This window comes from Natrix helvetica, assembly GCF_964273705.1.
Source record: "Natrix helvetica genome assembly, chromosome: 4".
Lineage (NCBI taxonomy): Eukaryota > Metazoa > Chordata > Lepidosauria > Squamata > Natricidae > Natrix > Natrix helvetica.
In genome coordinates, this window is record NC_138550.1 from 18,976,170 (window position 1) to 19,264,527 (window position 288,358).

The 288,358-nt window shown below is 39.8% G+C and overlaps 7 protein-coding genes across 11 annotated transcripts; 4 read left to right on the top strand and 3 right to left on the bottom strand.

The window, feature by feature from the left end:
• Positions 1–7,221: 7,221 nt before the first annotated feature.
• RAB39A (RAB39A, member RAS oncogene family) lies at positions 7,222–14,506 on the top strand. The gene is made up of 2 exons (XM_081949937.1): positions 7,222–7,869; positions 13,158–14,506. Exons 1-2 carry the CDS (start codon positions 7,538–7,540, stop codon positions 13,582–13,584), a joined length of 759 nt encoding a protein of 252 aa, XP_081806063.1. The 5' UTR covers positions 7,222–7,537; the 3' UTR covers positions 13,585–14,506.
• A 6,585-nt stretch (positions 14,507–21,091) lies between these two features.
• CUL5 (cullin 5) lies at positions 21,092–58,600 on the top strand. 2 transcript variants are annotated; one of them, XM_081952911.1, is made up of 19 exons: positions 21,092–21,475; positions 30,221–30,330; positions 31,055–31,154; positions 32,311–32,487; positions 33,096–33,237; positions 35,959–36,104; positions 36,186–36,266; positions 37,155–37,248; positions 40,809–40,939; positions 42,323–42,430; positions 45,811–45,875; positions 46,719–46,851; positions 47,981–48,112; positions 48,894–49,017; positions 49,228–49,403; positions 49,506–49,667; positions 49,970–50,088; positions 51,809–51,932; positions 54,615–58,600. In XM_081952911.1, exons 1-19 carry the CDS (start codon positions 21,452–21,454, stop codon positions 54,807–54,809), a joined length of 2,343 nt encoding a protein of 780 aa, XP_081809037.1. In that variant the 5' UTR covers positions 21,092–21,451; the 3' UTR covers positions 54,810–58,600. The 2 variants fall into 2 exon arrangements, with proteins under 2 accessions (XP_081809037.1, XP_081809038.1); XM_081952912.1 differs by lacking the exon at positions 21,092–21,475 and adding an exon at positions 21,722–21,835.
• Positions 58,601–62,511: 3,911 nt separating this feature from the next.
• On the top strand, positions 62,512–80,712 carry ACAT1 (acetyl-CoA acetyltransferase 1). Its single transcript, XM_081950028.1, has 12 exons — positions 62,512–62,655; positions 66,906–66,953; positions 68,291–68,408; positions 69,904–69,999; positions 71,197–71,297; positions 72,416–72,559; positions 73,519–73,669; positions 74,993–75,088; positions 76,013–76,126; positions 77,242–77,306; positions 78,672–78,829; positions 80,152–80,712. Exons 1-12 carry the CDS (start codon positions 62,620–62,622, stop codon positions 80,270–80,272), a joined length of 1,248 nt encoding a protein of 415 aa, XP_081806154.1. The 5' UTR covers positions 62,512–62,619; the 3' UTR covers positions 80,273–80,712.
• Positions 80,713–81,717: 1,005 nt separating this feature from the next.
• On the bottom strand, positions 81,718–102,572 carry NPAT (nuclear protein, coactivator of histone transcription). Of its 3 annotated transcripts, none has more exons than XM_081950027.1 (18): positions 102,440–102,572; positions 100,025–100,143; positions 99,168–99,228; positions 98,593–98,665; positions 97,359–97,399; positions 96,010–96,231; positions 94,677–94,758; positions 94,197–94,299; positions 93,048–93,139; positions 92,866–92,953; positions 92,475–92,574; positions 91,665–91,790; positions 89,126–90,727; positions 87,035–87,150; positions 86,823–86,928; positions 85,594–85,639; positions 83,482–84,562; positions 81,718–82,466 (listed from the first exon to the last, which is right to left on the bottom strand). In XM_081950027.1, exons 1-18 carry the CDS (start codon positions 102,474–102,476, stop codon positions 82,389–82,391), a joined length of 4,173 nt encoding a protein of 1,390 aa, XP_081806153.1. In that variant the 5' UTR covers positions 102,477–102,572; the 3' UTR covers positions 81,718–82,388. The 3 variants fall into 3 exon arrangements, with proteins under 3 accessions (XP_081806153.1, XP_081806152.1, XP_081806151.1); XM_081950026.1 differs by having other exon boundaries at positions 81,718–82,463; positions 94,158–94,299; XM_081950025.1 differs by having other exon boundaries at positions 94,158–94,299.
• A 275-nt stretch (positions 102,573–102,847) lies between these two features.
• Positions 102,848–180,238, top strand: ATM (ATM serine/threonine kinase). Its single transcript, XM_081950024.1, has 63 exons — positions 102,848–102,949; positions 111,602–111,712; positions 111,793–111,905; positions 116,208–116,353; positions 117,114–117,278; positions 118,826–118,991; positions 119,693–119,931; positions 120,518–120,681; positions 121,194–121,363; positions 121,459–121,830; positions 122,422–122,616; positions 124,358–124,453; positions 125,403–125,622; positions 125,962–126,087; positions 130,271–130,396; positions 132,204–132,293; positions 133,489–133,657; positions 135,005–135,204; positions 136,882–136,964; positions 137,043–137,198; positions 138,036–138,111; positions 138,231–138,361; positions 138,645–138,765; positions 139,663–139,845; positions 140,631–140,791; positions 141,103–141,349; positions 142,386–142,504; positions 147,178–147,304; positions 147,842–148,041; positions 148,586–148,760; positions 149,729–149,893; positions 150,119–150,251; positions 151,483–151,572; positions 153,062–153,233; positions 153,347–153,488; positions 154,496–154,672; positions 155,231–155,405; positions 156,566–156,647; positions 156,951–157,100; positions 157,945–158,053; positions 159,054–159,142; positions 159,229–159,331; positions 159,750–159,898; positions 160,607–160,711; positions 161,199–161,318; positions 162,475–162,709; positions 163,808–163,975; positions 164,382–164,501; positions 164,599–164,816; positions 165,318–165,525; positions 167,616–167,720; positions 168,712–168,870; positions 169,107–169,245; positions 169,657–169,739; positions 169,909–170,049; positions 170,534–170,650; positions 172,050–172,199; positions 173,390–173,555; positions 174,794–174,880; positions 176,104–176,218; positions 176,445–176,508; positions 177,770–177,906; positions 177,995–180,238. The coding sequence occupies exons 2-63, from the start codon at positions 111,641–111,643 to the stop codon at positions 178,176–178,178; spliced, it is 9,165 nt and encodes a 3,054-aa protein (XP_081806150.1). The 5' UTR covers positions 102,848–102,949; positions 111,602–111,640; the 3' UTR covers positions 178,179–180,238.
• On the bottom strand, positions 178,991–199,080 carry LOC309390576 (protein MFI). The gene is made up of 10 exons (XM_081950031.1): positions 199,013–199,080; positions 197,280–197,327; positions 196,018–196,129; positions 193,652–193,744; positions 191,731–191,784; positions 191,193–191,393; positions 189,747–189,880; positions 183,332–183,502; positions 182,393–182,448; positions 178,991–181,003 (listed from the first exon to the last, which is right to left on the bottom strand). Exons 2-10 carry the CDS (start codon positions 197,306–197,308, stop codon positions 180,894–180,896), a joined length of 960 nt encoding a protein of 319 aa, XP_081806157.1. The 5' UTR covers positions 197,309–197,327; positions 199,013–199,080; the 3' UTR covers positions 178,991–180,893.
• Positions 199,081–222,807: 23,727 nt separating this feature from the next.
• On the bottom strand, positions 222,808–284,502 carry EXPH5 (exophilin 5). 2 transcript variants are annotated; one of them, XM_081950179.1, is made up of 6 exons: positions 284,223–284,502; positions 264,297–264,454; positions 261,763–261,934; positions 236,947–237,007; positions 233,649–233,766; positions 222,808–229,862 (listed from the first exon to the last, which is right to left on the bottom strand). In XM_081950179.1, exons 1-6 carry the CDS (start codon positions 284,339–284,341, stop codon positions 225,109–225,111), a joined length of 5,382 nt encoding a protein of 1,793 aa, XP_081806305.1. In that variant the 5' UTR covers positions 284,342–284,502; the 3' UTR covers positions 222,808–225,108. The 2 variants fall into 2 exon arrangements, with proteins under 2 accessions (XP_081806305.1, XP_081806306.1); XM_081950180.1 differs by lacking the exons at positions 261,763–261,934; positions 264,297–264,454; positions 284,223–284,502 and adding an exon at positions 242,168–242,446.
• Positions 284,503–288,358: the final 3,856 nt, after the last annotated feature.

The following is a 288,358-nucleotide window of genomic DNA, read 5'->3' on the forward strand; positions in this document are numbered from 1 at the left end:
TGCTGAGATGTCCAGGGAGGCTAAACCAAGCCGCGCGCCTCTCCCAGCCACTTTCACGGCTTCCTGGAGTAATTCTTTTTTATTTTCATGACGAGAGTGGTGAGGCTCCGCCTCCCCTGCCTCCCCTGACTGCACGTCACTGCTTTATACATTTTTGCCAGTCTTGCCGGTTCAAAATGCCATCTATAAAACATTTTATACAGATTGTCTTTGTATGCAGTTGATACAGTTGAGTTCTAGATTTTGTTACATGTACTGGTATCAAGTCAGATATCCCTGTTTAGCACCTTTGTTTTTCCTAACCGGTCAGAGAACTTAATATATGTTATGTTTTAACACCATCTTCTTGGATCTGAATGTTGAATAGAACATTCTATTCTGAAAGAAGCCCAGTTAACACTTTGTTCTTTTTACTGTCTTGGTTTTATTGTTGCTTATAATCCTTTTAAATGTTTGTTCCTTCTAGAAGTGTTGTTTCTTAGGCAGCAACTGAGGTTTGATTCATTTTAGAGCATATGTGCACCACATGTTTAAGGTGCTCCTGTCTTCTGCTCAAACTAAGCCAATTTAAGAAAATTAATTTTAGACTGAGCAGCTATGGCATCAGATTTCAAGTTGAATGTGTATAGAAAGAAAGTTAACATGTCTCCCATTAGGCAATCTTGCTACTATGTCTTCCCACCATTTTGTTTTAAGATACCGCATTTTTCAGAGTATAAGACGCACCAAGATTTTGAAGAGGCAAATAAAAAAAAAGTTTTTGCACACTGCAGACTTCCCCAAAATGGCCCGTTTTTCACAAAAACAGGCCCGTTTTTTATCAAAAAAAAAAATGGCATGGATAGCCTTTAGGAGGCTTGTAGAGTGCTCCTAGGGGCTGGGGGGCAAAACTAAGCAAAAAACAGCCCATTTTTCACTCATTTCTACCCTCTCCAGGAGCACTCTGAAAGTCTCCTAAAGGCTATGCATGGCCATTTTGGTAAAGGGTGCGGGGCTTCTGGAGGAAAAAAATGCTGTATTCAGTGTATAAGACGCACCCAGATTTTCAGCCTCTTTTTTGAGGGGAAAAAGGTGCGTCTTATACTCCGAAAAATACAGTTAAGTCTTCCGGGACTTAACTTTTGTATAAAATGTACTTATGCAAAGTTAAAATTCATACATAAAGTTAAAGCAGCAAAATGCACATATCTGCAAACAAAGTGTCATACTTTAAAATACAGTACATATTCCTTTCTTACCATCCTTTGGGTTTCTAATGCTGTTTTTATCAGTTAATGCTACAAATAGGAGGAACGTGTGTGCTTTGTGAACAGAAAGGTGTTGGTTTAGACATAATTTTTATTCTTCTTGTGCCATATCCATCATCGGACATTAAAGATCAAGTTGGCAATCCTATTTTTGTCAACAGCCACATGAAAAAGTGCTGCTGAGCTTTGTCCAAAATAGGTCTTGAAGCCAGGATATTCTTCTGCCTGGACCTCATTTGCCTTCAGTTTTTCCCTGGAGGATTAAGTGAAGGATGCCATATTTTTCTGGGTGTCGCATCACATGTCCAAAATACTCTAACTTTCGCTTTTTAATGGCTTTGATGATTTCCCTTTGCTTTCCCAGGTGGTTTATCACCTCCTCATTTCTGATTTTGTCAACCCTTATACGTAACCTCTGTCTGTTAATTAAAAAATAAAAATATATATTTTTTATTGCTAGATGGAATTTGGGTCAGCGCCCAGGACTGGGGATTTACTCTTCCTAACTTTCAGACTCATGCAGTTCCTATATCTGGAACTGTTCTTCACTACCACTAGAGGCCACTTGTGAACAGCAGCCAGTCAAAAAGAGCTAATATGTTTTCATTTACAGGTTAATTTCTGACCTTTATTTGATAAACGCAGTAAGATTCATATGAAAAAATAATTTATTTATTTTTATTTATTTTTCAAGATGTATAGACCGCCCCCTCTCCCCGAAGGGACTCGGGGCGGTGTACAGGCGTCTCATTAAAAACAAATACAAAAGATAAATACCCTATACCCTTAAAAATGAATTAAGCCTAATACAGCTGTACAGAGTGGTAAAAGTTAAAATCAACTAAAAGGCATACCCCTAGAAATTTAAAAATGCAGGCTTGAGGGACTAAAATTGGGAATTAGGCCAGGCCGGCTAAATTGAACAGGTGGGTTTTAAGCTTCTTACGGAAGGAGCGGAGGTCGGTGGTAGTTCTGATATCCGGGGGGAGGTCATTCCAGAGGGTCGGGCCCATCACAGAGAAGGCCCTACTCCTGGGCGTCGCCCGCTGGCATTGCCTAGTGGACGGCACCCAGAGGAGTCCCTCTCTGTGAGAGCGAATCGGCCGAAGGGATGTATGGGGCAGGATACGATCCCGCAAATAACTAGGTCCTGTGCCATGGAGCGCTTTAAAGATGATAACCAACACCTTGAAACGCACCCGGAAAGCCACAGGTAGCCAGTGCAGCCCGCGCAGCAAAGGTGTTATGTGGGAGTATCTAGTGACTCCCACAATTGTCCGCGTGGCCGCATTCTGAACCAGCTGCAGCCTTCGGGTGCATCTCAAGGGGAGCCCCATGTAGAGAGCATTACAGTAGTCCAGTCAAGACGTCACAAGCGCATGAGTGACGGTGCAGAGGGCATTCCAGTCCAATAGGGGACGCAATTGGCGCACCAGGCGAACCTGGTGAAACGCCCCCCTTGCCACGGCTGTCACATGGTCATCCATTGACAGCCGGGCATCCAGGAGGACGCCCAAATTGCGTGCCCGATCCACTAACATGCTGAAAAAAAATTATTGTCTCTAAGTCCCATTATACTAAGGCCAACTATATAATATATGCTAAGTACATAACATAGACATAATGCAAACATTTATAGATATCCACTCTTCCTCCTCTTCTTTCCCACTCCAAGCTAACACAATATACCATGCTAAGCCATAAGGTTCTTGCTTAATGGGTTGCATTAATTTGGTCAATGTGGTTTTGTAAACGACATCTGAGAGCTTTGAATGACATAGAAACCCAGCCAATTTTAGTTTTTTTGCTAAAACATGGTTAAATAAATCATAGTTTTGTGATGGCTGAAAATCCCACATTTTCTCTTTGTCTCTCTCTGTCTCTCTGTCTCTGTCTCCCTCCCCCCCTCTCTCTTGCTCTCTGTCTCTCTCTTTCCCTCTCTTAACATGTTGCGATTGGTTAATTGATTGTATTCTTTATTCTGTATTGATTATGATTTTGCAGTATTTCTCAACTTTGGCAACTTTAAGATGTGTAGACTTCAGCTTCCACAATTCCCCAGCTGTTGTTCCATGATTTTTCACAAATTATAAATATGTTGATAGGGTTCTTAAGAGACTAAAAGTACATTCACACATTGTTTAAATATACTGTAAGTATATACCAGATGGGGAGAAACACTTACCGAAAAGTAAATATTACAGGGAAGCCAAAAAAATGTTTGCAGCTTTGTATTGTGCAAAGTGTGAGCATGTTACCTACTAGAACATTTTGGAATCTACCAACATCTGTTGACCTTTCTAATTTAGCCCTCGGACTGTTAGCCATAGGAAGAAAGAGATTCAGCCACTTGCCAGAAATAATACATTTATTATCCTCTATCGTTTCAGAGTCTTTTTACAAAAATGTGAAGTTTTCGCTGATTCATCAGTGAAGTTCATTTTAACAAGAAGGATACACAATTTTGGTGCTCTTCAGATGCAAACACTTGGTTATTTAATGCTTCTTTATTTTTCATATACGCCTATACAGAGGGCAAAAATAAAATACAAAACTTGACAAATTATTTGATTTAAAAATCATTGGGAGCTTTGTTGATGAGAATGTAAAAAAAAAAATCCAGATGATTTATTTCATTATGTACCTGTAATGAAATGTGGTTGTTATATGCCACACAACTAACCCAATAAAAGCTAGATGACTCAGCAAATAAATCAAACTTGATATATCAAATATTTGATGTATCAATCTGATGTTTTCAGATATACTTACTTAGCTCATGTGATCAAGAAAGACAATGTGGTCTTTGGTCTTTTGCATAAGGATGAGAGTAAAGAGAAAAGAAATACTCCTAAGTAACATTTTACTGACAAATGTTTTTAGCACCCCAAACCTAGTTTTCCAATTGGGAACATTAGTCTCTTTTTATTCTGATATAACACATGCTGTTCCATCCAATATGAAAAAATCAGGAAAAAAAGAATAACAGAGTTGGAAGGGACCTTGGAGGTCTTCTAGTCCAACCTCCTGCTTAGAGGCAGGAAACCCTACACCACTTCAGACAAATGGCTATCCAATATCTTCTTAAAAACTTCCAGTGTTGGAGCATTCACAACTTCTGGAGGCAAGTTGTTCCACTGATTAATTGTTCTATCAGGAAATTTCTCCTTAGTTCTAGATTGCTTCTGTCCTTGATTAGTTTCCACCCATTGCTTCTTCTTCTGCCCTCAAGTGTTTTGGAGAATAGCTTGACTCCCTTCTTTGTGGCTGCCCCTAAGATATTGGAACACTGCTATCATGTCTTCCCAGTCCTTCTTTTCATTAAACTAGACATACCTAATTCCAGCAACCCTTCTTCATATGTTTTAGTCTCCAGTCCCCTAATCATCTTTGTTGCTCTTCTCTGCACTCTTTCTAGAGTCTCCACATCTTTTTTACATCATGGCAACCAAAACTGGATGTAGTATTTATAATGCCTTACCAAGGCATTATAAAGTGGTATTAATACTTGCTTAATACAAACTCTTTAAACCCTCAATCAGGTCTTAATGTTTGATGTCAAAAATCAGATGTATGATACAAGGTCTCCTGGAATATGTACAAGAGGCTTTTGGCTCAAGAAATATAACCATATTTGGTTCTCATTGTTGTGGTGAGAACGTACAAGGCAGAATACTGTAAGTGCCATCTACAACTTCTGAAGGAAGGTGGAACATAAACCTAATAAAACAACAAATAAAATGCATGCAGCAGGAAGCAACATACAAAAGATTTCCATGCCAGAAAGGCTCACGTTCAATCTGGTTTGTACTCTGCCATATTTCCCTCCCAAAAGCAAATATAAGCTATCAAGAAATCCTGCTTTCAGCTTGCCCTCCACCCAAGGAGGCATGATAGTTGGGTGGTTAAAGTGTCGTATGATGGGTAAGTTCCCATTCTTGACCCAGCTCCTGCCCACTTAGCAATGCGAAAGCATGCAAATGTGAGTAGATAAATAGATATCAATTTGGTGGGAAAGGTAACAGCATCCCATGTACCTTGGTATATATATTCATGCTGGCTAAGCATCTTTGAACAATGCTGACTCCCTCAGCTAAGAAATGGAGTTGATCCCCACGACTAGAGTCGGTCACAACTCGGCAGTGTGTGTGTATATATGCATATGTGTGTATGTATGTATATATGTGTATATGTATGTGTGTAAATTATGTGTGTATATGAATATTTATTGAATAAATATATATTATTTATTAAAAATTGAACACAGAATAAAGAAGGATATGTTTCATTGTTTGAAACATCCTTTATAAGGGAGATAAGTGGTTTGATTTGTAGATATACACATATACATATATGTGTGTGTATACACACATATATACAGATACACACACACACATACACAGAGTATATATGCATGTGTGTGTGTGTGTGTGTGTGTGTGTGTGTAGGTTTGATACCCTGTTTCCCTGAAAATAAGACCTCCCCGGATAATAAGCTGAATCAGGCTTTTGAGCGCATGCGCTAAAATAAGCCCTCCCAAAAATATTGCAACACAGCAGCAGCCATGAGGTGACCACGCTCGCTGCCTCCTGCACCTCAAAAATAATAAGATCTCTCTGAAAATAAGATCAAGTGCTTATTTCGGGGGTCAAAAGAAAATAAGACCCTGTCTTATTTTCGGCGGAAACATGGTATCTGTATATCAAACTTCTTAACTGTCCATTTCCCTTAAAGAGGAACTTTTAAAGAATGAAATCTATCCTTCTTTATTCTGCATTATTATTTATTTTCAAACATTATGCACTTTTCACACACGCACACACACAATCCCAAGTGGAGTTGATTTAAATCAAAACATTCAATAACTTTAAAAAAAAAATCCCCTCTGTTGAAAATCCTAAAGCAGCTTCAGATCCACAGCCCAAGGCAAGAATAAATATACAACCAAGTGACTGATGATGATTTGTTTTCTTTTTAGTGGTCAACTAATGGTTGTTCCTCTTTTGATGTAGAAATGTTCCTTCTCTTACTGCATGCTAATTCAAAAGTGCAGCTGGGGATACCAGCTTGCAAAACGTGAAGCCAATTCGCATTTTACTTCCAGTTTTCTCAGAAGGTTGCAGTTTCTTTCTCTCCCCACTCCCCCAACATAGAGACACACAGGCATTTGTATTAGGCATGCAACCAACTTGTTCTCAGAAAACAGACTGTTGTGTTTTGTTGCTGATGATGCATTCAGTTTTTAACACGGTGCTGAATGGATAGCTCCCCTGCCTTTAACCTCTGCTCCATCTGCCTTAGCCGACTTTCTTCCCTACTTAAAAACAGCAGCATGGGTGCCAGAGTATGCTGGCAAAAGCCAAAGGACCACACTAGCCCATACACACACACACACACACACACACACACACACTATCCATTGCATGGTGACAAAAAAGAACTGTTCAACTTGTGATGCAATGGGCAAGTAGATGAATCAGGACAGGAAAAAAATAGACTTGTATTAATTATTGGAACAGAGACAATGTGGATTTAATTATGCTGAATTCAATGTGTTTAATAGAGGCTGAGTTTTCTTTTATTGCTGAAGTAATGTCTGAACATATGCAGAGTGCCTTCTTCTGGCTAATGGAAAACACAAGCACAGATCAAAACAGGAGCAGAAGGAGGAGGAGAAGACACTAAGGTCTGCTAACTCCCATCTCACAAAGGCTGATCCCATGGTATAAACCCACCTATCAGCCAAGAATGAAGAGTTTCTCTTTATCTCTCCTTTCTTTCTCTCACTTCTTTCTCTTTCTTCTTTCTTTCCTTTCTCTTTCTTTTCCTTTTCTTTCTTTCCTTTCTCTTTCCTTTTTCTCTTTCCCTTTTCTGTCTTTCCTTCTCTCCCTCTCTCATCTCAAGAATAAAGGCTCTGGACAAGCCCCGCCTTCTCCCTCCCCTCCCACTCCAGCAACCCACCAGGGACAGAAAATTGGAAGGGCGAACCCATCCCCCTCCCACCGCTGCCCCCAGCCTTCCACCTTGCAACTCGCAGCGTACAGGAACAAAGAAGCGCCGAGCGAGAAGCAGCGTGGCAAGGCGGGCGAGAGGGACGGAGGACCAAAGGGAGAGTGAGTGAGGGTCTCCAGCCCTATCGATCCCCCGGAGACTTTCGTCTGACAGCCCGGGCCATTGGTGCGGGGAAGCCCTAGCCGCCTCCGCCCCGGGGGGATCTCCGTCTTTTCGGGTCGAGTCCTCCCGCCAGATCAAAAGGCACCTCCCTTCCTCCCTTCCTTCCTGCTGCGCCAATGCCCGGGATAGGGGCCGTGGGAGCTCGGTGCAGGCACCGCCCGAGAAGGCGCCCCAACCAGGCCAAGGGGAGCGGCCAGCAGGCGGACGGCAACGGGGAGACCGCCATGGACGCGGCCATCTGGATCTACCAGTTCCGCCTGATCGTGCTGGGCGATTCCACGGTGGGCAAGTCCTGCCTCTTGCATCGCTTCACCGAAGGCCGTTTCCTGGGCCCGATGCACTGCGATCCCACCGTCGGGGTGGATTTCTTCTCCCGCCTGGTGGAGATCGAACCGGGCAAGAGGATCAAGCTGCAGCTCTGGGACACGGCGGGCCAGGAGAGGTTCAGGTACAGCCGACGTTGGCCCCGGGCGCTGCTTCGCTTTCCCGCCCCGCTTTTGCTGGCATCGCCTTCCAAAATCTCTCTTTCGCTCTGCTTCCCCCCCCCCCACCCCAAAAGCTGAGTCCGGAGGAGAAATAGTAAAACGGATTCCGCATCCTCCGGAGCGTCTGAGGATGTGCAGAGTGCCACTCCCTGGCCACGCCCACTTTTGCCGGTTGCCTGTCTGTATATGTGTGTGTGCGTGTGCGCGCGCGTTCATTCACAAGTGTGCTTGCGGGCTAACTTTTTACTCACTTTATAAGCCTCTAGAATGGGGGAAATTAACTCAGAGGGATATATAATTTGTGGTTTTCGTGTGATACCCGAACTCTGTGCTTGTGTGTGTGTAACAGCGTGTAAGGGGTGTGTGGGAGAGGGAAGGGCAAGTGCTTTGCAGCAATAAAAATATCTTTTTAAAGGAAACAAAACACTTTCTGTGCTTGGTAGACTTGGGTAGCTTCTGAAATGAAGGTGTGCTTTGTGGGCAGCCTGTATCCCTGATCAAATGATTTTTGCCACTCCCACCTCCAAAGCCTCAGCTGCCCCCCAAAAGTTATAATTAAACAAGAGAGCCTTGTTTTTTGCTTTGGTCCGTCTTTGCTCATTCGGAACCGAAGAAACTCCAATCGGACAATGGGAAGCATTCCATGCCATGGGAAATATTGGTAGGCATTTGCTGACACAGCTTTGAAATCGATGGATTGGCCAAGGATAAGGCAGTGGCTATTAGTTGTATTTTCTATAGTTATATAATGCTCAGAGACAATCTTAACTCTGGACACTAGTTGGTTGCAAAACCCAACTGGAACTGAGCATCTGCAGTGGAGGGATGAGGTCACACATGACATCAGTTGTGTAATTTGTACTCACTGTGGCATGATGACATCATCAGCGCTTAGAGCTGTGGTCCAGCTGGCAGCTTGGAGCTGGATTTTCTAGAAACAGGAAATCAACAAGATACACCTGTCTGGCTGATTCATATTTACTTCACACAATAAATTACCCCCCAGTTAACTGAAATTGTTCTTTGTGAAATTAATCCTAACTTCTAACCTATTTATTAAGTTTATACACGTATGTCCTCGACATACAACCACAATTGAGCTCAATGTTTCTGTTGTTAAACAAGATAGTTAAGTGAATTTGGCTCCCTTTTACGACATTTCTTGCCACAATTGTTTAAGTGTATTGACTTTGCTTGTCAGAAGTTTGCAAAAAGTGATCACGTGACCTCGGGACATTGCAACCGTCATAAACATGAGTCGGTTGCCGGCATTTGAATTTTGATTGTGTGACCATGGGGATGTTGCAATGGTTGTAAGTGTGAAAAATAGTCATAAGTCACTTTTTTGGTGCTGTTGTAACTGAACGGTCACTAAACAGATTGTTGGAAGTTGAGGATTACCTGTATCATAAACTAACCACATGGAATGAGTTTGCACAACACCCTAGGCTAAAAGGTAGTGGCTGGTTTGTGACTTGTAAACACAATAAGGGAGAAATTACCCCTTAACCAAAAGGAAGAAAAGGAAGAGGGTTAGTTGGTTATTGAACCAACTAACCCTCCAGGAAAGTACCTGCAAATGCAGTCCTTATATATTATTGTTATATACTTTATTCATTAAACATGAAACTCAGCCAACTGAACATTCAAAAATGCATTACAAATACCAGTAACTGGTGCTAATGGTTGATACAGTTTTCTGCCATTGTCCTAGGTATCAACCAAGTACCTTCTTAAAATATAAGATGTTCCGAGTAGCACAGTTTTTTGCAGTTCCGCTGGTGTTATTGCAGGAAGCTGCAATTTGTTGATGTATCTTGTAAAATTCTTGGACATGGGGCCAAGTGCCCCAATGACAATGGGTATCACTGTTACATGCTTCATCCATAACCGTGTAGTTTCGATGGCCAGGTCGTCATATTTCATTATTTTTTCTAGTTCTTTTTCTTCGTTAATAATAATAATAATAATTTGTTGTTGTTATGGAGTTGTATCCAGCCCATCGTCACCCTATGGACAATGTTCCTCCAGGCCTTCCTGTCCTCTACCATCCTCTAGAGTCCATTTAATCTCACGCCTACTGCTTCAGTGACTCCACCCAGCCACCTTATTCTCTGTCGCCACCTTCTTTTCCCAGCATTAGGCTCTTCTCCAGTGAGTCCTTCCTTCTCATTAGATGACCAAAGAATTTGAGTTTCATCTTCAGGATCTGGCCTTCTAAAGAGCATTCAGGGTTGATCTCTTCTAGGACTGACCGGTTTGATCACCTTGCAGTCCAAGGGACTTGCAGGAGTCTTCTCCAGCACCATAATTCAAAGGCCTCAATTCTTTGGCACTCAGCCTTCCTTATGGTCCAACTTTCACAGCCATCCATTACAACTGGGAAAACCATAGCCTTGACTATACACACTTTTTGCTTTTGCAGGTGATGTCTCTGCTTTTTAGTATGCTGTGTAGATTTGCCATAGCTTTCCTCCCCAAGAGCAAGTGTCTTTTAATTTCTTGGCTGCAGTCCCCATCTGCGGTGATCTTCGAGCCCAGGAAAATAATTCATAATTATTTTATTATTTAAATAATAATATGAACACCTCTCATTCTTGCTGACAAAGAGAGAGGGTGGTCTGAAGAGACAGATGATACGTAAGCTGAATTAGGCTCGTGGGTTAGTTTCTCAGTTCCTGGGAAAGGCCAGCTTCTATCCAGGTGCTTCTGTTTGTTTTGGAAATTACACTTTTGTTGCTCTTTGGGTGGCTAACAAAGGCTAAAAGCATTTGAAAACTTTTTTTTTTAATGCAGATGAATAGTACTAGGCACCAAATCAGAACAATAGTGCAGTAATAAAAATATAGCAGTAGAATAGTAACAGACTGAAACAAAGCTGGAAAGGTTCTGACTTCTTTTTAAAAAACAAAACAAAAAAGAAGTTTTATGGGGCCAGACCTATGAACAAATCATAGGCCATCCATCATCTGGGATGTGAGAAGCACTAGTGAGAAAAAAAATGCATTTGATTACATGTAAAGAATATTTTGCTCATCATTAAGACATTGTGATCAGTCATTCACAGGTCCACAAGTCCATTTTCATTTTCCTTGCTTAACATATACCCTTCAGGAGTCCTCAACTTATAGCAATAGCACTTAGACTTATATACCACTTTACAGTGCTTTACAGCCCTCTCTAAGCAGTTTACAGAGTCAGCATATTTCCCCCCAACAATCTGGGTCCTCATTTTACCCACCTCGGAAGGATGGAAGGTTGAGTCAACCTTGAGCCTGGTGAGATTCAAACTGCCAAATAGCAGGCAGTCGACAGGCAGCAGAAGTAGCCTGCAGTACTGCATTCTAACCACTGCGCCACCAACACTGGGACCAGAATTTCCACTGCTAAGTAAGGCAGTTTTTAAGTGAGTCGTGCCTGATCTTATGACTCATGGTTGTTAAGCAAATCATAGCAGTTGTTAAATGAATCACATGGTCATTAAGCAAACCTGGCTTCCCCCATTGACTTTGCTTTATTTGTCTGAGGCTGGTTGCAAGCGGCATTCAGATGTTCACAGGACCGTGCAACCATTTTAAGTACATGCTAGTTATGCCAAGTGCCTGGATTTTGATCATGTGACTGTGGGGAAAGCCGCAATGGTCCTAAGTGGGAGGAGTGATCATAAGTCATTTTTTTCAGTGCCATTGTAACTTCAAATCATCGCTAGTATTTTCTAATAATGCCTCCAGTGTATATCCTGAAGTTAGGAGTATCCCTGAAAATGAACATCATGGTTTAAGGCTGGTGCTTTGCTTTGCAGCTTGTTAGAGTCATTATTTTTTTAAAAAAAAATATTAAAACTACTTTAAAAAACTGGGGTAGAAGTGAGAGTAAGGAGCCTGAGATGCAGTGGATATTCTGAGTCTAATACATTTTTATTTGATATTTGCATGGAGAAGTTGTGAAATTTAACAGAAGGCTACAATGAAAGTATCTATCCAAAAGGCTATTTTTTTCTTAGAGGCTGGTTTATTTATTCCAGCATCACATATGATCTGGAGACATGGAATAGAATAGAATAGAATAGAATAGAATAGAATAGAATAGAATTCTTTATTGGCCAAGTGTGATTGGACACACAAGGTCTTTTGTGCATATGCTCTCGGTGTACATAAAGAAAAATAAAATAGAATACATTCATCAAGAATCATAAGATATAACACTTAGTGATAGTCATAGGTTACTAATAAGCAATCAAATCATACTAGGAAACAAATAAAACAATATAAATTGTAAAGATACAAGCAACATGGTCATAAGTGGAAAGAGATAGGTACTAGGAAGGAAGAGAAGAATAATAGTAATACAGTTTTAGTAGATAATTTGACAATGTTATGGGGATTAGTTCCCCTGACTGGCTGGCATTGATACCCTGATTTACCTTTGCACAAGAGGGCAAGCTGGACAAGACAACAGAACCGTCTGTTTTAACTTTAATTCTATCTACTGGCATCCATAGAAGGTGTGAGTGTGGCGTTATTGCACATCATTTCAACACTGATACAATTCAAGGCCAAACTTGGCACATGTACCTTATTTTTCAGAATATAAGAAGCAACGGAGTATAAGAGGCACCAAGGTTTTGAAGAGGCAAATTTTAAAAAAAGTTTTTGCACTCTGCAAACCTCCCAAAAATGGCACGTTTTTGGCTAAAATGCTCCCATTTCCCCCCCAAAAAGGCATGAACAGCCTTTAGGGGGCTTGTAGAGTGCTCCGGGGGGGGGGGGTGCCACCCGAAAGCAAGCAAAAAACGGTCTATTTTTTTGCAAAAACAAGCTGTTTTTTGTCAAAACAAATTGCATGCATAGCCTTTAGGAGGCTTATAGAGTACTCCTGGGGGCTGGGGGGGGGGGAAATTGAGCAAAAACCGGCCTGATTTTCACTCATTTCTGTCCTCCCCAGCCCCCAGGAGCACCCTGAAAGCCTCCTAAAGGGTCTCCACGGCCATTTTGGTGAAGGGGCGGGGTTTCGGGAGGCAAAAAATGCTGTATTCAGTGCATAAGACGCACCCAGATTTTCAGTGTCTTTTTTGAGGGAAAAAGGTGCGTCTTATACTCTGAAAAATACGGTATGTGTTTATTATTTTGAAATAACAATCCTGCAGATACTCGTTGTCATTCCACGCCCCCCCCCCAATTGCTTTTGAAATGTACACAATTAAAAAGTGTAATATTCTTGCTGAGCTTGTTTTTCCCTTTTAATTTTACAGGTCAATCACCCGTTCCTATTACCGGAATTCAGTTGGCGGCTTGCTGGTGTTTGATATCACAAACAGGTCTTCTTTTGAACATGTCTGTGATTGGTTGGATGAAGCAAAAAGGCATGTTCAGCCTTTCCAGATTATCTTTATCTTGGTGGGACACAAATGCGACTTGGAATCAGATCGCCAGGTTACAAGAGAGGAAGCTGAAGAATTAGCATCTGCCTGTGGCATGAAATACATAGAAACATCTGCCAAGGAAGCGACAAACGTTGAAGAATCATTCACTATTCTCACCAAGGACATATACGAACTCGTGAAAAAAGGAGAGATTTCAATACAGGATGGATGGGAAGGGGTGAAGAGTGGTTTTGTCCCAAATGTCGTACATTCCTCAGAGGAAGCTACCTCACTAGGAGAACAATGCCCTTGCTAAAAGAAAAAAAAAGGTTTTTTTTGCATGCCATACAACTTAACGAAGGGTTGGAGAAATAAGGCAACCGTTTGCAAAAGATCATTTTAAAAGATGCGTTAGATCAGAAATAAGTGATCTGTGGCTTCTGAGATGCTTATAGCTCCTAAAATGCTTACTTACGTGTGGCTTGCAGGATTCTATCAGGATCATAAAGAATCAACAGCGTTTGCTTAAAAAGCAAAGCAAGCTTCTAATCGTTAATTATGGGAGTCAGCCAAGTCGGTGGAAGCAAAAGTGCAGGTTTTTTTTTTAAAGAAAGGAAAAATTATTTGGTTTTCATCTTTTGCAACTTTTTGAAAGACGCATATAACTATTTTCTACAAGGCCGACTCAGGTTGATTTATCATTTGTTGCTAACAGGTTTATTTTTTTTTCATATGTTGTAACTATGAATATTGTCAAGAAAAGTAAAGCATGTGTCCTCCACAACCACCATGTGCATGAAAGGATGTATAAATCATATGAATTCTCCATATTTTTCTCACTGTGGACCTCAGGGGTACCCATTCCTTTATCTGTGGTTAACTTTTCACAAAAGAAGCTCCAGTCCAGGAGGGGATAATCTTTTTGGGATAGAAAGCACTGAACCACCTTGTGAAATTGGTGCGATACACTAATTTATTCACGCTCACTTGTGCTGTCCCAAAGGTGCTTTTTCAAGAGGCAACTGGATTTTCTTGATTTATTTTTTGAAGACATTTTGCTTCTCATCCAAGAAGCTTCTTCAGCTCTGACAGAATAGTAGGGATAGTACTACTCAGGTGACCCTGAGGACAGAAATAAACTTCCAAGGGTTTCAAGGACCCTCTAAAACAGTGGTTCTCAACCTTCCCAATGCCGCGACCCTTTAGTACAGTTTCTCATGTTGTGGTGACCCCCAACCATAAAATTGGTGTCTCGATTCCTAAGACCATTGAAAATATGTATTTTCCGATGGTCTTAGGCAGGGGTGTCCAAACTTGAGAACTTTAAGACTTGTGGACTTGGCTGGCTGGGGAATTCTGGGAGTTGAAGTCCACAAGTCTTAAAGTTCCCAAGTTTGGACACCCCTGGTCTTAGGCGACCCCTGTGAAAGGGTCGTTCGACCCCAAAGGGGTCCCGACCCACAGGTTGAGAACCACTGCTCTAAAAGGATGCAAATGACCAGCTGTCTGCGAGGAATATAAATCCTTCCATTCCCCACTATCCTGTCAGAGCTGAAGAAGCTTCTTGGATGAGGAGCGAAACTTCAAAAGAAAAAACAAGAAAGTCCAGTTGCCTCCTGAAAAAGCACCTTTGGGACAACCATGACTTGGATGACTGAGAATCTCCCACAGACATCCACTTGTGCTCTTACACTCATTCTTCCTCCAATTGTGAGAAGTATCTCACACCCAATGTCTTTCCAAGGGATGGAAAAACTTTTAACCATTTCGATGGGGTTAACGAGTTGGAAGAATATAAAATCTCACTCCCAAATTAAAGATCCCTCTGAAGATTATTCTGGGAAATAATGGTGGGATGCCTACATAGTAGCAGCATAATTTACTTAAGACCCATTTTATCTCAATGGGATTGGTTTGCTCAACTCATTCCAATCAGGGGTGGGCTTCAAAAATTTCAGCAACAAGTTGTCTGCTGGGTGGGCGTGGCCATGGTGGGCATGGCCTAGTCGGCTTTTCTCGAGCCTCTGGGAGGGCAAAAACTCCTCCCCCGGGCTCTGGAGGCCTTCCGGAACTTTCCAGGTGGCCTGTTTTTTTCCCCTCCCCAAGCCTCCACACGGACCCTGCATTTACCTCACATCCAAAATGAGCCCCGTGGAGACTCCTGGGAGGGGTGGGGTGGGCGGGGCCAGCCAGGGGTGGGATTTGAAGGTTCTCCAAACTGGCCATAACTTTAGCTACGGGTTCTCTCGAGCCCGGGTGAACCTGTAGCAGCCCACCCCTCATTCCAACTGAAGAAACCTTCTTCAGATCTGTGGAGATTCTCAGTCATCCAGGTGCTTTTTTTCTTCAAAAGGCAACTGTCCTGTTGTTTTTGTTTTTGTTTTCCTTGAGGAGGAAGAAGAAAATGATTTGGTTCTCAGCAGAGAAGCAAAACATCCCTCCCTCGTTAGAACTGATGAAGCTTCTTTTGATGAGAAGCGAAATGTTTTCTTCTTCAAGGGGAAAAAAACCCCCAGCCCTTGGCTTTTGAAGAAAAAAAAAGCACCTTTGAGACTTCTTCAGATCCTGTCTGTCAAAGAATTGTGGCTGGCAGAGTCTAAGAGGAGAGAGCCTTTTTGACTGTGGACCCCCCCCCCCACCCTTTGGAATATTGTCCCATCGGTCAGCCCCCACACTTTGACCTTCCAGAAGAGCTTTGTAACCTGACTCTGCTGACTGACCGAGGGCCCTGATAGGGACGCTCAATGCTGGGGGTGCCTGGAGAGGGTCAAAAGGAGGTCCCCACCCTCATGTCATGCGTCCTCTTGATTTGTTTTTTAGCCTTCATTTAATGTTTCTTAATTTGTAATTCTTTTGTATTATCTGTTTATTACGCTGTAAACTGCCCAGAGTCGCTGCTACAGTGAGAAGGGTGGTATATATGTTTAATAAATAAATGAAGTAAATAAATAATTGCGGCAGAACTGGAGGAGAAGGAAGGACAACGTAAAAGTGGTAGTTATGATAGGAACACACACTCGGCCACTGCTTGCACAAGTGGGAATCAGGCATGAAATCTGCTTACCTTCGCTACCGGTTCAGAAGCAGGAGCGCATGTGTGTGTGCTTGCTTCGCTCGTTCGCGGTGCTTCTGTGCATGCACAGAACCTTTTGCGTATGCAAATAGTGTTCATGATGACGTCTGGGCAGGTGGGCGGAGCTTCCCGCCACCGCCACTACTGGTTCAGCTGAACCCAGTGGTGGGTTCCGGATCCCGGCACAACCAGTATGCTGTGTACGGGGCCAGGCGTCCTAGACGGGCACGCCACCGCCCTGTGACACCTAGCTGCTTGGCGGAGGTCATGCAGGCGCTTCTCCCTGCTACTACCGGTACGGCCATACCAGGCCATACCACCTAGAACCCACCACTGGCCAAACTGGGACAAACTGGCAGAATATACCTCTGGTGGAGATGCACATGTGTGCGCTCACCCGCAACTTCAGTGGTCCAGGTCTGAACAGCTTATGGCACGGTAGTGGGCCACAGCCCAGGGTTGGTGTCCAACTTTGGCAACTTTTAAGAGTTGCAGACGTCAATATGGCTGTTTTAGAAGAAATATCCATCTGGCTCAGTTCCAAGCCAGGAGAAAGGCACTGGAGACAAAATGGAGGCTGATTGGAAAGAAGGTCCATTTATTGATGAAGCAGAACCACCAAGCACGTGTGACTCTGGGTAGCTGACCACATGGAGTTCAGAGGGAGGGCTGTTTTTACCTTCTCTTGGGCTTTGAACTTGAGCTTACTGTTCCTTTGCAAGAACATATATTCTATTGGCTGTTGTCAGATTCCTATGGGCCGTGTTTGTCTGAGCTCCCAGGTTTGGTTAAAGCCTTGGAGGGTGATGATGTAATGAAGAGGTTTGTGTTTTGAAAGGGTGTTGGGCAATTCCTATTGTGGATTAATGGCTTTGTCCTGGAGGGACATGTTTCAATCCCATCATCCTGGAGCTGAAGGTCTTTGGTCTTGTAGATAGGTTGGCCCAGTCTTTCTTAATGGGCACCAAACATCTGTTGGTGGCAGGGAGCTAAAGCTCTGAGTTTCTGTCTCCCTTAAGATTTCCATTTCTCTTTTAGGGGGAATATAATATTCTGCCTTTTTAATATTTCCTAAAACATTTCCTTCTTCTGGGAGGGGTGGCTTCCCACAGCTGTCTGGGGAATTCTGGGAACTTGAAAGTCCACAAGTGTTAAAGTTGGACACCCCTGCTCTAGACAATCTGAAATAAAAGCTTTGGAGTGCCAACCAAGATTTGAAGGGTTGGATTAATGTTATGATCCCTTGCATTAAATGTTGACATCTAGTGAGAGCAGGAAGCTTACGTTTTCCATAGTAGCCCCTGCCCTGTGGAACGCCTTTCCTTTTGAGATCTAACAGAATCCATTTTCTTAACCGCAAAGAGGTAGCTTGACCCCAGGCACTATGATAGTAATAAATGAAAATAATTGAGTGGTGATGGAATAATGGAGAAATCCCCTCAGCCAAGGCTGCCCCCTACTGCACTCCACCTTACTAAAGGGCTACCTAATCCCACGTTTAAAGTTTTTTCAACTAACACATGAAACATGTAGGCCTAAAGAAGGTCTATGCGGCTCCAAATTATTTCTTCCCCCAGAATGCTGATTATAATGCAGGCAACTAAAACAAATTATGCTCCAGATACAGGGGTGGGCTGCTACAGGTACGGAGAACCACCAAATCCCACTCCTGGCTGGCCCCGCCCACCGCACCCCTCCCAGGAGTCTCCACACGGCCCGTTGGATGCGAGGTAAGTGCAGGGCCCGCAGAGAGATTCAGGAAGAGGGAAAAATGGGCCCATTTCGGGCTTCCAGAGCCTGGGGGAAGCAGATTTCGGTCTCCCAGAGGCTGGAGGAAAGGCTCCGGAGCCTGGGGAAGGAGAAAACGCCCCCCACCACCATGGTACAGGAGGCTGCCTAGGCCACACCCACTATGGCCACACCCACCCACCCAGCAACTGGGCAGTGTTGGGGACTTTCACAAGGAGTGGTCTGAGGCTGGAGTCAGTGCATCAAGAGCCACCACACACAGACGGATCCTGGACTTGGCCTTTTCCTGACAATCCTCTCCAGGCTGCGGTCATCCCTGCTGCTTATGCACCTTTTTCTTACACGTTTCCCTTCCACATAACTTTCTATTAATGTGCTTTGATACAGCACTTTGGGAACATCCAACTTATTTTACAATTACCTTTTGAGGCTTTACCTCCTTATGATGGTTTTCTGCACAACTGTCAGGTCAGCAGTCTTTCCCATGATTGTGATTCCTACTGAACCAGACTGAGAGACCATTTAAAGGCTCAGAAACCCTTTGCAGATGTTACGGCTTAATTAGCTGATTAGAGTGGGATACTTTAAACTTGGAATATTGCACCTTTTCACAATATTCTAATTTTCTGAGATTGTGGATTTGGGGTTTTTATGAGCTGTAAGCCATAATCATCACAATTATGACAAATCACGGCTTGAACTATCTTGCTTTACATGTAATGAGTCTATCTCATTTTAGTTTCATCTTTTAAGCTGCATTACTGAAATAAATGATCTTTTGCAAGGTATTCTAATTTTTCGAGTTTCACCTGTATGCATGGAGAAGGCATCAAATTCAGCCTCAAACATCTCCAGGAAACAGAATGAATTTCAATTCCTGGTCACGTCACCAATACATCGATGTTGGTTCTGTAGTAAGCTGACAGCAGTCTGCTATTGTCTTCTTGTGGGAGAGTTAGACCATGACCTAAGCTAGGTTCAAATAACGGACTGGCTTTTGCAATCTGCAAATCCTAGCCTTGAGATTTCTCAGTGATCTTCTTCCAAGTTCAGTCCCACTTAGCTTCCAAGACAACATGAAGTTAGGCATGGCAATCTTGTCCCAAACCTTGGGTTGCTTCTGTTAGTTGGTCAGATGGATGAAGCATAAACATCTTCTTGTTTGCAATACTTATAATGCAATGCCGTTCTACACCAGTGGATTTTTCTTTTCCAATTGCAATGCTTTGACATTGTTGAAATTATACGTGGCAAAGACCAAAAACGTGTCACATTAGTAAATATTTTTGATATTTCTTCTGCAACTCTTATTAACAATAAAATGTAACAATCTCTTTCTGAATCTTTAAAGATCTATGAAATAAATACTGTTTAAAACAAAACATTTTTCTTATTTGTGTTATTCATAATTATACTCCATTTGGCTTAGGTAGAAAATTATTTTTTTCATTTAACAGTGGTGGAAATAAGGTACTACATTTCCATGATGAGTAAAAACATAATCAAATATATAAACCTGCTTTCAGATATTTGTCTAAAAAAAAATCCCTAAAGGAATAAGGACCGATAAACTAGCCACACAGTCATATTTTTTGTTGCACAAACCAATAGGATACAAAGATTTTTTACTGAGCAGATAAAGATGGCCAAATCTTCATAATGGAAAATTTTTCAATGACATTATCTGTTTCCTAGACGTCTTTCTCCATTGACCAATCTATTAATCTAGTTATGAATATTACCTGGATATTGATCTTTAGTGCAGTTGCAAGTAATTCACCAAAAGGTTTGCAGACTGGCAAGATAGCCATAGGAAGCCTGGGTCAGTTGCTTTTTTGCAGGGACAATGGCAAATCATTTCTGAAATAGCAATAGCACTTACACTTATATACCGCTTCATAGCGCTTTTACAGCCCTCTCTAAGCGGTTTACAGAGTCAGCATCTGGCCCCCAACAATCTGGGTCCTCATTTTACTAACCTCAGAAGGATGGAAGGCTGAGTCAACCTTGAGCTGGTGAGATTTGAACTGCCTAGCTGCAGCTAGCAGTCAACTGAAGTAGCCTGCAGTACTGCGCTCTAACCACTGCGCCACCTCGGCTCTGTGATTACTTGCCAAGAAAAGTGCAAGGACTTGCAAGGCAGTCTCTGAGAATCAGACAAGACTGAAGGGAAAGCGGTGGCGGTGAGAATCCAAAGAGTTTGCAGACTGGCAAAATAAAAGGTAGCTATAGGAAGCATCAGTTTATACATACATTTTATTGACAATTTTAAATACAGCAGTAAAAACTAAACTCAGAAAATAATAAAGAATTAAAAAGTGCCAAGAAAGTAAAAGGAAAGAAGACAAGGAAAAGGAAAGAGTGAAATAAAGAAAATACACCCAATTACCACTAAGTGTGATAATTCTTCTACCTCCTATAAAGTTACACATTGATATCTACGTCTTCATCTCATATCCCACACCCAAACCAATCCAAACCAACCATCCAAACCAAGGGGGAAATTCAGCAGGCAAATGCCACCTTTGGCTGGCCCCCAGGAGTGGGGAGGGAATGGAGATTTTGCAGTATCCTTCCCCCAGGAGTGGGGAGGGAATGGAGATTTTGCAGTATCCTTCCCCCAGGAGTGGGGAGGGAATGGAGATTTTGCAGTATCCTTCCCCCCCAGGGGTGGGGAGGGAATGGAGATTTTACAGTATCCTTCCCCCAAGAGTGGGGAGGGAAGGAGGATTTTGCAATATCCTTCCCCCAGGAGTGGGGAGTGAATGGGGATTTTTCAGCATCCTTCCCCTGCCACGCCCACCAAGCCACGTCCACAGAACCGGTAGTTTAAAAAATTGAATTTCACCACTGATCTAAACCATCCGAGCGCTGCCGACCTTTCTTCCCGGGTTCCTCCCAAGGAAAGGGAAGAATGGCCTCCGCTCGGTAGGTGGCGCTATGACGGCCGAGCCGCAGCGCTCTCTCTTCTCCGGATTTGGACTTGCCTCTCCTCGGCACCGCATCATGCGGGCTTGGCCGGCCCCTCGCGAGGAGCCGGAACGCCGCTGCCGCTGCCGCTATTCCAGCCGCCAGACCCCGGACTCCCGCGGGGCCGCCGTCGCCATGAGGCGCTGAGAACCGCGGCCCGCAGGAAAGCCCGGGAGGCCGCTCCGCCGCCGAGCAAGCCGTCAAAGCCAAGAGTCGAACCTCGCCTGGCCGCTCGCTCGCTCGCTCCCTCTCCCACCCGCGGCCCGTCCGAGACCATGTAAACCGGAGACCGGCTAAAGCCCGAAGGCCGACCCCGAAGAGCGGGGAGGGCGCCGGAGCTGCTGGCTCGGGAAGGCCCGGAGCGCGCGTGGGTTGGGAGGGGGGGAAGAACATGGCGGCGTCTAATCTCCTAAAGGTGAGAAGAGGGAGCGAGGCGGGGACCCCTTCGCGCCGCTTGGCCCGTCCGGCCACTAGCTCCGGCCCCGGCTCTGAAGGAGCTCAGGAGAGGAAAGAGAGGGAGGGCCGTCAGGAAAGGGAGGAGTGGCGGAGGGAGTCCTAATCAGTGAGGCTGGAAGGACGGGCGGAGAGGGGGAGGGTGTTGTATATGCGTGACCCGCGCCAGGCTTTAACTTCCCGCCGTCCCGTGAAGTGAGCAACCTTCGTGGTTCACCCCAACACCCTCAAGCCAGAAGCCACGGTTGGCTAGAAAGAGCGGAGCCCCCCACCCTTTTTTTTTAGCCAACCGTGTCCGGAGAGGAGGAACCCCGACCTAGAGGTCTGATCTGACCCCGTGTGGGTGTAGAAAGAGAGAGTGAGGGACCGGGGTTCATGTCAACTCGCGAAACCCGAGATTATTGCCTGAATGGACTCGGTTACATCACCATATAAACCATCGGAACTGGCTGGGTGTGTGTGAGTTGTGGTACCTCTTAATAATAAAGCAAATTAGCCGGCTGGAATGTCACTGGGTATCTTTGTGGGCTACGCTCAACCCCTGTAATAATGGTTTATGGATGGGAGTGCTGTTATTATTACTCTTGCTAGTCTAGATTATTAGTCTAGGTTATTATTAGTTCTTTTATGATAGGTAGGTAGGTACATAGATTAGATAGTGATAGATTAGATAGAGAGAGGGGGAATAGATAGATAGATAGATAGATGATAGATAGATAGATAGATAGATGATAGATAGATAGATAGATAGATAGATAGATAGATGATGCATAAATGCATAGATAGATAGAGATAGAATAGAGATAGATAGTTTAGATAGTGATGGATTAGATAGAGGGGGAGTAGATAGATAGATAGATAGATAGATAGATAGATAGATAGATAGATAGATAGATAGATAGATAGATAGATAGATAGATAGATAGATAGATAGATAGATAGATAGATAGATAGATAGATAGATAGATAGATAGATAGATGATAGATAGATAGATAGATGATAGATGATAGATAGATATAGAATAAAGATATATAGTTTAGATAGTGATAGATTAGATGATAGATAGATAGATAGATAGATAGATAGATAGATAGATAGATAGATAGATAGAATAGATAGGTACACAGATATAGAATAGATAAGAGATAGAATAGAGATAGATAGATAGATAGATAGATAGATAGATAGATAGATGATAGATAGATATAGAATAGAGATAGATAGTTTAGATAGTGATAGATTAGATAGATAGAATAGATAGGTACACAGACATAGAATAGATAAGAGATAGAATAGAGATAGATAGATAGATAGATAGATAGATGATAGATAGATAGATAGATAGATAGATAGATAGATAGATAGATAGATAGATGATGGATGATAGATAGATAGATAGATAGATAGATAGATAGATAGATAGATATGGATACATAGATAGGGATAGGATAGGATACATAGCTAAAACTCATCATGCCTCCTGTTTTCACCACAACTCTGCCAAGTGGGTTGGGCTGAGGAGGGAGAGTGACTGTCCCAAAGTGTTAAAGGGGGGGGGAGCATGGTTGTGCTTACCGTTTGTGTTGTGTGACTGCAAATATGAATGGCAATATGTTCTGAGGGGCTTTGGTTGGTATCTCCTGGATCAAATTTTCTTCTGCTTGGTTATCCTTAACTGTAGACAGTGGTCTGCTTGACAATAAACTTTGTCACTTTGTCCCAAAAAAATAAACCCAAAGCCATTTGTTTCCGTAGTGCATATTCCTGAAAAGTACTGCATATTCCTGCATACTCTGAAAAGTGCGATGAAATAATTTACTTGATAATGTGTTCTTATGTTTCAAATATTAAATATGTTTATGCTTCATTAAATAGACATAGAATAAAAGTGTAGATCTATAGGGGAACTCTAACATCATGTAAGGAAGGAAAGAGGGGACAAATATATGTTTCAGAGTGTTGCAGAAAATCATGAGACTCAGACCTCGAAATCACACAGAAATGTAACATGTTAGCATTGATTGGTTACATGATTTATAGCCCCCTGTTGCTATGCTAAAGGGGCTAAATATCTTGCCCCCTCTCGTTGATCGAAGTCACAGGTGTCTTTCAAAAAAGCGCCTAAGTTTCCAGCAGTACGTTTATGGTTAATCATATGGGTGAACTTGAGGTTTGGCATTTTCCATTTTCTTATTCTTCTACACATCTAATAGCAGTCTTTTATATCCTTCTTTATGTCCTGCCTCAAGAGAATTTAGAAATATATTTATTGAGAGTAAAGTTAGAGAGATTTCTGGTGCAGATATTTTTTGTCAGTGTTGAGCATGGCTAGTAGCTTAAATTTAATGTTCTTCAAAATTGGGAACATAGTTGAAATGTTTCCCATCTCTCTAATATGCTTTAACAGATCTTCACTTATTTTAATGTGTTTGTATATTGTGTGCAATGATTGATAGTAATCTACTTCCATTAATCAAATATTTCTTGCTCATAATAATTGAGTAATTTATTTCATAAAAATAGGCATATTACATATATCCAAAATAAAAATGTATATGAACTAAATGTTTTAAAATAACTAGTAGTAGACAAAATTACATTATGCTTCCATTTATTCTGTTCTACCTTATGCTACTACTTGTTTCATCTAGCTCAGATTAGTCTTGAATTCTCTGAACAGTTCACACAATACTGCAAGGTTAAAATTTGGTGGGCTAGTTTATGGCTCAGTCTGCATTAAATTTTAGAGCTAGAGCAAGCACTTATGAAAGTTTCCTAATATATATTTAAACTAATAATAAACATAAGGCCATTTCTAAGATTTAATAATGGAAGACAATTACAATATGATTTTAATGAAAATTTTAGATGTTCAGGAATATCAAACTGCAACTGTTCCAGAATGCAGCAGCTGACTATGTATCTGGTTCTAAACATTGGGAGCATGTAACACTGATTATATTCTAGCTGCCAATTGGTTTTCGGATGCTGTACCAAGCCCTTCGTGGTTTGGTACCTATTTAGAGCAGGGGTGTCAAACTCACGTCACAGCGGTGCCACATGACATATCGGGACTTCCCCCCTTCGCTAAAACGGGCATGGGCATGGCCAGCACGTGACGCGTCCACCCCATGGATCGGGAGTTTGACAGCCCGATTTAGAGGATCTCCTGCTTCAGTGACTCTATCTGCTAGATCTTGAAGGAAGAGGCTATTTGTAACCCATACTTCTGAGATATGAGGGGTCCCAAAGTTAGAAGGTGTTAGTACTCTGAAAAGGCCTTTCTCTGAAGATTTAATTCTCCCTCCCCCTACTGGTTTTAGGAAAAGGCTAAAAACTATTACTTCTATAAATAAGCATTTCTCTACCTTTTATTTTCAGTTTTTATTTGCTAGTCTGTCTTTATGTTGGGTGTTTTATGATGTTTATGTTTTCTTATCCTGTATTCTCTGTAAGTCACAAAAAGTCTTTAGATTTTATGATGGAATATAACTTTCCTAAATAAATATAATAAGATTTATATCCTATTTCAATATTAATATTTTACTGTATAAATAATTGATACAATTTATATGAAATGGTGGCTGTATGGAAGTACATTTGTTTTAAAATTATTCACTAACAACATTTTCAGCCTTAAAAAGAAATTTATATAAATGCTAGAAGGGCAGAAACTTATTTTTAATTATTAAATAAATTTTGAAATTTATTTTAAAAATGAGAATCTCGGAAATAGATAGAAAGGAGTAATAAGAAATAGTACATAATTAAACTAAAGTCAAATGTTAAAAAGGATCCATACAAAAATTTGGACTATATGAATATTTAAATATATATGATATTAATCTATCCATTGAAGGTTAGCCACATAAAAATTCAGTCAATATTTTTCAATCAAGGTCTGCTGAGCCTTATTGTTTGCAATTTTATTTGTAAATAAACCGCATACATTCATATGGCTCTTATTGTATTATTGTCCTGTTCATATTCTTGTAAATATTCTTGTAAATCTAATCTGATGCATGATGAATCTTCGTGAAATGCATTAACGTCTCAACATTTCTAGTGTTTATGAATAGAATGGATGTGCTTGGAGATGCCAATGTTATGCGGCTTGGCCATCTGTGTAAATATTGCGTGGTTCTGGCTTCTAATCTGGTGGGAGGGGAACCAAATGGATTTTGAGAATTTATCTTCATAATATTTCAGATTATATGGAAATAGAAGCCTACCCATAGTTGCTTCTTCTAGGTTTTTGAGTGTCTTTGTCCTGGCTTGCTTACTAAAACTATTAAAATGTAAAAGCGTGCAAAGTGAAATTAAATTAATACCATTCCTGGCACTTATCCAGCTGGTAGAAGGATCCTAAACCACAGATTCTTAGCCTTATACGAGAATGAAAGCAACATGAATTATGGTTCTCCATAGATGTATTAAGATTCACACATCGCGTTGGGCCTGGCTTATTAACCATGGTTTTAGAACAACTTACTTTTGACATGATTTATACAACACATTAAGCCAAAGTTAAAAGAAGTCATGCTATGGCTTAATGCAGTTTGTAGGAGAACTGCTTTAGGTGCTCGGGAGTTTTAAGTGAGCAGGCCTCCCTAACATTAATTTTATGGATTAACTTTCATACATTAATTCCTTGTACATTGTGTTTCAAAATGGCCTACACTTATATTAAAAGTGGCTTTAAGAAATAATCATGTTGAATTATCTGAATTTACAAATTTTGTTAGCTATACATAACTCAGTCTAGATAAATTTTTACTATTTATGAAGTGCCAAACATTAGTTTCCCACTCTGTTCAATAAGAAATAGATTGAAGATCTATTTTGATTAGTGTTTCGCTATAAGACATAAACCCCTCCCAGGCAATATTTATTTTTACAGGTTTTTTAACATTGACTCCTTGCAAGGCTTTTACTTTGTTATTACAGTGAACAGCCTGATTTGTTGGATCAAACCACTTAGTTTATCTACTGTGATTAGTGAAAAAAAGTTGGCTGCTGATACTAATTAAGTCTTCTTTCTGGAGGAATGTTGAGTTCATCAACCCCCTCCTTCCTCCTCAGTTTGTTGAGCTCTGATCCCAGCTACTGCCCTGTCCCTTCCTTCCTTCGTCTCCTTCATATTTTCGCCATCATTTAGTTCTTGTACCCTTCTTTCTAGTCAAGGAAGCAGTGTGTGTGTGTGTGTGTGTGTGTGTGTGTGTGTGTGTTCGTTCATAACATCATTAGATTTGTTTGAAATTCCAGAGTGTAAATTAAAATATAATATTCTTATGGCTAACATGCATTGGCTGCATTTTTATAAATATTTTTTTTTGAGAATAAAATCCTTAGTGGAATCAACAGGTACATGCTGTGACATCTTTTCTCCCCCTTTTGTGCAGCTTCATACAGGTGGTACTGCTGGAATATCACTTGTCCCGGTTCCTTTGTAGCTGTATTATCTATACAGCCCCTTGTTTCTTTGCTTTATTTGTGTGTCCAGTGGGTCCTGCAAACTAAACAGCTGTTGTACTTCACCTGCCATCCAAGATTCCTAACTTCCAAGATTTAAAAGGGAGAAGAAAGCGAGCAGAAACACATTTCTAAAAATTGGGCTGATACAAATTCCTTGATTATAGCACCTCTTCTTATCTCCTTGCAGTAGAGCTACACTAGTGAAACAACTTTCAACTGCCAAGTTTGCCAGTGTGCTAAGCCATTAGGAAACCTGTTTAATATCTTATGTGAACTCAATTATTTTGGTTAGCAGACTTTGCATTATAATTTAAGTATGTTTTACAAACACATCCAATTGTGATTATTCAGTAAAACTGTAGTAAGCCATATTATTGGTGTGAAATGTTGAACTGATCACACTGTGGAAAGATGGTTTGTAGTGCGCATTGTGGTTATATTCAATGATCTTTGGAATTATTTTTCATCTTCATTCATGCTCTAAACTCATAGAATAAATTATTTCTAGAAATAAGCACGTCCTCACTGTAATGTAGTAAACTTTTTCTTGAGAGGTAAAAATCCAGTAGTATTAGTAAAGTTCTTGGCAATAATGATGACATAACATGGCTATATGGAAGAAATAGCATAAAATGTAAAAATCTTCCATTATATTAATTTAGCTAAATAGTAGTCTTAGTGTTTATGGTATATGATCTGCCGACAGTACTCAAAATATGGTAACATTTCTTAAGCTTTGTGACAGTTTATGACTGATTATGTTCATTTCAATTATTGATATTTAATTAGCAGTCCTGTATCTTATTTGCTAATGTCTCTTTTCTTGAAAAAAATTCAAGTTGAGCAATGAGATTCTGTTCAGAATCAGATATCATGAAAATGTTGAAACCAAGTGAGGAAAGAAAGGCACGGTCTATAAAAGTACTTTATAAAGAGAATAGTGGAAATCTTGCTTACTAAGTTAGAAATCTTGTGGGCTTTCTTTTTGTTAGCGTACAATGGAACAAGTTGGTGGAAATTTGTTACATAGGTACAGTAGTGTTTACCTGCATTTGCACAAAGAATCTAAGCCATGGGTTGCTTAGCTGTAGTGTACTTAATAGCTTATAATGGCTTTGTGTAAATACCTGCAAAGGTAAAAAGGGTTAGGCAACAAAACATTCTATCATTAGAACCCCAGTCAAAAATGTTGTCAAAATAGCAAGGGATTTGTTCGTCTAAATTTTGTAAAATTAATTGATCTCATGAAGATATTCTTTGTCTTAGATATTTATATTACTTATCTGTTAAATAGATTTCTATGGCCACCCAACCCACACATGGTGACTCTCAACAGGATTAAGAAAATAATAATTCAGACCAGGGACGTGCAGTCAGGGGAGGCAGGGGAGGCAGAGCCTCACCTCTCATCATGAAATAATAATATATAGTAATAATATCCACAAGGGAGTTTCATATATATAAGAGGAAGAGGAGGGAGGAGGAGGAGAGCGCGCGGGGCGGTGCCAGCTGGGCAACCGGTGGAGGCAGGAGGGTTCTCAGAAGCGCCAATAACCTTCCTGCCTCCGCTGTACTTTGCTCGCTCCTTGCGACTGCAATAGACGTCCAGAAGTGGCAGGGGCTTGATGACGTTGCCGCAGCTGCCATGCACGGACGGACGGAAGTAGCCAGAGTGGCGCTGAGGTAGTCTGGCGGACGAGCGACGGAGGATCAGGCTGCCTGATCCTCCATCGCTCGCTTGCTCGTTCTTTCGTCCGCCCGGACCCCTCGGCGCCACTCTGGTTACTTCCGTCCGGCCGCGCCCAGCAGCGATGTCGGCGACGTCATGAAGACGAAGTGGCTTGGAGGCGAAGTGCTTTTCAGTGCTTTTCTGTGTGTCTGGCATTTAGGTAGATAGCCGGATGTCCTAAACGGCAGACGCACAGAAAAGCAGCTGCTGTTGGGGATCGCGGAGCGCAAGCCGGCGGAGCGCGCTCAGGAAGGCGGTGAATGGGATCACGTGTGCTGGAGGCTGAGGCAGCCTCAGCCTCCAGCACACATGGTCCCATTCCCCACCTTCCTGATGACGTTACCAGCCTCACCAGCCATAAACTTCACCGCACGTCACTGATTCAGACACTGTGTTCTTAATTTGAATGTTCCTGGTGGACCTTCTCTGTCACATTAAAGGAATTGCCATGATGATAATTGTAGAGAGTCAGCATTCCTGATATGATCATGTGTTGCTTTTGAAGGAGTATTTGTGGGACAGAATCAGGTAAAAGACCAAGAAGGATGGTCATATATGTAGAAGCAAACCCATAAATACAATAAGTGTAACTTGTCATTATTATATCTGAACATCTTACCTTTGTGTGTGTTTTCAATTATGAATGTCTCTTGAATTTTTTCTTAAACCGAAAGTTTTTTTTTTTAAAAAAGTAATCCACAAAGAACAACAAGTAAAGAAAAACATGAGAGGAGCAAATGGTTAGAAATATGTAGCAAGTTCCATATTTTTAGAAGCAGGTTTATAATGAAATGGTAATAATATTTGATATCACTGATTATTTTTGTATAATTAATTAGGTACTATTTTTGAATCTAAAATTTCAATAGAATAGCAACATCTTGCAGCAACTTTTAATCAGCTATATAAAATGTATTTTCCTTTTCACCGTATATTTTGATATGGAGATAGCAGTTTTTCAGATGCATAGACTAGATTGAGAACAATTCGACATGAGGTCCTTTTGTGCTTATATGGATCCAGAATCATTGATTGCAAAATATTGTTAATATGTATATTTGATTCATATAAAAATGGTAGATTCCTAGTACTGTACTTTGTAGTATAGACCATTATCTAGATTACAATGGTGTTTTAAGTCTGTTTCTTTTAACAGTGTTTCATTATGATTTAATAATATATCCCCTGGATAATCCAATTTTACATAATTGATGAATCATGAGCTATTCATTCAGAAGAAATGGGAACTAATTTTCTTACATGATACTTTAAAACAGTTGCATTTATCATATTTGAAATATGAAGCTTTTTATTGTTACTCATGTGTTTCATGCTATTTATTGTTACTCGTGTATTTTACACCCACACAATCACCCATATACACATACTATATATGCTTGTTTGGAAACAAGTCCCACTGGGAAAACTTCTGAATATGGTTGAGGTGTAACATTAACTTCTATTCAACTAAAGTCTCTCTTTCTCTCTCTCTCTCTTTAAAGAATAAAGGGTCACTTCAGTTTGAAGACAAATGGGATTTTATGCGCCCAATTGTTTTGAAGCTTTTACGCCAGGAATCTGTTACTAAACAACAATGGTTTGATCTATTTTCGTAAGTAACTTCTGAAGTGTCTATTTCTTGGAATAGAAAAATATTTATGTATTATTTATTTGTTCTGCAGTGTCTTATCAGAGCAGTTCAAAGGAAGACACTGTGATGGATTTCTCACGGGAACTTGTTTTAAATACTTCTGTGCTGACTATTAAGGGCTGTTGAAGATCTTACATTTACAGTCAAAGCAATTAAAATGAGGCATATACTAAAAGGCATAATCTAGGGGAAAAAGACAGCCTGTTAACATATAGGATATTAACTTTTGCATCTTTAGCTTCATTTGTCAAAAGAACTTTGGTTTAGGCTGCTTGGGTTTTTATCTGCAAATAAAAAACATGAGAATCTGATGGCTTCTTTAATTAATTGAACTTTCAAGCATTAATAGAGAATTTCCATATTCATTTATTCTAATATGTGTATTACATTTCAAGAAGATAATATTGTTTTCTCCTTTCCCCCACCTTTAGTTATGATCAGCATAGTATTGTTGGACCCAAATTGTTGGGGGCAATATGATGACACTATAAAACTGCTTAGAGAGGGCTGTAAAGCACTGTAAAGCGGTATATAAGTCTAAGTCTTAAGTGCTATTGCTATTTAGTTAGGTTTTTTTTGGGGGGGGGTCTGCATTTTTCATGCCCACACGTAAGCAATTTATTATACAACACCTAAAATAAATTGAGAAGTTATTTTAACTTGATTTGATTTGCATGTTTTCTAGAGATGTCCATGGAGTTTGTTTGTGGGATGATAAAGGCCCAGCGAAAATACATCAGGCCTTGAAAGAAGATATCCTTGATTTTATTAAGCAAGCACAAGCGGTAAATTAAACATAATTATCAAGTATTTTTAAACAATATATTTTTGTTAGATTTTACATCCACCTTTGATTTAAGAATTCAAACATCTCACTCAAATGCCTCTTGATAGAATACTGTGTATTATGCAAACAAAAAAGTCAGTACTGTAACATCTAAACTGTAGTTTGGACTCAAACCAAATTAGTCACTGTAAAATCAGTATAAATATTTGTCGATTAATCAGTGCTCAATTAAAATAACAGGAGTTAAGTGTGGGTAGTTTAGTGTATACATGTATACTTAGATTAGTTTCCTTACATATTTCATCTATCTATCTATCTATCTATCTATCTATCTATCTATCTATCTATCTATCTATCATCTATCTATCTCAATATTAATCATTGTACAGCCATCACCCATGTTTGCTTGAGTCTAAGTCTCCAAAATACAATTAAGACTAATCTCTGAACCAAACATTCTGATTGTGCTATGTGTGTGTTTTGCATGGAAAACTGTGCACCTCTATTTTTCTGAAGAGTTCTTGATAATGCTTCTATGTCAATCAAATCTCATTTTAAAACTCAAATATTAAAGAACCACATTTTATTGTTTCTTCTTCATTTATATTCAGCAGCTCTTTACACATTTTGATACCCATTCTCAGTTCATTTATGTTCCCTGTTTAGAAAGCAGTCTGTGAAAACATATTATTAAAGGCATGCATTTTGTTTGGTTAAAACTATAATTTTCTATTCAGCTGCACTTGGAGTAAGTACAGCTAAGCATCAAATATTCTCAGAACATATTTCCAAATAAGCATGCCTAGTATCATGCCGTACAGTAAATGATTCACAGTTTTGAATACTTTTCAGATTATTCCTTCAGTGGCTTGGTAACTTCTAAGGCTTAGGCATAAGAAGCTGGCATCTTAAGCTCTCTTTTATCTTCTTGATGTTTTTCTTTAGCAGTTGTTTCCTTAATTTCAGGCACATTTTCTAAAAATATATGTTGTCATGTTGATATTTGTGTGTTTGTGCGTGTATACACTCACACACACATGATGACTTTAAACCTCAATATCTAAAATGAAATGAGTGGGAGCGTAATGTCCATTTGTTCATGAAGTGGAAATTCTTTGTAAATGTATTTATATTTGCCTTTCTCTTGCTTTCAGAGGGTGCTGAGCCACCAAGACGATACTGCATTACTGAAAGCCTATATTGTAGAATGGCGTAAATTCTTCACACAATGTGATATCTTACCCAAGCCATTTTGTCAGTTAGAGATTACTCTCATGGGTAAACAAGGCAGCAATAAAAAATCCAATGTAGAAGACAGTATTGTACGGAAGGTAAGTGCTGGGTTTCGTTGTAGCCTTTTTTTCAAGCAGAAGAATGAAATACTATACCACTAATCCGTAGGTCTTTTGGGGAACCGATGAGATAGGACTAAAGAATATGCAAAGTTTGATTCATCCAGAATAAATCCTACATGAAGATTTTTTTTAAAAAAAAGTAAAAGTAAATAGTAGGAAATGGGAAACGTTAAGTCGGATATAACAAACCTGAGGTTATTTTTAGTAAGTAACTTATTTTTAATGCTTTTGAATTTTATCTATGTCAAGGGCAAATTTCAAATTCACATCTTTTTTTGTTTTCAGAAATGAGTAATTTTATTCAGAGTCTTTACCTCCAGGGTCACTGAATACTAATTGTGCCCTCTGCTTATAAATGCAGACTCAGTTTTAAGTTATTGAACCATAGACCTCATAGCCATGGTACCCTTTAATTTTTAAAAAATCATTTTTTTTCTCTTTTCTCCCTCCTGGTTGAGAGATTTAATACAATTTATTTTAAATCTGCTAGATCCTTTAAACCTAAAAATAAAATAAAAGTTATGTTTTGTGTTTTAGTGATTGGTCCATCATATTTGCTGTTTTAATTATTATTGTATTTTTAGCTCATGCTAGATACCTGGAATGAGTCCATATTTTCAAACATAAAAACTCGCCTTCAAGACAGTGCAATGAAGTTGGTCCATGCTGAACGGTTAGGAGAAGCATTTGACTCTCAACTTGTCATTGGTGTTAGAGAATCTTACGGTATGCCTTGTTATGTAAGATTATTACATTATTTATGAAAATTGTTCTAGCATTCTTCAAACACTACCGTGTTTCTCCAAAAATAAGACAAGGTTTTATTTTCTTTTGACTCACAAAATATGGCTTGGGCCTTATTATCAGGGGAGGGCTGATTGTTTTGGGGTTGCTGGGTGACTGCTCTCTTGCGAGCGGGCTCCCGAAGATCCAGGCACAGTCTTAGGGTCGAACAGCTGTGTTGTGCTGTCGCAGCAGCGCAACACAGCAGCCATGAAGTGACCACGCTCACGAGCAGCCGCCTGGCAAACCCCCATTCCAGCTGGACACAGTGCCATTCACTGACCTAGGGGTATCGCCTTTGGAATGCTCCTAGGTCCGTGAATGGGGCTCTGCACGGCTGGAGAGGGGGGTTGCGCGAGTGGCTGTTCCGCTCCCTGCTCACGTGCCTCACAGCCTCACAATGCCCTTGCCCAACTCTCCCTGCAGAGCCAGGGCACCTCCGTTGCTGCCACCCTCTGTCGCCGCCGTCATCCCTGCATGGCTTTTTCTGCAGCTTCCAAACCATGGAGGTAGGATACTGAGTCCTCCAGCAGTGGCTGCTCTGGGAGTATGCTCTATGGTTGTGGGCCGGCTGCTGGCTTGGTGCCTTCGGGATACCTCTAGGTTGGTGAGCGGCACTCTGCCTGGCTGGAGGCCGGGGTTGTCCAGGGGGCTTATTTTGGGGGGAGGACTTGTATTTTTGCCCACCTGAAAATTGTGGCATTGCCTTATTTTCAGGACATGTCATATTTTCGGGGAAACATGGTAGTAAAAAGATTGCTGGCAAGCATGCTTAACAGACGAACATGTATCTTTATAATTTTTTTAGAAATGCTTAGGAATAATACATATGTACAAACGTGTGTGTGCATAATGATTTAGGTCAGGGGTGGCGAACAAGTTCGACAAAAAGAGCCAAAATTTTAAACTGTGAGAGTCAGAGAGCCACACCACGCAGTGACCTGCCAAAACAGACCCGGAAGCAATGTTCCCTCTAATTTTTTTTCGATGTGAGCAGAAAAGTATAGTGTTTGAGCGGCACATTTTCATGCCTGAGCACCCGAATTTTTTTCACAGATGTCACCTAAGACAACAACGAAATCAGTATTATTTGAAACTCAAAGTTATGTTTCTTCAAGGTACCCGCTTAATTCAAAGTGTTATATAATATCAGTATCACTTAACAACGCTCCTGCTTAGCAACCAAAATGTTGGCTCAGAAACTCTGGCATTTGAAGCACGCAACTCTTAAAGCTGTCAAGTTACAAGACCCTTGCACCCCTAACCCTTTAGGGAAAAAAACCCCCAGGGGTCTTCAAACCTGACAGCTTTAACACTTGTGGACTTCAACTCCCAGAATTCCTCCTCCAGTCATGTTGCAGCGACGTCATCTGCGTGGATCTGCTCCATCTTTGCTTTCTTCATTGTGGGCAGGGCTTCTGCTGAAGATGCCGACGAGTACGAGTTGCCACCAGAATAACTGCTGCTACCTCCTCCTCCTCCAACAGAATCACCAGATTTGCTCCTGAGCTCAGCGCTGGGTTACCTCTGCCCCCTCCCCCTCCTCCGTGCTTTTGAGGAGCCATGAGGCTTTTTTCCCCCCTGCTCCACCCCCCCCCCGCCTTCCTACTGTCTCCCGCAGCCTCATGGCTCTTCAAAAGCATGGCGGAGGAGGAGGAGGGGGCAGGCAGGGGTAACCCAGCGCTGACTGAGCTCAGCTGCTCCGAGCGGAGGGGAGGCGCCGCTGCCACGCGCGGAGATGCCGGCTGGAGCTTTGGCGGCTTCATCTCAGCCGCAGCGCCGGGCGGCAAATCCGGCAGTGCTGCCTGTTAGAGGAGGATGAGGAGGAGGTGGCAGCAGTTCTTCCGGTGGCGGTGGGGGCTTTGGGGCTTCACAACTAGCCTCAGTCGCCCCGTGCTCCTCAAAGCAAGTCTGGGGAAGTCCTTTGCAGGCGGCCCGTTCTAGCTGCCTGCAAAGGACCTCCCCAGCTTCCGAAAGGGAGCGCGCGATCCGAGCCACAGTATACTAAATAATGATAAGAGGCAAAGAGCCTCATTTATTTTGGCCGCGAGCCGCGTGTTCGCCACCCCTGATTTAGGTCATTGCAATAAAAGTAAATTAGTTTTTTAAATACCAATTTAATGCTTAAAGTTAGAACTTTAAGTCTCCATGTGAAGTTGAAATGATCAGGAAACTGCAGGGCTTTTCACATTCTTTAAATTTTGTCTTTTCTCAACTGGTAAATAAGGATTTACATCAAACACCTCATTTTTTTTAAAATTACCACATTATTGCTTTTTGCATAGGAAAAGCTACGAAATGGAAGTTAAAAAAAAAATCATGGTCTGGGAATATGAATTAATTTAAGATGGTAGCTATGAATGTAATGATGTCAGTCCAAAAACTTTCAGCTTACCTTCTGAATTTAAAACATCAAGAACAGACTCTCCAAAATAGATTTTATTTTTCCCCAAATTGCTTGACAACCATTTTGTCAAGCAGCAATTTTATATTCAAATTATTATAGTTTATAAGTATAAGTATAATCTTTATTGTCATTGTACTTAAATACAACGAAATTGGTTAAAAATGTCCAACTCCTGTTGCCATTGTCTTAAGAAGGTTAAGTATATTTCTTAACCGGGATAAGAAGCAATTACTTTAATTTGATATTTCTTGTTACAGTTAATCTGTGTTCCAATCCTGATGATAAACTCCAGATTTATCGGGATAATTTTGAAAAAGCATACCTAGATTCAACAGAGAGATTTTATAGAACTCAAGCCCCATCGTATTTGCAGCAGAATGGCGTACAAAACTATATGAAATATGTAAGTGAGAAGGTGTTCTTTTGAAGAAGTCCGTTGGTTACATATTAATATTTTAAGCGATGATATTCTGTTTCTGCACAGGCAGATGCTAAATTAAAGGAAGAAGAAAAAAGAGCACTACGGTATTTAGAAACAAGGCGTGAATGTAACTCTGTAGAAGCAGTAAGTACTCTTTTAATAATACCAAGAATTAATATGCTAAAAGATTTAGTAAATTAAATCACTACTTATACAAGTCCGAACATACTCAACCTTGGTTTTTTTTTTAAGTCTAGTTATGGAATATCTGAATGCATTAACATAGTAACATATATCATGTGCAATTAAAAGCAGAAATTCCATAAGGTCAAAAATAGTTCTCGGTTGCAGAAGTTGACTCAAGATTATTATTGCTCTTTCCAAGCAGATTCTTCTGTTTCTAAAAGTGTAAATATACAGTTTCAGAACCATGAGCAAAATTGTGTTTGTAGTTCTTTGTTGAAATTGTTCTTTTAAGAAAACAATGCTGTGCATTGACTGATTTGTAAATATGAAAAAAATGTGACCTTCATAATAAAGATTGCACTGATTGTTACCTAATTGGGTAATGAACCATCTGCAAGCAAATAACCAAATTCAGAGAGCACTAAGAATTCCGTGATATACTAATATATATATTACCAGGACATGGTGGATATTAAATATATTAGGAAACTCCAGTCTTGGAATATCAGAAAGTACATTGTTTCACTTGCTTGATCTGCTGACTTAGATACCAAAGTTTTGATGCCACCTGTGTGGTTTGCCAGCTAAGACTTTCAGACTCTCTTTCAGATCTCAGAAGCTTAAGAATCACTATTTTATTTACCTCTGCAGATGTGTTATTAATAGTATTTTAATACTTCTCCATGGTCTTTAACATTCTCCTCTTTAGATATTGTATACATCCTGGGTGGGAGAGGAGGCTAGACTCATTGCTTTGTAATTCAGCATAAATTTTCCCATTCCATGCAAATGCATTGCAACAGTAGTATTCTGTGTACATTTGACTGTTAACTTCTTTCCCCCCAGCTTATGGAGTGCTGTGTGAATGCTTTGGTGACCTCCTTTAAAGAGACAATTTTAGCTGAATGCCAAGGCATGATCAAACGCAATGAAACGGAAAGTAAGTGAAGCTGTGAAAGTAAGAGAATATGTGTGTCCTCCTCTGGTCCCTACAGTTAGTTGGAGTTAAAATGGATTAGAATTCTTTTGTTATTAGAGACATAAGGAAAATACTACAGTACAGTTAAAAGTTATTCTCTTCCCTCTACCATTTTGGTTACATATGTTAATTTATAATGGAGTGCTATTTTCATTTTTGTCATTTCTTACAATCGGCCCTTCTGAGATGTTGGAACAGTTGATCTTTAAAATTGGTAGATAAAATAGATGGGTCTGGACACTCATTACTCTTATTGGTGAAATAAGGATTCAGTTGACTTATTCCTAGTCCATCTCTTTTATCACATATTTATTTAATGCTATTCTTTGTCCAATGTTGTTCTTGAACATGAGTTACTCTAGTAACATCTGGGAACGCAATTCCTTTCTAAACTCTTTATACTTACTCTATTATATATTTTCTCTCTTTATTTAAATATATTGGTTTCCTGTCTTGAGCACAAGGGTAGATCTGGTGGCCTAAATGGCCTCTTCCAACTCTATAATTTTAATCAGCCTTTCAGGATTACAAAGAATTTGCTGTTTAAATATACAAGTATGTCTTTAAGCCGTAGGAATCCTATTAAGCTATGCATCTTTTTGTCCAGGGCTTGTCTTGAAGCCATTTCCTCTGTATTATTTTCTTCTTTTTTAAAAAACAGAGCGAGCCAATTACAAAATTTGGGAAAATGAATTAGAGACACCTAATGTTTATGTTACAGTCCATAAATATACCCTATGATTACACAGTGTATTCTATGTAATAGGAAAACTGAAAGCTGTTCCTGATTTGAAATGGTTCTTATTAGTTCAGAGTGCATTTCTAATTTCCAGAGTGTAAGCTAGGCTTGGCATCTGACCTTAAAAATAAGTCTGGCTTCCTATCTTGACAGCAGTTGCTTGGCATTCACCCAGGGCTGAATATAGTAAGATATTATACCTTATGCAAATATATTGCTTTCGGCTCTCAAGGGGAATGAAATTTTATGGAAAGTGGCAACGATAAAGACAGCTTGGTGACCCAAATAGTCTTTGTTGCATAGTCCTATAAAAGGCGACTGGAAGTTGGTGCATAAAGCAGCATTTTCCACATAGCTCATTCTCTCTCTGAAGCTTGTCTTGAATAGTATAAGCCATTAAACATTCCCGGGAAAGCTAATTGGATATAATAAATAGGGCTGTGCAAAGCGGTTGCACTAATGCTATGCAGAGCAGTCTTTGAAGCATTAAGGCAGCCATATTTTTGGGAAGGCTCATGTGCCTGCATTGAAGGCTTTTTGTCCTGCCCGCATACGTAACTCTACCCACAAAGCATCTGTGCATGCACAAGCTGCCAGCACAAACTTTGAAGCAGCTTGGAGAGGGTCTAATCCACTCTTTAAAATTATTTGCATAGAATTCTTTGCATAGCCCCAAATTATTAGGAAGCATTGGGTCTGCTTCCTAATCCAAATGATTTAATCATGATTTGTCTTACATTTACCTGGCATAAATACATAATAACAATCCATAGCGAATTTGTTGAAAAAGCCAGCTCTTAGATATCTTCCTATGAAGGACTTTTTTTTAAAATGAGCTGGGAACTGGGTTTCTGGTTGCTGTCACTGACTTCCACATTAATTATAATATTATTAGAATTAAGCTGATTTATCCTTGAGAAACAATGCTGAGTCTCAGTTAAATTATTTGAACTAAATTCCTAAAACATAAAACTATATATGTCCTTGAAGTCATGGGTGACTTCAAGGACATATATAGTTTTCTTGGTACAGAAATAGTGGTATAGCTCCTGTGTTAATACAATACAATACAATACAATACAATACAATACAATACAATACAATACAATACAATACAATACAATACAATAGTAGAGTTGGAAGGGACCTTGGAGGTCTTCTAGTCCAACCCCCTGCCTAGGCAGGAAAACGTATACAGTTTCAGACAGATGGCTATCCAACATCTTCTTAAAGACTTCCAGTGTTGGGGCATTCACAACTTCTGGAGGCAAGCTGTTCCACTGATTAATTGTTCTAACTGTCAGGAAATTTCTCCTCAGTTCCTCTGTTCTTCTGGGCTCCTTTCCCAAATATCAACTAGGATTGATTCTGCTTAGCTTTTCAATATAAATCAAGGTGAAATTGATACTACCAATCAGGATAATTCTCTGTTAATCAGAAACAAAACCAGAAGTTAATATTTCGAATTCAGTTTTCAAATCTGCAAAATAATTTTCCTTCTTTTCCTTAGTCTCCTTTCTCTCTGTAAATTCTCTTTACAAAAAATATGTAGAGTATCTTTAGCAAATAACATATCCCATAACAGTTTATTATTTCATAAGGTTTTGAGGATCAAAGTCTGCTTTACTAGGTGTCCGGAATATAGTCCTAAAATGGATATACATTCGGTTATGTTGAATTGATTACTACAGAGATGGCATTTAATAAGAAACTTTGGTCTTCTTCTTTCCTGAAAAACTGAGTTATCAGTCCATTTCTCAGAAGCAGTCCTTTTCTCAGAAATTAGCTGAATACCAAATTTTCTTAGCATGTAATACAAGAATGTCTCTACCACTTCTAACCACTGTTAATGATCACTATCTCTTTACCATTTTGATTCCTTTTATAATTTCTCACCTTCCACTTACTATTTGTGTTTATGTGAGTATATTTGTATTATTTCTTCAGGCCTATATTCAAATGAGATGGATTGTAACTTATAAATCCTCATAGAGCAGTGGTTGTCAACCTGTGGGTCGGGACCCCTTTGGGGGTCCAACGACCCTTTCACAGGGATCGCCTAAGACCATCAGCAAACACATATTTTCGAAAAAATACGGAAAACATAAAATAATTTTTATGGTTAGGAGTCACCACAACATGAGGAACTGTATTAAAGAGTCGCAGCGTTAGGAAGGTTGAGACCCATTGTCATAGAGTAACAAATACAATTGTCATTAAAGTGCCAGAAGATTCTTTTGTTCCTATATTATAAAAGACAGAGTAGAAATAGTCCTTGGGAAACAGGAATTTCTTAATACAATATATAGTTTCTAAAGGTTGTGATTTGTATTATTTTACATGTATTGCAGTGATGAAAGTGTTATGTGGGAAAAGAAAGGAAATTGGTTCAAGGAAAGCAAAGAGCATGATTTTCAAACCAAGTTCTAAGTTTGGCAGTCAGGAATTGCAGGAACCAGAAGCTTGGAACAAGCTCGCTATTTAATTTCAAATCAGACTTCCTAGAATTTTTTTCAATAGTTTGTCAAGTTCATTTAGAAAGTTAGGGCAACATGAAATCAACATTCTTAAAAGAGAAAGTATTATTTAAGTCAAATTCATTGCGAGGGACTTTTTATATAGTATTTTTGTCAACATTGAACACTTCTACAAATCTCCTTGCCTTGCTTAATTTGACAAGAGTAGTGTATAAAGAAGTATGCTACATAAAGAAAAGAAAGATGGACAAGTGAATTATTACTATGGATTTGACCTGTGACTCTTCAATATGTTTTGTCTTCAGAATTACATTTAATGTTTTCTTTGATGGATAAAGTTCCTAATGGAATAGAGCCTATGTTAAAAGATTTAGAAGAGCATATTGTTAATGCTGGATTAGCAGATATGGTAGCAGCTGCTGAAACTATTACTACTGTAAGTGAGCATTTTCTATTTTTATCCCTTATCTCATCTTAGAATGTTTGCTTGAAATACCAAGAATGTTTGGCAAAATAAAATCTTATATTGCTGAAATTAATGTGAAAAAAAATGACTGTTAAAGTCCACTAAATTAAATAGGAAAGTACCACAACTTCTTTAAAAATTAGAATGCAAAATCACAAAGGACTTCATCCATGGTTTGGAAGCTATGTTATCTGAATGAGACACTTTGACTTTCACTTCATATTGGAAAGCAGCCTATTTTATTTCTCTGGCTTGTTCTGAGAGCAACAAGCAGGAATCCTGGCTTTGAAACATTTTGTTCTATTTGTCTTTTTAAAAAAAGCTAACTATCACTTGAAAGCATCCTTGCTTGCAGGAGTAGCCAAGCTAACAAGTGGAACATAGTCATTAAAGTGAAGATTGGATGTAATGCCTTACAGTGCTCTCCTTCCTTTGCTTAGATGTTCCTACTGTGAAGCCAACCATTTGGCAGCTTCATCCAGTGATTCAACCAACATCAGTGTTGTCATCCATAAAGGAGGAGCAACCTTTGATTTTTTACTGTTTGTTCTTATAAAACAATTATTGCATCTGAATTAGCTGCTTAAATAGAACATCAGGTAGTTGAAATTGATAGTTAAAGTGGAATGTAATGAATCAGGACTTTTGTCCAAGAAACATATTTTTGTGGCAACTTCTTATGATTTTTTTTCTATTGATAAAAAGAGACAGGTTAAAAACCCGATGAAGATAATTCTATGTTTTGAGACAGCATTTTTATTTTTAATTTGCCATCACAGTTGCTTTATTCTGACAGAGCTGTTTAGCCAGAAACCTTCACAGGTGGTGCAGCTAATTTAATGAAGTTAAAGTAAAAAAAAACTTTTTCCTTACCCCCACAAATTTGGCTTAACATTCAGGCTGTCAAAGAGTCAACAAAAACTCTTAACACTATCGCGGTATCTTGCAACATCCTATGACTTTTAGGTATGTTTGGGTGTTCTGTTCTAAATCTGGATGGGTGGCAATTTGAATTGGGTAATCTGGTAGAGTGAGCCTGGTTCATGCTGATGCCATGTGGAATCGTGGCTAAAGAAAACAAGAAAATTGAAAACAAGTGGAAGAGTGTCCCTATTGGGTTGGCAGCTAGTAGGTTTTCTGGAGGCTAACTTGCACAAAGTGTGATTTTATGAGATACAAACTAGACCACAAGAAGAGCACTTGTACCTTATTGTACTATTCATGGGCTCATGACTGCTATATCAGAAATGCAGTTGAAAAAGGGAGGGTGATTTCACTTGATTATGATTGCTTGCTTTTTTTTTTCCTCCCCAGGCTCGGTATTTTATTATTTCTTTTGCTTTTCAATTTTAGGATTCTGAAAAATACGTAGAACAATTACTTACACTGTTTAATAGATTTAGCAAATTAGTTAAAGAAGCTTTTCAAGATGACCCAAGATTTCTTACTGCCAGAGATAAAGTAAGTCACCAGTTGGTTCTTGTTTCATTTTTTGATGATACATGTTTACATGTATTTGGTTTTTTAAAACAGAAAGTGACATATACATATTTTAAATAAGTATTAAAAAAACCAACATAGTTCTAGGCTACATAAACAGGGATAGAATCAAGATCACGTGAAGTGCTAATACCACTTTATAATGCCTTGATAAGGCCACACTTGGAATACTGCATTCAGTTTTGGTCTCCACGATGTAGAAAAGATGTGGAGACTCTAGAAAGAGTGCAGAGAAGAGCAACAAAGATGATTAGGGGACTGGAGGCTAAAACATATGAAGAACAGTTGCAGGAACTGGGTATGTCTAGTTTAATGAAAAGAAGGACTAAGGGAGACATGATAGCAGTGTTCCAATATCTCAGGTATTGGACAAAGAAGAGGGAGTCAAACTATTCTCCAAGACATCTGATGGTAGAACAAGAAGCAATGGGTGGAAACTAATCAAGGAGAGAAGCAACTTAGAACTGAGGAGAAAATTCCTGACAAAACAATTAATCAGTGGAACAGCTTGCTTCCAGAAGTTGTGAATGCCCCAACACTGGAAGTCTTTAAGAAGATGTTGGATAGCCATTTGTCTGGAACGGTATAGGGCCGTGATGGCGAACCTATGGCACGCGTGCCACAAGTGGCACGCGGAGCCATTTGTCAGGGCACGCGAGGCGCTGCCCTGTCAGCTGGCCAGCGCGCATGCGCGCGCTGGCCAGCTGAGTTCACCTTTTTAAAAGCTATTTTTCGCCTTCCCCAGGCTCCAGAGGCTTTATAGGAGCCTGGGGAGGGCGAAAAGAGCCTCCCCCGCCCCCCCCGGAGGCTTCAGGGAACGTCCCGAGGCTTCCCTGAAGCCTTCGGAACACTTAAAACCAACCTCCGAGCAACCCGGAAGTGACTTCCGGGTTGCTCGGATGGTCGTTTTAAGCGCTCTGAAGGCTTCAGGGAAGCTTCGGGACGGTCCCTGAACAGGCACGAGACGTGCGTTTCCATCGCCCGGGCCCGGATCGCCTCCACTGCGCGGCGCCTCAGGCTCGGCGTCCTTGCGCCCGGCCTTCACATCGCTGCCGCCGCCGCCACTGCCGCTAGGACGCCGCCTTCGCCTCCTCCTCCTCTAGCCGCGCCATCGCAAGGATTAAGGCGAAAGGGGGCGGGGGCGGGGAAAGCGAAGGGGGCTTTGTTGTCCTCCTTCTCCTCCTCCTTTCCCCCACCGGCTCGAACGCGGCGCCGGGGCCCGGCAGGCAGCGAACGAGTCGGAGCCTGCCGACTGGAGGAAGAGGGTGAGAGGCGGGTCCTGTGAACGGGGGCAGCACCGGCTGGGAGACAAAGGAGGGGAAAGGCGGCTGGCAGCCGAGTTGCGACTATTGTCGCCGCTGCTGCCGCCGTTCACAGGACCCCCCTCTCACCCTCTTCCTCCAGTCGGCAGGCTCCGACTCGTTCGCTGCCTGCCGGGCCCCGGCGCCGCGTTCGAGCGTTCCGTGAAGCCTCCGGGGGGGGGCTCTTTTCGCCCTCCCCAGGCTCCTATAAAGCCTCTGGAGCCTGGGGAAGGCGAAAAAAATCATGCAAAGCCCCCTTCGCTTTCCCCGCCCCCGCCCCCTTTCGCCTTAATCCTTGCGATGGCGCGGCTAGAGGAGGAGGAGGAGGCGAGGGCGGCGTCCTAGCGGCGGTGGCGGCGGTGGCGGCAGCGATGTGAAGGCCGGGCGCAAGGACGCCGAGCCTGAGGCGCCGCGCGGTGGAGGCGATCCGGGCCCGGGCGATGGAGACGCACGTCTCGTGCCTGTTCAGGGACCGTCCCGAGGCTTCCCTGAAGCCTTCAGAGCGCTTAAAACGACCATCCGAGCAACCCGGAAGTCCGGGTTGCTCGGAGGTTGGTTTTAAGTGTTCCGAAGGCTTCAGGGAAGCCTCCGGACGGTCCCTGAAGCCTCCGGGGGGGGGGGGCGGGGAGGTTTTAAGTGTTCCGAAGGCTTCAGGGAAGCCTCCGGACGTTCCCTGAAACCTCCGGGGGTGGCGGGGAGGTTTTAAGTGTTCCGAAGGCTTCAGTGAAGCCTCCGGACATTCCCTGAAACCTCCGGGGGGTGGCGGGGAGGTTTTAAGTGTTCCGAAGGCTTCAGGGAAGCCTCCGGACGTTCCCTGAAGCCTCCGGGGGGGGGCGGGGGAGGCTCTTTTCGCCCTCCCCAGGCTCCTATAAAGCCTCTGGAGCCTGGGGAAGGCGAAAAAATCATGCAAAAATGGGCGCGTTGTGCGCGCATGCGCACTGGGGGCGCGTTGCATTATGGGTGCAGCACGCCCGCACACGACCCCCCCCGCGCTCCCCCCACTTGTGGCACGCGAGCCAAAAAAGGTTCGCCATCGCTGGTATAGGGTTTCCTGGCTAGGCAGGGGGTTGGACTAGAAGACCTCCAAGGTCCCTTCCAACTCTGCTATTGTATTGTAATTAGCCAAGATGTTTATGAAATCATACTAGTAAATTGCCAGAAATTGGGCTTTCTGTAGAGATTAAAGTATTAAGATAACTGCAAGATTTTATTTATATATTTGCATTGCTGTACTTGTAATCTTGTTTTAATAATAAGATTCATCAGTATCTTCATTAAAATCATGAAGAATAATCACAGGGTAGAATTTAAAATAGCAACACTTCAAATTTCACAAAAAATGAGCAAATGCCTCTAGCATGACATAGTATCTTTCAGAAATAGCATTTTAAAATATATTGATCGGCTAGAGAAAATGTCTGAAAATAATAATGAAATGTAATGCCTCCTAATCTGGCAACAGTACTTAAAAAAATCATTTTGGAATATTTGTTGATTACAAACTAAATAAAAGTAAAGGTGCCTTCCAGGGATAAGACACGGCCAACTTTCTCCCAGCTAGGAAGTTAAGTAGAAACAGACCTTGTTAGCATGTGGATAAAACATTGTCAAGGAAGTCCCGCTGAGTCATTTTTGCCAAGGATCACAGAAGTAATAGTATCACTGTATACTTTTCTTCACCTTGAAGATCTAAAAATACAAACAGATTCCAGCAGGGCAACAAGATATAGATAAAACTTCTGAACCTGTGGGCTAATTTGGTGTATCCAGACTTACATCCATGCCCCCTTCATTTTTTCTGTATTCTTTTCCCCTTTCTCATGAACAGAAGTTTGAAGCAACAGTAAACTTCAAACTTCCCCTGAAATAGTGGTTCTTAGGGACATTTTCTGTGTTTTGGCTGTTTTCCCAATGTGATACGGGAATTTGGTTCTTAAGAGTGATTGTTTTAAAATTAACATATTTTTGTTTTTAAAGACATTCTTTGGCATGGAAAAAGTCGATTGAATGCCTGTATTTAATGCTTTATTTTTATTTTAGGCATATAAAGCAGTTGTTAATGATGCTACAATATTTAAACTTGAATTACCATTGAAACAGAAGGGGTAAGTAATCTGAATGAGTACTTGGCAATAATAGAATTCAATTTTTGTTTATATTTTGAATGTATATTTAGGATTGTCCTTGTTTTCTGTAATACTTGGGCAAACTTAACCTAGGCAATCTACAAACCTTGAAAAAAAAAGTGCACAGAAGCATGCACATAGTACTAAAGGTATATCAGATACTCAGATATGTATATCTACATATCTACTCCTAAAACACATTACATTAATACGTTATTGTTCAGGTTTAATGCATTTCCAAACCCCATTACTGATAATGTTGGTGATAACCATAAGATAATATTAAAAAAGAAATATTTCTAGACATTTTATTTATTTACTTGGAACTATAGTTGTCATTTTGAAGCACATTAAATCGGTAATAGAAAATGACATGACAGTTCCTCTAGGATCTTACAATATTTAAGTTTTCATTTATTTAATAAATTACACATTTATTTCTTTATGATTTTTGACAAACGTATATTGTCTTTTTATGTACACTGAGAGCATATGCACCAAAGACAAATTCCTCGTGTGTCCACTTGGCCAATAAAGAATTCTGTTCTATTCTATTCATTTCTCATGCATATTGAACTGCTTTTCTGTAAGTTCCCATATATATTTTATTTTATATTTTTAATTATATATAAAAATTAATATAGTCGCTTTGAAATAAAAGAAATAAATGTATACAATGCAAACATGTAAAAATATTGATTGTTTTTACATAAGGCATTTCCCCTTTTTTGTTCATAAAATAATGAGTTGATATAATGGCATGAAACCAATGTTAGTGATTCTGTATAACTTTTGGCGACTATTTTTTCATTTTGTCCTTAGTGTTGGATTGAAGACACAACCAGAATCCAAGTGTCCAGAGTTACTTGCAAATTATTGTGATATGTTATTAAGAAAAACACCACTAAGCAAAAAATTAACCTCTGAAGAAATTGAAGCAAAACTTAAAGAAGTGGTATGTTCTTTTTTGTTTCTAGTTTTTTATTTGAGAGAAATAAATGTGAAGATTGGGTAATTTCTCCTCAATGTCTTTCTGCCTTTCTGCTCTCAAAACTATCAGAACATAGTTCTTTTTCTCTAAATCTGAGTTAATAGCATTGAGAGGTCGGTTATGATTAGAATGCAGAGACGTGTTGATTTAGTCCTTAAAATAGTTGCTGATGAGGGCAAGGTGTCATAATACAGCTAATGGTTATACATCATTAGTAATGCAGTCCTAAACTTGAGCACTGAAAAGATTCTACTGATTGTGTGATATTCCCCTAAAATGTAAGTTCAAGATTGTGGTTGAAATCTTCACTGGATTTAAGTGAAACTTTCAATCCATTAGTTGTTGCCAAAGTTTACTTCAAAAATAAATTTCTAAATAAGTAGTATTTCCTTCTTCTTGATATTGTTGACATTCTGTTCCTCCCTGGAGAGAGAAGAAAGGGAGAGAGGAAGCCTGCTATATCTAAAATTACATTTCATCTTTAGGATATTGCATGTTTTAGGTTGGAAAGATGCTTTAGCGAATGGCATCTTTCAAAAATGAAACTATCTCAATATATTTTATTTAAAGCCCTGCTCTTTTTAAAATGTGATACAATCAAGGTTGTTTTATTTACATCTTTTTGAAATCAGATGACAGATTTTTAATTATCTATCTGATCATAGTAGGAGTTTGGTACTATCAAACTAGTGGAGTTTCAGTATATTAATATAAACTAATTTGCACCTTGGAACATTTCCTATCACTGATTAGTGATCACAATCCTTACTGGCAACCAGCCATCGTGTTTCATTTTGGGACTGTTCATATTCAAACATTTTAAGCAGCGGATATGGTATACTGCCTTTTGATCACAAACATATTTTTGCTATTTTAAAATATGAACAAAAGGCAGTATTATGGATGTATCAGTATAAATGAAGTGATGATATATGGTGACTGAATATGTTGATACACGTAGGAATTTTTGAAGGGTGGGGTTAATATAGGAATATATTATTGCTGATAAAATATATTCTGGAAATGCTGTTCTGCAACAGGAGTAAATACTAATAGCAATCATAAAAATATGTATAATGCTTTTTAAAAACAGCTATTGGTACTCAAGTATGTACAGAACAAAGATGTTTTTATGCGATACCACAAAGCTCATTTAACAAGGCGTCTTATATTGGATATATCAGCAGACAGCGAAATAGAAGAGAACATGGTTGAATGGCTGCGAGTAAGTTCATCAATTCTGTTGTTTACTCTTTTCTTTAGAAAGCATAGTTTTTAATTTAAAATCACACAAACTGTAAATTATTGAATCTTAAATTATCTGTAGCCTGGTCTTTAGTTTAATGGGAGCAAACTTTTTATTCAATTTTTTTAAAAAAGTAAAAATTGAACTTAGAACTTTGTATGTTAAGGTACCAACAATGATTTAACAAAGATTTATATAGATAAAATAGCTAGTTGCTCTGTGGTTTGAACCCAACCTCTGTTGCTTTCTCTCCCCACCGCTCCTTCCATGCATGAATGTGAAGAACTGATTAATTTCTTTTCCAGTTTAGTACATTTTATGTGTGAAATAAGTTGTTCTTATGTTAGTATGTGGATATTGCTAGTTCTAATAGCTACTCGGAGCTGTACAAAACCACTTGGGCTTTGTTATGGTTCAAGAGGCAGGTTTGAAGGGCCACTTCACTTGCTTTGCAAAAAGTCTTTGAAATGATTTTGCATGGGCCTAATAGTTTATTTATTTATTTATTTATTTACTGCGCTTCTAGACCACCCCCTCTCCCAAAAGGGACTCGGGGCGGTGTACAGTCCATACAAGAAATACATCATAATATAATTAAATAACTGAACAATTAAAATTGGTAAATAGGTAGATAAATAGGTAGATAGGTAAATATGGAGGAGGTTAAAAAGAAAGTTAAAAAGTTAACTAAAAAGATCAGTAGTAAGTATTTACTTTATTTAAATCATATAGTTATTGCTTCAATCCTCTCTCTGTGCAGGAAGTGGGTATGCCAGCAGATTATGTAAATAAATTGGCAAGGATGTTTCAGGATATTAAGGTATCTGAAGATCTCAACCAGGCCTTCAAGGAAATGCACAAAAATAATAAACTGGCCCTCCCAGGTACTTTTTATACTTGTTACTTTTTAAAATTCTCAGTGTCCTAGTAAGCCAAGATTATTTATATTTGTTTATCCTGGTTTTTTTCATTAACAAATATATTGGATAACTATAATACAAAATTGTGCATTCAGTTTCTTTGACTCTGTTCATACATTGGTTGATAGTTTTAGTGTTAGTTGGCTGAGCTTTCTGTTTTTGTTTTCTGTACAGCTGATTCTGTGAATATTAAAATTTTAAATGCTGGGGCTTGGTCCAGAAGTTCTGAAAAAGTTTTTGTATCACTGCCAACGGAATTAGAAGACCTTATCCCCGAGGTTGAAGAGTTCTACAAAAAGAACCACAGTGGCAGGAAGCTTCACTGGCATCATTTAATGTCCAATGGAATTGTAAGTATGTCACTTGCTTGCATTTTGTATTTCTGTTTGGTTTTGGCACCCTGAAAGTATGAGTGTATTTAAGCTCACTTGCTAATTTTTGGTCATTAACAGATAACTTTCAAGAATGAAGTTGGCCAGTATGACTTGGAGGTTACTACGTTTCAATTGGCTGTGCTTTTTGCATGGAATCAAAGACCCCGAGAAAAAATTAGCTTTGAAAACCTTAAACTAGCAACAGAACTTCCAGATGCTGAGCTTAGGAGAACTTTATGGGTAAGTCTTCAGCTCTTCAATCATATGATAATAGCATTGTGGGGACATGCATATTAATGTGGGAAGCAAAGAACAAGTCTTAATCTTTTCTACTTTTAAAATAAAATCTGTCTTTGAAAGTAGGCTTGCTGATATCAAGTTATTATCAGATTACATTTCAGAATGATCAAATGTAATATGATGTAAAGCTTTTCTTTAACATCTAATTAAGGTAACTAAAATTGCTAGCTTTTGCTTATGGAATCAAAAGAATGTTGTCAATTATCTGATTTTCATTGTCTTTTTTCTCTCCTAATTTACAGTCTCTTGTCGCATTTCCAAAGTTGAAACGTCAAGTTTTGCTGTATGAACCTCTAGTCAATTCACCCAAAGACTTTACAGAGGGAACTCTCTTCTCAGTGAACCAGGAGTTCAGCTTAATGTAAGAAGTGATAACTGGCTTACTCACAAATGTTTTATAGATATCCAAAGATAATTTTTAATATTGAATAGTTCAACTGCTCTTAAAGTTGAATTTTGCAATATCATATTAGAATTAAGCTACATTTTTTTACAATTTGAAATTGTAAGAGTTAAATGTTTTGATATACCTATATTCAGCTTTAGAAATACAAATCTTTCCTTTTTCCTGATATTTCCGTTTATTGAAACTATTATATTGACTGAAGACTGGAATTTAAATTTTCTTTGAATTCTTTTAAATTGAACAAACATTTAAATTTTCCCTTGTTTTCGTCGCTTAAGTATTCCAGTAATGCACTCAATATTATCCTATGGATTGCCTTCCCTGGGCCATAATCTTCTGCTTCTGAGAAAGTTATTCTTAGCCCACTAGAATTTTTAAAATAGTACTGTAGATAAACATTCTTAGTGATTGCAATTGATGGAAATTGCAAACTGGCTGTTAAACCAGTTTGCAATTGAATCGAATTGTGTTCCAGTGACTGTTGCAATGGCCAGAACTTTGAGGAGAAGTTGTAAATCCCTTGGTTCAATGCCATCATAACATCATAATAATCCATATAGTCTCTGTATGGATTATTGTTAGCATATGAATACCGAAAAATATGACATACTATGCACAGTATAGTTTATATTAGATGGACATCCATATAGCAGCAGTGGGTTTTTTTTATGTTTCTAAGGTAGAATAGCAGGACACCTGAGTTCAGTTTGAATTCTGAAATTACATGGCATAACCGTGCAGAATTCTTGATAACAATGCAGAACAATTCTTTTTGATACATTTTTACTTTTCAGTATTTCTTCCAGCTCTGATATTTTCTGAGAGTCTCTTATCCAAGTACTAACCAGGCTTGGCTTTCTTAACTGCCAAATGTAAATCGTAATATAGAGGCTGTGCAGAGAAGAAATAGGCCAGGTAAACAGACTTAGTTGTTCCCATGCATATGCCACATTCTTTGCTGACATTAAGGACAATGTAGTCATCTGTGCAACCAAAATCATTTTGTTTGAAGTTTGCACATAACTTGTTGTTTATATTGCCTTGTGGAGTCGGCCTTGTGCCTAGTTAAGAGTTCTCATTAAAGGTAGGTCAGATGGCCTGGAATAATATAATTAAAAGTACTAAGTACTAAATCCAGCTATTCTCAGCTTGAAGTTATTTTTGTGATGAACTATTTTTTAACTTGAGTTCTCTTTCATATATTGTGTTGAGATTGTGCTGTAACAAAAGTTTTTTAGGCAATATGCAATATTTGCAATTAGATTATACTGTTATGAAGAACACAGAATAAAATGAGTAAAGCACTTAAATATTAAGCATTTGTAATATTGATTATAGTGTTAGAGCACATTATTTTGTTAGTAAATATTAATTTCCTGTTTTGTGCTTTCAGCCATAATAACGTACAAATATAAAACAGTTAAATCTTTGTGAGCAAAATATTAACAAATCATGAAAAGCCATTAAATATTCAAGTAAATGGAAAAAACAAGATTGCTTTCCTAAAAATCATTGGAAATTGCATATGGATACAATTCCCAATGTCTGTACTCAGTTTCAAATCTCTGTAGTCCAAGTAGCTGTGTCTCTCAAATCCTCAAGAACATCCACTGATTAAAACTAACCTATATATGTTTATTCTTTTTTTGCATTTTCTGTTTGGTTTTTTTTTCAGAAAAAATGCTAAAGTTCAAAAAAGAGGTAAAATAAACCTTATTGGTAGACTGCAGTTAACAACAGAAAGAATGAGAGAAGAAGAGAATGAAGGGATAGTCCAGTTAAGAATATTACGAACCCAGGTATGTTAACTGATTGTAGGTTGTTGCTTTGTGCAATTCTGGAACCTAAGAGATACAATATACAATTATGGTATGCTATTCAAAAAGTAGTATTTTGATGCTTGACAACCCCCCCCCCCTCCTTCACAGTATGTAGATGAAAAGTAGAATTGATGCTATAGGCCCATGATGGCACGGGTGTTGGAAGTCGCACACAGAGGCATCTCTCCAGGCATGCCAGCCATCACCCGTTGCTCTTCTGGGTTCTGGCACGCACATGCACGCCGTCCAGTTCTTCACGCATGAGGGAGTGGTGGAAACCGGAAGAGCAGCTCTCTGGCGTGCATGCTTGTGCCAGGAAACTAAGCTTCCAGTTTCCAGGGCACACATGCACACCAGCCAGCTGGTCTTTGTGTGTACATGTGCACCAGAACCGGAAGACCAGGTGACTTGCGCACATGCACATGCCAGAAACTGTAAGCTTTGCTTCCCGGTGCACACATGCATGCCAGAGAATTGCTCTTCCAGTTTCCGGTGCTCCCACATGTAAGCTTAGCTTCCCGGCGCACACATGCGCACCGGGGGAATTGCTCTTCCAGTTTCTGGTGCTCTCTCACACGCGCACTCCTGTTTCGGCACTGAAAAAGTTCGCCAACACTGGTATAGGCTGTGGAGATTCATACATTCAACTGTCTCACTTTGTCATCAGAAGGGCTTCACAAAACAGGCAGGTGAAAAATAGTTTTTCTGCTAAGTTACAAGACACAAACTGAAAACCGGAAACTTCAAAGAAGAGAGTTTGAGTAGATTTCACTATATACAGTGCAAAAAAGAAAGAGTAGCAAGAAATCCAGGTAGATTTTTTTAATACTTCCACTTAAAAGTTCTTAGTTGATAGGTCCAACAATGAAGATTTGGGAGCCATTTTCAAGGTGCATTGCATTCCAAAGTTTACCAACTTCCACATTACTTGGCACATATTACCCAGATGACATTTTAAAGGTGTTACTAACAAGTGCCCATTAGTGGAATCTGGCATGGGGGGGCAGGGGGGGAGGATTATAAATAAGTATAAATTTGTAAATTAGAAAAAAACATAAAATATAAGTTTCCTGGTTTTGAGGGGTGTGCTTGTATGTATGTCATGGGGAGGAATACATTGGCCATCAAGCTGATAGTCATCAGCCTGTAACTGGCTCTGCAGTGCCATATGGCTATTCTAGATCACTTTGTAGGTTGCAAACTATAACTTAGCACAGGTTTGCCTCCAGCTGTCCTAATCACAACTCTGAATGCTCTACTTCTTTCTGTGATCCTTCTATCCCAAGGCTGTCAAACGGAAGTTTCATTGAGGGCCGCATCAGGGTTGTGTTTGATCTTGGGGGTCCGGACTAGGTGTGGCCAGCTTAATGTCACTCGGGTTGGCGCCTGTGGTGGCCCGAGCACTCTGTCAGCAAAAACGGGACTCCATTTTTTGGCTGCAACATCCTCCTGCAACCCTCTGCCAGTGGAAACGGTGTGCAGCCCTCCCGAGCTCCTTTTTCACTTTTTCGCAGACGGTTGCAGGAGGCTGTCGCGGCCCCCAAAAAAATGGAGCTCGGGAGCCCATTTTCGCTGGCAGAGGCACTGCGAGTTGACCCTTCACTGTTTCCCAGGTGGCTCCGCAGAAAACAGTTCTAAGCACTCTTCAGGCCGGATCTGGGCTGCGGGCCTTCAGTTTGACACCCCTGTTCTATGCCATTTTGCCTATATGTTGGATCATAAATAATGCTGTCCCACACTTACAAAGATTAACTAAACCTTTCCTCAGATTGGCACTTACTAGGTGTGTTGAGAGTGCACTTGCCAGAATTCCCAGACATTCCTGAGTGCCAGATTGGAGAAAGTTGTAAATGTAGAGGACAAGAAAAATGACCTTAACGGAAATATGCAGGCCATGTTGCCTAGTCCAGAGAGTATCTTTAACAAAGTCAGTTCCTTACTGTCTACATTGGAATAGCTAGTAAGACCAAATGAAAATTTTCTACATTCGCTCACTAGAATATAACCTGCATTTTCAGGTTATGCTATATCCATTTAGCTTTTTTCCTACATAACTGATAATATTGCTAAAATAAAGCCTAGGCCCATGATGGCAAACCCATGGCACGCATGCCAGAGGTGGCACGCAGAGCCCTCTCTGTGTGCCGTCGCCAGCTGCTCTTCTGGTTTAAAACACAGGGCGTTTGGGGGGCCTTTTTCGAGCTGTTTTTCAAACTGTTTTCAAGCTGTTTTTCAGGCCTGAAATTGGCCCCAAAAATAGCCAGAAAATGGTCCGGAAAACACCCCCAAAATGGCCAAAAAACCAGGCATGCATGCACCGGCTAACTGGTATTCGGGTTTCCGACACTTCGGCTTGCACACGTGCATGCGAATAGACAGGCATTTCAGTTTGGGCACTCGGTGCCAAAAGGTTTTGCCATCACTGTCCTAGGCAATCAGGCTGGTGAGTATGTATGTAAAGAGGTTCCTTTATCTAAGCTTGTCTGACCTTCCCAGTTACTAAAACAAACTCTTCTAGTTGGCAGAAAACTAACACAGTGACCTAAACTTGTGCAATTGTGTATATGGTATCTCTTTCGACTTGTTCGCTACATCCACTTTGCTTGTTTTGGACAAATATATCCAAAGTGCAATTTTCCCTTTTTCTCCTCCCTTTTTTAGGAGGCTATCATCCAAATAATGAAAATGCGGAAGAAAATTACTAATGCTCAACTTCAGACTGAATTAGTAGAGATATTAAAAAATATGTTCTTGCCACAGAAGAAAATGATAAAAGAGCAAATTGAATGGCTTATAGAACACAAATATATCCGAAGAGATGAATCTGATATCAATACGTTTATATACATGGCATAGCTTAAGGATTTACTGGAAAAGGCCAAGAAATGTGCATTGGGAGTGGTTTGGGCAGAAAAAAATACACAAGAAGACTGTGCTGTAAAAGGACTTGACCTGCATTACTTACTCAAATTCCTGCCTTACCTTACCAGAGGACTTCATTTTGTCAATCTCTCTCTCTCTCTCTCCTTTTTTTTCCAGTTAGCATGATGGTCTTCCCCTCATCTTGTGCACATTTTTAACAGCATGCTGGTTTTGTGGGGAAACAACATTCACAGAGAGCCCATTGTGAGAATGTTAGGATTTGATTTGCACCTGGAAGAGAAACAAAATCTGGGATTTTTATATTACAGAACTTGCACAAAGAAAAAAAAATCAGATATTCATGCACTGAAAAACTTTCTAGTTTTCATTTTCACATTAAAAAAAGAGAGAAGCAAATAGATTAGATGTAGCACTTCATACTTTGTTTTGGAACAAATGCCTAAATGTACTGTCCTCCTTTTGATCTCTTCCCCATGTATAATAATTGAACAACACACAAATGCATCACATCTATAGATACATATTGATCTGTTAGCTTAAACAAGTGTTTCAGTATGCTAGTAATCCTAACAGGATATATTACATACGTCACATAGTTTGCTTCAATCTCCCCCCCCCCTTTTTTTTAAATATTCACTTTATTCATGGAAAGATGTGTTTGTAGTGGAAAAAAATATTACATGTATTTGTTTATACATTTAATATTGACATTCACTATTTTAGTATACTTTCAGAAAAGTAATGCATTAAACATAACCAGTACACGGTTCCCTCAAAATAATTAACATTTTGACAATTCTTATATATACCTTTATTTATTTGAAAATAAGTAAATGTATGTTTTTACACGTAATCATACTCTGAAAAAAAAAAGAGAAAGTGTGGAAGAAGGCATGTCTTTTTGTCCAGTTTGACCAGATAACAGATTGTTCAATCGCATAGGCTGTTGACTTACTCTACCAATAGCAGTTGTACCATAGCCCCATAAGTTTAATGCAGGGGTGTCCAAACCTGGGAACTTTAAGACTTGTGGACTTCAACTCCCAGAATTCTGGGGATGCTGGCTGGGGAATTCTGGGAGTTGAAATCCACAAGTCTTAAAGTTCCCAAGTTTGGGCACCCCTGGTTTAGTGGGATGTATCAAACCCACCACTAGTTGAAGGCCCTTTTCTCCGTTCCTTAAAATTAATCTGCCTCAGATTTAAGTGAAGAAACACATACTAAGGCTGTGAAATATAGTTTAGTCTATAGAGGGCAAAAAGAGTACAGACTTTCAGATTAAAATAAATGCTAGTAAAGGACTCCCAAGTTTTTAGCTTCTCTAAATGATTTCCTACTGTGCCATATTGCTAGCACCTCTTTGCAAAGCTATGTTTGAAATTTTAGCAATGCATACACGTTTTGTTATCTTTCAGTTGTTACATTAGACTATGGCTGCTAATTGGTGGAAAAGTAAGATCAAGACAGTGTAATTGTGGGCCAAATGAATTTAGCAGGCTGTATTTTACGTAACAGACAGTGCCAGGAATATAATCCAGTGGAAATGGAAATCAGTTCAGTTTTCTTTTTCTGATTTCTCGTCTGTACTCACTTGTATACAATCTTCCTAAGTAAATTCTTAAAAAGTGCACAAGGGAAGGAAAATTCGTCCCATCCTCCAAATTGGAAACTGAACTTTGAATTCTGCCTCAAAACCTTGCACTGATGCACACATGCAGATTATAACTACCACCTGTAATGAATGTCCCAGGATTAGGTTGAGAGAACCCTACCATAATGCAGTGGAGTATTGCAGGCATTCATGGTTATGGAAAAAGCAAGTAAATGAAGACAGGGTGCTGACCTGAAGTTTCATCTTCTGTATTTATGTGCATTTTTTATTACTTGTAGAACAGAGATTAATATTTTTTAAAGTGTTCGCTGCAAATTTAACATAGGATTGTTAAAATCTCAATTTCAAAACGTTGTGAATAAAAGTCAGAAAAAAGTTGTATATATTATCCAACGTTCAATATATGCTAAAGGAAAGAAAACTAAAATGGATTTACCAAGAAGTCTTTTGTACATGCTACAAGATTTCCAAAACTGCATTTGATTTGGAAATAAAGTTAGAAATCGGTAGAAAAAGACAAAAAGTTTTTTTTAGAAAGTATGTACATATTTCTAAAATTCTTTGGTAGAGTCCTTTTGACTTTGCTTCCTGTTACTTTGGCTGTGAAAGGAGCAGGCATGTGGCATTGAATATCCAACCAGCCCTAAACCTCATATTTAATGACGTCCAAATGCTAGCAATCTCACTTTCAGAATGATTTCATTTCTTAGGAGGGCAAGTCTTTTAAAAGTTACATTTTGTGTCTGACTTCTAACTTCCTTTAGGCTTAATGAATAGCTCTTCAGAATTACCTCTCTCTGCACTTCCTTTTGCCTCTTGGAAAGAGAGATAACTGATGCAGTGTAAGAGATAGTTTTTGAAGGGAAAATTGCTAGACACCCCAGGTATACATGGAATAGTTTTTGGAGCATTCGTGTGCCTGGATGTTGCTAATGGAAGACTGCCCTTATTTACATTAAAAATATTGAATACTCGTGTCTTACTTTTTATACCCATTTCATTCATAATTTAAGTGAGTTCAAAGCCAGAAAATAGAACCAACAATATACTATAAACCCTAGTTTCAGTACTTAATGCAAATTGGAATACATGCCATGTGGAACATGATTCAAAACTCACACCAGCAATTTTCTTACAGCTGCAGCATCACATTTAGCATTTCTGCTTGGACACTTTCAACAAGATGCCCTTAAGGCGAACTTTGTTGTGAAGGTAGCTATATATGGCTTTAAAAAATATACGCAGAAGTGTGGATACTTTCACATTTAAAAGTAAATGAAATAGTCCTTGCAATATGGCACTTTTCAAGCTGATTTTTTTTAGCTTTGGATTATTATTTTTGTTCCCGCCAAAGACCTAGAATAAAGAGGTGCTGCTTCTAGGGGGGGAAATGTTGCCACAAGCATTGCCACTGGTTTGTATTAGGTTATATTCTAAATGTGAAAAAATACTCTATGAAAAATAATGTGAGTTGCATTGATATAACTATACTTACAAAATGTTTTGTCACAACTAATGAGGTTCATACTCTACTTCGAAGTCTTCCATTTTTTCCTTAATCCCATTGATGTCTTCATGTACTATATTCATTTATTGTTTTTCTTGGAGCATAGTGTAGTTAAATTTAAGTTTTAGTGGTGGTTCTTTCCCCTTTCCCTGTTTTTTTAAAGGTAACATGACCTGAGTAATCATAAACTTTGGATTTTGTTCGCATTATGGTATCAGTTGTGGAAGGTACACATAAAAATACAGAGGGGAGAATTTTGATAGGTTCATGGACAAATTTTGGTATCGAGTGCAAAATTATTTTCATGGAACTAGTTGGAATGCTGTGTTTGTAAATTCAAGGTTCTACGTGTGAAATAAAACAGTACTCAAGAGCATTTCTGTTAATAGACTATATGTAGCCTGGAGTGCAGCGCAAACTTGAGTTTCCAAGGTTGTCATATCTATCTACATATGGTAATTTACAGTTTGAATGTATGCCACTACATATGAGATAATGCTGTACAATTTTGACTGGTAGCAATTTCTTCTTGTATGGCAGTCTGGCTGAACTATTTTGATGTACTGCTTAATTTTTGGATTTTATTTTTTAAGTTGTATAATTTATTTTCATGCAAATAAAATGTAATATAAAATATTCTAAAAACAGTATCATGACTTTTTTGTTCTAAGGATTTCTTGCATTTATAATTCTACCCCACATCAATAACCATATTAACCAAGATCTGAAAATGGCTTCCTCAGCTCTTTCCATGTTTTGTAGGATTGGGACCTACTTGATTAATCCTTTAGTAACAATTTTGTTCGCATGAATATGCTAAATCATGTTTAAGTAAACTGATTAATCTAATTTTCCAGGTTCACACAATCAGAAATTAAGCAGGTGTGCTGGATTTGTAAAGCACTTTATAGTATTGCTTCCGCATTTTTGCTTCAACAGTTCTTCAACATATAGGATAACTGAGTTTGCTAGAAGTAGGTGGAATATAAAATGTAGATTTTGAATCCCAGAAAGGGGAAAGAAAGTTGCAAATCACTTTAACATTATAGACCACCACAACAACAACAAAAAGCATGGCTGGATGGTCAGCAAAATTTCATTAAGGGTTACCAGAGATAGGAACATATCTATTTTAACCTGGATCAAATAAACCAACGTTATAATCCTTCCCTTTACTTTTAACAATCTTGGTCTTTAATCCCTTAAAATAAAGTCCTAGTATTTGATTACATTTTTTCTTTGTTTTTCCAAAATTTACTGACAGTGAACAATCAGTGGAATAGCTTGCTTTCAGAAGTTGTGCTCCATCATTGGAGATTTTTAAGAAAAGATTGGACAGCCATTTGTCCAGAATGTGATAGGGTCTCCTGCTTGAACAGAAGGTTAAACTAGAAGACCTCCAAGGTCCCTTCCAATTCTGTTATTCTACCAGAGGCTAAACAAACAGATTGAACTGTTTTCTCAGATTCTTGGACTTAAGTGAGTGAATTGTACTATGCTGTATTCAACTGATTTATGTTTGTTCATGATTTAAACAGTCTTTGTTTTTTATAGTTTTTATTGTCTTTTTCTCACTCGGCTAAAATAATATTTATGCATGTTCAAGCACTTTGTAAGCAATTCTTACAGGAAGAATTGTGCTTTTATTACCCAATCCTCTTTTTACAACTTGTAATATGCTCCTCTGCTATCAGTGCGCAATCAAATTTAAAACTCTGGTGAATTATATACTAGAGTGTAATGTGGTAAAAACTTGTAGAAAAAGAATGAAGCCTAGGAAGTTTTCCTGTTATCTCATTATTCTTTGTTCCTAAAATCTGCTGTGGTATCCAGGCTACAGTAAACATATTTGGTGAAGAGATCATAAGCCAATGATTAAAGCTGGATCCCATTATTTTAAGTGAAAAGGAACCAGAGGTGGTATTCAGCCAGTTCTGAGAGGTTCTGGAGAACCGGTAGCGGAAATTTTGAGTAGTCCAGAGAACCGGTAAATAAGCTGGCCTCGCCCCTGTTGCCTCCCAGCTGATTTTCTTTTGTTGCCCTGAACAGGAGACCAGCTGGAAAGCAGGTTAATGGGGTGGGGATTTTCCCACAAAGTCATGCCCACAGAACCGGTGGTAACATTTTTTGAATCCCACCACTGAAGGGAACATAATAGTAATCCTCTACTAATTTCAGATTATGTGATTTGTTATAAAATATACAAGTGTGTGTGTGTGTGTGTGTGTATGTATGTAAGAGAGAGATAGAGCTCTTTCTCTGTATATATATTTGTGTGTGAGGGTGTATGTATATGTGTTAAATTACTTGAGAATTCAAAATTGTGCTGGAGATTACATCATACTGTTGTGCAGCACATTGACCAGGTTTCCTCATTTATTACATCTGCATGATTTAATAGCCCATCTGTGGCTATTACTCACGTGGTGCAAACTTCAGGGGTGCTGTTTCTACACCCGACACCCACTGGGTTTCTGTATTTCCTTTTGACTTGAAAGATGTCACATTTGGAGGGAGGAGGACAACTAAATCACCCAGAGAAGACAAGCTGTACATCTACCACTGTCTCTGGTTGATGCTTATTCTGCTGGGTGCAAAGTCAGAGGAGAAACACTTTGCCTTTAATAAACTCACAGTCACAAATCAGGACAACACCATTCAGCTTGTCAGCTCTTCAAGACAGACTAGTAAAGAAACAGACTCCTCAAGAATAATGGAAAGACTATTTTGGGGATATAGAGCAATGTTTTTCAAACTTGGCAATTTTAAGATTGCAGATTTCAATTCCCAGAATTCAATTCCTAGCCCTGGGCTCAAAAATTCAGGGCTTAACAGACATCTTAAAAGTTTGCCAAGTCTGAAAAACATTTATTTAGGCTACAGTTGCAGAATCTTGGAAGTCTGACTCAGTTTTCCCTTTCTTCCTTTTTATACTCCAGGAAGTTAAGGCAAAGCTATTAAGGATTTCTTCCTAATGTTTTACTTCCCAAGCTTAAAACATGTTTTTACATCCGTTGCTGTAGGACTTCTTCAAGGTGACTGTTAAGTCCTCGAGGCTACGACGCCATTGACTATCATTGCCGGCCCCTGATTGGTTGAGACGCGAGCAGCCAGCTGGCGGGAGAATGCAGCCATTCTATTGGTTCAGCGTCTGACAGCTCTGGTATAAAAAGGGCTGTCAGCTGTCAAATGCTGCTGCTTGCCGGGTTGAGCTTTGCCTTACATTTTGCCCTGTTATACTGTTAATAAAGGTTGTGTTGGCTTCAACCTGCCTTGCCTCAGTTCCTGTCTGCCTCGTTCTCCCTACAGAACAGTGACCCTTTGGCTCGCTGCACAGTGAAACCAATGCACCAGACCCCAGATTGGCAATCAGAATTGATAGGTTACCCTGACATGCTTGTGCTAATCCAGGGAGAGGCGGAGAACGCTTTGACTTGTGTGTGTGTGTGTGCCTTTAAATCAGTGTTGACTCCTGGTGGCTGCTTGGACAAGTCTCTGCAGTTTCTATGGCAAGTTTTTTTTTGGGGGGGGGGGAAGTGATTTGCCACTGACTGCTTCCCAGGACTCAAGAGAGGAACTCAGTGCTCTAGGGTTAACATCATTGCCCAGAAGATTCATTGGTTGCCCTCTCCCCTCTTTTTGGAAGAGCTTTATAGCTCCCGCTGCCTTAAGAAAGTTCAAAACATTCTTAAAGATCCATCTCATCCTGGGCACCCCTTTTTTTGAACTATTGCCATCTAGCAGACTGTAGACAAGGACAAATAGGTTGAGAAACAGCTTCTATCCCAGAGCAGTAACTATACTGAATTCTACTGCATAGTGCAATATTAATGCAATATCAGGGGTTTTAATTCAATTGTGCAGAATGTGAAGGCTGTGTGTTTGTGTTTTTATTATTTTTATCGTTTTCTTATGTATGATGTACACCGAAGGTGGCATTTAATTTCGTTGTACGAGGTGCAATGACAATAAAGTAAAGTAATGACAAGCCCAAGGTCACCCCGCTGGATTGATGCCTAAAGCAGGGCTAGAGGCAGCGCTTTTACTCACACAAGGAGTGGGATGGGGAGATCATTCCCATCCTATCCTGCCTTGATGTACGCCAGCTATTCTCCACCTGGATCCTTCGGAATCTGTGAGACCGGTGGTTTTTCACATTTGGCCATACCGGCTGGGGAATTCTGGGAGTTGATGACCATACACCTTAAAAAGTCAGCAAGTTTGAAAGACGCGGAGTTACATCCACGTTGCTCAGCCATATTGTCTCTTGCAGTCTTCTTTTTCTTCCTTGCAGGCGTTTCTTGAATTTCCTACTTCTAGGGTTCTCTGACGTCACCTACTCCCCGCCTCTTGCAACAGGCTCGCCTCTCTTCTACTGGCCCGCCCTCCTCTCTCTCTCTCTCTCTCTCTCTCTCTCTCTCTCTCTCTCTCTCTCTCTCTCTCTCTCTCTCTCCTGCCTCCAATGGAGACGCTCCTCGGTGGCCACGCCCACTTTTCCCTCCCAGGCGCCTGGATTCGAAGGGAGGCGATTGGACGAAAACGGCTGCCCTTCCTTGCCTCCCCATTGGCCGGGCTAGGGGGCGTGGCGCTCGTGCTGGTGAAGGTGACGGCGGAGGTGCTTCTTGCTGTTTCCAGTCGTTGAGGCGGTCGAAGCGGGCGGCGGGATGCAGTGCGGACGACAGGTAGCGAAGCCCCTTCGGGTGAGTAGCTGCCCGTGACGGAGCCGGGAGACCCCCGAGATACATTTTTGGTCGGGGTAGGTTTGGGGGCGGTCCCTCGTCGTTGACCGCCACGACATCCTTCCTCTAAAGGAAGAGTGTGTGTGTGTGTGTGTGTAAAGTGTGCAAGGTATGCAAGCTCTGCACCCGTTTGTTTGCCAGAGGGTCGCGGGTGGAAGAGGATCCCCTGCATTTAGGGAGCAATCCACCCGCTTTCACGTTGATGGGAGGTGCGACTTGTTTAACAATGAAATACAGGTAGTCCTCGATTTACAACGGTTCATTTAGTGACCGTTCAAAGTTACGTCGCTGAAAAATGTGATTTATGACCGTCTTTCAAGCTTACGACTGTTGCGGCATCCCCATGGTCACATGGTTTACCTACAGATGCTTGGCCACTGGCTCACGTTTATGACGGATTGCAGTGTTCCGGAGTCGTGTGATCCCCTTTTGAGACCTTCTGACAAGCAAAGTCAATGGGGAAATCGGATTCACTTAACAACCGGGCTACTAATTTAAGAAGTGCAGTGATTCACTTAACAAATGTGGTGAGACCCATCGTAAAATAGAGCAAACTCACTTAACACATTTCTCACTTAACAACATAAATTTTGGGCTCAATTGTGGTTGTAAGTAGAGGACCACCTGTAAATTCCTTGGACAAGTGGCTGGTACAAGGCACGTCTCCAAATTTGGTGTCTCTGCTGAACTGGTTGACTGGTTGATTGATTATGTGCCATCAAAGGTTTTCAACACCTAGCAACTACATAGATAGATTTTGAGTCTCCCAGTGATCAAAGGGGCCTTCACTGCCACTGTCCCTGAATTTTACCACCTTGCTGTGGTCATCCTCTTCTCTTTTCTTCCACCTTTCCCAGCTGTTCCAGAGAGCTGGGTTTTGCCTAATGGGTCCAAATTAAGATAATTTGAAACTGAACCTTTGGGCTTCAGACAAAAACTTTGGGTTAATTTGTTGAATGATTGATTTATTTTTGATGGATTTATTTTTTTGGCTGTCCACAGTATTCTCAGAATTCTCGTCTCCAACACAGAAATCAAAATGCATCCATACTCTTGTGGAAGTGATTCATAAACTTTATAAACTTTATTTTCTCTCTCTCCCTCCCTCCCTTCCTCTCCACCTCTCCCCCTACCTCTCCCTCTCTCTCCAAAACTGGTGATCTATTTTTGGAAAAATATAAATGTTCCACATATTGACTGGTGGAAATAAGGAGGAAGGGAAAAGATCAAAGGAGTCAATCTTTTGCTTCTTCCACAGTGTGTTTGGATTGGCTGTGATGTTAGCGGAGATTTAGCACGCTTTAATTTTTTTCAGTGAAACAGTTGTGTGAGGAAAGCGTGTAATATTTCTCTGTGCTAGGAGAAGACTCACTGGATTCTTAGCTTCCGATTCAGCTCTTTGAAGTAAAATTAGATTGGTTTGAAGGGCTTTGTTAAATGAAAGGTATATAGTGTCCATTGCTTCCACTCTTTCTAGTAATAGTAAAAAAGGCATTGATCTCATATGGTGGTCCCATGTGCAAGGGGTATCAATGAGATGTGACACCTCCCCTTTTTGGTAATAGGTGTTCTCTATTTGTTTTCTTGGTCGTTCTCAAATTTGCTGCTTTGAGTGTGGTATTGTTTCTATAACTGGGATCATTTATGAATAGGACTCTTGTGTTTATCATTTGTATGCAAGCAGATAAAAAGAAGAATTAATCAGTAAACCCTTGGTGCCGAAATGTTTGCTATGGCAAAACAGTTGAAATAAACTTGGACACAGAACATGCCTTTAAGCTTTAAATAACAACTAGACAATGCCAATAGAATCCGAGCAGAGGTGGGTTGCTGTAAGTTTGGCCCGGTTCGGCTGAAACGGTAGTGGCAACGGTGGGAGGCTCCGCCCACCCACTTCGGTGCATGTGCAGAAGCTTCTGCGCGTGGAACGAGCAAACTGGTAGCAATCCGGATAGCAACCCACCACTGAATCAGAGAGTAAAATAAGCAGCACTCATCCATCTAGGCTACTACACCCAAGGACATTTTTGCCATTTTACAGCAACGAAACTAAGAGTTAAGATATTTCTACTTATGTGGTTAAATAAGTACTACAGATATCCATTTTAATATGTGAATAGGAGAAAAAGGATGAAAAAGTTTGGAATGTGTGACGCAGGGTTAGGAAAGCCACACAAAACCTGTAAATAACAAGATTTGATCAATGGACAGTGCTAAGTCCAGGCAAAGGGTATCAAGTTGGAAGAAATGGGTGAAAGGTCAAAAAGAAAAGATTGTGGATCAGGATATGGGAAGGAAAATAACAAAAACAGCATCGTTCTGTAGGAAGTTATCACCCAGCCCTCTCCCAGAGAAATGAAATATCCTAGGAATATTGAAAAGGCAGAATATTATATTTTCCTGGATGTGAAAAAGGGAGAAATACATTTTAAACACAAAGTAAATTCCTGCAGCTTCCTGCCCATCCCCACTTTGTCAATGGGCCATTAAGAAGGCCAAGCTAGTCCACTTTACATAATAAAGAGTTCTCCCCATCAGCTCCAGGGGGATGGGATTAAGGCATGATAATATTGGCACTTTACTCAACTGACCACATGGCATCTGAGAACTCAACCAAACCTGGATTCAAAACTCAGCCTAGAGGGTTGCCCTTGCACGGGCCCATGGGAGTCTGGCAACCAATCAGAATACATTTCTTACACAGGAACAGGAAACAGATAGGTGGGGCAGGACAGAATATAAAAAGCCCTGCAAGCCCTTCTTCACTCTTTTCCCTTCTCTTCTTCTCCACCAACATTGAAGCATGTGATCACCTTTTCTGTTCAGGACTCAAGCCATGCGGTCCTGTCCACCATTAAAACCATCTTTCCAAGCAGCCTCCATGTCTCCAGTGTCTTTTTCCCCACTTGGAGCCGAACCCAGAAGGACATTTCTTCCAACAGTTCCATTAAAGTCAAGTTGAGAAATCAAGCGGCTATAACAAGGTCTATTGAAACACATCAGATTCCTGGCAATTGACTGCTTAACTCACAGGCAGGCCAAAAGAACCAAGAGCTTCCAATAGTTCAATATAACTAGAAGTAGATAGATCCCTAGGAGACCGCAAGGCAGAAGTCAATAAAAGTTCCAACCTTACAGGGGGTGAAGGAGAGGAAAATGAGTATCGGTAGCCGTACACATTCATCATCTCTTGCTTTACACTCACTTTGGGCTACTTATCCAGGTACAGAAAATGTGAATGAAATTAATGAATGACTTTTGTTGTAATAACTTTGTTCATGTTTGCTACTCTTGTCAGGGGAAATTTTTCACCCTGAGCTAATGAGGTCTAGAAATCGACGGCTTTTCCAAACAGCATATCCTCAAGAAGCGGGGGGGGGGGGGGGGGAAACCCAGAGAACATGTTCTAATTAAAAAACAAGCTTTAATATAAAAATAAGAAATAAGAAAATAAACAAATCTATCTAATTGTTACATTTTGGCAAGAACAAATGTTGTCCATCTTCTTCGGCAGACGAACAAAGATCAAAAGGAAAGAAGTCTCTGGAATGTCTGATGAGCAGGCGCAATACATCACTTGCTGATAAAGGCCTATGTCCTGCGCAATAACTCTTTCAGCTCGGCTAGCAAACCAATTAACGCAGTGACATATAGAGGATACTCTGCCTCTTTCATGTCTACTTATGGATCTCTATGCAATTTGTATTGTGGAGCATCATGTCCCAAAGGCGCTTTTTGCAAGAGGTAACTGGACTTTCTGGGTTTTTTCCTTTTCTTTGAAGACGTTTCACTTCTCATCCCAGAAGCTTTTTCAGTTGTGACTGGATGGTGGGGAATGGAAGGATTGTCTATTCCAATCCTTCCATTCCCTTCATCCAGTCAGAGTTGAAGAAGCTTCTTGGATGAGAAGCGAAACCTCTTCAAAGAAAAAAAACCAACCCAGAAAGTCCAGTTACCTCTTTAAAAAAAGCACCTTTGGGACAACCATGACCCGAATGACTGAGAATCTCCATAAACATATAGACCTTTAACAATGAACATACTTAAATTTTTACAGTTAGGTATCACTGGTATGATGATTCAGTAATCCATTATCCTTCTTGATGATCTGTAGTCCAAAAAAATCTGACAGTAGTGTAGACTTGATCTTTCTGTTCTGCATGTTAAACGTTTATGCCGTATTACAATAAATGCTGTAATCTGTTTTGCAGGCATTAAGATTTTCAAGCCGAAGCTACTCATCACAGCGTGGTTTAAATGTGAGTGTTGCTAAAACAATATAGAATAGTGGCTCCAAACTATGCTTATTTGATAAAGGTTTGATGTTTATCTACTAGATGTAATTAGAAAAGCACGGGAAAGAACAATATATTGTAGCATGTAGTTTTGTTCTAAATACACTGCAGGAATATAGTAAGCAACACTAAATTATTAGTTTTAGTGCATTTCTAAAATTACGCTGCTTTCTCAGAACTTTGATGCCAAAATAAGCCAAATGGTGCCCAGAATGCCATAGATGCTTTTACTATTGCAGGAAGTCTAGACTAGTTATAATTTGACTCACATATATTGTCATAAAACCTTTACTATTTTCCTTAATCCTTGAAACTATTAATACATTTAAATTATCATGTTTTTTGACCCTCTCTTGAAAGAACAGAAGGTTTAGGAATGGTTTAGGTTGTTTGATTAACAACTGTAATTTTGCTGAGGAGTTAGTGTACTGCATTTAAATAAATATCATATTTTTCGGCTTGCAGGGTGCTCCTGGGGGGTGCCCCCCCCCAAAACAAGCAAAAAAGCAGCCCGTTTTTTGTGAAAACAAGCCCGTTTTTTGTCAAAAGAATTGCATGCATAGCCTTATGGAGGCTTATAGAGTGCTGCTGGGGGCTGGGGGGGGGGGAAACAGTGGTTTTTTGCTCATTTCTGCCCTCCCCAGCCCCCAGGATCTTTCTGAAAGTCTCCATAAGGGTATGCATGGCCATTTTGGTGAAGGGGGCGGGGTGTCGGGAGGCAAAAAATGCTGTATTCAGTGTATAAGATGCACCCAGATTTTCAGCCTCTTTTTTGAGGAAAAAAGGTGCGTCTTATACTCCGAAAAATACGGTAGATTTGTATCGCTTCAATAATCAACAGTATGCATTGAATATTCTTAAAATCTAAAGCAGGGGTGTCAAACTTGATTTCATTGAGGGCTGCATCAGGGTTGTGTTTACCTTGAGGGGCCAGAGTGGGCCTGACCAGTGTGGGTGTGGCCAGCTCAACATCACTCATGTTGAGGGCACCTGTGGTGGCCCAAGCGCTCTGCCAGTGAAAACGGTCTCCTGAGTTCTGTTTTTAGCTGCGACAGCTTCCTGCAACCCTCTACCAGCGAATATGGAGCTCCAGTGGGCCGCCAGCAAGCCCCCCGAGCTCCATTTTCACTGGCAGAGGCACCGCGGGTTGGTCTTTTGCTATTTCCAGGACGGCCCCATGGGCCAGATCTAAGCACCCCGCTGGCCAGATCCGGCCTTGAATTTGACACCCGTGATCTAAAGCATAATTCTGAAAATGCTTTCACTTACATTAAACTGATGATTAAGCTTTTGCTTTTCAGGAGGTAGTTATTGTGAGTGCTGTACGGACACCAATAGGATCTTTCCAAAGTTCCCTTTTCTCACTGCCAGCCACTAACCTTGGTTCCATTGCCATTAAAGGAGCAATAGAAAAAGCAGGTACGCAAAGAAGGTCTGGTCTTGCTTTAGTCCCATTATTTAATCTTATTGATTTTACCAGTGAAGATGATGGAGTGAATTGAGATGGTGAAATTGTCAGTTTTGATGAGAGAAAAGACTTTAATTAATTTGAATGTTGATTAGAAACCCCTTCTGGACTTACGGCGTGAAACAGAAAAAGTAGAATTATGATAATGGTAGAAACAATAAAATAGCTGCAGGTAGTCCTTGATTTACGACCACAATTGACCCCTCAATTAGTAGGCTGTCAAGGGACTGTGCCTAGTTTTATGATGTTTTTTGTGGTGGCTGTTAAGCGAATGTTAGTCATTAAGCAAACCCATTCTTTACCATGGTGCATTTTTTTGCCAGAGGTAAACACTGGTTTCTGGCATTTACACACAGTCATGTGGCCATTGTTGCAAACAGTCATTAATGTGGGCTGATTGCCAACCACCTAAAATGTAGTAATGTGACCATGCTGGGGGTGGGGTGGACAGCTGTCAGAATTTCAGGTTTGGGTTGCAAGTACCTTTCTTGGAGTCCATTGTAACTGGCCACTAAGCGCCCAACTGAAAGTCAAAGACCTATACTGAGCTGCAGTGGCGCAGTGGTTAGAGTGCAGTACTGCAGGCTACGTCTGTTTGAATGCTGACTGCTTGCAGTTTGGCAGTTCGATTCTCACCAGCCTCAAGGTTGACTCAGCTTTCTATCCTTCCGAGGTGGGTAAAATGAGGACCCAGATTATTGGGGGCAATGGGCAGATTCTGTAAACCGCTTAGAGAGGGCTGTAAAAAGCACTGCTAAGCAGTATATAAGTCTAAGTGCTATTGCTATTAACTGTAACAAAGAAGGTCAATTTAAATTTATATAATTCTTGTAAAACAAAACCAAAAATTTCTTTGTATTTCTTTTTTCTTCTTGTTTCTGCATTTTTGACTTTGTTTGCTCTTTGTTTTTCACTCTTAATTATATTCTTGCTTTTTTCTTTAAAAATTCAATAAAAGTATCCTTTTAAAAATCTCATCAATTTTACCAATAATAACACCAAAGATACCTGTTGTAACAGTATATTCTTCAGTATGTGGTCCTAAGATTCCTTTCTTCCTCACTCTTTTTTTTCTGGATTATATAAAATAGTTTGTTTACTTGAAAGGAGACAATCAATCTTAACCTTCTTGTATTTATCTGAAAGGTAAGAAATATGAACATCAGTGCATTGAATTTTATAGTTTTGAACCAATTTTTGCTTACCAGAGCTTTAGATAGCAGAAGACTTCTCTAGCTGCATTCGGCTGGATGCCATTATATACATGATTGATATCTTTCAGAGGGAGTTTTCTGGGAGATTCCATTTTTGGTTTGCTGAATTTTGCACATTCTGTTTTCTGAGGAGACACGGGTTACAGATGTAGAAAATTATTTTTGAATCTTTATTGGACTTAAGTTACAAAGCTATCCCTTCCATAATTATCATACATATTCCTCTTATTAGGTATCCCTTCTCAAGAAGTGAAAGAAGTATACATGGGAAATGTTATCCAAGCTGGAGAAGGACAGGCTCCTGCACGACAAGCAACCCTTGGTGCCGGTACGAAGATTATTTGATATATATCTGATATTGATTTCAGTAAATAAAAATGTATTAGATGCAGTTAGATCAGGGGTGTCAAACTCAAGGTCCGTGGGCCAGATCTGGCCTATGGGGGCTTAAATCCAGCCCACGGGGTTGACCTGGAAATATCAAAGGATCAACCTGAAGTGCCTCTGGCGTCTAAAATCAGCTTCGTGCGCCGGAAACGGCCCTCCAAAAGGACCCAAAACAGGGCCAAAAACGGCCAGCAGAGTGCTGCAGGAGGCCATGGAGGGTGAAAATGAGGCACATGGGAGCCGCACACAGATCCCCCACACCACATTTTGGCCAGCAGGGTGCTGCAGAAGGCCACCGGCCTGCCCCCCTCCCCTGCCGGCCCATGGAGGAGAATTAGAATGGTGATCCAGTTTGACACCCTTGAGTTAGGTAGTCTCTCAATGTCTGTTTGTATATGCTAAAATGAGCCAGCAGTGTGCAGCAGCTGCCAAAAAAGCCAACACAGTTCTAGGCTGCATAAACAGAGGGATAGAATCAAGATCACGTGAAGTGTTAATACCACTTTATAATGCCTTGGTAAGGCCACACTTGGAATACTGCATTCAGTTCTGGTCGCCACGATGTAAAAAAGACGTGGAGACTCTAGAAGAGAAGAGCAACAAAGATGATTAGGGAAGACTAAAACATATGAAGAACGGTTGCAGGAACTGGGTATGCCTAGTTTAATAGTAAGAAGGACTAGGGGAGACATGTTAGCAGTGTTCCAATATCTCAGGGGTTGCCACAAAGAAGAGGGAGTCAAACTATTTTCCAAGGCAACTGAGGGCAGAACAAGAAGCAATGGGTGAAAAATAATCAAGGAGAGAAAGCAACTTAGAACTGAGGAGAAATTTCCTGACAGAACAATTAATCAGTGGAACAGAAGTTGCCTCCAGAGGTTGTGAATGCCCCAACACTGGAAGTCTTTAAGAAGATGTTGGATAGCCATTTGTCTGAAACGATATAGGGTTTCCTGCCTAGGCAGGGGGTTGGACTAGAAGACCTCCAAGGTCCCTTCCAACTCTGCTATTGTATTGTATTGTATTGTATTGTATTGTATTGTATTAAATAGGAGACGTTTTTGTGATGGGTCATATTTACATTTTGCTTGCAGTTCTTTTCATTATTGTCTTATTAGTTTATCTTTATTTGGCACAGGCTTACCAGTTTCCACTCCTTGCACAACTGTCAACAAAGTTTGTGCTTCTGGAATGAAATCTATTATGATGGCAGCCCAGAGCTTGATGTGTGGGAGTCAGGTAGGATATTCTGTACTTTCACAATTTTTGTGTGTGGTGTATGTGTGTGTGTACATACATACATACATACATGCATACATACATACGTTGAACTTTATTTCGAAGTAAAGAAGACTTCAGTTCTTAGTCTACAAATGACCATTGTTGGTTAAAAAAGTGATGAACTCTGAACATCAAATGAAAAATATCAATGGAAAGATTAGAAAAAATTTTCTATCCCAGATGTTGGTGACTGAATTTTTTTAAAAAAATGTGTAATGTATCCTTTTTTTGGAAAGGCTATTTTTTTACTACTAACCCAATACATTTCAGCATTTCCTAATTTACAAGAATTATGCACAATTTGATGCTTTGTTGATCAATAAATGAGCATGTTATATGTTTAGGTGATTTTTAGATTTTTTTTTCTGTTTATTTGGTTTTTTAAAAAATTTTTGTTTTGGTACATTGCTTTTGTGTATTGTTTTAATGGATTTTTTAAAAACAAAATATTGCAGTAAAATGAAATGTCAGTGGTTTTTTTTACATGCATACACACTCACACAATTTTAATATAGGCCTTTCAGTTTTTGCCTGCAAGGAGATACAAAGCTTAAATGTTTCCTTGCACTAGTAGACTTCTGCTAGCTCTTTATTTAGGTCCTTTTCAATTTCAACACCCTCAAAATCTTCTACATAAGTTTGAGGGACCTCTGGAGTTATTTGGAAGTGACGTATTCTCTCTTTCTGCTCTATCATGGACACATTTCTGGTGGTGGAAGTGTACAACTGGATTCAATTCCAAGAATCATCTTTTAACAACTCCATAATCTCTTGCGGGGTGGAGTATGGGCAACTGAATGGAGCTAGCAGAGTGTTTTAATGGCCGGATGCTGTCCCTGTTGCCAATGCAGAATTTTGTTCAGGAGATTTATTCCCAGTGTGCCCACCCAGAGAGAGAAATAACTGCCTCTACCTAGGTTAGAATTTACAGCCTCCTGATTGTGAGGCCAGAGCTCCACCTCTAAGTCACTGCACCACTCCATTCAATTCCAAGTATCTCTTTTCATGTTGTTACGTGCATGCATACATGTGTGTGTGTGTGTATGTGCTAAATAGCTGTAAAATCTACTGAACAGGATGTGATGGTGGCTGGAGGGATGGAAAGCATGTCAAATGTCCCTTACACCATGACCAGAGGAACAACGCCTTATGGAGGAGTAAAGCTTGAAGATTTGATTGTCAAAGATGGCTTGACAGATGTCTACAACAAGATCCACATGGTAAATGCTAATGTCTTGCGGTTATATTTCATTTTTAAACTTTTAAATCATTTTTGAATAAAAACAAATGGCTACAGTTCATTTAACACATAGCTTTTCCCAATCCTGATGGCACAAAGTTGGAAGGGACCTTATAGGTCATCTGGTCCAACCCCCTGCTCAAGCAAGAGACCCTACACCCGTGATGGTGAACAGGTGGCACACGGAGCCATTTCTGAGAGCACACAAGGCGTTGCCCTGTCAGCTCCAGCACGCATGCACGTGCTGGCCAGCTGATTTTCGGCCTTGATTTTTGGCCGTTTTTCGCCCTCCGGAGGGTTTGCTGAAGCCTCTGGAGGGCGAAAAACTATCCAATGCACAAACCGGAAGTTTGGGAATGGACTTCCGGTTTGCAAACAGACGGTTCGCTATGGTGCAGTTTTGCCAAAAACTAGAAGTAAGTTCCAGTTTTTGGCAAATATATAAAATGTGGCTATATGTCCATGCGACATTGTAAATGGCCAGAAATGTGGTCTGATTGCCTACCGCCCAAAGTCTGATCATGTGACCACAAGAGGGGTGACCATCAGAATTTTGAATCTGGGTCATAAATACCACTCAGGTGAGCCTGTTGAATGGTTGTTAAGTGACCAATCATAAGTCAAGGACTGTCTGTACTATTTTAAACTTCCAGTGAACATGAGCAAAGGAAGTTTAAAATAGTACAGGTACTATACATATACTACGCATAAGTTCATTTATTCAGTTAAATTATCAATTGCTGAAAAAGTTTTAGTTCAAAGCTGCTATCCATTACCTTACAGTGCCTGTGGTTTGAATTAATCTTAAATTTCATTAGGAAGTTAAGATTAATTCAAACCACATGCACTATAAGTAAATTATATGCAGCATGAGGTACAGAAATGATCTCTACACTTTACAAAACCTCATATGTCCTTTTTTCCCCCCATTGCCCCCAGGGTAATTGTGCTGAGAATACCGCTAAGAAATTTTCTATATCACGGGAAGATCAAGATACTTATGCTATAAAATCCTATACCAAAAGCAAGGAAGGTTGGGAATCCGGAATATTTGCAAAGGAAATTGTGCCTGTTACTATTTCTCAAAAAGGTAGTATGGATTAATATACAATACCTTCTCCCCTTTAAATTGTTTTGACACATGGCATGCTTCATTTTCCGAATGTGAACTCCAATATAGTAGTAGTAGAATGGATAAGAGGACTTTGTTTTTCTTAACTGTTATATGACTGCTCTCTAGTCAAATAATCTCCATTAATACATATTTGAAGAATTATAAGTAAAACATAATTTAAAACAGAAAGTTCTGATTTTGATGATTTCAGTTCCTTAACTTAAATCAATCCACTCATATACTAGAGCCGTAATGGCGAACCTATGGCATGTGTGCCAGAGGTGGCATTAAGTGCCCTCTCTGATGGCACGCGAGCCATCGCCCCAGTTCAGCTCTGCCATGCATGCTCGTGTGCCTCCCGCCGGCCATCTGGTCTTTGGGTCTGTTATACATGCTCGGGGGCCGCATGTGCATACGGGAAGTACATGCACCGGGCTGTGTGTGCATGCACAGGATTGGGGGCGGGTGTATGAGTGGGGGCGGGGCGGATTGCATTTTGGGTGTTCACATGCACTTTGGGCACTCGGTTCAGAAAAGGTTAGCTGTTGTGGTCCAGCAGGATCCGGTTGAGTTGCTGATGGACTCGGATAGCGAGGAATCATATGAGTCTGCCCTGGATGATGTGGAGGACCCTGTGCAGGGTTCAGACTCAGAGCAGGGACCAGAGAGGCGCCTGAGGCATGGAGCAGTGGGGAGGATCAAAGGCAGTTTGTCCCTGATGCTAGATTGCGAAGGGCTGAGAAACGGAAGCAGCAACTCCGTAGGCAAACTCACAGAAGATGATTAAGCACAGGTGGTTGTGGATTGGCCCCTCCCAAGAGAGATTATAGGTGAGGCGTTGGGAGGGGACATTTGCAGGAAACAATTGTTCGAATTAGTAGTTAAAAAAATCTGTGTATTCTAGCCGTGTTTGCTCGCTTGGACTATCTGTGTTGCTTCTTTGGATTATCTGGGTTGCTTTATTGAACGTGAGTTGTCTGGGCCCTCAGCCAAAGGATTCGTTATCTCAGTAATTAAACAGTGGCAAACAGCCAAGCCTGTGTTCTGGTTTATTCACAGGCGTGGAGGGTGGGGGGTGTCAGAACAGTTAGCTATCACTGTACTACACAAATGGAACATGAGATGGACAGGGCAAGAAATAAGAGGATGCAAAAGATTCTTATGTGTTCAGCTGTCCTTTAAAAAATAAGAAATTTTTTAACATTCAGCAGGTCACTGATAAAACCTGTTTGCTGGGCTGGATTTTGACTTTGGTCAAAGTTTCAAATCTTTTTTTTTTTACTCAAATCTTTACTTTAGGGAAACCAGACACAGAGGTTAAAGAAGATGAGGAATACAAGCGTGTTGACTTTAGTAAAGTTCCAAAATTGAAGACAGTGTTCCAAAAAGAAAATGGTAAGATTTGATATCCATTTTTAACGTGCTAGAATTTATTTCAGATCTTGGCTGTCCATGGTATTTTAAAGGTAACAATAATAAATTTCACTGGTATCAATACTCTTCCTATCTTGCTGCTTCAAAGCTTCCATAGAGTGTCACGCATTCCAATATTTGAATGTCATTTGCATGACTGTTCTACAGAGTGCTAGTTTGCAATATATTTCTTGATTGATCGCTTGTTTAAGATTATCCCAGCTACAGTATGTTGGATTTAGACTGCTGTACATTTTATGGCCATTTGACAGCAAGTGAAGTGGGAATTGATGACACCATAGGATAGTGCTTCTCAATTTTTTCCTTTATTGCTCTAAGCCAGGGGTGTCAGACTCAATTTCATTGATGGCTGCATCAGGGTTGTGTTTGACCTTGGGGTGCCGGGGTGGGCGTGGCCAGGGTGAGCATGGCCAGGTCGACGTCATTCGTGTCAGGGGTGCCTGTTGTGGCCCGAGGGCTCTGCCAGTGAAAATGGGCTCCCAAGCTCTGTTTTTGGCTGCGGCGGCCTCCTGCAGCTTTCTGCCAGTGAAAACAGAGCTCAGTAGTGCCACGTGGGTTTTCGCTGGCAGAGGCACCGTGAGCCGGTCCTTCGCTGTTTTCAAGGCAGCCCCGCAGGCCAGATCTAAGCACCCCACGGGCTAGATCTGGCCTACAGGCCTTGAGTTTGACACCCCTGCTCTAAGCCATTTATTAGAAAGCCCTTATTTACATGTCCCTGCTATGATTGGATAATTGGTTTGTGTGTCATTACTCAAAGGAAAAAAAACTTTTACCTAATTTTGGTTAGTTTACCCAGATTTAGGAAGCACCATTGTAGGGGAATGCATTATGCTTTAATTGTTCTTCCCAGTAAATTGTTTTTCCTTAATGAATTTTTGTTTCCAGGAACAGTCACTGCTGCCAATGCTAGTACGCTGAACGATGGAGCAGCTGCTTTGGTACTGATGACTTCAGAAGCAGCCAAAAGACTGAATGTGAAGCCATTGGCTAGAATAGTAGGTGAGAATCGTCCTACCCTTTGGTGAAATCATTATATACAAGTAGTCCTCGACTTATAACAGTTCATTTAGTAACCATTCAGTTACAACAGAACTGAAAAATGTGGTGTGACCATTTTTCACACAGTCATTGCAGCATTCACATGGTCAAAATCCAGATTTTTGACATCTGACTCAAATTTATGACGGTTGCAGTGTCCTGGGGTCATGTGATCCCCTTTTGCGACCTTCAGACAAGCAAAGTCAACGGGCAAGTCAGATCCATTTAACAACCGTGATTTACTGTTACATTTACTAATGTAACAACTGCAGTGATTCACTTAACAGCTGTGGCAAGAAAGATCATAAAATGGGGCAAAATTCACTTAACAAATGTCTCACTTAGCAACATAAATTTTGGGCTCCATTGTGGTTGTAAGTTGAGTGCTACCTGTATTTATATTTCCCAAATAAGACCGGTGGTGGATGTCTTATTTTGTTTTATCTGTGGATTAGGCAGTAAGGCCAGATTTTTGATCAAGTAGTTTCAGCCAATTGCAATTTTGTCAAAAGCCAAAATTTTAAAAAGGCTTTTGCAACCTTTCGGTGCACTTCTCTTGCATGGACTTTTTAAAGTATCTTTTAAGGCAGGGGTGTCAAACCTAAGGCCCACGGCCCACATCGGTCCCACAGTGTGCTTAGATCTGGCCCATGGGGCTGCCCTGGAAACACCGAAGAACCGGCCTGCGGTGCCTCTGCCAGCAAAAATGGAACTTGGGAGAGCAGCACGCATCTCTCCTGAGCTCTGTTTTTGCTGGCAGAGGGTTGCAGGAGGCTGGTACAGCTGAAAATGGAGCTGAGGAGCCCATTTTCACTGGCAGAGTGCTCGGGCCCCCATAGGCGCCGCCGACATGAGTGAGGTCAAGCTGGCCACATCAACCTGGCCATACCTACCCCAGATCCCCAAGATCAAACACAACCCTGATGCAGCCATCAGTGAAATCAAGGAATTTTTTAAGGAATGAACTCTGAAATTGTGTTCATGATAGAGGAATCATTGCCAGAATAAAATTCAATATTACGAGAAAGCACATTTAACATGTTTCTTTTCTAATTCGTGTTTCTGTTCTTCTGCAGGTTTTGCAGATGCTGCTGTTGATCCTATTGATTTTCCCATTGCACCAGCACATGCGGTTCCTAAGGTGACCATCTCAACCATTGCTCCCCATTTAGTTGCTCATTTAATTCTGCATTTAGTCTTCAGTGGAAATGTAATATAACGGAGTTTAAAATTAATTTCTAATGTAGATTATCTGCTTTAGGTTTAAAAACAAATCTAAACAGTTATAAAAATTAACTACTTTGTGTTTGTGGTTTGCATTTTAGTTCTGGTTAGTTTTGGAGAAATTAATGTCAGTTTGTACCTGAACAACTGAAATAAAATAATCAAGTGTGACACTGCCATACTAGACATAACATTTAATTTAACATAATGTAATGTTTTCTGCTCACGTTCTACTTTAAGACTGTGACCAAATGGGTCCATTTAGCATCTGGTCTCATGAAGAATTTTAGAGAACTCAAAAACTTCGTCTTGTAAACACCATTCTATTATGTGATATTTTAATTTACCAATATGTAAGATTTGGTATTTCAATGTATTTGGCTGTTTGGTTTAACTGCTGTCTTTGCAAAGTATTTGCTCTTGTTCTGGCTTTGACAATATTTATTTATGTTCTGTGTTCTGCAATGATCCAAGACCACTTATTGAAAATCAATTGCATCCTTTTTAGAATTCAATAATTAAAATAAAAATAAAAGGACAACAGTTGCAAAGTGTGACATCGTGTAACCACACTACTTAGTGAAGATAGTTCCAGCATTTCTAGTTCCCACTGCTAAGTGAATCCCATGTTATGCATGACATTATGTGGTCATCCATTTTTACCTGCTGACTTCCCTATTGACTTTACTTATTGGAAGCTAGCTATGAAGGTCACAAATGGAGAGATCAAGGGACTGTGGGATGCTGCAGTTGTAATTGCAAGCTAGTCATTGGCCCCTTGATTGTGATCATGTGACCAATGGGTCACTGTGATAGCCAGAATTTTGAGGATTGGTCCTAAATAACACTTGTTCACTGCCATTGTAAGTTTGACTGGTTGCTGAATGAGCAGTCATGGAGGGCCACTAGAATTCCCTTACCACAATTGAACCATATCACCATAGATTTAGGCCATTATTGGCTTTAAAATTTTGCAAGGATGAAATTCTGCCTAATTTTAAAAGCTAATGGATTTCAGCTTAGATAGATTGAATTGTTATCTGTAACTTACGGCTATGTTTGTGTGGTTTTCAGCATTTTTAAAAATGTGATTCTATTTTTCCAATTGTAATTAAGTTTCAGTATCTTCAAGGTTGAGAGTTTTCATTTATTTATTTTCTGCTTTTTACTTGAATTATTGTAGGTATGTCAGGATCTGCTCATAAAATTCTGGTAGTACAGCAAACAATATAAATATTATCCGTAAATACCAAGTTTTAAATAATGGTATTTTTCCTTTCAGTTACTTGCTCAGACAGGACTCAAAAAGGAAGATATTAAAATGTGGGAAATCAATGAAGCATTCAGTGTTGTTGTCCTAGCTAACATTAAAATGCTAGACATTGATCCACAAAAGGTAAATATTCACGGAGGAGCAGTTTCTTTGGGACACCCAATTGGGTAAGTAAAACAAAAACAAAAACATTACCTGGTAGTGGGAAATAACTGTATAGATAGTCCTCAATTTACGACTAATTGATCCCCAGTCATAAGGCATGCTAGTCATTAAATGGTTAATCGTGTGAATGCATCTAATTTTATGACTTTTATTGTGGAAGCTGTTTGGCCAATGAGTGCTTTTTGACCAAAACTGGAAGTAAATGCCAGTTTCCAACAAAGAAATATCATAAATTGTGGTTGAGTGCCCAAAATATTATCACATTTTTTTTATTTCACATCTTCCTGAAGTCCCCTAACTCTCAAAAGCTATCTGTTTCTGCGATTATTTAATATAACCCAATACTGGGTTTTTACTGAGATCCTTGCAATGTATTTAAACCACTGACAATTAGCATATCTTATACTGATTTTATTTCCGAGTAATATTTGAAGTACTACTCATTGAATACTTGTTCTTAACCCATTGTAAAATGCTACATAGAAAATATTCACAAACTATTACTCAGATTTAAAAATCTCTTAAGAGATTTTTTAGAGATTAGGCAACTAGGTGTCTCCAAATATTTCTAATATTAATTTGCATTTGCCCAGTATCCAGTAACACTAATTATGGGAGATGTAATCCAGAAAGATTGGACAATAGCAGATTGCATATACCCTATTTAAAGTTCCCAGTTGTGCTGGAATGACAATTCATCTAAATAGTACTTACTTGAGAAACCTAGAATATTAGGAACACTAACCATTACTTGCTAGACTTTGTCTTCGAACTCAAAAGCAGTTGAATGATCTTTGTAGGAGTAGGAAAGCTATGACTTTCCAGAGATTTTTAGACTGCATCTTAGATCTTAAAGTCTTTGAACTTGCCGCTTGAGATGATAATAGGAATCAAGTGGCTGTAGGTTCTTCACTCCCTGCTCGTGTATCTCTGCTTGGAACACAGTACACATGAGTCATCTGAAAATCATTGTTTTTCCATTCTGCATTAGATAAAGCAGTGATCTTACCCAGTACAAAGCAGTTTTATGTTAGGGTCCCTACGCCCTGTCATTCTACAACTCTGACTTAACAACTTTAACATGGTAATCTTTATTTCCCGCCCTCTCTTTCCTTTTGACATATCCATATCTCATCTTCTCCTCCTGGGCTCAACACACACTGCTAAACCTTTGTGAGAAAGGAAGTGAAACTATCTGAATTAAACTCTTTATAAGGAAGTATATACTTAAACTGACTAACACCACTTGTTTACACAGCATAAGCTGAAAAGGCTAAGCAAAGAATCTGACTTAAAACTCTTTTCTTCTTCTTCTCTATTTCAGGATGTCTGGGGCAAGAATAGTTGTTCACATGACTCACGCCCTGAAACAAGGAGAACATGGCCTTGCTGGGATTTGCAACGGTGGTGGTGGGGCCTCTGCAATATTGATCCAAAAGTTATAGCTTCTGATCTCAAGCTCTAAGGCCCAACTTATGAATAGCTGTTACAACCGTGATTGGAATTGCAGTATAGACGATTAATTGTAGTCTGGCATTGTTCAACAAAATTATGTCTTTTTATTATAGCATGTTTTCATGCAAAATGTTTTTTTTATACCTTGGACTCTAAAACATGTTAATTATCACCCAGTGCTGCAGCTATCATAACTATTTTAGAAACTTACCATTTGTCCTGCTCTCGTCAGTGAATTTTAGACATTCTTTTGCTCTTCTCCCTTAGCCTCCTAGAATGAGGGCACTGGTTGTGCCATGCGTAATTTTGCCCAGAAAACAACTGCTTAGCTGGAGGAAGATAGTGTAGAAGTAACACTGGATTATGTTTCCACAATTGGTAGAAATAAACGAGAAAGGCTATTGAATAAATATTTACCATACAACAATAATGAGTTGGTTTCTTATTCTAGTTCAGGGATTTAGACCAATCACAACTTGTGTTATTTGAGTGTCAAGCTTTATAAAATTAGCATTTTGAAGTTATAACTGGAAAATTGAAAAGCAATCTTTGCCACTGAGCATTGTAGCTCTTCTGAAAGCTTACCTATATGTACTCGCTTATACTTGTAACTGAGGAAAGTGTAAAGGAAAACCTTTCAACTTGTAATAGCAAATCACATTCTAGAAAAACAATTCCAGATAGTTAGCTGGCAATTGAACTATAAACAAGAGTTAAAACAGCAATTAAGGTCTGATATCTATAGATGGTTTCTGCACGACACAGCTTCATTCTAATTTACATACTATTGCCCATTAAAAAACCACTGGGTTTTTTAATATAGACTGGGTCCTCATACCACTGACCATCGCGCCGATTCACCCAACGGTAGAAGAAGCGGCTGAAATGCTATTTTTGAATTCTTGGTAGAGTTATTTTTAAATATCTGGTAGATGTTGATTATAAACACCCAACCTTAAAACAAAGTGAACCTGATCTATATTTACAATATCTTTGTAGTTTTAATTGAATGCAGTCATTACTGCTGTTACCCTCTTCATAAGTTCAAGGCTAAAAGAGAGAGAGCCTTGTATATACATGCCTGACAATTTACAACCAGGGAAATGAGGACTTTACATTATATAAGAGAGTTGCAGAGTAGAAAGATTCTTCAGATTCTCCTCAGATTCCTAAGATTTCTTCTGCAAGGACACAGGTGCAACATGCACCAAGAACTATACTGATTGAGCATTTCTGCTTTTCCACTCATGCTGTTTTAACTGTGTGAGATACCCACTACTGCAAATGATGTCACATCTTCAGGATATATATTTAATTTTTCACTTGCTTAAACAAGCAAGGATTTAGCAAAATTAATTCTGTACCCCTAAAGGTAAAAACCACATCCTTAAGTAAATTCTATTGTGTAAATGAGAAGTCTGTTCAGATATCTATGTATAGTAAGAGAGTTGAAAAGTATTTATTATGATAGATTACTGCTAAAGGGAAAAAAACAGAAAAGGAAACAGGAAAGTTCTCAATACAAAATCAGCTGAGGTTTTCTGCTACAGACCAAGCATTACAGTATATACTCACAGATAAACCCGCTAAGGATAAGTTGAACCCAATTTTTGAGGGGATGCTTTTTTGGTGCCTACTGTAAATTCTCAGTTCATCTGCAAGTATACACAGTAAGTCTATTCATCCATATCCAACTATATGAAGTTTGCTTTGATTAAACCATAGGGTCTAATCCTAAGCACACAATCTAAAAACAGTCCACAATTCAGAGGTCTTGGTTCTAGGTGTCTTTATGATAAGGTGTCTGACACCATGAAACCCTGCTAAAACAATTCTAGAAGAACATAGTCAACACCTGGTGTTAATAAAAGTAGCATTTTGTTCTTTTACAACTTGAAAATCTGTACAATAATTACATGACAAAATAAACTACAAATTTAACATAGAACCTTCAAAGGCTCACTTAGAAAACCTCCATTAAGTTCTTTAGATCCAGGATGATTTTTGTTTCAGAAGTTGAATTTTGATGGATTACTCAATATAATCCTAAATATATTCTCCTCTTCATCAAGTTGAAGAACATCTGTGCTTGAATACAGCTGACATTTATTCATCATAATGCAATGATAATAAAAATTTATCCACATCCATTCCTGCAGGAAAGGCAATTGGTAATTTCTTCTGCTGAAAAAGAAAATAATATATATATATATATATTTATTTATGGCTAAAATCTCCATAGAACAGATCATTTAAGCTCCTATCTCCAGCAATGCCTATGTTCAAAAGCATCAAACTTTTTTCTTCTGATAGTAAGACTGCCTCATGCTCCATTTTTAAACTTCTGTAAGATGTATGCCAGGTAGCACATGGAACTATTCTTCGTAGGAGCCAACCGTAGGATCCCTTATGCCACGGGTGTCAAACTCGCTGTGTTACATTGCCGTCACGTGATGTTTTTCCCATTCAAGGAGCTGGGGTGGGTGTGGCCTGGGTGTGATGTATCCAGCTGTGGGCCGCCACTTCGACACCCTTGCCTTACAGATTCTAAAGTAATTGCAGTTTTAAGAATTAAGCTTCAGCCTTAAGCACTGTTGTCAGTATCATAAGCACTGTCAGTTTATTTAACAGCTGTTTCATACCAATTGATGATATATTATCACTATAAGTACTTATTCTATATCAAAATTATTGATATTTTCTAATTTTATATCTTTTAGGAAGAAGTTACTTTTAGTCCTGTCTTATTCAAATTCGTACCCTGAAAATGACCGAACTTAATAGATAGAAAAGAGATGTATGTCATAAATGGTGACAAAGACAAGAGGAGGCTTTTCTTCCCCTAAGTATAGGAATACAAGGAGGAATTGTAGGGAAGCTGTTCCTTGTCCCCATGTAGAATACACTGGAATATTTCCCATAATTGGCTGTTAAGGGATTAATTGAACCAATTTGGTGCAATGGTTAAGGCACTGGGCTAAAAACCAGAAGATCACGAATTCTAAACCTGCCTTAGGCATGAAGCCAATTGAATGACCTTGGTCTCACCCTAGGAAGAACGCAAGGACAAACCACTTCTAAAATGTGGTTCAAAATCACAGAAGGACAAAATGGGGGATTAACTGCTATTCTTCTATACGTAGTTCTCTGCCGGTCTAGAAATAAAGTCATGCTGTTAAATTTAAAAAAAACAGCTTACCTTTATCTTCTTTTTCTTTATGGGCAATGCAAAATTCTGAGCATCCTTTTTACTTGCAGTCCGGGAATTCTTTTCACAATCCACAGAGTCTTCCTGCTTTCTTTTTTTAGCTGCACTTCTTATAGACTTAAACTGTTGAGTATTGTCCTTCAGTGGAGTAGTTGTACTAGTCCTTGCAATAGCGGCGCGTGAAAGTATCATCAAAGTGTGGGCAGCCATGCTAACACTGTTTTCACTACCCGTTTCACTTGCTGGGCTACAAGCCGGCAGATCAGGAGTAGCTGGAGGAACCATGATCCTTGGTGTTGTACTATCTTCATTATACCTTTTACAGGTTGGGGTCCTTATATCAAAGGTATCGTCTGAATGTCTAGTACCTGAAGGTGTACGGGGTAGTGGCAGTTCCCCATTTTCAGGTAGCTTACTAGCGGGACTATGCCTTTGAATATCATACAGCATTTCCACAGCTTGCTTAGTTAAAGGACCGGTCAAGCTATTGACTTGACTGGGAGACTTTGTTTGCTCTTTTTTAAACTCCTTTGAGGGTAAAACGCCTGTGTTTTTATTGTTGGCATTTGGTTGAAGCCCCTGTTTTTTAGTTACTTCCTGAGCCAAGGAACAATTCTTCTCATGATGAAGACTTTGTTGGCTGTTGGATAAGGATGCCACCTCCTGAGTTTGTGGGACAAGATTCTTTTCTAATTCATTCTCCTTGTTCGCTGTCTGCTTTCTTAAAATATCCGATGCTAGTCCTGGACCCGGACATTTTTTCTCCAGTTGGCTTTCCTTTGCAGCCAAATTTTTGCTAGTAATATCTGGCTTACATAAAATTCTTGGCAGAGTTCTTTCACGTTCCCTCTTGCTAGGTTGAGTTTTTGTTGAGGAAAGCGGAGCATTAGAAGAGCTTTGACAGAACTTAGAATTCTCGTTCTTTTCTTTTTGTGATGCTTGGGTGGTATCAAAGCAAAGCACTCTTCTGTGACTGCCATTTTGTTTGGAACTTGGGCTTGTAGTATCAGCTGCCACCGTTTCTAGCTTCTTTTTCAAGTCCACACAAATATTCTTGTCTGTGTTTCCAATTCTGGAAAGAAAAAAAAAAGTATTTGGCAACTTTGCATGAAATTTCTATTTTAATTATTTTTGCTATCCAAAACCACTGCTCAGTGCTGAAATTGGTTTGAACTCAATCACCTCTAATAAATAGATTTAAGGATGATATAAAATGTTAAACTTTTTAAAATTGTTTTACTTTATTGAGATGAAGAGAAGAATGCATAAAAACATAAGTTGCTTAGATGTCTATGGAGATTCTCAATCACCCAGGTCATGGTTGTCCCAAAGTTGTTTTTGGGGACAACTCTGTTTCCCCCCCCCCTTTGAAAACGCTTTGTTTCTCATCCAAAAAGCTTCTTCAGTTCTGAAGTGAAACGTTTTCAAAGAAAAAAAAAATCCAAAGTCCTGTTGCCTTTTGAAAAGCATCTTTGGGTTATTTTGTTTAAGAATATTATTTTTATTTATTTCTCCTTTTAACTTTTACCTATATGTATTTGTATTTGTAGCATACACAAAAAACCAGTTAGAACTATCTCCTCAGAGTATGTGACAACACTAATTGAAAATGATTAGCATGAAGATCAGAACACTAGCCTGAAGTGATTTCAGATACCTTGGCTTATGGCCAATTCGTTCAGGGACTTTTCAGTTACAATGGTGCTGAAAAATGGACATAAACGAACCCTTGAAATTCTGGCCACTGAAGTAATCAATCATGTGATTGTGGTCTGGGCACTCAGGTTCCCAGCTCACAATTACAACATCCTGTGATCAAGATTTGTGATCTTCTCTGACTGCTTCCCATGAGAAAAAGAAATGGGAAAGCCCACAGGGAAAGTCATAAATTGCTCCCACCCACAGCAATGCTTTCCCACTTCCAGATCACTCAAATAAAGAAATATGTATGAATTGATGTTTGTCAGTAACTCCCAAGATTACATTCTGCAATTTTGTAAACCGAAACAATGGCTGCTGGTTGTAATGAAGATCAGCCAGTTTATACACTTCTCCATGTCCAGCAATATTACAAACTAAGAAATACCACACTGCATAACTGACCTCTGAACTCGAGAAACAGGTTCTGATCCATTGAACACTGGCTTTCCTAAACGATTAAGGCAAAATAAATATTTTTTACTAATAGCATTCAAGAAGCATTTAGTTTTAAACTAAGTCACAAAATATTTTAGGGTGTCTTTTTGAGTACAGAACCCACATTTTATTTCTCAAGGCACCTTTAAAAAATTGAAGTGCATATAAAAAAATTCACGAGGGTATGAGTCCTTACAGTCTTCCTTAATGACTTTCTCCTACTCTCTAACCTGACTGCTCTGAGGTAGTGAGAGACAAGAGCCTCTTGCAGATTTGAAGATGTGGATGAAACTGCGTGGGTTTCAAATAAGCTAAGGCCGAAGTAAAATAACTACTTGGAAAATAGTTGCAAATAATGCATGTGGCATGGTATAAATACTTGATAAGTCAATCACATAATTCTCAACATTTGGGCAGTCATATTTCAGTACCCAGGAAATTTCCCCAAAAGACGTGACATAGCTGGACATCACTGGCTACCTTGAATGCTTTCTGGGTGCAGAAGTAGAAAATACACGAGAGAGGATGAAAACAGCTAACTGCATAATTGAAACAAAGTTGGATTTCTTCAGGCAAGACTGCAGCTGCATATGGAGCTAAACATGTCAAGCCCTTGAGCAATACAATGCTCAGTCCAGAAGAACTTTTAAGACCAGCATTTGGTCCAGCAAAAGAAAAGCTTCTCCATCTATGTCTAGCTGCAAATCTACACTGAGAGTTGTTAATTTCCAGATATGCAGCACAATTCTCTGCTTTTGACAGTCGGTCTTATCAATCCCAAGCTGCCCTAAAACGTTGATTCAAGACTCCCTTGGATCAGTTAACAAAGAAACGAGATAGAACTGAGCATTGACTGCAGGCTGAGGAATCTTTAACCCAGGGGTGTCCAAACGTGGCAACTTTAAGACTTGTGGACTTCAATTCCCAGAATTCCCCAGCCAGCCGCTGGGGAATTCTGGGAGTTGAAGTCCACAAGTCTTAAAGTTGCCAAGTTTGGACACCCCTCCTTTAACCCAAACCTTTTCAGTAATAGTAAAGAGCCTGAAAAGACCGAGACAAGAGACAAGATGGAAATTTCATAAATGGCTCATTGACTACAGGATGGAACACAAGCTGCCCAGAACTGCTTTCTGAGATGTCATCTTCAGCAAATAGTAGAACTAATACAACCTTGTGCTGTTATGCCCTCTGCTTACCTCCTCCATTTGATTTACTTCTTGGCATCCTGTGAGATTTTGGAGGAAGAGGAAGCTTAGGAACACCTCCGCTGCTCAATGAAGTGTGGACCGGCATACGCAGAATCTTTAAAAAGTGAAAGGAATAGAAATCAAGTTTTCTAAAAGTATCTTTAGCTCAAAAAAATAAAATGAAATGAAAACAAGTGTTATTTTTCAAACACAGCATTTACCTGACAGGAAGGATCTGACAGTGCGTTTCCATTTTGCCCCATTATAGATACAGGAATCATTCCTACCATTCCTTGCAATACAGGCTGTATCGGAGAAGCAATTATAATTGCAGACCCTAAAAAATTAAGGTATCCATGTAAACTATATAATTTTATATTCCTCCGTCTCTTTTTTGCTCTCCTATGTAAAAGTCAGTGAAAATACTGAAGACAAATTTTGATAACTGAAGATATGTAAATTTAACCTAGTAACCTTAGAAGCTATATCTAAATAACTTTAAGCAGTCCAGAGAAAGGACAAGCTATGAGCAGCAAAAAAATGTATTGCCAACTAAATAAACTGACTTTAGTTTTGATGATGCTACAATGAATGGTTACAGCTCTAAAGACAAATCAACAGCAAATTACAACACTTCCTAAAAGTAGGCTCATAGTTTTTTTCCCACATGGAGCAAGTCTACCCCAGCTTTGCAGTCTTACAGAGGAAGTGTGACCCCCGCTGATGCAGTCAGATTGTTTAGCCATTTATATCAAATATGAAAAACATGGCAAAGCTGAGTATAAACAAGAAGTAAAAAATGGAGGTGTAAATGGACATGAACAAATGAATGAGATCCATTTGTACTGCCTCTTTGAGAAAAGCAGGGCTGGTATCATTTTTATTCCTTGTGAGGTTCTAGACTTCCTTTCATTTTGTTCTTCTATTCTCATCAAGTGCCTTTTACTAATTTCTGAAATATAAACTACACTGCACAGGTTTTACCTCCCCAAAACCTCTCCAAGGTCTTACATAATGATAATAACTACAATTATTATAGGCATGCAGAGAATTGGACAATCCAGGAATGGTTTGTTCTAGAGAATTCTAGGACAATCTGCTTCCTTTGGGATCGTCATGTTCCCAAGGGAGAGTTTCTCCAAACTAATTGCTTCAAGATATTTTAGATATGTAAAATGGCAAATGGGATCTTTTGGGATCAAACCACCTTAAAACCACTTCTAGTTCAGACTATTTGTTGAACTTCCATCTAAAAAATTACATGATCTGAAGGAGAACATTATATATATTTCTAATATAGTTTCCAACTCAATTTTTGCAAATCCAGCATTTATCACCTCCAGTAATGCTTAAAAGTTTGTGAATCATGTTGAATTTGCTAAGTTTCTGCATAAATATGACCTAAAATGTAATCTGTTCTCCACACAAGTGGAGAAAATCTCTATGGAGATTTTATCCATAAATCAACATTTGTTTTTTCAATACATAAATGAACAAGTATGTTTTTAATTCACTAAATTCAATTCTCTTTATCTAGTTTTAGGACTTCTATTGAAATCATGTTTTAGGTCATATTTATGCAGAAATATTAAACTTCAAAGAAGCTCACAAAGTTTAAGCATTACAGTATTTATACCAGATATATTATGCTGTATATGCTTTTTAGTCAAAAATACTATGTAACTCACAATTTTAAATATAAAATCTACTATTAGAATTTTTAAAAATATTGGAAGAATGCTGAAGAAAACTATCAATTTGTAAACAACTGAGCATTAGCTATCAAGAAATAGTAGAGATTAAAGGATTAGGCAAACCTTTACATATTGTTATTGTACTTTATTCTATTAAATCAGGATATGACTTTCAGCTTAAGTTTAGTGGCTGCAAAAACAAAAAAAGGAAGCCTGAGTGCTTGAATAGACTTCTCTTCTATGTAAGTCTTTCTGTGTGAATATATTATTGAATCTTCATGGTCCTTGATTTTGACCAAGTCAGAAAGTTAATTTCCATGACCCAACTTTGTTTTTTTTTTTCTTTATTAAAAATCCAATGGACACTGGTGTCATCATGCTAAATGATATGGAATCAAGGGTTCAAGAATTGCCAATAAAAGCCAATTCACTTACAGCAATTGGTTACAACTCATCCATGATTCAATCACCATCATGTAAATTTTGTCCATGTCATTTTTTAAAGTATCAGTCTCTATAATTTTATTTGACCGTTTTAAATTACCTTCAACCAACAGAACATTGAAATCCAACTGTTTTAAAATCCAAGCAAACATTTAGTTGTCCACAAATAATTACCCTGTGAAAAGTTTGGAGACATTGGTGGGTTCATGGCAAACAAACCGTTTGTCCTAGGAGGCGTCCTTAACTGTGGTGGCATTGGGACCTGTGATGCAAGAGAAGTGGAATTGCCCGGAAACATAACTAAATTTGATGGAGTAACATTAGTACTCAATGCTGTCGGCTCAGATATACAGGAGGCAATATAAACACTATTGGAGCTTCCAAAAGACGTGCTTGTGGCTGGCATCAGTTGAATAAATTCTCCATCTTTGGAAACGTTACTTGTGCCAGCAACTGAAAATACTGCACAATCTTCATTTTGTATGTTGAGGGAACTCACAACAGAATCTTGAGATCTGAGAACCAAAAGATTCTGTTCTATCAGAGCTGAATCTCCAAGCCTTTCAGAGTCTTCAGCTGTTATAGATTTAGATGTCCTTGCCATCTTGGATGGTGATTTAGCTGGAGAAGACAATATTATAGTTGGTACGTTTTCCCCTGTGATGCTGGAAACAGCATTGTTTAGTTCAGTGTCTGATGAAATGAATGGATCATCGCTTATAATAATATTTAAGGAAACAACATTAGAAGGTTCTGCACCAGTGCCTTGATTACTAGATGAAACACCCCCAGCAGCTTTGTTTCCTGGGCTTGTTTCACCTGCTGGATCTGGAAGTAGAGAATGACATTCACTGGATGTAGTGGGATTGGCCTCAATAGTTGTTTGTGTGGGTCTTTCATTATCAGAAGTTAAAAGTAAGCTCTCGGCATCTGCTTTTGTAGATGATGATGGTTCCTGCATTTCTACTTGTGTTATTTCAGTATCGTCCAATTTCTGTTTTCCATATTTTAAGCAAGGCTCTGGGTCTGTAGCTGGATCATCCGAATTAAGACAATTGGAAGTACCAACAACTTCAAGCTGGAGCTCTACTACATTTGGACTGGACGCTTCAACCACAAGTGTTGCAGAAGGTTCTGATTCCAACTTATTTGAGCCTTGACAATCAGAAGAACTTGGACTGTTTCGGTTGTGCTGGACAGATACAGGAAATACAGATTGGTTTGTGACCTGCTGTAAATTTTCAGCAATTTCTTTTGAATGGCTGCAATTCACATTAAGTTTGTTCACTGTTTCACTTTCATCAGATTTCAAGGGAGCAAGCACTTCTGCATCTGTTTTTTCACATAGCATATGATTTGGCAAAGAACAACACTCAGTTCTATCGGATAAAGCTGTTTGTGAAGTATCCAGCTGATTATACGGCAAATCAGGTAAGTTCTGAACACCTTGACATAATACATCCTTTTCAATTCTATAATTCCTTGTAGCTGTTCCTTGTTTGCTGTAAGAATCCAGATTGTGCTTAGTACCAGGAAACTGATTTTGCTCAGATTCAAAGGTAGATTTTGGCTTGATTTTTTGGTCGGGTGTCTCCATTTCAACTGATTCACTTTGATTTCTCATTTCAGAGCCTGAAGAAAATTCTCCAGATACTATAGTTTGTATCTTTATATGCTGTTCTAAAGTCAAATCATGTTCACTGCAACTAGTCTTTAGGACACATGCTTCTTTTGAATGATCATCTGTGTATGATAGACTCTCATGGGAATTATCATCTGCAACATAAAAATAAAATGAATTTAGTAAAAAAAAAAAGCAACCCAGATTTTAAATCGAATTATTAATCTTCTGTATATTTTTGTTTGGACAATGTTTCTTGACAGTTATTTTTAGCTTTCTGGGTTCTGATTTTTAATGACAGACTGAACTAGAATCTCTAAAGGATGAGCTCAATAATATCAGAATAAAAAATATCCCTGTCTACCTTTTTCAAAGGACATATTTTAGAACACAGTGTAAATCTGCATTACTCATTTACTGAATGCATTTGGAATATTGTATGCAGTTGTGTCATTGCATCTTAAAAAAGGATATAGTGGAACTGAAAAAGGCCCTTTCTGCAAGAAAGTCAAAGAATTGGTAACAAATAATTGCAGTTACATATGCATGAATAAATATAGTAACTAGATATAATGCATACAAAACTATACATTTGAAGCAAAGAAGAATTCTCTTTTGTCTCAAGGCAAATCAGAAATGGATTTCTTTCTTTCACTAATTATGGAAAGAGTGATATATAATCACTAAGGTCAACATTTTAGCAATGGCAGGTATTCTAAGCTGATTTATGGAGAAGAAAAAAAAGTATTAGACAGAAGTTGTCAGGCTATATAAAACAATCTTTAGGTTTTTAAAAGGAAGATAGAAACTTAATTGTAACTCAAATTTCAATTCATCAACTTGCAGCCTGACCTTATATGAATTTGCAAAAAGCTAATTCCATGTATTTCAAAAGGAATTAATATCCTTTGCACAATAAAGACATATTTAGCATATTATAATCATTATGAAATCTTCTAGACCCACAGATGGTATTCAATTTTATAATAGGCATATCATTACCCCAAATATCCATGATTGTATGTCTTGAAATCAATAATAGTCTTGTATGTCAAAGAAACCAGATACCGGAAGTATTTTAGAAATGCTTACCAAGTTCCTTAGTGCCAATATAGCTTTCAAGTGCTTTTAGGTTTTCTTCATCCACCAACATTGAATTATCTGTTCCATTCTGTGTAGGAATACCCTGAGAAACATTTCTACAATTCTTCGTTTTACCTATTTAAAATAAGAAAAAAGTCCTAACTTCAACATAAGGTGGAAGAATCCAAATCAATTCCCTAAAGGTTCATTTTTTGTCATCAACTTCACACTTGAAATCATTCTTTAGAAATTATGTCTGGCTCAAAATGAACAATATTTGTAGGGGGCCCAATCTAATTTATTTGATAATCTAAAACTCTTAAGTAAATTTGAACTGAAATCTTGATAGAACTATTTTGATAGGATGGAATGCAAAAACTACTTGTTTGTATGACAGAAATATCTAAATGACAAACAATAAAGAATAGCGTTTCAAATCTCCCCTAGTTATGTAATTTCTAGTAACATATGTTGGAATTCTACAATTGCAGTCAAAACACTTTTGAAAAATGCAGGATGGGAAAAACTGGGAAAGTATGAGAATCTGCATTGGAACTGTGAAAACATGTCATAATCATATGACAGGAAAACTATAGTATCATTTTAATGAAAGACTAGTAACTAAAGTTCTTGAGATATCAGTTTATATTTTCGGTTAAAATACAGTATACGGACACAAAGGGTTGATTTAGTCAAAGTGCAAGTCTTTCATACACTCAAATAGTTTTCTTCTCGGTCCCACTGAGTTCAATGCAGATGACTGGAAATATCTCACCATTGTAAAAACCCATGATATTTAAAGTGAAGAATAATCCGTACCAAAATCAAATATATCAAAGAGTCCTTGAAATGCTGGATCTGATTCTGTTTGCTCCAGAATCTCCTGGATCGCTTCTTCTGTCATGTGAATTTCACCTTGCTAGGGTGTAAAAATAATCAAATATCAGTTAAAACATATTAGTTTTCTTGATGTGAGCAAAACAATATTCTGAAAGCTGGTGCACAATAGGCTATCTATCAAATTGAAAGATTCACAGAAGTGCTGTTCTTTGTGGGCCTATCTTAATCAGAACTGAGAAAAGGAGGAAAAAGTAGGCAGACAAATGTACACCCTGCAGCTTAGCAATTTATGTAGCTCTTTGAGCAAAACCCTAATTTATTTGCTACTTATAAGACCCAAATACTGTATGTATTAAAATCAGATACTTACCTGAAGACCAAGTAATTCATCAATCGAAGACTCTTGTATTGTTGGACCACTTTCCACCTGTTTTGCTGTCTGAGACATATTGCCATCGCTGAGAAAAATGAGTAAATATTTAGTATATTTCAGAAATACTGTGACAATAAGCATCTTGAATAGTTTTTTTTTAAAAAAAATAAATCTATTACCTGCCCAAGAACTTATTAATATTTTCAGCTAGCTTCTCCTGAAGACATTTGCTGCTTAGAATTTTCTCTCTGGCATTTTCAATAATCAATTGCTAGGAAATAAATTCAAAGTAGTCCAAATTTATGTTTTCATAATGTTTACAAAAGAAAAATTAATCCTATCAGCATCCTAATAATCTCTCACCTCCGGTAGGTATACACTCCCATATACTGTATAATTTCTTAACTGGCACATCAAATATGACATTTGTGTAATGGTCAACTAAATCTTAAAAAGTAAGAAATTGTTTCCAATGTCATTAATTTTTCTACATAACTCTAAACTGTAGATGCAGTTCCTTAAAAAGGAAAAGACTTAATACTGTATTTGTAGCACACAGTCCTCAACGTACAACTGTTCATTTAGTGACTGTTCAAAGTTACAATGGCACTGGAAAAAGTGACTTATGACCATTTTTCACAGTTACAACCTTTTCAGCCATTCCCCATTATCATGTAATCAAAATTCAGATGCTTGGCAACTGGTTCATACTTATGACCATTGCAGCATCTCAGAGTCACATGATCCTCTTTTGTCATATTCCATCAAGCAGTCACTGAGGAAGCCAGATTTACTTAACAACCAAGTTACTAAATAATCAATTTAAGTGATTCACTTAATAATTGTGGCAAAAAATACTGTGAAATGGTTCAAAACTCACTTAACAAATGTCTCCCTTAACAATTGAAATTTTGGGTTCAACTGTGGTTGTAAGTCGAGGACTACCTATACCTACGCAACAATTTGGATTATGAAAGTAAACCCTGTAAACTCCCAACCATCTTCTGCCATAATATTCTTGCCATGCAGCTAATAAGAGCTTATTCAATTTGACCACAGCCTTGCATTGAAACTCTTAAGGACTAAAAATATTTGCACAAAATGCTATTAGAATCCCCACCCCCAAAGAAAGGTATAGTATTTCATGCTAACATGGAAAGTTTTAAAAGAGAAAAATCTCTGTACATCAAGTCATATATCAAACTGAGATAATCAAACCAAAAAAGGGGAGGAGGGTAAAAAAAAAAAAGAGAGAAATATGAAGTTTATTTTAAAAAAATACGACTTACGGGAAGGTCACCATCAATACGTTCTAGTTGCTCACTTACTTCTTCCATGGGCGAGCTTTCTTTTTCCACTAGAGGAGACTCTCGTAAGCTACAATTAGACAAATGTGGCCCTGATGCGTTACTTCTTTTCTTCTGGGAATCACTGAAATATTTTAATTATTGGATGGGAAGAACATGTTATTAAGGCTACAACTTCATGGCTTCTGCATTATCTTATTTATTCATGCTTCATGTTTTGTTCAACATTACATTAATATGTTTCAGATAAATCCAATGAATCCAGTGGAATTGTAATGGAATAGGATGCATAATTTGCAGTCCAGGTGGACAATGATAAAAAGCAAATGTGAGATGAAATAACTTAACCCAAATCATAAACATGTCAGTGGAAAGGAGATTAATATGAACCAAGGACCACGTACCTCTTCTCATTTTTCACACCTTTCCTTATGCACAAGATGTACATTCTGAATAGGCAACTTACGTTACACTATAAATATTTAAGCTGGAAATTGTTACCTTTTTCTTTTTCCTGGAGACAGTACACTTGAGTTAAGTTTTCGCTCTTGGAGTGCAGAAACCAAAGTGAGGGAATCACCCGCTTTTAAAAAAAAGCATTTAAGAACAAAATTATTTTAAGCATTTATTTGTTTAAGATGTTTAGGGTATCAATAATGAATCATCATTGTCAGTACTAAAAAAATGAGTGTGATACTGATTGGAAAAAACAGCACTCCCTTTTTGAAATTAATTTAAACATGGGATGTATAAATACCTAAATAAGAAGAAAACTATTTTGTGCTAGCTGAGAACACAGCAGTTTAATTTTCTATTGGAGAATGTAAGGCAGGGGTGTCAAACTCGATTACATTGAGGGCCGCATGAGGGTTGTGTTTGACCTTGGAGGGGACTGGTGGGCGTGGCCAGGTTGGGCATAGTCAGCTTGACGTCACTCGTGTTGAGGGCGCCTGTGGTGGTCCGAACACTCTGCCAGTGAAAACAGGCTCCCAAGCTCCGTTTTTGGCTGTGATGGATTCCTACAGAGCTCAAGACGGCCGCATATAGCCCTCCTGAGCTCCGTTTTCACTGGCAGAGGCACCGTAGGTAGGCCTTCATTGTTTCCAGGCCGGGCCCGTGGGCCAGTTCTAAGCACCCTGCAGGCCGGATCCAACTCCCAGGCCTTGAGTATGACACCCCTGATGTAGGTGGCATTATGGAACTTAAAGGACCAGAGAAGATGTAAGGAGGAGGATGAAGAGAGAACTAGAATGTTATTCTAAAGGCTAGTTGGTAAGATAGATCTAAACTAATCCAGTTGCTGAAGATTATTAGCATGCTAGCTTACTGGCCAATAATCCTAAAATGGATTAGACAGCATTATAGATATTTTTCCCGAAATGGTGGCAATTATCTGAAGCAGATCAGGACCCGCTGCAGAAAAAGAGAAGAATGAGGTAAAGAGATAGAGGAGATAAATAGAAGAATGCAGGGAGATAAACAGGAGAATGCAGGAAGAGATCAAGTGTATCCTTTTCTGATGATCTGAAATGATCATTTCTAAAGATGACAGAAAAAGTGAGATTTTCAGACACGCTAAAGGAAATGTTGGCTAGTTTCTTTAGGCTCTTCCTTAATTTTATATAGCAATGATTAGAGTATTTAGAAACAGAGGGGATCACATACAGTAAGCTAAGGGTGAAAATAATATTTTATTTTCAATGGAAACAGTGTTTTTATATTCCCTATATTTAGTGACAGAAAGGACATCCTATATGGTTATAGTCACATGGCTTTCTCAACAGTTTCCTTATAGTTTGTATCCACTATTCAAGAAAATGTTCAGCAAACTTACTATTAATTTGGCTTTCCTGAATTTGGGCCTGATGTGCAGGAGGATTCAATGTTGTCAAAACCAGACTTGAAGCTGGTTTAAGAACAACCTGTGTGGCTGTCATTGTAGTGGAAGTTAGTTGTCCTGGTTGAAAAACTGCAGGTGATGATCCTAAGTTAGAAGAGGCTGACTGTTGAAGGCACTTCTGCTTTTTCATATCTGCAATTGCACTTCTAGTGCGACCTTTAAGTAAATATTTTAAAAGAAACACAGAAACTTACATTATTTATTTGGTAAATTTATATGACTACCCATCTTATGTATATGACTATGAGCAAAGTATAATGTTTACAAATGCATAAATTATTAAACAAACATAATTAGATGCAACTAAATTAAATGTTTGATAATTTCAGGAGCCAACTAAGTTTTAGAGAGTCAGCTTTGGCATTGAAATAAAGTTGATTGTTTTTTGTTCTTTCACTCATCACTAATTTTGAGCCAGAAAGCATTTATTCATCTGTTGGCAAATATAACTGGCATTAAGGAATGCTGTCTTGATACATATTCCAGTTCAGGAATGTATGCCACATTCTAAGATTATATAATCTAAAATTAATGGAAATTTACTGACTTAATACATGGCATTTTTCTGGATCATTTCTAGATTGGCGTCATAGGTGTATCTCCTTCTATACCTTCTAATTATTTTTGTGGAAAGAAGTGGACAAAGTATGTTTGCTTGCTTATTTATTCATTAAATTCATGTCAACACAATCTCCAAGGATTATCTGTAGTAAACAGCAATAAAATATCTAAATATACAATATTAACATATCCACAGTAAGAATTTAATATTACATAACAATATGGAGCCATAAAGACCTTAGATACCTTTATCATGTCATTTAAATAGCTTAGATCATATCAATTATACCCAAATCCTTTTGGGAAAAGCTGTTTTAATCAACTTTTGGAAAGCTATAGGAGGGGGGGGGGGCTTCTGTAACTGCCAGAGGGAGGATCTAATTGCTATTATTGCAGAGGGGGGGAAGCATCTTCAGGCCTTACCATTCCTCAACTCATATATAGAAAACTAGAAAGCCTTTTCCAGAAAAATGGAAAAATATTTCATAGAAATAATAGAATAAAAGCTAGGGAGACTGTGCTGGTAAATAAATATCTAACATCTGGGTCTTGTATCCAATATCTATATTATATAGTCCAATATGAAGCAGCTACACTAGCATTCTTTGTTAGAACAATGTCAGTGAAATTAACGAGATTGATTTCTAAGTAATTATGATTTAAATGTATGAAAGGCTTTTAATAGTAAACTCAAGCCACATAAAATAGTTTCAAATACATACTCCGTTGATTAACAGAAAATCCAACTGAATTCTGCATGCTCCTGTAAAAATTGAATGTTTAGTTTGTTAAAATGTAACATATAAGTACATAAAAATTATATTTAGAATATTTATGTGACAACCACATGTAGAGAGATACATGCAAAAAAAAAGTTTTGGTTGATAGATTTCTTATTTATTTTATTTCAGTATCATATAGCATAGGAATCAGTTCCTGGCAGCAAGTACTATCCTGTGATCTTGAACTATCCTCAGATGGGAAAATGCTGAAATTGTGCAAAATTTAGGGCAATCTCACCAATGTAGGGGGAGGCCAAATTTGTATAATACTTTAGCAAGTACATGAACATTGTAAAAAATTGAAATTTTGAGTGATTTCAGTGAAGAGCATGAACTCTCATAAAGTGTGATCTCACAAAATTACAGTACAATCATTTAAAATGGGACATTTATTTTTTAAGGGCTATGGGAATTACAATCTTGCTGGTATCAAACAATTGACTGAGGACATCATATGGGTGTTCTGCAGTTATCAATATCTGTTTTAATTTGACACATTATATACACATTTATCTCATGGATTTTTTAAAAATGACACTTTAAAAACTTTTTTAAAAGCAGTTAAACTATTTTAACTAAGACCATAATAATTTACTGAAATGACAATGCTTATTAATTTAATTTAGTAGCTTTATACACCACTCCAGTTGTCAACTGAGTAGCTAGCATTCCTATCGTATATGAATATGATGGAAATAACAAATATAATCATCAATAAACAATATTAAAAATATTCATATACTGAACAATTATAATCTTGAATAAACATATATTCTTATACAAGTAAAATTCCTCTTGAATCACCTGAAAGTCCTGTTGAAATTGTCATGTTTTAATAATTTCTCTGAATCCCAATAGTGTTCTTTTAGTATTTGGATATTGTTTTATAAGATGAAGATTTTATAAAATATAATGGATAGCATCCAATTAATTTTTTTAATGCTAATGAAGCAACATTTGTCAGTAGTGCTCGAGAAGGGACAATTTCGCCTGTTCCTCACCACTGCACCCTTAACGAGAACCACACTGGTTTCATTCAACAAGTTAGGGTTGTCCATGGGACATCAATATGAAAAAACTGCAGTATCAAGAAAGCATGTGAAAACTGAATTCTCAATTAAAAGAATATAAGCAGAGTCAGATTTACAGACTATTTGCACTAAATTCAAATTACCTGATTTGAGAAAGTGTATAATCTAGCTTCTTCCATAAAGATGACATCATTGCTGGAACATCATTTGTTGTTTCTTGAAAAAAATTATATATACTTTTGTAAAAAATGTAAAAATATTGCAAGTGGAAAATCTGTAAATCAAGTTATTCAATCAATAAACTATATTTCTAATATCTAATTTATTTGATATTTGATCTCTATTTAATTATTTTTCACTTAATGTGATTGCTACTGAGGCGCTTTTCCTTTCTGCTGCTTAATGAGCAATGTCATTTAATTTTATTTTTCTAATTGATATGCTTTTTCCTATTTCATAACTACAGGTAGTCCTTGACTTCATTTAATAACTGCCTTGATTAGCAATGGAAATTCTGGTCCCAACTGTGGTCCAAAGTTAAGAGCTTATGTCTTTAAGTCATATTAAATTTATTTAAAGAACATGATTTCAATGCTTCCTATGATTCAATAAATACATACATTTAATTGTATAAGATCAACAATCTCTCAATATAGTCAAAGCAAACCAATGCTAGCAATAAAATGTGGCATGTATCTCCCAGTTTACTCACACCTACCTTTGGATTTCATGGCTATGTACTCATTCAATATGGTAATCAAGTTTTTTCCAAAGAGAGACTGAGAAGAGAAAAAACAATATTAAACTATATCATAAAACACTGCAAAAATGTCACTGCAAAAGTGTCAAGTAGCGACAGGCAGAATATATCAGCCACATGAAGCAGACCAGAAAATCAACTTCATATGAAAACTATAGCTATACCCTATTATAACAGAATCTTGGAAATCTGATTGTGCTACCCCTATTCTCTTTCCTATACTCCAATGAATCAGAAGGGCATTGTGAATTGCTTCTAAACATTATGTGCTTCCCAGGGGTTAAAATGTTTCATTCCTCTGCCTAAGTAATGGTTCTTGCATATTTGTCACAAGGTCATCTCCTTTACTCTCTACATGTGATATGGTAGGAATTTGAGGGAGGCCACTTTCAGGATTGGCCAATTCAATGGCAAGATTGCTCCCGTTTGCCAGACCTCAGCATCCATCCCTGATGTCATTGGGTCTTCACTGTCAAAATACTTCTTGGAACACTCAGGAAGAGCATCCCCCTAGAGATCTCTACAGCTGCCACCTTGCTCGTCTGCAAGAGATTCCTAAAAACATGACTTTTCTCCTAAGCCTTGGTTTATAGTGTTTGAATGTGTCCCTTTAAATTGGCAATGATATGGAACAAAGTTGCTTTGTTCCATCAGATAAATATTGTCTTCTTTGTGTCATTCTGGAGTTGGGAAGCCGATAGTGAATACATAAATTAGATTATACATTAATTATTCTAGACACGCTTGAAAAAATGTAACAAGATTTAAGACATTATAAAGAGAAATACTTTTTTCTGAAAATACATGCTACTTACTAGTAAACAGGCTGGTACAAAGCCTTCCCCTGTACAATGCTCTGCATATTCTTTTAAATCTGAACTTTCCAGTATAAATGCTCTGCATGTGACTAAAAGCTTTTCTTGTTGTAAATAACCTGAAAAGACAAGCATTTTTTTTTCTAATCTGTGCATCATTATGAAAAGAAAAAAAACTAACATTTGTTAATATCAAAGTATATGTTCTTGTTTTAGAGGCATTTATCTATCTGGAGTTGTAAATAAAAATGTATACATAATATTCCCCATGTTACTTCAAACAACACTTTCTGTGCATGATTGTATATGACTATCAGTTTTTATTAGTTTTGCCTTTCTCTCCCCCCCCCCCCCGTTCTTTCTACAATGTTTATGTTTATGTAGTTTTTAATCTACTATCACTGTATTTTATATTTTGTAAATAATTTCAAATGCCTTTGTATAGGAAGTAATAGTCAATATATTTAATAACTTGTGGTCTGTTTTCAGAAATACTCTCCTTTTAAATGTAAATAAATCTACTGCATTATTTAAGGTTGCACAATTAAAATGGAACACCTCACTTGATGGAAATGGATTCTGAATGATTCTGCATTTATGACAATTTATACAAAAACTACAGTAACATTTAAATAAACATGGATTATATTTTGTACACACATGCAGTGTTATATTTTCTGAAGGATGTGCATCATAGCATAAATTCTAATCTGTTCAAACAATTATTTGTAGCCTTTTTGATCATCTTTCTGCAAATCTTTCAACTTTGTGGACTGCCAACAGTGCCAAAAATATTACAAAAAGCATAGCCCAATAAATCCACAAATGGAATGTTCTAATTTAGCCATAAATACAAAACCTTTGTGGTGGGGTTAGTCTGCACTGATTAGACAAAAACATCAACAATATTGTACAATGCAAATATCCCAAAATATAAAGAAGTCATTTCAGCTATCCAGTTGCCTCTGTCCGATGTAAAAGCTTGCATCTACTATTTTATATATTGCCTTTAAATATCCAAGTGTCTGGTTCAATTACAAGTTATCAGCTCTTCAGTATTCAGAGACCTTCCACAAAAGCTTCAATAATTACAGGTAGTCCAAAAGTTACAACCACAACGGAGCTCAAAATTTACATTGCTACGTGAGAAATTTGTTCAATTAGTTTTGCCCCATTTTATGACTTTTTTTTTGCCCCATTTGTTAAGAGAATCAGTGCAATTCAGGGGTGGGTTTCAGCCAGCGTTACCACTGGTTCACTCGTGCCTCGACTTTGTGTGCGCACGCTGGATGCACAGTTCAATGGAAATTGTTCTGCGCATATGCAGAACTAAAAAAAAATGGCGGCGATTGGGGAACTGTTCGCTGCCAATTTCGCGCCCCAGGCCGGCATGCCACTACCGGTTCGGCCGAACTGGTAGGAACCTATCTCTGGTGCAATTGTTAAGTTAGTAACGCAGTTGTTAAGTGGGTCTTGCTTTCCCATTGACTTTGCTTGTCAGAAGGTGGCAAAAGGGGAGCACTTGATCCCGGGACACTGCAACCATCATCAATATGAACCAGTTGTCAAGCATCCATATTTTGATCATGCGACCATAGACCGCAACCATGATGTGAAAAATGGTCGCTTTTTTCAGTGCCATTCTAACTAATCAAAGAGAGAAGCAACTTCTGAGAACTAAGGAGAAATTTCCTGACAGAATAATTAATTAGGGGAACAACTTGCCTCTGGAAGTTGTGAATGCTCCAACACTGGAAGTTTTTAAGAAGATGTTGGATAACCATTTGTCTGTAGGGTTTCCTGCCTGAGCAGGGGTTGGACTAGAAGACCTCCAAGGTCCCTTCCAACTCTTGTTATTCTATTCGCACGTACAGTCACTAAATGAACTGTTGTAAATCGAGGTGTGTGTGTATTAAAAAGAACCAACTCCTCAAACTCAATCTGGTGAGGCACCAAACGACGCAAAACCTTGTCGTATTTTAAGGACCAGTCAAGTTTGGCAAGGAAAGCAGATCAACAACAGCCACACGGAGGGCGGGCTCCGGGGAAGAAGTTCAGGAGGGAGAAGAGCGCGAAACGTCAACGACCCTCGGGTGCGATTCTGAGCGGAAGGGCCTGGCCGCCTCGGAAAGCTTCCCCGTCTTTCCTTTGAAGAAGCGGCGGGAGGGGTCTCCCTTACAGACCTGCCAGTCCCACGCCGGCGCTGCTCGTCTTCCTACGACGCCCTGAACCCCCGAATCCTTGCACTCTATAGCCCGTTGTCCGAATGAACCCAGGCCGCGGGGCTCAGCCTTTCGTCCTGAGTGGATCGTGCGAACGATCCATAAAAGCGGGTCAACTGAATCAACCGGGTGAAAGAAAAGGGAAGAGGGCCGCGCCTTCTTCCTTCGGACCCCCGTCGCCCTTCGCGCTTACCTAGCACCAGACGGGCCACGTCAGACGGCAGTAACATGGTGAGGGGGGAAACGACAGGATTCTGTCTCCTCACCCGCCGGCGGGGCGAGAACGACCCCTCACCCCCACTTCCAGCACGGCGATTACGGCTTTCCCCCCCACCCCACCCTCCCCCGGTTTCTCAACTCGGGAAAGGCGCCCAAAACTTCCCTCAGAGAGAGAGAGCGAGAGCGCGGAAGCCCCGACCCGCCTCCGCTGTCTTCGCTTCGAGGCTTCCGATCCGACAAGCCACAACATAACGCTTTTCCGCTTCCGGGTGTGGGACGGGCACGAAAATGTTTCCCGCTTCTCAGCTCCCCCGGCGGCTGTTCGTTGTTTTGGCCCCGCTTCAATCTCCCTGAGGCCACGTGGGCGATGGAAGGCTTCGGAGCCGCCTGAGCGCGCGCCTGAGGGCCCCCACCTCCCCCATCATCCCGGAGGGAACGTTGGCCGGAGCTCGCCCTCACGAGACCCCGAGCGGGTGTCATTCAGGTCCGCGCTTTGCTTTCCCACGCGAGCCTCCCTTGAGGCGTTCTCGCGTTTCCGTGGGCGGGGGAGGGGAGGGGGCTTTGCCGCCTATCCAGCTTCGCGGTTTTTATTTTATTTTATTTATGTATTTATTTTTATTTGTTTATTTAGTTGGTCACTCGTGTACAAGATAACAGGAATAAGAATATGCATGAATAAGAGCACAGGAAATGCGTACAAATAAACGGGGACAGTAGGACAGGGACCTTAGGCATGCTGGTGGGCTTATGCACGGCCTTTATTTATTTATTTATTTATTTATTTAGTCACTCATGTACAAGATAACAGGAATAAGAATAAACATGAATAAGAACACAGGAAACGGGGACAGTAGGACAGGGACCTTAGGCATGCTGGTGGGCTTATGCACGGCCTTTATTTATTTATTTATTTATTTAGTCACTCATGTACAAGATAACAGGAATAAGAATAAACATGAATAAGAACACAGGAAATGGGCACAGTAGGACAGGGACCTTAGGCATGCTGGTGGGCTTATGCACGGCCTTTATTTATTTATTTATTTATTTATTTAGTCACTCATGTACAAGATAACAGGAATAAGAATAAACATGAATAAGAACACAGGAAACGGGGACAGTAGGACAGGGACCTTAGGCATGCTGGTGGGCTTATGCACGGCCTTTATTTATTTATTTATTTATTTATTTAGTCACTCATGTACAAGATAACAGGAATAAGAATAAACATGAATAAGAACACAGGAAATGGGCACAGTAGGACAGGGACCTTAGGCATGCTGGTGGGCTTATGTACGCCCCCTACTTTTTTATTTATTTAGTTAGTTTATCACTCATCTACAAGGTAACAGAAATAATAATAAACGTGAATAAGAACACAGGAAATGGGTACAAATAAATGGGGACAATTGGACAGGGACGTTAGGCACACTGGGACGCTTATGCACGTCCCCCTATAGACCTCTTAGGAATGAGGTGAGGTCAACAGTAGATAGTTTAAGGTTAAAGTTGTGCGGGTTTGAGGATGTAACAACAGAGTCAGGTAGTGCATTCCAGGCATTGACCACTCTGTTGCTCTTTTTTGTTTGTTTCTCTCTCTCTTTCTCCTCAGGTGAATGAAAACATCAGTTCAATCTCTCTTCCCTGACCTAGTTTTCTCCCGCAGCTCGTGGGAGTGCAACAACTCCCATCTTCCCAGCCCAACAGGGACAGTCATAAAAGGAGGACTTGGAATTGTAGTTGAGGGTGACTTGGTGTAGTGGTTAAGGCATATAGAATACAATAGAATTTTTTATTGGCCAAGTGTGATTGGACACACAAGGAATTTGTCTTTGGTGCATATGCTCTCAGTGTACATAAGATAAGAAAAATATTCATCAAGAATAAAAAGATACAACACTTAGTGATAGTCAAGGTTACTAATAAGCTATTAAATCATACTAGGAAAGAAATAAAAACAATATAAGTTGAAAGATACAAGCAACATGGTTATAGTTATAAGTGTGGAGAGATAGATACTAGGAGGGAAGAGAAGAATAATAGTAATACATTCTTAGCATTTGGGGAAAACTGTCCTTGTGTCTAGTTGTTCTGGGTGTAGTGCCCTATAGCGTCGTTTTGAGGATTAGAAGTTGAAACAACTTATGTTAAGTATGGGTGGGGTCTGTAGATATTTTCCAGCCCTCTTTATGACTTGTGCAGTATACAGATCCTCAATGGAAGGCAGGTTGGTAGCAATGGTTTTTTCTGCAGTTCTAATTATCCATTGAAGTCTATGTTTGTCTTGTTTGATTGCAGAGCCAAACCAGACAGTTATGGAGGTGCAGATGGCAAACTCAATAATTCCTCTGTGGAACTGAATCAGCAGCTCTTTGGGCAGTTTGAGCATTCTGAGTTGGCGCACAAAGAACATTCTTCGTTGTGCTTTTTTGATGACGTTTTTGATGTTAGGTGCCCGTTTTAAGTCTTGAGATATGATAGGACCTAGAAACTTGAGAATTGAATTTTTGAGAATTGAGAACCTAGAAATATGAAGCTAGAACGGGAGACCATGAATCCTAGCCCCCACCTTAGCTGGGCGACCTTGGCTGGGCTCGTTGCTTTCCCTCAGCTTTAGGAATGTAGCAATATCAAACCATTTCTTAAAAAAAAATCCAAGAAAATTTCAGGGCTTGGAATTACAACTTGCCCTTGGTTTGGAGAGCAGGAGAAACATGGAGGTTTTAGATAGCTTTTTGCTGAATTGCAGGGATTTAAGGTCAAATTATATGTAGGGTGAGTGCTACATATTTGCCTGGAATGCTAGGAAAAGAAGGGTGAAAGGGTCAAAAAACAAAAAATGAATGAATGATGACACTTTAAAAAATGATGCTCACAATGTGTTACCAATAAAGGAGAATATTTGTACTCAGGATTGAAATGAGGGATCTAAGCTTCCTTGTTTTCCTGCAGACAATTCATTACCCTAACAAACACTATTAGCATTGATGATGTTATCTACCGTGTTTCCCAGAAAATAAGACAGTCTTATTTTCTTTTGACCCCCCAAATATTGATTGGGCCTTATTATCGGGGGGAGCTTATGGTTTTGGGGTTGCCTGGTGGCTGCTCTCTTGCAAGCGGGCACCCGAAGAGCCAGGTTCAGCCTCAGGGGCAAACGGCTGTGTTGCGCTGTCGCAGCAGAACAACACACAAGCCATGAGGTGACCACACTTATGAGCAGCCACCCGGCAACCCCCCTTTCCAGCCAGGCAGAGCGCCACTCACTGACCCAGTGATATCCCAAAGGCGCTAAGCCGCATGGTTCTCTGCCCTCCCTCCACCTCCCGCGGCTTGGCGCATTCGGGATACCCTTAGGTCAATGCATGGCGTTCTGCCCGGCTGGAAAGGGAGGTTGCGCGAGTGCATGTTCCATCACCAGCTCGTGTGTCTCCCAACGTCACCATGCCCTGGCCCAGCTCTTCTTGCAGGGCCAGGCCGCAGCAACGGCGCTCCAAGCATAACCTATTCTCTGGCTTCCAAACTCCAGAGATCCGCAGCCGAGTCTTCCGGCAGTGGCCACTCTGGGAGTACACTCTATGGTTACGGACTGGCTGCCGGCAGAGCGTACTCCCAGAGCGTACAACCATAGAGTGTATTCCCAGAGTGGCAACTTCCGGAAGACTCGGCATCCTACCTTCGTGCTTTGGAAGCCGCAGAAAAAGCCATGCGGCAGTGGCAGGTGGCAGTGGCAGCGGAGATGCCCTGGCTCTGCAGGGAGAGTTAGGCAAGGGCATCGTGAGGCGGGGAGCGGAAAAGCTGCTCGCGCAACCCCCCTCTCCAGCCAGGCAGAGCCCCATTCACTGACCTAGGGGCATTCCAAAGGTGCCAAGCGGTGGGAGCCAGAGGGCGGTGAACAGGCACTCACGCAGCTTGGCAATACCCCTCGGTCAGTGAATGGTGCTGTGCCTGGCTGGAAAGGGGGTTTGCTGGGCGGCTGCTCAGCTGCTGCAACAGCACAATACAGCCATTCGATCCTGAGGCTGTGCCCGGCTCTTCGGGAGCCCACTCGCAAGAGAGCAACCGCCCGGCAACCCCCCTTTTCAACTGGGCACAGCACCGCTCACCGACCTAGCAATATCTTGAAGGCGTCAAGCAACACAAGCCTTTGCCTCCCCCACCCCGTTCCTGTGGCTTGGCGCCTTCGGGATACCGCTAGGTCGGTGAGTGGTGCTCCGCCTGGCCGGAGGGGAGGGGGTTGTCCAGGGGGCTTGTTTTCGGGGGAGGGCTTACATTTTTGCCCATCTGAAAAATGTGGCATGGCCTTATTATCAGGACATGTTGTATTTTCAGAGAAACATGGTACTTAGGGTAATGGAATATCTGCAAGAAAACAAGCAAGCTCAGACAGCACCAAGGATCCCTCACTCAAAATATGTGTTTATGAAATTCTCTTGAGAAGTAAGTAGATTGTATTGAAGTAACTCATTCAGAAACGCTTGAACCAATCCATACATTTTCCACAGTAAGCATGCTTTCCTCCTCCCATTCTCCTCCCACTCTGTTTGATAACTAGATTTTACTTGCTTTATCAATTCTGCTTTGTCTCCCCCCTCTGTTCCATAATCTGCCTTGATTGAATTGTAGATTGAATTCACATCTTCTCATGGAATCACATAAGTATGCCAGGATTTATGCAGCAAACTACAATTTATAGATTCGCATAATCCCTGGAACTGAATAACGGTATACTAATCAAACTCACTAACTTCACATAGTATGCTAAATCAAAATTAGATAACCTGTTTGCAAACCCAATCTCAGATTATCTGAGCTTTAGGCAAGTGATGTCTCTTGTCTCTTATTCTGCCAAGGATACATATACAACATACTGACCATTTGAATGAAAGTTTCATATTAATACATAGCACTTGGGATTTATTTATCTATTTTTTACGCCTAAGTAATGGTTTACCTCGCCCAGAAAACATTCTTTTTATTAATCAAAGTAATAGGTATATGCTTTTCAGTGCCATCTCTTCTGCAGTCTTTTTCTTCGGGTTACTTGGTCCATACTTTTCTCATTTATTTGCCTTCTTCTGACCCTTTTGATCTCAACCATCATTATGACCGTGTGTCTTTGCTTCCCCATTTTGTTTTGGATTTGTAAAACTTCTCCATGATTGGTAGAGACAGCAGTCACGTAGGGTTCACTCTGTCCAGTAACCAATAGGCTGAGTTGACAAATTATAAAGCCTTCCTCCTTGCTGCTCTTCCCCAGTTTTTAGACTCAGCCAGTTCTGGGTTGGACGTGTAGTTGTATTTCTCTGATTATATTGTTCTTTCTTACTGATTGGCTATTTCTAAAACTTCCATATTTCAACCCCTGCCATTTCTTAAGACCTTGCAGGCAGGTGCAGTGTGTATATTAAGCAAGGAGCTTTGTCCCTCACCATGGAGCTAGCTGCGCGGCTGGGACAGCCATTTGAAAGCGATGGAGGCTTTTTTCCTGTCAGCAATTGTCGGAGGCTTGTATTAGGCAGCGGAGCGGCTCCGACGCTTCTCTTTCATGCGGATTGCTGGAGGTTGCCCCAATGACAAGCCCAAGGGTGGTAACCCTGCGGTTGTTGTCAGGAACACAGCGCTGGGGCTGCAAAGCTCTCAGGAAGATCGCTATTTCCCCCAGAGATTGCAGCAGGCGCAGTTTCAAGCCAACAGAGAGTACTGACAGTTGATTTTGGCGCGAAGAGCAGCAGGCGCCATTTTGAAGCCAACGGTCGGTAACGGGGCTCTTTTACAGCATTTACCTTGAGGGTGGCTGTTTCTGCTTGACTTCTAATGATGGCTTCCAGCACAGGAGATGGGGCAGTAACCTCCCCCCAGACCTCTCCACCAGAGAGCCCTACTGCTGGCTCTTCATCAGCTCAGACCTCTAGAAAAAGGGTGGCAGCTGAGGCAGCGGAGGAGCTCCCCACAAAGATTCCTAAGGCAGCAAAAAAAGGGGGGAAAAGGGCAGCTCAAGTCCTCATCTCACAAGACAGCTCCCAGCAAGCGCACACAGGATAGCAGAGAGAGCCCTCATCCATTCCAGGTGATCCCTGTCTCTCCTGGTAGCCCCCCACCTGTGGGTCTTCTGATTCAGAGGATTCCCTTTCTGATCCTGGTTCTCCTTCTCAAATAGAGGACGGTACAGGGGTTTTTGATTCTCCTCAAAGTGAGGATGACTCCTTAGAGCAGCGATGGCGAACCTTTTTTGGCTCCCGTGCCATAAGTGGGGGGAGCGCAGGGGGTCGTGTGCAGGTGTGCTGCACCCATAATGCTATGCGCGACCCCCAGTGTGCATGCGCGCACTACAGGTGCGACCCCCCCAGCTGACAGGGCAGCGCCTCGCGTGCCCTGGCAAATGGCTCCGTGTGCCACAGGGTCGCCATCACTGCCTTAGAGGATGCAGGCCCTTCTCCAGTGGCAGTTCAGGCTTCCTCTTCCCCGGGATTTTTGGGGTTTGAACCAACCCCTGCTACTACTCCTGCTATTACCCCTGATGTAGCTGCCATTATCTCTTCTGCCATTGAAAAGGGGATAGCTGCGGGCCTCAAATGTAAGAGATCCTCTAGCCACAGTTCTAAATCTAAATCGGGGGGTGGGGTGTCTAAATCCAAGAGTAAAAAGAAACACTCTTCTAGTAAGAATACTGCTGATCCTTCAACTTCTAGGTCTGCCACAGCAGAGGATGAGGATGAGCAGCCCCCCAGAGATTCTCACCTCTCTGAGGACAAGGATCTGGCCCCTGACCAACCAGCCTTTGTGGGACTGTTCAAACCAGCTCTTTTCCGGTCCTTGCTGTTTAAGGCAAAGAAGATTGCTGGTTTTAAGCCTACCCCAGATCCTAAGCCTGCAGCTTCTGACACTGGGGATTCTGAGGATCCTCTTTTCCTAGAACCTACTGTTGAGAAGGAGGTGGTTCCTTCTCCTAGGAGTTTTATGAACGTAGTGCAAAAGCGATGGGCCTCTCCGGGCACTGGTCCTCTTCCTAATTCTCTTGATAAGCGCCTGTATAATGTAGGACCTGCCTTAGTTAAGGCTCTAGACCTTCCAACCATCGAGCTGCCTATGGTAGCTCTGGCCTCTCCTAATGCAGCTGCCAGTGCTCCTGAGGATTCACTTAAGCCTGAAGACAAGCGTTTAGAACAAACGCTTGTCAGAGATCACCAGGCTCTGCCTGGGCTATTAGGGCCTCCACTTCTTCCTCATTTTTAGCAGATCTGCTCTCCTTTGGCTAAAGCAACTTCAGAGCAGGATCCCAAATAAAGACACTAGGGCCCACAGGGATTTAAACAAATTAAAAGCAGCTCTCGAGTTTTCTGCAGATGCTGCGCTTAACGCAGCTCGCTTTGTCTCCAAAGCCATTGCTTCTATGGTCACCACTAGGTGACTACTGTGGCTAAAACATTGGCAAGCCAATGCCAGACACAAGTCTCCCTTTTCAGGGTGGGGGTAATCTGTTTGAGGCCCCTTTGGAACCCTTATTAGTGGAGTCAAAGGACAAACGTAAGGTCCTCCAATCGACCTTCCGCAAGGCGGACAATAGAAATTCCTTTACCTTCTATAGATGCCAGCCCTTTCGAGGGCAGGACGGGGGTTTCTCCAACTCCCGTCCGCAGCGTCAGTCACTCTCTAGTCAGGGATCCTACCAACAGCAGGATAGGTCCAATAGGACCTTCCAACGATATCCTCCTAGGAAATCCTTTTGAGGGGGCTTCAATCGATCCTACAGAAGTCAGAAGTGACTGTCTGGAGGATCTTCCGATAGGGGTCAACTGACAGTGTTTGCAGACCGATGGGAGGACATAACAACAGATGCTTGGGTCTTGCAGATCATCAGATGGGGTCTGACCCTGGAGTTTCTCTCCATTCCCCCAAGGCATTTTGCCCCTTGCCCAGTGTCTCGCGACAGTCTCAAGAGACAGTTGGTGGAACAGGCATTTACCGTCTTCTTCAGATCAGGGCCATCCAGGCTGTTCCCAAGCGCCAGGAACGTCAGGGGTTTTACTCCCGGCTGTTTGTCTGCAGGGCTTTACATATCTGTATCAAACGCTCAGCTATGTTCAGGCATTCTGAAACCTTGCTAGTCTCTTTTCAGCCAGTTTCCCTGGGTTCCAAAGTCTCCTCTTCCACCATAGGCCGCTGGCTTAGGGCCTATATCTCTAAAGCTTACAGAGCCAATGATCTCATTCCTCCACAGGGTATAACTGCTCATTCCACTTGTAGTGCGGCCATGTCTGCTGCCTGGGCTACTCAGGCGTCAGTGGAGGAGATTTGTAGGGCAGCCACTTGGACTTCTCCCATTCCCTTTATCCGTCATTACAAGATAGACCGGTTTGCTTCAGCTGAAGCTGCCTTTGGAAGGAGGGTTTTACAGCAAGTCCATTCTCTGGACTCCTCTTCCACGGGGACTGGATCCCTCCCTTAATTAGGGACTAGCTTGGGTATGTCCCTATGTGACTGCTGTCTCCACCAATTGTGGAGAATGAGCGTACCAGTTAAGTACCAACGCCCATTCTGTCTTAGAACAGAAATCCCTTAAAAAAGCTATTCTCTTACTAAAATTACCAGAGGATCTGCAGAGAGGGGCAGCCAAACCAGAGCTCACCTTACTATCTTAAATTCTCGTGTTTCTCCTAGAGAAAAATCAATCTGATACTACACTTCCTTTGTAGATTGGATTTCTGCCCAGCAAGTCTTCATCAACCAACAGAACTTTATCAGGGTCCTTTAAAGAGTCGGATTGCTAATTACAACCTCAAAGATGCTCACATTTATACAAATTGTACCATTATATATATATAAAATGTTCTTAACAATTGAGGTAAAAATCTAAGGTTGTCTGTTCTCCAGAATCTTATCAAATAACCAGAAATAATAATACCTACTGTGTAGTAGGTAAATTTTTTAAATATGTATTTTTTAAAATTTATTTTAATCATTTAATTTATATGAAATGGGTTATCATTTTTATGGGTGAATATACTTTCCTGTTTGAAGAACAGTCAACTTAGTGAAATGATGTTTTACTAGCTCAAATATTTTAAATGGATTAATTCAGTTAAGTTCTTACATTTTGTTGTTAACCTCACAAATTTTGATTTTATAAACTTAGGTTCAATTGGATGTACATTCACAACACCTTGGTTGAACCATGAGTCTTGCAATTCATGATCTGCTGACTTGCTGTCAACAGCTTGGAAGTGACAAAGCTATGGAAAGAAAGGTAAGCTTAATTCCTTTTTAAAAATATGACATTGTGGTAAAGGAGTATTATATATTTTTTGTGTTTCTGTACAAATACAGAAGGAAATTGAGAAGTTCAAGCGTCTTATCTGTGATCCAGAAACAGTTCAGCAGCTGGATCGTAATTCTGATTCCAAACTTGGAAAACAGATGAACTGGGATACTGTATTCAGGTAAGATATTTATTGTATATCAAAACAAACAGCCCCTCTCTCTGGCTCTTATAAATAAATAATAAAATAATTAAGTTGGAAGCAATCATTTAGACCACTTCGCCCAGAATTCAAAGATTATTGACAACAATAGTTTTATAGCCTATCTTGATCCCAAAGAACTATGGGCAGCATACAATAAAAAACAGAGAAATAAAACATTAAAAGAAAAAGGAATAAAAACCTAAACAAAGTAAAATAGAAGAAAAAACTTAAGATGGGAGCCCTTAGATGCAGTAGGTGGGTGTAAGTACACATGCACACCAGTAATGGGTTTCAAAATTTTTAGAATCTTTTCTGTAGGTGTGGCCTGCTTTGTGGGAGTGGCTTGCCAGCCATGTGACCAGGTGGGAGTGGCTTGGCAATTATGTGACTGGGTGGGCGTGACCAACTTGTAAAATGTGGTGAAACTCACTTAACAACGCTCTTGCTTAGCAATCAAAATGTTGGCTCAGAAACTCTGGCATTTGAAGCACGCAAGTCTTAAAGCCGTCAAGTTACAAGACCCTTGCACCCCTAACCCTTTAGAAAAAAAATCTAGGGGTGTTCAAACAATGGGGCCCAGGGAGGCAGTGGGGTCTGCTGATAGTATACTTGGCTCCTCGCTATACGTCAGCAGCCCTGCCCGAGCTCCTCGAGCTGATCTCGGAGACGGCGGTGGAGATCCCTAAACTTTTGGTTATGGGGGATTTCAACCTGCCGTCGACGGGAGCAGCATCCGAGGTGGCTCGGGAGTTCATGGCTTCCATGACAGCCATGGGCCTGACCCAACTAATTCAGGGCCCCACACACGAAGGTGGCCACACACTGGACCTTGTTTTTGTATCTGAGCAGTGGACGAGTGATCTGGGAATAGGGGATTTAGACATTACTCCCCTGTCATGGTCAGATCACTCTTGTCTCCGGCTAGACTTCCCTGGCGCTACCCCCCACCGTGAGGAGGCGGAGCCAGTCTGTCCAAACTGGTACCGCCCCAAGCACCTGATGGAACCAGATAGGTTCCAGTCGGAGCTTGGGCCGTTACCTGTAGCCCTGACCCGCGCTCGGTCGGAGGACCTAGTGGCCGCCTGGAATAGGGCGATGGCTGGGGCCTTGGACCGAGTTGCGCCTTTGCGACCTCTCCTACGGCAGCGACCCACCCGGGCTCCTTGGTATACCGAGGAGTTGAGGGTGATGAAGCGCCATAGGAGACGTCTAGAGAGCAGGTGGAGGTCCTCACGCTCCGAGTCTGACCGAACACAGGTAAGAGCCTATTTACGGACCTACCTTGTGGCATTGAGAGCGGCCAAACGCAGACATTGTGCCGCTCTTATTGCGTCTGCGGATAACCGCCCTGCCGCCCTGTTTAGGGTGACCCGCTCCCTCTTGGTTCAAGAGACGCGGGGGGCACCCTTACAGGGAAGAGCAGAGGAGTTTGGAGAATATCTGCAGAATAAAGTCGCTCAGATCCGAAGCGGATGGGCCCCCTCCAGCGGTCTGGACGGGCCGTCAACAGCGAGTCTTGTGAGTCCACTCTGGGAGGAGTTTGACTCTGTTGCCCCCGAGGATTTAGACAGGTTGTGTGGACGGCTGCGACCCACCACATGTTCATTGGACCCGTGTCCCTCCTGGCTGGTACTGGCATCCTGGGAGGTGACACGAGGCTGGCTTCTGGGCCTGGTGAATGCCTCGTTGGGTGAGGGATCGTTACCAACTGTCTTGAAAGAGGCAGTGGTGAGGTCCTTATTCAAGAGGCCTTCACTTGACCCAATGGAGCTAGCTAATTATCGTCCAGTCTCCAACCTTCCCTTTCTGGCGAAGGTTGTGGAGAATGTGGTGGCGCAGCAGTTTCCGCGTCACCTCGATGAATCCGACTATCTAGACCCACGCCAGTCCGGCTTCTGACCCGGGCACAGCACAGAGACAGCCTTGGTCGCGTTGGTTGATGATCTCTGGAGGGCCAGAGATAGAGGTTGTTCCTCTATCCTGGTCCTATTAGATCTCTCAGTGGCTTTTGATACCATCGACCATGGTATCCTACTGCACCGGCTAGAGGGGATGGGAGTCGGAGGCACCGTTTTACGGTGGTTCGGCTCTTACCTCTCCGGCCGGATGCAATATGTGTTGACGGGGGCAGAGATCGACCCTGAGGCCACTCTGTTGTGGGGTGCCGCAGGGATCGGTCCTCTCGCCCCTTCTGTTCAATGCATACGTGAAGCCGCTGGGCGAGATCATCCGTGGTTTTGGGGTTGAATACCATCTGTACGCTGATGATACACAGCTGTACATTTCAACCCCAGACCACCCCAACGAGGCTGTCGAAGTGATGTCCCGGTGTTTGGAAGCCGTCGGGGTCTGGATGGGGGACAACAGACTTAAACTCAACCCCTCCAAGACTGAGTGGCTGTGGCTACCGGCACCTCGGTTCAGCCAGCTGACCCCATCGCTGGCCATAGGGGACGAGCAATTGCCCCCTGTGGAACGGGCGCGCAATTTGGGCGTCCTCCTAGATGCCCGGCTGTCAATGGATGACCATGTGGCAGCCGTGGCAAGGGGGGCGTTCCACCAGGTTCGCCTGGTGCGCCAATTGCGCCCCCTACTGGACCGGGATGCCTTACGCACGGTCACTCATGCGCTGGTGACGTCTCGCCTAGACTACTGTAATGCTCTCTACATGGGGCTTCCCTTGGGACGCGCCCGGAGACTGCAGCTAGTCCAGAACACGGCCGCGCGGGTTGTCATGGGAAGTTCTAGATATTCCCACGTAACACCACTCCTGCGCGAGCTGCACTGGCTGCCTGTGGTTTTTCGGGTGCGTTTCAAGGTCCTGATTACTATCTTTAAAGCGCTCCATGGCACAGGACCTAGTTACTTGCGGGATCGCATCCTCCCACATACATCCCTGCGGCCAATCCGCTCTCACAGGGAGGGCCTTCTCCAGGTGCTGTCCACCAGGCAATGCCAGCGGGCGGCGCCAAGGAATAGGGCCTTCTCTGTGATGGGCCCAACCCTCTGGAATGACCTTCCCCCCGACATTAGAACCACCACGGACTTCCGCTCCTTCTGACAAAAATTGAAGACTCACCTGTTTCGATTAGCTGGCCTGGCATAATTATAATTGTTACAACTTCTACCTCCTGGAAGTATACTCTCAACTGGTTATTTTAAGGGTAGTATTTTAAATTTAATTGATTTTAGGGCTCTTAGAGCCATATTTTATTCTTCTATACAGTTCTTTTAATTTTTTAACCTCCTCCATGTGTATATGTATATTTATATTTATATTTATATTGTACTTATTATGTGTTGTGTGGACTGTACACCGCCCCGAGTCCCTTTTTGGGAGAGGGGGTGGTTTAGAAATGCGAAGAATAAATAAATAAATAAATTGACAGCTTTAAGACTTGTGGACTTCAACTCCCAGAATTCCTCCTCTCGCTCTTCATCTTGATGATGTGCGGATGGGCGGGGGGAGGGAGCTGGAACCGGTTCTAATCGGCACTGTAGATTTGTGGAACCTCTTCTATAGAAGAGATTAGAACTGGCAGGAACCCACCTCTGGTGCACACATATACATTTCTCATCAAGGGAAATTTCCAGCAGTTCCTTAATGAACAGATTAGGTTATTTAATTCTGTGGTGGGGAGGGAATCAGGTCTAACACCTAAGGAGATTCAGTGGGAGAGGTAGAAAGACTTGGTAGAGGAGCAGAAAGCCTTTGTGGACCCAACGAACAAGTAGTGAAGCACAGTATTTCTGGGAGGGCCTTCTCCACCCTGAAACACTCATTCTTCACTTAATGATCCACACCGTCATTTAATGGACATAATAGGGAGAACAGTGAGTTAAGTGAGGCCTGTTAAGTGAGGCTGTTTAGCTTAACCACTTCCAAGACATGCAACTGTAATGGGCAGGCTCCATTATGGTCATTTGTTAAGGACTACCTATATTCAGATTACTGGATCATCTCTCAGTTTTCTTAGTCTCATTCCCTGGTTACCTAGATCTTTATTGCCAATACTTTTTTTGCCAATGCCATGTATAAAACTATACTTCACCCTGAAAAATGTGGTGCAATGTGAGTAAGACACTTATTTCATGTGTAATTAGTTATCCAGGTGGATTTGTTATTTTGCCAAAGTGCAAGCAGTGGAGAATTACATGGCACTTTGATAGTAAAGGAGCTGGCAGTATTGGACAATAATGTATACTGAGATATGTGATTGCTTTTTTGTCTAAATAGCTTGTGTATTTATTGACAGTATCTTTTTATTGTTTTTCAAGGTTTTTGCAGAAATATATTCAAAAAGAGGCTGAGAGTATCAAACTAGCAAAACCAAATACCTCTGCAGCAACCCAAGCAACAAGAGAGAAAAAGATGAAACAGATCAGTAGTTTGGTTAAGTATTTCATCATGTGTGCCAATAAAAGTGAGTATCTTGTAAAAATACTTAAGGCTTTAAAGAGTTGTTGAAACAATATCTGTCTAATAATAAATAATGGAGATTGTGTTAGTTGCAATGATTTACACTTGTTTATATTTTACTTTAGACTGTTAATTGCATTGAGCATCATGCTGGTAGTAAGATGATATAATGAAAATCCTGTGGATAAAAAGCTGGTGTAATAAATGAAAAAAAGGATGCTTGGCTTTTTGGCAATTGGGAGCTGCTCCATTTTTTAACCTTGGTAAAATATAGTTTTGCAGGAAAATTGGTGGCAATAATTGGCAGGAATGTAATTTGTAATTGTTATTAAAATAAAATTCAAATTGATTTTGTATTCTGTATTCTCAGTTTGGAGAATTGGAATATCTAGATTGCCATTTATTTGTTTTTAAGATAAAATATTAAACATTTTAAAAATATTAATACAATTAAATTAAGAAACCAAGAATTATACTGTACCGTTGCAAAAGTTCAAAAGATACACAGGTTGCAAAAATTATTGTTTTATTTTGTTTGGGGAATAGGAATAGATTTTGGACATGATTTCATATTTCCATTCCATGAAATATTATGCACCTAAATTATACACCTATAATTTGTAATTATATAATTTATAATTATACATCTAAAGAACATTATTCTTTAAAGCTTTGCAGATATAGTGAATCTTTTCCAATTTAACTTGTAAATATACTATTTCTGTTTTGCTAAAAGCTCAACTATATCTTTTGTTTCTACACAGGAGCCCCCAGAATAAAATGTCAAGAGCTTCTGAATTATGTAATTGACACAATAAATGAGTCATCAAGATATGCTATTTATGGGGCCGATTGTAATAGCATATTACTTAAGGACGTTCTCAAAGTGAGGAAATATTGGTGTGAAATATCTCCACAACAGTGGTCAGGTTTGTAGATGTGACTCTTGTTTAATATTGACTGGACTTGTGCAAATACTTAGGAACAAGTGCCCCTGAATTTATATAATTCTTCTGTAGTAGCCCAGAAAAACATATAGTTCTGTGTCCTACCAAATAAAACAGGACTGCCTCAATTGAAACTAGTCAGGATTACTGTCAAGATCTTAAATAGCATTCAGTGGGAGATAACATCTGGAGCCTTCTCAGGAAATAAACAGTTGCCACAAAGGTTATCAGATGGTTGACAATGCTTGGACGTCTAGTAATGCCTTTTCTGCAGTTTTTGCAAATTTCTCATTTATTGGTGTATGTTAATGATCATAGATGTCATAAGGGTAGGAGAAGATGGAGTCCTCAAATCCAAGGCTGAAGAAAAGAATACAGGTCCTGGGCAGTGGTGGGTTCCGGATCCCATTCCAACCGGTACGGTTGGAATAGGCCTGGCGTTGCTCACATGGACGTGCGCATTGCACACATGCGTTGTAGCTGCCAGCGACGCTTCCGCAAGCCTCCATGATGCTCCAGCTGCTCGGCGGAGCATCACGCAGGTGCTATATGTGCCATGCGCTTGCGCGGAAGTGCCAAAGGCTTTAAAGGATAGGTAAGGAGCTTGGATAGGCGGGTGGGCCCTCCGGAGCACCGGAACAGAACGGTACCCGGTGCTCCGGGCAGGCTCCGGTACACCTGTACCGGGGCGTACCACCTGCAATCCACCACTGGCACTGGGCTAATCGCTTATCCCATTTGAGGCAATATGACTTTGACTTCCATAAAGTGCTATTGAATTATCACTAACATATGGAGGACAAAGTTTGAATATTATGACTGCATAACTTACTGTTTGGGGGAGATGAATTTTCTACCAATCAAAAAACAGAATATCGTCTGTTAGTTGTCTCTGTCACTGAATGACATTCTTTTCCAGCTCATATTTTTATACTTCCTGAGAGTTCAGCTTAATTTGATTTATTAAATTAATAAATATTGCTCGGATGTTATTAATTTATAAGTTACACCTAAAGTTACATTTAATATGATGATACTTGGGTAAGTGCAACTATTCCTATTCAAAGTAGGAAAAGTGCTTTGGTAGTATCAAGGACAGAGGCTTCAGAGGCTCTTGAAAGTTGTATAGACTTTTTTTGTTTTGGATCCAAAGAATTTCACATCCAAAGCAACTGTGTTTTCTTGTTAATAAACTTTTCTTGTTAATCAGATTTTAATCTGGTTTTATTAATTGAACTGACTTTATTATAACTCAGAAAAATATTCCTTTGCTTAAATAAAGGTTGCTGGGTGTGCTACTTCCTAAAATTCCTTTCAAACAACCAAAATATGTATGGCCCCGAATTATAGTACCATTGCGGTGTCACTAGATCTGTTCCTGTAACTCCTAGAGTTCTAAATATAAATAAAATGCAACTCATTTAAAAGAAGTCCAACTCTGCAATACAAGAATGAATAGCTGAAAGCATGCAAAATGTTTATGTGTCAATTATTTATATCCTCTTTAATGAATTTGATTGCTTCTCTAGATCTTCAAAATCTGTACTTTAAATTATTTCTCAATCCTTCTGGAGATGTTAACAAAGTTTTGGTGGCTAGAATAATCTATACATTAACTAGAGGCCTCTGTTTCCAAACTAACAAGTTCAATTCAGATATTTTGAACGTCTTCTCAAAAGCTATACATCATGCAAGGTAAATAGCATTTTCTTTGCTGAATTAAATTTGAATGTAAAATGATAACTGACTAAACATCTTTTGAACTTAATTTTTCATTAATCTGATTACTGAGCTCATTTTAACATTTAAATATTTTCTGTATCATTCTGATAGGTCAAATGTTTCCAGTTTTTGTAACTAGTTTTTTCTCTTTTATTTCTATTGTGGCTAATTTTAAATTTTAAAAATTGGAACTCTTTATGAAATAAAATGTCTTTAAAGTTTGCTTCTACTCATAAAGAATTGTAGTTTTGATACCTGCTTGGTCCAGTGAAGTAGTTTATAAAAAGCTGCTTCTGAATTCAGGATGTATTATAATTTCTGTTTGATCTTTTCTGAAAGGTAGAATGTATTACAGTTAGTGAGTTTTGTAGTCATAATCTATAGACACCTTTCTTTTCCTGACAATAAAAAGTGACTAGGCAGATGTGGAATTATTTGAAATTGCTGATCTATCAGTAGCAGTTTTCAATAACTGTAATATTTTCTGAGGTTTTATGGTGTGCATGACACCTTTGGATCTTGATAATGCTGCTTTTATAGTAATAATTGTCAAGGTGTATGCTACTATAGAGAAAGGAAAACAAATAAAATATATTGTAGTTCCAAGCTTAATCATAGATCCTAAGATTGGATTGCTTAGCATCTGATAAAAATAAGCTGTATTTCTATTATAGGCAAGAAAGAAACCTTGCAGGCCTCGAACACATGTTTGCAGCCATTAATGTGTTTCTCCCCATTTATGCAATGAATTACCGCATGCACGTTTGCAAAACAGGAGAGGAAATTCTATCAACTGTGCTTTTTATATGGGCTCAGTACAAACCAAAAGATGCTTTGAAAAAGCAGATCATTCAATTTGTTCAGTTTCAGATTTGTGTTCATCATCCAAATGGAGCTAAAACTCAGGAAGAAGGTACATGGAAAGCTTTGAAATAACAAAGGGCTTTATGTAATGTTTGTATTTTATCACTGAAAATGTTTCAGAAGATTCTGGGTCAACCTGTTCAATTTGTTTGGTGGGCCTGATCAATGTTTTGTAAAGGAGATAATCAGGAAATCATCAGATTAAAATGGAAAGTATTCTGGAAAAAGATAATGCAAACCATCTATGCAGTGATCTGTCTTTCTCTCTAAGTCCCTATAGTTTTCTTGGCAAGATTTTGGAAATGGCTTGCCATTGCCTACTTCCTAGGGCTGAGAGACAGTGACTGGCCCAAGGCCACCTAGCTGGCTTCATGTCTAAGGCACGACTAAAATTCATGATCTCCCATTCTTTAGCTTGATGCTTTAACCGTTCCACCGAATGGGCTCTCTCTGCATTTAATTACCAGTAATCCAGCATGATCCAGAATTGATCTGGGACTGTATTGCTTACTTAAGTATTTATGTTTTTGTTTAATCATTTTAACAGACATATATGTGTTGCTAATTAATAATGAACTCTTAAATTCATATCTTTTCTTTTACAAAATTATTTTTTCTAACTCTTGTACAAACAGGAGCATACACCTCAGCAAAATGGCAACATACTTTATACAACCTATATGATCTGTTAGCTAATGAGATAACTCTTATTAGCAACCGAGGAAAATATTCTTCAGGCTCTCACAGTATTGTTCTAAAGGACAACCTGGTTGAGTTAATGGCTGATTCTTGTCACCAGGTAAGTTGTCACTATACTTTCATGTGGTTGTTCTAAGTTGGGTTGTTGTGTAACCTAACAGAGTACCACCCCAGGGCAGTACAAAGGAGATCTGTCTGCTTGATTTTCACAGTTGGACAACCTTTTTTCTTAACTGATTAAAAAGAAAAGTCTTCCAGAGTTCCAGGGGGTGTGGCTGATGATATTCCGTTGTTAACGAGAGCTGGCATTTTCAGCTTTTTAAAAAACACTGGAAGGTTTTAAGGAACAAAATTGATTCGTTAAGCCTCATGGAAACTTAATAATATACATTATTTCTTTAATTTACTGCAAACTTATAGCAATTCATAAGAATTTAAATTTGCCAGTATGATCTGAAATTATTCTAGCTATTGTTTTGGAGATGGGGTTTACCTTGTGGCAATGGATTGACTATTTCATGGTCTTAATATTTTTTTTTGTACTACACATCAGTTGTAAAATATGTAGCAGTATTTCTCTTTAATTCTTTAAATGTCTTTTTTTTAAATAAGGTGTTTACTGAAGACACCAAAGTCTTAGAGGTAACCCAGTCATATGCAGTTACTCAGCAAGAAGATGGAAATGGAGAAGGGCCATCCAAACGTAGAAGAATTGAATTAGGATGGGAAGTTATTCAAGAACACTTGCAAAAATCACAGAATAGTTTTGATGTCATACCCTGGTAAATGAAAATGAAAGAAAAACAGTTTGGTTTATTTCTGAAACGTGTTCTATTATTAGTGTCCTCTTAATAATCTTTGATGTTTTGTTTTCAAGGCTGCAGATTACCACCAGATTAGTATCCAAGTACCCAAGGAGCCTTCCTGACCATGAGCTGACTAATTTACTTAATATACTTTACCAATTATTACTTCAGCAACGTCGAGGAGAACGGACCCCTTATGTATTAAGATGTCTTAAAGAGGTTGCTCTGTGTCAAAGCCAAAAAACAGACCTCAATATCACACAGAAGTTTGAACTGCAGCGAACATGGTCCAGAATTTGGTCTTTGGTAGATCGAAGTCTAAACCTTAGACAAACTGAAATGGAAAGCTTTGAATTGCTTGGAGTTCTATTTCAAAGAAATTTAATAACAATGGACGGGGAAATTTGGAGGATTTTTGCAGGTTCTGTATGCAAGCCATCAAGGTAAAATGAAACTTTTTGATACTCGATGATTAATTGTATGTTAATTGTAAAGGAGTAATCTAGCATAAGTAATTCATGTCCTTTAGCGGTTTCGACTCTTTTAGTTCTGGCCAATGATGAAACATTATGACAGTTGTAATTCAAAACATGTAAAATGATTAAATGGTCTGCCCTTGTACTACAAACACTAGAAATTTAATTACAATTTCTACATTTTATATTTAGTAAATTGTTTTCAATCATAAGTTCTGTTTAGCATAAGTAGTGGTACAAATGGAGGAGAGTGATTTTAACATTATTGTAACTTCTGCCAGCCATCTTTGAATAATAAGTGTGTTCTCATCTGGTGTTCTGAATAATTTGGGTATCTAACCATTCTTTATTTATCAAATATGCTTTTAATTCGACTTTACAAACCCATTTAAAATTCTACCTACCATTCCAATTCTGACTTGTGAAATCTTGATTAAACGTGATGTGGTTTTGGCCATGGGGAGAAAAATATTGGAGCCTGAATTCACACACTGGTGACGTTATATGAATATTAGAGCTGTAAATCAAGTGCTTGTACTTACTGTTATTATTTGATAGTTTTGCTGTACAGTGTTTAGCATCAGCAATGACAGCTTTGGAAATACCAGAAACTTTGAAAACTGGACCATTTCAGAATGATCGGGAAAGAAATGCAACTTATACACTGAAAGAACGAGTTGTAAAATGGCTTCTCCTCTACAATGTGGAAGAAATTATGGAAGACAGCATGGAACTCCCTCCAGTTTTGTGCAGGTAGGGCCAGGAAATCAAGTAACCTAAAAGAATTAGTTGTTCATTGGAAGAAATCAAAGTTTTCTATGTTCGTTTTTAATTTTACTTTGGTAAGTGAGTTTATTGTTTGTTTGTTTGTTTGTTTTATTGGATTTATATGCCGCCCTTCTCCCAAAGGACTCAGGGTGGCGTACAACATTAAAAAACACATATCACAAAAGTTAAAAGGAAATTAGATAAATATCCAAAAAAACAAACCCAATTAATATGACAATAACATTTTAAAAATTAGATAAAATTAACAGGCCAGGCCGGCCTGAAGCCAGTTTAGAGCATTACTTTGCTGAAATTTCATAGTGGGTTAGAATTTAAATCACTTTGCCTTAAAATGTTCTTAGTTTTAAGAACTTGTAGCAAATAATTGGTTTGAAGTCAAGTTTACAAAAGTACCATAATAACAAATCACATTTTAATGAGAATTTTTAGCAGAGCAAACTTATCTCACAACAGTTTGATTTCTATATTGTTATGTAGTTGAATGGCATGTAAATGCACAGTGTTTTAGAAAGATTATATAATATTTTCCACTTGTAACAAAATATCCAAACATATATTGTGGAAAATGTCTATAACTGCAAAAGACAGGTCTCAGGATTTAGATTTCTTCTTTAGCTCTTGTCCTGGAAAATGTCACTTCAGTTCCACCCTGCCGTAAACAGGAAAGAGTTGGCGACTTCCACTTCCTCACACTGTTTTTACTTTTACTTTTTAATTTTCATTTGGTTTTGTGTTTTGTAAACTTTTAGCAATTTGTATCCTTTTTCTTTTCTTCTGTGTAACTGAAAAGCACATTGTATTGTATCACAGTCTACATAGATAAAAGGATATAATGTGTTTCAAGTCTAAGAGGCTGACAATAGTCTATTGAAATGGTCACTGGGACATTTATTACTCATGCAAAAAAATTGAAGTATGCTTCGTTTAGAAACTTGATGCCCACGTTTATTGAGTGTAACCCTTTCCTGATTATCCAGCAAAAAAGAAATGATATTTTTAAACTCATTGTAACCTAATAGCATCTCATACCTAGATACATATTTGGTCTAGAGGAACTAAATCTTGCCCCTTGGTCCTTATTCAGTTATTTTCAGCTTTTCATAATATGATGGACATCACTTCAGGATTTTTTTTTCAATAACTGCTTTCTTGAGTTCTTGTAAGCTCCTGTTTGTGTCTTCTTTTGGCCTCTGATGAATTTTTCCAAACATCATGGAACTCTTGAATTTCTCTTGTCTTCATATAATACAGCAGTCCCCAACTTTTGCAGCTTGGCTGGCTTGGGGAAGGGGGGAAGAAGGGGAATTGGGCCACGCGAGCGATGGAGCTGCACATGCATGCACGCCAGCCTTGTTCTGAATAGACCATGGCCTGGTAGTGGGCCACAGCCCGGAGGTTGGGGACCCCTAATATAATGTATAAAATATTTTAACTTCACAATTAGTGAAGTTAAAATCTGTTCCTTCCAATAGCAGATGGGTTGTTCTATAAAAGATTGTTCTATGAAAGATTTTGCTGGGGATGATGTTGGAAGTACTAGATGAGATGGGCAACAAATAAGTCAAACAAACAAATACTTCCTACAAATACTTGATGCACAGTGAAAAATTAGACTTTCATGTGCTTCTTCTGTTGAATCTATTAACACTCCAGTATTCAAACATGAAATAATTCTGTTTTTGTTGTTGTTTTTTGTTTTTTTCAGTGACTTTCCTAATCTAGAATTACAGAAAATCCTTGTAAGTCTGACTATGAAAAGTTGCAGAGCAGCAATGGCATTTTTCAACAATGCACCAGAATGGTAACTTTTTAAAAAATCAATGAAGACATTTTTTTATCTCTGTAGGTTGGACAAGTCTGCTTTAGGCACTATCTCACACCAGTTGTCTGCTATTTAGCTCGTCTCTGTTCTAGATACATTGCTCTAAAATAGGATTTTTAAATATGGTGTGTCATACAAGCTATAGGGATCAAAATTTGGAACCATAAAAGCTATTTTAAATGTAAAATTAAAAGCCAGTGAGCCCCATTATGACTGAGTGTCTTTGTCGTCTGAGCCATTAGTATTCTTTGTACTTTTGCCTTGGTCACCTTCTTTGCATATACTTTGCACGCCTTTTGATACACAGTACAGGCAGTCCTCAACTTTTGACCACAGTTAAACACAAATTTTCCATTGCTAAGCAAGACAGTTGTTAAGTGGATTGCCCCTCGCTTTACGCCCTTTCTTGCCACAGTTGTGAAGTGAAGCACTGCAGGTTTTAAGTTAGTAACACAGTTGTTAAGTTGTCAATGGATCACAATAGGTGTTCGCATGACCCCAGGACACTACAACCATCATAAATACATGCCAGTTGCTAAGAGTCTGAATTTTGATCATGTGACTATGGAGTTTCTGAAACATAAGTGTGACAAATGGTTATAAGTCATCTTTTTCAGTGCTGTTGTAACTTCAAACTGTTACTAAGTGAATGGTTCTAAGTCATGGAGTATCTGAACCTCCACAAACATAGTTTAAAATGAATTATCGAACACTGATGATAATAATGAATCTGGTTTAATGACTTGAGTCATCCATTTTCTAACCAGTTTGGGCCTGAATAGGTATATGGAGCAGTGAATTGCACAAATTTCATGTACCAATCTCAGAAATCATAGGACTCCTGCCTTTCTGGGTGGGAGGGTAGTTTAACCATTATTGGATTATTAACAAGTGATAAATGAATGAAAATACACTTTATTTTATTAAGCATGGAACATAACCAAGAGAAAGAAGAAACCAGTCTTTCAGAAATTGAAGCTTTTTACCTGCAGACAACCTTCAATGAAGCCAATATTTTTACAAATATGGCAAATGTATCAGAAAACAAACCTAGTTCTTGCCTCATTGTCAATCAGAAGCTGGAAGAAACCTTAAAACACAATCTTATGATGATGTCAGACCAACTACTTTGCAACGTTTCTGCTGAGGTAAGGCAGAAAGAAAATTGTGTTCTTTGTTCATTGTGAGGGTTTATTAAAGTCTGACTTGTTCCCTGTATACTTATGAGTAGACTAAGGTGTTGGTAAAATTAATAAAATAGATTACGGGTAGACTGCTTTTTAGGCTAGGATTGGATGTGGCAATTTGAGAGCAAATCCATTTGCCAGTTGCTCTCAAATCAAAAAGTTCATGGACAAACCAATCTCACCATAGGGGTCTGATTTGTCCACAAATGTGGACCAGTTGGAAAATATTAGTTTACCAAAAATCCAAATTTAGCTTCAAGTGAATTGAATATGTTTTTGGTGGGTTTGTTTATTTTTCAGACTATACCTGTGGAAATGCGAATGCGCTGTACCAGTATCCTGACTGGTGTCCTTGGCTGCTATTGTTATGCTGGCATTCTTACAGAAGAAGAAGCATGTAAATTGGATTTTTTCCAGAAAGCTAAGGTAGAACTTTTTGTCTTAAGCTCAAGTAATTGTTCCTAGTAGATATGAAGAAGCATTCATTTGATTATTAATCTCTGTGATATAATTTTAAGAATTACATGAAGGTATCTATAGTGTATGAGCTACTTCAGACCTCTTTTCGATTCATTTTCTGCCTTCATCTTGGATAGTTTTTCTCCTCAGTCCTTTATAGACTTCTGTTTATCTGCTTCTTTTAAATCTCCAGATGGGGTAATGGTAGGAAAAGAAGGAGATAAGTTTGCTCTAGGAAGCAAAGAATTTGCAAAGGAGATCAAGGAATTCTGTGACCTTTGGAGAAGCATTAAGAGGGTGCCTGTGTTTTTATTATTGACAGTCCTTGCTTAACAAAGATAATTGGGAGTAGAATTTCCATTGCTTAGTCGAAAGTGCAATGTTACATGATTATATTGCTTAATGACAACTATCCTGGGAGTCCCTGTTTTCATTTATTAAGTGAGAATCATGAGTTGTTAAGTGAGGACCTCCTTGCAACATCCTGCAAATTTCCAAAGCACATTCAGTGTGGAAGCAGGAAGTTGTAAGTCCCAGGAGGTTTGCCAGCAGTCTGGTAAGAGGAAAATAGCCACTGCCAGGCAGATGCATAGGTGGTCAGTATGACAGAACTGGGGCGACTGCTGCCAGGACTGGGAAACTTAACCAGTGCAACTTGACGACTTCCTTGCATTGACTACTTGTGGGAAGACAAGCAAGGTTGCAAAATGCATTTATATGACCATGGAATGCTGCAAATATGAGCCAAGTTGCCAAGTACCCAAATGAACATAGGGGGTTGGGGATGGTCAGAATTTTTTTTTTTAAACAAAGTTTTTATTGGTTTTTTGATGTTTTACATAGGGAAAAGGTAGGGGAAAGGTTACAAATTTTGGCAGCTGCGAAATGTGGTAGGTGCACCCCCCCCTCCAAACTCATAGTATACATTTGCATAAAATTCAAATATTACATAATAGCATATAGTCAGTGTGGTAAATTCAATTGGTAATTTCGGTCAGTTTATATCACATGGATTTTCTTACTTATTTGTGTGATCTGAGCTTTCTTGATGTCGCCCCATCTCCCCCAGCTGGCAGTGCTCTGGCCCCTCCCGTGTCTTGTACATCTACTGAAGTATCTTCTGGTTTTTCTAGGAGTAATTTATTTTTTTCCATAAAGGCCTGCGCCTCTATGGGTGTATTAATTCTAACTCTTGTCTCCTCCCAGAATATTAGCATACCTTCAGGCAATAACCATCGAAACCACACCCCCTTCTGGTATAGTTTATTCGCCAATTGCGAATAAGATTTTCTTTTCTCCCTCACTTTCTTGGGGATCTGTTTCAGAATGGTTATCTCCTTATCTTTGTATATCAAGGCTTGCCCCCTTTGTGCATTCAGGATTTCATCTCTTGTGCTTTTCCTAAGAAATTTAATGTGTACCTCCCTGGGGACATTGTGTGTTCTAGCATACGCTGAATTCACTCTATAAGCCAGGTCTATTTCGGGATGGTCAGAATTTTGAGGATCAGTTGTAAGTATCATTCATTCATTCATTCATTCATTCATTCATTCATTCATTCATTCATTTGTAAGTATCATTCATCAGTTGTAAGTATCATTCATTCATTCATTCATTCATTCATTCATTCATTCATTCATTGCCATTATAACTTCAAACAGTCAATGAATGAGTAGCTGTTAACTGAGGATGGGCTGTATTGCTTTGCAAAGTGTTTGGTAATGGTAACCATGCAAAAATCCACTTAACTCCTTAATAGCTACAGTAGTAAAACAATTTGATTTATGTTGTATCAAAATTACTCAAGAATGCATGTTGTTGCATGTGCATACTTACAAAAATTATTCAAGAATAAATATTTACTGCAAAATATAAACATGAATAAAATTCCCATATGAAATACAGTCCCCGGAGTCTTGAGAGCTAAATTGTCTCTAGTAGTCCATGAAGGAAATTTCATCCTCTTATAAAAGTTCTAACCACTTATCTGAAAGTGTTATGAAGACATGGCGTGAAGAAGAGAAAATTAGATTTTAAATACCTTAAAGAAAGTGTGATTGGGTAAACCAGATCTCCCCATGCATCCTCAGTACCTGAAATCTTAACTCCTAATCAAAATCATACATCCAGCACTCTAGGAATGTAGATGCATTGAGTAATTATGCAAAAATCTAGTTCTCTGGAGAAAACTTTAATGTTGAAAAAGGAAGAAGAGGAAGACCAGTTACAAGGTAGATAGATTCAGTTATAGTGGTGATCATCATGGAGAAAACCCATCTACATGATTGCTGAAGAGTTGACATTGACTTGATGGCACATAATCAATTAAATTAGCAGTGAATAAAAACCTGATTCTTGCACTGCTTTTTAAAAGTGTTCAATCTGTTATAATGTTAAGAGCCAGTTTTTTAGAAGGTAAAATATAAATTAATTCAACTTAAAGTTCTTAAAAAGCCTCTTGAAATTGAAAGTGCAGTGTCTTCACTAAGACATTGTAGTTTAGCCTTGTGATTTCACATGCAAAGAATTGACACATGAGATAAATATTTAAAAAATAAATGAGTAAAGCCTACCTGAAAAAAAGCTAAGCATTTTAAAATATTGGATACATTGCACTTGTTTCTTTGTTCTTCCCTTGACAAATCCACTTCACATTTATGGATCTTTATCTGTAACTCACAGCTTCCGGAGAAAACATTAATTTAGCTTAACAGCATAGTATTTAAGTAGTGCTATATCTTTAATGAATCAGAAGAGCAAGGATTAGTAGATTTATTATTATTTCTAAGCCTTTGTTAATGAGAAGATTGAAATTAAATCTTGTTTAACATTATTTCTGGGCTTCAACTTCACATATATATGTGGAAAAAGTTGTCTACAATTTTTATACTTGTCCTGAAGTATCAGTTCTCATTACTTACTTAGGTAGTGATGATGCTTGATTGCATTTTCCCAGTTGGATGTGGAGATTCAGTTTCTCGATCTACCTAATGAATATGGCCTAAGCAAATAATTTTTTTGGCTTGCATACATTTTATCCTGGTAGACTTTAACTTTTAATTTTGATAGATGATTATTGGACTCAGCACACAAATGTGAATACTGACTAAGTAGGTAACATTCAATGGGGAAGCCGGCAGGAAGTTGTAAGCCCAAGGAGGTTTCCCAGCAGTCTGGTAATATTTCATTGTTCTGACCCCCTCCTCTTGTATACCAAGACACTCCGACACAAAGTCTCTTCCAGATGTTTATTGACATACAGGTTCCACCTTGGCAGCAATCCAGCCTGCCAAGGTCAAGATAGCACTCTGGGCAGCAATCCAGGTAAACCCTTTGGCAGCAATCCAGCCTGCCAAAGTACGACACAGATCTGAGCTTCTCCAACTCCAATGATCAGTTGATTCCTGCAAAGGGTGTGTCCACAAGCAGTCCCTTTATAGTCTGAAGAGGAGTCTAATGATCAGCAGCTGAGAGCCATTACCTCCTGTAATTGCTCAATTGCTCCTTACACCGGGTAGCACGTCGGTAACGAGCATCTAATAGCTCACTGCTGATGTCTGACTCACTGTCCTGTGACTCCTCCCCACTGCTCCAAGGCATGACATCAGGAGCCCCCTTCCTTTGGCTTTCACCACTGCTCCATGCCTCAGGCGTCCCCTGGTGGCCAACCAACCTCTCTGCGCCCTACTCAGCATTGGAACCCTGTCCAGGGTCCCCCACCTCCTCTTGAGCCGACTCAGAGGGACCCTCGCTGTCGGAGTCTGGTGGCAACTCCAACGGCTCCTGCTGGGCCACAACACTTCATTATCAAAATATTCACTAATTGTAGATAAATGCAGTTTGAAGGTTGGACCTTTTCAATCTCTTTAGGATTTTTTTGGAAAAATTAAGATATCTTGATAAATTACAGAACATGCCGTATATTATTGCAGTTAATTTATTAACAGTTGTAGTTGGTTCTATTTAGCAATTTTAAACTTGGTGATGGACACAGTGAATAAGGGCAATGTACAGTATATCCATATATGTATGTATGTGTGCGTGTGTCTGTGTGTTTATGTATATATGTACATACACACAAACACAATGAAACGTCTTAAATAATTTCATTTTATTTCTATAAAAATCATTTCATTTTATTCCTTTACAGTTATGTTTTAATTATGTGGAGGAAAGCATTTCTCAGTCTAAAAACAAGCTAAATGAAGATTCTAGAATTGTTTCATTGAGGAATTTAATATTGCAGTGCACAAGTTGTTTATGCAACTGTACCCAGGTGAGACATTTGTTGGTTGTAGGGCAATCTGAGTATGAGCAAAGTTGAAATCTATGTATTTATGCCTATTACTAACTTATGTGGGTAACTTATTTATAAGACCAATTTGTTCATTTTTATTATATATGAATGTCCATATATACTGTATTTTTCAGAGTATAAGGCGCACTGGAGTATAAGACGCACCAAGGTTTTGAAGAGACAATTTTTTTAAAAAAAGTAGGTAGGTAGGTAGAGAGAGTAGGTAGGTAGGTAGGTAGATAAAGGGATAGAGAGAGAGAAATAGAGAGGGAGAGAAATACAGTATGTAGGTAGGGAGAGAGAGTGTAGGTAGGTAGGGAGAGGGATAGAGAGAGAAATAGAAAGAGAGAGAGAGAAATACAGTAGATAGGTAGGCAGAGAGAGAGAGTAGGTAGGTAGGTAGATGTTTGCAGGTGTATTTATCCATGTGCTGGAGAAGGAAATCGCTGACAAACATTAAGACTTCGTTTCTGCTGGCACAGCACTTGATCAATGTAATTCTCATCAGTTAAAGAGCTTTCCAAAAGGAAAAAAAAGTTTTTGCACTCTGCAAATCTCTAAAAAACGGCCCCGTTTTTCACGAAAACGGGCTCTTTTTTTTCCAAATAAAAAGCATGAATAGCCTTGGGGGGGGGGCTTGCAGAGTGCTCCTAGGGGATGGGGGGACCAATAAACGACCCGTTTTTCATCAAAAAAATTGCATGCATAACCTTATGGAATCTTATAGAGTGCTGCTAGGGGCTGGGGGAAAAATGGGCCCTTTTCTGCTCATTTCTGCTCTCCCCAGCCCCCAGGAGTTATCTGGAAGCCTTCATAAGGCTATGCACAGCCATTTTGGTAAAGGGGGCAGGGCTTCGGGAGGCAGAAAATGCTGTATTCGATGTATAAGGTGCATCCAGATTTTCAGCCTCTTTTTTGATGAAAAAAGGTGCATCTTATACTCCGAAAAATACGGTACATATACACTCCCAGTTATTTTGCAGAAAAACATGGAGGTATTGTTTGATATAATATTGAAACTGCTTTATTATTTTAGTATGTGCAATGAGATTTTTCCAAGTTGTTCTTTCAATTACTGTATAAGACCTAAAATCGCTAGAGAGGTTTTTATTTCTTGTGAGGCTGAATCAGTCAGATTGACTTCAATGAAATTTAGGCAGCACTGCTTTGAAGAAAGAAGTTTGATTCTGAAACTGATCCTTGCTTTTCAAGTAGCAGTTTATTTCAGGTTTTATCATACAGCTTGAAAATTTGTTTTTAATAATGCTTGCTGCCTTTTATCTAGTGTAATTTTTCTTGGGTTGTTTGCATTTTACCTGAGCTATTTGCTGCTCATTAAAAGCAGCTTAATCAAGTTCTCCAATCCTAAGAATTATCAGCATTCAGACCTTGGGGGGTCTGAATTACAAGGTGCATGGGGAACTGATTACAGGTTACTACAGATTATTTTATAGTACAAAAAGCCAAATACTTCATTGTAATCTTTTATCATTATTGTTTCTTCTGCTTTTATTTGTTTGTGTATTTAGGTTTAGTGGCTGCCCAACTCTAGTAGATGCAGAGCAATATGCAAAACTAAAAAAGACAAAAATAGCTAAAAGCATTAAATCAAAAAGGCAATCCAGGCTATAATAAACTAATACATAACAAATGCAACAAAACAGGGGCCACTGAACAAATAATAAATATCAACTCTAGGCCTTGGACTAAAGCCAGGTTTTCAAAGCTTTCTGGAAATCTAGGAGAGATGGCGATATTTATCTCTTCTTATTCTTTGTTTCAACAGAAAAGTCCCAAAAAGAGTTTGTCTACTATCTTCTTGCATTTGTTAACATCCAAGCTGATGGATGATCTTGCAAGTATCTGCAAATTTCTGGTGAGTAGATATGATGTGATGTTTGTTTCCCTTCCAGAGACTATATACCCAGCATAGCAAACCTATGAGTTCAGCTCTTTTGCGCATGCATGCGTGCCTTCTGCTGGCCAGCAGTTCTTCGGGTGTCTGTTGCACAAATGCGGGGGGGGGGGAGTCACGTGCGAGGGGCTGTGCATGCAGGCGGGGGGGCATTGCATTTTGGGGGTTCAGTTTTCCTTAAACAAATGGAAAATGCTATCTCTTTGTCCTTTTCCACATCTTTCTCTTATATCACTCTATTTGCACACTCATACACCTTTATCAGTGGCAAGGATCAGAGGTACTTCATTGCTATAATTAATCTCTTTCAGTTAGATAAGCATCAGGTGAGCAGGCACAGATTTTAAAGTTCATTCTACTTGAGAGAACAACACTTAAAGCAGAAGAGTAAGTGCTGTGGACAATTTGAATGGATATATCTAGTGTCTATATTCCTCTTAGGAACTGTACAACTGTTTTCCTCTACCACTCTGCTTCTCAAAATAAAAAAAAAATAACTTACCTCTGACAAGTGGTGGATTAGCTAAGTACATTTAGTCTTGCCTACTACTATTTTCTCAATTACAGTAACACTGCCAAGTAAGTAATTAGTAATTGGTTGCAAGGTGTGTAGCACATAAGGATTAATAATGTAAATCCTTGTAAATAGCTTATTCTAGTTTTATATAAAGCACAATGAAAAATTTCACTAATTTTCATATAATTATTAAGCTGTAGTCATATTGGTTTTATTGGCTTTAGGTATTAAAAGCAGGAAAACTGATCAGAGATTAGTTTCCTGTGTAAATTTCCTAGCCAAGTGAAGTCAATATGAAAAACTTAGCTCTATAGCTTTGCTTAAATTGGTTAAATTATAATAGTAATTACTGAATTCTAAAATTACTTTCTTAGCAAACACCCCATTTTATGGAAACCTTGTTATACAAAGTAACCAACCAACATTTAAACATTAATGAACAAATGGAAGTGAAGCTTCTATACCGAAGCAATATTTTGGCAAAAGGATAGATGTTGTCCAATTTTTATCTAGAGGTATTGGTACAGAAAGGGTAAATGGATGTTATTCATAAAACTATATTTTTTAAATTTATTACATATTTATTATAATTTATTGTTCTCATTATAAGAGATGATATGCATAAATGTCTTCTATTAGATGTTTTTTACTGGAAAGTCAAGTGAAACTGGAGAAATGGACTTAATGGAAGATTTTCCTGAAGAAAGTAGAATGGAAGAGGGAAACCAAATAGTTTTGGATCTATTTGATGATGAGTGTACTGAAGTTGGCGAAGTGAATGAAGTTGGAGACTTGCATACCTTGACAGGTATATTCAATCTGTTTTATGTATATTTTTGTGTAATTGAATGCTTTTAGAAAAAAATACGTTTGGGAAGTAAGGAATTATAATTCAGGTATTTGAAGCAACTTCAAAAAATACACCAGATGTAATTTCTATGAGAATTTATAAAAGAAAGGCTTTTGTGATGTCATATAGTACAGGTGTCAAACTCGCCGTCACATGATATGTTGTGATATTTTTCCCATTTGCGGAACTGGGAGGGGGGCGTGGCTTGCACATGATGTTTGACACCCCTGCCATATAGCATTCATAAGATTAACAGCTTCTTCTTGGACCATGTTACTCCCTTAAGGACCAAAGATGAAGTCAGTAATATAGTAAGTCCAATTGCACTCAGATGATTTTCTGCTTAGTGATTGAGTTGTTGGTACCAATTGTGATTACTATGAGAAGAATACCTATATTTGTAATTATTGTCTCTTTCAGAACTCAGTTTTGTGTGTCCTTTATCAACTGACATTTCTTTACAAGAGTTTATTTCTAAGCAAGATTAGATTATCACCATTTTAGAATCTGTTCAGAGTTTTCTATTTTTTTGTGTTGGAGATTCTCAAGATGGGGTTTTTTTTGTGTGTGATATGAGCATATAACTTCTCATACATTGAATTATAGTATAGGGTATAATAAAAATTTTCCTTAGTGGCAGTGAGAAGTCTACATCAAGGCATGCATCTACGTCTGGAGTATATAGACACATAAGTGTAATTAGAACATGTAGACCAGGGGTGTCAAACTGGCGCCCTGTGAGCTGGATGCAGGCCACGCCCACCCCAGCCCCGTGAAGGGAAAAACATTGCAAAACATCACAGGATGGCAACGTGACACCACGAGTTTGACATCCGTGGTGTAACCCGAAGACTAGTACTGTCATCCAATGGTTGAAGACCTTGTATATTTCATCCCATGTGTTGTTTTGGAGATGCTTAGAAAAATTGCCGTATGGCAGGTTTTGAAAAGACTGAGGTGATGAGTTCAGTTAAAACAACCCTCAAAGCAGGGCAATGCTGCCTATCTAAATAAACAAGGTATAAATACCAATTCTGTGGCTGTTTTAAATTTCTACAGGCTGACCATTCCCATTATATTTTCCCCCATGCCAATGTTATGTTAGTACATTTCTTGTAGTATTGTTATATTTTTACTTTATTTCATTGTATATGTGGCAGCCAATGTACTGATTGATAGAAGATAAGCAGAAAGAAATATGCATTCTGATTAAATGCAGTTACTTATGGCTTCCTGACAGATAATTGATTGTACGTTTTGAGAGCTGTCTTTTCATAGCTTCTATATGGTCATCATATTGAACAGGTGCCACAAGTCCATTATCAGAAGAACATCTATCTAAACAGGATTTGCTTCTTCTTGACATTTTGAAGTTCTTGTGTATAGCTTCCACAGCAACCACAAAACAAACAGTTCCCTTTAGATGTTCCGAAATTTGGAGAAAACTCTTAGTGCTAATAGATGGAGATTCATTTGATTTTATTAAACCTCTACATTTACATGTGGTGAGTATAACATTATTCTGTTTAGCCTTCTGTTTTTAATGCTGTTGGAGTGTTACTTATTAACTTATTTTATTTCTATAACAGCCTTTCTTTCAGAGAAATTCAGAGTGACAAAAATCCTCATACAATAACACAGTCTTAAATAAAACCATCACAATTAAATTAGCTGGGACTACCTTGTAAATATCTGGGTTATTAGCTGTTCAGGATTTTATATACTAATTTCAGCAGCTTATATTAGGGCTAGTAGCTCATGGGTGATGATAGCAGCAATTTCAGGACCTGTTTCTCTTGAAAATCAAACAGCTCCACTCTAGATGCAGCTTCCAGACCTGGGGCAGAGGTACCAGTGTAGAGTGCATTGTAATTATCTAGTCAAGAAGTTATTGGGATATGGATCATTGTGCAAGGTTTATAGCTGTATACTGCCAAATCTGAACATACAGATCTGCTGTAGATCTGCTTTAAAAAACAAATGTTGACAACTGAAGGATTCTTTTTGGTATAGTATAAATCATATTTTTGTATCAATCATACATTTTTTGAATAGCATACTTATATATACTTATATAACAGTGTGAGTAGATGTTAAGAGATTGGATAACCATTTGTCTGAAATAGTATAGTAAGTAAGTAAGTAAGTAAGTAAGTAAACTTTTATTTATAAACCGCACCCTTTCCTAAACAGGACTCGGGGCGGTGTACAGACATATTAAAAACCATATAGATACAAAATATAAATGTGCATAAATATATAAACATATAAGCATATAAACATATAAACGGAGGAGGTAGAATGTGCTGTACCAAATTTGAATTAAAATACAAGTATAATTAAAATTTCCCTTAAAAATTACACAGTAAGATGTTTGCCAGGAGGTTAAAGATGGGACTATACATCAGTCAAGCCAGCTAATTGGAACAGGTGGGTCTTAAGCTTCTGTCGGAAGGAGCAGAGGTCGTTAGTAGTTCTAATATCTAGTATAGGGCAGAGATGGTGAACCTTTTTGGCACCGAGTGCCTAAACTGGAACGCGTGTGCATGCAGATGCATGGGTGTGCGTGCCAGAGTGCTGGAAACCCCCAAACCAGCTGACCAGTGCGCTGGCCAGCTGGTCTTCGGGTTTCCGGCACTTGCATGTGCGCTGGCCAGCTGGTCTTTGCACATGCCGGAGGACTGGACACTTGAAGACCAGCTGGCCGGTGTGCACATGCCTATTTTTGGGGCGTCTTTTTGTCCATTTTTCAGGCTGCTTTCAGGCCATTTTTCGGTGCAAAAAACAGCCTGAAAAATGTCCTGAAAATGGCCCCCAAAAGGCCCAAAAGCGGCCTGAAAAATGGCGTTCACGAAGACCAGCTGGCATGCCGGAAACCAGAAGAGCAGCTGGTGAGATTGTGCGTGCCCACAGAGAGGGCTCTGCATGCCACCTCTGGCACGTGTGCCATAGATTTGCCATCATGGGTATAGGATTTCCTGCTTGAGCAGGGGGTTGGGTGAGAAGACCTCCAAAGTCCCTTCCAATTCTGTTGTTTTGTTATAAAAGAATTATATCTTCAATATATATTTGCTCACATGCTAAATATAAATAGAGTATAATTTTGTTACATTCATACAATTGTACATAAACATTGGATTATTCCTTTCTGATACTATATCTTTAATTGTGGTTTCTTCTAGTATTTAGTCTTGTTGAAGGAACTTCCCAGAGGAGAAAATCCCTTATCTGAAGATTATGTTGTCTCATTACTCAAGCTTCTACCGTAAGAAAATAATCTTGCTTAATAAAATTAATTTGCTATATATATTTTGTGATACAAATATTTAGTTATTTCTTTTAGGGGTATATGTTCCTTTTATCGTTTGGATCAAGATGTTTGCGTAGCAATATTACATAATCTTCTTCCAATGGTTGATATTTTGGGAACTTTCGGTAGAAATTCTGAAGATCTGAGAGAAGCCCGGTGTCAAGTCTTAACTGTTGTTGGAGCATTTTGGTAGGTTAAGTGCAAGCTCAACTCCAAATTATTTGCTATTGGGGAAGGATTGAAGGGAAGTTCTTCCTCAAGGCTCACTATGACATGTTTCATAAACATTTTACAATTCAACAATGTCAGATAAGTTTCTCTTGGTCTACAACTCCCTTTTATGGGGGGAAATGTTAGAGGAGGTGGTAATTTGACAATTAAAGAGCATGAAGCATTTTTAATAGCAGTGAAGTAAGTGCAGAACTAATTATTTTTATTGTCTGGAGTATTGTTTATTTGTTTAAGTAAAATTAATCATAAATATGCTTAAGTATAAGCATATTGATTTCAATCAAATTTATTCCTTAATGTATGCATTCAATCTTCAGTATTTAAAGACAGTGAAACCAATTCAGTTAAATGTTTCTTAACAGTATGAGTCTTAAATTGAGTTTCTACAAGAAATTTCCACTAGTTTTACTGGCAGTTATTCTGAAATAGCTGGGATTTGCAACTTAAGTGTATTCATTCAGTCAGTTTTATACTGCTTCACTCAAAGGACTTGATTATTTTAAAACACAAAAGTAATTTATTTAATGCAATTCAAGCTGTAATACTCCAATGGTAGCAATATATATCTTTCAATAAAATTTAAGAAATAGTAATTGAACAAATGGTCCTTAGAAATGTCAATGTACAGTTTAGTTTAACATTTCTGAAATTTAAAAACGAACAAAAAGCTTTTGAAATATTTAATAAAAACTTATACAGTATATTTCAAAAATCCTAAAAACAAATTGGACTTTTAAGTTTTGACTTTTTAAAAGAAGGGGTTATATTTTATTATTAAAGTGTTTTCTATTTCAGGCATTTAGCAAATGGAGGAAAATGTTCAGTTCCTTTAAGAATTGCTTTAGTGAATTGTATGACAGCCTTCCTTCATGTAAGTAAAACTCCAGAAGCATTTAAGAGCTACTATTACTGCTCTTAATACTACTACTTATTTAGGTTTCCAAACCTATAAAAATATAATGATATTTCCTTTTTTCCATTTTTTCCCAGGCTGACCCTTGTTTAGAATGGGCTGAGCTTACAGTTAAATGTGAAAATCTACCTGTGAGAGATGCTTTTCCTCAATTCCTTGCAGATAACAACTTTCAAGTTTGTACAATTGCAGCTAAGTCAGCAATCAGGTATACATGTACACAGTTTTAGAGCTGCAGTTTGTCTCTAGTTTATTAAAATCAACAAGATTAACATTCTATTGCTAGTTTATTAAAATTACTTAACAGTTTATCTTTCAGAAATATATGACATGGAAATAAATTTAACTAAGTTTTACTTTGTTAAAAATTATTTCAGAAGGAAAAAAAACCATAGGAACAAAATGGAAACAACACAAATCTTATTTTAGTTTAGAAAAGAAAGAATATACACTTTAATTCTAAAATGCCTTTTTCTCTGCTTGATCATAAGTTTGTTCCAAGATGTGAAACTGAGAGATACAACTGGTTTAGTGAAAGGTCTTCCTTTGAAGTTCCAACAAAAAGCTTTTGAGAATTTGTACATCAAAGTTCAAGAAGGAGCAGAAACATTGGTAATAATTATTACTAAGCATGCATGAAGTTTTCAAGTGTAAGCATTTCCTTCACTTATTGATCCAAGAGTGTCTATATGAAAAGAGTTTGTGAAAACTGTATCCATGACTCTTCCATCTGATTTTCCATCTGGCATTTCTTTGTGGGTTTTCTCTGCTCTGTTCTGTAGTTTTATGCCAATGTTCCCTGTCCAATCCTCCCCTTCTCTTTCTTCTTACTGCCCTTCTGCTCTCATTTCTTCCTGTGTTTTTCCTGATTGCTTACCACCTTTCTTCTTCCTTCTATTACCCTCCCAAACTCTTATCCTACCTTCTATTACCCTCCCAAATTCTTATCCTACTTCTCCACCCACATGTCTTTACCCACAGATGTACATGTTTTTGTTCCCCTCAAACACACTCCCACTAGCCCCAATCTCTTCCCATTCTACTTTCCAACCTGTTGTTGCCCTACTCACCCTCAATGGTATTTTCCACTCTTTGTGCCATCCTAGCCTTCCCATGAGACCACCTGGCTTGTCATTCTTTTTTTCTTAGAAAGTATCTTCAGAAAATGACACTTTTAAGGCACTGGCAGATAATTCAGATTTAAAGGACAGAGAACCAAATGCTTGGTAACAAGAGAAGGAGATGCATGGGAATAAAAGACACTTGACATGACCTTACACAGGACACTTGTGCCATGCCAGACTTTACAACACATAAACATTTTAAAAATACTTTGAATATTTTAGACTGGTTATTTTAGGTTTATCAAAATTTGATCCATCTTTGTATTATCTCTTTGATCATTTGTTACACCTGTGTTGGAATACTATTTTAATTTTTAAAAACACCATAATAAAATCTATGATGTTATAACTAAAAAAAATTTCCTTTCACTTTGTGCTTTGTCAGTTGAAGGCACGGGATACAGGGAATCAAGAAAGCCATCCTGATGACGAGCATAACAGAAAAACAGTCCTACTCATGTTAATAACTATGATTTTGTACAGCAGTCCTGTGTGTGAGAAACAAGCATTGTTTGCTATTTTCCAGTGTATTAAAAAGAATGGATTAGATCCTCAGCTCGTAAGGAAGGTAATTACTGAATTAAAAGGGATATGTTCAGGTGCCTGCAGTAAATATTGTTATTCAGATTCTAAATAAATGAAAGCACTTTTTATAAGGAGGAATATAAGCATAAATTATATTTTTTTACAGGCCAGGATAGTCAGGGATTACATGGCCTTAATTGGCTTAATAAAGCAAAATGAAAACAACCCCATCCCGTCCACTCCTATTATCTTTCTTTTTCTGTTCATGATTCCAGTAAGGAATCTAAACATAAATAGCTGCTTACAGTTGCCAGGTGATCAGAAATATGGCATGATCTGTACCAGGTTAACATAACTTTTTCCAGAATCTGTACATGCTGGCAGTTGCTGCCATGGGGAAGAAGGCAATGCAGGAGTTCGAGGGCCTCACAAAAATAGGAACATTTTATACTAGCTGAATTTTGATTGATGAGTTTTTTGAAGGTGGGCAGATTCTGCTTCTGTCTTTACAGTAACGATCCAATTTATAATTACATCTGAGGGTGAGGGGTTACTTTTTTGCAGCCAAAGATTTTTTGTATACATGTGTGGGTGAGCACATGTGCATGCAGATATATAAATATGCAATAAATGCACATATGGATGGATACATAGATAGATAGGTATATAGTCCTGACGACAGTTATTGAATGCTTACCCAAAATGGGAATAGAAATACATTGAGAGACATCAGTGACAAATCACAAGGCACATGTTCCTTATCTTATTGCTGTAAATATTAATGGCATTATTTGACTATTGACAATCTTATTTATTTTTCAAACACAGGTTTTAGAAAATATTTCTGGCTCTTTTGGCTATAAAAATACAGAAGATTTAATGAGCACCCATTTAGATTATCTTGTCTTTGAGTGGTTAAACTGTGATTACAGCTTGTCTGACTTCCCATATGTTTTGCTAAATTGCTCTACTTTGGAAGAGTTTTACAGGTATGCTTCTAAATCATACTTTCTCTTTGTAGATTGATTGCTGCAGCATTTATTAATTGATTCATTATATTCCGAAATAAGCTTAAATTTTACTTTATTTTAATGCAAGGAAAATGTATTATTTAATTTTGAAAGTGATCTAATGCATTTGAAACAAGGCTAAGTATCCTTTTCCAGGGATGGAAAAGACAGTTGGCCCTTGTTTAATTTAAACTGGCGGTTTAGAATAATACTTTGAGGATTCAATTGTTGCATATCAACAGGATTTTTATGTAATTTCATCGTAATTCAAGGAGATATTTTAATTGCAGGTCCTGTTATAAAATCTTGATTCCACAACTGATAATTAGAGATCGGTTTGAAGAGATAAAATGCATTGCCAGCCACATTGAAACGGAAGAGCGTCCCCTTCTGGCGCAGTGCTTCCCCAAAATCCTGGTCAATATTCTTCCTTATTTTGCCTACCAAAACCACGAAGATACTGAATTCACACAAAAGAGCAATACAGCTTCTAGAGTCTATGACATGCTGACAGATGAAAATTACTTGGGAAAGCAGGTATCTTTAAAAAATAAAGTTTGATTATGATATCCTGTAGTCTTAAATGCAAAGAATTTGAATGCTGCAAGATCCTAAGTTAAAAAAACCCGCACACATCAATTTCTAAATATTACTTCAATTCCTGGGCAGAAGTAAATAATTTCCATTTCAGGAAGATCACTAAAATTCATAGCATTCATGTTTAAAGTTATTTTGTTAATATATTTAATGTTAGTCTCATTTTTAAGCTAAGCAGAACCTTTGCTATTAGTGTAGTATCATCAGCAGCTTGGGCTTATTTTTTCAGTTTACTTTTTTTCATTCTTAAAATTAGTATCAGTTTAAAATAAAGCTGGATTTTATACTGTTGATTTCTCCCCAGTCTAAGCAGCTAGAAATATGGTTGTCCGCTCTATTTCTATTTTAAAACAAATTTATAGAAAACCTCCTATTCATAGATAAACTTAGTTTCCAGAAGGCATCTGCTTGAAAGACTCTCATTATCCTTGGTAATTGCTGTGACAGAAAATGTCAAGAACTGTACTGCCTGGTTTCTTAAGCTTTTATTGAAGTTTCAATTTGTTTTTCATTTAGCTGGTGATAGGCAGTACTTCATTAAGTCTTGGAATTCTGTTTTCATATATTGCTCTGCTATTTAGCGCAGGCTCCATTTTGATATTTTCCAGTGCTGGAATAATGAAGAATAACAGGTAGAAAGAGAATGTATTTCTGTTGGAATTGGGTTGTGCTCTCCCCCTATTTTCCCTTTTGAAGATGTATTTTGAGTGGAGTAATTCCTTAATCTTGACACCAAGCATTTCTTTTTCCATTTTGTTTCAGAGACTTTTTTTTTATTAGTTTGTGCCTCAGGCAAAATGTTTTTTCAAAGAACATCTTTTTTCTGCTTGGTGGGAAAACATAGCGAACAAAAAGCAAACTAAACTATTTGCATTTTTTATTAAATATAAAACCAGAAGATTGATAAGTGAGATAGCGTCCACATTAATTGTCTTGCATCTTTTAAGGCTATTAAACCTGTATTTTGTTTCTACAGCTGATAGAAAGTTTATTTCAAAGCAGCTTACCAGAAATTGTGGTAGAGGTGTTGATGACCCTACATGAGCCAATCAGTATCAAACCAGAAGAGAATTCTGACTTAATTAAGTTTACAGGGTACAGTTTTCCTTTCTCTGTTAATGTGTTGTGTACTATAATTTTAAGCAAAGTTTTCTTTATTGTCATGAGGATTCCATGTCAAGCAAAAGTAGAATATGGGTAGTCCTCTTTTAACAACCATTTGTTCAGCAATTGTTTGAAGTTATCATAGTGATGAATGAAGGCTACTTACACCAAGTCCTTATACACTGCAGAGCCCCCATGGCCATGCGATCCAGGGACATTTGCCAGGTCATTTGCATTTAGTACAGTGTGCTTCAACTTCTCCCACCCACCTATCTACCTCTTATCTCCCTTTTGGCTGCCCTGTGTTCCACTGCTCTTACTGCCCCTTGCCTCCCTGCACGCACACACACACACACACACACAAACACACACACACACCTGTCCGTTTTTTGTCTTCTGCCTCCTGCTGCTGACAAGGCATGTCTGGCCCTTCACGAGGTAGCAGGTGTTTGTTTTGTTTTGTTTTGTTTTTATTGGATTTATATGCCGCCCTTCTCCCAAAGGACTCAGGGCGGCGTACAACATTAAAAAAGACACATCCCAAAAGTTAAAAAGAAATTAAATACATATCCAAAAAAACCAAACCAAATTTATAGGACAATACATTTAAAAATGAGTTAAAATTAACAGGCCAGGCTGGCTTGCTGGAAAAGCCAACTTTTTAGGGTGCGTGGGAAGGACCGGAGGTCAGGGATTATGCGAAGCTCCGGGGGCAGCTCATTCCAGAGGGAAGGCGCTCCCACAGAGAAGGCTCTCCCCCTGGGGGTCACCAGCCGATACTGTCTGGCCGACGGCACCCTGAAGAGGCCAACTCTGTGGGATCGTACTGGACGGTGAGAAGCTACTGGTGGCAGTAGGGGGTCTCGCAAGTACCCTGGGCCTAAGCCATGGGTGGCCGTACAAGGCCTTCCTGAGTGCTTGCCAAGGCCTTGTTATTAATTTCAGTCCTATTTAGGGTTGTTAAGCAAGGACTATCTTTAAAAAAGGAATGGCAATTTGAAGTTTTGCTGAACTGTTTCCACTTGTGTCTAAGATCATTTGGGAACGAGATACATTTAGAAACGAGATCTGTTTTGTAAAATGTTACTACAACAGATCATAACAATTTCATTTTGGACAACAAAAATTACTTTTTACCATATGTACAAAAATGTGATTTTTTCTCCAGTCATGCTTCAATGCATTTCAATTCTCCAATGTTGGTGGAGACAGCGGTCATGCATGGGTTAACTCAGTCAATAACCAATAGAACTGAGTCTACCAAAGTGATGTCATCACCTCAGAGGAGTGTTCTCCCGCTTTTTTAGACTCAGTTCAATGCAAACTGGCTGTGCTAACTGCTTTCTCCTCAACTTTCGAAGATATTATAATTACCTTTAATTGGATTTTTTTTTCTAAATTTCACCTAAATTACATCCAAATTGGGAAGATTTACTGGATAGCTCCTCAGAGCTAGTTCTCTCAATTAGCCCCCGGGCTTCTTGAAGAGACTCACCAGGGCTTCTTCGAGGCTTCTGCCTCCTGAGCTTACCGGCAATTTCAGAGCTCTCCTGCAAACAGCGCCTCCCAGCACCGGCCATTGCAAACAGCGCCTCCCAGCTCGGTGCTGCCACCTCTGCTGGCCTCCAGGCTTTCCTCACCCGCCAAGCCCTCAGCCGCCTCCAAGCACCGCCAAAAGCTGCCAGCAACCGCCAAAAAGCCACCAGCCACTGCCAGGAAGTGCTGCCGCCGCCACTACAAGCCGCCATGGTCCCTCAACGCTCCCGCCTTCACCAGATCGCCGCTGCTGCTCTCTTCAGCCTCCGCAGCCTCTCCGCAGTGCCTTTGACGCCCTCCCTCGTTCAGTGGCCGCAGCTACCTCATGGCTCCCGGCCCATAGGCTCTGTAGCCTCAGCGGTCACTTTGTTTTCACGTGAAGATCTCCGGAGGCCATTTTGGGTACTTCAAGGAGTCGTGAGTACAGACCATGCCTCATCTCCTGCCCCTGAGCCACAAGTACCTCCACCCACCAACGAAACCCCTTCTTCTGGGACCCACAAGCACAGGCCTGCCCTAGAAGCCTCCCCCACTGAGCCCTCTTCCAAAAACCCCAGGGCATCCCATAGGGGTTCAGCCAATCAACAGGCACCCAGGCTCAGGCACCCAAGACAATGCCACCCAGGCTCCTCCCAGCATGGCCAAGGCCAAGACCAACCACACTGAATCCCATCTATTTCAGGCCCAGAGGCCTACTCAGCCTAGTCCTCCTCCTAACCTATCTTCTGATTCGGAGGATGATCTCTCCCCTGTTGCATCCATCATTCAACCTGAGGATGCCAGGGTCTCAAGTGATCTCGCCTGCAGTGGGGATAAATCTGAGAGTGGCAGGAGCATCACTCCGGATGAGGAGCCCCTCTACCAGGAAGAAATTTCTACCTCACCCCGCCACCACCACCGCTCTTACTCACCTGGCATGGCTGATACGATATCTGAGGCCATTGAACGTGATGTAGCAGCAGCCCTTAAACATAGGTCTTCTAACCTACTCCACGCAGATCTGCTTCTTCTTCTGGTTCCAGACGCAGGGATGCTGATCTCTCAGCTTCTTCATCACATGAGCTCCCTGGCACGTCCAGTCAACCTTCGGTTTTTGGAGAAGAGGAACGTCCGGCAAGAGAGTCAGATCTCTCGGAAGACGAGGGTCTTCCCCCTGACCCACCTGCCTTTGTCGGTTTGTTCAAACCTGCTGTCTTTCGCTCTCTCCTTTTTAAGGCCAAGAGGATCGCTGTCATCCCTTCCCCTAAAGCACCTCAGGGAACAGAAGCGGACAAGGCAGACACTACTGACCCCCTCTTCATCCAGCCTAAGGTGGAAAAGGAGGTGATTCCGTCTCCCAGACTCTTCATAGACATGGTCCAGAACCAATAGGCATCACCAGGTACAGGTCCCCTCCCCAATACCTTGGACAAGTGCCTGTATAATGTGGGACCAGAACTCACCAAGGCTTTAGAGGTGCCTTCTATCAACTTACCTATAATTGGCCTTTCTTCTCCTAACACAGCCTCAGCAGCTCCTGAGGAGGCTCTTTGCCCCGAAGACAAGAGAATAGAGCAAACTGGTCAAGAGTCACCAGGCCTTGGCTTGAAAACAACCTTTCTGGTGGCCATCACGTCTACACGCCGGGTCTCAGAATTGGCAGCCCTTTCTATCCGTTCCGACTTGTGTACCTTTCACTCAGACCGCGTGGTCCTTTGACTTGATCCCACCTTTGTTCCAAAGGTCAATTCGGCCTTTCATCAGTCTCTAGATCTCACTCTACCGAACTTTTGTCCTAATCCTTTTCACCATCTCGAACACAAATGGCACAGGTTAGACGTAAGACGCTCTCTTAAGATCTATATTGCCAAGGTGCACCGAAGCGCTCTTTGTGTCTTTCCATCCCACAAACAAGGGTCTGAAGGTTTCTCCATCTATGGTTGGGCGCTGGATCCGGTCAACCATAACTAGAGCTTACCTGGCGTATCACCTCACGCCTCTATCCAACATCACGGCGCATTCCACACGCAACATGGCTACATCAGCAGCGTGGACAAGGCAGGTCTCAGTGGAAGAGATCTGCAAGGCAGCCACCTGGGTGACTCCTACTTTATCCGCCATTATAAGGTAGATAGATACGCGTTGGCAGATGCAGCATTCGGACGGCGGGTCCTTCAACGGGTTCTTCCCTCTTCAAGTTCCTAGCCCAGTCTCATTCCCACCCGGGGACACGTCCAGCTTTGGTATGTCCCATGCATGACCACTGTCTCCACCAACGTTGGAGAATGGGGCATTGGTTCTTACCTGATATGCCCCTTCTTGAGGCAGGTGGAGACAGCGGTCATCCCCACCCTTTCGGTCCTGGCCTAGTTCGCGGAGGGAGTTCTGGGAGCTATACTAGAGTATCGGAGGATTGAAAGCAGTCGACTAATGCATCACAGTCTACTTATCTCCTTCGTCACAAAAGCGGGAGGACACTCCTCTGAGGCAATGACATCACTTTGGTAGACTCAGTTCTATTGGTTACTGACTGAGTTAACCCATGCATGACCGTTGTCTCCACCTGTCTTGAGAAGGGGCGTATCAGGTAAGAACCAACGCCCCAATTTATGTCTTCAGTGATACTTCAGCTGGTGGTATCTATATTCAGGAATGTCTTTATTGTGACTGTTAGATAGCCAAACATATTTTAAAACATCTGTTTATTTGCCTGAGATAGAGTGCTTCAATGTTTCCCTGCAGGTTTTGGGGCATGGATTTTAAGAAGTGATTTGTCATTGCCTCCTTCTTAGGCCTGAGAGAGAATAATTGGCCAAAGGTCATCTAGCTGGCTTTGTGCCTAATTAATGATAAGGAGATGCCACATTATTTCCCAGTTTCTAGCCTGATACCTTAACTACTACACCAAACTGACTCTTTCATCTATCATAAATCCATATAATTATTTGAAAATAATGAACTTCAGGTCCTGATTAGATGAACTATAGTAATGGAAATCCTATTTTTAAATTAAAAATATATACTGAAGTTATTTTAATATAGATTTAATCTGTTTTCTCCTATTCTCATTGAATTTTATTTAGTGCCATTTAGACTATATCCTCCTCTTCAAACATTTTAAATATTTGTGATCTTTTGTATTCTTTCAGAGACCTGGATCCTGCTCCAAATCCTCCTTATTTTCCATCATTTATCATCCAAGCTACCCTGGATTACATTAATAGATGTTTTAAAACTAAGTCTAATGGTATTATAGCAATCCTTTCTAAGAACCCTGTAAGTAACTGATGCTCAGTTTTGTGTTACGATCACAGTATTTTTGCATAGTAGTTTTGGCATTTTAAATTAGTGTGATTATATACATTATATATATTTAATACTTTTTCTACAAAAAATCTAATGTCATTACACTATTTAATAAAATAATAAAACAGTGATGACTGTAGCTTTTCTTTCAGAGTTCTTGTATTTATGGTCTTGTATATAATCAGTAAACTAAGTGTTAAGCAAATTAAAATTAAAGAAGCTAAGAAATTCTAATACATTATTTGCATGTTGCTTGTTTGGAGAAACAGAATTAATAGTGCTTTGATTTGGTTTGATGTACAAATTATGTCAATAGGGATAATGATTTAATTGTATAAGCAATAGCTCACATATGTCAGACTTCTTGTGATTTCAATAATTCTGAAAAGAGATGCTTGAAGCATATTCATATGAACAGTGACCTAATAAGGCACGTTTATTTAAGAATAAATACTTGAAGTAAGTTGTATTTAAAAATTGATCATGTAATATTTTCTTTTTGTGTAGGAGTCATTCCACAAAATTTTATTTGCTGTATGGAAGCAGGTGTCTGGAACAAAAAACAATTATAAAAAACATAGAATGCTTATGATATATCATTTTTTTGTAACTCTGCTGTTGAAAGAAATAAAGGGCGGCCTAGGTGGTGCACGGGCTTTTGTACTGCGGGATGTGATTTATTCTATGATTCACCACATCAGCAACAGGTAAGACCATTCTATGCTATTCGGTCTTTACATAGATTCTGTTCAGTTCTCTGGTCAGTCCTCTAGTGCAGAGCTTTTTAATTTGTCTGGCTTTTGATTTGGAGAGCATATTAAACAAGTTTTCACATTATGTTTGAGCTTAGACTAGCTATTCTCCTTGTCAAAATTAATTTTCCCAATTCTTGACATGAACCAGGAATTACGGCTTAAAGAAACACTAGTTGTTAAATAATCTAGTATGGTTTGTTTGTTTGTTGTTGTTGCTGTTGACCCAATTAGCAATCGATTAAAGCAATTGATTAAAGCTATGTTTGTATATAGAAATATAAAGGAAGATAATGTTGTATGATCCCAAATCTTTGCTTCAATGTTTAGCCCATAGTGTATTCCATTGTATTCCATTATTTTTTATTTGAAAATGTATAGCTAAGATCTTTGCCTTTTGTAAAAAATATTTCTATATTGTCTTTATTATAGCCTATTCTATAATTGAAACAAAATCATTCATGTGTGTTGTTAGCTATTTTTCCTATATTCCTCTTAGGCCAAATCCTCTGACAGGAGTATCGCTCCAGAGCTTCTTGCTCTGTTGTGACCTTCTCAATCGTGTTTGTCACACAGCAGTAGAGTATTGTGGGGATGCCCTAGCAAGTCACCTCCATGTTGTCGTGGGTACACTAATACCAGTTGTTGGAGAACAACCTGAAACTGAAAAAGAGGTATATTTCTAGAGGAACTACTTGCTAGGCATTTCGTTAATTGAATTTTTGGAATGCAACATTATTAACTTTTCATCTAAAAAGTGTGAATGTTTTAAATTTGTAGCTCACCTTTTGAATGATACAGAAGTATGCTTGATCGTCTTTTTTCCTTTGAAAGAAAAACCCATGTGTGTCAGAATTATAAAATTGAACCATGATTTATGAAACAAATAGTGTCAGGGACTAATTAAAGAATCACCTGAATTGCATTGCAGTTATGGATGTTGGAATCATATTTGGTAATTATAATTTTGGGAGAGCTATAAATTGTTTGCCTTAATCATTATCAAAAAATATGGTAGCATCTCCTCTCCTACATGGAGTTCTTATTTACCTGCACTCACATGTTTGTTTGGATAAAATAAAGGGAGAGCCCCCATATGAGTTGCCAAACTGTGAATCATATTGCATTGTTGAGAAATTGCAGCTGTAACTTTTGTTTTCAAACAGACAATGGGGAGCTTTGGATATTCTTCCTTTGTTTTGCACAATATTATGAGGAACAAGTTTTGTCTTTATAAAACCTAATTTTTTACTATGCTGCATCAACTGAAATATAAAATTGAAGTAAAAATAGAAAAAAAAGTATCTGTTTAGTTCCAGAACTGTTATCAGAAATGATATTTTTATTCAGAAATAAATATTTAATAATGTTTATTCCAGAAAACTATTCAGAATTGAAGCCTATAAAGTTCAGGTCTAAGAACGTCCTTGTTTAGTCTGGGTTCCCGGATGATGAGAGAAAAAGACACAAAAATCTGTCTGTTTCCTTATCTATTATTTCCATAAAGCTTAGTTTTGGTAGAAATAAAATATGGACTGCTAATATAGCCATGGTTGAATTGTGCGTTAATTCTGTTTTAAAAAATGAAGAAGTGGTTGCTATAATTACCGTAATTGTTGTTGTACTGCTACTTTATTTTTAGGTCTTGGACTTATTGAAGTATCTAGTGATAGATAATCAGAACCATGAATATTTGTACCAAGCAATCAAATTATTAGATCCATTTCCTGATCATCCCCGTTTTAAAGAACTGCGGGCCACTCAACAAAAAATTAAATACAGCACTGGAAAATTTTCTCTTTTGGAGGTAATTTCAGATTTAAAAAATGGAATCCAAGACAATGTTTCATATTGCTAATGGAATCTCTTCATCCCATTTGAACTAATATATTTTTACTGTTTGGTTATTTATGTCAAAGCTCTTACATCATGAGGTTATTACAATTGCATTATGTATTAAAAATTAGATTTGTGTCTCAGATTTTGGGGAGTTAAATATATGAATTATACATTGTCAAATTTATGTTTGCAGGAAATTAACCATTTCTTATCGATAAATATATCTGATTCACTGTTTTTAACAAGACTTGAAGGTCTAAATGAACTGCATAAACAACTAGAAGTTCATAAAGAACAAATAATGGAACTTATGAAAAAATTTCAGGGTATGGATTTTCTAATTCTGATTTATCTTTATATTTTGATTCTTTCATTCTTTTTTATTTTCAGAGATCTAAGAAGTAATTGAAACATTTATACTGTTTCTTATGTAGCACTGGAAATTAATACCAATAGTTCCTAATGAGTTTGTGGAAAAGAATCTTTCTTTCTTTCTCTTTCTTTCTTTTCATAATGGAGAAGACCCCTTTAATCCAGGGGTTCCTAACCTGTTGGCCACGGCCCAATAGTGGGCTGTGGGAGGTTTGCAACTAGGCCATGGAAACGGCTGGCATACGCATCCTCACTTGCTCAATCAATAGGTGAGGGCATGCATAGACTCCATTTGCCTAAGTAGCAGGCACTTGTACACATGGTTTATGCATATGAAGTTGCTGCATGCATGCTTGCACAAACCATCAGTGCGCAAAGCTGAAAATGTTGGGGAAATCTGCTTTAATCCACCCAATTTCTGTTTTATCAGAAAAGGATTTGTTCTTATAAAGCAACTCTGCTTAGGTGATACTGGTAGTCCTCAACTTAATTGGTGCTTAATAACCGTACGAATTTACAGTGGGTTTTAAAAGAAGAAACACCTTATGACCTCAAAGTTACGATTGCTGTGCCACCTATCATGTAATCACATTCCGGATACTTGGCGACTGAGTTGCAGCATCTAATGGTCACATGATAATGATTTCCTATGGTTTTTGCTGTTTTGCAGCAGAAAAGGGGTGGGGGGGATATGAACTACCAGTAGAGAAAGGAAGAAATTTGTATGCTTTGCTTTTTAATATAAACTGAATTAATTTATACTAGCCAATGCAAGACATTGAATGAAGGTTACGGGGGGAGGGGGGTTCTCCAAATGTTTCATCAACCTATCATCATATATGAATGCTGACAAATGCTTTTTAATAAAATGTTACTGAAGCAAAATAGAATATATCCACCTTTTCAAGCTAAAATCAACCATCTCTATAAAAGACTGTGTCTTCAAAAGGAGTAGGGAATGGGTTGTTACCTGCCTTTTAAAGGATGTTGAAGAAAATGCCGGGACCAACATCCCCTGAGCACATTTTTTAACAGGTTTCCTAATAAATGTGCTGGTTTTTTTTCATTTGCTTCTGTGCTCTTTAGAAAACAATATCAGAGAAAACAAGGATCTTGTGTGCTAATATATAATTGATACTTATGATATTACAGATGCTTCTAATATACATTTCTTTTAAATGTTAGAAAATCCAAGGGACTGCATTATAGTGAAGCTGATGGCATATCTGTTACAACTCTCAAAAACAACTGTACATTCTACTGATGCTATCTTGGGTAAGTCATCACTTGTTTAAATGAGTGATGGTTTTTAACAGCTTGCATTGGGTAATTTCATGGCTTGTTATAGCATTACATAATTAAAGAAATCTGTGAAAAAAGCAGTTGCAAAGCAGTACATGTTTAATACTGTTAATTTAATATTGATATTGTATGGTTGTGTTTCTTTAAAGTTACTTGATTTGTGGAGGTATTAAGCTTTGGGAATTAATTATCTCCTCAAATTGGGTAATATGTTTTTTCCAACTTGCAAAAAAAGTAAGCTGTAAAAGCTTGGAGGAGTATACTGTATATCAATCAGAATAGAGCTGAAAAGTACCTTTGAGGTCTTCTAGCCCAACCCCCTGCTCAAACAGGAGACCTTATACCATTTCAGACAAGTGACTATACAATCTCTTCTTAAAAACTTCCAGTGATGAAGCACCCACAACTTCTGATGGCAAGCTGTTCCACAGTTTAATTGTCCTCACTGTTATATGTGCTTGGGTTTTTAAAAATTGGTGTACAAAGTTTGTTGTCCATTGATAAGCAAAGCAGGGGTGTCTGGTTTACATCCTTGATTCTGCCTACTGTTATTTCTCTGCCTATTGCATTTTCTCCCGTGGACACCAGCTGTCACTGGTCTGTACAGTTCAGTTTGAAAGTAATGTAAAATCTGATTCAAACTAGCTACTGAAAAAGTAAATGATGACACTGTGAAAGGAAAATGAGTAATCTAGGCTTGCGTACGATTACATATGCTGGCCATAAATATCCATTTCTATATTTGTCAAAAGCACTGCATCCCTATAGTTTGCTTACCATCTATAGAATGCTGAGTAATATTTACAAAATGAAGGATATTAAATGACTGTACTGGATCAAGATTCCAGGTGGTCCACATTTACCAACTGCAGTTGGAACCAGCAACATGGTCATTAAGTGAAGTGGTTACTAAGTGAAACCACAGCAATGCTTATGGACTTACTTCAACTTTCCTTTGTTTTACAGACCTGTGAAGGTGGTAAATGTGAGGATTGTTCATAGTTACTTTTTTATGATAATCGTAACTCTGAACAGTTGCTAAACAAGGACTATCTATAGAATACACACACACACACACATACACACACACACTGCAATGCATATAGACGGTACTAAGTTTGTAACATCTTCAACTTCCTAATCAGGAAACAGTTGTCAAAAATATATATACTAAATTCTGAAATTTACATCTTCTGCTTCTCTTTTGTTCTTGTTCTACATTCAATTAGTTCAAGTTCATTCAATACCTGCTGAGAATATAGCTATTGCCAAATCCCCAGATTTTCTGTTATGATGTTTCTTAGTTCACTGAACAGGAAGCAACTCAATAAAGTACATATAAAAAGAAAATGCACTTATGCAGCTTCTTCCCTGCAGAAAGTTGTCCTCCTTGCATATTGACTTCTCTTTGGATTCAAGTATGCAAAAGCCACCTTAATAATGTTAATGTTTATATTTACAGAGGCCGTTGGAAGTTGTTTGGGAGAAATTGGTCCTATAAATTTTTCTACCATAGCATTGCAGCCCAGTAAAAATGGACCTAGTTCCAATACATGTGATCTATTTGAAGACAGAGAACTTCAGTGGGTGTTTGTAATATTAACTCTCATAAATAATTCTTTAATCGATCAAAGGTAAGTGTATAGTGAACATTCAACACAATGTTAATGTTTTGTTGGTTTGGGGATGTTTTTGTATGAGGGTAGTAGTTAAATTGCAAAAAAAAAAAGGCTTTTATTACTTTCAGTATTGAAGTTCGATCAGCTGCTGCTGTTTGTTTGAAAAACATTTTAGCGACCAAAACAGGACATACATTTTCGGAAATGTACAAAACCCAAACGGATACAATGCTGAAATACTTGCATCCTTTCAGAACATCTAAGAAAAAGGTACTGTATTTTATGCCATACAAAATTAAATGAAGAATCCTAAATTTTCTTCCTCGGTTAGAGAGAACATAAATTAGGGGGCTAATTTTACCCATTTTCAACACAGGTATCTAAATATCCAGTTGCAAACTTCTCTATTGGGAAAGCAGGATCTCTGTGTGGCAATTTTTCAATTGGCTCCAATCTTTCCCATATTTTCTAGTTAATTTAGGATAGGAAGATAGGAATCAGCTCCTCCTCTGAAACTTGAAAACTGTTTGCTCCATTTACAAACTTTAGGACATAGCAGTCATTCTGTCCTCCAGTAAGAATAAGCTCCTTCAGCAAACCAGATGGCCAGTTGTATCCAACATCCAGAATAGGATTTACTCAAGTGTTTTTCTCAAGGCCCAGTGTTTATAAAGTAGATTCTTGACTCCAGGCTATTCTTGCCTTTTTGCTGCTCCTTTTTCAACTGTCTTCCAATCAGTAATAAGAGAAAGTAAGTTAAGCAGCTGCTATTTGCCTTGCGTTCTTTGTGGCAATCATACAAGTTGGATGTAGATGGAGAGGAGAAAGGTACGGGCAATGAATGAAAATTATTTTAGAATCATAGGATTGAAAAGGGGTCCTCAAATCCAACTCCAAAGCAGTATTCCAAATTAAAGCATTCTTGATACTTGGTTGTACAACTTCTATTTGAGCATATTTCAATTTTGAAATCTGAGGAAAATTTTATGAACACTAGTAAAAAGTATTTTCTGTACAGCTATTTATAAAATGGATATCAAGGTAGAAAGTGAGAATTCAAGTTGTAATTATTGATCCTACAGAGCAAATAGAACACCCATAAACCCCAGAAATTACTCAAATCCAAACACACACAGTAAATAATGTTTTATGCAACTTTTTGTATTCTCACGGTAGCGTATGTGATATTGGGCAAATGGAAGAGATAAGTAATTAAAGGGGCATTAACTAATTTTAATTTTTTCTCACGTTTATTTCTAAACAATAATGATATTTAGCTCTTGGAGGTACCTGGAAAGGTAAGAGAAACTCCTCCAGAAGATCTCGATCGTACAACCTTGTGGATTCCTTACAGTGAAAGTCATGAAGTTTGGATTAAGACCTTGACTTGTGCATTATTGGATAGTGGAATGATAACAAGTGAAATCCTCCTGTTGCTGAAGCCTTTGTGTCAGGTAAATTAGATTGGCAGGACTTCATGCTATAGGAAAGGTTTTGTTTGCATTGTTTTTAAGAGTTATCGTGATAGGACTACTACATAAACACTTGAATTAAAGAAATTAAAATAGTTATTTCTATACTGCTTGTTCAGTGACCAGATGTCGACCTTGCAGAGTAAACCAAATAGGAATCACAACCAGATGAGCTTATGCTAATTTATTGCAAAGCTACATTGACCATACCTTGCAAGTCTGAAAATATAATCCCTGCCCCCACCCACCCCCACTCTCTTTTACAGTCCAAGGAACTAGGGAGGATGTCTTCGGTACCTCTTGCCCTGCCCTCTATTCTGGTGTGGGTTATGCTGTGTCTCATGTGACCATTTGCTTGGCTGTGTCTCTTTGACCAGTCTCCCAAGTTCTTTCCCACATACCATTATACCAATGTTTCATTTTATTTTAATAAGGAAATATACATTTCTTAGAGACTCTGATTTTCATAAATGAAAATGACCAAGAGCCAATATGAGGACGTAATTTGATGTTCAAAACCTTATTTTGCATTCCTTGTAGGTTCATGCTGATTTCTGTCAAACTGTCCTTCCTTATTTAATTCATGATATCTTACTACATGACTCAAATGAATCTGGACACAATCTTCTGTCTGCACAACTTCAAACGTTTTTCATGACCTGTTGCAAATACTCGTCATCCAGTAGATCATCTACCCCTGCAAATTCAGATTCAGGTATGAGACCGAGGCTTCTCTTGTGCTAGAATCTGAGATAAACTGTGAAATGTTTTGTTTCTGTGGTGCAGTAGTGGCTATGCCAGCCAAGAAATAGCTCCTGCCAACCTAGCCGTTCAAAAGCATGCACATGCAAGTAAATAAATAAGTACCACTTCAGTGGGAAAGTAACCTTGTTCTGTGCCCCCTTGGCCTATAATCATGCTGGTCACATGACCACAGAAGTGTCTTTGGACAACGCTGGCTCCCTTGGCTAGGAAACAGATGAGCACCGCCCCCTAGAATCAGGCATGATTGGGCAGGGGAAACCTTTACCAACGTAAAAGTGGCAGCACGCACAACTCTGGCAGGAGATTATACTAGAGGGTAGGAATTGTTAACATATTCATATATATCGTTAACGATCTAATTATTGGTAGTTGTAATACCTACTCTCCTATTAATACTTGAACTTTAGACAGAGTTCTTTAAAACTTACTCCAAATTGCGCTGCCCTTGAAGACTATCCAGAAACTACGTTTCCAGTATTCAGCATTCCTAGGTTCACCCCATTATACTCCTATTTTGTGAACTATGGACCAGGTTGTTTAGGTGACTGCTTCTCCCCAAAGACATCTGCCTATCCCTCAAGATTGGATAGGGTAGTCATGTTCCAGATCCCTTTCCTTAAATTGTGCTAATCTTAAGAGGCCTATGAAGCATGCAACAGAACCCTCTCCCATGTCCTGTGGGACACCCTTCCCTTGAGACCTTGCAGGCCACTATCCATTAATGTTCTAAAAAACACTTAAGATCTGTTTTTACCCACAAGCACTGGCAAAGGCATGGGGAAGAGTGTGTTGTGAGCTGCATCAGAAGGTTTAGCTGTGGTGCCAGGTATTTTGTGGGGGAGAGGGGGTTTACTGCTTTTGTCTTATTGATTAGATCTCTCCATCCAGAGTGTTAGGTTTAAGATGGGCAGCCATATACACTTTTTAAAATAAATACATTTGATAAAATGAATAAAAGAAATTCAAAAGCACTTTGAAATTTAAAAGTGCCATTCCTTGGGATTTTTTTTCCAGATTCTGTATATTGTAATGTAGGAGTTAATTTTAAACGTATGTAAATCTATCTTTCATTAATGAGTTGAATTACTGTGAAGATGTTGTTTACTATAGATTCAGAAACTCTAGCTCATTTGGATAAAATATCTCGAAGAACAATGCTTGCTGTGGTTGACTACTTAAGACATCAAAAAAAGTAGGTTGAGTTCTTTTGTTGTCTTTATTTTAATCTATTATTCTTTTATTTAGAAAAATAAGACAGATTTTAAAAATAAAAATAGGAAGTATACAGTAATTGTTAAATCTAAAATTGAAAATTATTCTATCAGAATTTTTTCCATAGGTTACATTAATCAATTTCTTGTTTATTCTGGCATTATTTTAATTTAAAGCAATAAGTATTATAAGTATAGCCAATCATGACAAGACTAATGTAACTCATATATGGGAAGAGTGTGGTAAAATGAGACAATTGTGTTTGTCAATTGTTTTTATCCAGGAATCCTTCCAGTACCATCTTTGATGACAGCTTCTGGCTGGAGTTAAGCTATCTGCAGGTTGCCATGGTAGCCCAGTCTTGTTCTGCTCACTTCACAGCTTTGCTTTATGCAGAAATCTACGCAGACAAGATAGGCAGACAACAGGAAAGGTAGTGTTAATTGCAGTCTGTTCACGTTTATGATAAATCTGTGATACAACTTACACAAAAGTGTGTAGCTGGCAGACCTCTCTCACCTTGAAAAGAATAAACCACCCTGTTTTTTTCTAGTTAAACTGATGTGCAATGCTTCAGATTTGGAGAGAGAAAATGTCTTTGGAGCACTTATTGGTAGTTCTTTAACCAAATGGAACTTTTCCTGTATCACACTAAAGCTGAGTAGGGCAATCATGTGATCCTGAGAAAAGACAGAGTTGCTTGAAAAAATTGAATAGGTGCTTTGTGGGTGTCATGCATACTCCAAAGCTGCTCTGCTTCTTTCTTTGAATCCAAAGAATTGCACAGTCTACGGTAATTTCTTATGCTATTGGTTTGAATCATTGACAGTTTCAGCCAATGGAAAATATTGTCAAGAAGCAAGAATGTCAAATATTTCAATTTTGTTCTTCCATTAAATATGATCAGGAAAACCATGAATCTCATCAGAACCAAGATTCCTCAGCTGTTCCTCTCATAATGTCAGAATCATTATTAGTTAAAATGAGCTTTTGCCAAGAAAACAATTATTTTAGTTCATAGATGTCACAATTTTTTCATTTCACTGAGATTTCACAATTAAAAGAGAAGCATAGTATTGCTTTATTTGTTGAAATTCTAACAAGTGTAAAATACATTAAATACAGCAGTTCATTTCAAGCTTTTTGGGTGACTATGCAGACCTCATCTAATACATCAAGCAAATGGGCATGATTATTGGTTATGATTTTTATTTTCTGGATGCCCAAATATGGTATCAATTCCACTTGGATATCAGTTTTGAATTCCTTTTCTGCAGGTCTGTTTCCAAAGCAGCTAAGAAACTAACATTTGAAGAAGGAAGTCAGAATTCAACACTTTCTTGTTTAAGTGAGAAGAGTAAAGAAGAAACAGGAATAAGTTTGCAGGTACAGAATTTATTGTAATGTACTTAAAAGTGGTTATTGGAGTCACTTAGAAAGGTTATGTTTTAATGTGATTTAATAAAAGTAAGGCATATAATTAGCAGTACTACATTGTGATGGCACTTATAGACAAATAATTTTTGTCATCTTTTAATGGTGGATGATCACTTCCATGAATTAGCAACCTTCCCCAGATATATAATTGTTAATTCCAATTAATTTCAAGCTATTACTATCACCTGTGTTCCAAAACCTAATTCAATTTTCAACAAACATGATGTTCTACTTAGAATTTAGGTAAGATGTTATCCCCAATTATTTTATTTAAGGTATCACTTGTAGGTTTCTCTAATATGTATCTCAAAGAGATGTTTTATACACGCAGAAAAATATTACACAGTGTTTCTCTGAACAGCAAGCTCCATGCAATAGCACAAACTTTTCAGACTCTTATCTGTTTAACAAGTCATTCACTTGTCCATGTGCTGTTTATAAAATGGTCCATGTCAGTATTGATTGTACTTGCTATGTTTAGTTGACTGCCACAATGTTTTTAAATTCATGTCTTAAAGTACAGGTAGTCCTTGACTTACAACAGCTTGTTTAATGACCCCAAAGTTCGAAGTTACAATGGCACTGAAAAATGTGACTTATGACCATTTTTCACAGTTTCGACCTTTGAAGCATCACCATGATCATGTGATCAAAATTCAGATGCTTGGCAACTGGTTCATGTTTATAACCACTGCTGTGTCCCAACGTCATATGATCATCTTTTGTGACCTTCTGACAAGAAAAGCCAATGGAAAAGCCAGATTCACTTAACAACCGGGTTACTAACTTAGCAACTGCAATGGTTCACTTAACAACTGTGACGAGAAAGGTCGTAAAATGGGGCAAAATTCATTTAACAGATGTCTCACTTAGCAACATAAATTTTAGGCTCAATTGTATTCGTAGGTCAAGGGCCACCTGTATTCAAGACTTATTTTCCTCCCCTTAGGACCTTCTTATGGATATATACAGAAGCATAGGAGAGCCAGATAGTCTCTATGGCTGTGGTGGAGGAAAAATGCTGCAGCCATTGGCCAGGTATTAATTATATTAGAAAATTAACTTTATTGTGGAAAAAAAATAGGAACTTAAATGAATGTTGTTGTGTCATGTTATTTTAACAGGATAAGAACCTATGAACATGAAGGGATGTGGGGGAAAGCTCTGGTAACCTATGACCTTCAAACCAGCCTTCCACCTTCAATTCGACAGGCTGGATTGGTAGAGGTAATATAGATGCAAACTTGTTGTTAAATACGGCTACGGGTGTGTACTTTTGTGTGTTGTTGTATAAAATGTGTTGCATTTTAGTTTAGCCTTTTATGCTGCTTAGACTCATTTCTGTGAGATGGATGCCTGTATTGAATTATTTAAATGAATAAACGTACACACAAAGAAAGCAAGTTAGCACTTTATTAATAATGCAATTCCATTAACCTAAAATAATTGTTGTAAATTCTATGACCTGTTTCATTGAAAAGAAATCAATTAAGCAATAATTAAGTGTAATCTTAATATAGATTAATGGTAAAAATAAGGTACTTGCAAGCAGTAAATATATGTTGTTTCTAATCTAGATTGGAAGTTTTTTCATAAATTAGACTTGACGTATACTATATTAACATTACGTTTCATTGATTAATAGGCTTTTCAGAATTATGGGCTATGTAATACACTCTCCATCTACTTAAAAGGATTGGAACAGCAAAATGAAGGAAGTTCCATAGAATTACAGGAGATTCGTTACCAGGCAGCTTGGAGAAATATGCAGTGGGATCATATCTCCTCAGTCAAGTAATGCAAGTTATCCTGAATTTGTTATATATATATAAATTTTATATTTATTTATTTATATATTTATACACACACACACACACACACACACATACAAATACACATATCATATGTATCATATCTATATATATATATAGATGTGTATGTATGTACATATGTATGTATATATATATATATATATATGTATGTATGTATGTATGTATGTATGTATGTATGTATGTATGTACATATGTATGTACGTACATAGATAGATAGATATAGATATATGAGGAACAGAGAGTTAATGGTTTTTAGACCATGATTCTCAACGATCAACAATTGTTTATTTTCAAGGGATTATGCAAAGAATTTCTTAATTTGTGAAAAGGGTAGGAAGACACAACTGTAGTTCTGAACTATCCTGGCTATAACAGATACAGTAATAACACTCATACTGGCACTGGACAATTAACTGTTTCACTTCACTTTATGTTTGTTTGCAGTAAAGATTCTTACCTAATCAAACCATATCTGGGAAATGTCTGTGGAGGTCTGATCTAAGAACGATATTTGGCCCTGTAAATTCTCTCTGTGATCTATGATTGAAAGCGTAGTTCTGATATGGGAAGCTTTGCAGATCATGTTAACCGCTATAGGAGTTTTTAGGCTTTATGAAAATACTCATTGTAAAATTTAAGTCAATAACTATACTGATGATTTTACTTTAAGAGATGAAATAGAACAACGAGGCTATCATGAATCACTGTATGATGCTCTGCAATGTCTACGGGACAACGATTTCTCTACCTTTTATGGGAGATTGAAGTGTGCCAGGTAAAAAGCCAGCTTTAAAATCATGTTTATGTTGTTAACAAAGTATTTTGTGAATGTCACATCTTCTAATGTGTTGCAGTTTTAATTAGCAGATAGATGTGCATCATCACGTTCTTTTGGGATGTTCTTTCAGAAAACGTCTGCAGGAATTTTTTAAAGTTAAACATTTTGCTTACAGATTAAATCATACAACAATGGAAATCTTGACATACAATACATTTGGAAAATCAGCAGTTAAGGCATAAATCCTTATGGAGATGTAACCTGTGACTTTAAAAAAAGGTTTTCCACTCTAGACAAAAGTCTTAGTCATTCTTTTGTATGTAACATCAACATCAGCTTTGCATGTGTTTCATTGAATAAGATGCAGTTTGATATCTGTTCTTTTTAAAGTTGTTTTATAGTTAAAGGAAATAATTTCTGCTTAATGGCTTTTGAGTTGGTTTGCCTATAAACAATGGATTATAATTATTTCTTTTATTTGTAGAATCAAAGAAGTAGAAGAGCTACTGAAAGGCAGCCTTGAGTCTGTATATTCATTACTGCCTACACTCTGTAGGCTGCAGACAATTGGAGAGCTGGAATATGTAGGACAACTTTTCTCTGGGTATTTTACTATTTCTTTATACATTAGATTAGTCCTGTGGATATTTTTGATGCTTTTCCTGCAGAAAATCAAAGGCTCTTATATATCTGATGCTTCATTGTAAGCTTAAGTAAAAATTTAAAAAATATAAATGTCATATTACACTTTTTGAAAAGTAATTTAATGAGTTCATTAAGTAGCATTTTTTTGCTATTGGGCTGGACTCAAAGATAGTCATGCTTAACGTGAAATATTTAGCTCAATAATATAACTAGATGTCTATTGATTTCAGAGAGTCTGCTATAAGCATAATTAAACCTGGATCCAGCCAATAAGGATAAATACAGTCTTTCTAACTTTTTCTAAACCTGACACTTTATTAGAATAACTTAGATGAGATAGGCAGTGTAGAAATGAGATAAACAAAAACTAGTTTTTTAAAAATGTGTACTATCTGTTGCAAGTTAGTAAAGCCTTGGAGGCTTAAATCAGATTTCTGAGCAAAACATGAGTATGAATGTGAAAGGTATAACTAGTTTCCTACATTTTACTTATATATTAGATCTATAAATAAATAAAGTCCCCACATGTAAACACATGGAGGGTCTTATATACAGTATTATTGTTCGGTATGACTGGCTAAATGTAAATATTACAATTAAAAAAATGCTATATTTTATTTGGAATATTGTTATTGCAATATATCAACACTTTCCAAGCATCCCCAGGCTATCATTTCTTTCATTGGAATAAAAGCAGCACTGCAAGCGCCAATTCTTTTAGGAATATGCGCAATACTACGATATGTGTAGAGAGGAGTGGTGTTTGCACCCTCTCTCACTGACACTGCATTCTTCAAACAAACTCCCGGTCCAGGTAGTTTTTCATCTGCTTAGTAAAAATTTAATATAGAGCAGGAGTGTCAAAACGTGCGTTGTCAAGTTTTCATCACGTGACATATCGCGACTTTTCCCCCCCTTCGCTAAAATGGCTGGGCGTGGCCAGCGCAGGAGGCATCCGGCCCGCAGGCTGCAAGTTTGACATCCCTGATATAGAGATTTTAATTTCTCACTTGCCATTTACAACTTGCTTCTATGTTTCAAACTAAGGACTATTTATGACTAACACTTCATTAATGTTTAGTCAAAGTTTCTTAGCTTTTATTCTTTGCTTTCAGGTCGGAAACTAATAACCAGTTGCATAATTTGCATCTGAAGTGGCAGAAGCAGTCCCAACTTCTTCAGGATAGTGACTTTGCTTTCCAAGAGCCTATTATGGCTTTGCGTACAGTAATTTTCAAGCTTCTTCTGGAGAAAGAAAATGAGAATGCCCAAAGGGAATGCATTAAAAACGTTCTCACTGAACATCTTGTGGAACTATCCAAATTGGCTCGAATGGCGAATAATGCACAGGTAAGAATCAACTGAAAATCTGCCTTAACTATTCCCTAAAATATAGGCCTATGCTTTTATTAACATGCATAAAGGATGCATATTGAGTGTATAAAGGATTTTATCTTTAGTCAACGATTTTTCATAGAAACTTAGCTTGTCATCTGGAAAGTTAATAGCCCGTGTTCAAGATCTGAGTGCTGTGTGACAGGGTGAGCTCCTATTACTTGCCACAGCTTCTGCCTACCTAGCAGTTTGAAAGCATGCAAATGCAAATAGATAAATAGATACCACTTCAATGCTGGCGACATGACCATGGAAATGTCTTCGGGCAACTCTGGCTCCCTCAGCTTAGAAACGTAGATGAGCAGCATCCCCTACAGTCAGAACAACTGGACAGGGAAAACCTTTACTGTTACGGTCACTAGCACACTTTCAGGATTTTTCATTCTACAAAAAGTAATCGTAAATGTATCTTTATGCTAAAAAAGAGGCATTGTATCTGAAATATATTGTTGAAGTAACCATAAGATTCTATTTTGATGTTTGTTCATTAGTAATACCCTTGAATATCCTTTCATCATGAAGTAGACAGTTGCAATGTCCCAGGATCATGAATTCCATCTTCTATAACTTCCTGTTAAACAAAAACCAGATTCACTTAACAACCATATTACTACCTTAACAAGTGTAGTGATTCACTTAACAGCTGTGACAAGAAAGGTCATATAATGGGACAAAAATCACTTAACCCAGTGTTTTTCAACCTTGGCAACTTGAAGATGTCTGGACTTCAACTCCCAGAATTCCCCAGCCAGCATTCGCTGGCTGGGGAATTCTGGGAGTTGAAGTCCAGACATCTTCAAGTTGCCAAGGTTGAAAAACACTGACTTAACCATTGTCTTGCTTAGAATTTTGGGATTAAATGTTGTCATAAGTCGAGGACTACCTATAATTTAAAGAGTGGTAGTAAATCGTGCATGGTGGATTGTGAGCTATGTTTCTGAAATAGAATGTTATAACTGGCTTTGTCTGTCTCTCGGATTCCAGAAGAATTAAGGGAGGTATTACACCACCCAAATGAAAGTAAAGTAAAGAGTTTTTTGTGTTTGTTTTCAGCTTCCAGAAAGAGCAATATATGAAGTTAAGCAGTACAGCCTAACCAGACACGGAGTATCAGAATGGAAATTGGAAGAAGCTCAGGTGTTCTGGGCTAAAAAGGAAGAAAGCTTAGCACTGAGTATTCTAAAAGATATGATCAAGAAATTGGATGAAAATTGGTTTGAGGTAGTATCTATTTATTTCACTGATGGGTTTGGTAGTAATAACATTATTTTAAATGCATGCCTTGTTTTGTTTTGAGAAATATGTGGTTCAGAGGTGGTATTCAGCAGGTTCTGACTAGTTCTGGAGAACCAATAGCGGAAATTTTTGAGTAGTTCAGAGAATGGGTAAATACCATCTCTGACTGCCCCAACCCCATCTATTCTGATCAAGAAAGAATGGGGATTTTGCAGTAACCTTCCCCTGCCACGCCCGCCAAGCCACACCCACAGAACCGGTAGTAAACATTTTTGAATCCCACCACTGATGTGGTTCTATTAAATAAAAAGAGCAAAGTATATGAAGAAACAATATCAAAGTAAAAAATATCATAGTAAAATACCCTGACCTGCATTATTCTTATTCTAAGGTTGAGAAAGACCCGCATCTGAAATTAATTTACACAGAATGCTTGAGGTTATGTGGAAGTTGGTTAGCAGAGACCTTTTTGGAAAATCCTACCATTATTATGCAGAACTACTTGGAAAAGGTAATGTATTTGGAGTGAATCCTGTAACCTGTACAAAGCATTTGAAAATTAAACTTGGTTTACATTGTTCTATTATTTGTTCCTCACGTTGCTCCAGGCAGTTAAAATTGCTGGGAATCACAACGATGACAGCAGCGATGAGCTGAAGAGAGGAAAGATGAAGGCTTTTCTCTCTTTGGCTCGCTTTTCGGATACCGAGTATCAAAGAATTGAGGATCGTATGAAATCATCAGAGTTTGAAAATAAGCAAGCTTTGTTGAAGAAAGCCAAGTATGAAGTTGGCCTTTTAAGGGAGCATAAAGTTCAGACTAATCGGTAAGACTCATAGCTGAAGCTGGCCATGGTAGTAAATTGGTTGAAGTTTTCAGTAAGTGATCATGGACACCATCGTATTTTTCAAACACTAAGATGGCATCCATGCCCAACTTTTAAATAATATGTAATAAAATTGCCACCTGGTATGATAGCTAAATCTATTTTCTCAAGGTATCTTGAGATTTTAGCCATTTAAAAATTTTAAGCACAACTTATTTGTTCCTATTTTTAGGATGTTTTTACATGATATTGTTCATTCCTTTAAAAAGCTGCAGGTATGCAAACCAACGCTACTGTAATAAAAAGAAAATTAAGACGGCCCTGGTCTTTTTTAACTTGGAACTCTTTAATTTCACTATGTTATCCTGATATTCTTGGAACAAGTGGTTTAACAATGAGTTTCTTGCAGGAAAATTGTATAATTATCTTTTGCATAATCATTAATATTTAAACAGAGGAGTTTTTGGATGGAGATTTTATTTCTCATTTTGTACCTCTCAGGTATACTGTGAAAATTCAGAGGGAGCTGGAACTAGATGAATGTGCAATTCGTGCCCTGGAAGAAGATCGCAAGCGTTTCTTATGCAAAGCAGTTGAGAACTACATTATGTGTTTATTGAGTGGAGAAGAGCATGACATGTGGATCTTCCGTCTCTGTTCTCTCTGGCTTGAGAATGCTGGACTTTCTGAAGTCAATGCAATGATTCAGGTTGGTCTTGCTGAAGTCTTATTTTTCTGCTTCATGTTGGGGTTGCTTCAGATTGAGAGCCAGCTTGGTACAGCGACTAGGAAGCAGGAGACTGAGTGCTTGGCCTGCTTAAGCACGAAGCCAGTTGGTTGACCTTGGGCCAGACCCTCACTCTCAATCCTAGGAAGAAGGCAATGGCAAACTACTTTCAAAAAGAATAATTTTTTGGAGTATAAGACGCACCTTTTTCCCTCAGAAAAGAGGGTGAAAATCTGGATGCGTCTTATACACTGAATAAAGTCGTTTTGGTCTACCGACCACCCCTCCTTTGCAAAAATGGACATGCAGAGGGTTTGGGAAGCTTGCAAAGTGCTCCTGAGGGCTGGGGAGGGCAAAAAAGAGCACAAAACAGGCCATTTTTGCCCCCCCCCCCAGCCTCCAGGAGCACTCTACAAGCCTCCCAAACCTTCTGCATGCCCTTCCCCCCCCCCAAATGGCCCATTTTTTGCTCGTTTTTGGCGCCTCCAGGCCCCAGGAGCACTCTACAAGCCTCCCAAAGCTCTGCATGTCCCCCCTGTGCAAACGCTTTTAATTTACCGCTTCAAAATCATGGTGCGTCTTATACTCTGGTGCGTCTTATAGTCTGAAAAATATGGTACTTAAGTGAGATGGATGGTGCAGAATAAGAGAGATGATAGACATACAGACAGACACATTGATCAAAAACCTGCTAAGACTTATACAGGCAGTTGGCAGGAGTCAGTGTTGACTCAAAGGTGCACATGCACACAAATACACATTTGAGGATGAATCCAGGGCCAGCTGCCTTTATATTGTGAATCTTTAATTTGGATCCTAAGCCTTTATCATGTAAATCCAGCTGTCGTAAAAAACAAAGCAAAAAAAAAACCTGTGCATGTTGTCAGCTTTATTTGGATTTTGCATGTTTTGTGCATCTTTATGCTACATTTACAGTTTATCAAAAATCAGAACAAGATTTGCATTGTACTATTTCATTATTGTTGCTGGTGTTTGCTAGATAAATATAGTTGATTAGTTTGAAAGATACTATCTTGTTTTTCTCCTACATGGAGAAATGATTAGAACTAAAGCATTGCATTTGGCACACTCTTCGTTTCTTCTCTCTCACTCTCATTATGCCTGCCTCACTTCATTAGCCTCTGTTCTTGGGATATGTGGCATGGTTATCTGAATTAATTAGCATCAGCTTGCCATCTTCATAGCATTTTCGATTGTTACTTTTTCAGGCTAGTATAAGAAAGGATCCACCTTGCATAAACACCTAATTGTGTTCCACATTGATTCATATATACGAAGCAATTAATCTTTTGTGGCTTTATTTGTTTTATTTTTCAGTCTGGTCTATAAATCTGGTAATCTATGGTTGCCTCTATAGCAAAGGGGAAGAAAACATCCAGAGGGGCTTAGATATAAAAGAGATCTGCTAGTCTAGTTGGCAACCAGTATTATGATTGCATGGCTTTCTTGGGAATACAAGTAGTCCTTGCTTAATGACCTTAATTGCCAATTCCATTGCTCAATGAAGCAGTTGTTAAGCAAAACAGTTCATGACTGAACCAACTTATGACAGCAGTTCCAGCCGTCCCGGTTGTGATTGTTAAGTGAGTCATCACAGGAGTATTGACTTTGCTTCTCAAAGGAAAAGGTTGAAAGTAGTGATCACAGGACCACAGGATGCTGCAACCATCATAAATGCACGAGGATTGCCAGGCACCTGAACTGCAGTCATATGAGCACAGGACACTGCAATAGTTATAATGTGAACACAAGTCACAAATATTTGTTTTCAGTGCTGTCGTGACTTTGAACAGTCACTAAAGGAATGGTTGTTAATCAAGGGTTATTAGATCCCGATCAGATTAGTATAATCATTTTCTTTTACTCAAAAGATAATGATATTTCCACATTTAATTGCTGAGACATATTAATAGTAATGGATTATAGCCATTCTGTCTGGCATTCATAAAACTTACATAAGCATCTTACTCTGTCAAGAAGTCTGTCCCTGTTTAAATACTAAATGCACTTTCCTATTTTGTCTCTATTTTACATGCTCTTCTGCACAACAGAAGGAGGCCCAGAAAATCCCATCCTACAAATTCTTGCCACTGATGTACCAGCTGGCTGCTCGAATGGGAACCAGGATGAGTAAATTTCATGAGATTTTGAATAATGTAATTGATCTTCAATTGTCATGTACCTTCCTCATATTATAGAGTTTTTGTTTGAATTTTAAATAGGTACGGTAGGAGAGCGGCACGGTTTTTTTTTCTTAGAAAATATGTGGACAGTTGAGCTAGTAGAATCCTTTCTGCCTTGCTTTGGATATTTTGACAATGCTAAAGGATTTAGCAGGGCCTGCCTTAAGGGTCAAACAAATTGTCAAGAAATACTCACTGTGACATATGTTATATTAGTTAAATGTTTTTGATGGGGTGTTCCCAAAAAGATAAATAGTCCACAGTTCAAAGTTACAGTGGCACTAGCGAAATGGACTGTCCTTGAGGTGGTAGGTCCTTGAAGTTCTGCCTCTGTCATGGTGTCCATGTGATGATGTATCCCAAAGATCTTGTACTGCCAATCATCCCCCCTGCTCTCTGTAGTACACACTTGTAAGGAGCACTCCCCTCCTCTTGTGGCCTCTGCTGACCCATCTGCAGCCTCCAGTGCTGCCTTCCGCCCCCCACCCCGATACTTCCTTGACCCCAAAAAACTACCTATGGTACCCATACCTACTGTGGCAACTGTACTTCCTGCATTCTTTGCCTAGGATTCCCAGCTCTTCCTGCTTAATGACCCATGCATCCTGGATTTACGACAGCACCCGGGACTCCTGACATTGCCTTTGCTAAGACATGTGGTCATGCCACGTCATAATTTATGACTGCATCACTTGGCAATGGCAATCCCGATCCCCATTGTTGTTGTCTCCTGCAGTGGGATAAAAACTAACTTTCATTTAATATAAATATAGTGAAACTGAAAGTAAATTAATTAACTACAGCTAATATAAATCTTTAGGGAAGAGCCATACGTAAGGCTTTCCGGGTCCATATGTACTTCTGAGTTAAAGCATATTGAACATTGTTGTTAAAGCTTTGATGCTTGTTTAATGCTCATATTTTATTTTAAATAATCAACTTTTTAAATATTTTACTTGAACAGCTTATAGCAAGAATTTCTCTTGACCATCCACATCACACTTTGTTTATAATTTTGGCATTGGCTAATGCCAACAAAGATGAACTCCTGACCAAGGCAGAAGTGACTAGAAGAAGTGGACTAATAAAAAATCTGCCAAAAGAAACATCTCCTCTTGACGTGGTACTTAAATTTAACTGGCTTTGCATTATTTCGAGTTGTAAAAAATAGTAAGCTTTGTTAAAGGAATCCTAGAGCATGTTATCAGCTTTGAAGATGAGGATGCAAGTTTTTTCTTCTGCAATGTTTTCTATTTCCTCATGTCAGATTTATTTTATGTCTTTGATTAATTTAAACTTCACATTTGAATTTTATTTTTGACTTCCTTTTTTTTAAAAAAAAAAACCCTTATCCTGCAGGATCGAATGACGGCTGCTAGCAGTATAATTAACATTGTAAAACACAAAAGACCTGATATGGTGTTAAAGGTTGAAGCCCTTTGTGATGCTTATATTACTTTGGCAAACATGGATGCAACTCCCTGGAAAACCCACAGAAGTATGTATTGGGGGAATTGGATGCTTTGAATCAATTCATTCTTAGTTCGAACCCCATAGTAAAGGGGACTGTATTCGGCCAAGAATGTATTTTACTTGGAGTATATTATATATGAATGCTGTCTGTCGTAAATATTTTTTTCCAATTTGCTATGTCTAGCAGATGAGGGTTGATTTATTTGGCAGGGTATAAATCCCAAAAATAATTGTTAATTAAAATAAATTGATTGATAGTGGCTAGGTAGAACCTCTGAAATAACTTTCAATAATATCAGAAATGTATTCTGAACTTCTTCAGTGACTAGTCCCAAAACATTGACTATAGTATGACAAAGGGTGCTGGCCTTAAAAGTTATATTGACTCAATGAACAGCAAATATTTATTAATATGAGGTATGTATTGTTTATTCAGGAGCCATAAATATTCCTTCCGATCAACCTCTAATTAAGTTAAAAAATCTAGAGGATGTTGCTGTACCTACCATGGAAATAAAGGTAAATCAATTTAAGTTACATTTAAGTCTCAGTAAACATTTTTGTCCTGTTGTGTTGTGAGCAGCAGAGAAGTGAAACATCCTTTATTGTTCAGTTGAACATTTCAGTTAGGGGAGGGACAAAATTCAAGAAATATCTACATTTCATCTAAATGTCTATGTGGTTTTAGGTGGATCCTAGTGGCAAATATGAAAATTTGATTACAATAAGATCATTCAAACCCGAATTTCGCCTAGCAGGCGGGGTCAATCTACCCAAAATAATAGATTGTGTTGGATCAGATGGACAACAGAGAAGGCAGCTTGTGAAGGTGAGTTCTCTGTTTCATTATGAAATATGAACAGGATTATAGATGTGGCACTTTTGCATACTGCCAAGTTCTTCACATCAGAATAGGTATAAAATATTCAGTCACAAATATACATACTATTAAGCTTATTTCTCAGTTGAGGAACATTTTGGTATGGGAGCGCATACAAAGAAACGTCGGTTTCTTCCTCCGGTACCATTCTGAATTTGCACTGTTGGGTCAGGACTCTACCATGGGGGCTTCTTTATATTTTTATTTTACTGTATGAAAATTTAGATAGTAACGATTTGCATATGATATTGGTAATGAGGTTTTTTGTGTGGGGACCTTTTTTTGTGATCATTGCTGTCCCTTACACATTTACATGGATGCAATTTCCATTTGCTTCTCTGAATGTACATAGGATCAGGTTATATAATTCCGCATTTACATTTATTCTGGGGACAATGCTATTCCTGTTGCCTTTTTTAAAAATCTCTTAAAGGGACGTGACGATCTGAGACAGGATGCTGTTATGCAACAGGTCTTCCAGATGTGCAATACTCTGCTACAGCAAGATGCTGACACCAGAAAAAGAAAACTGACCATCCGCAGATACAAGGCAAGTTTTGCATAAAAATGGCCTGCTGCGGATATAATGTTGGTGCCCTGAATGCAGGAGGAACTGCCCTGTACAAGACCATTCGTTCATCTGCTGCTTCTCATTCATAACATCTAGAATAACTGATGATTGCAGAATCTGACCCCCGGTCAAATAGGTTGCCAACCTTTCTCCTCCAACAGAATAAGTGTTTGCCTAGTTTGGAATGACTTCCGCAGGATAATAGCAATTTTCCAGAGCCTGACACAGACCTTGCCCAGCATCTGATGCTTGAGAATCTGCTGAGGATATAGCCTGGGACCCTTCTTTATTTATTCTATTTCTGTTTTGAGCAGCAGCCAAAACTCTTTAGACAGATTATAATATGATTTAAATGATTTTAAACCATATTCATGCAATTTAAATTGATATAGTGCTTGACTGATATCCATTTTGTTCAGTGACTGTTCTGAGTTACAATGGCGCTGAACAAATAGTGGTTACAAAGTTCCAGCCATCCCTGAACAAGGTTGGAATCTTGAGTGCTTGGCAATCCATTCTCACTTAACTGGTTGCCAAGCACCCCGTGGTCTTTTGATTGCCATTTCTAGCCTTCCCTACTGGTTTCCTCTGAAAATCTTTGGGGAAGCCAACAGGAAAGATCACAAGATGCTAGGGAAGTCTTCTCCCTTGTGAATCCCCATCCACCCCCTGGACTCATGCCATGCTTCTCACACAACTCCACCCACACATGTGGTGCTTCTTGCACACACTACCTGACCTACACAGCACCTTTCACACACACCCTTGTGCACATTCTGTGATATGCACGTCGAACATCCTTTCCCGCCCTTGTGTACATTTAACCTCCCTCACACCCCAGGCCGTACCTTGCATACCGCATTGCTCTTTGCTTACCTGCACATGGACCTGGGACTTGCAACTTTTTTCCTGTTTCCCTACTGGCTTAGGCTATGGGAAACCAGCAGGAGATTCACCTCACTTAACAACCACGGGATTCAGTTAACAACATCAAATGGGATTGCAAGGAGGGTCGTCACTAAGTAATGGGGCAATGCTTTATAACTGCATTTCTTAGTGATCAAAATTCCAGTCCCAATTGCCCTTGTAAGACAAGGACTACCTGTGTGAGCCCAGAAAATATGAATAATATATAGCAATATATTTCTTCTATCTAAAATAGCAAATCTACCACTGAAATGTATTACAGCTTGTTCACAGCTGCTGAATCTTTTCCCTCATTGCAGACTGGCTTTAAAACAATCAACTTGTACATGTCCCCTTTCTTTCCTTTTTATCTTGAGAGTTTTCTTCTATCTTTCTATGCGTTCTCTAGCACTTTCTTGATTAACCAGAGATCATATAATTCGGAATGGATCTGCTTTGTCTACCTCTTTAGGTTGTTCCTCTTTCTCAGAGAAGTGGCGTCTTAGAGTGGTGCACTGGCACAATTCCTTTGGGTGAATTCCTCATCAATACTGACAGCAGTGCTCACAAACGCTATAGACCGCAAGACTACAGTAGCTTAGACTGCCAAAAGAAAATGTTGGTAAGTCTGCTATATTAAATCAAGTCAATTAGTGCTTCTTCTTTTGTAGAAACTGGGCATAAGAAAATAGATGGCGTAACAGAAATACAGTTGTCCACATGAGAGACAGTCATGTTGTCAAACAGTAGCCCAGGATTCACTGAGAAAAGTAATATGACCTCAGAGACCTTTATCATGTAATAGGAATTTGGTCTTCAAATCAAATTTAGCTAAGCGGTGGTACAGATGGTTCAAACTGTCAAGTATATTGACATGATGACACATTGGCACAGTGAAACCAACATGAAATCAAGAAGAAGAAGGACATAGCATATTTGAAACCCTGATTGCGAGGAGAATGTCTTCGGATGCGATACCACCCCTGGAAAAAAATATTTCCTTTTGTAGCTATCTGCCTTCCCTCACTTTGTGACATGATGCTCCGATGAATTTGGAAGCCATTTTTGGCAGATGATCATTTCTTTTGGTATCTCATCCCAAGGTGTCAAATGCCAATTAAAGCTAAAATAAGCATTTTGAGTTGACCCAGAAATGGCTCCCTGGCACTGCCGATAGGATCCTACTAATCAGTTCCAGTTGCCCTGAAATTTCAAAGATAGCACTACATGTAGTCTCTGCAATAATCCAGACAACATTATCAGATTCTGTGGCTATTCTATTTTAATTGCAGAACTCTAGAAGATCAATCAATGGCAGCAAAAAGAAAATCTCTCTTTAAATCAGTGTCTCTCAAACTTGGCGACTTTAAGTCCTGTGGACTTCAACTCCCAGAATTCCCCAGCCAGCTATGCTGGCTGGGGGATTCTGGGAGTTGAAGTCCACAGGACTTAAAGTCGCCAAGTTTGAGAAACACTGCTTTAAATCCAACTAGGTATTTTTTTATTTGTTTGTTTGTTTGTTTATCGGTTTTAAAGGTTCTCTTGCTGTCCAGATGAGGGAGCCCTACCAAATTCAGTACTTTATCCACCACATTATGGTGTTTCTTTATAATGTTATCAGAATATCTTGTGCTCATTTTCATATGCATTCATACTTTGTAGGAAAGAGATGTTATTTTCTTCTGTAATTGCAAGGCTAGTTGTATTTGAAAGCATTTTTCATGCCATCTCTATTCATACATAAAAGAAACTACACTCAAAATTAACAGGAGAAAAGAAAGAAATATCTCTAATTTGTGGTTTCCTTCAAAGGATGCACAAAAGAAAGATTTTGAAGAAAAATACACTCTTTTCATGGATATATGCCAGCATTTTCAACCTGTGTTTCGCTATTTCTGTATGGAAAGATTTTTGGATCCAGCGGTGTGGTTTGAGAAAAGGTTGGCATACACTCGAAGTGTTGCCACTTCATCTATAGGTATTATAAAATATAATAAACTGTTTTATCAAGCTTCTTATCATATTTACTATTAAATGAAGGAATTTTATTAATTTTCTATGAAGAGTTCTTTGCCAGCGGAGTTGCTGCAGAGAAAGAGTAGGCAATTTGGAGGCAACAGTAGCTGTAAATGAAGACAAACTTTTGATGATTTAACTTTTGGGAATGGCAAAAACAGTAAGATGGTTCTTTGGAGATCTGGGTAAAGGCAAATTGTTTCTTTTTGTCCTTTGGAATGGAAGGGGGGATAGTATTATTTTAAATTAGCAGGTGGCATCTTTTAGATGGTCAGAAGTGGTCCAATATTTATCAGGAGGACAAGAGCCACAGTTGTAGGATGGATAATGTAAAGGGCACAGGGAAGCATCACACAGATGCTGTCAGTCACGTCCCCACCCCACCCCCCGGTAGTTGTTTGCATCTGGGCTGGCTGGCTTGCTTGTTTATTTGATTAGTGGATTGATTTCTATAGCCACCCATCTCAACAGAAAACTCTTTTAACATATATAAAGTCGACTTTGGAAATACACCGTCATTTTTACATCTCAAAATCATGGATATCATTCCACTAATAATTGGCAGTTGTGATTGGAAATGTTTCTGGCTGCCAGACTAAGAAAGGTACAACACTCCAAGTAGCTCCATCCTTCCTTATTGATGTATTATTTGGGCCTTTCCCTTTCAAAAGGCAGGAAACTACACTGCTGATTTTTCAGATAGGATTCCAGAAACTCCAAGATGGGTTTGCAGAGCCTTAACTTTTAACCACTTTGTGCTTTTTAAAATGATGAACTCATTTTTGGTAACTTAAATATTTTAATAGATTGTGTAGATAGTTACTTTTATTATCTTCCTATTTTTATTGAGGTGTTTTATTTGAATAGCTAATGAAAAATAAACTATGCTTTACTTTGTTAATTAGAGTTTAAAATATATATGTTGTATGTATTATCAATACAGAAATATAATTATATGAAAATATTAGCTCTGTACCAGAGCTCCATACAGTATATATTAGCTATTGGCTGTCTGCAGCTTTTTATTCCCCTTGAAGAGATGTTTCTGAAATCAGGGCATTATTGGTGCATTGGATTGTCTTGCTAGATTATGGTGGGGAAAGGGAAGAAATCCACTCTTCATATTTGCAGTAGGCTTTTAAAAAAATAAAAGACTGGATACAAGTACTTCTGGATTAATTTTGGATATTCCCATTTCAGTTGGCTACATACTTGGTCTCGGGGACAGGCATGTACAGAATATTCTGTTAGATGAAGAAAGTGCAGAACTTGTACATATTGATCTAGGTACGTACCAAGCAAAGAATCAAGTGTTTAGATTTTGATGCGAATCCCATTCAAGCTTTATAAAAAATAAGCGGGTTCACCATTCTGATTAACTCTGCTCTTTCTCCTGCGTATTGCATGGTTATCTGAAGAAGAAAAGCCTCACAGGTATGAAATGGTGCGTCATTGCTTGCGCTAAGGCTTTTTGCCTGAAGGATAAAGCTATCCCATGAACAATATTGATGTAAGAGGGGACGTCTCAAGTTTCTAAACATCAGCATAGAGCTTTACCATTTATTGAGTCATAAAGGAACAGTGTAACATGAAAAAAGAATGAAGTAAAAAAAATGCAAAAGTTATACCGTGAACTCCAAAAACATTGACAAGATTGGTTATATTTCTTCTTGCCCCTGTTTTTGAAAAGACACAACAAGTAGACCTCAATTTACAATGCCAATTGGGGCCTGAATTTCCATCCCTAAGCAGGTAGTTATAAAGCACAATTGCTTGGCGACAGCAATCCTTGCACTCCTGGTTGCTGTGGTCCGTTGAATCTCATAGTCATTAGGTGAGGCAACTTCCTACCAGCTTCTCACAACCAAATCAGTGGGGAAGCTGAGAGAAAGTTGTAAGACCCAGGTGCTCACAAGCAGGATGGCAGGGAAGGTAAGTGGCTGCTGCCAGGTGCAAAATGACCCAAAGATGCCAGGCAGTTGCCGTGAGGGTAGGGGAAGGTGCACAGGTGACAGGGAGGTGCAGCAAGTCTCTGGGAGTGTGAATCCAGAGTGGCTAGGAGATGGTGCATGAATATGGGAGCTTTATTCCTATGACTTGACCTTCCCTGCCAGCCTCCCCATTGGCTTTCTGGAGAAGCTGGTGGGAAAGGTCACAAATGGTGAGCACATGATCATGGGGCAATGCAGTCAGTTGTAATTGAAAGCCTGTTGCCAAGCACCCATATTTCAATCACATGTTCACAGAGAAGCTGGGACGCTGGAACGCAAAGCCCAGTTATAACCAGCGACGTCATTACTTTGAATGTTTGCTAAATGAATGGTGGTAAATGGAGGACTACCTGTGATTTCATACTCATTAAAATATGTACTGTTACCTCATTGCTGCAATTACCAATTGCATTTTCTGACATTTAAAATATATATTTTAATGCTGTATTGGTACATGAAGGCTGAGGAAGGTGCTTTTAACACAGTGGCCTTCGACTTCTGCTTTATTTTCTCCATTAGGCGTTGCTTTCGAGCAGGGCAAAATCCTTCCTACTCCAGAGACTGTACCTTTTAGGCTAACAAGAGACATAGTTGATGGCATGGGCATTGCTGGTGTTGAGGGAGTCTTCAGGAGGTATGTTACTCCTTTCAAAGCATTTTAGCATTATGTATGCCAGGATTTCAGTTTTTACAGTTTGGGAAATTGAGTTGGTAAGAACCGTTTCCATTTATAAAAAGGTGGCCCGTGTGAGCTGATTGTAAACTTTTATTTACCCAGAAAAAATGCATTGTAAGGTTTTCTATAAAAGTTAAAATAGAAACTGGTTTTGACATTAAAAATCTGTTTGGAAATCATTTAGATGCTGTGAAAAAACTATGAATGTTATGAGAAATTCTCAAGAAGCCCTGCTAACTATTGTAGAAGTAAGTGTTTTTTGGCTTAAATATAACATTGAAAGTAATACTTATATTAAATATACTTTGGTGTGTTGGACTACTATACTCCATATTTAATATTTTGCATCCTAAAAGACAATTTAGTTGGTAACTAGCTTAAAAATTCTGATTCCTCTCCTATCTCAGTGAATATTGGAATGGAGGTAATATAATACAAATAGTGCATCATTATTGAAACTTGTTAATGTCATTCTGAATTCATGTTCCAATAAAGCAGTACAAGAAATATTAGACTGACAATCATTTTAACGCCAAGTAAAAAAATAAAGCAGTAGGCCAACCTGGGAAGGCATTCAGAAAGCTCTTCATGTTGTATTGCTTTGGACCTGATGATACAAAGATATGGCAAACAGCAGGCACAGATTCCAGAAAACGGATAATAGTTTACCATGAATCATGTTGGAACTTTGAATTAAGTGCTAAGAGAATCTTTCCATCTAAATTGCTATTTGAAGGCTTTTGAAAGGATGTAAGACCCTAAATAATGGCCTGCTGGATAGGACCTCTGCCCATCTAGTCCAACAGCCTGTTCTCAACAGTAGCCACCCAACTGCACAACAAAGTCACCCAGCAAATGGTCTTCAGAGGCAGTCGCACTGCCATCAAAGCTGACAGCCGTCAATCACCATGACTTTCATAAATTGGTCCAACCCTTTTTTGAAGCCAGCCATGCTGGTAGCCAGCACCACATTTCATGGTAGAAACTTCTCAAATTGAATTGCATATTGTGTAGTAACATATTTATCAAGTGTTGGTTTGGGAAGGAACTGCAAATCTCCTTTCCAGACTTCAGTTGCTATACTCCCAAAATAAAAATAAAAAATCCATATACTTTACAGCCATGAGAATCCTTGAATGAGCATTCTTCCTCTCAGTCCACAGAGAATAAGAGCCAGTAACAAAATATAACACTTGGGATTGCAAATTGAGGAAACCTTACTTCTATTTACTTGAGTTGGTTATTTGATGGAACCAGAGTTCAAAATAGCTGAATTTATGGGTTGAACAATTCTGAATTTTCCCCTAGAACAGGGGTGTCCAAACTTGGCAACTTTAAGACTTGTGGACTTCAAGTCCACAAGTCTTAAAGTTGCCAAGTTTGGACACCCCTGCCCTAGAATGTTAATTTAAAAATTACGCTACGCTGATAAAACTAATACTTTGCTATAAGAGATGGGCAGTGGAATGCTCTGTTTAGAAACATAATTGTGTCTCCTTTGATATTTAGGTGCTTCTATATGACCCTCTTTTTGACTGGACCATGAATCCTCTGAAAGCTCTATATCTGCAGCAAAGGTCAGAAGATGAAGCTGATGTCAGCTCCAACTTCAGTAGCGCTGATCAAGGATGTAACAAAAAAGCAAAGTAAGGACAAATTTTATTATTACTTTGTATTTTTTGTATTTATGAATTAGTCTCTGTATGCCTCCTAAAACCCTTGTTTTCTTCTCAGTAATGAAAACCAGTTATTTAATAAAGTGGCAGAGCGTGTTTTGATCCGACTTCAGGAGAAACTGAAAGGAATGGAAGAAGGTACAGTGCTCAGCGTGGCCGGCCAGGTGAACTTCCTCATACAGCAAGCCATGGACCCCAAAAATCTTAGCCGCCTCTTCCCGGGGTGGAAACCATGGGTATAAATATATACTACAAGGAAATAAGACATGATCTCCATAGCGGTTTCTCTGAAGCGGTTACAAACATTTTAATGGTTCCCAAGGAAGGTAGAATTAATATTATATTAAAAATATTACATGGAAAACGTTGAATCGAAAAGCGTTACTCTATTGCAATTATTCCAACGTGATGAAAGCAATATCAGTATTGTACTCTAAGCCCTGTCCCTGTTATAGATAGATGATAGATAGATGATAGATAGATAGATGATAGATAGATAGATAGATAGATAGATAGATAGATAGATAGATGATAGATAGATGATAGATAAATGATAGATAGATAGATAGATGATAGATAGATGATAGATAGATGATAGATAGATAGATAGATAGATGATAGATAGATAGATAGATAGATAGATAGATAGATAGATAGATAGATAGATAGATAGATAGATAGCAATAAGATCCTGTGGACGTCCCGAGGAGGATTTGTCTTTTGCTTGCACTGGTATAACTAGGAATATGGCTTCCTGGTCTTAACCCTCAGACAAGAATTTCAGGGAATTAACAATATTACAATTTGCTTTAACAAAAGAAAAATATTTTTTCAGTAAGCCCCACGCCTTGTTTGGTTTAAGAATGTTACTGCAGCACAGTAGTTCTTATTTTCTGCTATTTTTAAAATGATCAAACTGACATTAAGCCTGACTGCAAAATGGTCAGCTTCCTTTCTCCTAGACAAGACGAGAGAATGTACTTAAGATGAAAATGTGCGTCACCCATGCACGTTAACGATGATGCTGTGCATCCTGCTGTATAAATATTTAGGGATTTCTGATTTATATTATATATAAAGTTGTAGGCTTTCTAAAAAATGTATAACAGGAAATTGTATTTATATACAATTTGTATATACCGTATTTTTCGGAGTATAAGATGCACTGGTGTATAAGACGCATCAAGATTTCGAAGAGGTAAGAAAAAACAGTTTTTGTCCTCCCCGGCCCCCAGGAGAACTCTGCAGGCTTTAGGAGGGCTGGGGTAAAGCAAAAATGCCCCCATTTTTGTGAAAAACAGGCAGAAAATGGGCCGTTTTCCCCCAAAACAGAGGCGTTTTTGCCTTCCTTCAGCCCTACTGAAGCCTGCAGAGAGCTGCTGGGGGAAGGCAAAAACGCCTCTGTTTTTGCAAAAAATGACTCATTTTTCGCAAAAACAGGAGCATTTTTGTCTTCTCCTAGCCCTGCTGAAGCCTGCAGAGTGCTGCTAGGGGCTGGAAGAAGGCAAAAACGCCTCAATTTTTGCGAAAAATGGTGCATTTTTCACAAAAATGGGATGCGGGGCAGGGCTTCGGGAGGCCAAAAATTGTTGTATTCGGTGTATAAGACACACCAACATTTCCACACTCTTTGGGGGGGGGGAGGTGCGTCTTATACTCTGAAAAATACGGTTTATACAATATATATAATGTATGTGTGGTTCTGAAGACATTTCAAAAAAAAAGTAGGAATTCACAATAACACGTAAAATCAGAAATAATTGCCTAGTGCTACATAGTGTACTTTTCATTATTACTATAGAGTGCAGTTCTTTGGCTTGACAGACAAAGTGGCATATCTATCCTACTTTATGCTATAATAATGGGAGGGGGAATCCCCCCCCTTTTTTTTTTTACAAATGAATGTGAATATAGATTTCTTACAAGCAGAATAATTCCAGTAGTGGTTTTAGTTTATACTAGCAAGAAATTCCTATGTCCAACTAGTACAGTAATCTTGTTCTATATCATGGAAAAGATAGCCTTATTTTACATTTCATTATTGATTCAATTTAGTTCAGTAATAAGCCAATCTTTTTTGTTGTAATTTGTATGTGCACTTTGGAACCTGGAAGAAGTTACTGAAGAAACTTAAAATATATTGTAAACACTGTTATGGGCACATGCTTTTTTTTTCTTGAGAAACTATTCATGTGGAAATATTTTTTTATTTGCTTTGCTGTTTGTGTATTGATATGGTTTGAAATGCAGAGGTCCTAAAAAGTGCCTTTTAAAATATACAATAAAGCCAAATTCTTTTGAACATACATTTCTGTTGCATATCCATTTGTGCATAAAGCCATAGTGAGTTATAAAAAGAATGGAAGAATTTGTCTGTTTGCCTTTAAATTGGTATGTGGAAAATTCATATTCATATTCTAGCTGACAGGGTGGGAAAGCTAATATTTCAGTAGAGACAGCCTTGAATGCTCAAAATTTCCTGCTGCTGATTTTTTGCTCAAATACAGGTAAGGAGTGCGGGCGGGTGGGCCCTCTGGAGCACCGGAACGGAACGGTACCTGGTGCTCCCAGCAGGAACCGGTACACCCGTACCTGGGCATACCGGTCGTATCCCAGCATTGGTAGGTAGGTAGCAGATAGACAGACAGACATTTTTATGCAGAGCAATGTCTTTATAACTTTCACAGTTAGAGTTAGAAATATTAAAAATAAATCTTGGAGAATTAATTGTGTGTATTACAACAGACGTGTCATCTATCACAAAATAGGAAACTAAATAACTTTAATTTCAAATTTCTTTACATTCATTACATTTTATGTTAATATGTTACGGTACATTAATTTGACAAATGCATAGATTCCAACTTTTTATACTGGGTTTCTATTTGATTATTGATACTGTTGTGACTGATGAATGTTCAGTTGTCAGATGTGTTATTATTTTTCTTCTGCACCTATTAAAGTGAGTTGATAATAGGCGTCTCTTTTAGTCTAGATTGCATTATTTCTTGGATGTTCTTTGGTATCAATTCAGAAACGTTATAGTGTTGTTGAGTAAACTGGAAAGCTAAAAATAAACATACCAATGAAGAATATTTATACAATAAAACCAACTGTTTCATAAAAGCACAAATATATTTTTAAACCATTTACAATGGAAAACTGAATTCAAGGTATTTATCCATAGATAATATTGCATGATAGCAACACAAAGTGTAATTCCCCTGCATTCCTAGAAGATATACCCAATTCAAATTTACTGAATTTAGATTTATTCTTAAATTATACAGTAATGTTGTATAGGCATAATATTATTTTAAGGAGTTTATTTTCTACAATAATAGGCAAAATTTGCATCTGCAATGTTATATATTTATCCTCTTTCAAATTGTATTCTATGTCTATTTATAAGGATGAGATTTGAGACCACAAGCACTTATTGAACTTCTGGAGAAAAGATGGCATAATAGACAAATAGTAATATATATATAATCTTGCAACAGGTCATATACTCTTGGAAATCTTAATTCTTAACAAATTGATTTCAGATGGCGAACCTATGGCACACATGCCACAGGTGGTACGTGTAGCCTTCTCTGTGGACACGCGAGCCATTGCCCTAGCACAGCTCCATAGTGCATGCACATGCGCTTCCTGCCAGCCAGCTGATTTTTGGGTCTCTGCTGTGCATGTACAGAGTGCATGTGGGAGACAAGTGCGCACATGCAAGGGGGGACACATGTGCTGGAGTGGGGGGAGGTGCACCCCTCACCCCGTTTTTAGTCCCTGGAGGCTTCAGGGAGGCCTGCTCGCCCAAAACAGGCTGTGGGGGGTGCAGCTCCCCCCGCGCCCCATTTTTGGTCCCAGGAAGCTGCAGGGGGGCCTTCTAGGCCCAAAATGGGGCACGGGGGGGAGTGTCACGCATGCATGTTGGGGGGAGCGCAAGGGGATTGCATGTGCATGTGTAGGGGTGGTGGAGCGCATGGCAGGGTGGTGTGCGTGCATTGTATTATGGGTGTGGGCATGTGCACATTTAGCACGCAATGATAAAAAGGTTAGCCATCACTGGCCTACAGACTTGCTTCTCTAGAAATAATGAAAGCTAAGACTTCAATATTAGTATCATTTTTCTGTATTTATAAAATTCATATATATTTTAGACCCTCTTAAAGGAATATGTTTGAAATGTTCCCATAGCAAATCTTTTTCAGAATACGAATTAGTTCTGCCATAATTTTTGTTTAATTAACTGAATTCTTTAAAATTTTAATTACTCAAACAAAGATTTGCCTCCATAACCTTATACACCTAATTCTACAGAGAGGCATCCCCAGCTGCTCTGCCATCATCACGTCAGTCTCATGTGCTGCAGGAGTCTTTAATTACCCATGTAGTTTACGATCCAATACTTTATCTAGATTAAAATTACATAAAGAATGAACAGCAAAAGTTTTACCTTGAAAACCTTCTGAAGTCTTGCTTGTTCCAACTTCTTTCCATAGTTTAACATATCTAGGTAAACAATAAGCACAGTGAATAAAATGGAGTAGTAATAACTTGCAATCCATACTTTAGAGCAGGGGTATAAAATTTGCGGCCCGTGGGCAGGATGCATCATGCACTGGCCGTGCCCACCCCCGTTTTAGCGAAGGGGGGAACAGTTGCAATATGTCATGAATATGCAAATTTGACAGTCCTGCTTTAGAATTTTGTGTGTGTGTGTGTGTTGTATTTGTGCTGATAAATAAATAAAGGGAGACTAGTATAGATCTATTTCAAGCTATTTAGCTCTCATCAGCTAGCCATAACCTTACTGGGATTTAAAGGGGGAGTAGTGAGCTCCCTCCATATTTGGGCATACCAGGAGTTGTAACACAAATACATACATACATACATACATACATACATACATACATACATACATACATACATGTATTTGTGTTACAACCCCTGGTATGCCCAATTATATGTATATACTATACTAGTCTCCCTTTATTTATTTATCAGCACAAATACAACACACACACACACACACTTAAACACTTAAATCTCCCAACTCTCAGAAGTTACAGTGTTACACTAAAAATTGCAGTAACAGAATTAAAAACATCCAAATTGCAAAAACAAAACAAAGGTGAAACAATAAGAATAACAAAAGGTGTGCAAGAGGTGTTACAGAAAAGCTTTTATTAAATAATGTCCTATATTACTGCTTCTCTCCCTCCCCTCCCTCTCCCTCTCCTATATGTTTTGTGATTTGATTGGTGCATGAGAAAAAGACCAAATGATTAACTTATTAATATAAATTGCCAGTAGAACTCAAAAGCTAAAAATGGATATTTTTAAAACAACAAGATTTAGAAAAGTAATGAAATGTGAACTTTAAAACCATTACTCGTCATAATTCAATGCATTTGTCCACTTTAACATCTCATCTACTTCCCATTCCATCACTTGATCTATTCCTTCCTTCTCCATGGACTTGATTAGCCCTTCTGTTGCTCTCTGAATTAAAGCAATTGCCTCAGGGTTCTCTGTTTTAACTTGCAGGTTTTCTCCAAAGTACCTAGAAAATAGAAATATGTATTTTCATTCTCAATAGTTACAGCATTTTCACTGAGTATTATTATAATTAAATTTATTTGCCACCTGCCTCTCAGTTTGAGGCAACTATATATGTCTTTCTCTTCCCTTTCAAGGTAAGCAACGTTATTCAAAGGGCAGACAAGGAGGAAGGAACAAAAATTAATAGAATTAGTTTGATAGATGAATAGAAATTAAAAGCTGGTTTGGTCTATACAGCCAGTGGTTAAGGCACCGGGTTGGAAAGCAGGAGGCCGTGAGTTCAAGACTTGCCTTAGCCATGAAAGGCAGCTATGTGACTTTGGGCCAGTTGCACTGTCTCCACCCAATTTACCTCAGGATTGTAAGGAAAATAACAGGAACCAAGTGAGTGTTAACCGCTTTGAGTTATTTTCAAAAATAATAAGGGCAAGAAATAAGCAAATAAATAAATAAAAATAGGAAATTAAAAGCCTGAGGTAAAAAAGGGAAATGCAACGAAGTCTAGTTTACATCAACACAATCATTATACTTCCCCAAAGATTTCTGTTCCTACAAACCATCCTTCGTTGTTCAACATCCATATACAACTTCCCTGCCTTTTAAGTCTCACCTCCTTGTTTGCAGGGAATTTCATAAACTCTATCCAACTTCCTCTGCTTATTTGCTCTTCCTTTACATGTTTTATTTCATAATTTGAACTTCATCTTTTTCATATTAGTCATTTTTATATTCAGTCGACATTTAGTATATACCCATTCATCCTTGATCTAGCCAACATTCACTTCCATCTGCCCAAAGGGACAGATTTTCACTTTTTTCAACAAATACTGTTTCCTTGAAACAAATTGGGCTACCCAATTCTTTTCTATTGCCATTAGCATTCCCTGAAATTTCTACACTTTCTCCTCTAGTAATCTTTTGCCATTTATGGATAATTTTAATCCATTTTTGCCTTGAAGCACAAATCTCTTGAGTACAGTAAACTTCAAATCCATATTTACTACATTATACAACCCAACATTTGTCGCAAATCACTTGGGTTTTAGCCAACAATACAGCTTCGTCTGCCTAGAAAAATACACATTTCCAAATGAAACATCTCTAACATCATCTCAAGCAGTGCAGAGACATAAAATAACCAAGGGGACATTACGTATTACCTTACTCCTTATTCAATATTAAAACTATTTCCTAATCTTCCTGTTTATTCTCACATGTGCTTTCCTTCCCTCATATATTGTTCTTACTGCATTTGATAGTAATTTTCAAATCCCCATTTGTGCAAAACAAGGATATTCATGTTTTATTTAACACAACAAAAATCCAATAAGTTTATCACATTCATATTGTTTTCAAAAATTTACTAAAGAGCAAAACACTCTTCTGTACTTCCCCTGCTCAACATAAAACTTCCCATATTTTGGCCATTGTTATTTGTCACATTCTTTTGATCAAAATTCTTCCAAATACCTTCACTGACATAATAAACTAATCCCCTTTGAATTTTTGTATTAATTCTGGTGCTTTTCTTTGTAGAGGGAACAATAACCCTTTTACAGTGACCAGGCACAGGGGCAGTTTACGCACCTCACAAGTTGCACAACCGTTCGGTAAGAAAATCAAATCTACATTTAACACTTCTTTTGCTACTCCATGGAGAGCATAAACTTGGCAACTTTAAGCATGGCTGGGTATGTGTGAATTCTGGAAATTGATCTCCACCCATCATAAAGTTGCCAAGTCATGTCAGTTGGAAGACAGCAAGAATCACAAGTAGCAGTAAGATGAGATCCTCACTTAATGACCCACGTGGTCCTTGCTAAATGATGGTAACCAGGACTACCGAACTGGCAGCACTAAGTGGCACAAACACAAGGTTTTTCTATTTATGACAGTGTTGCTTAACAATGAAATTTTCAGTACCAGTTTAAGCTAACCTGTAAAGTTAGTCCTTGACTTATAACCACAATCGAGACCAGAATGTCTATTGTTAAGCAAGGTGATTGTTAAGTAAATGGCACACAATTCACAGTCTTTTTTCCCATGGTTGTTAAGTGAATCACTTGCAGTTGTTAAGTTAATAATATGGTTAAGTGAGTCTGCTTGACATTGACTTTGCTTGTCAGAAGCTGTCTGGGAAAGTTGCAAATGGCGACCCCATGACCCCCTAGGACATTGCAATTGGGACACTGCACCCATCATAAATACATAATGTAAAGGTAAAGGTACCCCTTGCACATATGTGCTAGCCGTTCCCAACTCTAGGGGCGGTTTCAAAGCTGAAGAGCAAGCGCTGTACAGACGTCTCCATGGTCATGTGGCCGGCATGACTAAAGGCCAAAGGCGCATGGAACGCTGTTTCCTTCCCACCAAAGGTGGTTTCTATTTTTCTACTTGCATTTTTACATGCTTTCGAACTGCTCGGTTGGCAGAAGCTGGGACAAGTAATGGGAGCTCACTGTTACATGACGCTAGGGATTCGAACCGCCGAACTGCTGACCTTTCTGATCCAACAAGCTCAGCGCCTTAGCCACTGAGCCACCACGTCCTTCCATAAATACGTACAAATCAGCATATCCCCAAATTTTGACCACATCTGTGGGATGCTGTGAGAATTGCAAGTGCAAATACAAGTTGTCAGTCGCTTTTTCCAGGGTTATTGTAACTTTGAACCATCGCTAAACAACAAAGTTGAACACTACCTGTACAATGTATTCAGATGGCAATATAATTTTAATTTCTTTGAAACCATGTTAATAATAAAACATGCAAGTAGTTTTCCAACACATGACTAATCAACCTTGAAGAGTTTAGTCTTTGCAAATTGATTAATGTTTTGATACATACTTGTTAGCAATTAATTCATTTATACAATAAAATACCTACACAGTACAATGCAAGGGGAAAAGTGAAGGACACATGTAGCATTTAAACTCTCTACATCAGGGCTGTCAAATTCAAGGCCTGGGGGCCGGATCCAGCCCACGGGTGCTTAGATCTGGCTCAGGGGGCTGCCCTGGAAACAGCAAAGGACCAGTCCGCGGTGCCTCAGCCAGTGAAAATGGAGCTCGGGAGGGCTATGTGCAGCTCTCCTAAGCTCTGTTTTTGCTGGCAGAGGGTTGCAAGAGGCCGTCGCAACTGAAAATGAGGCTCGCAAGGGCCGTAGGCAGCACTCCCAAGCTCCGTTTTCACTGGCAGAGCGCTTGGGTCTTCATAGGCACCCCCGGCACGAGTGATATTGAGCTGGCCACGCCCACCCAGGCCATGCCTGCCCTGGACCCCCAAAGTCAAACACAACCCTTGATGCGGCCCTCAATGAAATCAACTTACAACAACACTATGATATAATTCTGAGACTCATTCAATTAAAAAAATGATTATGAAAAAACTCAGCGTAATAAATTATCAGGACTGATTTCTTGACAAGAAATTCAAACGGTTGCCTAGGGAAGCTCGAGTTTTAAGAACAACCACTGCACAAAGCACACTGTGACAGATGGAGGGCAACTTTCTCTGCCATTAAAAAAGCCCGTGGCATGTTCCAGTAAATGCATCCATCCCTATGTAATGGAACAAAAACTCATTCTCTGGTTTCTGCTCTACCAAACTTTATTGACTGATTCTGATTCTGCACCAGATCTTGGCAGAAACCTTGTGTTCCTTGTTCACTGTGAGAATCACTATTTGTCTTGTACAATCTCTCTGTGCGCCTATACAAACTAGACCAAAACCTGTGATCTTCAGGTGATACTGAACTTCATAATTCCCGAGAACTGGAGCTGCAACCGACAAAATACTATCTCAAAAAAGCCAGAGTTTTGATGCCACTTGGCGTCTCATCTCTTAGAACCTTGTTCACCTGTTGTGTTAAAGAACTGGTGCTCTAAGTTAGAAATACCCACAGCTGCTCACAGAATACACACTTGGAAATAGGTAATGACTACTCAAACTGTTTATTTGTGTATTAGAGTTAATTTAGCCAGTTGACTGACAATCAAGGTCTCTAAATGACCCCCCCCCCCCAAAAAAAAAAAACAAAGCACTGGAGGGCACTGTTGTATAAGAAGCAATCCTCTTACAAAAAACCATACCAAGGTGGAAGGCAGTCTTCCAGTGCTGATTTAAACCTGCACTGTTTTATTGTTTTATTTAAACATAAATAAACAAATACCCGGAGAACCACTGTATTTGACTAATATGCTCTTTCCCGTTTTTTTTTATTTAAAAAAATTAAAACTCATTTAAAATTTTAACTTACAACTTTTTAAGTTACCTCAGAACATATCATATATGGTCTAGTTAGTTATTGTGGCAATGCAGTCGTTTAAATATTTTACACATCCTCTGATGTGTTAGGGCTACAGGTAGTCCTCAATTTACCAACACAATCGGGACTGAAACCTTGGTTGATGAACAAAATAGGAGGCCCACGTGACTGCGTCACTCAATGACTGCAATCCCAGCATTCCTGGTTGTGGTCTTTAAGTGATCTCCTGGGTTGTTAAATGGAGCAAAATAATTGCCTGCTGAATTCAACTCCCATGGAAAGAAACTATTACAGTGAGTTGCAGGAATGGAGCTCGGATCTTCAGCATCTAAACTCTGTTTCTGTACTCTGCCAAAGAAATTTGGCTCTCCTTAGTGTGCAGAAAGGAACTGCTCTAGCGGCAGGGGTGGGTTCCGGCTGCTGCTACTGCCAGTTCGCTCAGGGATGTGCTGCATGCGCAGTACTAAAAAATCCCTATGTAATTAGTTCAAAAAACAAGATGGCAGTGCCTAGGGCGCCGCCGAGAAAACCAGTTCAGGAGTGTGGTAGGCCGAGTTACTATCTACTCAGCCAAAAGGGTCTGAACCAGTAGGAATCCACCTCTGTCTAGCGGGCTGTAGAAATAGAGCTGGCATCTTCAGGATTGGAGCTCCTTTTCTCCACCCCACCAAAGGAGTTCAACTCCCCTTGGTAGACAGCTACTTCAATCAGCTCCCAGAAGCAAGACAGAGTTCTCTCAGCAGGCAGCAGCAACTTGTAACCTTCCCTGTTGGCTTCCCCACTGACTTTCTGGGGAAGCCAGCTGAGAAGATTGCGAAGGGTCATCACGGGGTGCCTGGCAACCAGTCATAAATGTGAACAGTTTGCCAAGCACCAAGAATGCCAAGCACCCAGAATGCCAAACACCCAGAATGTAACCCAAAACTGGAAGTCTTTAAGAAGATGTTGGATAGCCATTTGTCTGAAACGGTATAGGGTTTCCTGCCTAGGCAGGGGGTTGGACTAGAAGACCTCCAAGGTCCCTTCCAACTCTGCTATTGTATTGTATTGTATAACCATGGAAATTGGGGAGGGAGCAGCCTAATGCTTTACAATGGCTTTATGGGAGTACAATATCTCTTTTGGAGGCATTAACAGTCATTAAATGACTAGTCAGAAGTTGAGGACTATCCATATAACTTTTACTACTTTGACTGAATTTGAATCAGTGATGGCTTTAGTCTATCAGGTTGCCGTTAAGTGGAGGAAGGTTTGAGTTTGAGTTTTGAGTTTTATTACATTTATATACCGCCCCCCTCTCCCCGCAGGGACTCGGGGCGGTGTACAGACAGTACATATAAAACAACAAAGCAGGAACAACAAAACATTAGACAACCAACATAAACATACAGTCTGTATAATGCCCAAACTCATTTCTAGTTAAAAACGATCTAAAACCAAATTAAAACCCCAAAATTTACAATACTAAAAAAGCCATCCAGGAAGGTCAGTAATAGATTGTACTTGTGATTACAATTAGGCCAGGTTAATTTAGAGGGATGGTTTGCCTTAGCTCTATTGCCCTATCTTTTATATCACAGTCTTTTTGAACTTCTGCAAAAACCTGATGGATTTCCATGAGGGTAAGGGGTGGGGGTGGGGGGGAGTTCATTCAAACAACGCCAATATTCTGTTACTAGAGCTTTACCTTTTGATCAAAGATTGCAGATTTTTTTTTGAACTAACAGGTTCCCTGGCCTGAAAGGTTTTACACTCCCCAATCTAGATGAATACAGTCAATAGAATTGGCAGAAATGGTTAACTGATGATTTATGGCAAGCTATTTCCAGCTGATGAATAGCTCTCGCTTAATAATGATGGATTACCATTATATTAGCATAATATGGCTGAATGAATGAATGATAATTAAAAAACACTAAGCTGATAAAATGAAAATTGACCACTCTCGTGTTCAGAATGTCAAGTTGCTGTAACTCACATTTTTTTCAGCCACGCAATTTTTTTTTCCTTTCTTCTTTTTACCATGTTCCGTTTCCTCTGCTGAGGAGAATGGTGGAATTCCTGTATTTTGTTATTGCCTTTCGTTGTTAAAGAGTCCACACCCTTCCAATACTGAAATATATTGTTGAAAACCGTTTCACGTTTATCAGAATATCACTTGTCAAGGCTAAATACCTTTAAGACAACTGCTGTTCTGTCCCAGTTCCCCTCTCTCTACCAATATGCTCCAGGTTTTTAAGGGCCCAACTTGTTGATGCTTCCAGAGACAGAGACAATCTGGAGCATGGCAGCAGATTTGGACAGTGAGGAGGTAGGGGAGGAACATGGGCCAGTCCTGGAGTCTGGGGAAGACTCTGATGAGGGCTCTGCATAGAAGGCAGAGATGGGCCAGGGGCGTCTGACAGTTATCAGCTGCCTTCGGAGTCAGACATCAGTGAGGCAGACGAACAGATGGAGCCTGATCCCAGTGTGCGCATGCGCATAGCTGCCAGGAGAAGGGAACAGCTAAGAAAAAAGGGTCGACTCAGGAGTAAAGCCACAGGTGGGTGGTGAATGGCCCCTCCCATAGGGAATAAAGAAGAGGGAAAGGGGAGGAGACAATTAGTTCAATTCATTAGGGTGAAGATCTGTTCCTGACTTCTTGCCAAGTATTGTCTGCTACAGAGTGGCGTTTGGAAGATATCAGCCTGGCAGCTCTCCAAGCCTGAAAAAGGTCTGTAGTTGTGAAAGACTGTTGGCCGGGACTTTGCTGGAGACGAATTCACTTTAAATAATAAAAGGGGTTTAATCAGGATGAGGAGTTGGCTTCGTGCTTTTGAGAAGCCACAGAACACGGCATTTGAATAGTCTGCTATGTTAAAAAGGCAGGTTGCTAAATTGGCATTGATATTTCCCCCTTCCAATTCTACATTATGCTTCTTATTAGGTCAGCAACTCAACACTGCTGTGAGTCACTTGGTTGAAATGGGCATTATACAAGTAAAAGGAAGTATGTTAAAGGTAAAGGTATCCCGTTTCCAAGTGTGTCACTAGGGCAGTGGTTCTCAAACTGTGGGTCACGACCCCTTTGGGGGTCAAACGACCCTTTCACAGGGGTCACCTAAGACCATCCACCTCCATCCGCGTCCTGAAGCAGCAAGTGCAAGCGCCCTTGAAACCTGGAAACCTTCCACAAAAATGGAGAAAATACATAATAGAAATAAATACCAACTCCTTGAAGCATTCTTTGAAGAGATTGGAAGGCAGCCCGACATCATTTTGCACGGTTTGTCTGTGCTTTTAACACTAAGAAACACAGCCACCACAACTCTTTGAAATCTATCAAGTGGAAGGAAGTCACCCATCACAACCTATGCAAACCATCTGTTTGGGGAGTGCAATCATAGAGAAACCAAGTGAGAAATTAAAATATTTATTGTCTTACTCTAATGGAAAGAAGTCTCCATCCATTATTCTCGATGCGTTTATACCAATCACTAGTACTTTCATTGATGCTCCCTTTCTCCAACTTCCTTAGATTTGGTTTGGTTGCAATCTTCGCGTAGTCTTTGGGACTATTTGCGCACAAATCCACAATAGGTCTATGAGTAAATATTTTATAATATATGCTGGGAGGAAACTTGTCCTGCAAGGAAATGCCCAGTTTAAAACATGGTAGAGGGAAAACAGGTTGAGGTCGCTGCAATTCGTTTTTACAGATCCTTAGAGATATTGCCTATAATAGACCTGTAAATGTCTATTTATTAACAAGGGATAAAGTTCTGGCATAAATTTCCAAGAACTCAGTATGCATTTTAAAGTATGAAAAAATGTGTTCTTTGTAAATTTACATTTTGTGTGATTATATTAATGTGCGTACTTGCACACATGCACAAAGACACACAGACATACAGATATGAACACTCATATTTTTACACTTGTATTAATTATTATTACAATATAATTATTGAAGGTAAACTTACCCCACCTAGTCTGAATTTAATATGAACTCCTGCTGCAGCATCTAAAAATTCTGCCTGTAATCAAATAAGATTTTACATGCAATAGCATGCAAACATTTTTTTAAAAAGTTAACAAGCTTCATTACTCTATATATCAAAACCAGTGATAGAATATTGCAGCTTTATAAAACAAAATCTTTTTTTTTTATCGGAAATAAAGAATAAAACAATTGACTCATTTTTAAGAGGAAAGATGATCTTGCTTTATTTTACCTAATTCCTGAAAACTAGGTTTAATTTTTGAGAGAGCCATTTTCATTTGCCATTCTATATTTATTCTGAATCAATCTTTGCAAGCATAGAAAATCCTGATTTGGCTGTTGACTACTGTGGGCACAACGGAAGAGAGTTCTGTCAGCAACTCAGCTGTGAGTACAACTAAGCAGGTTTCCACATGGAAAGCCAGAGCACTACCAGAACATCCTTTAGGAAAGAGCAACTGCAGCCTCTTTATAACCTGTGGACTTCAACTCCCAGTGTTGCTAAGCCAACTGGCTCAGGAATTCTGGGAATTGAATCCTAGGGGTCATAAAGGGGCCATAGCAGAGGTGGGTTCCTCCTGGTTTGGCCCGGATTGGGCGAACCGGTTGTAGCGGCAGTGAGAGGCTCTGCCTACGCCGTCCGGATGCTTCTTCGCATGCGCAGAAGCATCAAACTCGTGCGCAAGGACCGAACTGGTAGTAAAAAAAATGGAAACCCACCACTGGGCCATAGTAACCCATCCTTTCTTTAGGGTCCCCTTTCCACTTTCTTTTGACAAGGTAGAAGAGAAATCTGACAGCAAATTTTGGGGGGTCAAAAGAACATAAGACCCTGTCTTATTTTCAAGGAAACACGGTAGATACGTAGCTTTTAAATCATACTGTTCGACAACATTTTGGTGTGCCACCAATTATAGAGAAAATGGGAGAAGGCCGACTCCGCTGGTATGGACATGTCCAAAGAGCAGCACCTCCACCATGGTCAACACTGCCTACTAAATAGAAGTCAATGGCCGGCAACCTCACAGGTGTCCAAAACAGAGACGGCAAGACACCATCAAGAAAGATATGCAAGCCACAGGCCTGCGCCCTGGAGACGCAGCTTACCATGCAAAGTGGCACTCAATGATCTGAAAAGTGGACCATGAACCTGCGGGAATACATTAGGAAGAAGGAGGAGGAGGAGGAGATACCGTATTTTTTGGAGTATAAGATGCACCCTTTTCCCTCAAAAAAGAGGCTGAAAATCTGGGTGTGTCTTATGCACTGAATACAGCATTTTTTGCTTCCCGAAATCCCGCCCCCTTCACCAAAATGGCCATGCATAGCTTTTAGAAGGCTTTCAGAGAACTCCTGGGGGCTGGGGAGGGCAGAAATGAGCAACAAATGGGCCGTTTTTTGCTCACTTTTGCCCCCCAGGAGGACTCTATAAGCCTACTAAAGCTATCCATGCCCTTTTTTGACAAAAAACGAGTCCGTTTTCGTGAAAAACAGGCCATTTTTTGCTCGTTTTTGCCCCCCCCCCCCAGGATCACTCTACATGCCTCCTAAAGGCTATTCATGCCCTTTTTTGGAGGGAAAAAACGGGCCCGTTTTCACAAAAAACGGGCCATTTTGGGGAGGCTTGCAGAGTGCAAAAACTTTTTTTTTAATTTGCCTCTTCAAAACCTTGGTGTGTCTTATACTCCGGTGGGTCTTATACTCCGGTGGGTCTTATACTCCGAAAAATACAGTATGTAGCTTTTAAATATTAACCACAAACTTTGATTATACCACGTTAAGCCACATTAAGAGGCACACTGCTGTTAATGTTAGACACGTCATGGAGCAGCATTACCTTGGATCAATTATAAAAGCATGAATGCTCAATGCTTACCACTTCATTTTAGTTTAGCCCTTACCTCTCTAGGCTCAATGTACTTCATAAGTTGGGAAGGCTCCCCATATTGCTTAAAGCCTATAAGCTCTTTATAGTATTCAAATACACCCATGTCCTGGAGGGAATAGATAAATGCAGTCTAATTATAAATACAAATATTACATTTGCTGACACTTTGCACACATCAACATTTCACCCAGGCTTCCCCTGACACAATTATTAATTCATGCTGTTCTGATTGTATGTTACAGTGTCCATGGAAGTGGTGAGATTTATTTATTTGCTTGCTTGTTTATTACATTTCTATATCTGCTCATCACAACCAGTGACTCTGGCCAGCTTACACTTGTAAAACTTTAAAAACAATTCAGACAATTAAAAATAATATTATTTAATGTTTAAATAATTATATTTAAAATAATAGAAACATTCAGAAATAAATGTAAACAGCAGCCAAAGTAATTAGCCAATTAACAATGCAGCCACAAATGGGGCCCTTAACACATTCACAACCCAAGGCTCAGGTACATAACCAAGTTTTAAAGCCTTACAAAAGGATAGCAGGGTTGGGGCCATTCTAATTTCCAAGGGGAGGAATATTCCCCAGAGCAGGGGTTACTGTGGAAAAAGCCCATCTTCTAGTGCCACCCCCCCCCCCCCAGCAGACACTCTCTGGCTGATGGGATCTGTAGCTTGCCCAATCTGCTAGATGGAATTTTTGCTTTGACCCCCAAAATATGGTCTTGGCCTTATTATTGGGGGGGCACCTATTGTTTTGGGGTTGCTGGGCGGCTGCTCTCTTGCAAGCGGGCTCCTGAAGAGCTTGGCGCGGAGACGGGTGGACACAGGCACAGCTTCAGGGGAGAATGGCTGTGTTACGCTGTCGCAGCAGCGCAACACAGCAGCCATGAGGTGACCATGCTCACAAGCAGTCGCCTGGCAAATCCCCTCTCCAGCCGGGCAGAGTGCCACTCACTGACCTAGCGATATTCTGAAGGTGTGAAGCCACATGAGTGGCTGTCCCCCCTCTCGGCTCCTGCAGCTTGGCGCCTTCGGGATACCGCTACCTTGGTGCGTGGCGCTCTGACTAACTGGAGGAGTGGATTCTTCAAAGTGCTTATTTTCAGGGGAGGGCTTATATTTTTGCCCACCCCAAAAATCTGGCATGGCCTTATTTTCAGGACATGTCATATTTTCGGAGAAACACAGTAGATGGGTAGAGACTATTGGAAAAAGGCAATCCCTCAGCTAACCCTTCATGTGTTCAAAAAGAAGCTCAAGTATTAAAAAGGAGGTTGACGTCAAGACTTTAGATAGCGGTCTCCAACCTTTTACAGTTCCGCGGACCGGCAGTAGAGGGAGTGGTTTCACATGTGCAACCTAATCCCACACCATGCACAAATTGAGTTTCACATGCTCGCTTGCCCCTTGGGTGACCAGGTTCCGAACGGGCTGCGAAGCCGGAGTTGGGAACCCCTGCCATAAATGACCCCTTCTGGCTATAATTCAACTCATCACAGCTCCACATTCTCCAGATTAAATAACGCTCTTTTTAATTTTTTTAAAATTCACTGTTTGTTGCCATATCAAGAAAAAGTGCAAACAGTTGCCATAGCTTGATTAATGATGATTTACTGAATAAACCATAACTGGCTGGCTTCACACATATTCTTAAACCATCAACCACCGCTTGCATTCCAAAACTGCTCAGTTCACATATCATGGTCAGCAAAGAACTACAATTCACTTCATTGTTGATTATGATGTGTGAATCCCTGGAGCGATGGGAAGGACAGAGATTTTTTTATAGATATAAGGTGCCTCCATCTTCTGCAGCTTCAAGTCTTCAGCCACAAAAGGGAACAAGTGTGTAGACGCAATATGACATCTTGTCCCCTTAAGAATGCAACAGTCGTGGGACCCACAATTTCCAACCCATCCAAAATATGTAGATGTTTACATAAATACACTTGAAAAAGCATATTACTCAAAAAGTGTATTACTCTAGAACAGGGGTATTGAATTCAAGGCCCGGGGGCCGGATCCAGCCCGGGGTGTGTGTGTGTACTTAGATCTGGCTCACGGGGCCACCCTGGAAACAGCAAAAGACGGCCCATGGTGTTTCTGGCAGCAAAAACGCTCTATTTTTGGCTGCTATGGCCTTCTACAGTCTTCTGTCCGTAAGAATGGAGCTCGGGAGAGCTCAGCATGTTGGCAGACTGCTCAGGCCACCACAGGCACCCCCACACGAGTGATGTTGAGTTGGCTATGCCCACCCCGGCCACCCGAGGTCAAACACAACCCTGATGCGGCCCTCAATAAAATCGAGTTTGATACCTCTGCTCTAGAATGAGGGATGGCAGTGTGTTTGAAGTATTGTCAACTTACCAGCCATTTTTTCCAGGTTCTTTGAATGATATATGCTGCTTTATCCCTTTTCTCTTCTTCCTCGAGTAATTCTATCTGATTCTTTGGATTTATAATACGTTTTCCAGGCGTTCTTAAAATAAAATTTCCATGATACCATTTATGCTCTATTATGAAATAATTACTTGCATAATAATATTGGATTTTTTTTCCTTATTTTAAAATTCCCCTTTCCAACACTACACAGCCATGAAGAAGAGCTTCAATATTATATAATTTATATAGAAGTCCAAATGACTTTTAAAAATGCAAATATAAATAGACCAAAACCAAATCTGGATAAATGATGATAAAATCACAACCAGCAGCTTAAGCATCAATCTTCAGTATTGAGGACACTGAATACGGGTCTATGGAGACAATTTGAAGTTTTACACCAAGCATTAAGCACTACCAATCAGGTGACCATGCAGGAAGTAGGGCCTGTGTACATAGCAATAGCACTTAGATTTATATACTGCTTTACAGCCCTCTCTAAGCGGTTTACAGAGTCAACCTATTGCCCCCAATAATTTGGGTCCTCATTTTACCCACCTCGGAAGGATGGAAGGCTGAGTCAACTTTGAGCCTGGTGAGATTTGAACTGCAAAATTGCAGGCAGCCGGCAGTCAGCAGAAGTAGCCTGCAGTACTGCACTCTAACCACTGCACCACCGCAGCTCATAAAACCTAAAGGACTCCTAGAAGAGAAGAGTTGAGACCCACCCCTTTTCAACTTACTGTCCTAAACCTCCTCAGCCACTAGAGCAGTGCTTCTCAACCTCAGCAATTTTAAGATGTCTGGACTTCAACTCCCAGGATTCCCCATGCTTGCTGGTGTAGGTCTCATCTATCGTAAAATAGCTGAGGTTGAGAAACCTAGAGAAAGCTTTGCGTAGGGCAACTTGGAATCTATGTCCGAAAGTGAGATCTCTTATTTTGCAGCCTTCTGGGTGTTCAGTAACTGCGACTGGTGAAAACTGTATAATTTCCCATGACACTCAAGCAGGAAAAGTGCAAAGATTATAGTTTTAAAATAACCCCATTACAATTAACAAGAAAGAAGACTTCCCTTAATCCAAACACCGTTGGCTTTATTCACTTGTGTCAGATGAAGGCAGCAATGTAAACAGTGCATCCCTCAAAATTATACCATGCATTTCTCCATAGTAAACACCAAACAATTTCCAGCCCTGCTAAAAGACGTAAATACATACTCCTGCTATGGGATAATTACAGTCTTACCCATTTTTTTTCTTGGAGTCGTCCTGCATTGTACAACTATGTTAGGCACTGGGAGAAAAAATTAAAACCATGGATTACTATACATTTCATGACTTAGGGGAAAAAATTGCTGATAATTTCCATAGTTTAGTATTTTATAGCATGAATGGAGATAAGGTTGTTTTTATTGCTGAATAGCACTCATTTAAGTATATGAACATTGCGGATCATTAGCATATCTAAAAGGGATGAAAAGGGAAAAAAAATAAAAGGATACATCATAAAAATTCTTTAATATTTGTAGCTCAGAGTTGAACAGAGGTCCTTGATGCTCTCTGAGTTTGATTGTTTTCCTGCAGACGTTTTATTACCAAACTAGGTAACACCATCAGTGCTCTACTGAAACATCTACCAAAAAAAAAAAACCAAGTTTAGAGAGCACCAAGGACCCAGCAAACTGTTTACCCTGTGGCAGTATTTATTAAAGTGTGGTCCTATGAGAGGTACCTCAAAAATAATAAGACCTCCCTGAAAATAAGGCCAAGTGCTTATTTCGGGGGGGTCAAAAGAAAATAAGACCTTGTCTTATTTTGGGGAAAACACGGTAGTCTCACAGAGGCCTGTGAAATCAAAATTATTTGCCAGTCTATATTGAAAAAAAAAATGCATTAAAGCAATTGTGAGATGTGGTAGCAGCAGCAAATGCATCAAGTTAATTTTTAATATAGTAAATATCGATAAATATAACCCATACAAACAAAAGCTCTTTGAGGTTCCTCATAACTTTTTTAAATGGAAGGGTATCCCTAGAAGGAAAAAAGGTTAAGAAACTTGATCTGTAGGTTGCTTGTAGTTACTAACCAGAGGTGGGTTACAAATCCTGGCAGTAGCTGTTTGCTTGTGCTTGCGCACATGCTCGCACGCGACACTGCGCATGTGCAGAAGTGTCCAGGTGGGTGGGCGGAATCCTCCTGCCACTGCCACTACTGGTTCGCCCAATCTGGGCCAAACCAGGAGTAACCTACTCTGTTACTAACAGATTTCAGCAATTGCATTATAAAAGTTCTTTTTATCACAGTTTTATAGTCTGTAGGTCTTATTTTGAAATGACGTTGGCAATAAATTGGTACTTAAGCAATACCTTGTTTTATTGTGCTTTGCTTTATTGAGCTTTTAAAAAGATTACAACTTGTGAAGGCTCAGATAATGATTTTTAGCAATAAAGTATTCAGATTTTAGAACTTTCTAGGAATAGAGTGTTTTTAAATTGAGGTATGTATATTGTTGTTGTTGTTTTAGACCTAATGCTATTGTACATTTAAGAGAATTCAGTATAGTGTAAATATAACTTTTATGTGCTCAGGAAACCAAAACATTCATGTGATTTGCTTTATTGTGATATATCTGCTTTATTGCGGTAGTCTGGACCCAAACACACAATATCTCCCAGGTGTGCTATGGTTGAAGAAGTGTGTGTGAAGTAATCCAGAGACGAATAAAAATTTTCAGAGCATATTAATTGGAATGGAAGTCCGTCCAGAGCATATTAGATGGAAGTGTTTAATCATTTAGAAGACAATGTAGAAAGATAAAATTGAGTCCTAGACATATCTAGATCAGATTATTTTTGGAATCAACAAGTGTACATTGTCTTTGAAGATCGTTTTCAACCTTCCATTGGTTAAAATCAGATTACATGCATACATTAATTCCTTTGTTATGAAGTCATTGCTACGGTATTAAGTACTACCTACTTTACTGCCAACCTCAATTCAAAATTCTTCAAGGCCCAGAATAAGCTGCTAACTCTGCTATGTTTTCCATAGGAAGCTGGACGCAGATTAATTTCAGAACTCCCAGTATTACATTTTACCAGAGTACGGTTTATTTTCTGAAAACCAGAACTCTTAATAGTTTCTAATCTAATATTCTAATTGGATCTCCTAAAGTTCACCCTGAAACACTGAGAGGTCTGTTTCATCTTCACTGTCATGGAGTTGCTTAATGCACACCAGGAAAACAAACAAACAAACAAACCCACGCACCAAATTTGCAAATGCAACAGATTAAGCTCTGCCTAAAGCTATTGTAAGTTTGGCAGGTGAGTTGATGGACATTTTAACCCAGGGTTTCCCAAACTTGGCAACGGCTAAGATGCGTGGACTTCAACTCCCAGAATTCCCCAAACCAGCATGGCTGCTCGAGGAATTCTGGAAGTCGAAGTCCACTTGAAGTTCAGAAATACTGTTTTAATCCTCCCTGGATGCAACCCTGTTCCCCTTCGACCGTCCCGCTCCCTGCTTCCGATCCCGAAGCCTGCCTGATTAAGGTGGAACCGGGCCGGATCCCAGCGATATCCTTCGATCTCCGGAGGAGGCGACTTCGGCCGGTCGTTGGAGGAGCTTCGGTTGCCACAGCAGCCGCCTGGCGGCGAGACGCAGACGGCCGGCCGGGGAAAGGAACGCGGCTGGCCTCGGAGACCGACGCTGCAAAGTGTCGAGCGTCTCTTTTTGCGCGGGTTTTGTCTCCATTCTGCGCAATTTTGTCTCCAGCTGCCAATGCAATGCCCTCCGCCCTGCAGGAGCCCCCTCTGTTTTGGCTATTTTGTATTCCTCCTGCAAAAACAGCTCATCAGCTACTTGCTCTCGGTGGAAACGGGAATAGAATAGAAATAATAGAAAATTAGAATAGAATAGAATAGATTTTATTATCACTTTAAATGTACAAGAACAGAACAGACAGGAACAACAAGAACAGCACATAAAGGTTAGGATAGGATAGGATAGGATAGATATTATCACATTAAATGTACAAGAGCAGAACAGACAGGAACAAAACAGGAACAACAAGAACAGAATATAAAGGATAGGATAGGATAGGATAGGATAGGATACAAGAACAGAACAGACAGAAACAACAAGAACAAGAACAGAATATAAAGGATAGGATAGGATAGATATTATCACTTTAAATGTACAAGAACAAAACAGACAGGAACAAAACAGGAGCAACGAGAACAGAATAATATAGGATAGGGTAGGGTAGGATGATAGGATAGGATAGATATTATTATCACTTTAAATGTACAAGAACAAAACACAGGAACAATAAGAACAGAATATAAAGGATAGGATAGGATAGATTTTATTATCATTTTAAATGTACAAGAACAGAAGTGACAGGAACAAGAAGAACAAGAACAATATAAAGGATAGGATAGGATAGAATATAATTCTTTATTGGCCAAGTGTGATTGGACACACAAGGGATTTGTCTCCCTGTAAGCTCCCAGTGTACATAAAAGATATGTGAAAAATCATGATCATATTCATCATAAATATACTCATCATGAATCATAAGATACAACACTTAGTGATAGTCATAGGATGCTATTTATTTTTCTTATCAGCAGTTTTTGCTGTCTTCCTATAACCCTGTGCCTACAGTAGATCCCAAATGGAAGGGATCCAGATAATCCGTTTCCTCCGGAGCCCTCTGATATTGCAGTCTAACCAACTTTTTTTTTCCAACCACCTTGCCTCAAAAAGTATTAATAAGTGAATAATTTTAATAAAGGTGATTTTTTTTTCTGGCATGGATTTGCGTTTGGGTACATTCCTGCAAGCATCAGTCGTGAATAGATAGACTACCCACACCTGCGTTCTGAAAATGGGATGCCTAGCTAAAGACTACATGGAAAGCTAACTAGCAAGAGTTATTGTGACAATAATTGTGGCAAATGACAGCCTTTAAAAACTCCCTGTATCCCAACATAGTCTTGACAGGACCAGGGATAAATCAAGAAAAGAGAAGAGGACAATTTGTTATTTATTGCTATAAAGATCTAAATATTTGGGACAGTTTTAATGAACGTAAAAATTATTGCAATAATACTGCTAATTAAAAACTGAAGTCTCAAAATTACACATCACACAGTTACTTAAAATATATCTGAAAGTGTTACTTTCCTTAATACTGGACTGATATCTATTCTGAAGCTCCAGGAGCAAATAGCAATAGCACTTAGAATTATATATCGCTTCACAGTGCTTTACATCCCTCTCTAAGCGGTTTACAGATGCAACATATTGCTCGCAACAATTTGTGTTAAGTCCTCGAGGCTACGCCGCCATTGACTATCATTGCCGGCTCCTGATTGGTTAAGACGCGAGCAGCCAGATGGCGGAAGAATGCAGCCATTCTCTAGTATGAAAAGGGCTGTCAGCTGTCAAATGCTGCTGTTTGCCGGGTCGAGGTTTGCCTTGCATTTTGCCGTGTTAAGCTGTTAATAAAGGTGTTAGCTTCAACCTGCCTTGCCTCAGTTCCTGCCTGCCTCATTCTCCCTACAGAGCAATTTGGATCCTCATTTTGGCCATCTCGGAAGAATGGAAGGCTGAGTCAACCGTGAGGCTGGTGAGATTTGAACTGCCAAATTGAAATAGTCTGCAGTACTGCACTCTAACCACTGCGCCACCAGTACCAGCCTATTGGTTAATACAATTGGCTCGTGGAGTCTCATGCTGTTTTCATCACTGAAAAGAAAGTACAGGTAATCCTAGACCTATGACCGCAATGGTGCCTGCCCATCATGATTGTTATTCATGCCGATTGTAAAGCATGTGACTGCCCCAATTTTAAAACCTCTTTTGAGGCAGTCATTAAGTGAGCACTGCAATTGCCGCGGTTGTTAAATGAATGCCAAATGGGTATTTCATTATGGGCCCGATTTTGTCAAAACCTTGAAGGAAACCATTGTAAAACATGGTTGTGTGACCATGGGGCCCTGCAAATGGCAACAAATGCAACCCCGTTGCTGAGTTCCTGAAGGGCAGTGACATGACCATGTGTTGGAGGGGGGGGTGACTGTTGGAACCTCAGATCTGTACCCACCCCAAATCTGGTAAGTCAATCAGAATTTAGAACAGTGATGACTAACCTTTTTTGGCTCAGGTGCCAAAAACACGTGTGTATGTGTGCGACAGCGCGCGTGCCCACACTCAAAATTCAATCCCCCCCCCGCGGCCCACTGCGCATGTGCACATGACCCCCCCTGCCCCATTTTGGGCCTAGCAGGCCTCACTGAAGCCTCCGGAGGCCGGAAATGGCCCTTAGGTAGGCCTGGTAGGGCCATTTTTCACCCTCCCCAGGCTTCGGAGTCTTTCCTGAAGCCAGGGGAGGGCAAAAACGGCCTCCCCTGGCCCCTCAGAGGCCCTCTAGAAGCCGGCAATGGCCCATTTCCGAACTTCCAGTAGGTCCAGTAGACCCGTTTTTCACCCTCCCCAAGCTTCGGAGTCTTTCTGAAGCCATGGGAGGGCAAAGACGGCCTCCCCCGGCCCCCCAGAGGCCCTCTAGAAGCCGGCAATGGCCCATTCCCAAACTTACGGTAGGTCTGGTAGGCCCATTTTTCACCCTCCCCAGGCTTGGGAGCTTTCTTGAAGCCTGAGGAGGGCAGAAATGGCCTCCCCCGGCCCCCAAAAGGCTCTCCAGAAGCTGGAAATGGCCCATTTCCAAACCTCCGGTAGGCACGGTAGGAGGCTTTCCTGAAGCCTGGGGAGGGCGAAAATGGCCTCCCCCAGCCCTTCGGAGGCCCTTTGAAGGCCGAAAATCAGCTGGCCGGCGCGCGCATGACTGCTGCAGCTGACCCAGGGCAAGTTGTACAAGCAACTTGTAAGTTGTAAGTCAAGGATTACTTGTATGTAACGTGATTCAGAATAATTATTTTAGTGGAGAAGATTTTGACTTGCTTTCTCTCACCAAATTAATTAAGGAGACCTGCAGCCAAATAATGCTCATGTAGTCTAGCAAGGAGGCATTTAACCTTGCAAGGCTAAATGTAATTAGGTCGGGCTGTATTGTCAGTGGGACTCATCAAAATATTTACTATTTGAACAGTCTTGGCAACTTGAAAAGGACACTCCCCCTGATTTCATTATGAGAGTTACGCAGCCAAACGTTTGACATATTTAAGTGAAACCTGTTATTCTTTTAATAGGGCCACTTTGGTTTTTTTTAAGAGTTATTAATTTAAACAATGACCAGGAGGCAGAACCGAATCAATACTATCTGGATCAATGACCCATATTCTAAGCAAACAGGAACTTCTTTTACTTGAGATAAGCAATCACTGAGCACCGTCTGTACTATTAAAAAGTATGGATAAGTCACACTGCATTTACCTATCCGGAAGGTAAGCTCAAATGAGCTCACACGAGTTACCCTTAACAAAATCAGTACCGAGTTACAGCCTTACAGATTTTCTCCAGGTTAATTTCCTGTGCACATGGCAAAACAATGTACCACAAAACTTTTCTCATAAATCAGAAGTTGCTTTTTAGTTCCAACCAGATTACATCTCGCTAAATCGTTTTTGATGGTAGGAAATCATCTGGCTCCTTTGAACCGACATGTAACTTGCTGTGGTTGCTCATTTCCATTACCAAGCTTCAAGGGTTGGTAGATTCATGCAAGCTTTCATTTCCTGTTAATGGGAAAGAGGTCTAGTCACCCAGCAACATCAAAAGATGTTTTTCTTCATGCAGAGTGACCTAATTTATGGAGCCTGTTGGGCAACTTTTGGGTGTGCATTTGGAAATCAAGATGCAACTTGCATACATAACACTGAGACCCACAGACAGATACACTAAGTCAGGAAACTGTGATTTCACCTGCCTCCCAAGCTATTTGTAGAGAATGCAACCTTTCATTTGCATGGCCTGCCGAACATGCTAATCAGGCTTTTCCAGGGAGCTGCAGCCATAGTTTACGGGGAAAATAGCAGAATAGGCAAGATTAATTCGGATTTGAAATTCAGAGAGGGAATGGATATTCTATCCATCTATTTCTCATTGGGAGTTTTTGTGTTTGTGTGTGTGTTGTTGTTCTGACTGAGGCTTCCCAAGATCATGAAACAAACTCCTTGTCCCGGCAAAAAACCCTTTTAATAATTTATAGTGAATTCTGTTCATTCACAGACGGCAAAGTCTTTCAGAGAAGGATTTATGGTCACAGACCTTATCTGGCTTGGAGAGCTGACAGGCCGATATCTGCAAAACTTGGCAAGGAGTCTCAGAGAGTCACTAACCCATTAAGTGAACTAATTGTCTCCTGCAAACTCCACTCCCCTTTCGCTTCTCTTTTATTTCCTCTGGGAGAGTCCATTCATCGTCTGGCCTTACTCTCAAGTTGACCCCTGCTCTGTAGTTGTTCTGTTTGTCTGTCAACTCTGGGCATGCACACACTGGGAACAGGCTCCAGCTGTTCATCTGCCTCACTGATGTCTGACTCTGAAGGCAGCTGATGACTGGCATACGGCCCCCTCTCTGCCTCCGACACAGAGCCCTCATCAGAGCCTTCCCCAGACTACAGGACTGGCCCATTTTCCTCCCCAACCACCTCATTGTCCGAATCTGCTGCCAGCTCTGCTGGCAGCTGGCGGGCCACAACGTGTGTGCACATGCGCCATCAAGTTAGTCTTGACTCCTGGTGACTATATGGAGAAAGCCATACAGCTGCCACTGCCTTCCTCCTATAGGCAAATCCAAATCACCCTATGTAGCAGTGTTTTTCAACCTTGGCAACTTGTAGATGTGTGGACTTCAACTCCTACAATTCCCCAGCCAGCCACAGGAGATTCCAGGAGTTGAAGTCCATACATATTCAAGCTTCCAAGGTTGAGAAACAGGGTTGAACCCTAAAGTCTCCTTATTTTTATTCTCGTGCCTTTAAAAATAACTTCTATATTTATCTCTCTATCTATATTAAGAGCTAAAATCCTTCGAGCTTCGAACTAAGACTTTAAACAGCAGCTAAGAGCTCTACAGAGTCCTTATAGTTATGTAGAGCTTTTAGAATAAATTCTTAACCTAGAAAGTTGCCTTTAACTCATGTTGAAGTGCCAGACTACTCAACAACAAGTCCTTCACAAATATATATATATATATATATATATATATATATATATATATATATATATATATATATATATATATATATATATATATATATATATATATATATATATATATATATATATATATATATATATATATATATATATATATATATATATATATATCAAAACAGTAGCCTTGACACAGACAACTATGTAAAGTCAAGCCAAGACTTTTGTTTTAAGCAATGGTATAAAAAGGAACCTCTCCCATTTATACTTCCTTTAGCATTACAGATTACAGATTAACAGAATGGAAGAGACCTTGTAGGTCATCTAATCCAAACCCCTACCCACCACCCAAGCAGGAGGCCCCATACCATTTCTGACAGATGGCAGTCCAGTCTCTTCTTGAAAGCCTATACTGATGAAGCTCCTGCAACATCTGAAGGCAAGGTTGATTGTTCTCACTGTCAGGAAATGTCTCCTTATTTCTAGGTTGAATTTCTCCTTGAAATAAGGAGAAATTTTCTGAGAGTGAGAATTTTACAAGGCATTTGGGAAGACTATGTTTTCTCAGTTAACCCTTTCAGCAAAATCAACTTCCGGGCCTTGGTTTTCAGGCATTACAATTCCCATTGTCTCCTACTTGGGATGAGCAGGGCTGATGAGAACTGAGTGTAATCCAACATCTGAGGACTCAAAGTTTGGAATTACTAATTTAAATCAGCAGTTCCCAACCTTTTGGGGTCCATAGACAGGTAATGGTGGTGAGAAAAGGGAGGGGATGGTTTTAAGCGTGCAACCTAATTCTGCGCATATGCAAATAAAGCTTCACCTGCTCAGCCACCGTTTGCGCTGCTTGGTTCCTAACAGGCCACGGATCGGTGGACCGGGTGTTGGGGACCCTTGATTTAAATCATAAGATTGGTCTATCTTAGACAGTTCTGGCAAGGATTGCAACATGGTCTACCTTGGATACTTGTAATATGACTTCCATCTCCAAGTTAGCATAAATACACACATCGTTGAGGACAGTGGTGGGAATCCAAATCTTTTCCTACCAGTTCAATGAGGGCACGCTTTGCGCGCATGCGCAGCACTCAAAGACCATCCTTGGTGTCAGCGCTGGTGAGCTGAGCTGTGTTTTAGCTCAGATGAGGTGCGGCAATCTACTCTGCTATGTGAATCAGCTGAGCTAAAAATCAAGGGAATATAGGCCAGGGAACGGTGGGGGCAGGAGGGCGGGGCCAACCAGAGGTGGTATTTGCCAGTTCTCCCAACTACTCAAAATTTCTGCTATTGGTTCACCTGAGCCGGTCCGAACCAGCTGAATGCCACCTCTGGTTGAGGAGATATAATTTCACCCTATAGGTAGTCCTTGTTTAGCAATCACAATTGGCAGCTGGCAACTCGGTTGTTAAGTGAAGCACATTAAATTGCATCAAACTGCCCGTAACATTGTTTTGTAAATATTTATCTATGCTAGATTTTACAGCTTTAAATGTCATTAAAAATCTTGCATCACTGTTGCATCACACGCTTTGGCACCAGTAAACTTAAATTTCTTCCCTAGAAGGCGTTTTCCTGTGGCAATTGCAGTGCTATCATCAAGCTGAGGTACAAATTCTGGTATTTCAGGTTTTCTGGCTTGGTGTTGAGCATATTTCTGAAATAAGTAAATCTGGCTTGAAAGGAACTGAACAGCATGTTATTAAAACAGAGTTTTCTCCCTTTTTCTATCTGAATCTTCTCTTTAACCATTATTCTTTACACTTCTTCACTTTCTCGTTTTTTTAGTTTATTTATATATACAATATACACACAAACACACACACACACATACACAATATTACAACATATATATATTGTAAACCAGCGATATCACAAATACAGATCTTATGAGAGCAAACATCATTAAAGGACTTCCTTCTGATTAAAAGAACTGTCATGCTGTGGGATTAAAAACATGTTAGAAATTCATGCTCGTGTTTCTTAGGCATTTTCATTATTTGTAACTCAACAGAATGTGGGAAGGAAAATACATAAAAGGACTGTGCCTCTGTAGCTGTAGCTTTGTGTAGCTTCAACACAAAGTGGAAGCTAAGGCAGTGAGAAGGTGAAATGAGTGGGCGGCATCACCTGTCTATCATTATATGTAGGAAGGAGATAATAAAGAAGATACTAGATTGTGCAGAAACGAACAGGTTGACATTGAAAATAAACGACAAAGAGGAATCAGCACACTACAGGATATGGGGGCGATTTTATGATTGGCTTGAAAAGAGATACAAAGAGAAAGAGAAAGGAACAAAACATGAAATAAATAACCCAGACAACACATTATTAAATTAGGAGGGAATAAGAAAATGTAAGTATATAAATGGAAAAATGATATAAGTGGAATTAATATTAGAAATAAAATGTAATAGATGGAAATTATTTGTATGAAAATATAAAGATGGGATTGCTGAAATGCCATCCCGAGAACCCATCAGGGAACATAAGTAAGCAAGGATAACAACGGAAAGGAGGAAAGATGAGGAGGGAAAGAAAGAAAGAAAGAAAGAAAGAAAGAAAGAAAGAAAGAAAGAAAGAAAGAAAGAAAGAAAGAAAGAAAGGGTAAAGCAGAGGAAGTAAGGGTGGGGAATTAAGAGTAGGAGAGAGAGTAAGGAGGAGGAGGAGGGAGGAGGAGTTGGGGAAAGAGGGGAAGAAGAAAGGAGGAAGGAGAGGAGGAAAAAAGAAGGTAGAGAAGGAAAGTTGAGAAGATAGAAGGAGCAAGGTTGTTGTAAAATAAGATGGAAGCACGGGGTGGCAAAAAAGTGACCCAAACTGTATTATATATATTTGTAAAAATAATTATAGAGACATTATATACGTATAGGGAACCTCCGAGGCAGGCCCTCCAAAGGCCCTTCCATATCCTGACAGAATTTGAGGAGAAAGCTTCCATCTGCAAATCCGCAATGATCTGAGGATAGCAAGATAGCAGCCCACTTATCAATTTATAGAAAAGCCATTACAGGGAGTTCTTGACTCGTGGCCACAACTGAGCCAAACATTTCTGTTGCTAAACGAGACAGTTGTTAAGTGAGTTTTGCCCCATTTTACAACCTTTCCTGCCACAATTGTTCAGTGAATCACTGCAGTTGTTAAGTAACAACACGGTTATTACACGAACCTGGCTTCCCCAATGACTTCGCTTGTAAGAAGGTGGCAAAACGTGATCATATGACCTTGGGATACAGCAACGGTCACAAGTATGAACCAGTTGCCAAGCAGCTGAATGTTGATCACATGATCTGCAAAGGTTGTAACTGAAAAACGGTCATGAGTCGCTTTTTTCAGTACTGTTTTAACTTTGAACGATGACTAAATAATCTGTAAGAATAAAACCAGTGAAACTGGAGTCGTACGGCTTTCTGCCCTTCCTTAGCAATTTTCCTGAGATCTTCATGGTTTTCCTGAGAAACAAAAAGCAAACGACTCATGGATCATATATGGCCATTCTGTAGTGTGTGTGTAAACCAGGGGTGTCCAAACTTGGGAACTTTAAGACTTGTGGACTTCAACTCCCAGAATTCCCCAGCCTGGCTGGGGAATTCTGGGAGTTGAAATCCACAAGTCTTAAAGTTCCCAAGTTTGGACACCCCTGGTGTAAGCCAATATGATTTGATTCATCCATTGCACTAATGAAACAAATGTTGAATAAAATAATCCAAGGATCAAGTAACATGTTACATTCGAATAAATAGCTTAACAGAATAACAGAGTTGGAAGGGACGTTGTAGGTGGCCTAGTCCAACCCCTTGAACAAGCAGGGGACCCTACACCATTCCAGATAAATGGCTGCTCAGTGTCTTATTAAATGTCTCCAGCGTTGGAGCACCCGCAACTTCTGAAGACAAACCAGTAGTGGGTTTCAAAATTTTTTAGAACCTCTTCTGTAGGTGCGGCTTGCTTTGTGGGAGTGGCTTGCCAGCCATGTGACCGGGTAGGAGTGGCTTGCCAGCCATGTAACTGAGTGGGAGTGGCTTGCCAGCCATGTGACTGGGTGGGCATGGCCAACTTGTAAAATGTGGTGAAACTCACTTAACAACGCTCTTGCTTAGCAACCAAAATGTTGGCTCAGAAACTCTGGCATTTGAAGCGCGCAAGTCTTAAAGCTGTCAAGTTATGAGACCCTTGCACTCCTAACCCTTTAGAAAAAAAAACAAAACCCAGGGGTTTTCAAACTTGACAGCTTTAAGACTTGTGGACTTCAACTCCCAGAATTCCTCCTCTCGCTCTTCATCTTGATGATGTGCGGACGGGCGGGGGGAGGGAGCTGGAACCGGCCCTAAACGGCACGGTAGATTTGTGGAACCTCTTCTATAGAAGAGGTTAGAACAAGCAGGAACCCACCCCTGAGGCAAACCCTTCCACTGGTTAATTGTTCTCACTGTTAGGAAATTTCTCCTTAGTTCTAGGTTGCTTCTCTCCTTGATTAGTTTCCATCTATTAGTTTCCATCCATTAGGTTCCATCCATTTGGTAAACAAGCTTAACTTAAGCTACAAAGCTTAACTTGGTTCACTGAAGTAATCCATTACCCACTGATTTTTTCTCATGTAGCTGTGATGGTCATTAGTTCAATGATTGGTTGTTAGTCCTCTTTTCAGCACTGTTTTAACTTTAAATGGTCAGTGAACGAAAACAGGTGAGTCCCCGTGCTCCATCCTGTAAGATGACAATGTTTAATGTTTACAGGTAGTCCTCAACTTATGACTACAATTGGGTTTAGAAATGCCATTACTAAGCAAGGGGATTAAGTGAACCACAACCGATTTTATGACCTTTTTTTGCCACAGTTATTAAGTGAATCATCCCAGTTGTTCAGTGAATCACACAGTTGTTAAGTGAATCCATTGACTTGCTTGTCGGAAACCACTTGCAAGGTCACAAATGAAAATAACGACCCCAAGATGTCAGAAATACACGCTGGTTGCCAAGCCCCTGAATTTTGATCATGTGACGATGGGAATATTGCAACCATTGTAAATGGGAGGATTGGTCATAAATTGCTTTTTTTCAGTGCCATTGTAATTGAAAGAGTTGCCAAATGAATGGCCCAAGACAGGGGTGGGATTCTACCAGTTTGCACTGGTTCGGGCAAACCAGTAGCTCCGACAATCAGTTGGGATCGAACCGGTTCACTCTCATGATCATGTGTGCCCACTCGCCTGCCCCTGAGCTTTACCGCCCTATATCTTCTCAGCTGATTCGCGCGGCAGAGTGGATTGCTGCGCCTCAGTTGTGTTACTCCCCAGCAGTAACGCGGAAGGTAAGTTTTCTTAAATTTGCGCACCCAAAGCGCACAATCACCGAACCAGCAGGATCCCACTGCTGACCCAAGGGTGCCTTTCCAAAAGGCAACTGGACTTTCTTGGTTCTTTTGTCTGAAAACGTTTCGCTTCTCGTCCAAGAAGCTTCTTCAGTTTTCTTTTTGGATGGAGAAATAAAATGTTTTCAGAAAAAAACAAACCCAAAGTACTTTGTCTTTTGGAAAAGCACCTTTGGGACAAGCGTGACCTGGATGATTGAGAATTCACTTGTTAAATGAATAGTTGTTTACCTGTAGAAAGGACCTGGAATGCACTTGATGTGCCAAAACATACCAGGTGCGTAGAGACAATTGGAGATCTTCAGGTCCTATGCCATGTTGCAATGTTAGTTCCAGTTTTTTCATATTTATTTGTGCAACCAGCTCTTCAATATGACTTGCTCCAGAGCAATAGTCAGTTGCACTTTAAAACAATTAAGGTAAGGAATTTCATAATTTGGGAAGCATGGAAACAGGTCCAACTTCTCTCACATAATTTTGGTCACTTAGAATATGGCTTGTAATGGTCTTTTCGTCGACATAACCAGTCCCTGTTGGCATGCAACGCAGTCTATGTACAGTTTAGCCCTGAAAAAAAGAAATAGGTTTTAGAAGATAGAAAACAGCAGTGTTAGAAATCTCTTTTGTCTTCCGTGATTCCAGTGCTGTCTTTCAAAAGTCAGGTTGCCTTTTACATATCTGGATCAGGACTTTTTCAACTGCAGTATTTAGAAATAAGTGTAGATAAATATCTCTTAGCATATTAATGTTCCTAAGTTGCATACTACCTGTTTTCATATATTGCAGTTGTGATCTGCTCAGTTGGAGTTTCATCTTCCTTTTTCCTACAGGGAAGATGAGAGAAGATATTTATGCTCCTTCAACATTGTTTATACCTAGGCAGTGTTATTTCACTCTTCTTTTCTTGCAAAGATCATTACTTTGGCTCATTTTAGTCTCATTTTAGAATCAGAATGTTCAAGTCCGATAAATTTAGAATTTCCAAATAGCGATGTATCTTTACCTGGGATCCGGCACAATCCCAATGGGGGAAAAATCATTTCATTTAATCATTCATTACATTTTGATCATTTGATCCATAGTCACATACAATAAATTCCAAATTATCTTTATGCCTTCAAATCTGGATCACATATTCCTTCAATCTGCAAAATTGGGGGCCTACAGAGGCAGTTGTTGAAATACAACCAGAAGAAGCACAGGGAATCCTAATGCGCTCAGGGAAGTCTTCCAATTATGGGAGATAGAAAGGGAACAGGACATGTCTTTTAAATGCACATCATGGTTAATAAGAACAATCAGATAGCAAAAGCCCACTACTAATCAGTGCTACCAAATTGGATTATAACATATATGAATGCATGGATGATTTCTAAAGGAAATCCCTTGTGATAAGAAGTCAAAACATAATCTGTGCAGCAAGTGTTTTTTCCGTTCCCTATGGATAGGAAGAAGCGATCCACAACATATTTCTATGATAGGTGCACTGCAAAGTTAATTGATCTATATATATATATATCTGTGTGTGTGTGTGTGTTGTATTTGTGCTGATAAATAAATAAAGGGAGACTAGTATAGATCTATTTCAAGCTATTTAGCTCTCATCAGCTAGCCATACCCTTACTGGGATTTGAACCTGGGCTGTATTACATATTAGGCAGGAGTCTTAGCCACTAAGCCACAGGCTCTCCTCCTTATCAGCGGAGCCAGGGAAATAGGTATGTATTTGTGTTACAACCCCTGGTATGCCCATATATATATAAATGGCTGTGTGTCTGTCTATGTATGTGTGTTCCTGCATAACTCTGGAACGCCTCGAGCACTTTCAACCAAACTTGGTACACAAATGTCTTACTCTCTGGAAACTAATACTGTGTGGGTAAGACACTCCTAAAACCCCTCAGGCTGTGTGTTCTGTTAAGATACAGCCTGTTGTGCCTTAAAATGGCTTCTACTGTGCAGCCCAGTGGAGTTGCCATGGTAACGACTCCACAAGGGGGCTCCCTCTGGTAAGGGGAAAAATCCAACAATAGAAATTATGTTTGGTCCAGACATTCCCCCTCTATAAATAAATACCTGGGCAATGCCGGCTTATCAGCTAGTTAATTAATAAAAAATAAATAAAAATAGGTGCAAATTAAAAACAGATGAAGATATGACAGTCCAGGATATTCAGCCAATTATACAATAGACAAGATATGATAGGTGGCACAATAATATTTAAAACAGCAGTTTTTATAATGCTGAGCTGATTTTCAGTCAGGTTTCCAAGGGAACAATATCAAAGATCTTTGTTTTTATCTCATTGGATTTAGGCTAACTAAGGGAGGTAGCATACCTTAAAAAAAGTAAAAGAATCCCATCAGTTGATTTTCTCCTGAACCTTCTCCTTTTCTTTGAAGTAGAAATAAGGTTTTTTTTATTCCAGCATCTATTAGTTCCAGGTTTTCCTTGGAGAACTGCATCAGCTAACATTGTTCTTCTCAGCTATCCCTATCCCTAAAAAAAATCCACGATCAGATTTGTTGTCCCAGACAAGTTCTGGAATTAACAGAAGAAGTTTAGAATAACAAAGTTGGAAGGGATCTTGGAGGTCATCTAGTCCAACCCACCTGCACAGAGCCTCGGGGAGCGGGAAAATGGGCCTCCAGAGGGTCCCCGGAGCCTGGGGAAGCAGTTTTTGCCCTCCCAGAGGCTCGAGGAAAGCCTCCGGAGCTTGGGGAAGGTGAAAACGCCCCCTCACCCCACTGCGGTGCAGGAGGCTGACTAGGCCACACCCACCGTGGCCACGCCCACCCAGCAACCAGACAGAGAACCCGTTGCTGAAATTTTTGAAGCCCACCCCTGTTTAGATGTGTCTAGCCTTATGTGAAGCAGGAGTCATTCTTCTCTGGAAAACACTTCCTCTATTTCATTATCACATAGTCAGAAGATTACCTGAACTTGGGAACAGGTTTTCCCAGTCTAACCTGGAAAAGCTTGTGCTGATCAGATGTGAATCTGCAGCAGAGCCATCTTTTTCAGCTGAAAAATAATCTGGACTGTTGAAGAGGCTGGGAAGAAAACCATCCGATTGGCTTTAGAATAATTCAATGCATCTTGAAATAGACACGACAAAAAGTTGAAAGGGCATAAGACGAAATTCAGAAAAAAAAAATATGGTTCACGTGGAAAATGATAATAATCATTTCCTTTTTAGGTACCCGATTCCCTTCCAATTGTGCTGCAAATGTTTATTTATTTTTACTTATTTAGGAACCTACATGGTTATCTATCTTACACAAGATAGCACTAAGCAGCTGCCATAGTATTAAATAAATAAATAAAAATCAACCCCACGACAGCACCACATGTCCCAAACACAATATTGCCACATACCCTTGGCTGCTTCATGCTCTTATGTTTGCTAGGCATGCATCTATCCTAGCCCAGATCCATCAGCTCTTCTCAGCCTACCAAAAGGCTAAGCGTTTGTAATACACAAATCATTTCCTACTACTTGAAAAGGCAACACATAAAGCTGAAATAAAAGCCTCAAGATAGCCAAATCAGTTAAAAAAAAAACCACTCAAAAATAATCCAATTCCTTCCCCAAACTAGGGAAGAAATGGAAAATCCAAGTTGCACATGCTTGAATGTGGCTCTGTCTCCTATAGCAACTCATCCAATTCTAAGTCTACCCCTTGAATATTTCTAATATTTCTTCCTTGGATATTTAAATTTTGTAGCCAGTTTTCTTTCTTATAAATTTGTTAAAGATAAACTGCTAACTAAAGCGTACTATTTGCTCTTCCAAAAATACTCTTTCCTTTTTACCTCTGTTCTTCTGCACATATAGTTTGTGACACCAGGCCAAGTTCCAAGGCTTGAATGGGTGACAAGCACTGTATCTGCTCTGTTTGTGAGATAGGTAGAGGATCGGGTGTGTCATTCATCTTCCAATGTTCAGCAAGCCAACCCACAACACTAAGATAGAATTTCACATCAAGGAGATGAACATAAAAATCAACTAGTGAATCACTGATCAGATATGCTGTTATCCATAGTATGACTTCAGCTTTCATGTGTTGTGCTTGTAGTCACTGACATTCAAGATATTTGTTCAAGGAGAAGGAGAGCTTGTGCGATATTGTGGTTAAGGTTTTGGGTGAGAATTGGGGTTCAAAATCCTTTTTAGATGTGGAAGCTTCCATGGAAAACTTTGGGCCATTCTTTCCTGGCATACCTTTCCTCATACGGTTCTTGTTGTGGAGATAAAATGAAGAGAGATCTTCTTGACTTCAGCATTTGGAAGGAAACTGCAATATAAGCAATATATAAGTAAATCCCTGCACATATGTGCTAGTTGCTTCTGGCTCTAGGAGGCGGTGCTCATCTCCAAGCCGAAGAGCTGTCCAAAGACGTCTCCGTGGTCATGTGGCCGGCATGACTAAATGCTGAAGACGCATGGAATGCTGTTACCTTCCCATCAAAGATGGTTCCTATTTTTCTACTTGCATTTTTTACGTGCTTTCGAACTGCTAGGTTGGCAGAAGCTGGGACAAGTAATGGGAGCTCACTCAGTTACGTGGCGCTAGGGATTCAAACCATTGAACTGCCGACCTTTCTGATCGACAAGCTCAGCATCTTAGCCACTGAGCCACCACATCTCTGTAAGCAATATATGCAAGCAATAAAGTGAATAAATGGAAGCATAAAGTACCTGCATATGCATAAAAGGCCAACTACATGTTTTTCTGTCACACATGTCCTTGGGGTATTTAATCTGAAGTGCTGTATATAACCAAAAAGGTTCTCCCTCCGTCCTTCCTTCCTTCCTTTCCTTTCCTTCCAAATCCCACTCCAAAGAATGTTTCTGCTTTTTAAAAACATGTTTAATTTTGATTTTTATAACACATTTACAAAAAAGAAAAATATGAAAAACATTGCTAAATTAAAAAGATTTCACCAGGCAGTAATGTTGAGTTTCTTCTATATTTTCAGGACGCAATTCAGCTAAAGAAGACTCCTTTGTATATACTGTACATTCCTCTTGTATCACTCACTGTCTTAGGAATCGGAATTTAAATTGGATGGAAATCCAAGAATGGAAAGCATATGCAGTTATATGCATATCGCGGTGAAAATGAGTATGTAGATTTTAATGCCATTTCATTTTCACCCTGTGTCTGGTGGTGCAAATATTTGGAATACAAAAATATGGGAACAGTCGGGAGGCAAATCAAATTCAACAGGATATTGAAGAAGGTAATATTTCTTGCAAATGAGCCAGACAGCGCAATAACAATTGAATTTTTCAACCGCCTAACACCAATCTTATTGCTTGCAACTGAAGTGAATACATTTCAGCCATCTTATATTATGGTCTAAAACGCTATGTTTATTTGCAGTTTCCCAATATAAAAGTTTCCCTTTCAAAGTTAGAATCCTGTCTCTGAAGGAGGAAATGTGACCAAGACTAGGGTTCCTGCGATGCTGACCAAAAATATTTTGATGACGTAACTTGAAAAAAGTTGTTGTGCCATATAGAAATATCCAATGGGTTGAAATATTATTACATTCATATAGATGCCTGTTATATTAGACATTAATAAGTGAGTACCAGTAGGAAATACCTTCCTTGCCAGTGGGGAGAAAAAGCCATTAATCTGAAAATATTTTGAAGTCTAGGTACTTCCCCAAGGATCAATTGATAGATATGATTATTATGGCTAGCGATGATTATGGAGGGTCTTTTTAACATTTATGTTTTATTGGGTTCTACTAATCTGGAAGAGGTATGCGGTGGCTCAGTGGATAAGACGCTGAGCTTGTTGATCAGAAAGGTCGGCAGTTCAGTGGTTCAAATCCCTAGCGTCATGTAACAGAGTGAGCTCCCGTTACTTGTCCCAGCTTCTGCAAACCTAGCAGTTCGAAAGCATGTAAAAATGCAAGTAGAAAAATGGGAACCACCTTTGGTGGGAAGGTAACAGCGTTCTGTGCTCCTTCGGCTCTTAGTCATGCTGGCCACATGACCACGGAGATGTCTTCAGACAGTGATGGTTCTTTGACTTTGAAACAGAGATGAGCACCGCTCCCTAGAATAAGGAACAACTAGCACATATGTGTGAGGGGAACCTTTACTTTACCCTACTAATCTGGATGAAATACCAATATATATTGCTAGTCCATGTATGATATGCCATATGCTAAACAAACAAAGTGTAATGAACCACATGGTGTGCTATGGTCCAGGGTTTATGAAGAGTTGGACATGACTTAGTGACTGAACACAACAACAATAAACCGTGGCTTGGGTATTTTGACCAAATTTTTGTGGGACTTGTTGCATATCAAATCTCTGCTGAAGACCAATACTAGGAAATGCAGCAACATTCTTAGTAATATAGTTTTCTAATAGAGTTGATTAAATATTTCCTCAAATCTGAGATCTTCTAGACCAAGGGTGTCAAACTCACGGCCTGTGGGCCAGATACATCATGTTCTGGCCATGTCCACCCCGCATTTTAGCGAAGGGAGGGAAGTTGCGATACATCACATGTTTTAGCAGAATTGGGTCACCAGCCAATTAACTAGCAATTCCTTGAAGGTAACTATTATAAAATACTCTACAAAGCAACCATATGCTTGTGTGTCAAATGTACCCACTATTACAACATGTAACAATGACACTTCATGTTGCACAAATCTGACTTCTGCAGTCCTAAGCAGTTCCAAACAGGATAGAATAAAATACAATTTTATTCTATTCACACCCATGTTGAGTAGTCTGACAGGATTTTCTTTATTCAGCAATTAACCAGGTGCTTACCCTTCAAAATGTAAGAAGAGGGAGCTATATATACGTTGCAATAAAGCATTTTCATGTTTAACGCTATCTCAGCCCTTCCATACAGCTGATATTGTGTTAGAAAACATTCATTCATTCCTATCTAGAAGTTGTGGGACATGAATCTGGATTATTTCTGTTTGAGAGATTGGTTTGTCATTTTAAATGATGCACCTCTGAAAGGGAAAAGAGGACAGAAATAACTTTAGACAGGAACACTATTTGATCTAATCAGCATTCAACAATATATTGCTTCTGAAAATAAGGCATTGGAGGGGCTGATCATATAAATGTGCAGAAAAATAAAGGCTGCACACAAAACTTACATGTAGAAATTGATGGCATCTGGTGAGTCATAACCAGTGGTGGGATTCACATTTTTTTACTACCTGTTTTGTGGGCGTGGCTTGGTGGGCATGGCAGGGGAAGGTTACTGCAAAATCCCCATTTCCTCCCGATGAGCTGGGGCTCGGGAGGCAGAGAATAGATGCGGGGCGGGGCCAGTCAGAGGTGGCATTTACCGGTTCTCCGAACTACTCAAAATGTCTGCTACCGGTTCTCAAGAACTGGTCAGAACCTGCTGAATACCACCTCTGGTCATAACTCTTCATGAATTCTCTGAAATCATGTGATTCCTTGTGAAAACTGCCACAAATTCATGACAGCATTCAAGGCGATTTCCTGAATTGTTTTAAACTGACTTAATTCCATGTGATCCTGTGAAGGATTTCTGCTGACCTCTGAAATACTAGATTTCCCTCAAGTCTGATAATTATGGTCAGAGATAATCCATAATTCCCATTTGAAGCCAGTTAAGCCAATAACCATCACATCTTGGAACTAAAAAAAAACCCCATAGATTAATTTCGCATCCTTTTTCAGTTTGGTCTGACTCTACTGTCAATTAAATATACTCAAAATCCTCAAACTCTAGGATAATAGGAGAAAAAAAAGAAAGCCACTTAAAAACATATGAAATACAAGTCGTGAGCCATGGTATTGAGGTAATGGAATATTCTGGAACTCTGTTGGATAATTCACAGTGTACAAGATTTAGAAAAAAGCAAAACCTTCTTCACCTAGATTAACTTCTTTCTAAAATAATATTTTTTATAATTAACACCTTTTATAGACATGCTGTAAAAATCATTAAACAAGAAAATAGCTCTCCACATGGAGCTTCATATCCTCCCACGCATTCAAAATTAGCATTTGTCCCTTCATCAATGTATAAAATATGGTCTTTCTTGTTTAAGTGTCTTCACAAAAGGTCTAATTATGTATAAACCATTAATAAGTGGGTGTACCACAGCTGCGTCACCTTTAACTGTTGGATGACACGCTAGGGAAAAACATGGGAAGAGCCAAGACCAAGAAGTTTGGTATAATTTTAACTTACAATTACAAACATACAATTAAAATAATTTTTCTTCTTAAATGTAACCATTTTCTTCTTACCCACACATTTACAATGTAATGGCAACTTCTGGAGTAACAGGAGACAGACAGAAGGAAATGGAACAAGAGAAGGAGGAGAACCAACTTTGTTTTATATATAACTGGCAGAGCTATGAGCTGCTTCATTCTGTGCCAGTCTATTGCTGTTATGGGAATTGCATGACCAAATCAGAATAGATCAGGGGTGTAAAACTCATGGCCCACGAGGCGCATCTGGCCCATGGAGTGCTTAAATCTGGCCCATGGAGCCAACCTGGAAATATCAAAGGATCGGCTGTGTTGTCTCTGGCGGGCAAAATGGGCCTCGCAGGGCTTCCGTGCAGCCTGTTTTTGGCTGGCAGAGTGCTGCTGGCGGCTGGGGAGGACAAAAACGGGTCACGGAAAGGCCTCACGGGGCCTCCATTTGGCCTGTTTTTGTCAGGCAGGGTGCTGCAGTAGCTGTCCGTCCTGTCTCTCCCACCCCCCCTGCTCACGGAGAACTACAATGCTGATCTGGTCCTCGAAGAAATCCAGTTTGACACCCTTGGAATAGATCAATAGAATTGATAAATAAATAAGCAGAATTTCTTGAATTATGAAACCGTTCATATGGTTGCTCTTATTCTAATCACTTCCCAGATAAATAATTGCAATGTGCTACACATGGGGCTTTTCTTTAAAAATCGCTTGGAAACCGTAGCTGGTCTAGAATGTGATGGCACGGGCAGTAAATGACATGTCACAGTATGGGCATGTGACATCACTGCTCCGTGGACTGCACTGGTGGCCATTTGGTTTCCGGATACAATTCAAGGGGCTTGTTCTTTGTTATAAGGTATATGGGGTGGAATGCAGTGGCTCAGTGGATAAGACTCTGAGCTTGTTGATCAGAAAGGTCAGTAGTTCAGTGGTTCGAATCCCTAGCGCCGCATAATGGAGTGAGCTCCTGTTACTTGTCCCAGCTTCTGCCAACCTAGCAGTTTGAAAGCACGTAAAAAATGCAAGTAGAAAAATAGGAACCACCTTCGGTGGGAAGGGAACAGCGTTCCGTGCGCCTTTAGCATTTAGTCATGCCAGCCACATGACCACGGAGACGTTTTCGGACAGCGCTGGCTCTTCGGCTTTGAAACGGAGATGAGCACTGCCCTCTAGAGTTGGGAACGACTAGCACATACGTGCAAGGGGAACCTTTACATTTACCTTATGGTACAAGGTATGATTATTTGAAAAACCCTTTACCTGCCCATTATGAGGGTTCCCTTTTAAGTCACCTTACTGGGGCCTCAGAGGTATGCCTTCTCTGTGGCAGTGCCTGCCCTGTCAGATATCATCACCCCACAAAGCTTGATATGGTTGTCACCCTGATGATTTTCTGAAAGGCACTGAAAATCTGGCTATTCTTCCTTGGGTAGGTATGTGACCCATTGTACAGTTTTTATCATCAATTTCTTTTACTGCTCTGACTTCTTATTGGGATGTTCAAGTTCTGAAGTTCTGAATTTGCTTATTTTTACTTTTCCAATTGAATTTTAAAAGTTGGATTCCACACAAGAGAAGAAATAACAGCCGATATATTGCCTTTGTAATATAGTACAGGTAGCTTTCAATTGATGAGCACTATTCATTGATTAGAGGGATGCGGTGGCTCAGTGGATAAGACACTGAGCTTGTCAATCAGAAAGGTCGACAGTTCAATGATTCGAATCTCTAGCACCTTGTAATGGAGTGAGCTCCCGCTACTTTTCCCAGCTTCTGCAAACCCAGTAGTTCGAAAGCATGTAAAAATGCAGGTAGAAAAATAGGGACCACCTTTGGGAAGGTAACAGTGTTCTGTGCGCCTTCGGCATTTAATCATGCCAGCCACATGAACATGGAGACATCTTCGGTCATCTCTAGTTGTTCGGCTTTGAAACGGAGATGAGCACCGCCCACTAGGGTCAGGAATGACTAGCACATATGTGCGAAGGGAACCTTTACCTTGATTAATTGATTGATTAAATGTATTGGCCGCCCATCCTACTATAGGGTAACTCTGGTCGGTTTACCGTCATTAAAATGTAGCTATCTATATATATTAAAACATAAATAAGATAAAACCAAACATTAAAATCTAAGGACACATGGGGAGGGTGGAGACGGAGTGCAGGTAGGTGCAATCTGTCGTTACTTGATCAACCACCTCCACAATTGAGCACAACATTTCTGTTGTTAAGCAAGACACCTGTTAAGTGAGTTTTGCCCTTTCATGCTACAGTTGTTAAGTGAATCACTGCAGTTGTCCAGTTAGTAACAAGGTTGTTAAGTGAATCTGGCTTCCCCAATGACTTTGCTTCTCAAAAAGTTGCGAACAGAAAGTTGTCTGTATTGAGTACTTTACACTTTGCTGCAAGTTATATTTTGCATTGCCAATACAGAAAAACAGCAGTAATGTATCTAGAATGAGCGAGCAGATCTTATGGGCTGCAGTAAGAGAAATGGGACCTAACAGCATAGATCTGCTGTTGAATTATTCTCAATACTTTTTGCTACGGAGGAGATATTTGAATGCTGTTCTTGACATACGACCCCAATTGGGACTAGAATTTTGATTGAAAGTAGTTTCAGTCATAAGTTGAGCACCCATGTGACTGAACCTCATCTTAAAAAAAATTTTTTTTTTACAGTAGTTAAGTGATCCACCACACAGTTGTAAGTTTGAATTATGCAGTTCTTAAGCAAATCCCTTTTCAAATATGAGTGTTCCTTTGCCATATGTTGGTTGCCTCATGGTTGACTGCAGGGTGCTGCAAATAATCGCAAATGCCAGCCAGTTGCCAAGGGCCCCAAAGTGGTCATGTTTTACAAATGGCTGGAAGTGCATTACACGTACATTTCTAAGGCCATGTAACTTTGAATTATCTTTAACCAACTGATCGTAAGTCAAGGGCTAACTTTATAAGTTGTGTTTTGCAATGGAAACTGCAGTTCCATAGCTACTGTTTATGATGTTACTGGAACTTGTAAATAGGCTGGAGGAGTGTTTGCACTCATGTGCTGTCTTTGAGCATAACGTCTGGGCACAACTGTGCAAATTGAGCCAGAATGAGGTCTTGCTCCTATGGAAAGGATGAAAAGGAACACTTCCATTGGGATGATATTCCCTCCAGTTGGGTGAAGGGCCGAGCATGCAGTTATATTCTTTGAAAGAATGGCTAAATTGTGGGAGCATATTTCAATGCCCAGAATATTTGTCTATGTGGGATCCTTGGTGCTCTTTGAACCTGGTTGTTTTCTTGCAGATGTTTCATTACCCATGCTAGGTAACATCATCAGTGCTCTGCAAGAAAACAACCAAACTCAGAAAGCACCAAGTACCCCTCTTTTCAATCTTGAGCTACAAATATTCTCCTTTATCGAATTACATCTTAATTTGGTTTATGACGTTCGGTACTGATCTAATGCATTGTTTACTGCTTAAGAGCTTGTTAAAGATTTGTACTAGGTTATCCAAGTATATTCCATTTAAAGTTCTATAAGGATAATTATCTGCACCTGCTTTTTTTTACATGTACTATACTTATCTTTCTTAAAGCCAGAGGTGGTATTCAGCCGGTTCTGACTGGCGGTAGCAGACATTTTGAGTAGTTGAGAGAACCGGCAAATAGGCTGCCCCCCCCCCACTGCCTCCCAGCTGATCTTCTTTTGTTGGCCTCAACAAGAGAACGGAGCTGGAAAGCAGGTTACTGGGGTGGGGAGGGAATGGGGATTTTGCAATATCCTTCCCCTGCCATGCCCACAAAGCCACACCCACAGAACCGGTAGTAAAAAAAAATTGGAATCCCACCATTGTATAAAGCCAAGAGAAAATAACATCTTGTAACAACGAAATAATTGACCCTAAACACTTAAATCCATGTTTGATGTCACAATTATAAACAGATCATTCAGGCATGTCTGCCCTGAAAATTAAGCATTTATTAAGCATTCAGAATGAAAGCAGAACACAAACAAGAAAACCACTTTGTGAGTCAGTCATAAATATAGTCCATTTATTTAAAAATATTGGTAGTCAATATTAATAGCTTATTTCAAATGGGGGGAAAAAGTAGTTTCCCCTACTTATATCTAAATGTGCTTGCACTGCAATATTCTGGGAGTTGTAGTCCCAACACATTTGAAGATACAAGGACTGGGGAAGGCTTGCATAAAACACAGGTGGTCAACATAAGATAGAAGAACACCAACTTTCTGGGGACAAACTGCTAAACTATAACTAAACACCTAGTGTTAATATAGTGCCAATATAAGACTGCTGTCTGTTGCCTGGTTTTACAAACAAATTCTATGAAATTGTAGAAGGGACTTCTTAAATAGTGCTCATAATAGCGTGGCACTTTTTCATACTTTGGACTTACCTACTTACTAGAAATAGTCTTTCTAGTAAACAATGGAGAGATGGTTTGGAAAATGCCACCAACCAAATCAGTCTTAGAGTCCAAAATTGTTTTAAAACCCCATGAAATTCATATATTTTTGAAGGCAAACCAGAAGGTTTGGAATTATCTGCATTCCTATTCTCCAAACAAGGGAGAAAATACACCAGTCCTGGAGTTAATATATTTCTGTTCCCATCTGCTCTTCAGTTTCAGCCCTGTAACATTGCTCTAGCTAGCTGGACTTTGGAATGGGTGGTTCAGTTGCCACAGATTGACTTTCCCCATCTGAACTTGACTTACTCTGTAACGGGGGTTGTACCTGCCCATGCAAGCAAACGCCAAATGGCTGTTTGCATTAACGAGATCAGGTTGCATTGAAGGATTTTTCCTCTTCTGTGGAATTACAGTTTTGTTTGTACAGGTAGCGTACTGTAAAAATGCCTGGATACAAAGAACAGAAATTCACCAGAAGAAAATATGGCCTGAAAATTGATCTCAAAACAAACAACATATTTATAATGTACAAGAGAACAAAAGTCATAACGGCAAAGCACAGAAAGAAAATACTAAAGAACAGTTTTGTATGCGTGTAAACATATGCCCTAGCATGACTTTTTAACTGCTCTCTGAGCTTGTCACATAGAAGTATTTTCAGTTTAAAAAAAAAGCTTTAATAAACGTTTACAAAGACCAAAGTTTTTTTTCCAATACAAAAAGGTATACAGCTTAATTAGGCCATATGCACAATTAAGGCACAGTTTTTTTTCTCTCAAAATAATTCACATTAAAGGAACATATTTTTGCCTGAACAGACCATTAATTAGAATCTTACTGGAATGGTTTCATTTACATGAACTAAAATATAAATATATACTTTAGAAGTACTTTTAAGTGTAACTGCCATACTAAACAAATATTTAAAAGCATACTGTTCATACATACTTCTTTAAGGGTATCAAGCATTTCAGAATAAACAATTTTGTACATAGACTGATTTATATAAAAAACCAAAGTGGAAACCAGCATTTTAAACTTTCACTGTTTTGAATGAGTCTCTTGCAATAGCTTTAGCATGACTTAAAACTTAAGGATAGCTACCTCACTGAAGTAGTTCCTTTCACTTCAATGGGGTTTCTAATAGAACACACATTTTCCAATTAAAGGAATATATTCTCATATAGGATATTAAATATAATCTATTCTGAATCTTTCCTCCCCCCCCCAAAAAAAAACTTAAGACGTTTTAAATTTGTTGAGACACAGAAAGGCCATGAATGGGTTGAATGCAAACATTCAATTGCTGATGAATGCAGCCATGTTATGATTACATACCAAAATTGACTGGTACAAGAGACCCTGCTCTGAAAAAAACAGGCATGCCCATTTGAGAACCAGCAGGACCATTCCTTTATTCTTCCCACTGCCATTGGAGATTCAAATGTAGGGCAATTTTACCAATTAATAGATCACTATAATAGCTAGGTTCACATAACTCTTAATTTACGGCTTGGTTTATTGAATAAACCACAGTTGGTTGAATTTAAGCAACACACACACACAAAAAAGCACACCACAGTTTATAAGCCACAGTGACTTGAGTTCATACAGTACCTTACCCAAATATAAATAAACCAAATATATTACATCTCTGCAGAGTTTCTATAACCTGAGCATTCCCCAGATATGTGGACCTTAATTCCAAGAATATTTCTTAGAATTCCAGGAGTCCACGTATTTAAGACAAGCTAGAATTGTAGAAGACTAGATCAGTGCAATATGTCCATTTAGTATCTGAATTCAAATTAGCGCATTTACAGAAAGCTAGTCAGGTTTCCAGTCCCTACTCAACCAACAAGTCAGCTAGTAGTAGGCAGTTGCTTTCTACCTCTGTTGAGTCCCTCATAGTTCTGATTCTTTCTCATACTCATGCAGATAATATTCGTCATCTGTGGTGGTGTCAGAGTCAGAATCTGAATCTGAAGAATACGCAGAGGCTTCTTCGTGGAAATCAAAAGGTTCATTTGGCAACTGTTCTTCTGTAGCACTCGATTTCAACAGCTCCAACCCATGCAAGGAGTACCCACCACCTTCCCTTTTAATAGACCTGGAGTTCTTTAAAAGACACGGATTCCACAACCGTCCTTCCGTGAGTGACCTCTTTATGTTATCTAAGAAAGTCTGTTGTTGTTCTTTCCCAAAAATACCAAATTCAATTGAGGGGTACATGATACGTCGCGAGCCAAAGTTCCTACTATTCTCGTTGTAGGTGTCCCAGTTCTCGTTTTCATCACACGACAACAGTTCAGAGTAGGACTTAAACTTACGATTATATCCAGGCTGTGTCAGGTTGTTTCTGGGGGGCAAATAATCATGGAGTTTTGGGGTATAGGAACTTTCAGAAAAATGTCGTTCACGCTGGGTTTTGCCGAGATTTAGAACTGGCTTGGCACAGGATTGATTTCCATTTTTAAAGATGTCTGACTGTTCATTATCTTGATAATCATCACATTCTGCTTGAGAAGTTAATTTCTGCAGTGGAGAAACGTTTGCCTTTGAATTATTTTTAATGTATGCATGTTTATCAGATAAAAGTGGAAAAGATGAAAGCTCACCAACTTTACAATGACCTCTTTTGGGGGGGTAAGCATCCATTCCTGAGAAAATGGGATGGTTGTTATTTTCTAAAACTTTGCTACCTGTCTGTAAATTGTTGTTTAGCACAGGCATAATTGATTTTGAAAATACGATGCTAGAATTTTGGATGGTCTTTGTATTTTTATTGCTTGGCCCAGAATGTTCTCTTTTCTGGTTGCACAAGTTTGTCAAAGGCCTCCTATCTTCATTAACTTGCCATTTCTTAGCTTCCACTTTACTCAGCCTTGGAATATCAAATTCATCGGGTAGAGAAACCTGATTTTGATTCTCATTCTCTGTTTGCTGGGAGTCATCGGGCGAAATCAACAGGGGATGGTGGCTGCTCTTCTCTAAAGGAAGTGCATCGTTTTGTGAAAATATGCAACTTACGTGTGGCTTGGGACTTGAGTTTTTCTTATTAGAAAACTTCCGACTTGTTCTGCACATGGCTGCCAGTTTGTTTTTAACCGAAGACCTATTTTTCCTTTTTTCTAGGTCATTAACTTTATTTTTAAGGCCATCCAGGGCAGGCTTACTTTCAGGTAGTAAATGCTCAGGCATTTGGGTAGGACCTGAAGGCTGATCTTTAGAGCTAAGGTTCTCATTGTCGACACAGACTCTTTCAGACCTCTGTAAATTTGTGCCAACTTTGTGGAGGACAGGATTTGGGGGCATCTCTTGCTGTTGGGGCTTTGAACATTCTACCGCATTCCCTTTGGGGTGAACAACTGCATTAGCTGAAAAAGCAGCATCCCCTGGTACTGTTAAATTCTGGGAATCCGAATGCCTCTTGGTTGTTGAAATGGACATTTTTTCATTTCGGAAATCTTCATTTCTCGGTGGAAACCGATGTCCTCTTTCGGAAATAATGCGACATATATAATGAGCCCTTTCTTTGATCTCTGCAGCATTTCTCATTTTTTCTTTCGTGACATTTACTTGGGGGACGACTTCTGGATACGCAGTGGGCTTTCCATCCTGGATAACGTCAATTAAATTGGAAGGAGGAACACTTGCTAGTGCTCCCACAGATGGCTGACTACAGCCAGGACTCCCTTTCTGACCATTTACTGCAGAAGAAACTGCAGAAATATTCCCCAAAGAGATACTTTTGGAATTTAATGAGTTAAGATGTAAGCTTTTATTAAGTTTTGGTGTCTCTGTCCATGGAGAAGAGTGCCTGCCAACGTGCAGGTCGGACAAAATATTGGTGTTAAGTGTTTCAGTCTCTTTTCTGCTGGGTTTGGGGCCATCCACAGGTAGCCTATTGGAAATTGCAAGTCCCACCTCTTCTGTTCCTGATACAGCTATTTCTTTTTTATTATTCATTGAACAATGTGCTTGAGAAATATCTGCTGTTCCCACAATGGGATTTGAAACTTGGAGATCTTTCACAGGATTGCCTGTATTTTTGGAATCCTGTTGTATATCAGGAGCAGGCAATTTGTTAGGGGAAATAAGTTTCTCTCCTTTTTCCAAGCTGGATGGAAAAGCTACTGTTGTCATACCGACACGAACTTCATACCGCTTTTGAGGGGTCTCGGATTTTTCAGGGGACGAAGATGAATCTGCCTTTTGGGCATCTCCTAGGAAGACGTCACACAAAGCTTTGGAATGTTTCTGTGGTAAAGTATAATAAACCGAAATCAGTTCATGGTATTTTACATTATCTTCATCTATGCTTACTGTCAATGTGCTGGTGGTTTTATATTGCTTCAAAGGGTTTTCTGCTTCCTCCTTTTCAGGAGAAAGAAAAATTGCTTTCTCTAGACCAAGCATCTCATCTCTTTTTTTCCGCTTGCTGCCAATCATAGCAGTACTCCCTGATGGGCAGTTAGGAGCTTGAATTAAATGCATGTGGTACTTTTTAATTTGTTTATTTTTTTCTTCAGCCATTTCTTTGGACGATAGGTTTAAGGAGGAGCAGGAGGAGCTGAACAAAGACCTCTGATCTCCCTTACTTAAATTAATATTCCCAAGTCTGTTTGGTACATGGGCTTCTATGCTATCGTTCCCCAGGCTCTTATTTCTGAAAGGAATTTTCCTCGTAGGGGGAGAGATGCGTTCTTTAAAGAGATCACTGCCATCAATACTAGCTGATTTTTGATATAACGTCTTAGGCGTTTTAGGAGATTTGAGAGGGCTGCTGCTGGGTGAGCCGTAAATACTATTACTAGTCGAATATCTAACCAATCTATTCGGTTTATGGAGTGTTTCAGCATAAGAAAGTGGGAAATCATTGTTTGGAAGTACTTTGGAGTCTTCGATGAAAACTGGGTTTAACATCCTGTCAGGGTTAAATGCTTTCAAAGTTGACAACTGAGGTTCCTCTTGAGGTTTATTTCGAAGAACCGACAGCTTTGAAGGATTAACATTCAGGTGTGGGGGGCAAGCTTGCTTTGCACTGTAGCTTTCAGTGCTGTCGTCCCCATTTCTTTGGCCATTGTTAGTGAGAATATTTGATAAACAAATGTCTTCAATGCGTCTCGAGGAATTTGCCTTGGCTTGCCTTTTTGAATTTAATATAAAAGGTGGGTTGAGGGATACACTCATAGGAGGGGTAGCTTGAGAAGAGGCTTTAGGAGGGGACATCTGAGATTCAGTTGGATTATTTGTTTTTACTTGTCCAAACGCTTGAATGAATGTTGGCTTTTTTATGTCCATGCTATCCATTTTGTCTGACTGATCAGCACCATTCACCTCTTCCATGCCATGCATTTTAGAGTTCTTCTTGGTTTGAAAGGGTTTAACAACTGTCTTTAAAGGAGCTTGACTATCTCCACTAAAACGACTTTGACTTGGTGCTCCATATTCAGTTTGGTTCTCCGAAGCAGCTGAGACATACATTGGACATTTTTGCACGCCTTTTGAGCACTTTACCAACAATTTGTTAGTTCCTCTTCCTGGATGGTCCCTACTCTTTGTGTATTCTGAGACACAGTCACGCATATGTTCACTTTGCCATACGTCTCTTTTTTCCCCATAGTCACATCGCCGGTCAATCACCTGTTCAACGTTTACATCAGGGACATGGTTAGCATCCCTGAAATACTGATGATGATTAGGTCTAAAAAGATATTCCTCCGTTCTTCCAAAAGGAAAATTGTTTGGGGACGGATTCATTTTACCACGAAATGATGAGTATCTGTAACATGGTTTGGAAACATTTTTCAATGGATGTAACACATAATTCTTCCGATTGTCGAAACACACAGGATCTATACGTTTCTCGGTGAATAAAGGATGGCTCTTGTTTGGTATTACTTGTCTGTAATTCGTTTTTGACATAAAATATACACATCTTGCATTTTCCTCTGGAGAAAAAGGATGTCTGTCCTCAAACGTGGAGTTAAATTCTATTAAGGACTGTGTTCTACGAAGCCTGTTTGGATGTAGTGAATGTCTAGAAGATTGTGGCATATTCCATACAATAGATGAAAGAGGAGTCCGTCTGGAATGATTCTGGAAGTTGTCTTTTGGGAAGTCCATATTGTTTTCCAAATCATGCTGTAAGGTACTGGTGGAAAACCCGTCAGCAGACATCAAAGACGAGCGCCTTGTAAGGCAAGACAAAGAATAACTTCTGCCCATTTTATTCTTGCACATGAAGTTCTGAGGACCAAATCCATTACTGTATGATCCTGATGGAAACGCCAACCTATCTTCTGAAAAACGTCCAAGAGAACAAGTAGAATATCCTCTCTTCAAAACAGAAGATCTTTCATCACACAAATCCCCATATGTGTATTTTTCTGGGTGATGCTGCTTTGTATAGTTATCATAAAGCTTTCTTGGTGTGAAGAGAGTTTTGTATTTATCTCTGGCTCTTAATGTCCTTGTTCTATCTGGGAAAAACAAGTTTTGGTCATTTCTCTGTACTTCTCCAAGGAAATTTGGTTGCACAACAGTGGAATGATGGTGGATTTCTGGTGCTGTAGAGCCATAGTTAGTTGGAGTTCTTATATTCATAGTATCTTGAGATTGTTCTTTTGCCAGCTGGTTATCCAGACTGTCCAAAACTAGTGAACAGAGAAGGAAGGAAGGAAGGAAGGAATTAATTTTATTTTTCAACACTGACATAAATCTACCTGTTGTGAGTTATTGTTCTACATAAAATAAAACCCCTATATATCTCTATTTTAATTAAGACACTAACATAACAACAGATATACTTAAAAGTTTTTGATGCACTCTGTCCGAGGCATTTCTTAAAAACACAATATTTTTCTCTCTCAATCATTCTCAGAGGCTTTTGTTCTTTTTATTGAACAGCAATTTGCTTACAAGTTAAAACAGGTTAAAATCATAGAAAACATTACCAAAATTAGTGCGTTAGATTGCATGAATGTTGTTCCATGTGTTGTTGATTTTTCTCTAATCTGAATTTAAAGCTAATGTGCTTGTTATGGCACATTCTGTGGAAAGCAGATTGCAGAATTCATTTGCACCCTGACATACAATACACTTGGATAAATGAATATATACTTGCTTGCTCAAAGGCTGTTCCTTTGAGTGAAATATTAAATCCAATTTCATTTCAAGAACATTTTCTAACTGCCAAGAATGTGGGGAGATTAATTTGCAAAGTATTTTCACCTTGGGGATACAAGGTGCAATTATTATTATTATTTGTGCTGCGTGTGTTAGCCTGCACGTATCATTCCTTAGTTCACTTAGGGGAAAAAAGATAACCCTTTCCGTATCAATTATTTAACTGAGGTACAAAAAGAAACACTTTAAAGGAGCAAAGGTCTATCTCTCCTACAATGACTTGCCGTGGCCTCTGAAGCACCATCTAATATCACCACTGAAATTCAACAATAACCTGGCAATACTGTCAGTGACATTTTATGTGCTTTTCAGCGCAAATTAAGGATCAAAGCGGACATCATTTCATCATGAATTGGATTTAAAACATTTATTTTACCCCTTATCTTCAACCTCAAAATTGAAAAGAATGGGCCTATTCTGCGTACTCTGGTGAGGCCACCTTATCCCTAGCCATACTCTTTATCAGTGGTGGGTTCCAGCCGGTATGGCCTGGTACGGGCGTACCGGTAGTAGCCAGGAGCAGCTGACAGCGTACCGGTTCGTTTGGCCACCCGCATTCTATACCGGTTTTTAAAGCAACCGGCCAATTGTGCACGCACACAGTTTGTGGCGCCTGTGCGAGCTCCGACAAGCAGCTGGGTGTCACAGGGGCGGTGGACTGCACATGCTTGTGCAGCGCGTGTGCACGTAAGGATGCGCAGTCCCGTGAGCAAAAATACAGTACTGGTAGCAACGGGGAGAGGAACCCACCACTGCTCTCTATGGCAGTGTTTCTCCACCTAGTCAACCTTAAAGTATGCTGGCTTCAACCTCCAGAATTCCCTAGCTAGCCTTGGAGGTTGAAGTCCACATATCTTAAAGTTGTTAAGGTTGAGAAACACTGTTGTACGGCTCAAAATCTGAAAACATGAGCAGCCAAGCGATGAATAATTTTTTTGTCTCTCTTCTGAGAAGAAAAATAGGAATATTTGAATATTGGAGAAAAAGATTAAGGAGAAGCATCAGAAAGTTGAAGAGAGTCCTGGAATTTTTGGAGGGTTTATTCTGGCTCTTCTCTGATCATCTGATCTTCTCCACTTGCTTTTAGGGAGTGCTTTTCCTGTCTTTCCCTGGATGGGTAGTGAGGATTACCCAAGTGCTGCACAGAATGTACTAGAGAAGCTGCACACAATGTTAAATAGCAGGAAGAGGAAGCTTTGAGGAAGCACAGCAAGAAAGAAGATGTATCTCAAGGACTATCATTCATTCTCCACTGGTTCAGCTTTATAATTCAATACCGCCTTTTCAACCAACACTAATATAACTAACTGGATGTTGGTTGGTGGTAGGTTGTTTGATAGTCTTCCTGGACAACGAGACCCAAGTAATGTCCCCCATGCAGTGACAGTAGTGCCACTGTAGCTATCCAAGGGGCATACTCAAAACTTTTGATGAGCGTCAGTTCTTGTCTGGGTAGATTGCGTTAACGCCTGAAGGTAAACAGGATGGCTATAGATAAATTGGAAGGTAATAATCCCATTATGTGATTATCTAATCCATTTATTACTCCACTCAGAGGATCTTGGTGAAACTACTGGGCAGTCTGCCCCAGGCTATTGTCCTATACACACATTTACTTCAACTCCTAGAATTCTTGGAAAGCATTGCCAGTAGATTGACTGGGAACTGACGTTTAGCACATTTGGAAAGCACCAGCTTAGGCCATAGCGGCATTACAATTACTAGTCGTAATTGCCATTTGTTCAGCACCTTTATAAGTTCGAACAATCACTGAATAAGCAGTTGTTATTCAGTGATTGTTCGAACTTATAAAGGTGCTGAACAAATGGCAATGACGACTAGTCCTCACACTTAAGTGTCATAGTATCCCTGCAGTCACATGATCACAAATCAGGCATTCAATACTGGTACATAATAACATCATGGTATCCTGCAGCCGTGTGATCACCATTTACAACCTCTTTTGCAAGCTCCCTACAAACGAATGGGAAGCCAGCAGGAGATCACAATTGTATTATAAGTATTAAAAGTATCACGTGATACCCCCGTTTAATGAGCCACACTTAATAATGGAGAATAGAATAGAATAAAGTAGAATAGAAGTTAGAAAGGACCTTGGAGGTCTTGTATCCAACCCCCAGCTCAGGCAAGAAACCCTATACCAGCAATGGCGAACCTTGTTTGGCTTGCGTGCCATAAGCGGGGGGAGCGCAGGGGGAAGGTCGTGCATGGGCATGCCACACCCATAATGCAATGCGCGACCCCCAGTGCGCATGTGCGTATGACAGGCGCAACGCCCCATTTTTTGCATGCTTTTTCCGCCCTCCCCAGGCTCCAGAGGCTTTATAGGAGCCTGGGGAGGGCAAAAACAGCATCCCCCGCCCTCCCGGAGGTCCCCCAGAGCCTTCGGGGACCTTCCGGAGGCTTCTTTTTCTTTAAATCTTTTCTTTAAAACTTGCACTGTTGGAGCACCCACAACTTCTGGAAGCAAGTTGTTCCACTGATTAATTGTTCTATCTCTCAGGAAATGTCTTATTAGTTCTAGGTTGCTTCTGTCCTTGATTAGTTTCCATCCTTTGCTTCTTCTTCTGCCCTTAGGTGCTTTGGCGAATAGCTTGACTCCCAATTCTTTGGGGTAACCCCTGAGATATTGGAACACTGCTATCATGTCTCCCCTAGTCCTTCTTTTCCTCAAACTAGACTTACCCAATTCCAGCAACCGTTTTTCATATGTTTTAGCCTCCAGTCCCCTAATCATCTTTGTTACTCTTCTCTGTACTCTTTCTGGAGTCTCAACATGTTTTTTACATCGTGGTGACCAAAACTGAATGCAGTATTCCAAGTATGGCCTCACCAAGGCATTAAAATGGTATTAACACTTCACCTAATCTTGATTCTATCTCTGTTTATGCAGCCTAGAACTATGTTGGCTTTTTTGGCAGCTGCAGCACACTACTGGCTCATTTTTAAGTGATTGTCCACTAGGATTCCACAATCCCTCTCACAGTTACTACTACTGAGCGAGGTGCCACCTATACCGTACCTGTGCATTTGGTTTTCCTTGCCTAAAAGTGCTGAATTTATGTGGCTAAGTGCTACATTCACATGGCATTGCACTTTCTGACCAAGTTACTTGGTAGGAGACATTCCATCATTAACTGAGGACTAGCGGAATATAAGAATGTTTTATATGGTTGTACCACTTTCATACCCAGAGTTGGCAGGTCATGGACAATGCGGAGCATTGAATTTACCTTTTAGAAGCTCATTTTCCAGCTCCTCATTCCACGTTGACGTGTTGTCCATCACATCTGCAATGTTTGCATCGAGGAACTTATTTGTAAGTTCAGAGGGCAAAGAGGAGTTGCACATCTGGGTTTACGAAGAGAACAAATGAAGAAAACAGATAATTTTTTCAACCAAGCAAAGCCATTAAATACCTATCTCTTATTACCATTCTCTTCTATGGTAATATTAATAGTATTAATATAGATACAGAGGTGGCCTTATTTCAACATTTGCACATTTTTCTCTCTTGCAGATAAACTGCTTTAGCACACCTTAATTTAGTTCTAAACTCTTCAACAATTAAAGCAAATGATGCAAAAATTGGCCACATCTGCAACAAATATGGGGTAGGAATTCATAATTATAGTTTCCGAACATTACAGCTGAAAAGCAATTTTCTGAATGAGTAGGCATGCTCTTCTTGAATGGGAAAAAAATCTTCTTGGATTTATCACAATTATTAAAATTAAATTAAAATATGCAAATATCAATAATGTTTTTTCTAAACAAATTCTTTCCTTGTTTCTAGTACCTAAATGAAAGAAAAATACGAATAGAGGTATATTGTAACCTTGGGTCCAAGAACCAACAACATTTTGGCTAACTGTTTTGGTTAACTGATTATAATCAAACTTCTTCATAGAATCTTGCATTATAGAATTTTGGTCTTGTGGTTAAAGCACCAGGCAAGAAAGCAGAGAAAGTGGGGAATACACAACATGGTTGTATACATACGCAATAGGCCACCAACATCTTCATCTGCTTTCAAACAAAGCCTACATATCTTCCTTCCATTACAGGCTACTTAAGTAATTAAATATGCCCTGCTTTCTCATCTACTTAGTCAGCAAAGTTTAGGAATCCGACTGTCTTTGGGGAGAGAGCAATGTTCAGGAATTCTCCAGCGCCTGCACCTTACAGAAGACTTTAGCAGGCACAACAGGTGGCAACCACATTGGAAAGAAAGCCCCCAGTTCCAACAATTGCAATATTTTATTTATTCATTTCGAATACAGCCACCTGTTGTGGCCGGCCAGGAGAGCTGGCAGCAGAGTCGGACAGTGAGGTGGTTGGGGAGGAACATGGGCCAGTCCTAGAGGCTGGGGAAGGCTCGGACGAGGGCTCTGTGTCGGAGGCAGAGAGGGGGCCAGGGCCGTCTGGACGTTCTCAGCTACCTTCGGAGCTAGAGAGCAGTGAGGCAGAGGAACAGCTGGAGCCTGCTCCCAATATGCACATGCTCAGAGTTGCCAGAAGAAAAGAACAGCTGAGAAATCAGGGTCGACTTGGGAGTAAAGCCACAGATGAATGGTCCCTCTCATAGGAAATAAAAGAGGAGCAAAAGGAGAGTGGGATTTTGCAGGAAACAAGTGAACGTTTGTTTGTTCATTCGTTTTAGGAGTGTGAAGATCTGTCCGTGAATCTCAGAGACTCTGTGCCAAGTCTTTCCTTGCACAGCACTGAGTTTGGGAAATTCGCATTATTTAATAAAAGCGGTTTTGTCGGGACCAGGAATCTGCTTCGTGCTTTTTGGGGAAGCCTAGGTCAGAATACCACCCATATTTCAGGCAACTCTGAACGGCTCCCAATCGAAGATTAAAAGACATGTAAAGCCACTTGAAAAACTACAAAACCCGACCAATTAAAACATAAAGCATTTAAAATAACAAAGCCTGGGGCCAATCCATGCTAATGTGCCATTCGCCCCAAGGTCCCCCCCCCCGTCATCCACCTCTACCATTTCACCTCTGCTGTTAGGGTCCTAGCTGTTCAATCTGGGTAATGGGACTCAGCCTCTTCTGTCCCAGGCCCTTCCTCAGGGGCCTTTGGGAGAAATACTCGTCACCCCGGCCTTTTGGGCTCAAGAGACAGTTAGTCGCCAGCCAATCGGAGGAAAGGAAGAAAGGAAGAGGGAGAGAGAGGGAGGGAGGAAGTGTTTTGTGTTGAGTTTCCAGTTGCCTCGGGTCAGAGCTACAAAATCCTTTGCATACCCCCCCCCCCCCGAAACATTGGGGAAGATCTCTTTGTGCCGAGAGGGCCTTTTTCCTCTCTCTTTATCTTGGCTTCGAGCTAGAAAATCCTTTGCATTTGCATTCCCCCCCCCCCAACTAAAATGTTGGGGAATAGCTAGAAAATCCTTTGCATTCCCCAACCCCACCTCAAAATGTTGGGGAAGATTTCTTTGTGCCGAGGGGGTCTTTTTCCTCTCTTTTATCTTTGCGCAAGTTTAAATGTGTATTATTAAAGCGTTCAGCATTGTTCTGTGGTAAGGTTCCCCAACATGTTTCAACCATAAGTATACTTCACATTTTGAAAACACATTCAGGCTCCCTCAAATTGGTATTCTACTGCATTGATAGTGATGACTGTGTTAAAGTATCAAATTTAAATATTAATATCCTTGTTAACTGTCAGAGTTTGCTTGTAGCGTTTCAAAACTCCCACTTTTCTCTCTGTGAGATGTCCTGGTGGTGCCCTTTCCACATACCAACAGCATAACTTAACATAATCACTATCTCAAGGCAGTAGAATACCAATTTGAGGGAGCCTGAATGTGTTTTCAAAATGTGAAGTATACCTATGGTTGACACGTGTTGGGGAACCTTACCACAGAACAATGGTGAACTCTTAATAATACACATTTAAGCCTGTGCAAAGATAAAAGAGAGGAAAAAGACTCTCGGCACAAAGAAATGTTCCCCAACATTTCCGGGGCGGGGGGGGGGGGATGCAAAGGATTTTGTAGCTCTGACCCGAGGCAACTGGAAACTCAACACAAAACACTTTCTCCCTCCCCCTCTCTTTCTCCCTTCCCTTCCTCTGATTGGCTAGCGGCTAACTGTCTCTTGAGCCCAAAAGGCCGGGAAGGGCTTGGGACGGAAGAGGCTGAGTACCATTACCCAGAACGAACAGCTAGGACCCTAACAGCATAGGTGAAATGGTAGAGGTGGATGACTGGGGGAGAAACCCTGGAGTCAAAAAAGGAGCGGCCGAGGGTAGGAGAACAGTCCCATTCCGCCTGGAGTATGCCCACTCTATGTGACCTGGTAGAATGGGACAATACATGGGCTTCTTCCTGCTAATTCTTTCTCACCCTTTAAAGAAGTTTCAATAGGTTAGGGTCAAATTGGCAATACTTCCCAATGTACTTAGTATTGTAAATATCAAGTCTTGATCATCACTAAGATTCTGCAAAGCAAGGAAGCAAATACGAAATGAGAACTATTGCTTCTAGCACTTGGATCATAAAACTGTTAAATGACCGACCGTTGTTGCCATTTCTTCTGCTTTGAAAGATGTGAGGGCACCCGAAGTCATGTGGTCATGTCTGTAAAGAAGAATTTGAAGTGTTAATTTTTCACTGCAGGCATTAAGTCGTTGCAATCAGAATCAGAATTGAAAACTATCTATATTGCCTGACTATCAAGAAACTTCACATTAAACCACCCTGATAAGAAAGTAATATTCCATTGCAATCCACGGTTTATCTTTTTGGGGTAAGCTCTATAACAGACAGCAAAATAGTAAAACAGGCAATCACAAAATTGTATTTCACATGAATTTAAGATTTTTATTTTTATTTTCCTTGCTGGATTCATGGAAAACACTATTATGATTTATTAAAATAGGAATGCTTTGTTAATTGAACATTATTAGCTTAATTCTTGCATGTAAGCCATAATATAATTTGATTTTGCTTAGCACTGCAGTCTATAAATCTTGGTTATCATTTCAAGGATGTAAAGTTTCCTGCCATGGATCTCAGTATTTACATAAATTACAGTTTTATTACATCTGTTTAATGATTCTGACATTCCTTAAACCCAGGGGAATTTCAGGATAATGCCAACATACAAAAATCTCAATTGCACTATTATGTTATAGTGTCAAAGTGGGTTATTACAGTATTATAATAGTTCATATTATACTATGAATTCACATTCTCTTCATTACATCTTTACTCTAAAATGGAACAGGCTACCATAATAGGTGATGCTGCAGCAGTTTTTGTTATAAAACAAACTATAATGCATTTATGATTTGGAATAAAATAAATTATTGCTACAATCTGGATTAGAATAATCCTCGCTTAACCTTAATCTAAACTTTTGAAGAATATAGATTTTTCATATAAAATGATAGAGATTCTCTAACAGAAGGCATTCTGAATGGTGAATCTTTGTAATTGATTAATACCGTTTCACCTAAAATAAGACCTCCCCGGATAATAAGACCAATCAGGTTTTGAGCACATGCGCTAAAATAAATCCTCTCCTGAAAATAAACCCTCCCCAAAAATACTTAAGAGCATGCGCAGCCGGTCCCCACCATTTCCTCTGGTTGCTTAACACATAAACAACATGAGGTGAGGTGCGAGGCCGGAGGGGGGGAAAGGGAGGGGGGCCATGCCCCATGCACCCCACACGCCCTTACCTAACAGCCGCTTCCACAACCCTAGCCACCGCGCCCCTTCTGTCACGCTAATGACCACCATAAAAGAGCGGCAGGTCCAGCAATGCGCAACACAGCAGCAGCCATGAGGTGACCATGCTCACCGCTTTCTGGACCACAAAAATAATAAGACTCTCCCCCCTGAAAATAAGGCCAAATGCTTGTTTCAAAGATCAAAAGAAAATAAGACCCTGTCTTATTTTCGGGGACACACGGTAATATATATCAGTTCAAACTCTTGCCTATCCACAAAAGTGTGGTAACAAAGTTAAGATGGATTTTACCCTAGTTAGAATGGATAATGATTCTTAACCAAGATTTATAGAATTATAAATCTGCATTATAGAATTATAGAAATATGAGAATCTAGGGATAGATTGTGAACTGCAGTCTTCGAGTGAAGCACAAAGTCCTTCAAATTCAAAACATTTCAAATGTACGATACTGTGTTCCATGCTCAAAACACCTTGCTGCATGTCTGAAACATTTGTGATGTTATTCTGACCACTTTGGAAAAGTTTCAAGCTTCAAACAGCAATAATTCAAGCTGGAAACACCTGTTTCAAATAGAAAACAGGTGCTTCAAGCTAAAAGCATTCCTGGAATGACTGGAACATTTCCAGTAACAGATAACCCGTACTGAACCTGCAACAATTGTGATGTCGAACCAGAACATTTCATGCTCAGGGGGGAAAAAAATCCAGAATATTTTGCATCCATCCTTGTGTTCCTCTTTTATGGCTCTCAGAGATTCTTTCTGACCCAGAGAGCTGAAAACCAAAGCAGTCTCTTGCCATGTGGACATAGGAAATAGATGAAAACTGTGCTGCATAGCCTAAAATAGAATATCACATTTAAAATAATGCTCTACCCCAAAACCTTGAACTAGGTAGCAAATTTTGGGGGTGATCCACATTATGGCACTTATGAGGTCTATCCTCATTGCAATTTTTATCCAAGCGACCCTAAGAGGCAGGATAGCTAAAGGCAGGGAGGTAGCCAAAAGACATGAATACGGATGTGCTGCACCACATCTAGCACAAATATATTCATGCGTTACTCAACAGGGCACTAGAATTCCCAGAAAGTCTATATAGCCAAGAGCGAAGTCTGCTGGAAGTTATCATTTAAGGAGAACCCAGAAGGACACTAGGTGCCTCCCAGGGGAGGCTTCTGGCTTCTATTACTACTGATTCGCTCAGGGATGCGCATCGGGCACATGCGCACTTGATGCATGCTATGCGTGCATGCGCAGTTGTAAAAATATTGCTTCTATGCATGCGCAGAAGCAAAAAGCAAGATGGCGGTGCCTAGGGCGCTGCCGATAGAACCGGTTTGGGGGCGTTGCTGGCCGAACTACTACCTACTTGGCCGAACCGGTCCGAACCAATAGGAACCCACCTCTGGTGCCTCCTTTCTAGTGGAAATTATGTGGCTCCTTTTCTAAACAATACAAAAACATTGTACAGTGGAAACTATCAAGCTGTTCAAGATAATGCAAGTTGGAAAGTCCTAAAAATACTAATTATTTTTTTCAATTTGGATAATTAATTTCAAGAGGTCTTCAGCTAGAATGGGACTGCTTCACTACCTTCCTCTTTGGCCTCCCCCCCCCCCCCCAGCAAACTTCTGTTTTCTGATGATTTAATTAATCCTATAGAAATGGAATGATAGAAGCTTGGGAAGTCATGATACACAGCTCAAAAGGAGCATATGATGATCATTCTGAACTAAGTTTCTGGATCCATTTATTTATTTAGCATTCCCTGTAAACATTTTTCCTGGTCTTTATATTTCTAGTTTCTAGGTGGTTTTCTAATTCTTTCTAGAAGCAACTCATACTGATGCAGGTACATAACCACATAGACGTATGTAGGATTGGCAGAATAAACTTTGACAGAGAAGAAAGATGAAAGCTGGCATGTATAACCAAAGCACATGAAATTTAAGTGGGAGCTAAAACAACACAGTTGCAGAATGGAATTTAAATACTCAGGATTCCAGTCATACCTTACGTTTTCAAACTCCCCCCCCCCCAAGTTTTATCCCTTTTTAACTTCCATAAGGCAATTGGCAAGTCCAATTCCCCCAAATTGTTCCACACTGTTTCTGATTTTCCCATCCTGCCAAATGGTTATTCGCACTTGTGCAAAATTTGGCATTCCTACAATATACTTGGGGATGCGGTGGCTCAGTGGCTAAGATGCTGAGTTTGTCGATCAGAAAGGTTGGCAGTTCGGCAGTTCGAATCCCTAGCGCTGCGTAACGGAGTGAGCGCCCGTTACTTGTCCCAGCTTCTGCCAACCTAGCAGTTCGAAAGCACGTAAAAAATGCAAATAGAAAAATAGGGACCACCTTTGGTGGGAAGGTAACAGTGTTCAGTGCACCTTTGGCGCTTAGTCATGCCGGCCACATGACCATGGAGACATCTTCGGACAGCACTGGCTCTTCGGCTTTGAAACGGAGATGAGCATCGCCCCCTAGAGTCGGGAACGACTAGCACATATGTACGAGGGGAACCTCTACCTTTACCTTATAATATACTTCTTTAAATAAAATTTATACAGAGACCATACCTCTTCCCACTTAATGGGAAGTTACAAATACATACTTCTCCCACTTCCGAGAAGACAGTTTGACTGTCTAATATGGCCTGTTCTCTAGACCCATTTTTACAATCCTTGCTCTTTTTGTTTTGCAATTAATACAAATCCTTGAAGGTTTGTGAGTGGGACATAGCTTAGGTCCCTTTAACAGGGATGTATCTGAGGCCAAATGAATGATTCAACATTTAAACCTATTGCTCCTGGGGCTTTTCTGCAGATGGTTAGTGGGAGATACTGATAGCCTCAGTTGGTATGAGATGAGGCAAATAAATTGCAAATATTAAATATTAAAGCTCTTGTGAACTTTTTTTATTACTACTTTTCAGAAACTATACTAAGAAGCTCTGGCTCCATCCATCCAGGCTGTCCAAATAATGCAGTTTCTTGCTTTCCCTGTGGTCAAGCAAATGTCCTCCTAGCAATTTCTCAGAGAGAGAGAAAAAATCATTTACTGAATTTTTACTCATCTCATGGCTATTAGAAGGCATTAAAAAGATTTAATTCCTTACCGTGGGAAGTTATAAATTCCTAACATTAAAAACAATAAATCAATTATTAACGGCAGATATTATCTCAACAGCTGGCTAATCCCAGCCAGTTTATACAGGCAGAACACAGGTTAAATCCAATAAAACTTCCCGTTCGTTTCACATTTGCTAAGCAAATGTGAAAATTGCTTATAACACGATTGCCTTTAATACTGTTTCACCTTGGAGCTGTTGATCTATCCGAGGTGGTGAAATAAAAGCAATTCATTAACAAGAGTAAAGAATTTAATCTCATTCGGTATCTATAAATCTATAGAAATGTTCATTGCCTAATTTTTCTTTCAAGCCTCTGCCAGAGAGAAACCACACTTACAAGAGGGGGGAAGCAACAACAACTACTACTAATTGACACTGCCGTTACAACTATACTTGCTGTAAACATTATCGATATAAAGTTACTCGACTCATCCAATCTTTTAATTTCACTACTTCAAAATGCACCAAGCAAATGAACTGGGAGTGCTACCTTTTCCACATGGCTGTTTATTTAATCATAATCCCAAATAAGAAACAATAGATGTTGTGGTTTGAGAGAGAGAGAGAGAGAGAGAGAGAGAGAGAGGGAGGGAGGGAGGGAGAGAGAGAGAGAGAGAGAGAGAGAGAGAGAGAGAGAGAGAGAGAGAGAGAGAGAGAGAGAGAGAGCTGTAACCAGGAGAGAGAAGTGTAACATTCCTCCACCCCCCTACCTTCAGAGCAATCCAATGATTAATTTAATTTCCTAGTAAACAAAGTGGAATGAAAGCAGGTTGCTAAACAGAGCAAAGTAGAACAAGCTGGAGTTCTAGTTACATTTCCCTGCAATCTCCAGACTGGAGTTGGTTGTCTTCTGAAGGTGCACTTTTCTCCCGCCCACCTTTCCATGTTGAAAGGGGTTTTGCTTACCACGTCAACAACTTTCCTTGCCAGTAACAGTCTGTCCTGCCGCTCACATGGTTGATTGTCTTTTTCTTACTTGCACTTTGCCTTTCAAGCGAAACCTTCAGGGTTCTCTCTCTCTCTCTCTCTCTCTCTCTCTCTCTCTGGTTTCCAATCCACGCTTTAGTTTAGGGACCCGTCGCAGCCCCCTTCTTTGGCCAGCCGCTTTTCGTCCCCCGGGAGCCAATTGTGTATTCACGGAAGCTTCCACTTTATTGTGCTCCAGCAGCAGCAGCAAGTATAAACTGGCTCGCTGGCATGCTTGGGGTGTCTGAATGAATTTTCCCTCCCAGATTGCTTTGTCATTTATTTGCAATGCGCTCGCAGGCAGGGAAGAACAAGTTGAAAGGTCCAAGTGCCTGCAATACTTTTATTTTATTTATTTTTTTGCGGGGGAAACTGATGGACAGATAGAAAAACCCAGCTAGATTTTTACACCTGCTGATGTGCGGTTTCAGCTGAGAGGAAAAGTCCTCACAACGTTTAACAGCTGGTGCGTTTATTCTTAAGCTTGTCAGCTAGGAAAAAAAATATCTAAAGCTTAAAAGTCGTCTTTTCATCCCTAAGATTCCCTTCGTGTAAGATCTGTTGAAAGGCAGCCAGCCCTGGGACTTCTAGATCAGGGGTGTCAAACTCGATTTCATTGAGGGACACATCAGGATTGTGTTTGACCTGGGGGGGGGGACTTGGGGGCACGGCAAAGGTAGGCATGGGCGTGGCCAGCTCAATGTCAGTCGTGTTGGGGTGCTGTGGTGACCCAAGCACTCTGCCAGTGAAAATGGGCTCCCGAGCGCCGTTTCTGTTTGCGATGGCTTCCTGCAACCCTCAGCCAGTGAAAACGGAGCTCAGGAGAGCCCCACACGGCCCTCCCGAGTTGCATTTTCACTGGCAGAGGCACCGTGGACCAGTCCTTTGCTGTTTCCAGGGCAGCCCCGTGGGCCAGATATAAGTACCATGGGCTGGCCCTCCTGAGCTCCGTTTTCGCTAGCAGAGGGTTGCAGGAGGCCGTCGCAGCGGGAAACGGAGCTCGGGAGCCTGTTTTCACTAGCAGAGACACTGCAGGTGGGTCCCTCACTGTTTCCAGGATGGCCACACCGGCCAGATCTGAGCATCACGTGGGCCGGATGCAGCATATGGCTCTTTATTTTGACACCCCTGTTCTAGATGGAGGGTTCAGTACAGCCAGTCCTTGGCTTACAACCATTCGTTTAGTGACCGTTCGAAGTTACAGTGGCATTGAAAAAAAGGTGACTTAGGGTCATTTTTGACGCTTAAAACAGTTGCAGCATCCTTGTGGTCATATGATCAAAATTCAGACGCTTTGGAAGTGACTCATATTTATGACGGTTGCAGTGCCCCGGGGTCATGGATCATCTTTTACGGCTTTCTGACAAGCAAAGTCAAGGGGGAAGCCACATTCACTTAACAACCATGTCAGTAACTTAACGACAGCAGTGGCTCACTCACCAACTGTGGCAAGAAAAGTCGTAAACTGGGGCAAAACTCACTTAACAACTGTCTTGCTTAGCAACATAATTTTTGGGGTCAACTGTGGTCATACGTCAAGGACTACCTGTACTTTGGTTCGAGTTTTCCCAGTTGTAATGTATGGCTGTGAAAGTTGGACTATAAGAAAGGCTGAGCACCAAAGAATGGAGGCCTTTGAACTCTGGTGCTGAAGAAGACTACTGAGAGTCCCTTGGACTGCAAGGCGATCAAACCGGTCAGTCCTAGAGGAAATCAACCCTGACTGCTCCTTAGAAGGCCAGATCCTGAAGAGGAAACTCAAATACTTTGGCCACCTAATTGGGAAGGAAGGACTCACTGGAGAAGAGCTTAATGATGGAAAAGATTGAGGGCAAAAGAAGAAGGGGACGACAGAGAATGAGATGGCTGGATGGAGTCACCAAAGCAGTCAGCGTGAGCTTAAATGGACTCCAGAGGATGGTAGAGGACAGGAAGGTCTGGAGGTGCGTTGTCCGTGGGGCCGCAATGGGACAGACACGACTTCACAACTAACAACAACAACCTGTACTTCCTTAAGTCAGGAAAATGCATTCAGTTTTGATAACCTCAAGAAATACGTTTCCAGTTCCCCAACCCTGAATTATTCAGTCTGGCTTCTCTAGAAGGAAGTAGCAGATAATGGGCAAAGAGCAAAATCCCTGGAGAAGATAAGATACATAACTTTGTCCTTTTTTACTGCGAGCACACCAACCTATATTAAAAATGAAAATCTGTTGCCTGCTCTTAAGAGAAAGTGTATATTTCTACCCAAACACATATATAACACCCATATACACATGCTATATGCATACAGAACTGGTCTCGGAGGAGACAATTTTGAGTTAGATGGACAAGCTGGCTGGATTGGTATGGAGGATTTCTGTGTCAAGGCTTACTAGAAAGCTACTGAAATGTTCCTCTCAGAATAACTGAGTTGGAAGGGAACCTGGAGGTCTTCTAGTCCAACCCTCTGCTCAAGCAGAAAACCCTATACGAGGGATATCAAACTCGATTTCATTGAAGGCCACATCAGGGTTGTGTTTGACCTTGGGGGGGGGGGAGAGGTTGGCATGGCCAGGGTGGGTGTGGCCAGCTTGACCTCACTCGTGTCGGGGGTGCTTGTGGTGGCCCAAGTGCTCTGCTAGTGAAAATAGGCTCCCTAGCACCGTTTTCGGCTACAATGGCCTCTTGCAACCCTCCACCAGTGAAAACAGAGTTCGGGAGGGCCGTGTGCGGCCATCCAGAGCTCTGTTTTCACTGGCAGAGGCATAGTGGGCTAATCCTTTGCTGTTTCCAGCCCTGCCCCATACCTTTTCAGACAAATGGCTGTCCAATCTCTTGTTAGAAATGTCCAATGTTGCACAAGTTTTGAAACTTGTTTTATATTGGTATCCCAATGGCATTCCATCAACAATTCATTGAGACATTCCTGAGAACAGTTTCCCGTCCGATCACCGACTGTAAGTTTGAAAGAATGCAGGCTACAGCAACCTCCGGCACTTCTATTAAAGCAAGCATGAACTGTCTAGTTTTCTCCTTTCAGCCTGACTCAAGGGTGTGAAACTGGGGGCCCGTGGGCCAGATGCGTCATGTGCTGGCCACGCCCATGCCCGGTTTAGCAAAGGGGGAAAAAGTTGCTATACGTCACGCGATAATGTCCTGATGATGTCAATTTGACTGTTTTGACTTAGGCTACACAAAATCATGAAGCAGACTCCTTGTTCCGACAAAACCCCTTTTTATTAAGCTAAAGTGAATTCCTCTCATTCACTTGCAGCAAAGTCCTGGCAAACAATATTTCAAAGGTGAATTTACAACCACAGAGCTTATCAGGGTTGGAGAGCTGCCAGGCCGATATCTTCCAAACACAGTGCTGTACAAGAGAATAACTGGCAAGGAATCTCTGAGAGTCACAAACAAATCTTCACACTAATTAACCAAACTAATTGTCTCCTGCAAACTCTACTCTCCTTTTGCTCTTCTTTATTCCCTATGGGAGGGGCCATTCACCGTCCACCTGTGCCTTTACTCCTGAGTCGGCCCTTGTTCCTTAATTGCTCCCCTCCTGGTAGCTGTGTGCATGCGCACATGAGGAACAGGCTCCAGCTGTTCTTCTACCCCACTGATCTCCGACAGCAACTGATAACTGTCGGACAGCCCTGGCCCCCTCTCTGCCTCTGATGCAGAGCACTCCTCAGAGCCTTCCTCAGACTCCAGGACTGGTCCATGTTCCTCCCCAACACCCTCCCTGTCTGAGTCTGCCACCAGCTTTGCTGGCCGCTGAAGGGCCACAACATTGACACCCCTGGCCTAACTCATTGCAGCTCCCCCAAATCCCCTCTTCCATTCATTATGAATGAATGTAGCAGGAATTCTACCTTCCCCTGGGTCTAGTCTTCCTACTTTCTGGCAACATTTCCTCCATTATTAATGTGATGTGAGGGGTCAAGTGAGGGGTATCAGGAATCTTGTTTCCAATGCCAGAAGCCAGGAAACAAGTGCCGGTTTCCTACTCACCAGGTTAATAGCAAAACAGAAACTACAACTGCTGTTCCTGAGTCAATCAATTGCTTTTCAGCAGATCAAAGAAACTAGAGACTCTCAGGCTTCAAGGCCTGTGCCGCCCATCAATTACATTAATATCAAACTGAGGTCAGGAGAGCCAAAATAAGCACAACCCAAATGGCATTACCGAAGGGAAAAAATAACACCTCGGTGGAATGCTAAGGTTTAGGAAAGTACAAAGCTTTTTTGTTTAAAGGCATTTATGGGATAATGATGCCTTTGACCCCAATTAATCAGAAACCTACAAAGATTTTCAATGACCAATGCATTGCAGCAGAATAGTGAATATATATCTTGGAATACACATTATTTTCCCAGTTGCAATATATGGCTGTGAAAGCTGGGCCATAAGGAAGGCTGAGCACCAAAGAATTGAAGCCTTTGAACTCTGGTGCTGGAGAAGACTCCTGCAAGTCCCTTGGACTGCAAGGCGATCAAACGAATCAGTCCTAGAGGAGATCAACCCTGACTGCTCCTTAGAAGGCCAGATCCTGAAGAGGAAACTCAAATACTTTGGCCACCTAATTGGGAAGGAAGGACTCACTGGAGAAGAACTTCATGCTGGGAAAGATTGAGGGCAAAAGAAGAAGGGGACGACAGAGAATGAGGTGGCTGGATGGAGTCACCGAAGCAGTAGGCCTGAGCTTAAATGGACTCCAGAGGATGGTAGAGGACAGGAAGGCCTGGAGGAATGTTGTCCGTGGGGTTTCCATGGGTTGGACATGACTTCGCAACTAACAACAACAACACATTATTTTTTTGGAGAAGGAATCTTTTCAGAATAAAAATGAGAATGTGAAGATCTGTCGTCATGTTCATATCCTTCCAGCCACATGAACTATTCTCCTATTTTTTCAAAGCAGGAAATAAGGCTGCTTGGATGACCAATATCAGTACTAATGCAGGGACCAGGAACACAGAGCTGACTAGAGGTAATCCTTCACTTACAATTATTTGAATGCAGAGGTGGCATTCTACCGGTTCAGACCAGATCACCCGAACCGGTAGCGAAAATCCTATTTAGGACATTTTTTCTGCCAAAAGCGCATGCACGGAAGGATCTGTGCATGCACGGAGGTGCTCGCGAAGAGCGCGCACGTATTCACATCGTCAAACTGGTACGGAAGTCTATACCACCCCTGATTCAAAGTTATACCACCACTGAAAAAGTGACTTATACCCAACCACTTGTCACACTTACAACTCTCACAGCATCCATACTGTGTGGATGAGCAGTCATGTGATAAAATTTTAAGCACTTGTTATAATAAATACATGCCAATTGCAATGTCTTGGGATCATGTGGTTTCCATTTGCAACCTTCCAAGGTAGCTTCTAACAAGGAAAGTCAATGGGGGAAGCTAAGTTTGCTTAACAACTGCAGTGATTCACTTAAAAAGTGGGGGGACAAGGTCATAAAATTGGGCAGGACTTACTTAACAATCGCCGTACAAATAGTCCTCAACTTACAACAGTTCATTTAGTGACTGTTCAAAGTTACAACGGCATTGAAAAAAGTGACTTATGACCCTTTTTCAACAGGTACATTGTACCTGGTACAACCTTTGTAGCATCTGCATGTGTTTAAAATTCAGATGCTTGGCAATTGGTTCATACTTAGGACCATTGCTGTGTCTCGGGACCACTTGTGACCTTCTGATAAGCAAATTAAGTGGGGAAGCCAGATTCACTTAGCTAACTTACCAACTGCAGTGATTTACTTAACAACTGTGGCAAGAAACGTTGTAGAATGGAGCAAAATTCATTTAACCAGTTCTCACTTAACAACATAAATTTTGGGCTCGATTGTGGTCGTAAGTCGAGGACTACCTGTACTTAACAACAGAAATTCAGGCCTCAAGTGTGGTTGTTGAGGACTAGCTGTACTAAGCAGTCATGGATCTCTCTTTTGACTTCTACCCCTGGCTGTATCACATTACGGAACTGTGTGTTAAATAATCAAAACTGGCCACCATCATCTCAAATTGATCTGAAGTAGGCAAATCAAGCATCTTCTACAAAGTAGTATTTGAAAAGCAGCATTGAGCGTTTATCTTCCCAAGTCGGCCCCTCCTGTAAGAATTAGGTTTTACCTAAAATTGCACAATTAGAAAAGCCATTTAGGGCGAGGTCAACATTCTACTCAACCCAACAAACTAAATTAAGGTTTTTCCCAGACAAATGCCTATTTAGTCTCTGCTAGGAACACAACTAGTGAAGTAGAACTCATCACCTCTCCCTATAATTGCCTCCATTATCAATTTGATCTTGCTGTTAGGATGTTTGCTTAATGTTCAACATGAATTTCCCAACACAGACAAATAATCAAGCAGAAAACAATACTCAATCAAGGAACGACTAAGGAGAAAACCACACCCCCAACAACACCAGAAGGGCCAAACTGCTATATACAAACAGGGAGTAAGCCCACGCTTAGTAGCACTTATGAGGCTACAAACAAAACAGCCGAGCTCAGAAAGCACCAAGCATTCCACATGGATTTGCTTCCTGTACTGTAAGATATGATAATTTTCGTATTGCAGAAATTTTCTAAAAGGTTTACACCTAACAATGTGCAGGAACCTACCTACCTACCTACCTACCTCTCTCTCTCTCTCTCTCTCTCTCTCTCTCCCTCCCGCCCTCCCCCCCCCTCTCTCTCTCACACACACACACACACAACCCTACCTTATAAGGAATACTCTTTTAAAGAAATAAAACAGACTCATGCTAGTTGTCTTGACCAGTTAGTGGCAGACTAGTGAAAAAAAAACTTTTTTGACAGCCAAAGTGGTAAAAGAGGAAGTTAAGAATAGTTAAATAAAACACTTAATGTTTCAGTTGTTGCTATTTCTTCTTTATATGAAAAGCAATCTAAAATCTACAGAGCAGATTTTGCCTATTTCATCCCGAGAGACACATTTTGGTTTTTGGGGGAAAGTTTAAAACTTTGGCGGTTCTTCAGTTGTTTTACTCTGCATGGTTTTTCTGTTGTTTTCGAAACAGCCATTTTAAAAACCAAACCAAATGCTTATGGAGAGAAATATGTCTAAATTCAGCCTTCCTCAATTTTACAGAGTCTGGACTGCAATGGCCAGAAATATCAGCGTGGCCAAAGCCATTTATTTAATACGATTTTATACCCCTGCAGAGCACAATACAAAATATGAACATCGGGCGATCCTCTAGCTAGGATTCTGCCCAGTTTGGCGAACCCGCAAATGCCACCCCTGGCTGGCCCCTCCCACCCCTGGCTGGCCCCTCCCACCCCACCCCTCCCCGGAGTCTCCATGGGGCCCATTCATCATGCCAGGTAAGTGCCGGGCCAGCTCGGAGGCTTCGGGAGGACAAAAAATGGGCCTACTAGAAGTTCATGAAATCCGGAAACGAGCATGTTTCTGGCCTTCGGAGCCTGGGGAGGGCAAAAAACAGGACTACTGGAAGTTCCGGAAGTCTGGAAACGGGCCTGTTTCCTGCCTCCAGAACCCAGGGGAAGCAGTTTTTGCGCTCCCGGAGGCTCAAGGAAAGCCTCCAGAACCTGGGGAGGGTGGAAAGTGCCTCCCCCACCCCAGCCATGGTGCAGGAGGCTGACTAGGCCTCACCCACCATGGCTACACCCACCCAGCAAAGGGGCAGCCAACCCATTTCTGCAATTTGTGAAACCCACCCCTGGCATCGTGTGCTATTATGAACCTGCCTGTCCGTCACGCATTTGGTAGATTGAAATGCATAAAGCTTGCCTGCCCCCTGCCCCTAAACAAAAATTAAGAAAGCCTCAAAATAAAACAAAGCAAAGCAAAGACCAACCCAACCCCTCGAGAGAATATTTATGATGGTTACAAGCGTCATATAGAGTTCCTTCCCACATCAAATGGTTCACGTTTAAGCAATTAGATTACAAGATTATCTGCCCACCCAGGCTTTGAGTAATGGCTGTGTATTTCCGTCTGGATTCCACAGTTGCCCTGTGTTAGATGAGGAGAGAATGAATCCCACCTTCATTTTATTTATCTCCATGACTGATTCCAGTACCGATTGCAGAATTTCGTCTGTTGCTCTGTCCTCTTCGAAACAGTATAGTAGGCAAAAATTATCATTTCAGGAGGTGTAAATAAAGCATGCTGTAATCAGGATAGTGATAGCATTGTTTATTTATGCATCATGTGACACTCTATGGAAATGATTTCAAATGCTCTTTGCAGGCAAGGATTACATCATACAACGCCTGAGAAAGTACCTGTAATGTAAATAACACCATCCCACGCAACACTGGGGAAGTCCAATTTGTTGTAGCAGGGTGTTTCTCTAAGGCTCAGTGGCTAAGATGCTGAGCTTGTCGATCAGAAAGGCCCGCAGTTCGGTGGTTCGAATCCCTAGCGCCACGTAATGGAGTGAGCTCCTGTTACTTGTCCCAGCTTCTGCCAACCTAGCACTTCGAAAGCATGTAAAAATGCAAGTAGAAAAATAGGGACCACCTTTGGTGGGAAGGTAACAGTGTTCCTTGCGCCTTCGGCATTTAGTCACACTGACCACATGACCACGAAGATGTCTTCGGACAGCGCTGGCTCTTCTTCAGCTTTGAAACGGAGATGAGCACTGCCCCCTAGAGTCAGGAATGACTAGCACATTTGTGCGAGGGGAACATTTACTTGAGTGTTTCTCAAACTTGGCAACTTTAAGATGCATGAACTTCAACTCCCATAATTACACAGGTAATAAACCAGTATTCCCCAAGTTCACACATCGTAAAGTTGCCAAATTTGAGAAATACTGCACTGTTCTAGCAAACACTCTTTCTCTGCATTTAAATGTTGTTGTTTTTCAGTCGCTAAGTCTGTCCGATTCTTTATAACCCCTTGAAGGCTTCCCTGTCCTTCCTTGTCTCCTGGCATTTGCTTAAATTCATCTTCATTGTGACAATGACACTATCTAACCATCTCATCCTCTTCGGTCCCCCTTCTGGTTTTGCCTTCCATCTTTCCCAACATCACGGTTTTTTCCAAGGTGTCCTCTCTTCCCATTTGGTGGCCAAAATATTTGAGCTTCAGCTTCATTTTCTGTCCTTCCAAAGAACAATCAAGGTTGACTTCCTTTAGGATTGACTGATTTGATCTCCTTGCAGTCCAAGAACGCTCAAGAGTTTCGTCCAATACTACAGTTCAAAAGCATCTGTAGGAAGTTAGCATCCACCCCTCTCCTAGAAAAATGAACTATTTTAGGAAATATTAAAAGGGCAGAATATTTCCCCTAAAAGAGAGGCAGAAACTCAACCCCTGCCCCTTTTGTCAATGGTCCATTAAGGCCTGAGCCACTCTATTCTACATAACAAAGATCTACCTCCTTCAGGCAGAGCCATAATGGGAATCCCAAAGGCCTTTCATTACGTCATCGCCCAGCAAGGCTCAATCAAGCTTGGGACTCAGGACAGCCTACAGAGTTGCCCCTGCATGGCCCCATGGGAGACTGACAACCAATCAGAATACAAGCTCAAATTCAAAAGCCCAGAGAGGACATAAAACCAGGGCAGTCTCAGCATCTCTTCCCTTTTCCTCCAGGACCTCAAACCATGTGGTCCTGTCCAGCATTAAAAGCCATCTTTCCAATCAGCCTCCATGTTTCCAGTGTCTTTTTCCCCACTTGGAACTGATCCCAGATGGGCATTTCTTCCAACAACTCAATTATTCATCATTCAGCCTTCCTTATGTCCAGCTCTTACACCCATACACGACTACTAAGAATTACAGGCTATGAATAGCAGCTAAAGCGAAAGGAATATAAATGTTTTGGTAGGTGGGGCAGCAGTGAATTTTTTTGCCGAGGGTGGGGAGATCAAGGGTAGGGAGATCAAGAGTAGGGATGCTATTTTGCTTTATTGTTAGGAAAGATTTTGAATTTTAAAAAAAAAACTTTGTTACAACTATCGTAGTACATCGGTTACATTTTTTCCCAGGCATTTCGGATCTCAACATTGTAAGAAATTATTCTTTCAGTTGTCAGCAGTTCTGGTTAGGTGGGCTGCAGAGAACACAAGCCAGATGTTGAGAAAAATGCAAGTTATCTATCTCTAAACTGCACGGTTATAGGAAAAATCAAGCAAAACTCACACCCAGAGCAAATGTCCACCAGATGTATGCTGTAATCTTTGGACATAATTGGAGCTTTGCTGGAACAGTCAAAATCACCATCTGCTTCAGCATTTTGTTTCTTCACAGTGCCACTAAAAAGCACACAAAATCAAAGTTTGAAACTAATAGCGCCACCCTGTGGCCAGGACCCAGTTCAGACATACAGCTTCAAAGTTTGAGTGTTCCTCAATCTCAGGGTGACCTGCAATTTCCAGAATTTGTCCAGCCAGTATCAGCTTTGCTAACAGTGTTCTTTAATAACCCTGAAAGAGCAAATTGAGGGCGTGAAAACAACCCCACTCTTTATGACCTTTGCATATTACTTAGATAAATTATTTTGGTTGCTGTAAACTATCTTCTGAGGATCTGCTACAGGAACATTCCATTGCAATACAAATATTTGCAATAAAACTGTAACACGAAATCCCTTGAATGCTGTGCGTGCTAAGATTTCATCAAGTTTTTTTGACTTTGTTGTTTCTTTTCGCTAAAAAGGTGCATCTAAGGTAAAGGTTCCCCTCGCACATATGTGCCAGTCGTTCCTGACTCTAGGGGGCAGTGGTCATCTCCATTTCAAAGCCAAAGAGCCAACGCTGTCCGAAGACCTCTCCGTGGTCATGTGGCCAGCATGACTAAATGCCGAAGGCACACGGAACGCTGTTACCTTCACACCAAAGGTGGCTCCTATTTTTCTACTTGCATTTTTTTTAAATAAAAGTTTTTTTTTATTTTTTAAATGAACACAAACAGACAAAAAAAACCCCCCACAAAACCATCTTCCATTACAAATTTAGAAAGTGTGACGGTTGGTTACAAAAACTTCCGCGCGTCCCTTCCACAGTCATCACTTATAATTCACATCGAATCACATATTTTAAAATCAAGTACGTAGTATTTATATATATTGCTTTCATCATACCTCAGCCTTCATTTGACTTAATTGTTTTTACATCCTTTTATATGAAATATTCCAATTTAAAGCAAAACCACATAATGGCATTCCATTAACTCCTCCCAACATCCTACAATAAAATTGCATCTTTATAACATGTTCTAAATAAAAAATTGATTATGTTTAATTTCTAAACTTCCTTTCATAGTCTCCATTTGCAATTTATATAGAATTTCCTCTTAACAAACCAATACATATGTATGCATTATTATCATTATCAATAATTTATTTAACTATAACCATTATCACTTCATTTTATACATAATACTCTAAATTTAACTAATTTCAGCTTTCATTACATCAACCTGTGTCTTTCCAGTAATAGTGCAGTCTTATGTCTTTTGCCATTTGTAGCATTAGCATTCTGATTAATTTCTTGGTAAGTATTATATAGACTTCTCTTCGCAAGTTATTGTTCATTTCATTTCTTATGTAAACTCGAAACCCTTCATTTGCTTCTTCAATCAGCTTATCTTTAGTTATCACTTGGGCTTCTGATAAAGTTTCTCTCCTTACTTCCATCTATTTTTCTCTTTTCTTCTTCTGCACTTTGAAGTCTGGGATAAAGTTCCAGTCCGTCTATCTCCCTTTTCCATATTCCACTCTTTTCATTTCCAGCCAGGCTCAGTTTACTATCAATAGCAACCATTTTCTTGTTTCTTTGATTATTTTTCCCTTCAATTTTTAGAACTCTGTCCTCCACTTTTTCCATTTGATAAACATCCTCAATTTTTGCATCAAATTTTACTGTGTTGCGTTCTATATTCTCCAATCTCTTCTCAATTTTTTCTGTTACTGCTAAAATCTTTTGAATTCCAAACATAATCATTTGCAATGTTAAGGTTTCTTTTTCTTGTTGTGCCATTTTCCAATTTGTAAACACTGCCACTATAACATTTGAAGCTTTTTGTTAGATCTGAAGCGAGTTCATTTATAATCTTTCAAAGTCAAGGTCTCTCCTCTCTCCACTCCAGCTATTGAAAGAGCTCCCAAAGAGCACCTGTATAAACAACCAGTGCTCTTCCCACTATCACTCATAGTAAACAAGCTGAGAGACCTTGAAGTATAAAACAAATGATCAAAGGGAAAAAACACAATATTTCCAGCCTCCAGTCTCCAAGTGGCAGTGTTATTTCCTTTCCTTCTATTGTTACAGACCTCTTTGTATTCCTTTTAATATCTTCTTTATAATCCACACTTACAGAGAAAAGAAAGAAAAACTTCTTAAATGGAGAAAAAAAACCATCCAGTCCAGCATTGTAAAAATAAAGGAAAAAATTCTTAATCCATTGGTATGTAAAAAGAAATAAAAAGTAGTAGAAGAAAAACTAATCCATTCAGTTTAAAAAATTGGAAATATTTGCAAAAGTTCCATCCATGAAAAAAGATTAAAAAATACAAGGATTACACACTGTCTAACGTAGCTTAATTTCGCTGCTTACTTTCTTCTGTTTTCAAATTTAATTTAACTTTGATTTTTTGGGGTAATCTCTTGTTTAATAATAAAATTTCCTCACCAAATGGTACACTTTCTCTTTCTGCTTTCCTCCCGTTCCGGAGCTGTTCCAACTTCAGCAGCTTCAGTGGCTGCGCTTCTATCACTGGCAAGAAGAGGTTCTTTGTGGTGTCCCTGAGATCAGCAGGACGTACTCTTCCCTATCATCGTCTCTTTGGGACGGTTTAGGGCCAAAAGGACTGTCCAGCGGCAAAAATATCAAATGCGATCTTAGAGCTCCAAGATTGCACGTCGTCTTGTTGCGACATCAGCTTTTCCCCCTTGTATTTTTACATGCTTTCAAACTGCTAGGTTGGCAGAAGCTGGGACAAGTAAGGGGAGCTCACTCTGTTACGGGGCGCTAGGGATTCGAACCAAACTGCCGACCTTTCTGATCGACAAGCTCAGTGTCTTAGCCATTGAGCCACCCACGTAACCCACAAAAAGATGCAGCTACTTCTGCATTATTCAGACTTTTTCAAACCATTAATTGGCAGAAATGTCAAAACATGTTTGACTATATAACTATGCAAATGCCGTGATTTATGTACAGTACTTGTCTCAGATAAGGATGGTATTTATACAATGTTACCATGTACCAGTTGTCATTTTGACATTATTGTGATATACTGCCGATGTGGATTTGTCATCACTGCACACAACTCTCAAACTAGGAAACAAGATCATACTAGCAATCTGATTTCATACAAAGATTAAAAGTGCAACTTCCTAGGCATTAAAAACTTGCTGAAATAAGGAATTTGTTCAGTGCCTCTTCCATCGAACAGCCTGACAGTTCAGGTAGTCTCTATTAGTTAATGAATGCCAGGAAATGGATGGCCATGTTGGTGCATTGGTTCGAATGCTGTGTTGCAGGCTAATTCTGACAAATGCCAGCAATTCGATTCTGACCAGCTGATGGTTGATTCAGTCTTCCATTCTTCCAAGGTCGGTAAAATGAGGACTCAGATTGTTGGGGATCATATGCTGACTCTGTAAACCGCTTAGAGGGGGCTGTAAAGCCCTGGGAAGCAGTATGTAAGTCTAAGTGCTATTGCTATTATTTGAATTTGTATTAATCAAAGCGGTATTGTTATAGAAAATATGTTAATCAGTTCCAGCCTGATGGAAATGGGCAGTGAAAATATAATTTTTATACATGTTAATAAAATATTACAGTAAGAGAGAAAACAGAATGCATTTGTAATGTGGATTTATGGTTAACTTTCTATAGTTATAGAAAGCAAAAAAAAGAAAAAGAAAAAAAAAGTCAACTATAGATTCCGTCATCCAGACATGTACCATAGATTTGCTCCATTTTAGTCTTGCTATGACCATATTCATGTTGTTCAAGTATATCAAATGTTTACTCTAATGCAATAATGAGCCTCTTTTTAAAATTTGTACTGGTTCCTCTGATGGAATTTTCTTTTTCACCATTTTACACACACAAAGATTAACACATGAAAAACCCAATTGCAATGGCGTATGCACTAAGCCTTAGTTGCCCACTCACTGACCTCGCATTCACTGAATTTTAGGTCATGTTAAACACACCCGGCATCAATTCACAATTCACACTACATCAAATATTGCATTATTTGAGCTTCTGCTAATTGTAACCTACCTGTACTTCAATCTCCCTGCCGATCTGAAATTTCCAGACAGTCTCCAAACCTGAGAGAAAGCCTTCTCCCTCTCAAGGGTGGCTTTAGCAGGCACCCACAAGAGATTCCTCTCCCCTTCCTCTCCTACATAGAAAGTGGTCTATCTAGGTCTCTTCTGAATCAGAAGCTAAAGAGGCAAGTCATATGGACTGTTGGTCAGAGGAGAAGGATGACCAGGGACCTAAGCAACTTCAGATTGAGTAAAGTAATGAGACACCGTGATGACAGCTATGGAGTCAGAACAGAGGTAATCTTCTCTGAAGAGGTAAACATTGTGGCAGAAGAGGGCAGCCATGGACCTAGTCAAACCACAGCAGTGACTGGCATTATGGAAGACCAGTCTTAGCCTTTAACCTTCCACCACCTCTCCAACTCCAGACTTGTGTTCCTGTTCCTCCTGCCCCTTGTCCTTCATTTGGACCAGCTCACGGAATCCTCAGAGGTTACAATCTCGAGAGTTCTCTTTGGAAGGTTATGACATAACAGTTAAAGTTTTCAAACTGTATTTGAATAGTGTTCTTTCTGCGTCAACTGCCACAGGACAAAATGGCTGTTCTTTTAAAGATAAAGGCAGAATGCCAGCAATATGGAGGGAGCAATATGAAGGAAGCAGTGTTCCGATATCTCAGGGGATGCCACAAAGAAGAGGGAGTCAACTATTCTCCAAAGCACCTGAGGGCAGAACAAGAAGCAATGGGTGGAAACTAATCAAGGAGAGAAGATACTTAGAACTAAGGAGAAATTTTCGGACAGTTAGTGGAACAACTTGCCTCCAGAAGTTGTGAATGCTCCAACATGGACGTTTTTAAGAAGAGATTGAACAACCATGTGTCTGAAGTGGTGGAGGGTTTCCTGCCTAAGCAGAGGGTTGGACTAGAAGACCTCCAAAGTCGCTTCCAACACTGTTTTTCTATTCTATTCTAAGGACAGCAGAGAAGATTAGAAGAAGATTTACTTCCTGTCATTCAGAATACTGCTTATAAGTGCTAAGACATTTCTATGCCTGAATTGAGAAACATGTCAAGCATGTTCTTCCCAACAACTCTGGTTGGGGATTGGAAGTTTCCCAAGAAATTGTGGGATATTCCAGGAAGCAACCAACTTGGCTTTGGGATTTAGGTTTTCATTGGAGAATAAAGTTCTACCCTAATGTAGATATTGTGTTTAGTTTTAATTTATTTTGTTTATGCTTAAAGCGTTATACTCTTATTCTTATTTCTCTGAATAAGTAGAGCATTCTATATAAGTTTAGACTAGTCTCCAGAATATTTATGCTATTATTTCTTTTTAAGTAAAATTGAATTTGGAAGCAAAGCTCTTCCCCAGCTTATTAATCACAGTGAACCAATGCCATCTTTGAGGGAGGGGTTTTTTTTTTGGGGGGGGGGGTAAAGTTTGATTCTATTTATCTCCAAAAGTAGAAAAGAAAATTGAAATCTCTATTCATGCTCCTGTATGCTACTGGGCCAGAAAGCTGCAATCTACCCTACCCGCCCACCCCAGTTTTATCTTTTGATTGAATGTAAGGCAAACCAGATAGAATTAAGAGGGAATGCCACCCCAAGGAAAGTATATAGACCCTGAGGGCTTCTGTGAGAGAAAATTTGAGACTTTTGCCCCATGGACTCAGCTAGGCTGCTACATGGTGCTATCTGTGGGATAGCAATAGCAACAGCACTTAGACTTATATACCGCTTCACAGTGCTTTACAGCTCTCTCTAAGTGGTTTACAGAGTCATCATATTACCCCCATCAAGTTGGCTCCTCATTTTACCGACCTTGGCAGGGTGGAAGGCTGAGTCAACCTTGAGTCGATGAGAATTGAACTGCCAAACTGCTGGCAGCCGGCAGTCAGCAGAAATAGCCTGCAGTACTACATTTTAACCACTGCGCCACCATGGGATAGAATGAACACTAGGTGACATCTAAGAGCAGGAATAGCAATAGTAATAATATAGGTAGCTTCAACCTTCGACGACAATGGGGACCATAATTTCTGTTGCTAAGCAAGACGGCTGTTAAGGGAGTTGTGTCCAATTTTATGACCTTTTTTTTGCCAGTCACAAGCGGTAATCAATAATATCAGAAAAACAATGACAATGAGAACGAATCCTGTCCTTTATCCACACATCGATGTTAACAGACTCTATTTAAAGGCAGAGAGCCCCCCCCCCCTTTTCTCTTTCATTCAAAATAGCCATTTCCTATTTGAGGACTTAATAAAAGAAACCCAAGTTTGTATTTAGGGCTTTGGACCGCAAATTATAAGCCATAAATTAATGAATTACCACCAGTTACGACAAAGTATAGTTTCAGGAATTATGAATTAATTTTTTTAGGGCTTTTGAAAATCTTTTCACGTACTGCGTTAATCTAATTCATTGTTTCCACCCTCATGACCTGTATGAAAAATTTATATAGACCTATTGTTTACAGCTATGTTTAATATATACACTCATATAAATTAAATTGTTAAACAAAATCTAATAAAAAGTCCATATGCAAGTTTTGCTGACAACTTGCAATTCGGGTGATAATTCCTCTGTGGCTTTTATATAGTCCACTAAGTCTCTCAAAATGTCTGACATTACTGAACAGCTATGCCAAAGTAGTTTGAGATAAAAGGGCTCCACTGAGTAGTAAAATACATAGCTTGCATACAAAAGAGATCTGGATCCAAGAAATAACATCTGCAGATTGAGGGGGGTGACCTGAAAGCTTGCAGATTTACTGTTATTGCTATATACTAGAGATAATATTGAGCATGATTAATGAGGCAACTTCCTCTCTTCCTGAGTTAGCTATTTGAAATACCCTTATACAGTCTTCTGTATTTCTGCCTCTTCCAATGGGGTAACTTAGATTAATGATGACAGCCTAGAAGGGCTAAGTAGTCAGGTTGTTTATTACAGGATTCTCCCGTCTAGTGTCCTTCAGATGCTTTCAGTTCAAAATCTCCCAGCTAGCCTGGTCAATGCAATGGAATTCTCCGAGTTGCAGCCCAAGAAGTCGAAATAGGGGAAACCGATTCCTGTCAGGGTTCCAAACAGCACCCAAAATTAAATCAGAGTCCGAGGCAAAGGATTCCTCAAAGTTCCAATTTGTTAAAAGAGCCATGTTGGCACGTCTGGGAAAACCCGAATCTGAAAGCTTCCAGGTTTTCCCTCCCAGGTGAAAGTTCAAGATCCTGCCCCAACACCCACAAGTTCATCACATGGTCCAATATTCCACTGCCACAAAGGCAGAGTCCACCCATCCAGTTCCGGCCAGGTGCAGAGACAAAAGATGACCTTGAGTTTCTAAAAAGAACGTTATTATGGCTATATACCACTCAACTCCGTATAATCCCCCCTCCCATTTTCCCACAATAGAAAATGAATAGTAGCAAGTGTAGCAGGCCTGAAGTCCAAAAAGAAAAGATGGCTTGCAGACCTGACAATTGCTTTGTGTCCTTCGAGCCATGAAAGTCCTTTCAAATCTCTCACCAAAGGTACAATGGAAGTACAGATAGTCCTTGACTAACTATGGTCACTTAGTGATCATTTGAAGTTAGGTTTAAAAAAAAGTAAAGGAAAAAAATCCTGTGGATTTTACTCCATTAGTCTTTGTCGATCATACGGGGCAGTGCTTATCTCGGTTTCAAGGCTACTGAGCAACCACCGTCCAAAGATATTTCCACAGTCAGGTGGCCAGCATGACGTCACAGAGTACTGTTACCTTCCTACTTGAGTGGTACCTATTTATCTACTTGCATTTGTATGCTTTCAAACTGCTGGGTTGGTAAGAGCTGGGGTGAGGACAGGTGCTCACCTGTCGGGTGAAGCTCGGGTCTCGAATCTGGGCTGCAAGCTTTCCAGTCGACAAGTCCAGTGTCTTAACCACTGAGCTACCGCGCCACTTGTGAAATTAGGATAGACCCAAAAACACAGTACTTATGGCCCAGATTCTAAATCCTAATGACTCCCCCCCCCGCCCACCTTGGGATCACATTTTGGATACTCGACAACTAACCCACAAATGTGCAGCATCCCACAGTCATATGACCATGATTTATGACGTTTTTGCTGGAAACTAGCATTTACTTCCAGTAAATATATAGGAAATTCATATATATATGAATACATACATATATACACACACATACATATATAAACATAAACATATATACATATACACCAGTGGTGGGTTTCAAACTTTTTTAGAACCTCTTTTGTAGGTGTGGCCTGCTTTGTGGAAGTGGCTTGCTGGCCATGTGACCGGGTGGGAGTGGCTTGCCAGCCATGTGACTGGGTGGGCGTGGCCAACTTGTAAAATGTGGTGAAACTCACTTAACAACACTCTTGCTTAGCAACCAAAATGTTGACTCAGAAACTCTGGCATTTGAAGCACACAAGTCTTAAAGCTGTCAAGTTACAAGATTCTTGCACCCCTAACCATTTAGAAAAAAAAAAACCCAGGGCTGTTCAAACTTGACAGCTGTAAGACTTGTGGATTTCAACTCCTAGAATTCCTCCTCCAGTCATTTGGCTCAGGAATTCTGGCATTGAAGTATGCAAGTCTTAAAGCTGTCAAGTTACAAGATCCTTGCACCCCTAACCCTTTAGAAAAAACCCCCAGGGGTGTTCAAACTTAACAGCTTTAAGAGCTGTGGACTTCAACTCCCAGAATTCCTCCTCTCGCTCTTCATCTTGATGATGTGCGGACCGGCGGGGGGAGGGATCTGGAACCGGTTCTAAATGGCACTGTAGATTTGTGGAACCTCTTCTATAGAAGAGGTTAGAACTGGCAGGGACCCACCCCTGATACACACACACACACACACACACACACAGAGAGACCAAATAACAAAAGTAAAGTTAAAGGTTCCCCTCGCACATGCGTGCTAGTCGTTCCTGACTCTAGGGGGTGGTGTTCATCTCCGTATCTAAGCTGAAGATCCAGTGCTGTCTGATGACAATTTTGTCGTCATGTGATCAGCATGACTAAATGCCAAAGGCACGCAGAACGCTGTTACCTTCGCACCAAAGATGGTCCCTATTTTTCTACTTGCATTTTTACATGCTTTTGAATTGCTAGGTTGGCAGAAGCTGGGACAAGTAACGGGCGCTCACTCCGTTACATGGCGCTAGGGATTTGAACCGCTGAACTGCTGACCTTTCTGATTGACAAGCTCATTGTCTTAGCCACTGAGCCACCATGTCCCCTAAATAACAGAAGGGATCTTCAAATGGCATAGTATAGTTCTTGCTTACCGTAAAGAGTTTTGCTGCTGCTTTTGCGGAGGCTTTAAATGCTGCTTTTTGGATTTCTTGAAGGACGAGAACAGAGAAGCAAATGGTGTTCTCAGTCCTTCCAGTATGGAAGTAGATCCAGGTTTCTGGGCTTGTGGGACTTCTAAAGCAGAACCTTTTGTGCTTGCAGAATCTGAAAAAGAAAAATTAATGTTAATAAAAGATATGGCTATATATCGTACAAAATGGTAATGATGTTCTGTTCTGATTATTCAATTTCTATAGCCGCCCAACTCAACTAAGTGACGCAGTGATATTGTTTAGTAATGAAGATTTTTTTTAATAGGAGGTCCCTAGTGTAAGTAGTCCAATAAAGAACATATTTTTAAATGACCAAAATCTTACCGCAACAACAAAAGCTCATAAGATTTTTGACCTTCTTTCTGGAAAATAATTTGTGGAGCGGAAATTTTGAATAGTTCAGAGAACCGTTAAATACCACCTCTGACTGCCCCGCCCCCATCTATTCTCTGCCTCCCGAGTCCCAGCTGATTGGGAGGGAATGGGGATTTTACAGTATCCTTCAATTGCCACGCCCATCAAGGCACGCCTACCAAGCCATGCTACGCCCACCAAGCCATGCCCACAGAACCGGTAGTAAATTTTTTTGAATCCCACCACTGAAGCATACCTAATATTTTTTCTTCCTCCTATTTTCACCACAATAACAACCCTGTGTGATGGACTGGGCTGAGAGAGAGACTGACTGACATAAAGTCACCCAGCCAAGCCTAAGGCAGGACTAGAATTCACAGTCTCTTGATTTCTAGTCTGGTGCCTTAACCGCTAGACTGAATTTACTATTCTTGCTCCGTTGTGTGAAATATAAGTTTCAAGTTTCAAGTTTATTTGATTTATAGACCGTCCCCTCTCCCCGAAGGGACTCGGGGCGGTGTACAGGAACCACATTAAAAAAACATATACAATAAATACTTTTAAAACCAGATTAAACCTAGAGCCCTGTACAAGTTATTAAAAATTAAGACACGACCTAAAACCAGCCCATCGAGTTTAAAAATACAGGCATGGGGTGGGAAGCTGGAATTAGGCCAGGCCGGCTAAATTGAACAGGTGGGTTTTTAGCTTCTTGCGGAAGGAGCGGAGATCTGTAGTTGTTCTGATATCAGGGGGAAGGTCATTCCAGAGGGTCGGGCCCATCACAGAGAAGGCCCTTCCCCTGGGCGTCGCCCGCTGGCATAGCCTAGTGGACGGCACCCGGTGAAGTGAGGGTCCATGGAGACTAGCTGGGGGAATTGTCTATGCCAACTTGCCAAAAGGCTTTGCACTCCAACTCCTGATTAATATGGCAGTCCCCAAACATTTGTGACAGTTAAGATGATCCACATAAAGGAAAGAGTGAGAACTGTGGCTTAATATGGTGTGAGAAGACCACCAATGGTGATTAAACCACCTGGGTGTAGAATAAAAAAAGCTAGTTGGCAACTTGCTAAAAGCAATAGCACCACGAAAGTGTTTCTTACATCTTTATTACTGCTGAGTAAGGCAATCAACAGACTCAAATCTTTTGGCTCTGATATCTGATTATCTTGTCACTTGCATGTTTCTGAGCTCCAGCCCATCTGTCAAATTCTATCATCCATTTCATCTATCTAAATTGAGTTTCTGTTCCTTGACAGGTAGATAGGAGAAACCCATTGTTTTATCCGCAATCTGATTTATCTAAAGTGCTTTTGTGTCTTATCTTCCGCAGAATGACAACAGGACTTGAATGCAGGTATTCCTGTGATACACAATTTATTGTTTTCTTCCCTGTAAAAACTCTTTTAAAAGCACAAGTAGTGATCCCACTAGAATGAATTTTCTGTTGTAATCAGATTAATGTCTTCACTTGATGGAAAACCAAAATTAAGTCTCAGTGTTGTTTTTTAATATTGTTTTCTACACTAGGAAAAAGAAACTTAATCATGCTTTAGTGCTGATGCCAAACAGAGGCTCAATTATGTGTGTATATATATTGTATTGTAACATTCGGGTTGTAACACAAGTACATACCTATTTCTCTGGCTCAGCTGATAAGGAGGAGAGCCTGTGGCTTAGTGGCTAATACATCTGCCTAATATGTAATACAGCTCAGGTTCTAATCCCAGTAAGGGTATGGCTAGCTGATGAGAGCTAAATAGCTTGAAATAGATCTATACTAGTCTCCCTTTATTTATTTATCAGCACAAATACAACACAAACATAGCAAAGGCAACATTAAAAATAAAAATATGGTTTTCTGCCTGGATGGTCTTCTGTAATGAGCCGAAGGACAGAAAGGGGGAGTAGAGAGCTCCCTCCCATATTTTGGCATACCAGGGGTTGTAACACAAATACATACATACATACATACATACATACATACATACATACATACATATGCAGGTATACATCTGTCTATCTGTGTTATGTAGAAAACGTAACCTTTTCTTTTCCCCCATGCCACAGATCGCATTGTTATTCATTGTGAATAAACTACAGTAGTGACAACTCACTGTGTCCCATGGCCTTTTTCAACCGGTGAGCTAGGGGTTGTTTTGGTGTTCTGCTGATATCCGTCTCACTTTTAAATTTTCTCTTATGGAAATCTTCAAGCCATTGTCCTGTCAGTCCTGGACACCTTGTTGCATCTTCATTTTTCTTTTGATGTTTGCTTAAACAAAGACATAGATATTAATGAACAGCTTCTTATTTCCCTTCAAGGTCTCAGTAATGTCCGCAGAGGAGTTATGGTTCTCTAAAATAGGCTATAGGAAATCCTTGTTCAGTGACTGTAATTGTGAATGGTTACTATAAGAGGCAATCAGGAAATAAAGACCACCTATATCCGTGATGACAAACCTATGGCACACGATCTGCGAGCACACGAGCCATCGCCCACCTCAGCTCTACAGCGTATGCTCATGCACCTTCCGCCAGCCAGCTGACTTTTGGGTCATGCGGGAGACACGTGCACATGCGCGGGGGTCGCACCCACATGTGCGGGGTAGCACGGGGGTGTGCAGCACTCCCCCTCGCTCCATTTTTGGTGCCAGGAGGCTTCAGGGACGGCCTCCTGAGCCAGGGGGAGGCTGTTTTCCCCCTCTCAGGGGCTCAAGGAAAGCCTCCGGAGCCTGGGAAGAGCGAAAACCCCCCGCCCCTTGCTGTGGTGCAGGAGGCTGAGTAGGCTGTGCCGGGGGGGGGTCGCGCACACATGTGTGGGGAGGTAGTCACACATGCATGCGCAGAGGGGTGTGCATTGTATTGTGGTTGTGGGCATGCACACACAATAGCACACACATGCACAATTTCAGCACCTGAGGAGAAAAAGTTAACCATCACTGGCCTATATTCTAAAGACTGCGGGAGAATATTGTTTGAAAATTCTATAAGCGCAAATTGGTTTTTCAAGCGCTCTCAAAGTAGGAAAATATTTCCCACCACGGCTCTGCACCCATTCTACATTGGGTATAATGTTAATTTTAATTTATTTTAAATGTATTGTTTCTTTTAAAAAAAATCGGTTTGGTCTTTTTGGAAATGGGTTTAATCTTTTTTTAACTTTTGTGATGTGTGTTTTTAATGTTGTACGCTGCCCTGAGTCCTTTTGGAGAAGGGAAACATATAAATCCAAATAAACCTAAAACCTAAACCTAAACCTACATTCTCAATATCTTTTTTGTATCATGGGGATCCCTACTGGATGCAATATTCCAATGTGGTCTTACCAAAGCCATATAAAGTATTACTTTACACTTTAGCATGTCATATAAAAAGGAGTAGATACTAAATGAAAAAAAAAAAAGCAAAGCTGCCCCAAACCATGAAGTTCTTTTCTTCTCTGAGCATAATTCACACAGATACTTTTAAGAAAGACCTTCTGAGAAGAAAGGGATAGAATTCAAGAATTACAGCAACCTGATGGTTATCCATGTAAGAACCAATAGTGCAGAAACGTATTGTTGTCTTTTTGCTGCCTTCTGTTGAATTAGCAAACTAACATGTCTTTCACCAATAATGAAAGAGCTTGCAAGTGGTTCTTTACACAACAGTCTCTTAAATTTTAATCAGCCCATGAACAAGCCACAGTTCATAACAAGGGAACGTTTGACCTGAATGAGTCATCCTGTGTTCAAACACCTGTATTCAGAATTAGTACAAACTTCCAGAGTGGAAGATTGATCCCGCAGTTCAAAGCTCCACAATTTTTGTGTTAAGACTGCATCAGAGGCTCTTCTCATTCTTTCAAGTCTCCAATGTTCCCCTTCGGGAGAAAATTTGGGGAATGATGTTGGGCTAATATGGAGATGAGGCAGGTGTAATTCCACGTTGCTTACCACAATGTTTCTCAGCTTCTTCCACTAATAGAAGTGTGGACTTCCACTCCCAGAATTCCTCATTCTGGGAGTGGAAATCCACACTTAAAATTGCAGAAAAACACTGGTTTAGAGGCTATATGGGACTAAAGGGACAAAACATGTTCTAACGCAGGGGTATCAAACTCAAGGCCCGCGGGCTGGATCCGGCCTGCGGGGTGCTTAGATCTGGCCTGTGGGGGCACCCTGGAAATAGCAAAAGACCGGCCTGTGCTGCCTCTGCCAGTGGAAATGGAGCCCCCCCCCCCCAGCTTCGTTTTCACTGGCAGAGGACTGCAGAAGGCTGTCGTGGCTGAAAATGGAGCTTGGAAACCAGTTTTCGCTGGCAGAGTGCTCGGGCTACACAGGTGCCCCCGACATGAGTGAAGTCAAGCTGGCCATGCCCCCTGGCCCCCCTGAGGTCAAACATCACCCTCAATGAAATCGCGTTTGACATCCCTGTTCTAACTGAATCCTAGCACGAGAGAAAGAGAGAGAGAGATTATTTATGCAGAATATCCATTTTTGTGTCTTAATTTGTATCTATTATATGGACGACCATCTCAACAAGTGACTCTGGACAGTGAACAGGATTAAAATAAAAACAATTCAACACATGATACAAAAGCTCCATCTGCTCCGACATTGGCCCCAGATAGAGTCACACACACTCTCCCTGAAAGATAGGAGACATAAATTTTGTAACATCTCAGAATGTTATGTACGCCAAGACCCTTGTGGGGAAAAAAGGTTGTTATAATATAGATCAGTGGTGTCAAACTCAAGGCCCGGGGGCCAGATCCGGCCCGCGATATGGTTAGAACTGGCCTGCGAGGCTGCCCTGGAAACAGTGAAGAGCAGCCCCCAGCACCTCAGCCCTGGTCCAGTTGGCTGGGCACTGATCTAAAACTTGGTAGTGACCATCTGGGCCAGAACGCAGTCAGCCTTAGATCCACGGGGCTGCTCTGCAGATGGCGAGGGGTCACCACCACCCACTGGGCACATGCTGGAGACAATGAATCCCCCCAACCCCACCCCAGCCATGCCAACCCAGCCCTCCAAGGTCGACCACGACCCTGATGTGTCCCTCAATGAAATCGAGTTTGACACCCCTGATCTCGATGGTTTATTATATTGGTTTATTTTGGCCCATTAAAAGGTGTGGCAAGAAAACAATACTGGTAATCCTTGACTTACAATCGTTTGTTTAGTGATTGTTCAAAGTTACAACTGCACTGAAAAAAGCGACTTATGACTGTTTTTCACACTTAACGACGCTTGCAGCATCCCCATGGTCATGTGACCAAAATTTGGATGCTTGGCAACTGGCATGTATTTATGACAGTTGCAGTGTCCTGGGATCATGTGATCATCTTTTGCGACCTTCTGACAGGAAAAGGCAATGGGGAAGGCACATTCTCTTAACTACCACGTTACTAACCTAAGAACTGCAGTAATTCACTTAACAACCGTGGCAAGAAAGGTTATAAAATGGGGAACAACTCACTTAACAACTCTCTTGCTTAGCAATAGAAATGTTGGGTTCAATTGTGGGTCATAAGTCGAGGATTATCTATACAGGGCTTGAATCTGCTGAACCATGACATCAAAGTCACAGTTTGTTTAACAGCAGTCCCGCTTTTGTCTCCAGTGTACATTTTTTCAAAAAATTATTGCATTAAATACTTCTGCCATTAGGAAACTATGAAAAAATATATTTCAAATTTGTCAGACCATTTTTCTCATATACTGGGATAATGGGAATTGTATCCCTGTATCTGATGGATAAGGACGATTCCAATAAGAAGAACAAATCTCTGAGCAAAATGCAAGAATTAACAACAGAGTTATTAATTGTTAAAAACTAAATATAAAATGTGACTGCTGTAGGAAGAAGGGAATGAGCCTTTGGTACAGATTATATCTGACTGCTGATTCACCAGGAGTATATAAGTTTCTCCTCACTTCATTAACTTTCCAGATAGCATGTTATTACTATAATCAATATAATGAGTCTACATTCTTGGCGTGCCTAAGAGAAATACACAGACAATATAAACGCAGCATACATTGTTAAAAAATGTTCCTCTTTTTGGAAAAAAAAAGAACTAGATTTTTCAAACCTTCTTATAAATTTTCTGCCAGGCATGAAATTTTAAGAATAAAATTAGACCCTTTGTTTCATCACCTCTTAACAGAGTCTTCTTCAGCATCACCTCTCCACGATAAATCCCTCAATCAAGAAAAAATCTCGAGAAAATATGAGCAAACTGGCAAACACTGTGACGTATCTATCACATTTAATTAAAATAAAAGCTCAAATAGTTTGCTAACCTGGTCACAGCAGGTGGCAGCCCTGAGTTGACTGACAGATCTGGGAAAAACTCGTTGGGGTCAGATCTTCTCAGCGCTTTAAAGCGCTGAGGAAATTCTAACTTTGGGGGCTAGACCAAGAAGGGGAAAAACGTATTCAATCCAAAGAATTCTTAGCAATGGGCATTCTAACTGAGCTTTGTAAGATTTGAAACCCAGATCTCTAGGAATTGTCCAAATTAGGGAAATGTATGGAAACATGAAAATGTGAGTAGATAAATAGGTACCATTTCGGTGGGAAGGTAACAGTGTTCTGTGCGCCACCCTAGAGTCTGACACAACTGGACAGAGAAACCTTTACCTTTATGTTAGCCTCAGCTATATGCAAGGTTAAGTACCAAGATCACAAAATAGAAATAATTAATAATCTGCCTCTCCTCCTATACTCTGGCTCTCCTACAGAATCTCCTATGGCAGCTTTCCTCAATCTATTGCCCCCCAAATATATTGGGCTGTCCCTGACATGCAAGATAACGGATGAGGCCCCTTGAAGTCCAACATAACTGGTGGAAAAGGTGGCAGAGCCTTTGATTAATGTGCCAACGGGGCCTTTCCTCAGGATCTAATCCTAATGGAGGGTTGACTTTCATTTGAACTGCCGCGCGAGAGAAAAAGACAAATGCTCCTTCCTGTACCTAACGATGCTCACTTTGATCACTTTCTACCCACTCAGTTGTGCCAGAGAGAGGGAGCCACCACGGAGAAGGCCCTTCTTCTGTGTCCCACCAGGTGTATCTTCCTCAGGGATGGGATCCATAACATTCACTGACTCCCTGCTGTGATGGATCAGGAAGATGTGACCAGCAAGAGACGGTCCCTCAGATAATCTGGTCAGGTTTTGTCAGAATTTTCAGAATTTTGGAAGAACGTTTAGTTCCTTCATAAAGTAAACACCATGAATGATTCCAGCAGGATTCAGCAACATCTTTTAATAACAGATTTTGACTAATTCAGAATCAGATGAACTAATTTTGGAGCTACAGTACTAGATCTTACTTGGGCTAAATAAAGTTTATATAATAGTTCCTTGGTTGTTGTTTTTTAAAGAGATCCAGCCAACTGCTTTTTTCCTATATGGAGTTTTTCTTCTTTCAAAACAAGCAAGGAAATCAACTGTCAAAAAATAGTTAATTCTTGATGTTTTATTTTTAAAAAATCTGCTCCTTTGCCTAATTACATTCCTTTTTACACAGCACTTCTGTAAAGGAATAAGTATAATTCTCTACAAATTTCTCTACTCCTCACCCTGAGGATGCAGAGCTACAGAAATGAAACTGGAGTTTATGAGAACAAACAATCTCTTAGGTGTGGTTGTTTTTCAACATACCAACTTTGTTTTAAAAATGCTCACTGGACAAATCACAGTCCACACACTAAGACTATCCTCGTTTGTAAACAGTGATCCTGACCCATGTCTAACCCAAGGAAATTAGTAGCACATTAGTAATTTGTGGATGGAAAGAATGTCTTCCTTTCCTATGTGCAATGTAGGATCCATCCACATATTTAATGGAAACACAGTTGAGTCATAAGTGACAAAGGACATGTGTGGCCAAAGCTTTCATGCACACAGACTGGGAATTCTGGGAATGAAGGTCCACACATCTTCAAATTGCCAAGGATGAGAAACACCACCTTGGGGCAATTTCACATTTGGTTTTTCTTGATCCTCTCCTCAGTTTTATTTATTTTATTTTATTTATTTATAAGCTGCTGCAATCAAGGTGATTTTGAGTGGTGTAGAATTTTCTACATCCATACGTGGAAAGAAATATCCATCTGGTTCAGTTCCAAGCTGGGAGAAAAACACTGGAAACATGGAGGATTGGAAAGGTGGTTTATTGTGGAAACAGAACCACATGTGATTCTGGACAGCTGACAAAATGGAGTTGAGAGCGGGTGGTTTTTCCTTCTTTGGGTTTTGTAGTTGAGCTTCCTATTCCTGTGCAAGAACATGTCCTTTAATATTCTATTGGCTGTTTTCAGATTCCTATGGGGGTCATGTAGGGGTTATGTAGGGGTCATAGCTGGCTCTATAGGCAAAAGAGGAAATGCAAATCCTAGGTGTTTGAGCTAATTTTGTCAAGCTTGTTTGTTGCTTATCTGAGTTTCTTTCTTGACCAGTCTTTCTGAATGGATTACCAAATCTGCATTTCTAAAAGCTGGGCTCCTCGGTTTCTGCTTGGGGCAGGGAAACTGGGCCTAGTTTCTAAATAGGCAGAGCCAATCTTTCTTAATGGGCACAAAATATCTGCTGGGGACTATTAAGAAAAACTGAGATTGCTTTCTGTCTTTAAGAGCATGTTTTTCCCCATTTCTCCTTTAGAAAAATATAATATTCTGCCTTTTTAAATATTTCCCAAAATAATTCCTTCTTCTGGGGGGTAGGTGCTGACTTTCTACACATAACCTGGGTTAAAAAAGTGAAGGAAAGAATATCAAATCCTAAAATCCGTAAAACACAATACAGCTACCAGAAATCTAATCTTTCAGAATGACCAACAGATCATGCTCCAAGATTTATGGATCTCTATTCCAAGAATCCAAATATTTTTGCTGCTTTTGCTGCCATTTTGTTGCATATCTGCATATGTATGGTAAACTACAATTAAGCAAAAGTTGGCTAGAACTGCTTTAGCAAATAAAACTTTAATAAGATGACACTAGAGGATCATATATTTATATTTCATGCATTCCAGCTATAAAAGGGGGGAGGAATTGAATTCATGAATTTATATTATATGAGTACTTCTTAACTCCTTTTCTAGCTGAAAGTTATTAACAAGGTCATTTTCCAACCCAATGACTGTCTTTGGTGCTTTTAAGTTATTGTCCCTTGTGATTTTTTAATTGTTGTTTATTGTGTTCATTTACCCTAAAGCTATGGCTCAATTCACTGTCAAATCACTTACGCTCCCCCTTCTCTTTTGGGGGGAGGACTGTTATTATCCTCTAACCTGCTATTTTGGATGCATTAAACTCAAAACATTTTATCTTCCCAGTTAACTTTTGCAGATCCACCCTTGGGCAGGAGCAAATGCTGATTAAATTCTTCTGCCAAGCAGAGTCTGTGAAATGTTTTAACGAGTTGCTAAAGGGTAAGTGTTAGATTTGAGAATGCAGAATTATCCATCAAGTTTGAGTGTACAAATTGCTCCTGCAGTTATGGGATATCAAGAGTTTCCAGACAAAAAGGCAAGAATTCCTAGCGTGAGATTTTTGTCAACTCTTTAATTGATCTATCACTGTTTAGAAACGATCACTGCGGTTGCTCAAAAATCTTTTATTTGTTCAAGCTTGATCTGCTGATCTTTCTCCAACATAAAGAGGATGTTTACCCCAAAGAAGAGATGTTTTCATCTGCTTTTCTGAACAAGCAAGATCACATCCTCTACATGTTCAAGTAGTAGCAGAAAAATTAAATGGAATGTGATCGTTGATCACTTGCCATTTCTTGTTCTCACTAGCGCATTGATTTTTTTAAGTTTTTCATTTATTGGAAGGACAATGGATTTTGTCTTTTTTTTTTCCCAACAAGGCTCCTGGTGTGTAAGACCCACTGATGCCCAGAAATGGACATCTAAATTTCACATTCCACAAAAAGAAAAAAAGCATGAGGAGAAAACAGGGGTGTCAAACTCAATTACATTGAGGGCCGCATCAGGATTGTGTTTGACCTTGGGGAGCTGGAGTGGCCATGGCCGGGGTGTATGTGGCCAGCTCAACGTTACTTGTGTCGGGGGCACCTTTGGCAGCCTGGGTGCTCTGCCAGAGAAAACGAGCTCCCAAGCTCCTTTTTCACTGGCAGAGGCACCACAGGCCAGTCCTTCGGTGTTTCCAGGGTGGCCCCACGGGTCAGATCTAAACACCCCATCCGGGCCTTGAGTTTGACACCTCTGGGATAGAAGATAGAAAAAAGGAACCGGATGTTCTAGGACTTAGTTGCCTTATCAAGATTCTCATGACCACTAGCTGACCCTTTTGACCTTGAAAAAGCTGAACTGGTTACTGGTATTTTGATGGGAGACTTGTAACATACAGCAGACTGGGAAATTGAAAAAAATGTTCCAGAAGGCGGCAGTGGTAAACAGAAACAACCCTAGGAAAAGCAGAAGTACCAGAACCACTGATGGACATTCCACCTTCTTCAGTTTCTTTGCCCTTTACTTAATGGAGGCTCTCTCAGAAATGTATTTGTCCAGCATTAAAATAATTAATGCTTTGCCCCGACTACTAGTCATTCCTTAATTTGTGACTTCAAAACTATTTTTTTCTCTTCTCAGCATGTTTTCCACAACAGGAACTCACCGATCAGTTTGTTGTCCAAGCCTGACATTGTGGGCTGAGAGAAGTGATGGGCCCAAAGCAGGGGTGAAATGCTCTGAAGTTGCTACTGGTTTGCTTCACTACTGGTTCGCTTCGTGCGTGCATGTGCACCACTGATTAACCACACGGCACAGCTGATTGTCGCACAGTTGATCGTCGGAATGTAAAAAAATGCTACCGGTTTGGGTGAATCAATAGTTCCAAAGATCAGCTGTGCCACACTCAGCTATGCGGTACGATTTCTAATCTCGTGGCACAGCTGATTGTCGCACAGCTGATTGTTGGAGTTACAAGTTTGACCGAACCTGTAGCATTTCTTTACTACCAGTTCAGGCGAACCGGTAGCATTTTTTACTACCAGTTCAAGTGAACTGGTCCGAACTGGTAGCATTTCACCCCGGCCTGAAGTCATCCAACCAGTTTTCATGCCTAAGTGGGACTAGAACTCACAGTCTCCCAGTTTCTAGTCAGGTACCTTAACCACTAGACCAAATTGTCTGTCTGACTTCAAATCCAATGCTTTCCTCAAAATGTTAAAGTAGCTCATTTGATGACGAGTCTGACCTAAAAGGAATCCTGCTGATTTCAGAGGGGCTTTTAACTGAATGGTTGCAATTCCTGGCTAGGGATAAAGCATTATTTGGTTCATCAAAGCTTTTTGAGAAGCCACAACTGGATGGATTCATATCATATGTAAGCATGGCTTACACGCATGGCTTACAAACCCATGGCTAGATTTTATAATAGGCTATGTCAAAATCAAACAAACCTTATTTATGTGTGAATATGATGTGCGAATCCAGTAACCATCTATCTATCTTAGTAACTTTTTAAAATCCCTAAATTTCATTCCACTAATTACTAATGTGATCAATACTCCCAAGGCGAGGGAGTATTTTACTCAGCAACAATTAATGACTCAATATATACATTATGTTCACTGTAATTAGAATACAAGAATAAGGTGCTAAGTATTCACAGATGTTTCTAATTGACCTTCCTTCTCTCTTTAACTACAGACAAAAAAATAACAATCCCTGTCCAACATAATTATTACACATTTTACCAGGACCTAATTTCTTGACTGTGCTAATGTGCCATAATGACTGTAGATAGATAATTACTTTGATGGAAAATGGTACCTCTTATCTTCTCCTCTCAAAAATGAGATCTACAGAGAATGGTTTCAGGAAGTAGAGAACTCTTGTCACTACATATTCAAATTAGATTGTGTGCTGCAATTGATTATCCAATTCATCTGTGTAGGACCAGAGCTACAATAACAAAAACTTTCTCTAATAAAGGAGAATATTTGTAACTCAGGGTTGAAATGAGGGGTCCTTGGTGCTCTCTGAGCGTGGTTGTTTTCTTGCAAACTTTTCATTACCCAAACTAGGTAACATCATCAGTGCTAGTAGACGTTACCCAGTAATGAAATGTCTATAAGAAAACAACTAAGCTCAGAGAGCATGAAGGGTTTTCTGTAGCTTAGGAACCATGGCAGCAGTCTTAGAACTTCTGGCTCTAATGTCATCATCTTTCTTGTTAGTTCTTCTTCAATCTTTTGCAAGTGAGGAAGCAGAAAGTGCAACAAGAAAGAAAAGGATAGATCTCAGCTCTCCTTCCTCTGGGAGAGAGATATTGGTCAACTAGGGCCAGAAAAAGCAATTGTTGAATTAACTGCAGAAGTAAGCAGAGGATGAGCACCTTATCACTTTCATTTCATGGGCTTTCCAAAAACTTGAACCATCATTAAAATGGTTGTCAGGGTTCCTACTAATGCCCTAATTAAATCATGAGCCTCGAGCCAAGTTTCAAAAGAAATCCATTATTTTTTAGGAGCGCCATATTAGCACATTCCAAAGTGAAGCCACCTCTGACCCCACATAATTTACAGCCCCAATCATGACCCTGTTTCCCCCTTCCCCCAGGGTGTGTCAATCACATTCGCCAATGGGACAATTTCACGGGTTGTAGAGATCACTCCCATCCGGCTGGTGTAAGTAACCCTGGGATACAGCCTTGAGAGAGACAAGTCTGGAATGTGCATCTTGTCTTTTGCTGCCGTGCCATTTCATCAGTTTCCCATCCTCTCTTTCCTATGGCAACTCGAGAGCAGGCCAAGGATGCTTTGCGAGTTGACACTGGTGGCTACTGCTTGGGGATGCCCAACAGATTGCCATGTACCATCTTTAAAGAGGAGAATGATATCTACATCCTATCTGAACTGACCTTATGATGCACATAGAGAGAAAATAAAATATTTGATGTAATGGCTACATTCATGTTACAGTCTTAACTATGACTAACTTCTCCGCATATGATTTTTAACCAGGATTTACTCAATTTTTGAGTAAATAGTTAATACTCCCAATTTTTGGGGTTCACAGAAAACTGCACACTATAAATGAAACATTTTGGCTAACTCTGCACATCAGTCTAGAATATAATGGGCTTGTTTGTTTTGTGTACAATGTATTGTTTGAAAATGATCTATCTATGCCTCTTCTCTCTCTTTTTTTGAAACTGCAGAAAAAAGATTTGTAGACTTGGGAAACTATTCTCCTTTTCTGAAAAGGAAGGAAAACTAAAAGTCAGTTTATGAGAGTAGGGACAGTAGTGCTAATGTGAGGAACTGCAAATGGTTATATATATGACCAGTTGTTGAGCACCAGAATTATGGTCTCGTGACTGCTGGGGACACCAGTCAGAACCTCAAAATCGGACCATAAGTACCTTTTTTGGGAGGGGTCCGTTGTAACTCTGACTGATTACCAGGTGATAAGTGGTTAAATCGAGGACTGCTACTGTAAGGTAGAGTAGCCTATTTTCCTGAAAATAAGACCTCCCCAGATAATAAGCCCAATCGGGCTTTTGAGCGCATGTGCTAAAACAAGCCCTCTCCCAAAAATAAGCTCTCCCCAAAAATATTGCAACACAACAGCAGCCATGAGGTGATCACACTCGCTGCCTCCTGCACCTCAAAAATAATAAGACCTCTCTGAAAATAAGATCAAGTGCTTATTTCGGGGGTCAAAAGAAAACAAGACCCTGTCTTATTTTCAGGGAACACAAGGAACATATGATTAGGTACAACTTTTATGCCATAATGAGATAATGAAGAGTTAAAGCACCAACAGAAAGTGATAAAGTTACTGTAAGAAATGAGACCTAGGAAGATAAGAAGATCCGGTTGAATCTTATAACAAAAGGCAGAGGGCGGGGAATTAGTATGTGTTATAAAACCATGGATAAACAAGAAAATCAGTTGCCTGACTTGTGGGTTCAAATCAAGTTGGACTAATAATACTCTGGAATCCCTGGAGATAATTGCTTCCTAATGCTTGTTTATTGAAATGGTGTAACTGAGAGAAAGAAAGATAGTTATTATTGTAATACATTTTTTATTGTCCACTACTCAGTTTTCTAATGAAATAAAGGTTTATTACAAGGAATGAAAACATTCTCATGTTTTGCCTTCATAATTGACCAAAGCATAAATCTTCATTTATGCTTAGGGTTTGTTTTCCCCCCACTTATTACATCTGGAGTCCACCCTACTCTTAGACAACTGTGGGCAGCTTGCAATTAAAAACCAATATATAAAATAACACAATTGACTGGATATTTATAGAACATTTATAGAACATTTCAGTTGTTTTCATGAAACCATTAAATGACTTCAACATAACCAATTTAAGAGAGAGAATAATTGCATCCCATTAGTTTTTTCCTCTGTTGAATACTCTATGAAAGCAAAAGTTGGACTTTGAAGAAGCATGATTTGAAAAGTGTTGATGCTTTTGATCTTTGGTGTTCGAGGACAACCTGGGAATATTATGTATAGCCAAGAAACAAACAAAATGCAATAACAAAAAAATGAACCCAGATTCCTCAAATGACCATATTTTGAAGAGAAAAACTTTCTGGAAAGAAGTATATACAGGTAGTCCTTGACTTATGATGACAATTGGCCTCAAAATTTCTGTTGTTAAGGGAGACATTCGTTAAGTGAATTTTGCTCCATTTTACGACCTTTCTTGCTACAGTTGTTAAGTGAATCATTACAGTTGATAATTTAGTAACATGGTTGATAAGTGAATCTGTCTTCCCCATTGATTTTGCTTGTCCAAGGGTTGCAAAGGGTGATCACATGACCCTAGGCCCCAGCAACAGTAATAATGAACCAATTGCCAAGCATCTGAATTTTGATCACATGATCGTAGGAATGCTACAAAGGTTGTAAGTGTGAAAAATGGCCATAAGTCACTTTTTTCAGTACCGTTGTAACTTTGAACGGTCACTCTATGAACTGTTGTAAGTCGAGGACTACCTGTAACGCTGGTAGTTTTGTAATATAGGGCAGGAGGGTAACCCCCCCCCCCCAAAGTTATACAATTTGTATTGGGCTCAGTGTAAGCCTTGCTTTCTTCCATTAGGAACTCTTGTTTCACTGTTCTGTGCATCCCTAGAGTAGATGAAAAGAAACAATGCAGAGGTGATCCAAATGAAAGGAGGCTCTTAACTCTGTGTTTGGAGGCCAGAAGGAAAGATTAACCTTAAATTATATTCTGTTCCAGTTCAGAAGGCACGCTGGCTAAGCTGACCAGACAAGGAATAATGGATGGAAACTGACCGAGGAGAGATTCAACCTAGAAATAAGGGGAAACTTTCTGACAGTGAGAACAATCAACCAATGGAACAGAAGTTGCCTTCAGAAGTTGTGGGGGCTTCATCACTTGAGAGTTTCAAGAAGAGATTGGACTGCCATTTGTCAGAAGTGGTGTAGGGTCCCCTGCTTGAGTGGGGGGTTGGACTAGATAACCTTTAAGGCAGGGGTGAAATCCAGCAGGTTCTGACAGGTTCTGGAGAACCAGTAGCAGAAATTTTGAATAGTTCAGAGAACTGGCAAATGTCACCTCTGGCTGGCCCCAGAATGGGGTGGGAATGGAGATTTTGCAGTATCCTTCCTCTGCCATGCCCCCCAAACCACCCCCACCAAGCCAACCAAGCCACGTCCACAGAACCAGTAGTAAAAAAAATGTATTTCACCACTGCTATAAGATCCCTTTCAACTCTGTGAATCTGTTAATCTGACCTGCTCAGAGACTAACTTTGGGTAATTGCAGTTAGTCCTTGCTTAGCAACCGTTTTGATGTTACGATGGACCCAAAAAAGGTACTTACAACCCAAATTTAAAGTTCTCATGGCTATCCCTCCCCTCGTGATCACACGGTTGCATCTTGGGTGGTTGGCTACTGGCCTGCATTTATGGATGTTTATAAGCATCTTACAGTTACATGACCACGATTTACTCCCCTCCCCCCCCCCGAAACTAGCATTTAATTCCGGTTTCCAGAAAAAAACACTCATTGCAACAAGCTCACTTAATGACCATGGCATTTGCTTAATGACTGTGTTTGTTTAACAACTTAAGCAAATTTGCTTAATGTGCATAACGATTTGCTTTAATTTGTTTGTTCGCCACACAAAAAATCATAAAATCGGATCGGTCACGCGATGACCTGATTAACAGCAACATAATTTACGATTGTAATTCCTATCTTGATTAGGGTCGTAAATCAAGGACTCCCTATAAAGTTTAATTTGGGCATGATCCTAATCCAGATTTTCAGTTACAACGGACTAGCTCTTTAACCTGGTTTAAATGAACGTGGTTTAGGCACACTTAAAACTGATTCATCAGGGAGGGAAATTAATAGTACTCTAGAAATGTTCATTGCAAAATGAACTGCAATGTGAAACAATAGTCTACTAATGTACAGTTACATCATCTGTTTCCGCCATTGGCTCAGAGAAGTTATAATCAGCCTGAATATCAGGGAGAGGAACTCCACCTTTATACATAAGTTTAAATAAAAACAAATAGCCTGAAAACACCCTTCTAATACTTCCGTAGACTAGTTGGTACAAAGCAGTATCTGTTCAACTGAAGACTGAATTAATTTCATTACTGTGGTTAACAACTAGTCTCATTAAGCCTAGAGGTTCTTTAAAAAGGTGGCATAATTGGAATATTTACATGCTTGTGATTAGAGATAAAAGACAATGTTCTTCATATGATTATCTGCACACACCACAACACTGCTTAATTTATACCTTACATGTAGTCTAGTTAGGCAACTTATTGTCTCTATTGTAATCTTCTAATCTGGTATCCGGCAGATGAATTTGGCCTACAAATTTATGCAAGGCGTAAGATAGAATTTTAAATGGGCTTTAGGATGTATGTCCTTGTTGTACTTGCTTACTAGGTGTGGGGGGGGGGATAAATGCCATTGAGGTGCTTTTGAGTAAACACATATTGTTGGGCTGAGAGAGAGTGACTGACCCAAGGCCACTTAGCTGGCTTTTATGGCTAAGGCGGAATTAGAACTCACAGTCTCCTGGTTTCTAGCCCAGTGCCTTAACCACTAGACTGAACTGGTCTTGATGATGTCCCAAAGGTGCTTTTTCAGAAGGCAACTGGATTTTCTTGTTTTTTTCTTGAAGATGTTTTGCTTCTCATCCAAGAAGCTACCTTGACTCTGGCAGAATGATGGGGTGGTGGGGAGGAAGGATTGATTCTGACATGATAGGGGTGGTGGAAGGATCATATTTCTTTGCAGTCGTCTGGTCCTTAACACTTATGGTCCTTCCATTCTCCCCCCCCTTCCCCCAATTCTGGACATGGAAGAGGAGTGGCATAACAGCATTTTTGTGTGGCTAATGGGAGGAAATCAAGGTACAGTTGTACACAAAAAGGCCAATTTCCATTTGCCTTGGGATATTGCTGAATTAAATTCCAAGCTAAGCCATTAATTTCCTTAAGGATAAGGAGAAAAGTTGAGGTTTGTGAATTAAATGCTTTCAAAAAACTCCCTTTGTTTCAATGATAGATATTACCAAGTTAAATAAGGGCATATTCAAATTTATGTGTTCAGAATACGAACTTAATCAGCACTAGCAAATACTTGCCAAATCAAAGCTAGTTTTAATCTATTATTTTACTGCCATGCTGACCATTCAAAACTTTGGGCTGCCATGATGCCTGAGAATTGGGGGACTTAAAATCCAGCATATCTGGAGGCAGTAGATTTGAGAATCTATTTGTTCTGACCTAGGCTTCTCAAGAGCATGAAAGAAACTCCTCGTCCCAGCAAAAACTCCTTTTATTAATTTACAGTGAATTCTGCTCATTCACAGCTGGCAAAGACTTTCGAAGGAGGATTTATGGTCACAGATCTTATGTGGTTTGGAGAGCTGACAGGAGAGTCTAATTAGTGAACTAATCGTCTCCTGCAAACTCCACTCCCCTTTTTCTCCTCTTTTATTTCCTCTGGGAGGGGCCATTCATCGTCTGGTCTTACTCCCATGGCAACCCGTTCTTTAGTTGTTCCCTTTGTCTGGTAACACTGCATATGCACACACTGGGAACAGGCTCCAGCTGTTCGTCTGCCTCACTGATGTCTGACTCTGAAGGTAGCTGATAGCTGGCACACTGCTCTGGACCCCTCTCTGCCTCTGCCACAGAGCCCTCATCAGAGCCTTCCCCAGACTCCAGGACTGGTCCATGTTCCTCCCCAACTTCCTCACTGTCTGAATCTGCTGCCAGCTCTGCTGGCTGCTGACAGGCCTCAACACTATTCTATGGGCCAAGCTTATTATAACATATGAGGTGGATGGATTATGGTCTTTAGGCTATTGAACAGAGATAGAAGGTAGTAGAAGATATACAAGTTGATCTTTTCCAGGATATTGCCTACCCAACTGTTGAAAAAATAATATTTTACTGCCACCTAGACTAGACTGTGGAAATGAAAAAAAAGCTTAGAAAAACTGATTTTTTATGGGCTAAGAATTTTTAAGTAGCAGCCTATTCTTTTTTCTCAATTCTACAATGTATTTTTGTTTTTTTTTTGCTCTGGTTCTAGTTAGTGGATCTTGGATTTCTAGCAACCAAAAACAACAATTTGAGAAGCAGGAAATTCTGTCACAACTTTAATATATGTTCAGAATGGATATATATATTCGTTTTTCATCAAATCTGTAAGCAGCATTTTTAAAATAAAAAAAATATTACTTTTTAATAAAGAAAGGTAAAATTGTCAAGATTGGCTGATCGGTCTAAATCCCATTTGCCTAAATTTCCACGTAGATATCTTGGAATGCAGAAAAAGGAAGAGGGAATTAATAGCAATATTAATACCTTCAAAGTGAATTTATAAAATCATCCCTGCCCCTCCTCCTAAGAAGCCCTCACAGGGTCAATGCTATAAGTAAGACCCTTTGCAACAAGTACTTTGCAACCTATTAGTGAACTCCCTAGGGTAGATATTGACAAGGAGTATAATCGAAAATGAAGATGTAAAATCAATATTATCCATGATGAGTTCCATTAGTATTTATGTTCTCTAGTGGATGTCCAGTGTAGGCTCCAATAACACTCCTTTGACCTGTGGACTTCAACTCCCAGAGTTTCCCAGCCAGCCAAATATATTGGGATGACAATTCCCCAAATTTCAAGCAGCATGGCTGAATTCTCAGATATGCAGCTTTAACATATTTGGAAGATGCTACACTGGAAAGGGAAGAATACTTCCACAGCACTCAGAAAAAAAAAACTATGTGGACATATCACATTCTATAAGAAAGACTATGAAGAGTCAACATAGTATAAAAACAAATAAAAATATCTAATGTTTAAGTTGGGATAACTCACAATATTCTGTACCTGAGATTTAGGATAAGAGGGCATGTAACTAAATAATCCCACCCCATCAGCTAATAACCCAACTGAACTCTTTGGAGTTTATATAGGCAAGCTATAGAGCAAAGTCCCCTAAAGAAAGAATTAGAGAGCTTGGGAGGAATTTTAAAAATGAAACGAAGTCCAGAAACAAAGCAGTCTATGTTCAGTCAACAGCTTCACTTTGCCTTGTTAGGAGCCAATACTAAGTTTATTTATATATTTCTTCATAACATTTATAAATTGTTTCATTCAGACTCTACATGGTGTAGAAAATTAATGTTATGCACCCTTCAAGTGAAGATATGATGCCTTTAACGTGCAAATGAACAGGTAACGGAGACAAAGGAAACATTCTGAAAATTAATGTCACAAAACTCAGGCTCAAATCTTTCAAACTGCAAGTAGATAGGTAGTCCTCAACGTATGACCACAATTGACCCCAAACTTTCTGTTGCTTAAGGGAGACATTTGTTAAGAGAGTTTTGCCCAATTTTACAACCTTTCTTGCTGCAGTTGTTAAGTGAATCACGGCGGTTGTTAAGTTAGTGACACGATTGTAAAGCGACTCTGGCTTTCCCATTGACTTTGCCTTCAGGTTGCAAATAGTGATCACAGGACCCTAGGACACGGCAGCGGTAATAAATATGAGTCAGTTGCCAAGCATCTGAATTTTGTTCACATGGCTGTAGAGATGCCACAGTGATCGTAAGTGTGGAAAATGGTGATAAGTCACTTTTTTTCAGTGTCATTGTAACTTTGAACAGTCATTAAATGAACTGTTGTAAGTCGAGGACTACCTGTACTCAATTTCTCTGTATAGTGTATATTACAAATGCCAATAGTCAAAAACAAAGGAGCATATTGTAGCGGAAGAAGCTCAAACATGTGTTGGGAGTTTCCTTATAGGAGGGGTGTCAGACTCGCGTCGTCATGGCGTCGTCACATGACATATTGGGACTTCCTCCCTCGCTAAACCGAGCATGGGCGTGGCCAGCGCGTAATGCATCTGGTCCGCAGGCCTGAAGTTTGACTTATGGGTTTAGTTTGAAAAGAAATCCACTACAAACAATGAAACTAACTCTCAAGGAGTTGGACACAGGAAGCCTGTGACTTTAATCAGATACTTGAACTTTTAATCAGATACTTATTTCATATCCTGAAATAAACTGAAATTGACAAGACTCGCTTTCATATGGCGCTATCACAGCTGAGTCTCCTGATCAAAGTGAGAATTATATGGAAAGCCTTATTTATGAGGATTTCTATGATACAATTTCAGTAAAACAGTTTTATGATTCCATTCAGCTGACCCAAATTTGACTTTTGATGCTAATAGGTAGGATGTTTTGTAATGCTTATATGCATGCAGCTGGCTCATAATGAGGTGAATTGCTGGGAGGCAGTGATGCTTTCAATTTCTCCAGTGAAGGGAGCATCAGAATAGACCTTTCCTTGGGAACAAAGCTTAAGGCGCTGTCACAAAGGAAAATGGAAATACTTCTTTTCAATGTTTGAAGGTTAGGCGTCTATTATAAACCAGTAGTAAAAGGCCATTTAATACACCATCCTATTTTTTTTAAATCCAAATATACTCAGCTGGATTTACTTCAGATAAATTTATCGAAGCGCTCTGTTGAAATATCCAAGATGTAAAAAAAAAAAAAAAACCCTTTGCAAATGGACCAGGATGTAGTCAGTGTGTGCTAAAGAGAAAAAAAAAACCAGCCCAAACATTTTAAAAAGTCTAAGAAAAACAGATATAATTTCATACGTATCAACCAGGAATCTACAACAGTTGTGGACTGGAAATAATTTGAATTCAACTTTTGGAACTACTGTAGAAAAACGAGCATCTCAGAATACGTCCATCAGAGTACCTGCTCCTGTCCTCACTTCTCTGCCCTCTATTTTTTTACTCCCAGCAATACTACCAATTTGCCCAGCAGCTGAAATCTGCCTGTATTGCCTCAAGACCAACCGGTTTCTTTTCTAACATAATTTTCTAATTTTGTCTTTCTTGTAAAGGAAATGTATGCCACCTGAGAAATCCAGGAATTATATGTTTATATATATATAAACAGATGAACTAATGTTCCAATGCTCAGGAAGGACCAAGGTCAGATCTAAACAGCCATTACCCTGTATCCATAAAGATTCTCTTGCCCAATGCTTCTCGGGAAGGGCATCTTCTTCTAAATGAAATTGACAACAAATTCCAAACTGACAACAGAGTGGTCAATGCTTGGAATGCACCCCGACTCTGTTGCCACATCCTCAAACCCCTATAACTTTAACTTTAAACTGTCTAGCTTGGACCTCACCCCTTTCCTAAGAGGTCTGTAAGGGGGCGTGCATAAGCGCACCAGTGTGCCTACCATCACTGTCCTATTGTCCCCATTTACTGGTACCCATTTCCAGTGTTCATGTCCATGTTTATGCTTATACCTGTTATCTCGTACAAGGTTGACAAACTAAGTAAGTAAGTAAGTAAGTAAGTAAGTAAGTAAGTAAGTAAGTAAGTAAAGAAATGTGTTGCCCTCCAGATGGGTAGGATGAAGCTTTCCACATTTCGGGGAAACTCAACAGGTTTGCAAAGAATTTAGTTTGGTGCAGAATTGCAAGAGCAGATCTCCTACCTCAGCCTTTCTTTTTCGGCTTTTTTGAGTTGCGAGTCCCGCTCCAACACCTTGAGGATCTGCCGGGCTTCCTCGCCATTTAAGAAACTCAGATCTATGCCGCGGGATGACCGACTCATTCTGGATTTGGCACTCGGGTTTGCGGCCGGGCTGTTCACCTTTGACTCTCGCTCTGCGTCACCGGCATCGCCCGCCGCGCCCTGCCTGGAAAACGCAGCGCCGGATCCGACAAGCGAATAAGGAGTTCGACGGGACGACCGGAGTTGGCTCGCTCTTTCTCGCGAACCGGGATAGGGCGAACTAAAACCGGTAGTCAATGCGCCCAGCCCCTACCTGCCCGAGAGAGACACCTGTGCGATTGACAGCTGGCTTGACTTATCCCAGCGATTGGCGCTTGAATCCGAAAGTCAAAACGCGCCAATCGCTGACTCGGAGAGGGGCGGGATCTCCCTTTCTTGAGGTGTCCTTGGATCGCTGCGTTTCTCCTTCTCAAATATTTGCTTTTTTAAAGGCTTCGGGACAGAAATTGTTTGCTTTGGCTCCGGCCGACGCATTTGTAAAGCTGTGAGGGATAATGTACTGTGGAAAGATAAGCCAAAGGAGTGAATGTAGCTTCAGATCAGTGGCGCAAGTTTTACAGGCGCTGTTATTTTTTAACATTCAAAGAGACTTCTGCAAAAGTCAAATGCATATGGTTGAAACGGAGCCATTATACCCTGAATTTCTATTTTGGCATATGTGAACTCGATCACCGGCTTGTAAAATGTTGTGTCATGACTTAACATAATCATCCCAACCTGGGTGGCAACAACTCTCAGAACTCTTGAGTACAGGTAGTCCTTGACGGTCATTTAGTGACCGTCCAAAGTTAGTGACTTATTCCCCCCTGATCATGTGATCAAAATCCAGACCCTTGACTCATATTTATGACGGTGACAGTGCCCTGGGGTGAGGTGATCACCTTTTGCAACCTTCTGACAAGCAAAGTCAATGTGGAAATGAGATTCATTTTAACAATCGTGTTACTAACTTAACATCTGCAGTGATTCACGTAATGATTGTGGCAAGAAAAGTTGTAAAGTGGAGTAAAACTCACTTAACAAATGTCTCACTTAGCAACATAAATTTTGGGCTCGATTGTGATCATAGGTTGAGGACAACCTGCAATAACCATGAAGGGGAGGGGGATTCTGGGAGTTGAGAACTACACATGCAATCTATACTGATTAGGGAGAGCTACTTTAACCTGTGTGAATCAAGCCAGTCCTGATTTATTAAAATAAATAAATAAACAAATAAAGCAAACTATCATCTGGGTTTCGCCCACCGTTGAAGAAGATGGATAAGGAGAAACGTGGGGACCAGTTCACATGGTGATTGGTGAGGCAGAGGTAGATATACAATGGTGCATCTGGAGTTGAATCTTGAAAGCAAAGTCTGGTCAAAAATGCATCTAAAGATTAACAAGTAATGAAGGCAAAGGTCAACAGTTGGATAGCAATAGTTAGAGAGTAAGGTCTAGAAAATTACACCTGTTCATTTTGATATTGTTACTTTAAAAATAATCTAGATTTGCATATAAAATGGTTCTAGAAGCAGTATTTTTCAAACTTGGTTACTTTAAAATGTGTGGACTTCAACTCTAGGAATTCTTCAGCTAGCTTGCAAGTTAGCATTTATTTTGCCCCAGAAAAGATGCAAGTTTTTTTTTTGTCTGTTTATTCCAAGCTGTGGCTGATTAGGAAAAAAACCTTGTATTCATGTTTTAAGCCATTATTCTACACTGGGACCTCTTTTTTTTTTTTAAAAAAAATTCAACTTTAATGATCAATATGGCTAGATACATTTTCCGAGACATAAAAATTACTGCAGACTTTTACAGAACACAAGGTAACTCATACACTTCAGATTTTTATGTCTAAATTTGAAGTCTAGGGGATGGTTTCTGTCAAATGTCTGTAATACTTCTTTAAAATCACATTAAACTACCTTCAACATCTGGATAAAAAAATTAAGGGGATAATTAGCACCACACATAGTTTAATGTTACTAAAGCGGGTGCCAAGATATATAATATTAATGAATGAACCATATAGTTTTATTCTTAGGCTTTCATGTCTGCTATAGTGCTGTAAATAGAGGGTTTTATAGTCTATATTGAAAGTTGCAAAAATGGCAATGTTGCAAAAAGAAAAAAAAGCTAGTTGAAATACTTAAAAAAAAAAAGCAGAGTATGGAAAAATTGTAAGAAAAGCGAAAAATTGTGATAACCTCCCAGCAATTAGCCCAGAGGTGTTGAAGAACTGTAGAATCCAGTCTGTTCCTGTTTGAATTAATTGCTCTGGGAGATAACTGTGATAATTACAAGATAACGTGCAAGACAAGTTTAATTAAATCAATTAATTAAATTACAGGAAAAGTTACACTATGGAACAAATGCAAATATGTAGTACTCCTTGGTTCTATACTAAAAATAGAAAAGATAAGAAAGTCCTTGATGGAATGTCCAGATCCCTCTCTAACAAGCACTTCCCTGTTTTAGCTCTGTAAAGTTTTTTTCAGTGTCAATAAATTGAAAGTTGATAATTTAAATAAAGTTTAACAATAAACTTTTTGTGCCCCCCAACTTCCAGAGACTCTGGGCAGTTTCAATCCCTTGTTTTAGTGTTTGTATTATTTAACCACCATAACACATCACTTATTCACAGATGTCTCTATAGCAGAGGTGTCAAACTCAAGGCCCAGGTGTCGGATCCGGTACGTGGGGTGCTTAGATCTGGCCTGTGGGGCCACTCTGGAAACAGCGGACTGGCCCACGGTGCCTCTGCCAGTGAAAAGGGATCTCCGTTTTCGCTGGCAGAGGGTTGCAGGAGGCAGTCACAGCGGAAAATGGAGCTCGGGAGCCCATTTTCACTGGCAGAGCGCTCGGGCCACCAGAGGCGCGCCTGACATGAGTGACGTTAAGCTGGTCACGCCTACCTGGCCACACCTACCTTGGCCACCAAGATCAAACACAACCCCGATGCGGCCCTCAATAAAATCGAGTTTGACACCCCTGCTCTATAGATATAAGCTTACAAATATTTTATTATATGGCATTCAGTGTGTTTTTCTTGCTTGTGGTGTTAAGAGAAAATTGTCCATATGTATAGGGGTATTTGCTGCCATTCATGAGACTAAATCTCTAAGGTCTCAAATAAAATTGTGTGGAATTTTAATAGTAAGTGCAATTGACTTCCTTGATCCATGTGATCCTTGCGTTGTGTGAGAGAGTTCCCATGATAAAATTAATATGATGAACAATGTAGGGAAATAGAATCCACGCTGAAAGGCTAAGATGATAATATAGAAAAATGAGGACAGTTGTGAAAGTTGTTGACCACTATTTACAGCAACCAAAAATCTTGAAGCATTTTTGATCCACAAAATGCCGTTCACCTCACTGTAATTCTTATATCAAGAATACTGTACACCCAATTACCCATAGTCCCATATGCTAATCTTAAATGGCATAGGGGTATATCTTGATACGTTTCTGCAGTGAGCAGTTGCTCATGGCCCAGTCTTATAATTTACACGTGCCTTCGAGGTGCTGTAGTACTTAGCAGATGGAATCAAGACTGCAATTGTAGAGATTAAGTATGCTTTTCTGGCTTTCTCACCATAATCCAACTTGTTTTCAACCTTCTAAACTAGTCGGTTGACTGGGAAGTTGTTTTTCCATTCCCTCTTTAAAGTAAGCTTTAACATGTAAATAAAATAAACTGCCAGCCCCGCCAGCTGCTTTATATGAACTGAGAAGGAAGCGCTAAAGTACTTTGGTCTTCACCACAGGCCAATTTTCTGTTTCACAGGCACCATAACATGCACTATTGCAAGACATTGCAATGACGAATATTCTAACTAAGAAATTGCTGAGTTGTTGGCTAAATATAGGCAACACTCAAAAAAGCACCAACTTTCTCATTATTGAAACTTACATGTATTTTCCTCAGAGATCCATGCTTCTTTAAAAAGTTCTACAACCTCAGAATGGCATTGGCAATTGTCAAACTAAGCAAACTAGAAGCAGTTCCATTGTTTCAATGTAAAATCGCCTTGGCTAGATAGAGCAAGAGGGAAGCAGTTTTTAAAGA

Bases quoted from the DNA above. Each gene is read 5' to 3' on its own strand.
- ATM (XM_081950024.1), top strand. From the start codon at position 111,641: ATGAGTCTTGCAATTCATGATCTGCTGACTTGCTGTCAACAGCTTGGA. The intron at 153,489-154,495 runs GTACTGTATTTT...AATGATATTTAG, and splicing joins TCAGAACATCTAAGAAAAAG to CTCTTGGAGGTACCTGGAAA. The intron at 170,050-170,533 runs GTGAGTTCTCTG...AATCTCTTAAAG, and splicing joins AGAGAAGGCAGCTTGTGAAG to GGACGTGACGATCTGAGACA.
- LOC309390576 (XM_081950031.1), bottom strand. From the start codon at position 197,308: ATGCAGGACGACTCCAAGAAAAAAAATGG. The intron at 196,130-197,279 runs GTAAGACTGTAA...TTTTATTTTAAG, and splicing joins GACTCCAAGAAAAAAAATGG to AACGCCTGGAAAACGTATTA. The intron at 182,449-183,331 runs GTAATGGTTTTA...TTGTTTACCTAG, and splicing joins AATGCATTGAATTATGACGA to ATATGTTAAACTATGGAAAG.
- CUL5 (XM_081952911.1), top strand. From the start codon at position 21,452: ATGGCGGCGTCTAATCTCCTAAAG. The intron at 31,155-32,310 runs GTAAATTAAACA...TCTTGCTTTCAG, and splicing joins TTATTAAGCAAGCACAAGCG to AGGGTGCTGAGCCACCAAGA. The intron at 48,113-48,893 runs GTAAGTTCATCA...CTCTCTGTGCAG, and splicing joins ACATGGTTGAATGGCTGCGA to GAAGTGGGTATGCCAGCAGA.
- NPAT (XM_081950025.1), bottom strand. From the start codon at position 102,476: ATGTTACTGCCGTCTGACGTGGCCCGTCTGGTGCTAG. The intron at 99,229-100,024 runs GTAAGTAGCATG...TTCTCTTCTCAG, and splicing joins TTGTACCAGCCTGTTTACTA to TCTCTCTTTGGAAAAAACTT. The intron at 93,140-94,157 runs GTAAGTCGTATT...TTTATTTCCTAG, and splicing joins GTATTGATGGTGACCTTCCC to CAATTGATTATTGAAAATGC.
- RAB39A (XM_081949937.1), top strand. From the start codon at position 7,538: ATGCCCGGGATAGGGGCCGTGGGAGCTCGGTGCAGGCACCGCCCGAGA. The intron at 7,870-13,157 runs GTACAGCCGACG...TTAATTTTACAG, and splicing joins GCGGGCCAGGAGAGGTTCAG to GTCAATCACCCGTTCCTATT.
- EXPH5 (XM_081950179.1), bottom strand. From the start codon at position 284,341: ATGAGTCGGTCATCCCGCGGCATAGATCTGAGTTTCTTAAATGGCGAG. The intron at 237,008-261,762 runs GTAAGCAAGAAC...TCTTCTTTACAG, and splicing joins CAGCAGCAAAACTCTTTACG to ACATGACCACATGACTTCGG. The intron at 233,767-236,946 runs GTCGGTCATTTA...TCGTAAACCCAG, and splicing joins CAGAAGAAATGGCAACAACG to ATGTGCAACTCCTCTTTGCC.
- ACAT1 (XM_081950028.1), top strand. From the start codon at position 62,620: ATGCAGTGCGGACGACAGGTAGCGAAGCCCCTTCGG. The intron at 62,656-66,905 runs GTGAGTAGCTGC...TCTGTTTTGCAG, and splicing joins AGGTAGCGAAGCCCCTTCGG to GCATTAAGATTTTCAAGCCG. The intron at 76,127-77,241 runs GTGAGAATCGTC...GTTCTTCTGCAG, and splicing joins GCCATTGGCTAGAATAGTAG to GTTTTGCAGATGCTGCTGTT.